The sequence below is a fragment of the Dama dama genome, chromosome 11, assembly GCF_033118175.1.
Source record: "Dama dama isolate Ldn47 chromosome 11, ASM3311817v1, whole genome shotgun sequence".
NCBI classification, from domain to species: Eukaryota; Metazoa; Chordata; class Mammalia; order Artiodactyla; family Cervidae; genus Dama; species Dama dama.
In genome coordinates, this window is record NC_083691.1 from 100,297,807 (window position 1) to 100,538,654 (window position 240,848).

A 240,848-nucleotide genomic window follows, 5' to 3' on the forward strand; every position below is an offset into this window, starting at 1 on the left:
GATGTTAGGAAAAAACGCCGCGGGAGGAAAAAGCCGCCTCTAAGGACCGGTGGTAAAGGCCTTTTATTAAGCGTCGCTCTCGGGCAGAACTCCCGGGGGCTGGTGAGTGAGGAGACAAAGGGAGTCTGCAAAGTATGAGGGGTGGGGAGGGGTTTTATAGTCCGGGCAGGCATCCAGACCAGGTCTTTTCATATAAGGAAGAAAGCGTGGGCTACAGCGGTGGTCAGTGTCCGAGGGCTTTATGTTGGTACCTGATTGGACAAGGCTGCAGGGGGCCAGCCCCTGGAAGTTTAGCCAGCCTCCGGAATTTGCCTTGCAGCACTTTCCCAGGGCATGCCCCGACCTTTCACCGGAGTGCCACATGGATGGGTCGGGGCTGAGTGGAGCAGGAGGGCCAGGGAGTGTGCTAGAAGCGTGGCTTGGACTGGAGCGGAAGGTGGAGATGGCTGGAAGAAATGGCAACTTCGTGGGAGCAAAGGGTGTCAGATGCAGGAGGCAGGAGCTGGGACAGGGTTTTGTTTTGTTTTTTTTTTCTCTTGGCTGTGCTGCATGGCATTCAGAGTCTTAGTTCCCTAACCAGGGATTGAACCTGTGTCCCCTGATGTGGAGGTGTGGAGTCCAACCACTAAACCGCCAGAGAATTCCCTGGGACTGGATACTGTGCGTGTGTGGGTCCCAGGAGGAACGTACTGTCTGAGCAGGGAAGGGTGTGATCAGGCTGAGAAGTGCTGCACAGTGCTTGTAGACGGGGACTCAGAGGGGCTGTGTGACTTGCCTGAGGTCACACAGCCTCAGTGCCCAGGGGAGGGTGGACCCTGGAGTTGCTTGGCTGGAGGTCTCTGCTGGGCATGTCCTAGAGTCTGTTGTGGGGGTGGGGGCATGGACCCACACACACATGTCCCTTCCTTCTCAGGACTGATTCCAGAGGAGTCCCCAGAGAGCAGCTTCCTCCTGGAGGGGGACATCCTTCGGCCGGTGAGTGTGAGCGCACATACACACACACACACACACACACGTGTAAAATAACCTCATGGGCGGTGTCAGAGACCTGTGAGCTCATCCTTGGCATCATGGGGGTGTGACTTGTGAGCCATCTGTCTTTGCTACTCATAGCTCTTCTTGCCAAAGTCAGCGCGAATGTATGTTAGGAATAAGCCAGCCTGGCGGAGGGTGTGACATCTGGAATGGAGGGCTTCCTGCAGGAGGGGTTTTGGAACGTCAAGCCCCAGTTTGCTACCCTGCCCTGGGGAGGTCCTCAGGGAACACTGGGACGAAGGAAGAGATGAGCACAGGTTGGCAGAGTGGCTGGTGGGGATGTGGGGAGGTGTCTGGTGAACATCGGGGGCGGCAGTGATGGTCTGAGGAAGACAGAATGAGGAATAACACACACCATCCTGCCTAGGGATGAGGGGAGGGGGTCAGAAAGGGGGAAGGCTGGATGGGAATCAGGGCCTTCTTTTAGGAGGCTGGGGACGGCAGAAGCCTCTTGAAAAGGACAGTGACCTGGCAAGAGCAAGACCATGGTGCTGGTCCGAGGCTGTCCACTGATGGCTCAGCTTGAGCTGGGCGGAAGAGCCCAGGCCGGGGCAGGGCCCCTGTTCCCAGTTACCTAGTGAATGCACAGGGTGAAAGCAGGATCCAGTAAAAACCTTTGGTAGCCTTTGCAGGAAATATTTTGTCTGGGTTTCTTTTTTAAAAAAATTAATTTATTTTTAAATGAAACAAAGATGAATATTTTTAATGATAAAAGGTACAATTCACAAAAAAGATAGACATCATAAACCATTGGATACCTTAACAAACAAAGAAACAAAGATACATAAAGCAAAAATCAGAAGAAATATGAGGGAAAAGGAAAAATCTATGATCATAGTGAGACATATTAACATTTCTGAGAATATTTTATCAAGTGTAGAAAAAATTAGGATCTTGAATGATATCATTAATAATTTAAATACAATACATTTATATTCAATTTTATGAATCATATCCTACACAAGTTATTTAAAATGCAGTATCTCATATGTTGTTGTTAGATGTCCACAGGACATCTGGAAAAGCTGGCAAAAATATAAACGTGACTGAATCTCATGGGTTTCTCCCCCTGATAGCGTAAGTGGCAACTTCTTTCTCTAGGACAGAGGGTTGTGCTGTGCATCACGCAGCTGGCCACTGGCCTCCCTGTTTCTGTCCGTTCTCTGATGAGCAGCCACCCTCACTGCGCACATCTTGAGGGCTCCTGGGGTCTGAGCGGTGGCAGCCTCAGGGCGGGAGGCTTGGCCGGCGCTCCTTGAGCTGCCCTCTCTCCTCAGGGTCCCTTCCGGCTGTTCTCGGCGGCCAGCAGCAAGTGGCCCAGGAACGGCGGAGTCGTGGAGGTCCCCTTCCTGCTCTCCGGCAAGTACGGTGAGTCGGCCCAGGCCCAGCCGCAGGCCCTCCTCCCTATGCAGCCCAGCTCCTCTTTGTTCTGTTTTTTTTTAATGACACACAGCGGACTTTATTTTTCATTTTTATTTACTTGTATTGGCTATGCTGGGTCTTCACTGCTGCACGGGCTTTTCTCTGACTGCAGTGAGCAGGGGCTCCTCTTTAGCTGGGTGCGCAGGCTTCTCATTGCGGGGGCTTCTCCTGTTGCAGAGCGCGGGCTCTAGGGCGGGCCGGCTCCAGCAGCTGCAACTTGTGGGCTCTAGACCCCAGGCTCAGTAGCTGTGGCTCATGGGCTTTGTTGCTCTGCGGCATGTGGGATCTTTCCATAACAGGGATCGAACCATGTCTCCTGCATTAGCAGGCGGATTCTTTACCACTGGGCCACCAGGGAAGCCCACGCTGACATTTCTTGACATTCCACATTGGAGAATGATCTAAAAGCTCAGTCCCTTCCCCAAGTGCAGACGTCTGGGGAGAGAAGTGGGGGGAGCCTGGCTGGGGCCTTAGCCGGCATGTCTCCTCCCCAGATAAGCCTAGCCGCCAAGTCATCCTGGAGGCATTCGCTGAGTTTGAACGCTCCACATGCATCAGGTTTGTTGCCTACAGTGGCCAGAGGGACTTCATTTCCATCATTCCCATGTCTGGGTAAGTGCTTCTCGGTGTGTGTGCAAGGTGAGAGCCTCAGCTGTCTTGAGTTCAGCCTGAAATGAACAAAACTGTTGTCTAAAACCTGTGTCTAGGCCTGTCCTCCTGGGTCTAGAGTCCCACTGCCCATCTCAGTGGTCTGCTCAGCATGAGCTAGACCTACAAATACTCAGAGCAAATACTCAGGAGAGGTGGGCAAGGAGGTGTTCAGTCCTCCTTTAAAGAGCCTTCCACTCCATCTCCCGGGAGACTATGTGACCTGGGGAGTGAGTGCAGGGGTCATGGGGCAGACCTGGCCTTGGGTCCAGGTTCCATGGTGCAGGAGCCAGGTGACACTGGCAAGTCCCTTAACTTCTGAGCCCCTTCTGTCTTCTCTCTGAAATGAGGGTGATGGTAATACTGCTTTCCTAGCTTGCTAGGGCCCTAAGAGAATGTGCATGAGAGCTTTGACTCAGGGCTCCCCGTGTGGAGACATTCATGTAATCAGCTGCTTCCATCATCCATGTTAACATCAGTCCTCACCAACTCCTTACAGTGCAGTCTGGAAACAGGGTTCCAGCACACCCCGTTCACAGAGGGCCAGGCAGTGGGGGGCCTTGGGAACAGCAAGCTCGGGACTACAGCCCAGGACCGGGACTCACTCTGGATGCTCCCTTATTCCAGGTCTTGGGAGGAGGGGCGAGGGGCCTGGGTTTGCTGATTCTCCTGGCCGGTGCCCACCCAGCACTTTCGTGGCCCTGCAGGTGCTTCTCGAGCATTGGCCGCAGTGGAGGGATGCAGGTGGTGTCTCTAGGACCCAGCTGTCTCCAGAGGGGCCCGGGCATCGTCCTGCATGAGCTCATGCACGTGCTGGGCTTCTGGCATGAGCACTCGCGGGCCGACCGGGACCGCTACATCCGTGTGAATTGGAACGAGATCCTCCCAGGTAAGCCAGGTCATGCATGGTGGGGGAGGTGGAGGAGAGGCGGTCCCGCCAGAGGAAGGCGGCAGGCATGGCCTGCGCCCAAGGAATTTGCCTGGCCATTTGGGAAAGATTGTCCATCTTCCCCACTACCTGCCTGTCTCCCATGGGGAAGGTGGGATTCCTGCTTTCCTCCAAGACACGGAGAATAACCCAGATGCTGCTGCTCTGGGCCCCGAGGCCTCAGTGCCACCCACAGTTACCCGGAACTAGGGCATCAATTTCCCCTCTCTCGTCTCTCTTCACTGACACTGGCAGTTACCTGAGGATGGAGTTGATGGTCTTATGACTCTTGCTCACTTATACTCAACCAGCAGCCCTGCATGCCTTAGACACTGCTCTTTAGGCTCAGGGCAGGGGCTGTGCTCCAGCTGAGGAGCTGAGTCAAGACAGATATCTTAGGGGTAGTGGGCTATGTGCGTGTGCCAAGTGCCCGATGCAGGAGGTAGAGGGCAGCCCTGTATAGGCTGTGAGATGGATGCCGACGGGCCTCTGGGATAAAGTACAGGGAGCCCAGGTCCTGAAAAGTGGCAGTGGGAAAGCTGAGGCTGGTCTGGGGAGTGGGTCACTGCACTGGATGCCAGGGAGCTGCAGCTGTGTGCTGGGCCTGGTGCCAAGGATCTGACTCCAGCCACGGTGAGGCCCTGTCCTTTGGCAGAGGGGGATAGCCTGATATAGGCGGTGAGAGGAGTCATGACAATTGATTCACAAGGGAGGAGAGCAGAGGAGGTGAGTGATTTGGGTTTGGGGGTATGAAAGCAAATGAAAGCTTGAAAGGCTTCCTGTAAGAGGAGGGCTTCTGGTATGAGTGCCTTTGCTGCTGCTGTGAGGTTTTAGGGGAGGAGGCCCAAGACAGCAGCCATCATACATGGATGCCCCCCATGCCAAGAGTGGGATGGGAAAATGGGCAGCGCCTCTTAGTGGGATGGGGGATACAGATTGCGATCAGAGATTAGTCTAGAAGTGGGGAGGCCATAGTGACATCATGCTATAAAAATAGACTACAATCCTTTCAGTGCTTATGGAGGGACTTCCCAGGAGGTCCAGTGGTTAGGATTTCATGCTTCCATTCTAGGGAGCATGTCGTTGCACAGTGAAAACAAAAAAAAAGCTCAAGTGCCCATGGAATCCTTGTAAAGGCTTATGAGAGCCACAAAACCTTCAAATTTGAAAAAGTAGAGTTAATACAAACATTTTGATCATGATATAAAAAGTAGAAGCTAGTAACAAATCAAAATGAAAAATGTTATCCAGTTGAAAGTTAAAATTTAGACAACAACAAACCTTTTTTTAAGCTATGGAGTTAAAGAAATTGTGGGAATTCTCAGAGCATGAAAATTAGAACCAAGGGTTCATAGCTAAAGCAACGCTCAGGGAAAATAGGTAGACTAACATACTTAGGTCAAGAAAAACAGAGGACAAATCCTGCATTTCAATTCAAGTTAAGAAAAAAAAATGAAAGCAAGAGGGAATTAGTGAAGGGAAAAGCAGAAATTAATGAGTTAGAAAACAAAACAGCACCAATAAAGGAAAAAGCTGTTTTTTTCTTTTAACAATAAAATTAAACATCAGCTACCCTAATGGAAAAAATTGCTTAAGAATGAAGAAAAATGAGAATGTTTGTACTTAGTTAATATGTACAGAACAAACTGCTAAAATATACAAACTAGTAACATCAATTAACTGTGCAGATGGGAACTCAGAGGGGGATGGAGTGGGAAGCATTATGTATCTTCATATTTTCTGATTTTTGAGTCAGATGAATATATTGCCTACTCAAAATTATGTTTAATAACTTAAAGGCTTTTCAAAGGAAAAAGTAAGCACTCTACTGGGTAGATATTTCCAGGCAGGGATGGGATATAAGGGTGTTAGATTACCATTTTAGTGGTAGGGAGGCTGCTGGTGACCATGGGTGAATGTGAAGGCAGCTGGCTGGGCCTGGGGTCTTTGGGGCAGCAAAGATGGGGGGGGTACAGCCGTTCTTTCAGAGGCTCACTGAAGGGCAGGAGAGGAGCTGAGGGAGAGAAGCTTGTTGCTCCCAGGCCTGGCGGGGCCAAGGGACAGGAAGAAGCAAGTGCTCTGGCCAACGGGAAAAGGCTGAAAACTCCACACCCGGGGTTGGGGGTGGGGCAGGTGCTGTTGGCAGGAGGCAGGGAGGGCAGGAGGCTTTGCTGCTGGCGGGGGTATGCCCATGGAAGATGGGGCGCTCATAGGCCTCCAAGCCTGGGGCGGCGGGGAGGAGCGGGGTGAGGAGTAGGCGCTTGATCTCGCCGGTAGTGGGCATCCAGGCTCTGAGCAGCGTGGGACTTCTTGAAAGCTGTAGACTATATTAGTATACAGATAGTTTCACACAGGGCGAGCCTGCGAGGAGGAAAGACAGGGGAGAGAAGTCTTGGGAGGTGACGGCGGGCCAGCCACCAAGTCCCTGTGCTTGTACTAATCCATCGGCTGGCGCAGGTCTGGAACCCTCCCAGGGCACCAAGGAGACGGGATCAGAAATGGGGGTGGGGTGAGGAGACGCACTCTGGGTGTCGTTTTGGACCCCCACAGGTAGGCTAGACACTTCCAGGAACCCCCTACCACCTTCGCTTCCTCCCCCGGCCCTCTTCCCCATCGCCAAGTATGTTTTCAGGTTTTGAGATGAACTTCATCAAATCTCGGAGCAGCAACATGCTGGTGCCCTACGACTACTCTTCAGTGATGCACTACGGGAGGTGAGGACCCCTTCTGGCTTCCTCCCCTCCGCGCAGTCCTGCCAGCCCAGCTGTCTGGACTCAGGCCCTGCCTCCGGTTTCAGGCTCGCCTTCAGCCGGCGCGGGCTGCCCACCATCACCCCACTCTGGGCCCCCAGTGTCCACATTGGCCAGCGCTGGAACCTCAGCAGCTCGGACATTGCACGGGTCCTCAGGTTTTATGACTGCAGCCCAAGTGGCCACGAGCCCAGTGGGAAAGGTGAGTGACAGGGAGCAGAGGGATCTGAGGAGCTGGAAGAAGGTTCATATGTTGAGGTGGCATTAGTGAGGGTCAAGTGCTAGGAGGTGAGTCTGTAGAGGTGAGCAGGAGCAGACCAGGGGCTCACCATTCAGATGCAGAAAAAGCACTTGAAAAAAATTAACACTCAGCTATGATTAAAAACTTACTAAATAGGAATAGAGGTCACTTTCCTAACCTTAACATACCTACAAAAAACCAAACCAAAAATCATTTTAAATGTCAAAACATTAAGACACGTTTTTCCACTCTTCTCTCATCTCTTCAACAATGTAGTAACTCTTAGCCCTTGTGGTACAACAAAAAATGAAGTCTTGAGGTTTGGGAAGGAATAAAAAATGTCACTATTCATAGACAACAATCTGCATTGAAAGGAATCTACAAAAAAGTTACTAGAACTAATAAGAATTTTTAAAGGTGAATATAATCAATATACAAAAGTCAGTTGTATTGTAATGCAGCATCGGTTTATTAAGATACATTTTAAGCCTTTGAAAAGATGCAACTGGTCCAGGCAGGGATGAGAGCGCAGAATCAGGCAGTGGCTGTGGAAGGGAGAAGCAGGAGGCGTGATGAGGATCGACAGGAAAGAAAACCCAGATGGCTTCGAGTGTTCTTTTCCTTTACAGGTTATTGTAACAAGTTGACCATGGTTCCCTCTGCTATAGACCAGGCCCTCTGATTTTTGGCTGAGCACACGGCTGGCTGGGATAAAGCCTACATTTGTCAGTTTCCCTTTCATTTGGGCATGACCAGGTGACTGCCCCCTAGCTTCTGAGATAGCCATCAGCTGGGGCAACTGTTATTTCGTCTTGTGAGGAAACAGTTTTCTGAAGTTGGTTGCCCTGGTGACCTTTCCTCATCACCATTACCTCATTAGTAATTGGGGAAATGCAAATAAAGACCACAGTACCCTTTTTTATCCCTTAAATTGGCAGAAATTTAGAAGTCAGATACTGCCAAATACAAATAAGATGATGAAGCAATGATGACATTCATACTCTGCTGATAGGAGTATAAACTGGAAAACAATTTGATAGCTTGTAAAGTTGAAGTGTGGATACCCCGTGACTCAGAATCTACTCCTTAGTATTTCTGCACATGTGTACTCCCAACTCCAGTTGTAGGCAGTCTCTACTTACTCTACATTCTGTCTCTATAGGTTTGCCTACTCCGGGCACGTCATATAAACAGAATCATACCAGATGATCTTTTGTGATTGGCTTCTTCCACATAGCATTATGTTTTCAAGGTTCATCCATGGTATAGCATATCAGTACAGTTGATCCTTGAACAGTCTGAGGGTTAGTGGCGCTGATCCCCGGTGCAACAGACCCTCTGACTGCCTACAGCTTCACAGTCAGTCCTCCACATCCAAGGATTCAACTGACTGTGTGGTGCTCTAGAACGTTTGCTGAGAAAAATCACGTAGAAGTGCACTCATGCAGTTCAAACCTGTGTGGTTCAAGGGTCAACTATACTTCATTTTTATTGTTGAGTGATATGCCACATTTTGTTTATCCATTTATGAAAGGATTTTTGGGCCATTTCTAGTTCTAGTGGAACAATAAACATTCGTGTACAAGATTTTATGTGGACATATATTTTCTTTTCTTTTGGATATATACTTAGGAGTGAAATTTCTGGATCCTTTGGTAACTCCATACTTCACTGCTAAATTGTTTTCCAAATTGGCTGCACTATTTTTCATTTCTACCAGCATGCTGGTAGAAGCCCTTGTTACCACTTCTTGTTATAACCATGCCCAAGTGGGTGTGAAGTGGTATTTTGTTGTAGCTTTGATTTGCATTTCCTGAATGGCTGTGAACACTTCTTTATGTGCTTATAGGTGTTTTGTATATGTTTGGAAAAATGTTCAAATCTTTTGCCTGTTTTTTGGTTGGGTTGTCTTTTACTGGTAAATTGTGGGGGTTCTTTATATATTCTGAATACGTGTCCCTTATAGGATATATCATTTGGAAATATTTTCTCACATTTTATGGGTTGTTTAACTTTCTAGATGGTGTTCTTTGATTATAAACTTTTAAAATTTTGATGCAAAGTCCAACTTATATTTTCTTTTATCACTGTGCTTTTGGTATCATAGCTAAGAAGGATTTGCCTAACTCAAGGTCATGTAGATTTAATCCAATGTATTTTGCATGTACACCAGGGCTTCCCTGGTGACTCAGATGGTAAAATCTGCCTGTGATGTGGGAGACCTGGGTTCAACCCCTGGTTTGGAAAGATCTCCTGGAGAAGGGCACGGCAACCCACTCCAGTACTCTTGCTGGAAAATTCCATGAACAGATGAGCCTGGTGGGCTACAGTCCATGGGGTCTCAAAGAGTTGGACACGTGCTGTGCTTAATAGTTCAGTCATTTTGCATGTGATTATGCAGCTCCAGTACCATTTTGCAGACTTATTTCCTATGATATCAAATATTAGAAAGATTTAAAAAAATTAAACAATAAGAGACAATGGCAAGAGTGTTGTGGGTAACTATTTGAGAGGTTTGACTCGCTTTAAGAACAGAATTGAGAGGTGGCTAGAAGTGGTCATGGGTCAATGGAAAGTGCATCAAGATAGTGGATATACAAGCAAGTTTGGGTATGGAAATAATGACCCCGTGGAGAAGGGGGAATAGATTCATGGGGCAGAAGAATATCTAGAATATTCGAGAAGGAGCTGTTCTCCTTGGGAGCTGAGGCACTTTCTTGGACCTAGTGGCAAGGAAGAAGATGGGAGCAGATTCCAGCTGGTGTGTGGTCTTGATGTGCTATGAGGGGCTTCTGTCCCAGGCTTTGATGGCAAAAGAGTGAGGTGAGAGGCTGGGGAGAGGAGGATGTGTGGGGAGGGAAAGGTGTGGAGTGGCTGACTGGGGCGCAGGAGAGGAAACCTCTGAGAGACGCTCGGTGGGGTCGCGGTGTGCTGGGCTGCCGGGCAGCTGACGGAGGTGGCCTCGTCCTCTAGAACTGGGGTGCCGTGGGCAGTTCTGCCAGAGTGGGGGGCCTGAGGGTGTCTCAGGGGGTGACTGCAGCAAGGTTTATGGGGCCCATGCCAGATGTGGAGGGTGTTTGGGAAGTGAGGAGGCGATGGAGCAAGAAGGTGGGGTCTGGGGGCTCAGCGGGGCTGGAGGGTCATGGTACTGGGGCACGTGGGCTGTAAGCAGAGGAGGCAGAGGTCAGAGGGTGCGCTGCCGGGCTCGGACTGCAGGGGGCGTGCTTCCCGCAGGTCCGGGCAGGAGCGGCCTGCGAAGTCACTGGTTGAAGCGTGTCAGCTCACATGGGCCGGTGTTCACAGATGGAAGATACGGCCTCATTAGGAAGCAGCTGGAGGGCGGGCAAGGATGCAGGCAGTGCTTAGCCGGTGTGGCTGGCCAGCCAGATAACTTGGGCCCAAAATGAAGAGTCTTACGAAGTAGCCGGTGGCTGCCAGCTATGGTCTGGGAGTGGCGGTGAAGGGCCAACAGGACCCACCCCGCTGAGCTCGTGGGCCTGACGGTCACATGTGTCCTGCTAACTCCCCGGGTGTGGGCGTAGCTGCAGGTGTAAGAGAAGTTCTGGAAAAGGCTGCGGATACAAGTGAGAGATGAGGTGTTGCTGTGTAGGCCCCGGGGGCTTTGAGCTGAGGGCTGCAGTGGTCGGTCAGGGGGTTGGCCCTCAGCGAAGCCAGGGAATGGTGGGGGGTCACTGACGGGCCCAGTGGCCTGGGCTTCTGACGGTGACCCCTGGGGCCAAGTGCGGAGGGAGCGGCATGGCTCCGAGCTTCTTGTCTCTGGGGAGTTGGGAATCGGGGTTTCAAAGGTGTTGGGCAGTGGCATGGCAGGAACATGGTGGGTTCGAGGTCTCTGAACAAGGCTGAGGGCGCTCTGGCTCTCACACTGCCCTCTGTGACTCTCCGACATAACCTGTCTTTCCTGCTCTAGGGCTCCAGACCCCTGGGAGTGGTAGGAGCCCCTCTCCTGGCTCTAGGTCACAGCTGCAGCAGCTTCTGCAGGCATTGTTGGAGGAATCCAGGAGATCTGACCCCAGAGGCTTCCGGGCGGAAGACCAGCATGGCGCTGCCGCTGCCGGGTCTGAAGAGCGCCTTCGTGCACAGAAGCCCCCCGCCCTGAGGAATTCTGATGTGAAGGCCTCTGCCCACCCCGCCCCGTCAGCCCCCGGCTTCCTCCCTGAGGCCAAAGCCTGGGGCGGTCTTTCCTGACATTTCCCTGGCACCATGCCAGCAGCACCGAGTGCCCCTTCTCTAGAAGACCGATCCGCGTCCATCTAGGCTCTTCTGGGGAATCCTGCTGTGCCAGGGGCCCGTGCACCCAGAAATCACTTTACGAGGACACGCAGAGGTCAAGCCTGTGGCTTTCATCCCCTTGGCCCCTCTGCACTGCACCCCTGCCTTCCAGCTTCTCTGGCTCCCCTGTCTGAGGCTTGGGCCCCTCTCTCTGCTCCTTCCTTCCCGGTCGTTTCCCCAGGGGCTCCTAGGACAGACAGACCCTCTAGGTCAGTCAGGGGGAGGCAGGCCTGTGGGGCAGGTGCCTGACTCTGCCGGCTCTCATCTCCTGCCTCAGCCCCGGGGAGTCTGGGATGGGAGGTGACTTCTCAGCGGCTCCAAGGACAGGGACTTGGAGGGATGGGCCTCCCTGAGGGCCCTGGGAGCCCCCTGGGGTTGAGGCGCAGCCCCCCGCAGGGACTAACAGTACCTTCACTGCTCCCTCAGGCTGCCCTGGGCTCAGGACCCTGGGAGCAGCCCCTCTCCTGGTTGTCTGAGTGCTGGGAACCTGGGAATGTAGCCCTGTGCTCCAGGAGGCTTCCAGAGCCCCACTTCCTTCCTTGCCTCCAGGGGAGATGAAGAGGTGGGGGCCCTAGGTGCGGGGAAATTTGCTGCGGGAAACTCAGCAAGAACAGGAGGACCCTGAAGTCAGGACTCAAAGCTGCTGTCACCCGCATAGCTCTTTCCAGGAACTTTGCCTCTACCAAGACCCCGCCCCTCCCCAGACCTGGCCAGAGGAGGCCCTGGAAGGTGGGAAGGGGCTGTGGGGTCGCCCTGATTGTCTTCCTTCAGCCAATCCCCACTCCTCTCCTTCAGCTCCTGGCCTCCCTGGTGAGGGCTGTTCAGGGTCAAGAAAGTCTCTAGGGACAGCAGGGAGCGAGCTGGATCCCTGCACCCCCACCCCGTGCAGGTCTGGGGCCTGCTTTGGGTGGGAGGGCAGCAGGAGCCCCTGCCCGTCCCAGTGGGGCCAGGTCCCCCTGATGCCTCGGGAAAAGTAGAAATAAAGTTGGGAACTTGCTCCAGGAGTCCGGTGCTGGGCTGTGCTGACTACCTCATACCCGGGGGCCTTGACCTCTCCTGACTGCTCTGGGAGGGGCCCTCTAGGCACTGAGACCCACACTTAGAGGCAGGAACAGACTCGGGGAAGCAAACTGGTGTGCCCAAGGGAATGGGGCTGTGCAGCAGGACGGAGATGCACCCTCTGCCATCCTCCTCACTGTGTCAGGGGGCCTGGGGCCTCTGCCCTCAGTCTATCTGGGGTTTCAGTCTTGAGTCAAGGATTTTCTGAGTCTGTGCAAGGGCCTGAGCTCAGGTGTGCATGTCAGGGAAGGGCTGTGGTGTGGGGATGCTGTCCTTTGACTTGCTCTCAGGCCTGGGAGGTGGGGTGCCACAGTTTACAGTAGAGAAGTAGGTGCTGGCCCTGCTCCTAGCAGGGTGACAGTTCCCTTGGAAGATTCCCAAGGAAGGACTTTGGGCCAACCCTCTGCTAGAGACGGTATGTGTGCCTGTTCATCAGCATGGCTGCCTCATGACCTGTGGGTCTGAGTGCCCAGCCAGGCTGCTGACACCAGGCCAGGGTGATGGCCACTCTGGGTCAGAGGAGGTGATGTGAGGCCCACCCAGCTTGCAGAGGCTGCTGTCATGAGCCTCCGTTAACATGTGGCCTTTGATCTTGGATGCTGGGTTCTCTGCACAGGGCGGAGGGGCTGATTGATCCTGATGCCACACGGGGAGACTGCTTACTTTCTTTTGGCAGTGATCAGGGACAAGGCTGTCATTGTCCTGTCCCCCCCAAGAAGATGCCTGTCACTAGAGTCCAGGCCAGCTCTGGGCCCAGGCCTGTCCCCTGAGCCCCACACTGTCCTGATGATCCAGTCATGGTCTGGTCCCCGGAGCCCCAGCATGGAGGGTGTGATATGTGTGGGACCCTGGGGCGTCAACCAGAGCCCCGGGGGCCTAGCCACCTCCTCTCACAGCCTGCGACTTGTTCGCCCGGCAGGCTCCGTTATAGGCACTGGGAATAACATAGGGAACATGGCAGGTTTTCTATGCTCATGGAGTTTATTCAGGGATGGGGAGAGGAATGGACAGTAAACAGGCAAATGAAGCATCTGGGGCTGATAAGTGATGGAAGAGGGGAGCGTTTGTTGATGGCATTTCACCTGAATGGCAGGAGGCTGCTATCCTGGGGCCATCTGGGGAAAGAACAGCCAGTACAAAGGCCCTGAGGCAGGAAAGAGCAAGGTGTGTCAGGCCAGTGTGTGTGGAGGGAGGTGTGTGTGTGGGTGGTAAGGAGGGGGCAGGCAAGGGCCTGGTCAGCTGTGGAGGGATGGTTTGTTCCAAGAGCAACAGGGGGCACCTGCTGGAAGTTTCTAAGGAGAGATATGACAAGACCCGATCTAAAATTTTAAAGTCATTCAGGGGCTTCTCTGGTGTCTCAGTGGTAAAGAATCCACCTGCCAATACAGGAGAGACAGGTTCGATCCCTGGTCTGGGAAGATCCCACAAGTTGCAGAGCAACTAAGCGTGTGCACCACAAGAATTGAGCCCGTGCTCTGCAAAAGAGAAGCCACTGTAGTGAGAAGCCCGAGCACCGCGACTAGAGAAAGCCCACGTGCACAGCAAAGACTAAGCAGCCAAAAGTGAAATCATATTAAAAAAGTTATTCCAGATGCGCCTTGAAGAGCGAGCTGGAATCGGGAAGAACAGCCGGTAGCCCCTGCACTTGTGCGAGTGAGCGTGACGGGATGATGGGGAAAGGGCAAAAGTGGGTGCTTTGGGAGCGTGTTTTGGATGAGCAGGGAATGAAGGCATCTCAGCCTTAAGAACTGAGGGGAGAGAGTTCAGGGGAAATAGGTGTTTTAAGTCGGGGGCTGCGCTGTGCTTAGTCATTCAGTCGTGTCTTTGCAACCCTGTGGACTGTAGCCGGCCAGGCCCCTGTGTCCATGAAATTCTTCAGGCAAGAATACTGGAGTGGGTTGCCATGCCCTCCTCCTGGGGATCCTCCCAACCCAGGGATCGAACCTGGGTCTCCTGCATCGCAGGTGGATTCTTTACCAGCTGAGCCACCAGGTAAGTCGGGGGCTACTGGATGTCAAATGGGTGGGTCAGGAAGTGTGTGGGCTGAGTGAGCCTGCAGTTTAGGGCAGGGGATGTGCTTTGGAGAGTGATTAGCGTCCAGGTGGGTACCAGGGGCTGGATGAGCTTCCCCAAGAAGAGTTCAGGTGCACAAGGAAAGGATCCCAGGACGGAACCGGTGCAGTTTCTCAGTCTTGGCCCTAGCAGCATTTTCTGACTGATGAGTCTTCACTGGGGAGAGGGGCTGTGCTGGACCTTGTAAGGTGCTCTGATAGCATCTTTGGCCTCTCCCCACTAGATGCCAGTACCAACCTCCTGCCTCCTGTGGTGAGAATCAAGAATGTCTCCAGACATCGCCCAGCGTCCTTGGGAAGGGAACCAGTCTTAGTGAGCCTCTCTGATTTGGGGCTTGGGAGAGGAAAAGGTAGCTGAGGGGGAGTGGCCTGTTAGGAGGGAGCAGGGCCTGTGGAGTGTGCCCCGGGGAAGGGTCCATCGGAAAAATGCGGCTGAGAAACTGAGCAGGAGCAGGACGCAGAAGCGAGCCTGGCACTTGGTGATGTGGGGCCATGAGCGACGCCCAGGAGCAGACTCAGCACAGGGTCAAGGGGAGAATGTGAGGGGCTAGAGGCCGTGACCAGGCAGACAAGACGCTGGAGGCTGCAGGGGCTTCCCAGGTGACCCAGCGCCAATGCAGGAGATGTAAGAGACGTGGGTTCGATCCCTGGGTCAGGAAGATCCCCTGGAGGAGGGCGTGGCAACCCACTCCAGTATTCTTGCCTGGAGAATCCATCCCATGGACAGAGGGGCCTGGTGGGCTACAGTCCATAGGGTCGCAAAAGAGTCACACACAACCAAAGTGACTTAGCACACACGCACGTACGCAGAGGGTGTGGAGGGCTTCCTAAAAAGGGGGCTGGCCCGTAGACTGGAGGGAGTGATAGCTGGTGAAGGGATAATCAACAGAGCAGACTCCTGGGGGACACGAGAGGACTTGGGGTCCAGGGTGTATGCAGAGGACCTGCCTCAAGAGACGAGACGCGGCTCGGAGGGAGGTGTGTAGGGAATGTGTGCCTGTGGGTTGGCTTCCCTTTTCTCTTAAATAGAAGGCAAAGCCACAGCTTGCGAGGAGGGCGCAGGCAGGAAGAGGAGCAGGAGACGGATGCCGATTCTGAGGCGTGGGGAAGTGACCACACTAGGAACGTCTGGAGATCTGTGGTCACGAATTTAAAGTCAAGCCAGTCGACGAAGTCAGCGTTTTGCTCTGGAAAAAGCAGCCGCTTGGTCAAAGGCAGGATGGATGATTTTAGGTTTGAGCAGGGTTGGGGTTTTGTCGGGCGAGGTATGATGCTGAGAGAGAGGATGACCGACTGACATCACCAAGGGCACGGCTCGGGGGTCTGGGGAGGTGGGGAGGCTGGGTGGTACAGGGTGGTCTGGGGGTGAGGCCCCTGGGGATTTGAAAGGCTGGGGCTTCTGGGCAAAGCTGGGGTGGGTGCAGCCTGGTTGGGGATCGTCCCCATGGGCTCTCGGGGCAGGAAGTGCAGCAGCTTGAGCTGCTGGTGTCCTGGCCCAGGAGTCAGTGGGGCCAGTCTTGCCTTTTGGACCTGAAGAAGCTCCTGGGCTTCCAGCTAACATGGTGCATCTCCTGCTGTGCTCTCATGGCCAGGGTGGGACAACTGTCTCCCCTTTCTTTGGAAAAGATGCTACTAGGTCACCTTTCCACCATGGCCCCTCTTTTCAAGGACATCCCTGGGGGTTCCTTCATTTGGGCACCACCTGTCTGAAAAAAGCTTATGTGTATTTCATCTGCTGATGTCTACTGCCATCACTCTTCACTTTTCAACAATCTTGGCCAGGTACTGCGGACAGAGAAGGGATGTCTGCTCTGATGAAAGAGGTGGTACAACAGGCCATCAGACCCCATTGTGGTATAGTGGTCTGGGCGTGAGAGTGGCACCAAGGGAGGACAGGGTACCTCCCTCTGCTTGAGAGGCAGTGATGGGTGAACAGTCCTTGAAAAGAGAATAGGGCTCCGCCAAGCACAGAAAGAAGGGTGAGGAGGGTGTTTCTGGCAAAGCAAACAGCCCCTGGAAAGGACTGGAGATGTGGGCGCTCAGGGCACATCCAGGGACCAGCATGTAGCCTGGTGTGGGACGGGAGGTGGACCAGAGCCTGTCACTGCCTCCCCCTCCCCCTCACACGCGGCTGGCAGTAACAGCAGCAGCTGCTGCTGGCTGGTTGCGGGACTGGGACTGAGCTCTGCCAGCCCTGGTGGAGCAGGATGATACTGGTGGGTCAGAGCTCGTTTGGAAAGGGCTGGAGGAAGCCCTGCTGCAGCCTGAGGCTCTGACTCACAAAGGGCTGGGGGGAGCAGGCAGCTGGGGAAGGGGTGTGTGTGTGGGAGAAGGCGATGGCAGAGAGTAGCGGGGAGTTGAGTCACGTAACAGCCCCCACTGCCCCGAGAGCCAGCCGCTGGTCTTGGGGCTGGGTGGGGCTGGGGGACGGCAGCGGGTGACACAGAGCCTGGTTGTTGGTTGAGCCTTGTGGGTTCCTGTGGGTTCTTTCTGGCTGTCCTCAACCAAGGGTGGTACCCAGCAGGGCCTGGGGTGGGTGGATGTGGAGCTGCTCCTACAGGGAAGGCCCAGGTGAGAATCAGCATGGGGAGGGTGGGGCAGGGTGGGATTGAGGAGCCCTGGCCTCAGTTCTGCAGAGCCCTGGAGGCCTGGCCTTTCAAGGAAAACAGGCCAGCAGACAAAAAGCTGCTGTGAGTTGCAGTGTCTGGGGATATACCCACTGGCCCCCCAGCCTGACAGTGGTTGGAGAGGATAAATAGTCCTTCTCAAAGCCTATTTGGGCCACCAGAGTGCTCAGATTCCCTGCTGTGGGACAGAGAACATGGGGCAGGGAACCACGGGGATAGGCAGGAATTTGCTCAAGTGGCTGATTCCCAGGCGCTAATGGCCATCCATCTGTCCTTCCTCAGCAAAGGGTCTGATGACTCCTCCCCATCCCTGGTGACCCTGGGGTGGAAGCCCAGCAAGTGGAAGGATGCGTTCATGACACCCGTCTTTGGAGGGGACCAGGGAGGCTGGCTGCCTCTCCAACCGAGCCTAGGCTTCCCCACCGGCCTGTGGGCACTCGCGTCTAACAGAGGGGCTGGCAGGAGGCAGGGAGAGCCCAGGATCAAGGGAGATCCTCCTCAGTCCTGCCCCCTGTTGGGGGTGGGGGCGGATACCACCTTTCCTGAGCCTGGCTGGGGTGAGACACTGTGGGCACCATAACGCCACACTCTCTGCTCCCATGAAGATGGAGCAGGCATGCTGGATCAAGGCCATGTCCGTCGGAGGAGCCCTACTTTCAGAAGTGGATTGAGGCTTATTTATAGGGAGGATGCCATGTACAGCTGTGGGCTAGAAATATGAGGGCTGGGTCTAGGCTGGGGTTATAGCATTAAAGGCTCTGGAAACAGTGAAAAAATGACCTTGAAGCTCTCCAGGCTGGTACTGCTGGCAGTGGCCACAGGGAGCGTGGGTAGGAGGAGGGTGCGTGGGGAGCCCTTGTCCTTTGAAGCACTTTGAGGGCAGAAGGCAGTCAGGGTGGGGTATGTGCTTAATCGGGCTTCCCTGGTGGCTCAGATGGTAAAGAATCTGCCTGCAATTGAGGAGACCTGTGTTCGATCCCTGGGTCGGGAAGATCATCTGGAGAAGGGAATGGCAATCCACTCCAGTCTTGCCTGGGAAATCCCATGGACAGAGGCGCCTGGCAGGCTACAGCCCATGGGGTCGCAAAGTCAGACAGGACTGAATATGTGCTTAATCAGAAGTTTCTTCTTACCCCAGCTGTACTTTCCAGGGCCACTTCAAGAGGGGTGTGCAGCATGCATGGGGCAAGGAGTCAGCAAGATTGGAGCAGGGAGGGGGTCACTGCACAGCTCTCCTCTTGCAAGCTGCCCCCGAAACCTACATTTTCTCTGAAATGAAAGTTACTTGCTCAGTTATGTCTGACTCTTTGCAACCTCATGGACTGTAGCCCACCAGTTCCTCCGTCCATGGAATTCTCCAGGCAAGAACACCGGAGTGGGTTTCCATGCCCTCCTCCAGGGGGTCTTCCTGACCCAGAGATGGAACGCTGGGTCTCCTGCATTGCAGGCAGATTCTCTACTGTCTGAGAAACTGTGTCAAAAGACCCCGCCTTTGACTAGATCTCGTCGCTCTGCACCAGAGGACATCCTCTTCCTATTGGTCACGAGGTCGGAGTTTGCACCCGCCCGACATCGCCCCCGCCCCCAAACCCCTTCCCCCACCTGAGTCTCAGGTGTTGCTGAGACTTGAGTCCAAGCCAATTTTTTCTTACCTCTTTGCCCTTAATAAGGGAAACTGAGGCATCTGCAGGAGAAACAGGAAAGCTGAAGTCGGCAATCCCAGGCTCTGACCACTTGCTTGACCCTCTGGGCTTGGGAGCCTTCTCAGCGACCCCAGGACGCCGTGCGGATGCGGGTCCCGGGTGGCAGAGAACGAGCTCGCAGGCGGGCGGCGGCAGGGGGCGCTCGGTACCTTGCTACGCGCGCCTCCTCGGGGTCCGCAGGCCCGACGGAGTCCAGTCGGGGCGGAAAAGCATTTGGGGAAGGGTCTCCCCGCTCGCCTCACGCCCTCCGTTCGGCTTCTGGCCTCTCGGGCTCCGGGGAGCGCGTGTGGTTTATGATGCGCCAGAGCCCCGACACACCCACCCACCCTCTCCTTGGGGCTCTTGGGCGGCGGGGAGGGAAGATCTGCTTGCGCCCACCCCCCTAGACCCGAGGGCTCGGCCCTAGCCGCGCAATCCGCAGGAGAGACGTCCCGCCTCTGTGCCCGCGGACCTGCCAGCGCCGCGTCCCGGCTCCTTTCGTGCACCGACCCTTCCACTTCGGCCAGCATCCTTCCCTCGGTCCCGAAGACCCCAGACGCCGGGCCTCTCTGACCTGCCGCAGGGTGGAGGCCGGGAGGAAAAGGGTAGGGGCGCCAGAGCGGAGGCCGGGGGCGCGGGGAGGCTGCTGCCCGCGCGCCCCCCAGCGAGGCGCACCTTCCACCCAACCTGGGTGGTACCCCCCCGCCCGCCCCGCCTCCCTTCCTCCTCCCGCTCCCGCCTCCAGTCTCCTCCCTCCTCCAGCCGCGCTTGCTCTCCTCCCCACTCCCCGGCCGCGGCGTGCTGCCTGCAGGCGCGGCTCCGGGATACAGGAGCTCCGGGAGCGGGTCGGCCTCCGCGCCTCCTCCGAGAACCGGCTGCGCACCCCCTGCCCGGCCGGCCGGGCCCCGCGCCCCAGCGTGAGTCCAGCAGCCTCCCCGCGTCAGGGCGCAACTTTCCCCTGATTCCCGGCGGGGCGGAGACCTCAGAGGGACAACTTGGTAAACTTCTCTGGGGCGGACAGCAGGGGCGCCGGGCGCCGGCACGCCAGGATGTAGGAGGGCTGTGACCGGCCCCGGGGCGTCCCCCGACCCCTTTCGGCCTGGCCATGGGGCTTCAGCGCCTTTAGCACCACCAGGGGGGCGACCCCCTCGTCTAGCCGACCTGGGTGGGACAGCGCCGTCGCCGGCTGTGCGCGCGCTGGGGCGAGCAGCGCCCGCCCTGGAGGCGTCCGGCCCCGCCATGGACCACCAGGAACCCTACTCCGTGCAGGCCACTGCGGCCATCGCGGCGGTCATCACCTTCCTCATCCTCTTCACCATCTTCGGCAACGCGCTGGTCATCTTGGCTGTGCTGACCAGCCGCTCGCTGCGCGCCCCGCAGAACCTGTTCCTAGTGTCGCTGGCCGCCGCCGACATCCTGGTAGCCACCCTCATCATCCCGTTCTCGCTGGCCAACGAGCTGCTGGGCTACTGGTACTTCTGGCGCACCTGGTGCGAGGTGTACCTGGCGCTCGACGTGCTCTTCTGCACTTCCTCCATCGTGCACCTGTGTGCCATCAGCCTCGACCGCTACTGGGCCGTGAGCCGGGCCCTGGAGTACAACTCCAAGCGCACCCCGCGCCGCATCAAGTTCATCATCCTCATCGTGTGGCTCATCGCAGCTGCCATCTCGCTGCCGCCCCTCATCTACAAGGGCGACCAGGGCCCCCAGCCCCTAGCCCGCCCTCAGTGCAAGCTCAACCAAGAGGCCTGGTACATTCTGGCCTCCAGCGTTGGGTCCTTCTTTGCACCCTGCCTTATCATGATTCTGGTCTACCTGCGCATCTACATGATCGCCAAGCGCAGCCATTGCAGAAGCCCCAGGGCCAAAGGGGGGCCTGGGGAGAGGGCTTCTAAGCAGCCACACCCTGTCCCTGGGGAAGTTTCAGACTCAGCCAGACTGCCAACCTTGGCCTCTCAACTGGCCACTCCTGGAGAGGCCAACGGATGCTCCCAACCTCGCCCAGGGGAGAAGGGTGAGGGGGAGACCCCTGAAGACCCTGGCACTCCTGCCTTGCCACCCAGCTGGCCTGTCATCCCCAACTCAGGCCAGGGTCAGAAGGAAGGGGTTTGTGGTTCGTCTCCAGAGGAGGTGGCAGAGGAGGAGGAAGAGGAGGGTTGTGAGCCCCAGGCCTTGCCGGCGTCTCCCGCCTCAGCTTGCAGCCCGCCGCTGCAGCAGCCACAGGGTTCCCGGGTGCTGGCAACCCTGCGTGGCCAGGTGCTCCTGGGCAGGGGCACAGGCCCTGCGGGGGCGCAGTGGTGGCGGCGGCGGACGCAGCTGAGCCGGGAGAAGAGGTTCACCTTTGTGCTGGCTGTGGTCATTGGCGTCTTCGTGCTCTGCTGGTTCCCTTTCTTCTTCAGCTACAGCCTGGGTGCCATCTGCCCGCAGCACTGCAAGGTGCCCCACGGCCTCTTCCAGTTCTTCTTCTGGATCGGCTACTGCAATAGCTCGCTGAACCCCGTCATCTACACCATCTTCAACCAGGACTTTCGCCGTGCCTTCCGGAGGATCCTGTGCCGCCAGTGGACCCAGATGGCCTGGTGAGCCCGCCAGCCTGCCGCCTGTGTGGGGTGGTGCAAGGTGGTGCCAGGGTCGCCCTGCTTCACCCTGTTTTAGGTGGCCACCTCCCTGGGGCTTTCTGGTCCCTTCCCGGTCCTGAAGCCTCATCCTGGGGACCCCCTGGGAGGTTCAGGCGGTCTGTTTGAAGGCTCCCCTTGCGGGCTACAGTCCATGGGGTTTCGAAGAGTCGGACATGACTGAGCGACTAACCCATACACACACACACACACTTGCTGGCTTGGCTGTGGGGAGCCATCTCTCCACCCACTGCCTGTGCAAGGGCAGATGGACGAGGCTTGGCCCATCCTGAATGTAGCTGAATGTTCTGGGCTCCCCTCCCAGAACCGCAGACCCCTGCCAACCAGTGGTGGGCTTCCCTTCCCTGAGAACCCCACGTCTTCTGGTTGACTAGTTGCTCTCGGTGTTTTATTCCTTTCTCTTCTTCCCCTGGGAAACAGCAGGAAGCCAGCCTTCCACTTTTTCCAGGAGGGCCTGCTGCTGAGGAAGAGGCAGAAATGACAGCAGGCATCTGTGTTGGGTGCCCAGGTCCTGATGAGGCACTGGGTGGGGGTTTATGGGCCGGAACTGTCTTTGGGCCCTTCTTCGCCTTCGTCCTGCTTTTGGGTTTGTAACTCCTTTAAAGACCAGAATCTTGTATCGTTTCCCTCACTCGGCGCCCCTCTGGAAGGCAGGTGGGTGTGTGGATGCCTCAGTGGGGTGGTCTGGAGGCCTGGCCTCCTCCTCGACGGGAGAGCCCTGATCACTAGCATTCACCCCCTGCAAAAACTGGGGTGACAATATCTTGCTGCCTACTTGCCTCCGGGAGATGAAAGGCATGGCTGAAAGCGTTGTGCTTCATGGGGTAACACACTAGAGAACCAGAAAATGTTATTATTCAGTAATGTAAAAAACCCCCTTTTCTGTGTTTACCACCGCCTGTCTTCCTGTAGACTTTTGTTCTATGCCTGGGGTGTGAATTCCTACCCTAAACTGGAAGTGGGGACTGGCAGACAGAACCACAGTTTCAGTTCAAAGATTTCTTTGAGAATGTGTTCTTAAGCCTGCAAAGATTTGAGTTATTATGCTGCATGATAAAGTCTCAACATTTCTCCTGCAACACCAAGAGGGTTTTCATTGGCTTGGGCCCCCCTCCCCCACAGTGGGGGAGAAATCTTTTGTCATCAAGCTGGTGACTGTTTCCCCAAGATCGCTAAAGATACCCACTGCGAGGGAATGGTGTGAGACGAGAGTGTGTGGTGGAGTGCTAGGGCTGGAGCAGGTGGGTAGGGGCCCCGTGGACTCCTGGGGGGCCTCCCACTGGAGTCCCCAGGCTGGACTCAAGCCCCACGTGGACCCCTGTGATGCATAGCTGATGCTGCCCCTGGTGGGCGCCGTCTGCCCGTCTCAGACCCCCTGAGGGGGCTCCAGGGGCCTCTTCCTCTTGGTCCCCTCTCCCTTCCCTCCCGGAACAACTGGCAGCTCTGGGAGGATGTTTCGCAGCCTTCCCCACGGGTATGCCTGGCTTCACCATTAGGCCAGTGAGCACCTTATCTTGGGGGCTGGGCTGAGCAGCACAGGCACTGGTGGCATGCTGATGGGCCTGGCTGGATCTGGAGGGATGCCGGGGGAGTTTTCTGGGCTGGAGAGAATGGAGGGGACCAGCGTCGCTCCTGGGGCAGGAGGCCATCCAGCTCATTCCCTGGTCTCAGTGTGAGACTGGGCCCAGGGAGGGGCTGACTTGTGTCATCTGCTGACTAGTCTCACGTGTGCCCCCACAGGACCCCTGCTGTTGTTGCCGGTGTCCTCTTGTGATATGCAGGTTTTTATTTTTTTTAAAGTCCGAGCTATTTTATCAATAAAGGATATTTTGTAATAAGCAAGCTGTGTCCTCATTGCCCAAAGACAACCGGTAGTAGTTATTTCTCAGCTACTTGTGTAGCAGATTCCGGCACAGGCGCCCTCCCAGGGCCAGTTGCCTTTTCGTCCTCTGGGTGTGGTTGGCTAGTCCCCACCCGCCCGCCTGAGTTTGTCCACTCAGCTTCCCTTATTCATCAGTACAAGTCAGTGGGGGTGAGAGTCGCCAGGGGAGTTTGAGACTGGCTGCCTGGGAAGGAAGGGAGGGAAGGCTTCCCAGAGGAGGTGGCCTTTGGGCAGGGCCTTGGGTAAAGAGCAGGAGTACACCAAGAGGGAAGACAGGAAGGTGTTTTGGGCAGGGGACCAGCACATGGGGGCTGACAGAGGTGGTTAGACGTCACCCACACAGAATGGGAGGAACACGGGGAGGGAGGGAGGGAAAGCGGGTCACTCAGAGGAATGTTTTAAGCTGCTGCCTTCACCCTGATGCCTAAGGAAAGACTGAAGGCAAAAGGAGAAGAGGGTGGCAGAGGATGAGATGGTTGGATGGCATCACCGACTCAGTGGACATGAATTTGAGCAAACTCTGGGAGACAGTGAAAGACAGGGAAGCCTGGCCTGCTGCAGTCCATGGGGTCACAGAGAGTTGGACATAGACACTGAACAATAACAACGACTTCAGTGAGGGGCAGGAGATTGGGATGGATCTGCTTTACGTCAGGCTCTCCGGCATGAAGATTCAGAGCTGGAAGGCCTGCAGATGGTTCCTGTCAGTCTCCCCACTTTCCAGGTGAAGCATCTGAGGCCCCAAGTTACTCCATGAGTTGGGTCAGGAGTTGAGTTCAGCAGGCTTCCTATCACCTCAGAGAAGGCAGTCTCTGGGGCCCAAACTAGGTTGGCCAGGTTCTGTTGGCAGGGGAGGCCAGGAAGCAGGCTGTTTGTATTAATAGTAGCAGTTGGCAGAGGGCAGGGGTAGGACTGACACCAATGGCAGACTCCAGGGAAGGATGAGGCCTGGGAGGGGAGGGCCCAGATCTGGTGGGGGGAGGCCACGCCCACCACAATCAAGCTTTAGTGGGACCTTGGCTTCTTCCAGTGGAGGAGGGGCAACAACCCAAGACTAATACATTCATCATCATTGGTGGACTTGGGAATAGAGGGCTTCAAGGGAGAATTTACAAGGAAGCCACACCCTGCCTTGAGGAGCTTTCATCACCTCACACCAGCCTGTATACCCACCCCTAAAAACCTCAGCCGGATGAGGGCAGATCAAGATAGCTCATGTTTGTGTGCATGCTAAGTTGCTTTAATTGTGTCTGACTCTATGTGACCCTATGGACTGTAGCCCACCAGGCTCCTCTGTCCATGGAGTTCTCCAGGCAAGAATACTGAAGTGGGTTGCCAGGCCCTCCTCCAGGGGATCTTCCCAACCCAGGGATCAACCTGCGTCTCTTTCGTCTCCTGGATTGGAAGGAGGGTTCTTTACCACTAGTGCCACAAGTAGCTCACCTCTTCCCATTTACTGAGCTCATGGCTTTTCTGGTGTCTTTGTCTGATTAACTCATTTCATCCTTATGCTCATCCTATAAGGTAAGTATCAGCCCATTTTATTCCGGGGAAACTGAGCCTTAGAAAGGTAAGATGGCTTGCCTGAGGTCATCCAGGCCCAAGCTCTTTCTACTGGACCACACTGTTCCTTGCTGTTCTGGAAGATGATCTCCCAGCCTAGTCTCTGGAGATGATAGCAGAAAAAGCCCCCTGCTAGAGCCCGACTGTTGGCAGTCCAATTTGAATATATTATCTTGTTTAATCCTCATAATGTAGCTGGGTGTGGCCATTTTACAGAAGAGGAAACTGGGACTCAAGGTCACCCAGATGCTGCTAGGCGTCAGGGGATGCTGAAGCTGCATCTGGCTCAATTCAGTTAGTGGTGGTGCTGTGATCCGCTGCTCATGTCTGTCACGGCCAGGGAATGAATGAGTGACAGTGTGTGTGTCACAGGTTTTCCATTCCTGACAGCTCAGTCCAATCCCTAGATTTTGTTAAAGAAGAGATGGACGCCCAGAGAGAGAGATGCGGGGTTGGGCCCTTCACCCTCATCCCCCAGCACCGCAGTCGCACCGTGGAGAGCCAGCTTTTGAACCCAGGCTGTCCGGCTCTGTGCCCACCACACCACAGCTTCATACTGAAGGGACTGCGTCCAGACACAAGGGAAAAAAGGCCCACATTAAGACATATCTGCTGACTGTCCTCTGTGCGACAGGCCCTGTGCTAGAATTGTCCCCATTTTGCTACCATACTCAGTTCTCAGATGAAGAAACTGAGGTATCGGCCTGGGGACCTGCCCAGGGGAATAGGGGGTGCAGCTGGAGCTGGATCCCAGGACCCCCGGCTCCCACCTTGGCCCTCTCCTCCTCTCCCACCGTTCCTTCTGTTCCGTGTGAGCAGCACCTGCTTTTGATTTCACCCTGAGCCTGTTGTAGCCATGCATCCCGGGAAACAAACTCACTCAGAAGGACAATGCAGATAGTGGAGTGCAGTTTATTACACCATCAGGCCCAAGGCGGAGTCTCCTCTTAGCCAAGGACCCCAGCCAGTTTTTGTGAAAACCTTATATACCCTAAGTGTACTTACTCAAACCCACCTCCCCAGATTCCCTGAAACTAGTCTGGACAGGGTAAAAGAGAGATACAATCAAAGTTAACCCATGATTCATGTGTCACAAGACTAGATAAACAGTGGATATTTATCAATAGGCCTGTGGCCATATCCCGATAAACATAATGGAATTTACCAGTTTGTTCTGTTACAGAGATAATTAGCATGTTATTTTAGGCAACGGAGAGTCCAAGTCCAAGTCCTGAGGCTCTTTCATCCGGGGGGTCTGGTTTCCCATTGATATGCCACTTCTATAGACACTGGGCACGGAATTCAGAGTCCATTGGGAGGGTGACCATGCGTGTAGGCTAATGTTTGCAGCCTGGCCGAAGACGGAGCCCAGCTCTGTCTGTTTCCTTCTTCATTCCCCCCTCTTGATGCTCTTAACTCATATTATGAGCATCATTCATAGGGATATATTGCACCCTGGCTCTTCGACCACCAATTTGGGAGAATGACATCAACCTTTGGGTTGCAAAGTTCATAATACATTGTAAAATTCAGGGTCCACAAAGCAGAACTATCAAGGTGACTGTAACAACGGTAAATATAGTTTTCCACCAGTCACCCTTCACCCAAGATAGGACTGAAGTCCAGAAAGGAATGTTTTCATTTGACATTGCTTTTACCTGGTTTTTCAAGTCATCTAAAGCATTTGATACACTGCCAGATAAGTCAGGAATGCATACACAACGTCCAACCTTAATTACAGCACAGGTCCCTCCTTGAGCAGCTGTATGTCCAAAGCCATTCTATTTTGAATTACCACTTTTCTCATTTGGATTTGTTCTTCATTTAAGGCTTGGATGGCTTTTGTTCTATCTAGAAGGGCCTGTTTTGTGAAATTAGTCAAGGCCTCTACTTTAATCATAATATCTGTTGTCCCTATAGAGGGTACGAATAAGGCAGCAATATACTCATACCCTTGAAACACAGATCTTGTCCACCTAGCATGTAAATAAGGTAGATTTACCGGGGCTTGTTGTAGGTTAGGCTCTTGTTACACTGGCATTTATATCAAATGTAACCCTATGACCCGAGTCTGTTGACTGTAGGTCTGGCTTACACCCAGAGAGCAGGGAGGGATTATGGTAGTGTCCCAGGAAAGAGCAGAGTGGTTTAAAATCTCCTTGGCCGAGCGGTGACAGCCACCAAGGAAGTCCATCCATCACAAACAAAGGCATAGCCCCACATACTCAAGAGTTGGAGGTATGGTGGAAGTTGGTGTAGGAATGTGCACGTTGATGAGACCAAGCAGCAGGAGTTGATTATGCGGCTTCATCCTTAAGGGGCTCATCCGGGATCTTCTTTTCCTTCTTCTTAAGGATGGTCTTAGTCTCTTGAGGGTCAATGGGGTCCCTCTGTGCAGTCCGCTCAGCGTTTTCTTGGTCTGCATGGTATGCTCTCTTCTCCCTTGTATGATGGATCCAAGGGGCAATACCTGCAACTTTAACTGCAGTAGGGGTAGTTAGAATAACAAAAGGGCCCTTCCACCAAGGGCTAGTAAATCAAGTTTCCAATCTTTGACCCATACTTGGTCACCAAGCATAAACTCATGAATCTGTTCCCCAAGGGGGAATGGCACCCTTTCTTGGACAAACTTAGTTACCTGATTTACCTTACCCAGTTCCATCTGCTGTGAAATCCTATCCCCCCTTACCTGAGGCAAATTTGTTGACACCTGTTTTATTATGGGAGGGGGCCTCCCATACACAGTTTCGTATGGAGAATAGCCTTGGGACTGTGGGGTCATCCTGAGTCTGAGCAGAGCTGTCGGAAGCAAGTCCACTCAGGAGCAGTCAGTCTCTACGATCCACTTGGAGAGTCTCTTTAAGTGTCCGGTTGGTTCATTCCACCATCTTAGAACTCTGGGCCTATATGCAGTGTGCAGTTTCCATTTGATGTTTAAAGTTTTGCTTACTTGTTGTACTAAATCAGCTACAAAAGTCAGGCCATTGTTTGATCCAATGCTGGTAGGAAATCCAAATCTGGGAACTCTTTCCCTAAGCAGGCACCGGGCTACTTCTGGTGCTCTTTCAGTCCAGGTAGGAAAAGCTTCTACCCATCCTGAGAACGTACATACCATGACCAGCAGGTAATGGTAGTGTCGGTGAGGTTTCATTTCAGTGAAGTCCACTCCCAGGTGTTCAAGGGGCAGCGTGCCTTTCACCTGAATACCCGGAGGATTTTGTCTGAATACCCGAGAGGCAACATTAACCTGTGAGCAGGCAGCATGGCCTAGGTGGGTCGCTTGGTGTGTTTGGCTTACCAGAGTGTGTGCCAGCTCCTCCAGTACCAATAATTTGCCACTTGGCAATTCCCACCATCTCTTTTCAGTCTTGATGGCCCCTTCCGCTCTGGCTAATCTGACAGCCATTGTCCTTGTTTTATCAGGCTAGTGCCATCAGTATATAGGACCCAATTAGGGTCTGGAACCTTCAGCCCTTCTTTAAAACAAACCCCAGATACCTTACCTCCTCTTTGTAAATCTGTGCCTTCTTCGACACCCAGTAACCTGCTTCCATCAGCAGTTGGAGCAGCGCTTTTGTCCCTTCCCAACATTTTTCCTTGGTCTTGGCAGCCAGCAGCAGGTCTTCCCTGTATTGTAGGAGCCAACATCCATACTCTCCGGATGGAATGAGTCCAGGTCAGAAGCCAAGGCTTCCCCAAAGATGGCTGGGGAGTTCTTAAACCCTTGTGGGGGGGGTCCAGATGAGCTGTTGTTTGGTGCTCCCGACTGGATCTTCCCATTCAAAGGCAAAGATGGGCTGTGACCCTGGGGCGAGGCGTATGCAGAAAAAGGCATCCTTGAGATCTAGGCAAGTGTAAACTTTAGTCCTCGGAGGGAGGAGGCTAAGTAAGATGTAGGGGTTTGCAACAGTGGGGTGTAAAGTCACAGTAGCCTGGTTGACTAGCCTGAGATCTTATACAGGCCTATAGTCCTGTCCTCTTTCCTTTTTGACTGGCAGGATTGGCGTATTCCAAGCCGACTGGCACTCTACTAGAATGCCCACTTGTTTCAATCTATTGATGTGGGGCAGTATGCTGGCCTGGGCCTCTATTGGTAGTGGGTACTGGCGCTTTCTAACCGGGATGGTGCCTGGTTTGAGTTCTATTATCACTGGGGCTTGATGTTTAGCCGGCCTGGGTGGAGGGGGGCTTGTCTTCTGCCCAGGCGTCAGGGAATAATTGAGTTAGCTCTCTCTCATGCTCTTCTGGCCCACCGGTTCTTCCTTCGGAGGCTCATGCAACTTCCAGTCATCTTGGGGTGGTATTGAGAGAGAGGGCAAATAAGTCATAGAGTCCATCCGGAAGGTGGGCCTCTCCTCAGGGGAGAAAGTCACTTGTGCTCCTAGTTTGGAGAGCAAGTCTCTTCCCAACAGGGGCAGTGGGCACTCAGGAATGTAGAGGAATTCATGAATCACTTGGTGCCCCCCCCATCTGACATTTTCTGGGCTGGCAAAACGGTTTAATCATCTCTTCTCCCGACACCCCAGTTACATCGGTAGTCTTTTTGGACAGTGGTGCCACAGGTTTTGTTACTACCGACAGTTCTGCTCCTGTATCCACCATGAAATCAATGTTTTGGTCCCCCACTTTTACGGTTACCATGGGCTTTCGGGGACCTGATATCTCTGAGCCCCGGCAGCCCTAGTTAATTTCCAAGTCAGCAAGCCCCACAACTGCGGGAGCTTCCTCTTCCTTCCTTGCCTTAGGGCATTCATTCTTCCAGTGGCCAAAAGCTTGCACCGGGCACACTGGTTTGGCTGTAACGGGGACCCTTTGGGACTGGTTGAAGGACTGTCCTGTCCCTGGGGCAGATGAGGTTTTCCAGAGGGCCTGAGATAGACTTTCCCAGAGCAGCAGCTAGCATTGCAAATCTCTTGTCTGTTCTCTTTCGTTCCCTCCGGCTCCCTGGCAGAGTGCAGCCTCTGCTTAATTCCAACGTCTCCCTGCTCTTGCTGTCAGCACTCACAGGGAGAGGCGGGTATAGCTTGGGCAGTTTGGCTGGAGCGGGATCCTGGAAGTGTTGGCCAGAGGCTTCTGCCACCGGGATCGGAGCCCGCCGAGGTGGCGGCTCTACGAACTCCGGGAAAGCTCGTGGAGGAGCAGCGGCTGCTGCAGGAACTTCACCTGGCCCTGGATCGGGCATTAAGGCGGCCTCCGGTCCTGGTGGAGCACTGGGCGGCGGGCACGTCATCATCCAGTATGGGGGAGGGACAGGTCATCCCCGTCCAAATCCTGCCAGATCCCAGAGGGAGAAGGGGGATGGGCATGTCTTCACCTGCCGGTCAGCATAGCCAAAGCAGAACACCACGTGGTCCAAGACTGTTTCTCCCTTAAAGTCCATTCTGCCTTGGTGGGCTTGATCAGGTGTGGATGAAAACACAGATGGGTTAAATATCCCATGTCCCAGGCCATCTCCAGAAAAGCCAATTCATACTCACTTCTGTATCCCCCTCCTTCTAGCCTAACAACTCCCAGGGGGTCAAGAATTTCACAGCAGAAGGGACACCTCCTGGGGGAGGTCAGAATATGAGCATACAAGGACCAGTTTCCTATCCTAAAAATCCCCTGGCGATCGCTGGTAATAACTTTCCCCAAGACGGCGTGGACACACCTCCTAAATGTCTTTCACAAATTCCCTTCCTAAACCCTAGCACGCTCGACCTGTGTACCAAGCAATCGCCGCCTGCCTGTTCCAGGCTCCTGTGGGTCCCCGCTCCTTCTGGTCCCTCCCAGGGGGTTGATCAGGCCCCCTCTTTCAGCCTGCTGGGTGGGCTCCTCCTCACCTGAGCACTCAGTTCCCCTGCTGCCGTCCACTACCTGCTAACGTGAAAGGTCCAGGTGTTGAGAAGCAGAATCCTTCCAGAGCGGTGAGGCGCCTTCCCCCCTCTAGAAGATTCAAGTCACAAGGCCCTGGAGTAGTCCCAAATGGGACTTGTCTCCTCAAAGTGAGGAGGTTCCCAGCCCATGCACCAAATGTTGTAGCCACGTGTTCCAGGAAACAAACTCACTCAGAAGGATAATGCACATAGTGGAGTGCAGTTTATTACACCGGCGGGCCCAAGGCAGAGTCTCCTCTTAGCCAAGGACCCCAACCAGTTTTTGTGAAAACCTTATATACCCTAAGTGTACTTGCTCAAACCCACCTCCCCAAATTTCTAGAAACTAGTCTGGACAAGGTAAAAGAGAGATACAATCAAAGTTAACCCATGATTCATGTGTCACAAGACTAGATAAACAGTGGATATTTATCAATAGGCCTGTGGCCATATCCCGATAAACATAATGAAATTTACCAGTTTGTTCTGTTACAGAGATAATTAACATGTTCTTTTAGGCAATGGAGAGTCCAAGACCAAGCCCTGAGGCTCTTTCATCCGGGGGGGGGGTCTGGTTTCCCATTGGTATGCCACTTCCATAGACACCGGGCACAGAGTTCAGAGTCCATTGGGAGGGTGACCATGCGTGTAGCCTAATGTTCGTAGCCTGGGCGAAGACGGGGTCCAGCTCTGTCTGTTTCCTCCTTCAAGCCCTCATATCTCATCTGAGGGTGAGTGGCTCAATGAGCTGAGCTCAGACCAGCAGAGATATGGGGGTGGGATGCAGCCCTTCTCCTCCCAGGAGTACTCTTGGTGAACGCCCTGGAGGTGAGGGAGGGGACAGGAGGCAAGCGGGTGAGCCATCTTGGCCAGGCACTTCCACCTTCTGGAAGCCCCTTTCCTTAAGATGCCCTGGGACTCCTCCCTCGGTGGTGCAGTGGCTAAGACTCCGCACTCCCAATGCAGGGCTCCAGGTTCCAGCCCTGGATAGGGACCCACATGCTGCAACTCAGAGTTTGCATGCTGCAACCAGAGACCCTGCACGCTTCGACAAAGATCAAAGATCCCACTGCAACTATGACTTAGTGCAGCCAAATAAATAAATTAAAAAAAAATTTCTCTGACCAAAGGAAGGCACCAATAGAGAAGACAGAGAAGACACAGCGAGGGGAGGGCTTAGGAAGACCTCTCCCCTCATCTGCATCCACTCTGTGGGAATCTGAGTCCTTAGGTCACAAGGAATAACCTTGAAACAGAGTTTAGACACAGCCCCTGCCTCAGGCCAGCTGCTGAGAAATCCAGGGTGCTGGGAATTCCTCGCTGGAGCATTGTTGCAGGAGGCAGTTACGATCCACCAGCTTAGAAGGTACCCATGGCAGGAGGGCATGGCCTTGCCAGCAAGAGTGTAGGTGGAGGGAGGCTCATGGGCCCATCAGGCCCTTGTGCCTCCCCATCCTCCGTCTGATCTCCATCTTGTGTGTTTTGGTGGAGGGGGCGGGTCTTCCAGGAAGGGGACATGCGACCTGCTAATGAGGTTCCTGCTGCCTCGGGAGGAGGCATCTGCCCAGCTGGGGTCGACACCAGGCCCTTTCATGGCCCCTGCACAGGCTGGGAGTTCTGCACAGAGGGCCTGGTTGCTGTGGGTGGCAGGACTGGCGTGGGATTTCCATGCCAGCGAAAATCACAGGGAGGAGGTGGGACAGAGGCCAGGGTCACAGCCTGGGGTCATCTCTCCATCTCTTTCTGGACGGGGCTGGGTCCCTCTCGGGGCCTTGATGAACCTGTTTGCCCATGAGGGATCACCCCCAGCTTGAGGATTCTGCCCCACTCCCACCCCAGCTCCCAGGAAAGTCCAGACATAGAGATTCCTGGAGTTAATCAGTTGCTCTTAGAGTCGACATCACGGGCAGATTAGGACTGTTTTCCTCATCTTTGTACCTCAGTGCAGATGCAGACCGGGTCTGGGGTCAGTTTAGGGCCCTCTGAGCTGGACAGTGATGAGAGGAATAGTGACTGCTGTGAGTCATTAGGGCCAGTGCCTGACACACGTCACCTGAGATTGGAGAGATTGATGTACCCATTTTACAGCCAAGGAAACTGAGGCCAAGGGAGGTTGAAGACCTTCTTTGAGATCACCCAGAAAGTTAAGTCGCTCAGTTGTGTCCGACTCTTTGCGACCCCGTGGACTGTAGCCCACCAGACTCCTCCGTCCATGGGATTCTCCAGGCAAGAATACTGGAGTGGGTTGCCATTTCCTCCTCCAGGGGATCTTCCCGACCCAGGGATCGAACCCAGGTCTCCTGCATTGCAGGCAGACGCTTTAACCTCTGAGCCACCAGGGAAGCGGACACAAATCCACTGAATCTCATCTCAACTGTGGCACTCACTGGCCTCAGTGCCCACCTCCTCAAGACCGGGGAGCAGACCCTGGGGCCCCCAGCCCAGCAAAGCCCCTGCCTTGTGTAAGTTGGGGGGTCTCACCTGCAGAGACCCCCATGGCTTTGGGGGGAGCCTTCCTGCTGCTGGCACTGGGCAGGGAGTGGGAGGTCCCCACCCTTCCAGGCTCTGCTGGCTGTTGGCAGGGCGCAGGGAGCACTCAGCTAAAATTAGATTCTTCGTGCTCCTGCATCCGCATCCTCTCCTTCTTCCGTCCGGCAGTGGCGTGTGGGGATGGTGGTTGTCAGAAAGCCAGGGCTTGAGGAATCTTGGTTGTCAGCTTGCACCCTCCCCGGGGCTCACTGCCTCTGATCTTCTCACACTCTTGCCTGGCCTTTGGCCAAAGGCTCTTGCTCTTGGCTTGACCTTGTGACCATTTATTGATAACAGTGATCTCAAAGGGAGAGGCACCCCCCTGGTGATACCCACCCTCTACCCCTGGGGATCCACCCTGCTCCTTCCTCTCTCTCCCCTCTTTTCCCTTCTCTGGCTCTCCCCACTTCTGGGTGCTCAGGGGTTTTCTCCACCTTCTCTCAGCCTCCCCTCTGTCTGCTGCCGACCCTCTGACTCCTGCCTTCCCTCTGCGGATGGGCCTGGCTCTTCCTGGGGCTGGCAGGCTCCGTGGACCATCGTGATGGCAAGGGGGCCAGAATGCACTGGGGACCAAAAACAGAGTCTCCCTCCCTGGCGAGTCGGAGTTATTTCTGGCTATTTCTGCAGCCCTCTGGGGCCCCTGGGCTCCCCCGCAGGCAGGGGAGGTGCTGGGCCCCAACCAAGTGTGCAAAGGTCCTGACCTCTCGAGTTCCCTGGGGAGGGGGCATGCCCCTTTTGGAGTCAGGCGGGGTGGGGGAGTGGGGGGTGGGGAGCTCTCCGATCTCAGTGCAGCCAGGGCTCGGATGGAATGCCAGCACCTCCAAGCAGCAGGGGACCTGGGCTGCTTCAAGAGGGAAAAGGGCTGGGCCACACAGGCAGTGGGGAGCCCCGGCTGTCCCCGAGTCGTCCCTGTTCCTACCCCAGCCCAGCTGCAGCTGGGAGGGAGGGAGCGTGGGAGGCTGGCTGAGCCTGCCACTGGGAGGGTTAAACCCGGCCCTCCCTGTCCCAGGGCATAGGAGGGTGGGCCGGGTGGTCACAGACAGCAGGCTCCCTGGTCGTCAGGTGTCCTGGGACACAACTGTCCGAGCCGCAAATCCCAGCTGTGGCCTCTCCACCCCTTGCTGGAGTTAAGGTGGGCACAGGGCTGGCAGCCCTCGGAAGGACTTCCTCGGCTGGTTCGGAGATACTGGCCAGGGTCCAGAGGCTTGGGTCACGGCCCCAGCCAGGCTGCCAAATTGCTGTGTGAAGTTGGGCAAATCCCTTCACCTCTCTGGGCTTCAAATGCCTCATTGTCTGGTGGAGTCAGACTAGAGCATGATTCAGATGATGTCCTGGGGCACGGGGCATGGAGAGCAGAGGGAACTGAGTCAGTGGTCTCCTGCCCCCACCTCACCCCTGTCTATTGTTCAGGAAGCAGCTCGCCTCCCTGCCCACCAGGCTTCCTCCTTTGCTGGCCTTTAGGGCCACCATCTCCTCCCTGTCTGAGGCTCAAGTAATGACCCTCAGTCACTTCCTTGGCCTGCTTGTGACACCTGTGTCCCAGGGAAATCTAGGTGGCATGAACCTCAGAAAGGCCATCTTGAAAGACGCTCCCCCAAGGCAGGCTGGGGGCTGGTGGGACGAGGGAGGGGGTAGGCATGTGCCCGGGGGTGGCGGCAGCAAGCCTGCGCTTGACATCGTGTCTGAATTAAGGCTGGAAGGGGACTTGAGTTGGGGGTTGGGGGTCACGGAGGAGGAAGTGAGCCCAGGTCCTCCAGGACGGGTAGGCCAGGGAGGGGTCTCCCGGGGAAAACAGGCTCCCATGGGGTCATAGCCTCGAATGATGCAAGGACAAGATGTGGCTCTTAAGGACCCCCCGCGGTGGGCACAGGTGCCTACAGGCCTCCCGGGTGAGGGCAGGGACTCATCTTCCTTGACGCCCATTCCCCGCCTGACAGCGCAGTGCGGCACGGAGGCGGCGCACAGAAACATTTGTTTTCCCAGTAATTTGGGACAGCCTTGGCCTTGGTCACCTAAGGCTGGGAGCCCTGCGCCCCGGGAATGCATCTCTGATTGGATGTTTAATTTTTCTGCTTTGATTTGTTATGCTTTTCCCATAGTTTCCTAGAGAAATTCTCTTGGAAGATTCCATCCTGGGCTTGGCTGAGTTACAGGCAGAGAACTGTCCTGTGGAGCTGGGGAAGCACGGGGGCATCCTGGGGAGGTGGTGGCAGGGCCCCGTCCCGGAGTGGGGACAAGCAGACGGAGCAGGGCAGAGGTGGCGCAGTAAGGGACGGGGCCTCCCGGGTGACCCCAGGGCAGCATGAAAGCAGCACTTGGATTTGCAGATAAACCTGGCTCCATCGTCTACTGGCTATGTGGCCTCAGACAAAGTGCAAAATCTCTGAGCGTCAGTTGCCTCATGTTTAAAAATGGGATAAGGTTAACTGCCTTAAGACTGGGAAGGTGTGTTGAGAGGAAGAGAGGATACATGAAACGTCCTAGTAGAGAGCAGGGGTGCAGAGTGGGCATGAGAAGGGCAGAGTCATTATGATGACCCCTCTGGAAGCCCAGGCCTTCTCCAAGGTGAGCTGGCTGAAGCCACTGACCCCAAGTGTGCCCTGACCACTGTTCAGTGGCCGGACAGAAGAGGGTGGACTCTGCCCTGGAAGATGGCCTCATCCTGCTCATGGAGTCTCTTCTACCCGCCTTCCCTCACCCCATGCTTCTGTGAGCTTCTGCCAGGCTTTCTGTAGTGTGTAGCTGAGAGGGAAATGTTCTCAGGCAAATATCAAACACACCACACCACACCTGTGCCCGCAGCCTTACTAATGCCCGTGACAGACATTAGTAACAGAGGCCAGCACTCTATGAGCTGAGGCTACAGGGGTGCCAGGAAGGCATAATCAAGCGATTGCAGCTAATGTACAAGAGGAAACCCATTTGCGTCTCAGGTTTAAGGGGCATTCTGGCCTTGTCCTCTGTAGGCATGGGGAAAGGGCTGATGCGAGGGGAGCCTCTGGAATGAGAAACGGAGCCATCTTTGGAGATGTCTAGGATCCTGGCACTGCTGCTGCAATCGGGGCACCCAGAGATCAGATGTCAGATCCCAGGAGGACCCCAGAGATCCTGAGAAAACTGCATATGGAAACAGTTTCCGGCAGAGGGGACGTCCAGGAGATTTCCAGGATTGAGGCCACACATCCTGGTGGGAGTTGGGTGAGAACGGGGGTTTTCCTGGGCTTTCACACCTTCCTTTTTTGCTGCACCTTGTGGCTTGTGGGATCGTAGTTCCCCGACCAGGGATTGAACCGGGGTCCTCAGCAGTGAAAGCTCAGAGTCCTAAGCACTGGGCTTCCAGGGAATTCTCTGGGCTTCACACTTTGACCTGGGCTGGAGCAGAGCAGTAAGAGTGGGAAAGGGATGCTGGGGCCCCTTGGAGGTCTTATTCTCTCAGGAGGGTGCAAAGTGAGGCCACCCAGTCCCCACAGCTGAATGGTCTGTTATGCTGCTTGTGAGTTTGGTCACCTGGTTTGAGCAGACTTGTTGCTCCCTGTGCTTCAGGAGAGGAACGTGAGTTTCGTTTCCCTTCACTTGTATAGTGCTCCACAGCAACGGGGCCAGTCCACAGTCCCCATCCATCCATGAGCACTATCACTCACTGCACCTACCCCGTCTCTTCCCCAACCAAGCACTCACCTCTCTTCCCTGCTGTAAGCTTTTTTCTCACCACTTGTCTCCAGCTATCACACTACCTATTCCACCTACCTATCTGCTCCTTACCATTGTCCCCTCCTGGACTGTAAGCTCCGAGAGGGCTGGGATATTCATCTGCCTCGTTCACTGTGTGTCCCAGGACTGACAGTGCCTGGCAAAGAGTGAAAACATAAGGGATTGCAGTCAGCTGCCCTGACGCCAGTCCCCAGGGCACTAATGTGTCCCTGGGGATGTGGTGAGGTGGAAAAAGTCACAGTTATTTGAACTCCTCCCAGGGAGGGAGGAATAGTAGGCAGATGTGGGCTGTTGGCCAAATCATCTTTGCGGAGCCCAGAGGGTGGGCTGTGAGTCCCTCCCTCCCCCCACAGCACAGCTTTAGCTTGACAGAGTGGAGCGTGCAAGTTTGGGGTGGAAGGGAATTGCTGGGACGATGGAGATGGGCAGTGGTGGTCCCCAGTGACGCCTGCTGCCCCCACGCCCAAATTGGCTACCGTCTTGGGATGGATGGCTGGTCCAGGATAAGCAGTTTGGAGGCCCCTGTGCTGAACTTCCCTGGACACCTGGGTCCCCTCCTGCCCCGCCCTTTCAGCGTGCCAAGCTCTGTGACCCGTTCAAAGGGCTACAGAAAGAGCCAACACTGACGAGGTAGTCCGAGCACAGGTTGGAAAAGAATTTCCAGACCCAAAGCATTTCAGAAGGGAGTGAGTTTATTAAAAACAAAGAGCAGAGATAACGTGAGTGCTGCGAGCTCAGCGTGCCGACCTCCTGACAGACCAGGGAGAGCAGATGAGACACTGTTAGAGCAGTGGGCCGACTGAAGGGAGAGCAGATGTTTTTTGTGGGCTAGTAGCCAATTTCTATAGCCTCAAGGGAAAGAAAATTCCTATGGAATGGTAGTATTAAGCGATTGATTGGGACACTATAGGATGTACCAGGGTGGGCATTTTTGCCTAATTGGGGGTGAGGAAGCTAGCTTTTAGTGATAATCAGGGGGGCTTTTAGCAATGGTCACAAAGGGGCTCAGACAATTTCAGAGATGACCTTGACTCTGAGCTCCCGTCTGTGGCCTTGGTGCAAGGCCTTGCCCCTGTGGCCTTGGGCTAGGACTCCACAAGCACCAGCCTGAACCCTGGTGCCGAGTTGTGCCACGGTGGAGGAGGGGCTTCCAGCACAAAGTCACAGAGCACTGAGGGTTGGAGTGCAGCAGGGCTGGGTCTGGGTGGGGGCAGGAAGCTGGAGCAGGCCTGCTGGAGGTCACACTCAGCAGAGGACTGGTGGCTGGCGTCTCAGGCGGGAGAGGGTTGGGGGGGGGGACAGTGGGCCTTACTGTCCGGGCTGTGGCTCGGGTGTGCTGTCCCCCACGTTCTGAGATGCCTTCTGGCCCCAGGCTGCCTCTCCCAAGGGGCAGGGGGCAGGGCAGGGTGAGGTCTGGGGCCAGCAGCCCTGCTCCAGAGGCAGCAGGCTAAAAATAAATCGGGATGTCAGGGTCTCCTGGCTCCAGGAAGTGGGGAAGAGTGAGGAGTGTCAGGAGGAGGAGGGGGAGGGAGGGAAAAAGGGACAGAGACACAGCCGCAGCTGGAGGCCTCCCGTGAACTGGTTTGTTTATTTTCTTCTCTGGTCCAGAAGTCTCTCAGGGTCTGGGTGAGGGGCTCTGGTCTCTGCGGACCTGTGGGTGTCCTCAGGCCCCTGGCTACCCGCCCAGCACCTCATTTCCCATGCATTCCTTTGAGACCCTGTCAGTGGAGACTCTAGTGGTAAAGACTCCACCTGCCAATGCAGGAGAACTATGAGACTGGGGGTTCGATCCCTGAGCTGGAAAGAGCCCCTGGAGGAGGACATGGCAACACACTCCAGTATTCTTGCCTGCAGAATCCCATGGACAGAGGAGCCTGCTGGGCCACAGTCCATGAGGTCGCAAAGAGTCAGACATGACTGAAGTGACTTAGCATGCAAGCACGCAGTGGAGAACAGGAGGTGGGAACCATGCTGAAGGAGAAGGGGACCAGATTACCAAGCCCCTGTTTGGAGGAAGAGAATGATCCCGGGAGCATCAGTCTCCTCTCTACTCTCCATCCCAGGTGCAGAAACTGGGCCCTGCGGTTTAAGGACTTGCCACATAGCTGGTGATGCCTGGATCTGCGATCAGAGCCCAGGTCTCCCAAACTCAGGTCACGGTTCTCTGCGGGGCTGAGGGGGCTTCAGCTCAGATCTGGCCCAGCCATGACCCAGATGCCCTTTGAGGAAGGGCAGGCAGTGGGGAAGGACCAGCGGGTGTGCGTGGAATCATGAGAGGAGGCTGGTGCCAGCCACGCCACACATCGTCAGGGTTCACGTGGCACCCACTCTGCCCACCTGTCAGGCTTCCATAACCTCAAGGACTTGGCTTGTCAGGAACACGTGCCCTCGCTGGGCCCTGCACTCCAGAGGTTGGGGGCAGCTTTTCAGATGCTGAGTGGTTACCTGGTGAGCCCTGCACCTTCCGCCCCTCGGCTCAGGGGTGAGGCCAGTGTGGAGCCCACCATTCACCTTGGATGCAGAGCTCATCTGGGTCACATGGATGCAGCCCCTCATGTCCTGACCTTTGGGCTGGGGCAGGAGGCTCAGAAGACACAGCCCCCACCTCCGGCTCTTCCCAGAGCTCCTGACCTCTCTCTCAGCGCCCCCGCCCCCCTAGTCTTCCCTGTGACCAATGCACCACCTCCCACCCTTCTCTCTCATCCCCACTCAGAAGCGCCTACACTGGGGTGAAACCTGACGATGCAGAGGTCACGTGCCCTGGCAGCTCCACGCTGGGCCACTCTTGCTCTTCTGGGGGCCATTGGCTGTTCACCTATCCCCCCACCCCACCTCGTCACTGTGTGAGGGAGCCATGAGCCCCTCGGGAGGGCTGGTTCAGGCCCCGTGCCTCCTGGATGGACAGGAGGCACTGAGGGGAGGCCTGGGCTGACAGGCAGCTTCCGGGAGGGATCCCGCGCAGGGACATCCGCCCCTTGATTTCATCTCCTGTTCCTCTTCTTTCCCTTTGTTTTGTCAAGTCTGTTGATAAATTCTCCAGAAAGTCTTAAAATTCAGCCCCGTCCCACCAACTGTAGTCCATTCCATTAGTGATCTCTTACACACACACACACACACACACACACGCAAATACATGCACACACATGTGCATGCACACACTCACATGCATGCACACCCACACATGCACACACACACACACATGCACACACACACACACACACACACATGATCCTCCCACCCCTCCGCTAGCTCCACACCCCAGTGGTAAGTGCTTTGGGAGCCCCCAGCCCTTTAGCTTTCTCCACTCCCAGCTGGATCAGGCCTCGGCCCTGGCGAGCCTTTCCAGGTTCTGGGGCAGTTTCAGGGAGACGCTGGAGTCCTGGAACAGCCCTCAGAGTGGGCCAGAACAATGTTAAGAGGGCCCTGCTCTAACCCTGACGCCAGGCAGGCCAAGCTCTGAAGGCCTGTGAAAGGCCAGAACCTCATCCTCCCAGAGACAGGGATTACTAACAAACGTGCCCTCCCGCAGAGGCCAAGCATGCACTTCCTGGCTGCCCGCTCGCTCAGGCACGCCGCATGGCCTAGCACCCCTTGGCCTGGTGACCTTGAAGAGGAGGTCAGTCTGCAGGCTCTGTGGGTGTGAGGCCAACAGCCCGGCGGATGGAAGCAGAGAGTAGCTGCAGACACTCAGGCCTCGTAATGAGGGCTGCCCGCAATGGCGGGGAACCGGATGGGAGCCTTGTCCCCTGAATTCCCCAAACCCCTAGACTCGGGACCCCCAGAAAACAGAGCCCAGGTCCTGCCATCACCCTGCAGAAGCCCGCTAAATTCCTGGAATCCTACGGAGTCCAAAGAGCTGCTTTGCCACCTGCTCCCTGATAGCTCAGTAGGTAAAGAATCCGCCTGCAGTGCAGGAGACCTGGGCTCGATCCCTGGGTTGGGAAGATCCCCTGGAGAAGGGAAAGGCTACCCACTCCAGTATTCTGGCCTGGAGAATTCCATGGACTGAATAGTCCATGGGGTTGCAAAGAGTCAGACACAACTGAACAAGTTTCACTTTCACTTTCCATATCATAAAATTAACCCCATTAATATGTGCAATTCAATGACTTTTAGTATATTGACAAGGCTATGCAACCAGGGCTTCCCTTGTGGCTCAGAAGGTGAAGAATCTGCCTGCAGTGTGGGAGACCTGGGTTTGATCCCTGGGTTGGGAAGATTCCTGGAGGTATGGTTACCCACTCCAGTATTCTCGCCTGGAGAGTCCAGTGGACTGTATAGTCCATGGGGTTGCAAAGAGTTGGACACGGCTGAGCAGCTTTCACTTTCACTTTCCGGCTCAACCAGGCCTGGAGCAGCCCTGGAGTGCGGCGTTATCAGGTGCTGGGGCTGGCATCTGCTCCTGATTTCCTTGGGGGAGTCACTTCTCTCAGCCTGTTTTCTCTAAAGTAGAATTATTTTTGGACGAAACGGGATGGTGTCTGTAGAGAACCAGTGCATTCAATATCTTGCCCCTCGCTTTCTTCTTACCCACAGATGCTGTCTCGGACCTTTTCCAGCAGGTACTGGAGGGCGACATGTTCAGGCATGGTCCATCTCTAGGCCTGCCCATGCCCTGGGAATCATCCCAGAGCGGCCTTCAGATACCAGCTTACTTGCTGTGTGACCCCTGACAAGTTACTCAACTTCTCTGACTCTTGTGCTGCCGTCTCTAAAATGAAGCTGCGCGGTGCCTTGCTCAGAGGGGCGTGGAGAGTTAAGTTGTGTTGATGCTGTCGCAAAAACTGTGCCTGAGTTTGCTGTCAGGCTACGTGGGATGGAGAGGAGGCAGGGTCTGGGGATGGGGGTGTGGTTCAGAATTTTGCCCTGGGAAGACTCTTAGACTTTAAAGATCCTGGCTCAGCTGAGGCTGGGATGAGGGTCTGGCATGGGATAGGGGCTGATGGGGTCCTGGGGCTGCCTCCAAGACCCCTCTTCCCTGGGCTGCAGCACCAGCCCAGGCTGTTCCCTCTTTTGTCTGTTATTCACCACTAATTGCCTTAAATGCTACATCTGTTGTCATGACAACATATCCATCTTTAGGTAAAAGCCCTGTTTGCAGGGGAGTCAGGTTGTCTCCAGCCCCACCTCAGGGTCCCCCCGCTGGCTCCCTCCCTCTCTGCTCCCTCCTTCTATTTGGACCTTGTGAAGAGGCCACTCCTGGTTTCTACATTTGCAGAATTCCTCTGTGCCTTCCATCTTATCTGTCTCTTATTGGGTCTCATTCCTCATCTCTCCTCCTTTCTCTCCTTCTCTTTGCTTTTCCCTGGATCCCGAGTCTCTTAATTCCCTTCTGTCTCTGTCTCCCTCCTTCTCTCCCACCCTTGGGTGCAGCAGGATAGCATGAATGTGGCTAGAATGGGTCTGTGCAGGGGCTTCAGGAAGCCTGTGGGGGCTCCCTGGTCTGCAGTGAGGTGAGCCCAGGGTATGCAGACCCCCAGAGCCTCCAATCCGTTTGGTGTGTGGTTAGGAAGGCGTCCAACTGCTCCTGCAGAAGTGTGGGCCCAAGGGGCTGTCTTTCCTCCTTCACCCCCACCCCCTGCCTTCGGCCTGTCCCTCTCTGGGGCTTCAGGCTGTCCCTCCCTGTCTTCTCTCCCAGGGGCCTCGCACACTTACTGAATGTTCACTACACGCTCAGCACCATCCTTAGGGCATCCATCCAGGAAGCCTTGCAAGAGTTCCAGGAGGTAAGTGGTTTTCTTCCCTTTTACAGGCCAGGAAATGAAAGGTCAGAGAGGTTAAGCAACTTGCTGGAAGCCACACAGCTGGTCAGTAGAGGAGACAGGAGTTGACGTTCCATTCCAGAGCTGATGCTCTTAACCACGGTGCTCTGAGAGTGGTCCTTGTCACTGAGCGCTCTCTAAGTATTGGGCACTATGCCTTGAGCAACATTTGGAACTCCTTTAGCTCTTGCAGCAACCCTACAAGTTGGGAAAACGAGCATCTATTTTACCAATGAGAAAGTTGGGACACAGAGAGGTCAAGCATCTTTCTTAAGGTCACAGTTGTCAGGGTTGGGGAGCAGGATTTGAACACGGGCCTTTCCACCTCCAGACCCTGGGCTCTTAACTCTGAGAGCTCTTGTTGCCCTCTTCCTTTCCTGTGGGGAGGGGGCCACAGCAGAGAGAGGACAGCATCTGAGGGACAAGGACGCAGCTGCCCATGCACCAGCTCCCTCGGTCTCCTCCCTGGCCCCAGGCCCACCCAGGGGTGTTTTTTGGGAGTCATAAAGGAAGCCGTATGGTGACAGGTGACCACAGTGTCTTCTTCTTTGTGGGGCTCCATGCAAGTGGGGAGAAAGTTCCAGGTCACCAGGAGAGGCCCCTGATCCCGTAGCTCCTTGTGGGCCTCCAAGAGCCCACATGAGCTCCCCGAGCCTCCTGGGGCCCCAACTCGTAGGGTCTTCCGGGGCAGGAGGGCCGACACGACTGAGGAGACTGAGCTGTCAGAGCCTGTGGGGCCCCAGCCTCAGAACACGCTCTCCTGGCCCAGGCCGGCCAGGAACATCCACGCCCTTCTTGCCCTGCTGCTCTGGTCCCTAGAGAGCAAGTTGGGCTTGGAACACGCTGTCCCCGAGCAGTGTGGCTGTCGGGATGATGGAGAGGCGGGTTATTTTTAACAGCTGAGACTCATGGGCGGACAGGGCCTCTTCCAGGCCAGGGGAAGAGGCTTCGAGGGAGGGCGGGGACCAGAACTCCAGGTCCCCCCTTCCCGTCCCCACCCTCCTGCTCCGTCCTCCTGGCTCCTAGGCCTGAGAGCCCGAGAGTTTTCAGCAGGCCCGGGGCTTGGTGGGATCGTTGGGTAGAGTGGCTGCCACCTGGCTGTCACCCCCAAGGGGGGTTTGGCGGGGTGGGAGCCCCAGAAGGGCCTTTCCCTCCTCAGCGCCCCTCCCCTGCCTCTGGCCCTGCTTGTCTTCCTGCCACACCCCCCACCCCCGCCAAAGACTGATTGATCGATTGATTCTTTGGCTGTGTTGCATTTTGCTTGCTGCGAGCGGGCTTTCTCTAGTTGTGGCAAGTGGGCCTACTCTTTTTGGGCTGAACAGGCTTCTCTTTGCGATAATTTCTCTTGTTGCGGAGCACGGGCTCTAGAGTGTGGGTTCAGGAGCTGTGGCTCACGGGCTCAGTTGCTCCTCAGCATGTGGGATCTTCCTGGACCAGGGATGGAGCTCACGTCCCCTGCATTGGCAGGTGAATTGAGGGGGATTCTCAACCACTGGACCACTGAGGAAGCCTTCCTGCCAGCCTTTTCTGTGCCTCTGAGGAAAGATGCTCATTCTTCAGAATCCAAAGGCTCTTCTCAGCTCCAGCTAGAATACACAGCGTGATGAAGCGCAGGCCCTGTCCCCAATTTCCTTAGGCGCCCCAGGGCTCACTCCCACCGACCCTAACGCGGTTTATAGGTCCCACAAGGAGCCAGGTCCATGCTGAGCACCTGGCCTGCCTTCCTGCCTCTTGAGGAGGATGGAGAGGCTTTGCCAACCCCCATGTGGATGCCAGATCCTTCAGGTCTTGGAATGACCCTCCCCCACCCTCCCGTGTGACTTTCAAAGGACACAGATACCTTGTGGGAGCAGTCTACAGCTGGGTGTGAGCCTGGGGCTGGGAGACCAGGACCTCACTTCTGTCCTGCTCTCCTGCCAAGTGAGCGGGACGCACCCCTCCCCCTCTCTGGGCCTGGGGCTCATCATCCAAGCACTCCTTCTGTTTTTTAAAAGTTTGTTTTAATTAATTAATTAATTAGGCTAGGCTGGGTCTTATTTGTGGCACGTGGGATCTAGTTCCCTGGCCAGGATCGAACCCAGGCCTACGGCTCTGGGAGCTCGGAGTCTTAGGCACTGGACCACCGGGGAAGTCCTATGTATAGATTTTTGAGAAGCTGCCAAACTGTTTTCTAAAGCAGCTGTTTTTTAAGCCAAACTGTTTTCTAAAGCAGTCTTGCCAGCAATGGGTGCGTGTTCCAATTTCTCTGCAGCCTGAACAACACATTTTATTGTTTAATTAAAAAATTAAAAAAAAAATTCTGATGACTTCCCTGGCAGCCCAATGGTTGGATTCTGTGTTTCCACTTCAGGGGACATGGGTTCAATCCTTGGTTGGGGAGCTAAGATCCCACATGACATGGAGCACAGCCAAAAAGCCCAATCTGGCCTCTTTAGTGGATGTGAAGTGGTATCTCACTGTGGCTTTGTTTTGCGTCTCTCTAATGACTAGTGACACTGAGCACCTTTTAATGTGCTTTCTGCCCATTTATGTGTCTCCTTTGAAGAAACAGCTATTCAAGTCCTTTGCCTATTTTTAAGTGGGATTATTTATCTTTTTATTATTGAATGGTAAAAGTACTTTATACATTCTACAAACGAGATCTTTTCGGATCTATAAGTATCTGATTTGCAAATACTTTCCCCCAATCTGTAGGCTTTGTTATTTTCACTTTCTTGATCATGTCCTTTGATGTTAAAAACTTTAAAAATTTTGATGAAGCCCAATTTATCTATTTTCTTCTTTTTTTAGACATTAAAAAAACATGTCTTTTTAAAAAATTTAATTATTTCTTTGTTTTTGGCTATGCTGGGTCTTCCTTCATACGTGGGCTTCCCTCCAGCTGCTCTCCAGCTGTGGTGTGCAGGCTTCTCGTTGCTGTGTGGTTCGCACGGTGTGGCTTCTCTTGCGGCTTCTGGCTCCTGGGCTCTAGAGCACAGACTCAGTAGTTGAGGCGCACAGGCTTGATTGCGCCATGGCACGTGGGATCTTCCCGGATCAGGGGTCAAACCCGTGTCCCCTGCATTGGCAGGTGAATTCTTTACCACTCAGCCACCAGGGAAGCGCCTACTTTTTTTCTCTTTTTGTTTGCGCTTTTGATGTCATATATCTTAGAATCCATTGCCAAATCCAAGGTCATGAGGATTTACTCCTGTGTTTTGTTCCAAGGGTTTCATAGTTTTAGTGCTTATGTTTGGATATTTGATCCATTAGGGGTTAATCTTTGCATATGCTGTGAGGTAAGGGACCACCTTCATTCTCTGGCATGAGGATATCCAGTTGTCCCAACACCATTTATCAAAAACATTATTCTTGGGGAGCTCCCTGGTGGCCTCGTGGTTAGATTCTGGGCTTTCACTGCTGTGGCCTAGGTTCAATCTCTGATCAGGGTACTAGGAGCCTGCAAGCTGCATGGGGTGGCCAAAAAAAAAACAAAAACAACAACATCAAAAACTATTCTTTCCTCATTGAATGCTCTTGGCATCCTTGTTGAAAGGATGTAGATACATGGGTTTATTGCCAGACTCCTGGTTCTATCCTATTAGTCTGTATGTCTAGCCTATCTGGATTATGAATGTATTTTGTTCCCTGAAGAAGTCAGGCTTGTCTCTTCACACTTGCTATTCCCTTTGCCTGGAATACACTTCTGTTCAGTTTTTTAAAAAATGTTTATTTATTTATCTTTCGCGTTTCTGTTTGTCTGTGCTGGGTCTTCACTGCTCCTTGGGCTTTCTCTAGTTTTGGAGAGTGGGGGCTGTTCTCTAGTTGCTATGTGCAGGCTTCTCACTGCTGTGGCTTCTCTTATTGCAGAGCATGGGCTCTAGGGTGCCCAGGCTTCAGTAGTTGCTGTGTGCAGGTTTAGTCACCCTGAGGCATGTGGGATCTTAGTTCCCCGACCAGGGATCGAACCTGTGTCCCCTGCATTGACAGGCGGATTCCTAACCATTGGACCACCAGGGAAGCCCCTCCTTTCAGTTTCACATGACTCCTTTTTATCATTAAGACCTTCTGCAAATGTCTTATTATATAAGCCTCTGCTTGTCACTCTCCACCATATCCTGTTTTATTTTCTTCATAGAACTTATCATGCTTGAATCTGTAAACTCCATAAGAGCAGAGTCCTCTGTCCTAGTTATTGGGCAGAAAGTGCCTGCACTTAACAGGCCCTTAAAATATCACTAAATGGGCAAGTCACTGTTCCCTGGCCTGGAACGCCCTTCCAGCACTGATTCAAATGCTCCCTGTCTTTTAAGTTCCCATCCCAAAGCCATCTCCTCCCTGGAGCCTTCCCAGTCTCTCTGTGTTGTGGGGGAAAGTTGCATAGGTGGGCTGCCTGTATCTGACTGAAAGCCCACTGGGGCCGGGCCTGCCTCTACATCCCCTATTTGCACCCCATAGCTGGGACAGAGTGAGCCCTTGCCACCAACAGGCTCTGGTCCTGACCCTGGTCTGAGTACGGGGGGCTGGGGTGAAGGCAGATTTGGGTGAGGGACTTACCAATGGGTAAAATTTAAGCTGAGAGACAAAGTCAAAGATGATTTCCCAGTGCTTAGCCTCAGCATCTGGTATGACCATTATTTTCAGGGGACCTGGCGTGGAGCTCAACAATGAGTTCAGTCTTCCACTAGCTGACTTAGAGGCCAAGTGGACGGACAGAAGTGCTCAGAGGCAGTCAGGATCCTGGGCAATCAGATTAGGAGGTGGCAGAGCCAGTTTCTAAGGACTACGAGCCTAGGTGTGGCCTGTGAGGTGAATACGGGATACTCAAAACCCCGTAAATTAGACTATGTTAGATACACACGAGGAAGCTCAAAGAGGTGAAGCAACCTGCCCGGGGGCACACAGCTCCCAAACTGGAAAGACGGAAGGTACACCCAGGTTTTGGACTCCAAAGGCTGCCTGTGCCAGAGAACCAGTGCCGCTGGAGTCCCTTCTGCCCAGGAACTGCCCTGGACCTCTGTCCCGCAGATGCAGTCGCTGAAGGCAGAGACGAGGTAGGACGAGGCTCCCGAGGCTCACGTATGGGGGAGGTGGTGAAGTCACACTTCGGGCACCTGCAGAAGCTGTTTGTGAAGGGATTAGAACATCGGTCATGTTCATGTGGGCACGGGCTTGAAGGTGTGACTTCATCAGCCTGTGTGGCTGGAGTGAGGAGAGATCCTATGCTGAGACAGCCCAGGGCCTCTCTTTGGCCGATCTGCACCCTTCTCTGTGCCCTTCCTCAGCCCCTCCCCGCCAGCCTTCTTCCGTTCTTCCCCGGGGGCGGGGAGGAGAGGGGCCCAGAGCCCACTTGCAGGCAAACCGCTCAGCTGCCAGCCTTCCCTGCTGCCCTTTGGACGTCCTCTCTGGCCGCCTCTGCCTGAGGAGGCAGCTGTCCGCTTCCCCCCCGGTGTGTGCGTCTGTGTGTTGTGCGTGTGGTTATAACCTCCTAGTGCTAGAGGGACCAGTCCGCCATGTGAGGCTCCCTTAGAGGCTGGTTTTTTGGTGGTTATTCCTGCCGTCCCTTTCCTCTGGTTTGGTGGGATGGAGCCCTGAGTCCGCCCATCAGGCTGGTTCCCCCACCACCACCCCAGACCTGGGCAACAGCCTCTGTTCACGGACACGGCTGCACCCAGAGAGGAGCCAGAGCTCTCCTCCCCAGGGAAGGGATGGCGGGGGGCTGGTGCGGGGGCGCAGTGGGAGAGCAGCCCGGGAGCAGAGGCGGGCAGGCAGGAGGGGTAGCAGCGCTGCCTCTTGCCCCTGTTGCTTTGTGACCTCAGGCCAGCCCCCTCCCCTCTCTGGGCCGCAGCCCGTCCTCCTGGGGTTACAGAAGCACAGTGCTCACAAGGTCCTTCTTGAGGATGAGGCGAGGTGATACAAGTCAAACCCTGGGGCTTGGCAGGGGCGGCGGGGTTACGGCGGTGACTTCAGTTAGCCGGGAGGGAGGTGAAAAGATTGCGGGCAGGAGGAGAAGGGGACTAGAGAGGACGAGATAGTTGGATGGCATCACTGACTCAGTGAACATGAGTTTGAGCAGACTCTGGGAGATGGTGAAGGACAGGGAGGCCTGGCGTGCTGCAGTCCGTGGGGTCGCAAAGAGTCAGACGTGACTGTGTGATGCAACAGCGGGTGTTCAGTGGATGGAGTGAGGCTGGGTGAGGGGAAGAGCCAGCAGCTGTGATCAGGGTCAGAGGCTGGGGAAAACCCCACAGGAGGTCCCCCCACCTCCCCTTGAGGGGCGGGAGGAGGGAGAGGATGTTACCAGGCAGTGGAGGGGGACGAAGGGGGTGTTACAGGAGCTGGTACCTGGCCACCAGGTGGCCCATATACATCAGGAAACACCTATCTTTATCCCCAGTCACTCACGAGCCCAGATCCAGGGCTAGATGACCTGCTGCCCCACCCACGCTTCCCTGGGGGAGGCCCCCCAGTCTCTTTGGTGGCCCACCCACACCCACGCCATCTCCCACTGCGAGGCCCTGGCCTAATGAGGCTGCTGGGAGACAGTGTCCCTGCAGGGCCCACTCAGTCTGGGCTAATGGCTCCTCGCTGGCCCTGAGCGATGTCCTTGGCGCCTGCAATGAAGAAAACATGGTTATTGGTCCCTCCGCCCCTGCAGCTCCCAGATGCTTGCAATAGAATTACAACCTCATATCCACCCTCCTGGAGCCAGGGTGCCCTTCAGCTGCCCTGGGGATGGGGCTGGCTGTTCTGCCTAGGACCCCTGCAGGGACCACCTGGATGAGGTTTTCGTGATGGGCTGGGACAAAGGAGGATGAACCCTGAAGCTAGGGATCCAGAGACTTGGCTTCTGGATCACCAGGGACCCTGGGCCACTCACTTGACCTCCTGGCCTGGTTTCCTTACCCTTCGCTTCCCCTACCTCTCTCTCCTTGGCAGCCTTATCTCTTTGGAGCCCAGACTTGCCCATGGCACTTCTTGGCTGCTGTCAGTGGCTCCACACTGCCCAAGGACAAGGTCCAGACGTCTAGTGCCCCTCCAGGGCCATTCCTCCCCACCCTTGCATCCCCCAGTTACCTGCCATGCCCCCAAGTTTCCCAGTTCCTCCAGGTGAATGGGAGGCAGAGCCTACAGTTAGGGACCTGGACTCCAGATGGATTGCTCAGGGCTGAGCCATCCATGTCTCTGAGATCCTTGGGTTCCTCTTCTTCCTGAGTACCCATTAGACTGCATTTCCCAGCTCCCTTGACCTAGGAATGACTTGGGCCAGGGGAAAAGGGTCAGCGGAGACCCATACCACTTTTTTGGCCCATAGAAATCTGCCTCCTGCAATCCTCCACTCAGTTTCCCCCTGTAGCAAATCAAAGGCCACAGGCTAAAGATAGTGGCACCAGGGCATGAATGGAGTTTGGGTCCCTGAGTCATGGCTGGGACGTGAGCTGCCTGACTCACACGGAACTGTGATGTGAGCTATTTCTGCTAAGCCACAGAGATTTGGGTGTCCTCCTAAGTGGGCCTACCCCAACTTCCAAAAATCTTAGGAGGAACCGCAAATCGCGTACCATGAGACTCAGTTTTCTCATCCAGGGAATGGGATGATAATACTTCCCTCATAGAATTATGGGATGGGGTGACTTTGGGCACCCAGAGCTTAGTAGCTCTCAGTAATTGAAGCTATTTGACGGTAGCCCGCGGTCTTCACAGGTGCTGTTTCCTCTACCTGGCTGTTTCTCCTCCTTCTTATCCACTCCGGGCCTTGCTGCTCAGAAAGAGCCTCAGCTTCAGGTCTCCCCTGCCTGGTCTCTGCAGCCTGTGGATAGACTCTGCCGGCAGTTTCCTCGCTGTAGCCTTCTCAGTTGTCTGACTGTCTGTCTGTCTGTCCCTGGACTGGGCCCTTCCAACAGCCTGTGTGGAGCCTGGCAGAGCAGGCCCTACAGGTGGCTCTTTGGTTTATAAAACGTGGCTTGTCTGTCCTGTCCCTCAGGCTGGGACCACGCTTGATGGGACTGAGGCCCTCATGGGAAACTGCTCTGGAAAGTGGAAAAGTCTCCCCAAGGCTCTGAGGGGTTAGTTCCTTGACCCAGAGCAGCCCTGCCGCCCACTCTCATTGCAGCACCACTCCCGAGCTTATCCACGTGAGTTCTCGGCCTGCCTTGGTCCTCTCTGTCTCTCAGGCCTAAAGACAGCAGTTGTCAAGGCCAGTGGCCCCAAGCAGAACTCAGGTGAGGCCTGTAACCCCAGACCCAAGATTCGAGCCCGCTGGGGGCTCCTACTGACCGTTGGGCGCTCTTCACATCCTTCATCTCCTCCCTCAGGTGACGGGGTGTGGCCTTCTCTCTGCCCCTGTGACGTGAGGGGTAGGGGTGGGAGTGGCCCACAGGAGGCCTGGGGTCGGGGGGAGAAGGAGGAAAGTGTGTACCTTCTTGTTCAGCTGTGACTGGGCCTGTGAAAGGACAGGAGGGGACTCTGCCAGGTGGGTCCTGGGCCAGTCTCCCACTGCCACTGCCCCAGCTGCCAGGTAAGTCTGGGGGGGAGCCTCCCCAGGGGGAGGGCACCTCCGCCTGAGGCCATGGGGCACGGGCTGGACCCCGAGGTAACATTTTCTTCCAGCATCTCCTCCTCGCTCTATCACTGATGCTTCAGATCCTAGGTGGCTCCTGAGTGGAGGGGCAAGGACACAGAATGAGCTACCAAGGTCACCGTCCCCAAGATGGTTCCAATTTGCTGTGAGGGCAGTGATTTGCCCCAGATGGAGCCCCAGTTTCTCCTGGGGGGCAAACCCAGTGGGGTGAGGATGCTCTGCAGGGCATGCAGACAGGACTTCTGCACCAGAACCCACGATGGCCCACGGCCACTGTCCCTGCAGGGACTCTGCCCATTGCCCTCCTGTTGGGAGGCAGCCTGGGGAGTGGCCACCGGGTCTCCTTGCCCCCAAGTCCACCTGCCCAAGGAGGTGCCTGCAGGCAGCCTGCACAGGCAGGAGACACACCAAAGAACTGATTTCCAACACCATGATCGACACTGACACTGATGGACTTCTAAGCAGAGGAGGGGGCTGGGCTCAGCCTTAGCTCTCCATCCCCGCCAACACCGCAGCTTCAGTCTTCCCTTCTCCTTCAGTCTTCCCTTCTCCTTCTCTTCTCTCTCCGGGTCTGGCCTCTCCATCAAACCTCCCAGCCGCATCATTTCGCTGTTTGTCCGTGTTTCCAGGCCACGTTTTTAAATGGCTCAGCTGCCATTTATGTAACTGTTCTCTTGCTTTTAGGAACTTAGGTGGTTTCTGTTTTTTTTCCAGCACAACAGAAAATGCCGCATGGAACACTTTGGAACATAAGTGCTTTCTCCTGCATGAACTTGGTTCTCCAGGTGAGATTTCCAGAACTGGGGCTGCTGGCTCAAAAGGCTTCGAGGTTTTCAGTCAATGCATATCGGGGTGGAACGACCCTCAAACCTGGTGCCTCCATCCTTAAGATGACTAGATGAGCTGCAGAGGGGGGAGGTGGCCCAATGAAGGTGACCCGGCAGGTTTGTGGGGCTGCTCTTTCCTCTCCTTGAAGCTTTGTGGTCTAGAAGAAGAGGACCAAACTGCTGCAAATAATCCTCCAAGGAGATTTAAAAGAGAAAATCTTTATTGAGATATAATGCACATGTCCTTTGCATATTCAAAGGATATACAAAGGATATATATATATGTGATATAATTCACATATCCATTGTATCTCTTTATTGAGATATCATTCATAATATACTATATAATCTACCCAAAGTGCACACTTTAAGGGCTTTTAGTATGTTCACAGAGGTGTACATTTATCACCACAATCAATATTAGAACATTTTCATCACCTGAAAGAAATCCTTGTATCTGTCATCTCCAACATCTCACACCACTTCCTCCCCCCAGGCCCTGGCACTGAAATCCACTTTCTGTCTCCATGCATTTGCCTACTCTGGACATTTCATATAAATGGAATCACACAGCATGTGGCCTTTTGTGACTGTCTTCTCTCACTAGCATCGTGTTTTCAAGATTCATGCACGTCGTGGCCTGTGTCAGCAGTTCATTCCTGTTTATGGCCAAATGATACTTCATTGAATAAATATACCACCATTTGTTTATCTACCCAACAGCTAATGAACATTTGGGTTGTTTCAACTTTTTGGAGCATGCCTGGTTCTTGGGGTGGGCTGGGGGAGGGCTCAGGCCAGGCTCAGGCGGGGCTTCCTCTCCCTTCACCCAGCTCTGCTCCTCCCCTCACAGCCTGCAGGGAAGTGCCAGGAACCCGCCCCTCGTGGCTCCATCTCCCTGGAGTGTGGGTGGTGGTCTTCACTTGCTAACTCTCCTGTAGCACTTCGGCTCATATCCCCATTCCCACCCTGGTCTCCTCCCTTCCTTCTCCATCATTTCCCACCTGCTCGGTGGTGCGGAGAGACCATCACAGCCCCTCTGATCTCCTGCTGCCTCAGCCTGCCTTTTTGAAACATCACTTTCTGCCTCCACAGCTTGCAAAGACTTTTTCAAACAGGAACATGCTTTCTCCTCTCGTCAGGCTGGCTGGGGATGTAGTCTGTGCGGCCACTCTGGGAAGCACCTGGCAGCTCCTGGGCCACACGTGTGTGTAAGTCTGGAGCCACCATCCCATGCTGGGGGTTTCCCAGGAATCTCCCACCTGGATTTGTAGGAAGCTGCATGGAGGTTTCTCATGGTGTTATTTATGGCCCTGACGACTAGGATTAAATTAGTGGTCCAGGGACTTACCTGGGGGTCCGGGGTTAAGACACTGCACTTGCATTGCAAGGGGCCCAGGTTCAATCCCTGGTCAGGGACCTATTTCCCATGTGCTGCAACTAAAAATCCTGCATGCTACAATGAAGATCAAAGATCTTGTGAGCCGCAGCTAAGACCTGGTGCAACCATATATAAATTAGAGATCCAAAAAGATAAACGGCAAGTTCCTACAGGGACCTATATTCAATAAGTCCCTGTATAGCACAGGAAACTATATTCAACATCTTGTAATGAACTTTATTGAAAAGAATCTGAAAAAAAGAGTATGTATATAATTGAATCACATTGCTATACACCAGAAACTAGCACAACATTGTAAAGCAGCTATACTTCAAAAAAAATTTAGTGGTCCAACATTAGAGTACAGGTAGGTGTGGGCCACGGGCTTCACTGGTGGCTCAGCTGGTAAAGAATCTAGCTGCAATGCAGGAAACCCCAGTTCAATTCCAGTTGGGAAGATCCCCTGGAGAAGGGCATGGCAACCCACTCTGGTAGTCTTGCCTGGAGAATCCCCTGGACAGAGGAGCCTGGTGGGCGGCTCTTTGTGACTTGGGGGTCTCACAAAGTCGGACACAGCTGAACAGCTAAGCACAGCACAGGTGTGGGCCACGGAACCGTCAGGAACAAGAGACAGTTACCAGGAGAGCCTGTGAATCTGATGCTGAGTGAGAAAGCGTGTGATGGATGAGGCTGTACCATGACACTTCACCTGGGGACTGAATACTCGAGCCTACAACTGAATCATACTAGAAAGTTCTAAGTATATATGTGTATCTAAGGACATCCATGGGAGTCAGGAGACAGCCAGGATGAAAGGAAAGCTGGAATAAACCCTTTGAGTGCCCCTCCCAGGGCCTGCAGGTGAGGCTGGGTCTTGCTTGGAGGCCTGTGACTGACTCAGGCCTTCAGCAAGAAAGAGGCAGATTGGGGAGGGGCACGGTTGGGGGTGGTGGTGCAGAGGGAAGGTGAGCTGAGGCAGGGGGTGTGAAATAGCTGCGTGTGGCCCTGAGGGTGCGGGGTGGGAGGAGCCTGTGCCTGGCAGCAGCCTGGAGGGTCAGCACTGGACGATGCAGGTCTTTGATTACAGTGCGGGAGGTGGGCCGGGCGGTGGGGCCTGGAGACCTGGCCTCCCGCGGGCCTTTCTGCTGAGGTCGGGCCAGAGCTCACAGGCCACCACTGGTGGAGCGCAGAAGGTGGCCTTGCCACCGGAGGGGTGGGAGCCTTGGCCCCTGGAAGCAGGCCCGATGTGGATGCTCAGAAATGTGCAGACGTGAGTGGCTCTACTGCCCCACCTCTGGCGGACCAGCCTGGAGTCAGGGCTGACCTTCCTCCCCGTCACCCTGGAGGCCAGTGCCTCTATGGGAAGGAGTGGGGGGAGCTGGACTGGAGCCTGAGCGACCTCCAGGGCAGGAGGGAGGGGAAGGTGCTGTGAAAGCCTCACAGCTTAATCCCATCTGCCTCTTGGTGAAAGCAGTCCTGCATGGTATGTGCGAGTTGTGGAGGCCGGGGGAAGAGGAATGAGGGCTTCCCATTTACCCATGGAAGCCAGAGAGCCAGCCCGCCATGAGGGGGGAGGGGGGAGGGGTGGCTTTAGTGCTCTGGGCTTGGACAGACAGGAGTTGTGGGTCCCCCCACCTCGCCTGTCCTTTATCAGTACTGTGGCCTTGGACAAGCTCTTCTTTCCTCTCCAAGGAAGGTGTGAGGTAGGTAGACTTCCTTTATAAATTACATGCTGCCTGAAGTAGGGGGTGGTGTGGCGAGCTGGTCTTCTGGTCAAGGATCCGATGACCTTGCCAGGCAAGCAGAGTGGTCCCAGGGGGAGGGCAGGCGTCTAGGCGACAGGAAGGCCCTTCTCTTTCATATCCCCCTCCCTTTTTTAAAAAACTTTTTTGGTCATGCATCTTAGTTCCCCAACCAGGGATCGAACCTGCACCCCTTGCATTGGGAGCACAGAGTCTTAATCACTGGACCACCAGGGAAGTTCCTGCCTCCCGTTCCAGAATGGACAGCTGGGCCCAGTGCCCAGGCTGGGGTAAGTGTGAGTCCAAGACAGACCTCCATCCTGACCTGGACAGAGGTTTAGAGGCTGCAGAGGCTCCATCAGTTTGCATTTTGCAAACTAGAAGGGGCTGTTCTCATGAGGAAGTTTATTAGGATGGCGAGACCAGTCTGACACCCTTGGGAAACAAATCAATGATGTGGCTGGTCTTTCTGCACACAGTCGGCCCAGGGTGGGAGCGTGGGTGGCCTAGAGTTGCCTGCTCAGGGTGAGGCTCTGAGCAGGTCGTGGGAGCCACACTGGGCAGCCTGCCAGCCTCTCACCACTCGGCCGTGGCAGATGCACTTAGGAGTCCCTGGGACAGCACAGGTGTGGCTGCTTTCGTTACTCTTGAGTGTGCTAGTTCGGTGCCACCTCCCCTGCAGCGAGGTCCCTTGCTCAAGGTCGCAGGGACCTTTAGTAACAGGCCTGGCCAGCGCTCAAAGTGTCAGAGCCCTGGGCAGCAGCCCAGCACTGGGGGTTTCCGCCTTGCAGGCCCTCCCAGAAAGCATGCGTGTTTGGAACCTCGGTTTTGCAGCAGCCTAGCCGAGAGCATAGCGTCCCTTCCAAGGGCATTCTCAGGTGAGACTCACTTGGGTCTGACCTCACCCTCCCAATGCAGGGGTTCCATCCACAGGATGTCACGTGGCCATCCAGGGTCTGCTTGCATCTTTCCAGGGAGAGGGGACTTGCTGCTTTATGGGCAACTATGCCAATGCAGGAGACAGGAGAGGTGAGGGTTTGATCCCTGGGTCGAGAAGATCCCCTTAAGGAGGGCATGGCAACCCACTCCAGTATTCTTGCCTGGAGAATTCCATCGACAGGAGAGCCTGGCAGGCTACAGTCCATAGGGTTGCAAAGAGTCAGACACGCCTGAAGTGACTTGGTATGCACACACGCATGCATGGGCCTGGTGTTTCCAGGTGAACAGGGAGGATGGGATGCAGTCAGCTCTTCAGTGCCGGGCACTGTGCTGGGCCATGCAGGTCTCTGGGTCATGGGTGCTTTCTAGAAAGCGCTTCCTGTTGTGACCCAAAGCCAGTGACTCCCAGCTGTTGGAAGTGTCCTCAGGCTTCCCTTTGGAGCTACACAGAGCAAGTCTTGTCCTGTGTCCTTAAAAGAATCTGAAGGAAACCATCATGTTGTCCCTCTTCCCCAGATCAAATGCAGCCATAAATAAATAAATATTTTTTAAAAATTTAACCCAAGAATGTGGAGCAGTGGCTGCACTCTCAGATACTGCCACATTGGGAAAAGATCTGTTCGTTTCTTTTAAAATTAAATATATATCTACCTATGAGCCAGCAATTCTAGTATTAAATATTTACTCAAGAGAAATGAAGACATATTTCCATGCAAAGGCTTGTACACAACAATTCTTAGCAGCTTCATTCATAATATTCATAATAGCCAACAACTAGAAATAGCGTTAACAGAACAGATAAACATTTTATGATATAATCATACAATTGAAAGCTTTTCAATAACAAAAGGAAACAAACTACAGGGACAGGCTACAGTGTGGGTGAATCTCAAAAATACATGCTGATTTTAAAAGATTGACACTGTGAGTCTTTTAACTGAATAACTCAGCTATTCAGTCCCAGGTTTTCTAGCTGTGGCATCTGGGCAAGCAGGCTTAGTGACCACACGGCACGTGGGACCTTAGTTCCCTGACCAGGCATGGAACCCACATCTCCTGCATTGGAAGGTAGATTCTTAACCACTGGACCACCAGGGAAGTCCCTCTTGGGTTAATTTTGAATCTGGATCCCATCGTTAAATGAGCTTACCATCCATTCCAGTCAGTGTGATCCTCAAGGTTGATTAATATGCAACTATGGCCCATCTAACTCACTGCCTAGATTGTTGGGCAGGATGGACCCCTGTGGCTGAGTATCAGAGGCCCACTCTGTGAATAATTTGCTGCTCAGACACATATGAAAATACACTATTGCGCTAACCTGTGTATATCACCTCCAGGGAGTCGTAAGCTAGTTTGCCAAATTGAGAAATGCTCTGCTTTTAACCTCCTCCTCCTAATGCCAGTCAAATATCAAAGTGGAGAAAGGGACCATTGCCTCCCTCTAGAAGAGCCTGCAGATGCTGTGTTCAGCTCTTGTAAATAAAGCTGTTGAATAATTTAAGAACCTTGCCAGCGATAAAATTCAAGCATATCTGTGTGCAGATTCCTGAATCTCCTCTTTGAAAATGGGCACAAATTTCTCCGTCATGTATCTGTGGACACCTTTCAAGTCACCCTGATTTTTCAGAGGTCTGCTTGATCATGTCTGCAGGTTTCTGTAGTCCCCTGGGTCTGGGGGAGGGGAGAGAAAGGAAGAAGGCAGACAGTGGATACCACTGAACACATTTGTGCACTGTGTGTGCATTCTGCATGGACCATCTCATCTCAGATGCTGTTATCATCCTGCTTTTCAGATAAGGAAATCGAGCTCCATGAAGTCAAGTAATTTTCCAAGGTCACAGTGGTGATTAATGGCAGACAAGAATTTGAAAGACTGCATGATCCTCAGATGGCGCTAGTGGTAAAGAACCCGCCTGCCAAAGCAGGAGACCTAAGAGACGTGGGCTTGATCCCTCTGGGTTTGGAAGATCCTCTAGAGAAGGGCATGGCTGCCCACTCCAGTATTCTTGCCTGGAGAATTCCACGGACAGAGGAGCCTGGTGGGCTGCAGTCCTTGGGGTGCAAAGAGTTGGACATGAGCAGGTAACACAAAGTATATGGCAAGATCAGTGTCTGATATTGGGGCCTTGCAATCAGCCCCACTGTGAGCATGATTGGCTTAGTGAGGATGCTCCAGGGAAGAGGAGGAGGTGATGACCCGGTCTTAGAGTTAATAAGATTGTTTAAGGTTGTCGGTCACCATGACATTTGCAAATCAGGGATGATCTTGAGGTATCCTTCATTTCCAGACATGTGAGGGGCAGTGAAATTTGGGAGGAAAGGGTTGAAATGTCAGATTGCATATTAAGGTGAAGAACTGTGGCATTAGTGCCCAAAACTTGGCATACAGTGGGCACTTAATAAGACAACATTGTACAAGACTGGGGTATTTATTTATTACATTCATTTACTACATATCTTGGAAGGAAAAGTTCAGCAGATGAGGACCTGGGTACCAGAGATGGTCCCCTGGTTCATACGTGGCACCTTTGTGGAATTAGCTGTTAGCTGAGCTATTGGCTTGAAAACCTGGGTATAGAGGGTTTAACTGCAGAGGTTAGGGAGGAAAAAGCAGGGATATTTGGAGCCTGGATGAAAATGGAGAACACTTGTGCATGTGTCTAAGGATGAGCAGGCTTTTGTGCCCCACTGGCTCCTGGGAATGTCCTGTAGGCACCTTCAATTTGGGGGCACACAAGCCTATGGTTTTTCCAGTAGTCATGTGTGGATGTGAGAATTGGGCCATGAAGAAGGCTGAGTACCAAAGAATTGATGCTTTCGAACTGTGGTGCTGAAGAAGACTCTTGAGAGTCCTTTGGACTGCAAGGATATTAAACCAGTCAATCCTGAAGGAAATAAACCCTGAATATTCATTGGAGGGACTGATGCTGAAGCTCCAATACTTTGGCCACCTGATGCAAAGAGCCAGCTCATTGGAAAAGACCTTGATGCTGGGAAAGATTGAGCACAGAAGGAGAAGGGGATGACAGAGGATAAGATGGTTGGATGGCATCACCAACTCAATGGACATGAGTTTGTGCAAACTCCAGGAGACAGTGAAGGACAGGGAAGGCTGGCATGCTGCAGTCCGTAGAGTCACAAAGAGTCTGCATGACTGAACAACTGAACAACAACAAAAGCCTCACTAAGGATGCTTGAGTCCTCCTTCTAATCCGAGAGACAGGAGTGGGCACAGAGATCAAGAAACTCCAGGTAGGGGGACTGGCTCCGTGTGCTGGTTGAGGGCCCACCTTAAGGTGAGAGGACAGGAGGCTGACCTCAGGGGCATGGCCCTGAGGCAGAGTGCTGCAGGGAAGGGAGCTGGGATGGAAGACTGGACTCTAGGCCAGGTTTCATTGTGTCTTCTGCGCATTCTCAGACCCTTCTGGTCTTTTGTGACCTCAACTGTGAAATGGGGACAATGAAGCCAATCCCTGACCTGACCAATCCACAGAGCTAATGGGAGACTGAAAAGAGATAATAGATAGTGCTCTGGTAGGATGTAGATGGTTGTGAAAGACCACTGTTCCTTCCATAGCAACAAGGATCAGTGAGCTCAAAGGCAAGTTGAAATAAATTATCCAAACTGAAGAGCACAGCAGACAAAAATTTTAAATGCTTTCTTTAAAGCCAAAGGAAAGCTCTGAGTGCACACACAGAGTCAAAATGAACCAAGTTACAGAGAGGATGAGCCCTTCCAGGAGAGAAGAGACTGGCAGCTGCTTTTGTATCGCCTTGTGGGGGCTGCTGCTGAAACTGGGGAGTGGAGGGGCAGGCCTGACACAGGAGGAGGGACTTTGCTGGGAAAGGAGAAAAGGCCCAAACCATCACCACCTGGGAGTCTAGGGGAGCCTGCAGCATGGAGCTGCTCCCGATGAGCTGGCCTGCCAGCTCCACAGGGGTCTGACTGAAGAAGCATCAGCTAGGGGCAGAGCTGGAGAATAGAAAGCGAGAGACAGGACGTAGATCCAAAGTCCTGCTGGACGGGGGGACGGTGCTGAACTCACCTTTGAAATATTGTTTTTGTTATTGTTTTTTGAAGAATAGTTGATTTACAATGTTGTGTTAAAGCTGTACATCAAAGTAATCCAGTTATATGTACATATATATTTGAATATATATATTCCTTTTAAAAAATATTCTTTTCCATTACGGTTTATCATACTGAATACGGTTTCCTGTGCTGTACAGTAGAACCTTGTTGTTTATCCATTCTATATATAAAAGCTTAACTTGGCTAACCCCAACCTTCCACTCCATCCCTCCCCACACACCTTACCCTTGTCAGCGAGCTGTCTGTTCTCTTTGTCTGTGATTCTGTTTCAGAGATAAGTTCGTTTGTGTCATATTTTAGATTCCACATATAAGTGATATCATATGGTGTTTGTCTTTCTCTTTCTGGCTAACCTCATTTAGTATGATAACCTCCAGTTGCATCCATGTTGCTGCAATTGGCATTATTTTGTTCTTTTTATGACTGAGTACTATTCCGTTGTACCTGTGAACCACGCCTTCTTTATCCTTCATCTGTTGATGGACATTTAGGTTGCTTCCCTGTCATGGCTATTGTAAACAGTGCTGCTGTGAATATTCCGGTGCAAGTATCTTTTTGGATCAGAGTTTTTTTTGTTTTTGTTTTTTTACTGGATATACGGCCAGGAGAAAAAGCAAGAGTTTTGAAGAAACAGAGCAAATATCAGAAGCAGCCCTCAGATAGGGAAGGGATGTTTGAATAATTAGATCAGAAATTTAAAACAACAATGATTAGCACGTTAAGGGCGCTAATGGATAAAGTAGACAGCACACAACATCTGGGCAATATAAGCAGGCAGATGTAAATTCTCAGAATTGAAAAGAAATGCTAGAGATAATACTGTAACAGAAATGAAGAATGCCTGTGATGGACTCATTAGTAGACTGGGCATGGCTGAGAAAAGAATCTCTGAGCTTGAGGATATGTCAATAGAAATTTCCAAAATGGAAAAGTAAAGAGCAAAAAGACAAAACAAAAACAAAAAAACAAAAAAACACCAGGTACGGGCTATCTAAGAGCTGCGGGACAAGTGCCACAGATGTAATACATGCATAATGGGGAAACTGGAAGAAGAAGACACAAACGAGGAAGTGCTTACGGCAATAATGAGTGACTGAACCTTCTCACATTATGTCAGACACCAAACCGCAGATCCAGGAAGTTCAGGCCCTTAGTTCAGGCTGCTATATCAAAACACCACAGACTGAGTGGCTGATAGACAGATTTGTTTTTCAGTTTCGGGCCGGAAGTCTGAGGCCAGGGTATGGGCGTGGTCATGCTGTGCCTGGCGAGAGCCTGCTTCCTGGTTCGTAAGCAGCCATTTTCTCGCTGTAACCTCACGTGGTGGAAGCAGTAAGGGAGCATTCTTGAGCTTCTTTTGTTAGGTCTGATTCTATCCATGAGACCTCTCCCCTCACGGTAATCACCTCTCAGAGACCCTACCTCCTAACACACCACATTGGACTCTAGGTTTCAACATACGAATTTGGGGGGATACATACTCTCAGACCATAGCACTTAGCATGTAAGTGTTAAGTTCCCTTGGCACTTACTCAGAGAACACCAAGTATAACACTGTGGAAAAAAAAGAAGCAAAACCAGAGCAACCTACTACATCTAGGCATGTCATACACAAACTGTGGAAAATCAAAGATAAAAAAATCTGAAAGAAGCCAGAGGAGGGGGAAAGATAGCAATAGAGGAACAAAGAGAAAAGTTATGTTTGAATTCTCTTCAGAAATCCTAATCAAGAAGAAAATGAAGTGAAATATTTAAAGTGTTAAGAGAAAAAAATTCATTATCATAGAATTCTGCATTCTGTGAAATTATCCTTCAGAAGTGAAGGAGAGATAAAGACTTTCTCAGACAAACAAAATTTGAGGGAATTTGTTGCCAGGATACTTGTCATACAAGAAATGTTAAACGAAGTTGTTTAGAGAGAAGGAAAATGACGTAGGTCAGAAACTTGGATCTATATAAAGAAAGCAGGAGCATCAGAGGACTAAATTAAAGTAAAATAAAACTTCTTTTATTCTTAATTGATCTACAAAAAACAGTTCAAAGTAATAATGGCAACAATGTATTCAATTATGCATACACACACACACACACACACACACACACACACACTTCTGTATGTGGGTGTATGTATACATATGTATAAGTGAAATGTATGACAGCTGTGATACATGGCTGGGAGGAAAGAGTTATTATTAGGTACTCACACTGCCCATAATGGTATTTGAAAGTGGACTTGGGTTAGTTGTAAATAAATGTTGCAAACTCTAGATCAACCACTAAAAAGGGTGTAAAAAAAAGAAATATAACTGATATGCTAAGAAAGGAGAAAAATGGAATTATTTTTAAAAAATACCCAAATTCAAACCACAAAGGCAAAAAAAACGAAGAGTGGAAGATAAAAACTGGAACCTAGAACAGGTGACAAATAGAAAGCAGTAACAAAAATGGTAAATATTGATCCAACTATATCGATGATTACTTTAAATGTGCATGGTCTGATTACATCAAGTTAAAGACAAAGATTGTCAGAGTGGATCAAAAAATAAGACTTCACTATATGTTGTCTGCAACAAATCCACTTTAAGTGTAAAGATACAGATAGATTAAAGGTAAATGGATGAAGAAAGATATACCATGCTAATGCTAACCTAGAGAAAGTGGTTTTAGCTATATCAATTTTAAGACAGAGCAGATTTCAGAGCAAGGAAAGTTAATAATGATAAAGATGGGCATTACGTAATGATAAAGCAGCCCAGGGATTGACGCGGTGGATAGGAATCCACCTGCCAATGCAGGGGACACAGGTTTGATTCCTGGTCTGGAAAGATTCCACATGCCATGGAGCAGCTAAGCTCATGTGCCACAACTACTGAGCCCACGCTCTAGAGCCAGCAAGCCGCAACTACTGAGCCTGCATGCTTCAGCTGCTGAAACCTGTGTACCTAGAGCTCTTGTGCTCTGCACCAAGAGAAGCCGCTGCAACAAGAAGCCTGTGCATTGCAACGAGAGGATAGCCCCCACTCTCCACAACTAGAGAAAGCCGCGATACAGCAACGAAGACCCACTGCCGCCAATATATATAATATATATTATAATATTATTATATTATATATAATATATTTATATTATTTATTTATAATATATATTTTATATATTATATAAATATATTATATATTTATATTATTATAATATATAATAATATATATTATAATATTATATATCATATGTTATAGTTATATAATGTTTATATTATAATATATTATAAATTATATTGTATTATTTATTATTATTTATAATGTATTATTTATGTATTTGTATATAATTATATATATACACATTATGCATTATGTGTATATATATACACACATATACATATGTATATATACATTATGCATTATGTGTATATATATACATTATATATATTACAATGTATTTGTATATAATTATATATTATATATATATAGGATACCTAATATTGGAACCTAATATTGGAATCAGCTTTACCGTCTGAGCCACCAGAGAAGTCCATTATATATAATATATAATACATAATAATATAATATAATATATATTATTATATTATATATATTACACTATATTTTAATTATATAATATATATTATAATTATATATAATATATATTTATTAAATAAATATTTATTAAAAAGTATTTAAGATTCATTTTTTGACATGCACACAGTACTATATTTATTATATATAATATTATATTATATAATGTAATATATAATATATATTATAATAATATATTATATGTATTATATATTATTATATATATTGTATATTATATAACATAACATGACATAATATATAATATTATATAATATAATTTTATAATTATATGTTTTAATTATATATATTAAATTAAGTTATACATTTAATTATATATTTAATAATTATATATAATATATATTAATATATAATAAATAAAGATAGGAGTGTGTACATGTTAAAAAAAAGAATAAATCTTAGATACTTTTTCAAAAGCATTCAATTCTTTAAGAAATAAAAATTCTTAATGCATATGTATCTGACAACAGAGTATAAAAATATGTGAGGCAAAAACTGATAGAACTGCACAAATAGATGAAACCATCTAGGCTTCAACACACTTCTATCAGAAATGGACAGATTCATCTGGCAGAAAAACATGTAGACATCAACAACAGCAGAATACACCTTCTCATCAAGCTTACATGAAATATTCACAAACGTAGATCACATTCAGGCCATAAAAATACCTGAAAAAATTTAAAACAATAGAAATCATACAATATCTGCTCTCAAACCAAACTGAACTAAACTTGAAATCAGTAACAGAAAGCTAGCTGGAAAAACATCCCCAAATAATTGGAGATCAAGGAACACATTTTAAAATAATACATGGGTCAGTGAATTTCTCAGCATAAATTTTAAAATATTTTGAACTAAATAAAAATGAAAATAAACTTATCAAAATGTATGTGATGCAGTGAAAGCAGTGCTTGGAGGAAACTTACAGTGTTGAATGTATATATTAGAAAAGAAGAAAGACCTAAAATCAATCATATAAACGTCTACCTTAGGAAATTAGAAAGAGTAAATTAGTAAGTAGAGGGAAAAAAATTAGGGTAGAAATCAGTAAAATTGAAAAAAAATAGAGAAAATCAACAAAATCAAAAGCTCATTCTTTGAAAAGGTAAATAAAATCAGTAAGCCTGTAGCCAGGCTAAGAAAAAAAGAGAGAACACATAAACTACTAACACCAGAAATGAAAAATGGGACATTACTATAGATCCTTTATTAAAAGGAAAATCAGTCAGTCAGTTCAATTGCTCAGTCGTTTCTGACTCTTTGCGACCCCAGAGAGGAGGACTGCAGCACCCCAGGCCTCCCTATCCATCACCAGCTCCCGGAGCTTACTCAAACTCATGTCCATCGAGTTGGTGATGCCATCCAACCATCTCATCCTCTGTTGTCCCCTTCTCCTCCTGCCTTCAATCCTTCCCAGCATCAGAATCTTTTCCAAGGAGTCAGTTCATATCAGGTGGCCAAAGTATTGGAGTTTCAGCTTCAGCATCAGTCCTTCCAATGAATATTTAGGACTGATCTCCTTTAGGATTGACTGGTTTGATCTCCTTGCAGTCCAAGGGACTCTCAAGTCTTCTCCAACACCACAGTTCAAAAGCATCAATTCTTCAACGCTCAGCTTTCTTTATAGTCCAACTCTTACATCCATACATGACTACTAGAAAAACCATAGCTTTAAGGAATATTATGAACAACTCTATGCCCGTGAATTTGATAACCTGGATAAAATGAACCAATTCTTAGAAAGATCCAATTTGCCAAAGCTTTGTTGTTTAGTTGCTCAGTTGTGTATGACTCTTTGTGACCCCAGGGACTGTAGCCTGCCAGGCTCCTCTGTCCATGGGATTTCCCAGGCAAGAATTCTGGAGTGGGTTGTCATGCCCTGCTCCAGGGGATCTTCCCAGCCCAGGGATTGAACCCCTGTCTCTTACATCTCCAGGTTTTTTACCATGAGCACCACCTGGGATGCTCATGGAATATTATTCAGTGCTAAAAATAAATGAGACTTCAAGCCATTAAAAGACACGGAAGAATCTTAAGCACATTTTATCCAGTGAAAGAAGCCATTCTGAACACTGAATATTGTGGTGCATCGCTGGTGGTATAGTGGTGAACATGGCTGCCTTCCAACTATATTCTGTTCTGGAAAAGGCAAAACTTTGAAGACAGTAAAAAGATCAGTGGTTATCAGGGGTCGAGGGAGGTGGTGATGAACAAATAGAGAACATAGGATTTTTAAGGTACTGAAACTGCTCAGTGATCCTGTATCACTGCAGTGACACTACAGTGGTGGGTACCTCTCATATATTTGCTCAAACCCATAGAACACCACCAAGAGTAATCTCTAAAGGAAACTGTAGACTTTGGGTGACAATGATGTGTTAACATGGGTTTATTGATGATAAAGAAAATGTACCATTCTGGTGAGGGATGTTGACAGTATATGGGAATTCTCTGTACTTTCTGCGCAATTTTACTGTGAATATAAAACTGCTGTAAGAAATAGTCTATTAAGAAATAAACAGGGACATCTTTGGTGGTCCAGTGGTTAAGAATTTGCCTGTCGATGCAGGGGACACGGGTTTGATCCCTGGCCCAGGAAGATCCCATGTGCCACAGAGCAACTAAGTCTGTGCAGTGCAACTACTGAAGCCTGTGTGCCTATAGCCCGTGCTCCGCAACAAGGGAAGCCACCACAGACGAGGAGCTCACGCACCATAACGAATGGTAGTCCCCACTCGCCGCAACTAGAGAAAGCCCGTGCAGCCATGAAAATCCAGTGCAGCCAGAAATAAATAATGAAAATAAACAAATTAATAAAAAAATTAGCAAATTGAAACTCTGGAATTACAATGCAATATCTGAAATGACATATTCACTTAACAGGCTTAATAACATATTGAATACAGCAGAAGCAAGGATCAGCGAAACTTCAGTGCAGGGCAAAATAAAGCATCCAAACTGAAATGTAGAAAGAAACCATCACCAAGAGCAGAACAGAGGAAGATTCAGCAGTCTATGGACACATGGGCCAAATCTGGCCTGCTGTTTATAATTGTAAATGAAGTTTTATTGAAACACAGGCATTCTACTTAAGTATTGTCTATGGCTGGCTTGTATGGATTGTATGGATGTATGGCTGGCTTGTATGGAATTGTTATGTATGGATGTGAAAGTTGGACTATAAAGAAAACTGAGCACTGAAGAACTGATGCTTTTGAACTGTGGTGTTGGAGAAGACTCTTGAGAGTCCTTTGGACTGCAAGATCAAACCAATCCATCCTAAAGGAAATCAGTCCTGAATATTCATCAGAAGGACTGATGCAGAAGCTGAAGCTCCAGTACTTTGGCCACCTGATGCAAAAAACTGACTCATTTGAAAAGACCATGTTGCTGGGAAAGACTGAAGGCAGGAGGAGAAGGGGACAACAGAGGATGAGATGGTTGGATGGCATCACCCACTCAATCGACATGAGTGTGAGTAGGCTCCAGGAGTTGGTGATGGACAGGGAAGCCTGGGGTGCTGCAATCCATGGGGTCACAAAGAGTCGGACATGACTGAACAACTGAGCTGAATGGCTGGCTTAGGACTACTATGGCATTGCTGAGTGGTTGTGACAGAGGCCTGAAAAGCCTAAGGAAGACTTTTGGCTGTTTGAAGCAAAAATAATAAAAAGGTAAAATATATGGGACCGTAGCACGAAAGATAGAGAAAGCAAGTAAATTATACTTTTGCAGAGCTCCTTTCTTATCTTAATGTGAATGATGATTACAGGGATGCATATACATTTGTAGAGATTCACAGAGCTGTACAGTTAAGATTGATGTGCTTCATTATATGCTAATTTTACCGTGCTCCTGTTAACATAAAAAGAGAGAAATAATAGACATGACAGCGCTCTGTAAGCTGAACTCACAAATAGAGTGAGTTTATGTTCGTCATGAGGGAGTCAAGTCCTTTTCCCTGAAAGAAGACGTTACAAGCCAAAGATGGAGCTGAGCTGCGGTTGAGTCAGCTTCCTGTTGCGCTGACAAAGTCGGAATGTCCTGTGGCTGACTCCTGCTGGAGCTGGTCTTCCTGTCTTCTGGAAGAGATACGATAGGACTTGGCCAATGACACGGAGGGCCCTGAGGTCTGGCCTTTCTGGGACTCAGGCAGGGGTGAGGATGGGGCAGCTGGAACATAGCCTACTCCCTTCCTGGGACCCTCTCTTGTGGTGGGCACTGTCAGCCTGGAAAAGACTTCTGATTCAGTCAGTTCCCTGCTGCCATTTTACGGAGGTAGGACTTGGAGCTCAGAATGAATAAACTCGAGAAACTGGATTTGAAATCAGGCCTTCTCTTTGTATGATTAATAGAAAAGCTGCCTCGGGCCCATGTAAGCTTGACCTCCTGAACAAAGCTAGAGGATCCACACCTATCTCTTTCTCTGCCCTTTTCTTTAAAAAATCTTCATCCTGGGAATTTGCTGGTGGTCCAGTGGCTAGGACTCTGCATTCCCAATGCAGGAGGCCTGGGTTTGATCCCTAGTTAGGGAACTAGACCGCACACACTGCAACTAGAGATCTCACATGCCCCAAAGAAGATCGAAGATCCTGTATGCTGCAACTAGGACCCGGTGCAGCCAAATAAAAGAATAAATCTTCACCCCACCAATACCCTTGCTTTATTAGTTCTGGGGAAAGCAGCTGATGAAACTAATTCATACTAAGGTATGAGCAACTGATATGGATTTAAAACCTGCCTGAAGGGCACACATATTAACCACCTCCGAGAAACTGTCTTAATAATGTGATCCCATCCAGCATGGGAGGCCGGGGAGAAATAATTTGGGGCAGGAGCAGGCAAAGAAAGTGGGAAGAGTCACCATTTGGAGCAGTACGGGATAAGAGGAAAGGCAGGGTTCTGTCTCCACTTTAACTGCCCTGAACAAATGATCGGACTTCCCTGGGTCTGATTCTTCCTCCACAAAGTGAGAACTGGACGCTAGGATAGCTCAGAAGCTCTTCCTCCCTGACATCCCAGCCCTTCTCTCTTACTGGACCGGCCAAGAAGTTCACTTAGGTTTTCCCCTAAGATTTTATGAAAAACTCGAACAAACTTTTTGGCCAACTCAATATATCCTTCCAGTGTGTCCATTTTATAGAGGTGGTCTTGTTATCAGCTTTGGCCCTCAGGGCCACCGTAGAAGATTGTAGAGGGAATCTTTGGGGGCAGAGACGGAAGGCCACGCCGTGGGGTGGACTCTGAGTTCCTCTGTCCCCACCACGTCCAGGCTGTCTCATGAAAGGAGCTGGAGGAGACTTCTGTTCACACCTGAATCCTGTCTGCCTCTCTGGCCAGCTCCAGACAGCAAAGCCCTACCTGGACAGGGGTGGGGGGTGGGGAGCTCCACGTGAAGCCCCAGAGGGAAGTAGGGGACCCCTGCCAGGGGGGCTCCTCCCTCTCAGCTCCTTCCCAGCATCAGGCATCTATGCCCCTCTAATGCCCTCGTGCATGCGTGCTCAACCGTTTCCTACTCTCTGTGACCCCTGTGGACTGTAATCCGCCAGGCTCCTCTGTCCATGGGATTTCCCAGGCAAGAATACTGGAGTGGGTTGCCATTTCCTCCTCCAGGGGATCCTCCCGACCCGGGGATGGAACCCGCGTCTCCAGCACTGAGCCACCGGGGAAGCTGCCCAGGGCCCTTCCGCTGCTCCTGGTGCCTTGCCCTGGCCGCCCTCTCCCTCCACTTCTCGCCACGCTGTCACGGCAGCAGCTGCCCCTGAGGGGCACGGTGCAGTGACTGCAGGAACAGCCATCTCGAGCTCACCCGAGGGTTTTCCTCGCTCGCTGGGCCTCCCTGGCAGAGGACTGTGACTTCCTCCTGTCCACCCAGGGCACAGCGCCTGCACACAGTCGGGGTTCAGGACCTACTTCCTGCCCCCTCAGAGGCTGGCGGAGCACCGCATCCCTGAGTGCCCTGGGAGTCCCGGCCCTGGCCAGTCACATTCTTGGGAGACTGAGGAAAGAACAGGCTGAGAAGCTCCAAAGGCAGAAAACTCTGGGTTCAAATCCCAGCTCATCACGTAGGAGCTGGCGAGCCGGGACACTTTGCCTCATGCCTCTGAGCCTCACCATGTTAAACTGAGAGACTAGTGCCTCCTTCATAGGCCGTGGTGATGGCTGAGCGAAATGGTGTCTGTGAAGGAAAACGCTCAGTGAATGACAAGTCTTATTCTTACTGTCAGTATCCCCATTACCTCCTGCAAGACCCTTACCATCCTGTTTTCTTGCTGTAAAGGGAACATTGACCCCCACGATGCCTGCCTCTCCGGCCCTGGGGTGGGTTAGAGGCTGTCTGTGTGATGATGGTGGTGGCGGGAGAAGCGGGGAGGACCTGATGCCTGATGGGGCCTGTGGCCCCACCCCAGGAGCCTCTGCCTGCCCCCACACCTTCCCCACAAAGAACCCCCAAGTTGGCGTGTGCTCCTCTCTTGCTTTGGGGATTTAAAACTGTTTTGTTTCCAAAATAAGGAGCACAAAGCCCCTCTAATGGCAATAGTATGCAATAATAAAAGAAGGCTTAATGGGTTCTCCTTAAGAGGTGTGTTCAGGAACCAGTGCCAACTGTTACAGAATTATGGTGCCACTCCCCAAGGGACCAGGAGGAGGGGAGGGGGCTATGGGGCAGAGCCTGGGAGGCACGCTTGCCTGGCCCCTTCCCCTGGGCTGCAGATTCTCTTCTAGGAGATGGGGTTCCAGGGGGAAAAAAAGGGTCAGGAGCAGAACCCGGGGCCGCCACTTCCGTGTCTTGGCCTCTTAGGGTTGTCTCAGGTGGCTTGTGGCCACGTATCTGGTCCTTGCTGATGAGATAAAGCAGTGGATTTGGGCCAGGATCTTAGAGGCTGTTTGGACTAGGTTTCAAAAATCCTTGGCCACACATAACCATTCCTGTACCCATTACACATCTGTCCCTGCTGATCCCAAGGGCAGCCCCAGAATTCCTCTTAAAACGCCACTCCAGACTGCAGCGCCAGTGAAGGTTGGAGAGCCACAGCAATACCCCAGGGCTAGCACCGCACGGCGTGGCTGGATCCATCTGCAGCTCACTGCGCACGGGGAGGAAGCCGGGACCTAGGCCCGGCTGAGGGACCCGGACAGCTGCTTAACATCTTTGTCCTGAGCCCCGTCCCTTCTGGCTCAGGCCAGGAGATGTACTGAGTCCTCATGTTGCCAAAAGCCCATGGAAGTCCACACTGGGGTGAACTGGAGCTCTGGTCTTCAGCTCTGGAAAGCCAGTGTGCCATCCGCCAGTTCTTTCTTTCCCCATCATGTCTTTCCTCATTGATCTGGGGCATTGAAAGGACAGGGTTTGTCCCATCTTGGCCCCATGACTGGAAGTGGACTCCTCTGCATAGAGTTGAACAGGGTTAGGAGTTCAAACACCCCCAGGGGTATAACACAGGTCACACGTAGTGGGGAGAGATGTATGTGTTGGGGCCGGGGGTAGGGAGGCCACTCTGAACCCCCAAGGAGGCAGGGAGGAGCGGAGGGTCAGAGAGAGGAAAGGGAGGGAGAGTCTGCACCCAACAGATTGGAAGCCTTCCCTGAGGTTCCCTGGTCCTCAGCCACATGACTGAGGCTCAGCTGGCCCCTGAGCCGGGGGCGCAGGGTTGACCGGCTGGGGGCAGTCCCAAACTGTCCTTAGAGAAGGACCCTGGACTCCCCACTCCAGCTCAAGGACGGGGGGCCAGGGAGGGGCTCCAAGCAGTGTCACTGAGCTCCTGGGGTCAAGGGGGAGGGGCAATATCAGGCTACACTTTTATCTCACAGCAGCCCTGGGGTGGGGCGTGAAGCCGGGCCACACGGGGGGTGGACTCTATGGGTGTGAGGCTGGCCTCTGCAGGCTGCCATATTTGGATGTGCAGTGACCAACCGTATAATGGGATGCTTGCCAGGTGCCATCATGGAGCACAGCCAAAGGGTCTTGGGAACATGAATCCTGAATTCACTCCTATGTTCTTCCTCTCCCTGTGAACCACTCGGGCTGGGCTCTCTGGGTTTGTATGCTGTTCACTAACCCAACTTCTCGCTGGCGCTCCCCACCTTGGCCTTGGCATTGCTTGTGGAGCAAAGACAGAGGAAGAGTCGCCACTTTCAGGCAACTGGAAATGACACATCTGGGCACTGCCAGCATAGTGGCTCTTTCTCAATAATGGTTTCTTGTTTGATGGAAGACTGGTTCCAAAACTTTCCCAAGAAAAGGCACAGAAGAGGCAGGTATGCCTGAGAATGTCTTCATTCCATCCCATTTAACGGATAGTCTGGCCAGTGTGTTCATCCAGGTTCTTGTGGCAGATGGCTGGTTCCAGGCTGGATTTGACCTCCCTGACTGGTTGACCCCGTGGGCCCCTAGTATGAGGGCAGCATCCCCCTGACCTTGCAGACATATTGCTTTCCGACCTCCACTGTACCATCCTGTCACTCAGAAGCCTTCAGCCATCATTACAGACAAACTAGGTAAATAGGCAGAGGAAACACTAACAAACGCAACTGTAATTACCAGCCAAGCACATGGAGCTCACATTCTAGGAATGTGTCTTAACTAGATGCACCTCCTGGGGAAAAGTTGAAAAATGCTAATAAGAATAAGACAGCCCTTCCCAGCCTCTGCCTGAGTCGGGTCTAGCTACAGCTGCCTCCTGTTTGAGAAGACCTACATCCCAGGAGTATTAAATTTTTTATTGTTCCTTTTTATTTTTTATTTTCTCGGTGGAGACGGTGTTTACTTTATTTGTTGAACCAGTAGCAGCAGCGGTAGAGAGAGAAACGGGAGAAATTAGAAGCTGGCTCGAGGTATCTGCGGTGGCTGGGGGTGGCCTGAGGGTGGCCCTCAAGCCTGCCGCCCTGGCCCTCAGAGGCCACCCAGGGCACACACATGGCACTGCTGCGTGACACTGCTGCGGGGTTCAGCTATTAGGACCAGCAGAGGAGTAAAGAGAAGGGGGCCCAGGGCAGTGGAGCCCTAGCCGAGGTTCTGGCAGGAGGCGCCATCTGCTAGGAAAGATACAGCCGCTATGACCCCCTGCCCACCCTTAGGGAGGCTGAAGGGACAGGTCGGCTCCACTCACTACACTCATCCCCAGCTCCCTCGGGGGAGCTTGAGACTGGTGGCTGGTTGGAGGTCACCAGCAGCCAGGAGGTAGCAGGACATGTCCCAGCCTCGCTCCCACTCAGGGCCGCCCTGGGTCCCCACAAAGGCAGCTCTCTCTCCTGGCTGGCTGCCTGGGTCCCTCCGATGCTCATCATGGAGCCCCACGGGCGGGTGGTGCCTGGCACAGCCACCTGGAACCATGGTCCCTGAGCTCCTCCCAGGTTGCCAGGGAAGCTGGAGACTCCCCAGCGGCCCAGACCAGGGAGAGGGTTAAGTGAAGTGCAGTGCCAACATAGGATATGTGAGGATAAACCTCCGAGAGCGAGAGCGTTAGTGAGAACACCCAGCAGCAGGACTGTATGCCAAATGTAACCTCATTTGTGTAGGAAAAAAATGAATGTATATTTTATGAGGAAACAGCAAACTTCTGCCCTGCATGTGACTTTTAAAAGAGTCAGAGGCATACCCCCCAAATTGTTAATAATAATGCTTATTCAGGCAAGAGAGACATTTCATTTCAGACATTTGGTATTTGCTTCAATTGTTACCATGAATGCACATATATTTTCTATGGTGTATGACTTTTGTTAAAAAAGAAAAAAAAAAACTAGCTTTAGTCATTACCTCTGGAGTCAGAAACACGTTTTGAGGAAAGGGAGGTAGTTGAGAGACACATTAGCATTGTTTAGAACTTTTAATTTTTTTTTTTTTTTTTTTTGCAAAGAGATATTCTTGAGCAATTTAAAAAAATTCTTAAAAACTTGGTAAATAAAAAATAAATTATTGGCTGTGGCTTCTGCTCTCCCCCTTCCCTGTGCTTCCTCCACCTCCTCCACTTCCACTCTGCTTGGGAGGCTCAGGTCCCAGGAAAGTAGATCTTTGCAGCTGGAAGAAGGCCTGCAGAGGTCTTACTGGCTGGGCTCTAGCAGGGGCCAGGCCCAGAGAAACTGTGTGCTCTGGCCAGGGCAGCTCAGCGCTCAGCATGCCAGCTCTCATGGGGCTCGGGTGGGACTCAGAGGTCACAGCACCTACCCAATCCTGCAGTCAACTTCAGAGGAGCAGGGCTGGACTCGGGAGCCCAGTGGAGCTCCCCAGAAATGGAGGATGCTCTCTCTCTCTTTGTAAACAAATTTTGAACAAATTTATTTGGCATCAGGTCTTAGTTGTGGCATGTGGGATCTAGTTCCCTGACCAGGGATTGAACCTGGGCCCCCTGTGTTGGGAGTGTGGAGTCTTAACCACTGGACCACCAGGGAAGTCTCGGATGGTGCTCCTGACACTGATCTCTGCCCGGCTATATAGACGAAGCACCATTCCAATCTCCCAAGCCCTCCAAGCCCCCCAAGCCCTCCAAGCCTCCCTCGTTCATTCCCCAAGGGGGCCCTGGTGGTCCCTGAGCCCACCAGTCTGAGGGTCCACAGCTCTTCCCAGAGTGAGGTTTAACCCAGCACAGGCAGGGTGCGGGGAGGATGGTGCGTTTACAGGAGGAGGTCCAGGGCCCCTTCCCAGGACCAGTGCCCATGCCCCTCCTTATCCCCGCTGCTCCTCGGGGGCGGGCAAATGGCCGTGCTCAGCTCCCCCGGCTCCCTCAGCTCCTGCCTCCCGCACTGTCATGTCAGCCTGGACAGCTGTCACGTCAGGTCTGAAACGTGCCCATTTCCCCCCACCTGGTTCTGGAAAGGGCCCTGGACAGGAGCCAGGAAGCCTCGCTTGGTGTTCTCACTCTGCCCCACCCAGCCTGGTGACCTTGGGCATCCTTTTCCCTGGAGAGTGAGCAATGCGCCACTTTCCTGCCCCTCTTCCACGTGCCTCCCTGAGAGGCTTCCCGTCCCCCACTGTCCCGTGAGTCACCTCTCCACCCTCAGCATCCCTCCCACTCCGTGTGATGGAGCATCATCCCGCCTCCCTGGCCCGTGCTCCCTGCATGAGCGCTTTCAGAAGGCCAAGGCTGACTGGAGGCGGGGGTGGGCAGGTAGGCAGGGCTCTCGCTCAGCCCCTCACTTACCCGTCCATCTCCTGGGCCTCCCCCCGGGCCCCAGGGCTGTCTCTCGGCAGGTGTGGAGACTGACAGAGTTGGAGAGGTGAGGGCAGGGTCAGGGTCTGGGCAACAGGCTGGGTGCCTAAGGGCCTCAGTCGGAGCGACAGGTTCCAGACGGCATGACCCCCAAGGTGTCTGGGCAGGCTTCTCAGCGCTCTGCTGCAGGCCCCCCCTCCCTTCCGCTGGTAGAGCCCACACTCGCACCATTGGAGGAGTGTTACTCCAGGCTCTGCACTGGGGCCCCAAGAGAGTCCCCTCGAGATGAAGGGACCCGGGCTGGGTCACTTTAAATCTTGACTTTGCCTTTACTCCACCTGCTCCCCACTCAGGACAAGGCCCCGTGGGGACTGAGCCTGGCGGGAGCACAGAGCTGATCATCTTGCTCTGGGGCCACCTTTCTGAATCTTGGGTCCCCTTTTTTTAAAAAATAATTTTTATTGGAGTGTGGTTGATTTACAACGCTGTGTTAGCTTCAGATGCACAGCAAAGCTTCCTCCTGGTTCTACATCAGAAACCAAGACCCACTTCTGTTTGCAGCTGTGACTTTGGTCAAATCACTTGACCTTCCGTAGCCTCCATTACCTTCCGGGTGAAGCAAACATAGTGAGAGCTGCTGAAGATGAGATTTTTGATGGAAAAATGGTAACACCAGTAAGCCCATTAGCCCTTTATCATCTGCAAGATGCTTTCATTTAAAATATGTCACCAGGGTGCTCCCGACGACTCTGTAGGTGGTGGCTCATTCATCCCTGCCCCTTACCCCACACTTAGAGTTTGAGAAGCAAAGGCCCAGCTACAGGGGGACAGGCTCAGGGGCTAGTTTCGCTTTCAGGGCCCCTGGGAGGCAGAGGAACAGCGGCCCTTCCCCGAGGGCGGGTGTGAGGGGGATAATCGGCAAGTCTCCATTGCTGCTAATAGCATGCTTAGCTCACCGAGGCTTCTGTTTGCCTGGTGCTTCCCACGGGCCCGGAGTTGGGAGTCTCAGCTCCTGCCTGGGGTGGGGTAGCTGTGGTGGAGGGGGCCTGCCCGTTCCCCAGCCCTGGTCTGCCCGGGGCCTCAGAGGACCCCTTGCAGTTCTGTGCCTCGGCTCCCCACCGCCCCCCAGGGAGCTCCCTCCAGGCTCTGGGAGAGTGAAAGGGCTTCCTGCTCCTAAAGACCTGGGTGTCCCAGCCCTCTCAGCTCAGCACTCCATGAACCCTCTTATCTACACACAGGACAAGTGTGGGAAGGTTCTGTGTCCTTCTGCACAGACTGGACTTCTTGGACAGGCAGGACGGGGGCCAGCCCCCCTTCAGATGACACTTCCACCTCTTCCTCCAACCCCATTACCTCCCCCAGGCCTCCACAGGCCACATTTCACCCTGGGAGCAAAACCGACCTGCAGTCCTCAGGCCCCACTTGCCAGGTCAGTAGAAGACCCAGCCCACGCTCTAGAGACTCTTAAGGGTTCATAGGCTTCCCCACAGGAGCCTGACAGAACCCCTCCCCCCGGAGAAGACCCTCTCTCTGGCTGTGCCCACTGAGGTGGCCTGGTACCTTCACGGCGGGCCTGGCTTCTTTGCTCCTGGGCTCAGCTTCTGCCTGATGAATGGCTTTCCCTTAGGGGCCCATGGCCTCTGCTGGGCCACTCCCTGGTGACCCTCCAGCCAGACAGACCAGACCCCGCAGTGGGCAGCAGAGGGCTGGGGTGAAGACACTTTTTAAAATTTTATTTTTTATTAAGGTAATTAATTAGAAAACTTTGGGTGGTGCTGGGTCTTTGTTGATGCATGAGGGTGGTCTCTAGTTGTGGTGAGCGGGGGCTACTCTCCGCTGTGGTGCACGGGTTTCTCATTGCGGTGGGTTCTCTTGTTGCAGAGCACAGGCTCCAGGTGCACGGGCTTCAGCAGTTGCAGCACGGGGTTCAGTAGTTACAGATCGCAGGCCATATCGTATGGGCTCCATAGCGGTGGCACATGGGCTAGGTGTTCTGTGGTATGTGGAATCTCCCCGAACCAGTGACTGAACCCGTGTACCCTGCACTGGCAGGCGGATTCTTATTTACTGCACTGCCAGGGGAGCTCCAGGTCTTAGCTGTGGCACAAGGGATTTTTAGTGGCGGCATGAGAACTCTTAGTTGCAGCATGTGGGATCTAGTCTCCCAACCAGGGATCCACCCCAGGCCCCCTGCATTGGGAGTGCAAAGTCGTACCAGTGGACCACCAGGGAAGGCCCAAGATGCTTGTCTGTCTGTCCATCTCCCGTCTCAGGGGGGGTACCTCATGATGCCTTGATTCCTTGTTGACCACACGGCTCAGTGCTGGAATGTCCCCTCCTGGAGGCGAGCGGCTCTATCCATTCACAGTGGTCTCTCTAGTGCCCCGACTAGTTGCCTAGACAGGGTAGTCATCATTTGTCGACAGAATAAATATGCAAAACTTTGTGTTCTTTTCCCCCTTAACTTTATTTCACAATGAAATTTTCCAAGTTTGCCATTTTTCTTGGCTGCATAATAAATATTCTGCCTTATTGACATGTTATCCCCCTCCCTTCCACAACTTGCAGAGCATTTTGGCTGAGTCCACTTTCATACTATTATAAATAATGTTGCTATAAACAGCTGTGCACATATAGCTATTTCTCCCTTTGCAATTATGTCTTTGGGAGGATTCCAAACAGTGGGATTACTGTGGGTCAAAAATCATGGGGTATTTATGGCTCTGGATATGGTGGGAGTAGCTAATTCTCAGCCCCCAGGCCAGCTATGCTGTCCCCAAGGTTTGTCTCTGAGTGACTCCCATGAAAGTCCCTTCGCTTTGGTGCCAGATGTGACCCTGGCATGCAGAGGGACTCATTCTCCATCTCCTGATGGGTGGGGGGTCTGGTGCAGTGATGCGGGAGCTCATGGGGGTGGACAGAGGGGTCAGGAGGCTGTAACTGTGGGGATGGTGGGGATGAAGCCTGTCCCCCATTTCTGGGGCCAGGAGCCCTGCTGGGGGCACAGGAAGGCCCTGCCTCCCCCAGACCCTCTTCTTTGTGCTGGTCAGCTCTCTCCTGTCTTGCAGCCCCCCACCCCCCACCCCGCCCCCTCAGTCTCAGAGCGGGGAGCAGTCTCCACCAGGGGCGCCACTGGAAGAAGGGAGGGGGACTCTGGTGCCACAGCTATTCCTGACTTCACTCTGCCAGACCCTCAGTAGAAGGCTGTGCCTTAGGGAAACTGGAGATGTGGAAACTGATTTTGAGCCAAAGTTTGTACCACTGTTTTCATAAAAAATGGGTCTGAGACCCAGTCTCCCCCAGCATGCTGTTTGCCTTCCACCCAGTCCCCAGACTCCGCCTCCACTTCTGCAGCTCTCTGAGCCCACTTAACTCATCATTAGCACCCAGCCCCAGGGGCGGGGATGGTGGAGGGGGGAGTCCACATCGGTCTCTCTGAGCCCTGGCCCCAGAACTCACCTCCTACAGGAGGGCAGGGTGGCCAGGGGGCACCCCTTCCCAGGCACGCCTTCCCTGTCCTGGGGAGATTTAACGGGGACCTCAGGAATAATGTGGCTCAGATGGTAAAGATTCTGCCCGTAATGCAGGAGACCTGGGATTGATCCCTGGGTGGGGAAGATCCCCTGGAGAAGGGAATGGCTATCCACTCCAGTACTCTTGCCTGGAGAATCCCATGGATAGAGGAGCCTGGTGGGCTACAGTCCGTGGGGTTGCAGAGAGTCGGACACGACTGAGTGACCTTCACTTCTGAGGTTTTACTGCACTGATGGCATGGTGCGTTGGGAACAGTAGTGTGGTGAGGGAGGGGCCTGCTGTTTCTGAGAGCTGGCGGAGTCCCAGCCCAGGCAGCGATGGGCAGCAGAGACCTTGTGTGGCCAGGGCTGGGAATGAGGAGTTGGGGTGCTGTGTCCCCGGACTCTCCTCTCCAGAGCGGGGTGCAGGCTCTCTCTGTACCTCCTTCCCTGGCCCTTCTGGCTTCCAGGCCCCCAGGGGCAAGTTCTGGGAAACAGTGCAGAAACAGCACAGGACTCGGCAGCTCTCATGCCGTCTCTGCCACTAGCCGGCCGTGTGGCCCAGGCCCTCTCGGCTGCAGATGTGACATCAGGGTGCTGACGCTCACTCACTCCTGCCTCGTGTGGCTCCTGCGGTGGCTTGGCCCAAGGTCTCAGCCGGGTGAGCCTTGCAGATGGAACCAAGATGGGGCGGGAATCCGAAAGGAAGCTGGTCCCTGCCTCCTGATGGCAGCCTGACACGGGGGGCCCCTTGGGGGCTAGGACTGTGAGCCCCCCTTTCTTTCTTCAGCTTCCCCCTCCTTTTCCCATGCCTCACCCTGCTTCGCAGAGGTGGGGAGATTTTTTGCTGGCAGAGGAGGGGAACAATGGCTGCGGGAGCGTGTGGGTACCCACAGGGGTTGCTGTGTGGGTTGTGTGATTTTCCCGGACAGGCAGGTGTGAGAGGGAGAAGAAATTATTCTGTCTAAAATCTCAGAGATGAGCTCTTCTCTGGAGCTGCAGAATGACTGCTTCATGTCTGGGTGGGGAGGCACGAGATAGGGTGGGTTTTGGGGGCAGGAACCCAGGAAGCCCTCAGCAACCAAGATAACTTCTATGTTTACCTGGGTGTCACCCCTTATGAGGAGCCAAGATAGCCAGAACAGCCGGTCCTCACAAGAATCCAGAGAGCCCAGACTTCCCTGGTGGTCTAGTGCTTGGGAAGCCGCCTGCCAATGCAGAGGATATGGGTTTCCTGGGTTGGGGAAGAGTTCACATGCCACAGAGCAACTAAGCCCATGTGCCACGACTACTGAGCCCGCGTCCCACAACCACTGAGCCCATGTCCCATAACCACTGAGCCCGCGTCCCGCAACAACTGAGCCCATGTCCCGCAACCACTGAGCCCGTGCTCCACAACCACTGAGCCCACGTCCCACAACCACTGAGCCCGCGCTCCACAACCACTGAGCCCGCTCCACAGCCACTGAGCGCATGAACCACAACCAATGAGCCCACGTCTCACAACTATCAACTCTTACGCCCTTGGGCCGAGAGCCTACGTACCGCAATAAAGAGTAGCCCCCACTCGCGGTAACTAGAGAAAGCCTGCACACAGCAAGGAAGACCCAATGCAGCCAAAAGAGAAAACAAATCCAGAGGGACCATCAGGTGGGCAGACATTGTAACGAACTCAGTTTACAGGTGAGGAAGCTGAGGCTCGAAGGGGTTGGCCGACTTGCCCAGATCACAGAGCCAGTTAGTGGGAGAGCCAGGGCTCGTGCCCAGACTTCTGGGTCAAGTTCCTGCTTGCTTGGCACCTCCTCCTTAAATGACCACATGAAGATGATGTTTCTGAAGATGAAGCAGGGAGGGACCGTCAAAGTGAACAGCAGCTACCCTTATGTTTTGAATCCTCAGGCAAGACTTACCAGAGACTGTGCCCACTCCCTGCACCCCCCACTTTCCTCCACCTTCAGGAGTGTGTCTCTCCTCCTGGAGGAGGGGAAAGGTTGGATTGGGAAGAAGGCTGTCCTACTGTCAGCGGTCGGGTGTTGTCGTGCAGGAGGATTGGGCCCATTCTGTTGACCGGTGTCGGATGCAGGCACTGCAGTTTTTCAGTGCATCTCATTGACTTGCTGAGCATACTTCTCAGATGCAATGGTTTTGCCAGGATGCAGAAAGCTGTAGTGGATCAGACCGGCAACAGACCACTAAACAGTGACCATGACCTTTTTTTGGTGCAAGTTTGGTTTTGGGAAGTGCTCTGGAGCTTCTTCTCGGTCCAACCACTGAGCTGATTGTCGCTGGTTGTCGTATAAAATCCACTTTTCATTGCCCATCACAATCCAGCCAAGAAATGGTTCGCTATTGTTGAGTAGAATAAGAGAAGACAACACTAAAATGATGATTTTTTTCGATATACGGTCATCTCATGAGGTACCCACTTATTGAGCTTTCTCACCATTCCAATTTATTTCAAATGCTGAATGACCGTAGAATGGTTGATGTTGAGTTCTTCAGCAGCTTCTTGTGTTGTTGTACGTGGATCAGCTTTGATGATTGCTGACAGTTGGTCGTGATCAACTTCCAGTGGCCAGCCACTGCACTCTTCATCTTTAAGTCTCTCCTTTGCAAGACTTCTTGAACCACCACTGCACTCTATGTTTGTTAGCAGTTCGTGGGCCAAGTACAATGTTGATGTTGCAAGTTGTCTCTGCTGCTTTACGACCCATTTTGAACTCAAATAAGAAAATCACTCAAATCTGCTTTTTGTCTAACACCATTTCCTTAGTCTAAAATCAACATAAAATAAACAGCAGGTAATGTCATTAGCAAAAAAAAAAAAAACCCATACAGTAGGAAATGTGCATTAGAATGATGTATAATATAACCACATTTGTTTAAGAATGTATTCCGATATCAAATGGGAAAGTTCAACAATGCGAAACTGCAATTACTTTTGTACCAACCTAATATCTATACCTGTCCCATCTGGTGTTATGCAGGAAGAGAGGTGGTGAATGAGGTCAGGGGCCTCAAAGAAATCAGGTCAGAAAATCCTGGGGGTACGGGGTGTGGGTACTCACTTCAGCAGCACATATACTAACATTGGAACAATACGAAGATCATGGCATCTGGTCCCATGACTTCATGGCAAATAGATGGGGAAAAAATGGAAACAGTGAGAGATCTTAATTTTGGGGGCTCCAAAATCACTGCAGATGGTGACTGTAGCCATGAAATTAAAAGACACTTGCTCCTTGGAAGAAAAGCTATGACCAACCTAGACAGCATATTAAAAAGCCAAAGACATTACTTGCTGTGGTTTTTCCAGTAGTCATGTATGTATGTGAGAGTTAGGCCAAAAAGAAAGCTGGGAGCTGAAGAATTGATGCTTTTGAACTGTGGTGTTGGAGAAGACTTGAGAGTACCTTGGACTGCAAAGAGATCCAACCAGTCAATCTTAAAGGAGATCAGTCCTGAATATTCATTCAGGAAGGACTGATGCTGAAACTGAAACTCCAATACTTTGGACATCTGATGCAAAGAACTGACTCATTGGAAAAGACCCTGATACTGGGATAGATTGAGGGCAGGAGGAGAAACAGATGACAGAACATGAGATGGTTGGGTCGCATCACCAACTTGATGGACATGAGTTTGAGTAAGCTCCGGGAGTTGGTGATAGAAGGGAAGCCTGACGTGTTGCAGTCCGTGGGGTCGCAAAGAGTCAGACATGACTGAGCCACTGAACTGCTTGGGGGGCTGAACTGACGTGGGGAGACTCCTCTCCCCACGCCCCCGAGTCACTTCAGAGCCTTCCAGGTTCCTGATTCAGCCCCTTTCAGGACTCCTAACAGCCCTCCAGGCAGCAGCTCCTCCAGGCAGCTCTGTACCAGAGGAGTCTGGCCTTTTGTTTAAGTTGAAATCTGCTCCCCCTTTGAGTCCTCCCCGTGGCCCAGTACCTCTCCATTAATTCTCCAGGCAAATTGCTTTAACCGCTCTGGCCTCCCACAAGAGACCAGGCAGGGGTGTGATGTCGTCTGCCAGCTGAGGGTGTACCTCCTGCATCTGGGACCTGAGAAGCCTTACTGACTGAGCTCTGCAGGAGGCCAGTGTTGACCAGGAAGAAATCAGGAGCCCGAAGACTGAGAACCAAGGGCCCCGGGGGGGGCATGGAAAGGACCCAGAAGAAACCCAGACAAAATGGAGACAACCAGGAGGCAGGCAAGCAATTAAAGGAGGGGGCTGAGTTTTCAATTAACAGGCACCTCCACTAGCAGTAGATAATTAACAGATTAGCAAGGCTGTTAGCCAGGCTGCTGCCAGTGAGGAGGAGTGGGCAGGTGCCTGGGCCTGGCGGGGGAGTGGGGCTGTAGGTGGGGCTCCAGATTTCACCAGAGTGAAAAGGTGACTTAAGCTTCAGGAGCCCGAGGGCAGCTGGAGGGTGGGAGGGCAGAACCGGACGGGCAAGAGGAGGTGCCATCCAATTGTCCCCTGGCCTGCAAGGGCCCTTGGTTTGCAGAAATGTCTGCCTGGGGATAGGCTAAGGAGGGGGTGGATGAGAATGTCTGGGGGTCACAGTGTTGACACCCCCTTGAATTTGCACGTGGCCATGCAGCTCACAACAAGCTTGCACAGTCATCCAGGGCTTCAGGATGTGGGGGTGAGAGCACAGACTGACATTAGACTCTCCTGGGTTCATCTTGCTCCCACTTCCTGACTTGGGTGGCTCATCCAACATCCCAGCTGCTCTCCTGGACTCCTCAGCTCCTTTCCAGTTAGACAGTTTCGCACCAAAGCATCAACGAGCCGGCGTGTGGTCCCTCTGGCTGTGTCTTCCCTTGCCAGAGAGTTTGAGAAGGACACTTCTGCAGAGGAGGCTTCCCCAGGGGCTCAGTGGTAAAGAATCTGCCTGCCAAGCAGGAGACACAAGCTTAATCCCTGGGTTGGGAAGATCCCCTGGAGAAGGGAATGGCAACCCATTCCAGTATTCTTGCCTGGGGAATCCCCTGGACAGAGGAGCCTGGCGAGCTACAGTCCATGGGGTCCCAAAAGAGTTGGACACAACTTAGCGACTAAGCACACATGCACACATACACGGGCTGCTCCGGAGAATAGAGCCTTTATCAGCCTGAATCCCTAAGTGGCCTGCATGGAGCAGATCCCCTGCCAGCCTCCAGGATACATCTAGTGGGAATGCAAAGTGTTGTGTTACAGTATGAGATTTTACAGCTGTTTGTTACAGCAGCATAACCAAGCCTATCCTGGCTATTACACAGGCGGACCTGTACCTCCATGAGCCGCTGTTTCCTAATCCATAAAGTAAGAATGATGCTCACCATGCATGATTGTTGGGAAGTTAAGTGAGATGATGTACAAGCTGGCTGAAGGATCTTCTCCATTCCCGGGTCCCTGCTGCCACTGAGTCGCTAAGTTGTGTCTGACTCATTTGCAACCCCATGGACTGCAGCCCGCCAGGCTCCTCTGTCCATGGGGTTCCTCAGGCAAGAATACTGGAGCAGGTTGCCATTTCCTTCTCCAGGGGATCGTCCCGACCCAGGGGTCGAACCTATATCTCCCACATGGCAGGTGGATTTTTACCACCAAGCCACTAGGGAAGGCCCCACACCTCCTCTGAAAAAGAGGAACCTGGCCATGCACCAAGGTCAAAGGCCAGGGGCATTTGCTTGGTCCTTGCTAATGGCTGGAACTTTTCTAGTGCTGAGCAAAGAGTTTAAAGGTTGAGCCCCCAGGGGGATGGGCAAGGTCTGTGCAGGAGATATAGGAGGCCTGGGCTGACCCTCCCGGGGGCGGGGGGGGGGGGATCCAAGCCAGCTCCCTCCCTCTCGGCCTTCTCCAGCTCTCCTTTTTCGACAATGTGGGGAGAGATCCTGAGGGCTGCTGCCCTCGTCCATGCCTTGGGAGGGCTGGCTGGCCCAGTAAGTGCTCCTCCCTGAGTCTAGGACCCAGACAGGCTTCCCTTGGTTCTTGAAGTCCTCAAGCCTCAAGTCCTCAAGTGACACTAGTGACCTGTCAGTAGCACAGACTTTTCCTCTGACCCCTCTCCCACGACATCCACAGCTTCACTTCCTCTCACAGCCACCCCCTCACTCTACCACTTCTCCAACAAACCCTTAAGCCAGTTTCTGAGCCGGTCCCACTTTCCTCCATAGAGGAAGAGCAGGGTTGCAGTCATGGAAGCGGCTGACTGTTTTCCACTCCGTTTATTGGCCTGTTCTCCACTGACAAGATCAAACCCCCCCTTTTTTTTTCAATTGATCTCATTCCTCCTGGAGTTTCTGATGCTTTGCGTCCAAAACCTGAGCAACCATTTCCTCCAAATATGAAGGCTTCTTGTCCTCTCTCTGTAGTTGGCTCCATGCTCTGAGTTCACCTGATTTTTTTAAAGGCAGCTTTCCAGGCACAGGCCCTTTTAAAATTTCCTTCCTAACCTGTGGGTGTCCCACTGGGACTCCTCCCCCTGCCCTTAACCCAAGGAACTGCCATCGGCCCCAACAAGCAGTCACAGTCCCTCTTCTCTAGGGCCTTCCTGCTCACATGACTGAGCCCACAGCTCTGCACTCTGAGACGCATAAACATAATCAGAGGAACTTTGTTTTCATGAAAAATCCTCCAGCAGGACAGAACTCGCCTCTCAGCTGTCTTTCTCACAGCCATAGACCAGCAGGGGCTGGTGGTTTTCCCTCTTGTCTCTCTCACAAATGATTCCCTGTGATATGAGAGAAGAGCATTGAAACAAGTATATTATCATATGTGAAATAGATCGCCAGTTCAGGTTCGATGCATGAGACAGGGCGCTCAGGGCTGGTGCACTGGGATGACCCTGAGGGATGGGATGGGGAGGGAGGGGGGAGGGGGGTTCAGGATGGCGAACACATGTACACCCATGGCTGATTCATGTCAATGTACGGCAAAAACCACTACAATATTGTAAAGTAATTCGCCTCCAACTAAAATAAATAAATAAATTTTAAAAAAATGAATCCCTGTTCTGGTTAATGCCCGCCACTGTCACCCTAACAACCAGAGGAACAGCCGCCAGGCCTGCGTGGTCCACCATGGTAGCCACTGACCACATGTGGCTTTGGGCACTTGAAATGTGGCCCCCTTCCTCTGTGTCAGGCAGGTGAGACTGCTGAGGCTAAAGCATTAACTGAGCACCAGGGCCGGAGGGTGACAAGAAGCGGTGCGGGCCTGAGTCCCAGGTCTTCTGACCCCCACACCTGGCGGCTCCCACGGCTAGCCGTCGGCCTACCAGCCACTCTCCCCTTCCTCTCCCTCAGAGCAGAGGACGGCTGCACAACTCAGGAAGCCTGATGACAGGTGTCTCCTCTCAGTGGGGTTTCCATGATGGCTACTGCTTTCCTGGCAGACCCAGTGCTTCAACTTTGTTCTTCACCCACCACTTAACGTTTTATATATATATATATACGTATATATATGTGTGTGTGTGTGTATATATATATATATATATATATTTGCTGTTTTTCAGTTGCTGAATTGTGTCCAACTCTTTGCAACCCCATGGACTGCACCACACCAGGCTTTGCTGTCCATCACCATCTCCTGGAGTTTGCTCAAATTCATGTGCATTGAGTCAGTGATGTCACTCAACCATCTCGTCCTCTGCCACCCCCTTTTCCTCTTGCTTTCAGTTTATTTATTTGGTCTTAGTTGTGGCAGGCAGGATCATTCCTTAGGGAGTGGGGGCTTCTCTCTAGTTGAGGCAACCGAGCTCAATAGTTGGGACATCTGGGTTGAGTTGCCCTGAGGAACGTGGGATCTTTTAACCGGCATTCCCTGCATTGGAAAGCAGATTCTTAAAAACACTGGACCACCAGGGAAGCCCCAACACTTATTCCTCTCTGGGGCATAAGCCATCTTGTGACCATGAGGACAAGGCCTGCTGCAAATGGCAGAGCCGAAAGAGCCGTGCTAACTTACTTCACTTCAGCCCTTGGAGTTGACCACCTGTGGCCTCCTGACCTCTGGCTTTCTTTTTTTTTTTTTCCCTCTGGCTTTCTTATTCCTTCAGGAGAAAACCCCCAAACCCTGTTTGCTTAAGACACTGCTGTCAGGTCTCTGTGTTTTTGTTATATGCAACTTGAACTGATCCTCCCCCTTGTCCTCTGGGAATCTGGGGGATGGGTGGAGTTTCCTGGTAGGAAGGAGAGGGCTCAGGGACTCTCCAATCACATCGTTTTGTCCTCTCAAGTTCACAAGGACACATGGAAAGTTAACAGGAACTTGGTTTTACTCAGTGCCCTGGTGGGTGAGCTCTAGGATGATTCCCTCATCACAGAGCACGAGAGCCCAAAAGAGGATGGCCACCCTCAGAACCGTCCTCTTCACTTTACTAATGAAGAAACTGGGCTTTGTGTCAGTTTGGATGAGCTCCATGTCAGCCAGTCTGCAGGTGAAGAAAGCTCAAGTAATGTGGGCTTAACTAAACAGGAGTCTATTTTACTCACATAACAAATCGATGTGGTTGCAGGACTGTCCCACAGCCCCCCAAAGCCAAAGCATGAGGATGGCAAGTCTGAGATTTTCTTAGTATTTCCCTCATGGCTGCAAGATGGCTGCCAAAGCTCCAATCATCACATTCTCTTTTAATGGCAAACAAAACTGGAAAGAAGGGAGGATAGAGGAGAGAAAAAGGAAAGAGGCTTTTCTTATAGAAAAAAATCTCCCAGAAAGACTCTAGCAGAGTCCTCCTTTCTCTTTGCCTGGGAGTTGGTCATGTGGTTACCCCTAGTTTCAGTGGAGGCTGTCCAGGCAAGTAGTTAACAAAGTGCAGAAACTGTGAAAATGAGTGTTAGTTGCTCAGTCATGTTTGACTCTTTGTGACCCCATGAACTGTAGCCTACCCAGGCTCTTCTGTTTACAGAATTCTCTAGGCAAGAATACTGGAGTGAGTTGCCATTTGCTTCTCCAGGAGATCTTCCTGACCCAGGGGTCACACCCAGGTCTCCTGCATTGCAGGCAGATTCTTTACCATCTGAGCCACCAGGGAAGCCCCACAAAGGCAGAGGTGCTCCACAACTGTTTCCACAGTCATGAGCCATCCCCTGGCTGGGCACTATGCCACCAAGTCATATCAGAGTAGTGTCGACAAGGTGTGAGGAGAGAATGCCTGTGGATGGAGGACCAGTGGGGGACCTGATGTATCCAGGGTCATAGTAACTGGTGCAGAAAACAAGATTGGAATTCCAGTCTCCTTTCCACTGCTCTCTGAGTGGGAAGAACCTCTGTGTCCTGGTGCAGCAGATGCTGCTGGGGGCATTAGAATTCTGTGCTACTGGGGGGAGTCCATGTAACCCAGTTGTGGTTTTGCTGTGCCCTCTGCTGGAGACCAACCAAGAATAGGTATGTAATGTAATTCTGGTCAGTTAAGCTATAACAGAAAAGCTGCTTAGGGGATTCTGGTGAAAGTTCCCTCACTCTTAAAAAGACATATCCATAAAGAGGTGATCTCTCCTGGACGCCATCCCCTGCTGGATGTGACGGCTGGAACTGTGGCAGCCATCTTGGGATCATGAGGGAAGCTGGTCTGAGGACAGAGGCAGGCAGCAGGAAAGGTGCAAGAGGCTTGGGTCTCTGTTGATGCCACGGCAGCACCAAGTTAAACAGCCCCAGGCTGGCCTACCCTGGGGCTCCTCTGCACAGAAGGCCCGTCTCCCTTATTGTTTAAGCCTCTTTGAGGTGGGCCTTCTGTTCCTTGGAGGTGAAATCCTTCTAAATAACCCACAAGTTTCTTTCTGCTCTGTGTCCTGCTCTGGAGGAAGGTGCAGACTAGCACCAACCAGCTCCACTCTGGGAAAAAGCAATGCTACCCATTCTTGGCCCACATGGCTGGAGCTCAGCCTCTTGCAGTTAGCTGCTCACCACAGCCAGAAAGAGGTTGAGAACTGCATTCAAAACCCCAGGCAGTGGGGAGGAGTGGTTTTGAAAGGGGCATTGTGGGGGCTGCATAGAGTAGGCCGTTCCTGACTCTCAGAACCCCCATGCTGCCCCCCACCATGGCCCTGCCCAACCCAGTGTGGCCCCCAGTGACCCTGGAGACAACGCCATCACCCGCCCTCCCAGCTGCTCGTAGGCTAGGTGGGGTAGAAGGGCTGGTGGTTAAGTGCTGGAGAATTCCCAGAGTTTGGGGCTGGCCCAGAATGGGTTTTTGTTGCTAGAGTGTGACCATTCTGTCCTTAAAGCTTGCCTGGTGCAGAATGAATACAGGCCATTTAAGTATTTTTCAGGTGACTGATTATAAAGATTTGCTTCCATGTAGACTCTCTCTTGCAACGACCCAAGACCCCATGAGGGCCATTTGTGTTGAAGCACTGAGCAGGCTAGCCTCTTTGGTAGAAAGAAGGGCCTAGAGGAAGGTCTCTTTCCTTCTTTCTCTCACTGTGTTGGGTCATAACTGCACACGCAGGACCTCTATTGTGTCACGCAGGACCTTTCACTGCAGGCTGCACGGACTCTCTAGTTGTGGCTCACCATCTTAGTTGCTCCGTAGCATATGGGATCTTATTTCCCCAGCCGAGGACTGAACCTGCATCCCCTGCACCGCAAGGCGAATTCTTTTATTTTTGGCTGCCCTGGGTCTTGCTGCGTGGGCTTTTCTGAAGTTTGGCAGGGTGGGACTACTCTAGTTGTGGTGCCCTGGCTTGTCACTGCTGTGGCTTCTCTTGTTGCAGAGCACAGGCCATACAGCACGTGGGCTTCAGTAGTTAACGGCTCCTGAGTTCTAGGGCACAGGCCAGATAGTTGTGGTGAAAGAGCTTAGCTGTTCCTCAGCATGTGGATCTCTTCAGATCAGCAATCGAACCCGTGTCTCCTGCACTGGCAGGCGGATTCTTTACCACCGACCCACCAGGGAAGCCTGCAAGGTGGATTCTTAACCACTAGACCACCATGGAAGTCCCTAGAGGAAGGTATTTCTTTTATTTATTTATTTTTTGGGAAGGTATTTCTTGAGGCACTCTCTTTCTTGGGGGACATGCTAGCGGGCCTGAATGTCTCTGCTCCTCTAGGCCACCCACCCCCAGCTGCCAAGTGAAGCCTGCAAATTGCAGATATGATCAGACCTTCCCATGCCCAGAAACTCTGATGGTGCCCGCTGCCCTGGAACTGCTGGGGAGTAGGGAACTTCATCGGAGAAGGCAATGGCAACCCACTCCAGTACTCTTGCCTGGAAAATCCCACGGACGTGGATGGAGGAGCCTGGTATGAGTCCATGGGGTCACAAAGAGTCCGACACGACTGAGCGACTTCACTTTCACTTTTCACTTTCATGCACTGGAGAAGGAAATGGCAACCCACTCCAGTATTCTTGCCTGGAGAATCCCAGGGACAGAGGAGCCAGGTGGGCTGTCGTCTATAGGGTCGCACAGAGTCGGACACAACTGATGCGACTTAGCAGCAGCAGGGAACTTCATGTTCTGCTGGTCCAGCTTCATAATGCTGGGCTTTTTGCTTATGCCATTCCCCATGCCAGAATCCCCTTACTGATCCTAGACAGTTGTGTCTCTCCAGTGTGACCATCAGAATCACATAAATTAGTTCAGGCTTGGGCATGTGATTCCTTCTGGACCCAAGAGCATCAGCCCTGGGTATTTGTGGGAACCTCTAGGAAAGGGACAGCCCAAGGGGCTGAGCCCAAGAATGAAACCAACCCAGAGGGAAGCAGATTGGAAAGGCATTAGGGGACATCCTGATACATGGTTTCGGCACCTGAATCCATCTATACCTGAAAGTTACCTCTGAACTTCTCAGTCATTTGAGTCAAGAAATTTCCTTTGTTCAAAGAAAAACAAACAAACAAACAAGCAAACCCTAAAAATAAAACAACTTGAGCTGGGCTTTCAGGCATTCACATTGAAAGTCATTCACTACAAACAGAAAGCCAGGACTCCCTATCAGGCAAGATTAACTTCTCCTTTATCACTCTCCATGTGCGGCTTGCAGAGCACTTACCCACTTGGGTGGCATTGGCTGTTTCTCTGCCTGTCCAACAGAACCATCCCCTTTGAAGGAGTGGACACTGCTGCTGCCTCAGCTGCCACTGGACCTCAGGGGCAGCTCAAGCCCTCAAGTTGAGTTGAATTCCGGCACAACTTCATCTTCGGCCCCATAAAGCCCCTCTCTTGTTTTATTCATTCTCTTGTATCTATCGCTCTCTCATTCTCTTCCTCTGCACAGGGAGCATGCTAATGGACCTTTTCTCCCCCCACTGTATACATGTTCTTGCAAAATGGCTACTGTCTTTATGTATATTTAAATTTATGCCAATGGCAATGCTTTGGTTCTCCTGTTGTTTCTTACTTTACAAACTCAGCATTGTTTCAAGGCCCATCCATATTGCTCTGTGTGCATTTACTCTCTTCTAGCTGCCGCATAGTTCTCCATGCTATGAATCACTCTCAGTTTTCTTTCCATTCTCCCCGAGGTGGACACCTAGTTTGGCTCCTACAACCCTTGCCTGCCCGCTCACGATCCCTGCCAAATAACTTTGCAGTGAACATCATGACATGCATGTCTTCTGGACCCGTGTCAATTTCTTTTGCATCTATACCTGGAAATGAAATTGCAGGTTGTAGGGGAGATATACTGGGCTTCCCTGGTAGCTCAGCTTGTAAAGATTCCACCTGCGATGCAGGAGACCCTGGTTTGATTCCTGGGTTGGAAAGATCCCCTGGAGAAGGGATAGGCTACTTACTCCAGTGTTCTTGGGCTTCCCCGGTGGCTTAGATGGTGAATAATCTGCCTGCAATGCAGGTGACCTCGGTTCGATTCCTGGGTTGGGAAGATCTCCTGGAAGAGGGCATGACAACCCCCTCCAGTACTCATGCTGGAGAACCCCCGTGGACAGAGGAGCCAGGTGGACTACAGTCCATGGGGCTGCAAAGAGTTGGACACGACAGAGAAACGAAGCACAACACCGGGGACATGTGCTGTTAACTAAAACACTTCCACAGCAGCTTCTTTCTTCTGCTCTGATGAGCATCCCCACATGCCCACCCAACACCACCAGTCGACTTTATCCAGCTGTGTTTGACCTGGTGTAATAGATCGCATCAGTTCTCTGCTACCATGTAACATGTTACCACAAATTTAGTGGCTTAAAATAAAATATATTTTTAATCTTGCATTTTCTGTGGGCCAGAAGCCTGGGCATGACTTTTCTGGGTCTTCTGCTTGAGCTGCAATCAAGATAAGAGCCAAGCTGCATTCTCATCAGAGGCTTAACTAGAGAAAGACCTGCTTCCAGGCTGCCTCAGGTAGTGAGCAGAAATCATCAGCTGTGGTCACAGAAATCAAGGAAACTTGCTTCTTCAAGGTCAGCAGGAGAGAGAGTCTTTGACCTTTATTTCCCTCTTAAAAGAGCTCACCAGACTAGGTTCTATCCACCTAGGATAATCTCCCTGTTGATGAACTGAAAATCAACTGATTAGGGATTTTAATTAGATCAGCAAATTCCCTTCACCTTTTTCTTCCAGAGTAACCCAATCAGGGGTTGACAGTCCATCACCTTCTTTGTTATATTCTATTAGTTAGGAGCAAGTTATGGGCCCTGACCATGCTCAAGGGAAGAGACTCATAAAAGGGCTTGGGCACTGGGGCTCATCTTAGAATTCTGCCTACCACATAGGTATGGTGCGAGATATATATTTCTTAAAATACTTATTTATTTGGCTGTGTCAGCTCTTAGTTGAGGCCTGCAGGATCTTTTTTATAGAGAGGTACTCTTTTTAAAATTTAATTAATTAATTCATGGTTGCCCTGGGTCTTTGTTGCTGGGTGCAGGCTTTCTCAAGCTGTGGTGAGCAGGGGCTGCTCTTTGTTGCGGTGCACGGGCTTCTCATTGTGGTGGCTTCTCTTGGTGCGGAGCACAGACTCTGGGGTGTGTGGGCTTCAGTAGTTGTGGTACTTGGGCTTGTGAGCTATGGCGCATGGGCTTAGCTGCTCCTTGGCATATGGGATCTTAGTTCCTGGATCAGGGATCAAACCCATGTCCCCTGCATTAGTAGGCAAATTCTTAACCGCTGGGCCATCAAGGAAGAACCTTCTCTCATGGCTCAGATGATAAAGAATCTGCCTGCAATGCAGGAGGCCCAGGTTTGATCTGTAGGTCAGGAAGATCCCCTGGAGAAGGGTATGGCAACCCGCTCCAGTATTCTTGCCTGGAAAATCCCAGGGACAGAGGAGCCCCGCGGGCTATACAGTCCAGGGGGTCAAGAAGAGTACAACTCCACTTAGAGACTAAAACAACAACAAATCCTTTGTTCATTTATTTTTCTTGTTAATTTGCAGGAGTTCCTTGAATATTGAGCCTCCTGCAAATTAACTGGAAAAATAAATGGACAAAGGATTTGTTGTTGTTTTAGACTTCGCACGTATATTTTCTGATTTCGTAACATATCATTTGGAACAGATATTTTTAATTGTGACATAATAAATTCCTCCCTTTATTTTTCTTTATGGATTGTGCTTTGAAATTTTGTCTAAGAAATCCTTTCTTCCCTCTGGGTCTCAAAGATGTCTCCTTCATGTATTTTCTATCAATGCTATAATTTGTCTGTTCACATTGATTCTTTTTTTTTTTTTTTTTAAAAAAAAAACATGTTTCAGTCTCTTTATTCTTAAGTCTGCACTTTACAAAACCACAAGGGAGAAGTCCTTGAGGGTGAAAGGGGTGGGGAGGGGAGGGGGTGAGGATGACCCAGAAATGAAGCCCCCCTCTCATTTGGGGGACCAAGCAGAGACTGGGCCCCAGGCCAGCCCAGCAGGGCCTCTCATGTTCTGGCTGTATAGAGTTAGGCCAGAAGATGTCAGGGAAGGGCCCAGCCTCTAGAGACTGCTGCCATTTGACATTAGCTAGGCAGCCACAGGCCGAAGCTTCTGGAAGCCCAAAGGAAGTGGGCCTCCCCTTCCCAGGCCGGGGGAAGGCGGCCTGAGAAGGGGTGACAGCTACCCGTCTAGCAGCTTCAGGATGCTCTCACGCTCCTTCAGAGTCTTCCAAGCTTGGTCTTTCTCCTTCTTGGTGGGGGTCCGTTTCTTCTGCCAGGCAGCCATGATCTTGCGGAAGGCATCCATGACCTCATTGTCTGCCATGCGGACCCGCTGCCTCAGCTCCTGCCAGCTCACTTCCTCCTTCGCCAGCCTCAGCAGGTCGTGCTTCTTGGTGCGACTGTGGGCACTGAGCGCCTTCAGCTCAGCCTGCCGCTTGCGCAGCTCCGCCAGAACCTCGTCCTCCGAGTCCTCTGCGGGGCGGTCCTCAGATTCCAGCAGACCCTGGGCGATCAGCTCCTCCTTGACTGGGCTCTCCAAGGACTTAGTATGTGGCACGCTGAAGGGCTTGTTCTGATTGCGGGGAGAGGTGCTTGCCCCATCCGCCCCCGATTCTTTCCCAGACATGTCTGGAATAGGAGAGTCCTCCATGGGGGAAATAATATTTTCCTCCACCAAGGCCTACAGCAGGCGCTGTGTCAGGGCACCAAAGGGACACCCGTCTTCTGGCTGCTCATGCTGGGCCTCAGACTTCTTCAGCAGGGCATCCACATCTTTAGTGTCCAGTTCGGTCAGGGGCCCCATGAGGCCTTTCTTCTTGTCAGCCACGGCTGCTGCCCGGGCCCCGTCCTTCTGCTCCTCCAGCAGGTCCTCCTGTGCCCAGCGCTGGGAGGGGGGCTTCCCCAGGGGCGGAATCTTGTAATGTTCAGCCTCATCTTCTGGGGGTTTCAGTAGCTCCTCTAGCGTGCGCACTTCCTCACTGGTGATATCAGCACAGTATGGCTCCACCGAAGCCCAGAATCTGTTGGGGGCATCATTCTTGGGGATACGTGGCACATCAATTGGGTCATCAGTGAATTCATATTCCTGGATCTTGGGCTGAAGGTTTTTGGATTTGGGTCGCCCAGGGCCAGGGCCAGGCCCATGTCCTGCCTTCCCTTCCAGTTTCTGCTTCTTGGGCTTCCCATGTTTGGGGGGGAGCTCCAAGCTCATGGTCTCGACCCAGCTTCAGGAATCGTCGGTCACCTTTCTTATCCTGCCAGTCAGTGAGGATCTGGGTTTCAGCCTCAAGCACCCGCAGGCACCGGCTGGCAGAGGAGAGCAGGGTCTCAAGCTCCAGCTGCAGGGTGTCCAGCTCCTTGATGCCGATGCTGTCATCCTCAGAGCGCGCCAACATCGCCCTGTAGCGGGGACAGACCTTCAGGTGGTCCACAGACTTGAAGTCGTGGAACTGCAAGGGGCAGTCCTTCAGCTCACTCATGGCTCAGGACAGGGGACCCTCCCTGGGATGTTCTGAGGATTTAGAGTTGATGCCAGTCAAGAGCTCAGTTCAGTGCCCTAGGGAACCGCCCGGCGCTGGAGGGCGGGGCTCGGCAGCCAGGTTTTCGGCCCGGCAGATAGTCTCGCCGAGCCCCAAAGGCTGCAGGTAGGAGGGCACATTGATTCTTTAATCCACCATCTTGTACGGGATAACATCATTTTCTCTATAAAGTGAGTCAGAATTTTCCCACTAAGAACAACTCTTTCTCCACTGGCTTGTGGTGCACCTCTTATCACATACAAAGCTCCCCTATAAGCAGGGATCCAACTCTGAGTTCTCCATGGTGTTCCAGTGAGTTGTCCATTCTTTCACTGACACCATATTGGTTTTTCGTTTGTTTTTAAAATGATGTCACTGTCATATGTCTGAATACCTGTGTAAGGCAGCTTCCTGCCCACCCCTGCTTTACTTAGACATCTAGAGACCTTTAATCTCTCCTCACAGATTTCAAAGCAAGTTTACACAGCCGGAATTTTCATTGTGATTATAGTGGAGTTAGAAATTAACTTAGGGAGAACCGACAGAGTCATATATTGAACCACTCCTCCCAAGAGCATGAGCTGACTACTTGAGGGGGTGTCTTCACCTTGACTTTGTTCTCACCCAGCAATGAGCAGGCACTCAGTACTTTCATAAACAAATGCTAGGGAGGAAATCTCCAAGGGGAGATGAAGAGTGGGCCTGGAATGTTTCTCAGCACCACTCCCTCCATTGCTAGCCAAGTCTGAGATGACACACCTGGTGATCCCTACAGAGAGGGGCGAGAGCCCTTCTGCCCAGACGAATGCCAGCCTAAGTCCTCTTTTCCAGATGACGTGCAACAGGAAAGCCCATCTAATTCAGGGTACACTGGCCCCCCAACCACAGGGAGGGTCTTCATCCCTCTGGGTCCAGAGACTCAGTTACATGCAACAGGATGTTCTGGGTGATGCTGTCTGGCCTGAGCCTGGGTGGGGCTCCCAAAGTCCAGTTTCAGGTTGGATGGGGCCAAGACCCAAGGAGCCTCTCTATGTCTCCCAAGGTCCCAGTCAGCCAGTCAGTCTGCACAGCAGCTGGCCCACAGGTCTCACGGCATGGGAGTTCCACATTTTCTGTGCAGTGCTTGATGAGGACACTGAATTCCCGGTATCCCAGCTAAAATCCAGGCCTGAGAAGTATGCTTCTTTTAAAATGTCCAAATTGCAGCAAACAACATGAACAAAAAACACTTCTTCCAAAGAATCAACTTGACTGAGGCGAGAAACTCTGCAAGAAGACAGACCTGGTCTCTACCATCATAATGCATGCAACTTTTGGATGTGAAGTATCTGTTTTGGGCTACTTCTGAGCATTATAAATCTCCCTAAGAAGGAATGGTGGGGGCCTACTGACAGCTGCAAAACTCAACTGCATAGACAGATGGTGTTCCCAGGTTAGAGTAGAGACAGGAGTCGGGTATTTACCAAACAACCACACCAATAACCACACCAGTCACAGGGCTAGCTGAAACTCAGGCACCTGGTGACTGCGGTATATTCCTAATTGTGGTCTAGCATTCTAACCAACAAAGGAAAGGACACCGAGTAGGCCTGACTTGTTTTTCATGATCCAAAACTGGCTTCTGGGGATTTCTTTTCTAAGTGTCTCTAATTTGGGATTTTTCCAGAGCCTTCACGTCAATCTGGCAGCATGTGTACCCTGGGAAAGGCTTCCCAGGCGGCTCAGTAATAACCTGCCTGTCAATGCTGGAGCGGCAGGAAACGCGGGTACGATCCCTGGGTTGGGAAGATCCCTTAGAGTAGGAAAAGACAATCCGCTCCAGTATTCTTGCTGAGATAATCCTACGGACAGAGGACCCTCAGTCCATGGGCTCTCAAAGAGTCGCACAGGACTCACCACGCACTCACGAACCCTGGGAACCTCTTTCATTAGAACCTGGCAGCCCACGCATCCCCATTCTTCAAGTACCCTAGGTCTCATGGACATCTCATGCACCTGCGGGTTCCGCCTGGGAAAGTGAGCAGCACATGACCAGACTAACACTCCACAGCCAGACGACCACACACTCCCCAACCCCCGACACAGGCAGCCCCGCCCACTCACACTCAGGGCCGCGAGGCCACGCAGTGTGCGTCGCGGCAGGGCGCCAGGGGCGGGGCTTCGGGCCCTGAACGTTTTCCAATTGGCTCTGAGAGATGCCTTTCAGGCTGTGCGCAGAGGCTGTCGGCGTGCACTTCCGGCTGCTGCTTTGGCGGGAGTTGGCGCCGGGTGTGAGGTAGGATCCGAGGGAGTTGCTCCCGGGCTGGGTTGGGTCGGGCCAGGCTCAGGGCCGCTCAGGGGCCTTCCTGCTTTGGGCGCCAACCCGGAGGGCCTTTCTGGGGATTGGTGAGGGTTGGACGGAGGCCCGGCCCTGTTAGGCCCACTATGGTGTCCTTGGCCTGAAGGGCAGCCCCTCAGGGAGCCTAGGTAAGTGTGGTCCTCGGCTTCTCGTCACCCTGGACGCAGAGCCAGTGTGGCAGGAGGCCTTCTTTCCGTCTTAGGGCAGCTCGGGGACGCTCGCTGTGGGTCTGTGAGGGGCTGAGTTAAGTCCCCTGTCCTCCAGCTCCAGGTGCGGGCTGCAGGGTGAAGAGGTCATGTTCAGCCTGTGGTTCTTTGTAGGGAACAGGCATACCAGACAGGGGAACGGGTTTGGATGCGATCTCTTGATCAGGGACGCGAACTCAGATGCGCACAGGGGCCGGGCATCAGGTGTGACTGAGGTGGCGGTGGACGGGACGGTGTGTGCGGCCAGGCGAAGGGGCATGGGGACAGTGGCGTTGGGCTCTGGTCAGCCGAGGCCCTGTGGCGTGCGTACCAGAGGTGGCAGGTCGCTGGTTTGTGTTTTTTTTAACAACAGCCGCTGGAGACATGGTTTTTTTTTTTTTTTTTCTTTCTTTCTGTTTTGCTGTTGTTTTAAAGTAACAAGCTCTTTAGCTATTTGAAAATATTTATTTATTTTTAATTGATTTGTGATTGACGGGCTTTCTGGTTTTAAATGTTGAGGTTAATCCATCAAGTTGTAGAAGATTGCAGGGCCAAAGAAAGTACATCTGTGAACTGCATTTGGCCCTCTGGTGGCCAATTTGCCACCTCTGCTGTCGGTGTCCTGTGGGGAGGGGCGTCCAGGCAGGAGTTGCAGACTGACAGAGAAGTCCCCATTTGGGGGGCTGGGGTGCTAGAAAGATCTAGCCCGGAACTGAGCCCTGGATTGTGTGAGCTGAGTAGCTGACTTGGTTGGTGACTGGGAGTTACCCCTTGCCTTGTCTTAACATATCTTTCCCTTCCTCTCACCCTTACTCTGTCCCTGTAGCATTAGCCCAGATCTAGTGGGGTTAGGTTGGAGAGTGGGGGTGTTCTGAATCTGGGGAGCAGACACCCTCCTTGCCAAGCAGGCAGGACTCCAGATTGGAGCTTGGTCTTGGGGACTTCCTGTGCCAAGTGTCAGTGAATTGGGCTGGGAGAACATTTTCAAAGGAGGATGAGTCTACCAGAGCTGTTCACTGGGGAATTGTGATTCTGTTCACTGGGGAATTGTGATTCTGGTACCGCTTGATCTCAGGTTCTAAACTGCTAACTGAGGAGAAGAGGAGAGGTGCAGAGGAATTCTGGGAGAGGAAGTTACAGTCAGTTAACTAGCATCTCCTGGGTCCCTCCTCTGGGCAGGGTAGAAGGCTGGGCATACAAGGATGAGTGCATTGTAGCTCTTGCCCTCAGGATACTTTCAGATGATGTGGGCTAACTCTGGAGGAGGCTTCTTGCCTGGCAGGCTTGGGCTGGGGGAACCAAGGAAGGGAGGAAAAACCTAGAAGGTGATGCAGAAGCATCACAGACTTAGAGCCATGGACTTAGAATTTGGGGAGGTGATGGGAAGGAAGAAGGCATTCCCAGGTAGGAGTAGGAACTGTGTAGTGAGGGTAGAGATGATAGCAATAATTGGATCAGCCTATCCATCAGGGACATGGAGAGAGATCAGGGGAGAAGGGTTTTTAGGGCCCAGTTTCTGGACTAGGAGGGGTTTGGTGCTGTCTTATGGAAGATAGATGTTATATTGCGGTAGAATATTGCGGAGGAGGCTGAGGCGATACCAGTTGGGGTCTTCTGTAGAGAGTGCTATGTAAGAGGACACCAGTTGTGGAAAAGTGTCGTATCCCCAACCAGAGGACCATTCCTTGATGACAGGTCTGTGTGGCATTTCTTTTGAGTTTTGACCCAGAGAACGGTCACCCATCCAGTACCCTCGGCCCTCATTCTTGTAATGATTGAAAGGAAAGGGGCTGTCTTCTGGTGCTGAGGGGAAGAGCAGCTGAGCAGGCCCTGGTGGCCTTGGGACAGTGGTTCTGTTCCTATTTGGCAGTCTCATGCCTCCTTCCTGGTGCACAGAAAGTGTCAGAGTCTCTAGTACAGCCCCATCTGTGCTGTGAGATGGCAGAGGGGATATCGATGATGAGACAACCCATCTTCTTAGTGCTAGCCTGAGGGAGCCCTGATCTGGACACTGTGAGATCTTTTGAGGGTAGCTGGCTGCTTGGTGGGATCGGTTGGGTATTGAGGGGAAAGGCTTTGATCTGAGCCAGCCCCCAGATTCCAGCCCTGGATCAAACGACTGTTGGCTTGCATGTTGTCTGTCTGTTTTGGGGTGGGGGCGTGGGGGTCACTCCAGTAACCTCTGGTTATGGCCCAGATTCCAGTACCTCCTCCATCCTGTTTCCTCTTCCCAGGTCAGGTTCTTCTGGAGAGAGAGGAGGGGCGCAGAGGTGGCTGGTTCCCAGATGCTGTAGACCCCCATGAACACCATGGCAGAAGCCAGACTCCAAACTCAGCAGAGAAGCAGCCAGGATGGTCGGGAGGTAGCGCTCCCATTCCCAGAACACTCTCTGCCCTCCTGCCTCCCGTCCTGTGCCCCTCACTCCTGGAGCCCACCTCTCTTTCAAGGACTTTGAGCCCTCTCATCTCTCCCTGTGACCCTTTTCCAGACCAGCCTGTGGTCCTCAGGCTTTGGGATGAAGCTGGAGGCTGTCACCCCATTCTTGGGGAAGTACCGCCCCTTTGTGGGTCGCTGCTGCCAGACCTGTACCCCTAAGAGCTGGGTAAGTGATGGTCAAGCCAGGCCCTATCTTGGGAAGCTTGGTTCTGGGAGCCATAGATGCCTCAGCCCTGGGAAGCAGCTTCCTTTATTCTTCCAAGCCCAGCCCTTCCCTGCGCCCATTGTCTTTCAGGGGAATGGGTGCACTAGTGTTTGTTGGTTGTTAGTTTGGGCCTGGCTCCTGGCTTCTGGCTCCCAGGCCTGGGAGAGTTGGGTGGGGAGGTACAGAGGGATCTGAGATGCCAGAGGGCTGGGGTCTGAGCATGCCTGCACTCAGAGCAGAGGGCCTAGAGGCACTGTCCACTCAGAGTCAGCAAGTACTTTGCACATGCTTGGGAGGGGGGGTGTCTCTGTACGTCCATGCTGTGTGCTAGTGCTGATGGGACTCAGTGTTCTTGTGGAGATCCAGGCTACATGTTCCCTGCTGTTGGTGAGAGAACTTCTCAGAAATGATATGCTACTCTCCAAGAGGGTGATTCTGTAGAGGATGCAGCCCTTTCCTTTTGACCATGGAGCCCTCTCTCCTAACTGAACTTCAGGATCTGAGGTCAGACATCTTTTGGGAACTGCAGTGCTATAATCCATCTCTCAGTAGACTGTATAGTCCATCAGGGAAAGACTGCAGAAGACAGAGCAGGAGCTTTCCTTTACCGGTTTGCAAAGGCCCCCCAAAGAAGAAATGGCAACCCACTCCAGTATTCTTGCCTGGAGAAGCCCATGGACGGAGGAGCCTGGTGGGCTACAGTCCATGGGGTCGCAAAGAGTTGGACACGACTGAGCGACTTCACTTTAAAGGCCCCCCAAGGACTTACTCTCTGCCCCTTTCCGGCAGGAGTCCCTCTTCCACAGAAGCATAATGGACCTCGGCTTCTGCAATGTGATCCTGGTGAAGGAGGACAACACCAGGTAGTCAGAGCTGGGGGTGGGGTGGGGTGGTGGGCAGGGCCCTTGGGTACAGGGCTGCTGGGGCCCTGCTTTGTGGTATCATTTTCTTCTTTCGATGGGACAAGAATGGACCGTACCCTCTGCTCCAAACCCACGGGTGGGGACAGGCAGGCTTGTAGTTTTCCTGCAGCTCCTTTTGGGAGCTTTCAAGCCCTGAACCTGTACCCTGTTTACTGGGGAGAGGGGATAGGAATGGGCCACAGGTGGGCAGGTGCTTCCTATTCCTGCTCCATGATAAGCCAAGCTCAGGTGTTTCCAGTCCACGGGACTAGGATGTGATCCCTTCCTGATGGAATACCCTCAGTGGGCCCTAGTTCGGGGGCTCTCTGAGACATCTACCCCGTGCTCTGGGGTCTGTGCCCAGGTTTCGGGGCTGGCTGGTTCGGAGGCTCTGCTATTTCTTGTGGTCGCTGGAGCAGCACATACCACCCTGCCAGGATGCCTCACAGAAGATCATGGAAAGCACTGGGTGAGGAGGCAGGGACTGGGATCTGGTTGGTACTTCTGGGATCCTTAAAGGGATGACAAAGGCTCTAGGCGGGGCTGGTTGAAAGGACTGGTTTCTAGAGTGTTAGAGTGGTCAGGGACCCTTTTTTAAAGATGGAGGGTGAAGACTGGAGGCTGTGCCCTGGGGACTATGGGGCTGAGGGGAGTGACCTTAGGCCTGCTTCAGCCTCACACCGCAACCACCACCCCTACCCCTCACCACAGGGTGCGGAACGTCATCTCAGGGAGGGCTCCAGGAGGGGCTGGGGAAGGCCCGGTGCCCAGCCACGTGAAGAAAGAGGTACAGCGCATCTTGGCCCACATCCAGGCCCCGCCCCGCCCCTTCCTGCTCAGGTAACTCTGCCGAAGGGCGCCCTGGGCTGGGGCCTCTGCCCTTGGGGAGAGAGCATTGACTGGACTTGGGGAAAGACTAGACTCCCCTCCTGGGGGAGCTGGATGGTATATTTACCAGACAGCCTGAGGGAGCCCTGATCTGGACACTAAGACTTTTGAAAACAGCTAGCTCCTTCAGGGGACCAGTTGGGTAAGGGGGAGGGGCTTTGATCTGAGCCAGCTCCCAGATTCCAGTCCAGGTTCTCACCACTGCTGGCCTGCTGTTGTATCTGTCCTGAGAGGGTGGGGGCTTAGGGGGATCATCTCAGGAACCCCTGGTTGTGACCTGGACTTCAGTGCCTCCTCTATCCTTCCACCTTCCCCCAGGTCAGGCTCCTGTGGAGAGAGGAGATGGGTGGTCTCCCGTCTTGTAGGCCTGCCCACTCACTCACACATACCTGCCACTGTCACACCTGCTTCCTCCCACGTGTGTCCTGCACAGGTTGGAGCTCCGCTTAGATGCAGAGCAAGCTTCTGGGGAAGTGGAGATGTGCACATGCTTGCAAGAAGGACAGAACAAGGGCTAGGATTGAGAATACCTGAAGGCGGGGAAGAGACCTGTAAGCCCGGGACAGAAGGGGGAATCGAGCCAGCCTTGGGGAAGTGAGGATGTCAGGGAACAGTTATGCCAGAGGGAACAGCATGAACTGTGCTGCAGGAAAGGCCAGGTTTGCTCAAGAAGCTGATGTGGTTGGAAGCTGGCAAGTGAGGGAGTGAGTTGCTGGAAACAAAATCGAGAAGTAGAAGGGGGCAGATATGCAGAGCGGTATACAAGAAGTTTGGATTTGATTTCTAAGTGCAGTGGAAACCAATGGAAAGGTTTTAGACAGAGAATGACAACAAGATTAATTGAGGTCAAGGATAGAGAACAGGTCCTCTGGGGAGGCTGGTTGGTTAGTCCAGGTGAGATGATGGGGGATGGGGATGGCAGTAGAACTTGGGAAAATGGATTGAGAAACCAAAGTGAAATTAACAGGACTCGCTGATGTATAGGAGGGTAGGAATGGGACCAGCGGAGGGAAAGGGGGCAGTTGCAGGTGAGCTGGGTGTCTGGCTGAGCACCTGGTAATGTGGTTGGAGGGGAGGAGACAGGCCTGGGGAGGAGTGAGTTTGGCCCACAAAAGGTGTTTTGGACATATAAGTTTTCTGATACCTGACATACTGTGGAGACATTGAGGCAGCTGCTTATATATTAATATATGAGTCTGGAGCTCAAAAAACAGGTTGAGACCAGGAATGTGTATTTGCAGATCTTTGGCACATAGATGATACTCCTCCAGGGAGGAGTGAGTCACTGAGGGAAAGAGTACAGCACATGTGAGGCTCAGCTGTCTTGACAGTGCTGAAAGGTCAAGTGAACAGGAACAGGAAGTAGAGGTTGTTGGTGACCTATGACCAGCCTTCCATGTGACCATTCTTTGGCTTTGTCAAGACTTCCAGTCCCTTGACCCTAGCACCTTAAACCAGCCATCAGCCCACCTTTCCTGCCCTCCAGGCCTAGCTTAGATTCCAGGGCTCCTGGTGACAAAAGTGTCCTTTGGAGGGAGTCATTGGGCACAACCCAGTTGTGTTTGAACCCAGCTACCTGCCTTCTCTGCATCTGAGCAGCCGAATGTTGCTGGAGAGACACACAGTGGGTAGACCTATTTCCTTTGTAAGTGTGATTCTCAGAGGCGCACACAGCGCTCTCCAAGGCTCTGCTCTAGACTGCTGCTTCTCTGACTGACTCACTGTGTGCTGCTCACTCTTCACGGAGAAACAGAAGCCGTCTGATGAGGACGTGCCACGTGTCCTCCATATCTCCATGCTGCCTGCGTCTATGCTTCTGTCTGCGTCTAAAGCCAGTCCTCTTATCAGGCTTCTGGACATCCCCTCCCCAGAGATTTTGCCCCTTCATTGTCCCCTTTCCTTCTTATATCACTAACCCCTCCCTTTTAGTTCACTTTCCCCAGCAGTTTGCAAAGACAAGGCTGGTTATGCCTAGAGGGAGTCTTGGTTCTCTGATCTCTTGGGACACACGGGGGCGCAGGCGTGCTCTGAGGCAGCTGGCCCATGACGTCTTCCTAGGGAAGGATCAGCACCTTGTAGGTGTGGGCTCTGCCGTCAGGCCCGCCTTCCAGTCCCAGCACCCCCACCTCTTAGCTTTCTCTCCTACCCAGCAGCTTCTACAACCACTCTGAACCTCACTTTCCTCTTCTGTAAAATGAGGACAGTAGTAGTGCCTGCTTTAGAGGAGTTCTGGGCGGCCCTCTGGGGGGCCCATTCCTCAGACTGGGCACTGCTCTCCAGGCTGTTCAGCTGGGCACTGCTGCGGTTCCTGAACTGCCTCTTCCTGAACGTGCAGCTTTACAGGGGCCAGATGAAGATGGTCCACAAGGCCGCCCAGGCGGTAAGGCCCGCCCTCACGGGGACAGGAACAGAGGCTAGGCCAAGCCCTGAGCCGAGACCAGCCCCGTCTGCTGGGTGGGAAAAATGCACTGCTCTTTGACGACCTTGTCTTCGTGTCTCACGGTCCTGCTCCCTAGAGGCTTCCTCTAACGGCTTTTCATCATGTCTTAACAACCATTACGTCAATGGATTACCTTAAAAGTTGTTGACAGAGCTCCTCAGCTTTTGGGAAATGGGCTCAGAGAAAGCCTGCTCAGCTGAACCCTCCCTCCCTCTGGGACTGCCCTGGGTCTGGAGGCGCTGGGTTTCAGCTGCCTGCATCTTCAGGGTGGGGGTATGGCTTGGCACTTCCATCTGGCTCTCCTGGAGCAGGGCTCGCCGCTCGTCTTCCTCTCTACCCACAAGTCAGTCCTGGATGGCATCCTGCTGCCCTTTGTGCTGCTCTCCCAGGGCGTGGGCGTGCTCCGTGTAGCTTGGGACCCCCGCACCTGTTCCCCCATCCTCAGGTAAAAGGCTTATGCCCTTAAATGTACAGCGGCAAGGTCCCCAGACTGGGATAGAGGTGTGGGGGCAGGGAAGGTGGTGTTGCTAACAGCTCCCCAGAGGGTCTCTTCCTGGCTCCTCTGCTCTCAGCATTGTGCAGCCCAGCCTGCGGGGCTCAGAGGGTGGGTCAGCTGTGGGCTCTAGGGCCATGCCTGGCCTCAGGGTGTTGAGGCAGGACCCAGGCTGGCCCTGAGTTGGCCGTGGCTCTCACTTGCCCCCTGCTTGGTCCCGTCTTCTGAGCACCTTCCCTCCTCTGCCCTGTGCCCCACAGAGCTCTGCTGAAGAAACTCGGCGGGTTTTTTCTGCCCCCAGAGGCCAACCTCTCCCTGGACAGCCCTGAGGGGGTTCTTGCAAGGGCTGTGGTCCACGCGGTGAGTGCTGCGCCCCCAGGGGTGGTTTATGGGGCCAGGCCAGGGAACAGGGGCCTTGGCTGTTCTGGTTTTGACACCTGACTCCCTCCACCCACTTCCAGACTGTGGAGCAGCTGCTGGCCAGCAGGCAGCCCCTGCTCATCTTCCTGGAGGAGCCCCCTGGGGTTCGGGGGCCTCGGCTATCAGCCCTGGGCCTGTCCTGGCTGGGCCTGGTGGTGCAGGCGGTCCAGGCAGGGATCGTCCCAGACGCTCTGCTTGTGCCAGTGGCTGTCACCTACGACTTGGTTCCAGAGGCACCCCATGATGCATGCCACGTAAGACCTTCCTGCCCTGGGTCCCCAAGTGGATACCATCTCCAGAGAGGAGGCACAGTGTTGTGTCCTGTGACTGAGGCCCCTCGGGGCTGGGCTTAACAGGGGAGTGCAAAGGAACCTCACCCCTGTGGTTATTATCCTGTGGCACCCACCGAGGCTGTAACAGTCATCCTCTCATTTCATTCTCAAAAGACCTTGCTGGGGAAGGATTTTTCCTGTTTCATAGACAAGAAAATGAGCCTGGAGAGGTCACGGTCATGTACCAGTTGGAACCTGAGATGAAGTGGAACGGAAGGCCTGCACCAGGCCCGCCGGCTCCCTCAGTGCCTCCCTCCTTCCTGCAGGCCTTGGCCCCTCTGGGGCTGTGGACAGGCCTTCTGGCTGTTCTACGGAGCCTGCGACGCTGGGGCTGCAGCCGCCGAGTCTGTGTCCGTGTGCATCTGGCCCAGCCCTTCTCCCTGCAGGTGTGGGCCCTGTTGGGCAAGGCTGGGAGTACCTGTGGTCTGTCCTAGGGCTTCTGGCAGCCTGGCCTTCAGGCCACTGCAAGGATGGCCTGGCTCACTTCAGATAGGCTGTATGTAGGCTTCCAGGTGGGCCAGGGCAGACCACCTAAGAGCCTTGTCCTGGGCAGGAATACACCATCAACGCCAGAAGCTGCTGGGGCAGCAGGCAGACCCTGGAGCAGCTGCTGCAGCCCATAGTGCTGGGCCATTGGTAAGGGCAGAGGAATATGAGGGTCTTGGGCAAGGGAGGCAGCTCTAAGACCCCGGCTCGTGAGCTGGCACCCCCTCCTGTCCTGACCACAGACACGTCACCAGCCCCAGCCTTCCCTCACCAGCTAATCTTTGTCCTCTCAGACCATCCAGGTGCCCCTGCCCCGCCTGTAAGCTGGGTGTGGGTTATGGCACACAGGCCTGGAAAGGACTGAGGGTACACGAGCCCCACTTGCAGGGATGGAAACACCCTCACCTTTATATTCAGAAGGCTCTGGGCGCCCCCGCGGTTGTCTTGACACTTGGTCCCCTCACCTGTGATCTGTGTCTCTCTCCTAGCACCGTTGTCCCCGACACTGAGAAGGAGCAGGAGTGGACGCCTATGACCGGGCCCCTTCTGGCCCTCAGGCAGGAGGACCAGTTGCTGGTCAGGAGGCTGAGCTGGCACGTCCTGAATGGTGAGGGGCCTCGGTCTGGCCTCGGGGGAGGCTCCTGAGCACCGTGTCCTCCCAGCTGGCCAGTGGGTCAGGGCCCTCTGTTCCGGGTGGGTTTCTGCACCTGCCGCCTCCCGCGGGCCTGTTGGGGCACGTGAAGACTGGCGCCTGACCCTGCCCTTGCTCCCGAGGAGGGGGCAGCCAGAGGGACGTGGTGGAGCCACTAAGTGAGGGCACACTTTGAGGTGACACTGGCTGAACCGAATGACATATGTCAGGGACTTAACAGGTATCTGGAACAGAGGGGGCCCTTAATAGCATTGTCACCATCTTCTCAAGTGTCTATGCTGTGGCAGAGACTGTGGGCTGGTGGGTAGTAAGGGCTTTCCTGGTGGCTTAGATGGTAAAGAATCTTCCTGCAGTACAGGAGACCTGGGTTAGATCCCTGGGTTGAGAAGATTCCCTAGAAAAGGAAATGGAAACCCACTCCAGTATTCTTGCCTGGAGAATCCCCATGGGCAGAGGAGCCTGGCGGGTTACTGTCCATGGGGCCGCAAAGAGTCAGACACGACTGAGCGACTAAGCACAGCACAGGCCTACAGGAGGCAGGGAGGGTCTCTGAGCCTCCAGCTTGGGTTGCGGCACATATTTGATAAATGTCAATTCTCCACCAGGGAGGGCGGCACGCGAGGCCCAGGCCTGCCGTGCCCTTCCCAGGGTGGAGTGGTGTGGAAGTGTGTGTGTGGCTGCTGGCAGGGAGGTGTTCTTGGCTGGGAAGACTTGCCCAGTGACGGGGGGACGGAGCTGCTGGGCCTCGGCCCCTGACCAGCATCCCTGACCCCTGGCTCCAGCCAGCGTGGCGAGCTCCGCGGTGATGAGCACGGCCATCATGGCGACGCTGCTGCTGTTCAAGCACCAGAAGGTAGGGCCCGGGGTGCTAAGGGCTGTGGGGAGGAGCCATGGCCCTTGGCTAAGTCCCCCTCTGCCCACCCAGGGCGTGTTCCTGTCGCAGCTCCTGGGGGAGTTCTCCTGGCTGACAGAGGAGACGCTGCTGCGTGGCTTTGACGTGGGCTTCTCGGGGCAGCTGCGGTGCCTGCTGCGGCACACGCTGAGCCTGCTGCGGCCACACGTGGCCCTGCTGCGCATCCAGCAGGGGGACTTGCTGGTGGTTCCGCGCCCCGGCCCAGGCCTCACGTCCCTGGCACGCCTGAGCGCCGAGCTGCTGCCCACCTTCCTGAGCGAGGCTGTGGGTGGTGAGTCCCCAGGGCTTGCGGTGGCTGGAACGCGCAGGGGTGAGGGGCATGGCGCGCCTCCTCATGTCTGCCTCCTCCTCCCCTAGCCTGTGCTGTGCGAGGGCTGCTGGCCGGCAGGGTGCCGCCCGAGGGCCCCTGGGAGCTGCAGGGCATCGAGCTGCTGAGCCAGAAGGAGCTGTACTGCCAGATCCTGCTGCTGCTGCACTTGCTGCCACAGGACCTGCTGCTGCTGCAGGTGAGGCCTCCCCCGCAGCCCACTCAGTCCTGCGCCTCCCCCCCTGGACGGAGGGCCCTGCCTGCCCGCACCCTGTCTGGTCGGGCTGCGTCTCTGGGCCGCCCTGCCCAGCTGGCCTGAGGTCACATGGGTGCCTCTCTCGCCCCTCAGCCCTGCCAGTCTTCCTACTGCTACTGTCAGGAGGTGCTGGACCGTCTCATCCAGTGTGGGCTCCTTGTGGCTGAGGAGGTAGGAAGGGGGTTGTGGACAGAGCCCCTGCCTGGGCCCGGCTCCTCCTCCCCCCGCCCCCGTGGGGTGGGGGAGGGCAGCTCCGGCCCCAGCTGAATAGATGCCTGGGTCCTGCCACCACCACACTCCACCTTGGGGTCTGTCACCGCACCTGCACTGGACCCATGCGTACGTGTATTGACGGGCTTCTGCATACCCCCTGCCCTCCACACCTCTTGTCCACAGGGGCTGTGGCCCTGAGGGTAGGTGCTCATGTCCTCTCAGCAGCTGTCACCGTCTCTCGTGGCCTGGGGCATCCTCCTAGGCCCCCCAGGTCTGCGTCTGGATGGCCATGTACCCCGTTGGGGGGGCCAGGACTGGACCTTGGCCAGCTTGACAGGGTCCCGTGGCTCTCCCGGCCCTCAGACCCCTGGCTCCCAGCCAGCCTGTGACACAGGGAGGCAGCGTCTGAGTGCAAAACTGCTGTGGAAGCTGAGTGGGGACTTCACCGACAGTGACAGTGACGACTTCGAGGAGGCTGAGGGCCGGTACTTCAGGGTGCGTTGGGAGAAGCCACTGGGGAGGGGGCTGTGGAGAGGCGGTGGGAGCCGCCCTCAGCCTGGCCTGTCCCCTTCCAGCTCAGCCAGCAGTCGCGCTGCCCCGACTTCTTTCTCTTCCTCTGCCGCCTGCTCAGCCCAGTGCTCAAGGCTTTTGCGCAGGCTGCCGCCTTCCTCCACAGGGGACAGCTCCCAGATACTGGTGAGCCCTGCACAGCGTGGCCATCCCAAGGAGAGGCCGAACACGGTGCGGGGTGAGCTCTGCCTGCGGGGGCCCAGGTCTCAGACTCTCTCCCTCACAGAGGCCGGCTACGCGGAGCAGCTGTTCCAGTTCTTACAGGCCACAGCCCAGGAGGAAGGGCTCTTCGGTGAGTCCCAGCAGCCAGCCCGGGCCCTGGGCGGCAGGGGGAGGGTGGCTGGTGGCTGCTGCCCCCTAGTGGGCAGTGAGAGCCCAAGCTCTGGAGTGCCGGCTGCAGGGTGGAGGCCTTTGGGTCCAGCTTGAGTCCTCTCCTTGGGGTGTTCCTTCTTTAAAGAGAGGAGAAGCTGTGCCGGGGGACTGTCCCCACCTACAGCCTCCACTTCTCTTTCATCTAGAGTGTGCGGACCCAAATCTTGCCATCAGCGCTATCTGGACCTTCAGAGACTTGGGGGTGAGAGAGGCCAGTCTCCTCATCCTCCTGTCCCCCTGCCTCCCACCCCCATACCCTGATAGAGCTGCTGAGGGCAGCTGGCTGTACCCACTCGGGGATTTACCCAGGGTTTCCCAGGAATAGGCGTGCGGACAGTAGTTGGGGAAGGTAGGATAGTTTTCCTGCCCCTCTCTGTCTCCCTGACCACTGGCTCATCCTGCTCCCAGTTGGGGCATCAGGATGTTTGAGAGGCAGCATTTGACCTCAAGCACTAAGGCTCAAGGGGTCAGTTTTCCAGGGGAGGGGCCCAGCGCCCACGTGAGCACTCAGCGCCCTTCTCTGTGGCCCAGGTGCTGCAGCAGATGCCTGGCCCCACAGGCCCCGTGCTCCACCTGTCCCAGGCCTTTGCCAGCCAGGAAAGCCAGGAAAAGCTGGGACAGTTCATCCGGCAGTTCATCTGTAGCTAGAACTGTGGGGAGGAGCCCTTGCTGAGACTCTTCAGCCCTGGAACACAGCCCTGCCCTGGAGCAGAAGACTGAGTAGCTGGACTGTCAGATCTTTGCAGTTTGACTGTGCCTTGCTTTCTGCATCCTTTGCTGCAATAAACTAGAGACTGGATGAGTCCTCGTTGCCCAGCCTCAGCACCGCGTGTTTGGTGTGATCATGTGTGTGTATCTGCCCTCCTTCCCCACGGGGTGAGAATGCCCTCTCACTCCTTGAAACACATCCTAAGGGAGGATGAAGTTTATTGAGGAGGTGAGCACCATCGCCTCCCCCTCTACCTGAAGAGAAGCCTCGGGGGCTGGCACTGGGCCTCTCGCCATGCTGGGCTCTGTGGGAACAAATGCCCCTTCTGCCTGCAGCAGCAGTCATCACACCACCTTGTTCACGATGACACCCAGGTCTTCAATCTCACACTGGACTTCATCGCCCTTCTGCAACAGAGTGGGCCGTGAGGCTGTCGGGCCTGAGGCGTGGCGCACATACACAGACCTGGGTTTCTCGGGTCTGAGCCAACCCTGCCAGGCCTCTGCCTTTCCTTGCTCAGCCAACCTACCTTGAGGAAGACAGGAGGCTTCCTGAACATCCCCACACCTGGGGGCGTCCCGGTCAGGATGATATCCCCTGGGTAAAGAGTAACGAACCTACGGGCAGAAGGGCCAGGTGAGGTCAGGGGCTGAGGTGCCACAGCCTGGCATGGGGGGCTCAGTAAAGCCCCCAGGTGGCTGTTTGGGGCCAGGCTCTATCCCACTTACTGAGAGACCCAGGCTATCAGCTCTTCTGTCTTAAACACCATCTGGTTGGTGTTGCTACTCTGCATCACTTCCCCATTCACTCGGCAGCAGATCTTTAGGTTGTGTGGATCTGAAATGCAAAAACAACACATTTGGGATTCTCCTTTCTGACCCTCAAAGCCCTCCGGACAGTCAGGAAACGAAAGCACAGGGTGGCCTTGCCAGGTGAGAGGCTTGTCTGCTGGGCTCCCTGTGCCTGCTCCTGGCGCTCCCACCCTGGAGTGTGTGTGGACTCTGGCCTGCCCAGGCCTCCCTCTGCCCACCACCCAACACAGTGCCCGCCGGTGGTCAGTGGATGGGTTAATGAGGGAATGTTCCAGACTCAAGGGGCAGAGAACAGTGGCTGGGTTTTGCCTTAAAAACCAGATTCTATCTGCAGCAGAGGCTGACTGCGTGTTACAAAGCAGCAGGGTAACAGCATGAGCAGTAGTGAAGACCCCTGCACCTGCCGGCTCACCTCTAATAGTGTCCTGCATCACCAGCACTTTCATCCTGACTTTCTGGTGGTTCACACATCCACAGGGACACCCCCAGGAACCCAGTTTAACTTCAATGATGACTGACTGCAAGCGGCGCTGTGAGGCTGAATTACACAGACAGGCCCCGCCCGGGTGGCTGTGCTGTCCTCCTCACCCCTGTCTTTTCTCCAGGCTCTCACTGTGCCCTTGCTGCTTGTAGCTGCTGCCACCTGGCTACACGCCGGCTGGGTGAGGCCCTGGGGGTTAGCTCCTATCTCTATTAAAGAAAGGGCCGGGGGCTCAGGAACAGCTGTTCTCTGCGATGCTCCAAGGCCAGCCCTGCTTCCTTCCGACGTAAGGCCTCTCCCAGATGGTGCAGCCAGAGGAAGCCTGATCCAGGTGTCAGGAGAGAGCCCTGGCCCCTGTACTGCATGTCACGAGTACGGAGTCCCCGCCTCTGCTGCTGTAGGCCTCTACGGTGAGGGGCCGGGAGGGAGGCCAGTGGAGCACTCAGCCCAGGTGGAGCGATCTGCTCTAATCCAACAGTCAACGAGAGGGCAGCCGGGGATGGGGCCCTCGGCGGGCCATGCCCCTCACTCCCCTTCTGGAAAGCGGCTTCACTGACGCATCCACGCAAGAGCAAGGAGAGGAGTCACCAAGCGGGCAGCAGGCACCTACCTGCCACACTGTCCTTGGTCACCAAGGCAGGGCCCAGAGGGCAGAAGGTGTCAAAGGTTTTCCCCAGCAGCCACTGCTTTCCATTGCGTCTCACCTGCCAGTCACGGGCACTCACGTCGTGTGCCACAGTGAAGCCAGCCACATGGGCCATGGCATCTGCAGCCTGTGGGGGCAGGGGGTGGCCAGATGGGAGGTTAGCTCATGGTGACACCAAGCTTGGTCACAAAGGGTCTCAAAGCCTCGATCCCATGTTACGGCTGCAGACAGCTGAGGTGGTGGTGGGCGAGGGGCAAGGCCACGTCAGGGGCGGGTAGCTGCCAACCACTCCCCAGTGCCAGGGTAGCTGGCCCTCCCCCTCACCTTGATGTGCTTGCCTCTCTTCCCAATGACCACGGCCAGCTCCACTTCCCAGTCCACCTCCTGCAGGGCGGGAAGGGGCAGTGAGCTGCTGGGCCCTGGGCTCCGCTATTCCGCTGAGGGGCTCCTGCCGCGGGGGGCCAGGCCTCTTAACGGTGGGGTGGCTGCTAGCCCGTACGTGGGAGACGGCAGCCCTAGGGGAGGCCCCGCAGGGGAGGTGTCACGTGTGGACCACAGACTTCGGGCAGTGGAGGCAGCACCGCTGCAGGCAGGCAGAGTGACTCCAGGGACTGTGGAAAAGCAACATTTTTCTGGGGAGGGAGTTTTACCAAAATCACTCTTGATACTTCCAAAAAAGGATAAATACCGAATAACAATAGCTAACTCTACTTGTTTGCCAGGCACTATTCTAAGTGCTTTAATGCACTAACTCACTTAAATAATAACAAGATCAACATGCCAAAATAAACGTGGGCCAAAGGCTTGAATAAGCAGTTTACAAAAATATATACACACGGCCACAAAAAGGAAAAATGCTCAGCTTGTTCCATAATTAGCAAAGTGCAAATATAAACTAGATACAAGTTAGCCATGCAAACTGACTTTTCTAACAGTAACTACCATGAACACAAAAAAGAACTGTATTTCTTGGGGAAAGGGCCAAGTCCCTGTCGGTGACGAGAGTACGAGACAAGCCTGGAACTGCTTGGCCATAGGAAGGAAGTGCTCAGAAAGTGATGCGGGTGGGGGCCATCCGAAAGCCTCCCCCTAACCAAACTGAGATCCTCTGAGTGTCAGAAACAATGTAAATGATGGACTATGGTCTATGACATATTGGATAAAAGTAAAAATCAGGAATTTACAGTGATAAAGGGACAGGGGTAAAACAAAAAACCAAGCAGTGTTTCTCCACAGATTACCAGCTAATAAAAGTTGAAGGCATGACAGAGAAAAAAAGTCAGCTTTTTCTAACCCTTACTGCAGTAATGGGTTCAGGGAAGGATGACCAGATGATCCCTGGAAGAGAACTTGTGAGGCAAATAAGATAGTCACGTGGTTTCAGTGACTCCTCTGCAGACTGTTTGCTTGTTTCCACAGTGAAATGTACCTTTACCATGGAGAGGTCATGTGAGCATCACGGACACTAAGGACCAGCTGACCCTGGATGTGATACAAGTGTGCACCTGCTGCTACAGACAATGTCAGGGTCCCTCCCCATCCCCCAGCTCATCTACCGCAACCTAAACCCCAGGGTGATGGCATGAGGTGTGATGGTATGAGAGGTGATCAGGTCATGAGGGCAGAGCCCCCGTGAAGAGGCTAGTGCCCTTATAAAGAGAGATGTTAGAGAGCTCGCTCCAAGGACACAGTGAAGAGGCAGTCATCTGTGGGCCAGAAAGTGGGTCCTAATCTGTTGGTCCCTTGATCTTGGACTTCCCAGCCTCTAGAATTTCAGGAACTCAATGTCTTGTTTTATAAGTCATCCATTCTACAGTATTTTGTGACAGCAGCCTGAGCAGATTAACCTGTGTAGAACTTGACAAAAATGTTTAACCTGAACCTAATCATGACAGACCAACCAGACAAATCCAGAGTGTGAGACATGCTATAAGACAATGTGCCTGATTTCTTCAAAAAGTCTGTCATGACAGATAAAAACGGCAGGGAGAAAAACTGCTTGAGATCAGGGGTCAGCAGGCTGTGGCCCACAGGCCAAATCCTTGCTTGTTTGCTGTCTCTGTTCCTGTAAATAACGTTTTCCTGGGACACAGTCATGCTCCTTCATGGACCAGCCAGGCTGCTTTCACACAACAGTGGCAAAGCCGAACTGTGACTACAGACACTACTTGCTGCTCAAAGCCTAACACTTACTGTTAACTGGCCCTTTGAGAAAAAGTCTGTGAATCCCTGTTCTGGACAAGAGGCACTAAGAGATATAACCAAATGCAACGTGTGACCCTGACTGGTCCTGCACCAACACCAAAAAACAAAATAGGACCCAAGTTAAAAGTCACCTTTGGAGGCAACTGCTAATATTCCCAATTGGACTGGTGAATATTAACTTAGATATGGTTAATGTTAACTTTCTTAGCTGTGGTAATGGTACTATGGTCATGTAGGACATTGTCCTTATTCTCAGGAGATGCATGCTGAAGTTTTTATGAGTGAACTTTTTTTTTTTGCTGACAAAGCAACAGACTTTACTGGGAAGGGGCGCCTGGGTGGAGAGCAGGAGGGTAAGGAAACCCAGGAGGAGGACTGCTCTCCTACATGACTTGCAATTATGAGTGAACTGTCTTAATGTCTATAATTTACTTTGTAAAGTTCTTTCTACTAACCCCCCTTAAAAAAGTGTGTGTGCGCCTGTGGGACATGAGGGAAGGGAAGGAAGTAGAGACGTGGGAAAACAGGGCGGGGGAGGGAGGGAGGGAGAGAAGAGCAAATACAGCAAAATGTACATTGTGAATCCAGGTAAAGATGCTGGGTAGTCACTGCATTTTTTCCCTCCAACTTTACTATAATTTTCAAAGTATTTCTAAACTAAAAATTTTAAAGTACTAGTAAGGGTACATACACTGCCGGTGGATATGCAAACTGCTTTTGCAGCCGAAGGTCACTCTGGCTAATTTTTGAAACCCTGCCTATACCCTGATAAAGACATTCACATTCTAAGAGTTAATTTAAAGGAAATAATCACACATTCATGGATGTGCAAAGTCTCTTCTGTAAGGATGTTTACTGCAACATTATAAAAGCTAAAAACTGCAAACAACCTATTTAGCAATATGAGGACTACTGAATAAATTATGGCCACTGATACAAGAGAAAACTAAGCAGTAACCTAAAAAACGTCAGGGGAGAATATTTAATGGCATGAAAAATGTTCTTGATAGAGAACTTAAGTAAATGGTAGGCACATGCACAGTATAAACAGAAACAGGAATAGAAAAACCCTGGGAATTATATGTGGAATCTAAAAAGAAGCAATACAAATGAACTTACTTACAAAACAGACTCACTGGCTAGAATGAATTTATGGTTGCTGGGGCAGGGGGGAAGGGATAGTTAGGGAGTTTGGGATGAACATGTACACACTGCTGTATTTAAAATGGATAACCGACAAGGTTGGACCTTTTATAGCACATGGAACTCTGCTCAATGTCATGTGGCAGCCTGGATGGGAGGGGCGTTTGGAGGAGAGTGGATACATGTATATGTATGGCTGAGTCCCTCTGCTGTTCATCTGAAACTATCACAACATGGTTCATTGGCTATTCCCCCAAAACAAGTTCAAAGGGAAAAAAAAAATTCTGGGAAGATATACAGTAGAACATGAATGCTGCAAGCCCTGCACAGTGGGGACATGTGTAGCTTTTCATTTCTTTATGTATTTATGTACTTCTGAAATTTGAAAATTATGAAATTTATGTAATTTCTTTACCTATTTTATTTATTTTCTATGAAGCAAGTATATTACTTTTATAATCAAACAGAAAAACAATTAATGTCTTTTTTCCCCCCAGGAGCTGTCTTATCACTGTATAATACCCTGGAGTTTCTGTTTAATGCACTACTGAGCAACAGGTGGTTCCCTTAGGCGGGACGCTGAGCACCTGTGTGATGGGCCCCAGTGCCCGGGGTGGGGGGATGGGGGGTAGGCACCCACCTGGCTCTCGGGCGGAAGGATGATGTCATCGTAGGGCCCCACGATGGCGCTAGCAAACTTGCTGAAGATGATGGGCTCCTTGGGCACAGGCACGTTCTGTTCTCTGCAGTGGTCCGCATAGTTCATGCCCACGCACACCACCTTGTCTGGCCGAGTGACTGGGGCCAGGAGTGTCACCTCTGTCCATGGGAGGACTGGCAAGTGGGTGGCCAGTGCTCTGCAAAGACCAGAACAGGAGAGGGGCCTGCTGAGGAGACCCTGCAGCTGCTACCAAGCTTTGCTTTTTAAAACATACTTTCTAGAGCAACCATCAGAGTCAGCATTGAAAATCAAGCCCAGCTATTGCCCCTTGATATGAGAGTACTGTTTATGTTCATCCAGTGTTGACTTCCTCTCCCCCACTAGGTAATATGGGCTTTCTCAGGTGGCCCGGTGGTAAAGAATCCACCTGCCAATGCAGGAGATGAGGGTTCAGTCCCTGGGTTGGGAAGGTCCCCTGGAGAAGGAAATGGTAACCCACCCCAGTATTCTTGCCTAGAGAATCCCATGGTCAGAGGGGCCTGGCGACCTACAGTTTGTGGGGTCACAAAGAGTCTGATAGTACTTAGCGACTAAACAACAACATAATATGGAATTACATAATACAGAAATACATAATAATTTCCATGTAAGTGAATTCAAAGGGTGCAAATGGGGATAAAAGAAAGCTCTGTCTTCCTCCCCTTCTCCTAGGCACCCCACTCCCTCCCCACAGACGAGTGCTGTGTCCTGTATAGATCTTCACAGTCACTCTGTGTAAATTCTTCTCCCATCTTTTTTATGCCAATGACAGCACGTTATATATACGCCTTTTTAAAAATATGTATTTTAGAGATCTTAACATATAAAGTCTATTAGCTTCCTCTTTTTTGTATGGTTGTATATTACTGCACAGTAGATGCACCCAATTCTCTAATAAGGGACATGGAAGGAGTTTCTAATCTTGCAAGAATATGAAAGTAGGGGGAAAATACTGTTACCAACATTGTGTGTTGTCAAACATCTGTATTTATATCAGCTTAACAGGTGAAAATGACGTCTCAGAGTGGTTTTTAATTTACTGTGTGTCAACATCTTTAGACCAGATACCATAGAGCTCCTGGGTTCAGGGAGGCACCTACCTAATCCAACTCAAACCCAAGAACCGTCTTTAAGAACATCTTTGCAGTTCTCTCCCCTCTTAGGACCCCAGGTTCCAGCCCCTCAGGCAAGCAGGCCTTAACCCCCTAGGGAAGGCAGTGGGACAGAGTAGAATCTTGGCCCCCTCACCAAGTGTGTGGCCCGGGGAAGGTCAGTCATCCTCCCTGGGGCCCCCTGTAAACTGAGCCTACTGTCACACAAGACTCCTAAGGCTCTTTGCTCAGAGAAAGGAAGCCTGCATTACGCTGATCCCTTGCAAAAGAACTACCCTGGTTCTGTTTCCCAGGGCAGGGGTTGGGTGGTGAGGGGGGAGGGGAGAACGGGGCAGCTAGGGCAGGGCCATGCTGCCTGCTGACTTACCTTCTCACCACTGACAGAGTGGCTTCTCCCTGCTCCAGGAACTCCACCATCGTCCTGGGCAGTGTGGGCTCAAAGGCGTTGAGGTTGATGACACCCCCGCCATTCCCTGACTCCAGGCCCAGGTGGGGTCCCGTTAGGTGGGGTGCCTGGAACTGCACCAATCTCATATCTCTGGAGGGCTGAAAGGGCCACCTCTGCACCTGCAGCACAGTCGTGAGCAACCTCCTTCCACCAGACCCCAGCATCAGCTCCTATGGGGAGAAAGTGGGTCCCGAGGACAGAGGGCCTGAAACTATCGCTGGGGTTCCCAAAGCTCCTCGAGCTGCAGCCCAAGGCTTTTCGCCCCATCGGCCTTTCCTGGCACACGGCATGGGAAGTGGTCCAGGTTTTAAGTTATTTCACCACGTATATAAGGTCAAGTTTTGCTCAATTCTGTGCCTGTAATGAAACACTGAGACAGTGAAGGACCAGGAAGCCTGGCATGCTGCAGCTCATGGGGTCTCAGAGTCAGACACAACTTAGCAACTGAACAACGACAATGAAACACTTCTAGAGAAGCAACTACTTCATGCCAGCCACTGAGCTAGGTCCCATCTTCCTTCAACCGGTGCTTCCTGACAGCTTGGGCTGTACCTGCACCACCGAGGCACTGGGCAAACGATGCAGGCCAGACACACTCAGCCCTGCCGTCCTGCCTGCAGGGAAGGCTGATGTTAACAACTGATGTGGTTAAGTAGGGTTCAGTCACTGAGACCACTGCTGGGAAGATTCGGAGAAGGCAATGGCACCCCACTCCAGTACTGTTGCCTAGAAAATCCCATGGACGGAGGAGCCTGGTGGACTACCGTCCATGGGGTCACGAACAGTCGGACACAATTGAGCGACTTCACTTTCACTTTTCACTTTCCTGCATTGGAGAAGGAAATGGCAACCCACTCCAGTGTTCTTGCCTGGTGAATTCCAGGAATGGCGGAGCCTGGTGGGCTGCCATCTATGGGGTCGCACAGAGTCGGACACGACTTAGCAGCAGCAGCAATAGCAGCTGGGAAGATTGAGGGCCCTGCCTTTGTTGAGTTTCTTGAGGAAGTGTGGGCTAGGCTAAAATGAATAGGACTCGGAATTCATTAAAGTCTCTTGCTATCATGAGCAAGAGACTGCAGGTGAAACAGGCTCCACTCAAAGACAAGCTGACAGAAGTCATTTTTTAAATGCCAATTTGATCCTGTTACCCTCCTATGTGGGCTTCCCAGATGGTGCTATGTTAAAGAACCCGCCTGCCAATGCAGGAGACGCAAGAGACACAGGTTTGATTCCTGAGTCAGGAAAATCCCCTAGAATAGGAAATAGCAACCCGCTTCAGTATTCTTGCCTGGAAAATCCCATGGCCAGAGGAGCCTGGCAGGCTACAGCCCCTGGGGTTGCAAAGAGCTGGATATGACTGAGCAACTAAGCACGCACGCATGGGCGAGAGCACAGGCTGCCTGGGGAGAGGCTGCAGAGGGTTCGGGGCTAAGCCTGATGGGGGCGCTCTCCTCTCTGGGTTCCTGGGCCATGACTGTCTCTTTCACTACTGGGTGCACAGCGCCTAGTACTGCGCCTGCCACACAGCAGGTTCTCAGCTAGTCTCAGCTGAAAGAAGGAATGTCGGAGCAGGGGCTTGACTTTTCACTACTTGGGAAAGCTCGGTGATCATCCATCTCAAGAGGAGGTGCCATCCCTCCTCAAATCACTGACAAAGTTATCAACAAGGCTCAGGTCCCATCTTGAGTTCTAGGCTCCACTCAAAGACAAAACCCATTCTCTTCTTTTTTTGTTTCTAAGTCTGGCCTCAGTTCCAAAAGTCCCTCCTCTTCATGGTTCCTTGCTTTTAAAAGTTCCTTTATGCTTGGGCTTCCCAGGTGGTGCCCAAGTCAAGAACCCACCTGCAAATGCAGGGGACGAAAGAGACATGGGTTCAATCCTTGGGTCAGCAAGATCTCCTGGAGGAAGGCATGGCAACCCACTCCAGCATTCTTGCCTGGAGAATCCTATGGACAGAGGAGCCTGGTGGGCTACAGCCCATGGGGTCACAAAGAGTCAGATACAAATGAAGCGACTTAGCATGCATTATGCTCAGGCACTTGGAGGTAATCCCAGACTCCTGGTTCTCCGATGGTTCCATCTGCCTTGATAAGTTAAAGACTGATTAGATCCAGATCACTGTTCTGATTGCTCACTGTGCTGGCTGATGGGTTTAACCAGAAAACCAGGAGTTTAAAACCTCCTACCTCACACAAGCACCAACCATGCCACGGGCAAGGGCTGTTCAAGCTACAGTGTTAGCACTCAGATACTTCACACACTAAGACTAAACAGATCCCACTGAACACCAGGTCTTACCTTAAGCGCTTTACCTGCAATGTCTGATTTAATTCTCCTGACAACTGTGGAAGGTAGGGTCTGTTGGTCCCATTTCACAGATAAAAAGTCTACAGTAAAGTGCTGGGACTTGAATCCAGGTCCAGGCGACACTGGAGTTCTTGATTTGGGTTAACGTGTCCTTGTGTCCTCAGGGTGTTAAGCGTGGGACACTTTAGCCCAGGGGTATTGAGGAGAAATAGGAACCTCCAACAGGAGATTTGGAGGCTCAGGGACTCCCTGCAAGCCGTCAGCCCTGCTCCGGGAAATTTGATCTGCTGGCTACTGCCTCCGGGAGAGGGCTGGTCACCTGCTCTCCCAGATAACCACAGGCTGACCTTCCCACGTGACAGACCCTAGCAGGTTCTCATTTCGCCCTATAGCAATCCCTCCAGGCAGAGCGCCTCATTTCACAGAAGGGGCGTTGAGGGTTAAGGTGAAATCACCAGCCACGGCACCTGAAAGTGGCCCCGCTGCTTCTGCGGGAATCAGCGAGCTACAGTGCCTGAGCTCAATCCAGCTCCAGAAAAGGGTCCTTAAGCAAAAAGGCTGGGACCTGGGGCGGCGCAGGCGTCATAAGCCTGCGAGACGAAGGTTTGCGTCCGGGATCGCGTGCCACTATCCACTCGTCTGCGCCCCCGTGTGGGTCCCCCAGTTTCCCTGTATGCCTAGCTCCCCTGCACTCGGTGGGCGCTCAGAAGGGCCCGCCCACCCCATCAGAGTGGTCGGAGAGGCGGGGCAGCAGCGTTCAGTCCTGCCCATCCCGGGAGGCCAGGAGGGAGGCGGAGGCCCGGCGCGCCCCGCCATCTGGCCCAGATCTAACCTACCTGGCGCTCTGCGCTGTCGGGGCCCGAGACCACGACCACCCGGCGCCTGAGCGCAGGTACTGAGCTCCGGAGACAGCTACCAGCCTAGAGTTCTAACAAGGGGGTGAGCCGAGGGGCTCACCTAAATAAGACGTCAGCGGAGGCGGCGCGCGCTCGTGACGTCACGGGGACAACGGCCAATAGTAGGGCGTCTAGTTCGGTGCCGGAAGCACGTTGCGGAGGGGGCGGGCCCAGCGCTGAAGGGTAGTTGGTTTCTTACTTGATCGTGCAGGCCTGCTGGCTCAGTCTCTGTACGCCGGGCACATTTCCCGAGGCACTCGCTCTCGGGACGCCTTGCGTCCCGAACTTGAAAGTGTGTGCTTCCTGAAATTTTGCGCCCTGGGCCCGCCTGAGGCCCTGTATCTGGACCAGGCCCTGCTCTGATCTTGAGCAAAACGCGGTGGAGACCAAATTATGGCGCGCTGGTTGACAAAGACAAGCATTTCGATTGTGCCAGATCAGTGAAGAGAGGAGGGATGTTTGTACCCATTTTACATCTGGGCAACCTGAGGCCGGAAGTGTTTTACTCAAGATGTCATATTGACCCCAAGTGCAGCCTTTTTACAGTCCTGCCTTCATATGGGCTGCACACAGGGTAGTGGGAGGCATAACCTCCATTATTAGAAAACAGGTATTCTAGTGGAGAGGTGGTTTAATTAAACAAACAATCGTACTTTCCAGGCCTCTGGCATATGAAGACATAGGAGGCGGTCTGGGCTAGAGTCCCAACACTTAATCAAGGAGCAGACCATCAAGGGTTTTATTTGCCCTAAGGAAGGAGTTTGAGCCTTAGCTAATCTCACAGGAGGCCACTGGAATGTCCTCAGAGGGAGTGGGTTGCATTTGAGACGTTTTGTTCAGGCCACTCCTGCAAGGAAAGGTGTCTGGGTAAGAGTGATGCAGCTGAGAGCAGCGGTTTGGTGTGCGGCAGGGATGGTGAAAGTGCTGAGATGTTTAGAAGGCAGAACTGACAGCCCTCAGTGATGACAGGAGGTGGGATTAAGAGGGAAAGAGGTGTAAGGCTGACTCCTAGGTCTTTGGCCTGGTAGATGGCAGTGCCATTCACCAAGACACGGGTTCCAGGAAAGCAATGTGTCTGGGGAGAGGATGGTGAGCTCAGTTTTGGGTGGGTTGTATTTAATGTGTCTGTAGGTTATTAAAGGGGGCTCTGCATGGGTCTGGAGCTTCAGCTGTTTTCCCGTTTGAAGATGCAGGTCAGCATGCATGCGTGCTAAGTCACTTCAGTCGTGTCCGACTCTGTGTGACCCCATGGACAACAGCCCATGTAAATGGAACATGGCGGGTGAGTGTCATGGGTGGGGGATGTGCTAAAGAGAGCCTAGCATAACCCCCAGTCAGGAGACCCAGCATGTAAGGATGAGCCAGAGAGATGGAAGGGAAACAGTGAGACAAGAGAACTCATAACTTCAAAAGTTAAGTAGAGAAAGGGAAGATTTTTTTTAAAAAGACTCAAACCAAACTTCTACTAATGTAAACTGCAATGTCTGAGATGAAAAATACCCTACAAGGCAGAGTCAACGTTGCAGAAAAGAAGATTGGTGAATTTGAAAACAGCACTAGCTTTTGGGCTGGTGCCTCCATCTTCTGGTAATTTGCCGAAATGACCGACACAAAGGAGAAGGGAAGAGACTAATGTTCTCTAGGCCTTTTAGAAAACGTGGAGCTGTTTCTTTGGCCGTGTGCGTGTGAATCTACAAAAAAGGAAAGGGCACTGTTCAAAAAGGGAAGCCCCCCGACTGTGCCCACAGCAGAACTGAGTCTGCAGTATATCCCCGCATGCCGCCAGCATTGTTGGAAACAAAGGTAAGATTCTCCCCAAGAAAATTAATGTACATACTGAGGATGTAAGCACTCTAAGAGTTGGGATACCTTCCTGAAAAACATGTGAAGGAAAAAAATAGAGGCACAGTCAGGGGGACTTCCCTGGCAGTTCACTGTTTAAAACTCCACTCTTCTACTGCAGAGCGTGTGATTCTTGGTTGGGTAATGAAAATCCTGCATGCTGCCTGATGCAACCAAAAAATATTAAAATTATTTTTTAAAATATGCCAGCAGATCTTATGTCTAGTGAGGTGTTTTTTTTTTTTTTTAAAAGATCATTAGAAAAGACCATTTCTCTGGGAGAAATTCAAACAGCTTAATATATGTGTAATTGGACCCTAAAGTAGAGGAGAGGGAAGGGGGAACAGAAAAAAAAAATTTGAAGATATAATGACCAAGACTTTTCTAAATGTGATGAAAACTATAAACCCACTATACAAGAATCTCAACAACCCTCAAACACAAGACACATGAGGAAAATGACATCATGGCATAGCATAAGCAAGTTAGTCCATATTAGTGATAAACAGAAAAATTTAAAAGCAGCCAGAGGACTTCTGTGTCCAGAAAAATGCAGAAGCATTTGTCTTTATTCCTCCTGTTAAGTACAACTAAAAACCTACACAAAGCAATCATAAGACTGAAAAAAGATGAGCAGGCAGGTCGGCCTGGGGTCTGCATAGCCATGAGGAGACACGGCAGTGAATTCTCTGGGCTCTTTTTTCTCATATATCTGGACAGGCGTTGCTGAAAAAGCTGGCAACTGGAAATGCCAATAGGTGCAGACACAAAAAGCCCCAAGAAAATCCTGCTCCCTTTAGTCAAAGGACCCAGAAAGGGACAGTCTTGCAAAACAGAAAATTTAGACAATAACTGTTGTGGCCCCCATGCCCACTAGCAAAGGCGGAGTAGGAAGCCTAGATTTTCACCCTTGCCAGCCTGTAATGAAGTGCCTCAACCCTTCCCCCATGTCAGAGCGGTGAGCAGGGTGGGTCAGAGAAGGGCAGGTGGGGAGCCTGAACTGTGCTCCCTGCTGGGTAGTAACAGGGTCACCCTCCACAGTGGAGGCCATGTGAGGAGCTGGAGTTCCCACTATGCTCAGTAACAAAGATCCTTGAGTGTCATGGAGGCTGACTTAATGAAAATGAAAAATAACATGTCAAAATTTGTGGGACTCTGCTAAGACAGTACTTGGAAGGAAATGTATAGCTCTAAATTCTTATTTTAGTAAAGAAAATTCTCAAATCAGTAAGCTTAGCTCCTCCTGGGGGTGTGTGTTAAGCCTCTTTAACCATGTCTGACTCTTTGTGACCCCATGGACTGTAGCCCACCAGACTTCTCTGTCCTTGGAATTCTCCAGGCAAGAATACTGGGGTGGGTTGCCATGTCCTTCTCCAGGGGATCTTCCAAACCCAGGATCGAACCTAGGTCTCCCACATTGCAGGCAGATTCTTTACCATCTGAGCCACAAGGGAAGCCCATTTGCCATGAGTAAGACTCTTGGGAGTCCCTTGGACTGCAAGAAGATCCAACCAGTCTCTCCTAAAGGAGATCAGTCCTGGGTGTTCATTGGAAGGACTGATGTTGAAGCTGAAACTCCAATACTTTGGCCACCTCATGCGAAGAGTTGATTCATTGGAAAAGACCCTGATGCTGGGAGGGATTGGGGGCAGGAGGAGAAGGGGACGACAGAGGATGAGATGGCTGGATGGCATCACCGACTCGATGGACATGGGTTTGGGTAGACTCTGGGAGTTGGTGATGGACAGGGAGGCCTGGCGTGCTGTGATTCATGGGGTCGCAAAGAACTGGACATGACTGAGTGACTGAACTGAACTGAACTGAAATGGGCCTTATCCAAGAATGCAAGGGTAATTCAATAACCTTGGTGAAAGTTTCATAGACATTCCACCTAACACATAATAAAAGAAAAGAAAAAGATCGATGAAGTGGGCTCAAAAGCTTCTGCTCTGCAAAAGGATGCTACAAGTATGCAAGAACAAGGAACAAATTGGGAAAAAAGATTTGCAAACTACATATCTGACAAAGGACTCAGACCTAGGATGTACAAAGAATGCTCAAAAGTCAACAGAGAGAGGCTTCCCTAGTGGTCCAGTCCTTAAGAATCTACTTGGCAACATAAAGGACACAGGTTTGATCCCTGGTTCAGGAAGAACCCACATGCCTCAGCGTGTGCCACCGCTACTGAGAGCTCTAGAGCTCGTGAGCCTCAACCATTGAGCCCATGTGCTGCAGCTACTGAAGCCACAGGCCTAGAGCCTGTGGTCGGCAGCAGGAGAAGTCCCTGCAGTGAGAAGCCTGCACACCGCAAGGAAGGGTAGCCCCTGCTCGCTGCGACTAGAGAAAGTGCATTTGCGGCAATGAAGACCCAGCCCAGCTAAAAAATAAACTAAATGTATTAAAAAAAATCTAAAAAAAATCAACAGAGATGAGGCCGATATAATTAGAAAATGGGTAAATGACGTAAAGAGATGTTTCACTGAAGAAGCTATTCGATGGCCCATGACCACATGAAAGATATTCGGCATCACTGGAGATGAAGGGGTTTACACTGAGGCCAGCACGAGATGGCACTGCAAAATTATTAGAACCGCTAAAATAAAAAATAGTGACGATCTCACAAGCTGGAGAGGATGTAGATAACTGGATCTCTTATACATTGTTGGCGGGAATGTAAAATATTAGAGCCAATCTAGAAAATTGACTATTTCTTAAAAAAACTAAAGAGGCACTTACAGTGTGGCCCAGCAGCTGTGCGGTGGGCACTTATGCCCGTACATGATTATTCACAAAAGTGTTATTTGTAGTAGCTAAAAACATGGAAACAAACAAAGTGTTCTGCAGTGGGTTAGACACAATGTGATCCATCCATACCATGGAATCCCATGTGTCAATAAAAAGGAAGTATTTATTAATTAATATATGTGCATTGTTTTTATAGGGCTTCCCAGGTGGCTCAGTGGTAAAAAGAATCTGCCTGCCAGTGCAGGAGACACAGGAGATCTGAGTGTGATCCCGGGATTGGGAAGATCCTCTGGAGAAGGAAATGGCAACCCACTCCAGGATTCTTGCCTGGAGAATCCCATGAACAGAGGAGCTGGGCGGGCTGTAGTCCATGAAGTCACAAAAGAGTCAGGCAGGACTGAGAAACTGAGCATGCACATTGCTTTTTTAGACATAATGCTATTGCACACTTACTAGACTACAATGTAGCAACTTTTACATGCACTGGGAAAATGAAAAATTAATGTGACATGGCCCATGCTTCTAGGCTCTGGCCCCATCCACCTAGCCCCTAGGCCAGGAGTGCTTCCCACCCCACAGCCCTTTACCTGACTCACTCCTACTCATCTATCAAAGAAAAGATAATCAGTCAATCTAAGAAAGAGATGGAAATTTTTATTTGAGCCAAACTGAGGACTGTAACCTGGGATCAGCATCTCAGAAGAAAATGCCTTTCCATTCCTCACACCCTCCTTCCACTGAAAATGCACTTCCCATTTTCCTTGCATATAGAGATGTTTCCCGGATTATTGTAGTAATTTTAGTTACATACATCATAATTCTTAACCTTAATCTCTAGTAAGAAACCAAGAAGTAATGGTGAACTATATATCATATATATATGAGGATTTCCTGGTTGGTGCTTATGAATATATTTTATAACCTCTGGAAACATACACGTTCTCATAGAATTTCTTTCCTCACTGTGATGCAGTGAGTGGTAGGCTTTGGATTATTTCTAGAGCCGCACCTCTTGTTCTATAAAGACTAGACTTGTAAAACAAGGACAGTTGTTTTTATTTCTTTTTTTAATTATGAAATTTTATTTCTTTTTGGCCATGCCATGCAGCATGTGGGATCGTAGTTCCCTGGCAAGGGATCAAACACATGCCCCCTGCAGTGGAAGCATGTATGGCTGCCTCAGTTCAGTTTAGTCATTTCCGACTCTTTGTGACCCCATGGACTGCAGCATGCCAGGCCTCCCTGTCCATCACCAACTCCTGGAGTTTATGACCGCTTCAATGACAGCAAATTCACCTATGTTGGGATGTTTTACTTTCCCGCATTTAGCTTAAGGGAAAAGCCTCCCCTGCTCCCCGCAAAATTCCTATCAGGCTCCAAACATCACATATAGTCAGTTTATTCAGATTAGTGGCCTCTCGTTTTGGTAATCCATTTGCAAACACTTTTGAGGATCCTCCCTGAGTTTAAGAATTTCTTTAACTATGGTCCTCAGTTTGGCCTTTGATCTGAAGAGCCTTGCCTACAGCCTCAGGTGGTTCCATTTCTAAAGGTCATCATTTAGTAGTGTCTTCTGAGTGGAAAGGCAATTCAGATTGAAGATGACAAGAATGAGTGCTCTAATAAAGGAAGACAGAGGGGAGCAGTAGATAGTTTTGTCGTTGTTGTTTAGTTGTTAAGTCGTGTCTGACTTTTTTCGACCCCATGGACTGTAGCCCACCAGGCTCCTCTGTCCATGTGATTTCCCAGGCAAGAATACTGGAGTGAATATGCCATTTCCTTCTCCAGGGGATCTTCCTGACCCAGGAATCAAACCCGCATCTCCTGCGTTGCAGGCAGATTCTTTACCACTGAGCCATCAGGGAAGCCCCAGATAAAGTTTTAAGTACCTTTTAGATCATTGCTCTTTCATTAGCCTTCTACAGAAACCTTTCAATGAGGCCATTTGGGAATTTTGAAGGCTTTTCAGGCTTCTGAATACCAATTTTAAAAGGTGCCAAAAGAAAAGGTACAATAGTTTAAGATGAGAGCTCTCTAAAAAATTGTACCAATTTAGATATTTCTCCACTTCAAAGGATCCAAGGAGCTAGCCCTAAGATATTTGTCCTCGCAACCCACTCCAGTGTTCTTGCCTAGGAAATCCCATGGACAGAGAAGCCTGGTCCACTGTCCATGGGGTCGCAGAGTCGGACACACACACAAAACCTAATTTTAGAAAAATGAAAAACACGTACCACTGCTCTTTCCAGTAGACCCTGCAGGCACAGATCCAGAAGACTGCTGGCTTTAACTGTGAGCTCAAAATTGTTTTGGGGTGCCCAAAACAATTGGCAGTGTTAGGGCCCAGTTTCCTGTAGTTCCCAACTAAGTACTTGCAAGTATTTGCATATATAAACCCAGTGGTCATTCCCAGAGGTGGTGGTTTACACAGGAGCTGTCTGCCCTTTGAGGCAGTTTCCCAGTATTAATTCTGTGGCCTAATTCGGATAAGAGTTATGATCTGAACAGCTTTCTGAGGGCAGTGCAGGTGCTGCTTCTGAGCCTAGCTCCCCAAAGAGGTACCCTTCAGCTCGACTGTTTCCCATGGCATGCCATGGCCTGTTGTTGCCAGAGCTGCTCCAGGTATTTGCTCAGACCTGCCAACCCCTGCCTTTAGCAGGAGTTCATGTAAATATTTTGAAAAATATTTATTTATTTGGCTGTGCCGGGTCTTAGTTGCGGCATGTAGGATCTCATTTCCTGGCCAGATATTGAGCCCAGGCCCCCTGCATTGGAGGCTCAGAGCCTTGGCCACTAGATTACCAGAGAAATCCCTAAAGTAAATCTTTAGAGTCCAGAGATAAGAAAGGAAGATAGATACAAAGAAACAAAAATCCAGATGAAACCAGCTGCAACCAAGATGGTGATGAATCTGACCTCCAGCAGCACTCAAGTCTCATTATATTTTGATTTTGTGCCGTGCTGTGCTTAATCACTCAGTCGCGTCCGAATCTTTGGGACTGCATGGACTGTAGCCCACCAGGCCCCTCTGTCCATGGGATGGATTCTCCAGGCAAGAATACTAGAGTGGGTTGCCATGCCCTAATCCAGGGGATCTTTCCAACCCAGGGATTGAACCCAGGTCTCCCACATTGCAGGCAGATTCTTCACTGTCTAAGCCACCAGGAAAGCCCAGGAATACTGGAGTGGATTGCCATTCCCTTCTCCAGGGGATCTTCCCGACCCAGGAATTGAACCAGGGTCTCCTGCATTGCAGGCAGATTCTTTAAGCTGAGCTACCAAGTAAGCCCATGTGTTGATGTTGCTACATACTAAGTGACCACCTGCTGGTGGCCGAGACCAGACATTAAGGACCAAAACCGGGTAAACACGGGGTGTTTCCCCACTCCCTCGGAAAAGCCGCCTCTTCCCGGTGTAGACCAGTGCATACACCTCCCCATTGCTGGCCTCATTCCCCCTCCCTCTGGCTTCACGTTTTAAAATCAAATCCCGCTTACCAGGTGGGCGAGAAGTCATCAGCGCGCTGAGTTCCCGTCACTGGCCATCGCGCGCAGCTTGAGCTGCGTAAACCTCCTCTCCTGTGTATGTGCTCCATTGTGTCCGACTCTTTTCGACCCCACGGACTGTAGCTGCCAGGCTCCATGGAATTTTCCAGGCTAGAATACTGGAGTGGGTTGCCAATTCCTATTCCAGGGGATCTTCCCAACCCAGGGAGCAAAACTGTGTCTCCTAGTGGATTCTTTACCACTGAGCCACTTGGGAAGCCCAGATCTCAGCTTAGATTTCATTATTCATCTACTTAAACCCTAAGGGGAAAAGAACCCTCCCCCACAGCCCCTCGCAGAGGCTCAGAGCCTTGGCTGGGCTAGGATGCGGGCAGAGCCCCTGTGGCTTACTTCAATGACACCGTGACAGCCTGAAACTATCGTGGCTGTTCAGAACGCTGGGTCACCAGCCTCTGTCTCGTCCCTGGGTGAGCAGCGTTTACTTGACTATACTGGGTCTCCCTTATTCTTCAGAGTTGAATAATTCAGCTTCTTCTTTCACTAGCAAAAGTTTTGTTCAGACTTTATATCAACTCATTTTTTGTGTGCAATTTAAGTCAGTTTTAACAAAAATCCAGCCACCTGTGTTTCTCTGGGCATCTTACCCAAACACCCTAGGTCCTGCAGAAGAAATGTACTGGTATCCCTTAAGCCTCCAAATCTTGAGTGAAGCAGCTCAAAATGTTCAGGATTCTCACTCAAACAATGAAATCCATATATCAGGAGAACTCACGGGAACACCTGAAGAGTACTGAGAAGCTGGCGGGGATCGATGGGCTGTGCTGGTTCCCATTCTGGGTAGACTCCAGGGGGCCCTCAGGTGGGCGGATATCCTGCTGGTTACGTCATGCGTGTTAATGAAAACATTCATCAGCCCAGCTAAGAAAGAAAATGCAAAGCGTTATTCATGCCAAATGGAGAATTATAACCTGGGAACAGCTCCTCAGAAAGTTCTGAGAACCATTCCACTCATTAGAAGGCAAGGCACAGTTACGCAAGCTTTTTGAGTCGGAGGGCTGAACATTAAATGATATGTTATTGACAGTTTACACAGTCCAGACCTAAGTGTCATTGTGGCCCCTTACAAGATCAAAAATTGATGCTTTCGAACTGTGGTTCTGGAGAAGACTTTTGAGAGTCCCTTGGACAGCAAGGAGATCTAACCAGTCCATCCTAAAGGAAATCAGTCCTGAATATTCATTGGAAAAACTGATGCTTTGGCCACCTGATGTGAAGAACCGACTCGTTGGAAGGGCCCCTGATGCTGGGAAAGATTGAGCGCAGGAAGAGAAGGGGGCAAGGGAGGATGCGATGGTTGGATGGCATCACTGACTCAATCGACATGAGTTTGAGCAAGATCTGGGAGATGGTGAAGAACATGGAAGCCTGGTATGCTGCAGTCCATGGGGTCACAAAGAGTGGGGACATGACTTAGCGACTAAACAACAAGATCAAGAAGGAATGTTATCTTTTGAGAAGTTGTCTTGGGGTTAGGAGAGTGTTGCTCAAGCCGGCCAAGATGCCCTAGGCTACTGGCCAGCAGAAGTGTTTCAAAGAGACTTTGACCCTGGTGCTGGGAGAGCTGGCCCCTGACCCTGCAGGCTTGGGGCCTGAGACCTGCCGCCCCGCCCGCTCCCCCAGCCCCGGGCTCTTGGCCATGGCCTCCTTCCCCTGTGCTGCTAGATGCAGCGGTTTTACTTTTTTTTTTTGCAGCGGTTTTACTGACTGATCCCCACCCTCTGTGCCTCCCGCAGTGCCAGTGCTGGGCGGGGCTCCAGGGCTAAACGCTTGCAAGGTCGCCCACAGGCTGGCAGGGGAGACAGTGCTGGGCATGTTGGCCCCGGGCCCCCTCCTCTCTCCGGGCCCACTGGAGTTTGGAAAGCACCTTCACCGCCCACAGCTGAGCCTGACATTAGGGGCTGTAGCGATGGAGAATTTTCAGCTGAAAGTGCCTGTCAACCCACTTTTTTTTTTTTTAAACTGGCTTTGTGGGGAGGGTGGAGCTTGTCTGTGGCTCTCATGAGTAAAGGGTCTAGAGACTGAGGGGGGCACTTGCTTAAGGTGCAGTTTGATTTTGAGCTCAAGGGCTGACCCGTCCCCCTAACCCTGCAATCCTGTCTTCTGTCTCTTCACCCCTCCCTTCTGCGTGCCTTCGTTCCCACAGCTCCTAACAGTGGAGCCAGGGCTCTAGGGCTCATCTCCTGGCCTTAGTGAGGGAACAGTGTCTTTCCCAAGCATTCCCAGCAGCAGAGGTTTCCCGGGACCGCGTCAGCTTTCCCTGGGAAGGGGTGCCCCCCACTCCTGCCCCAGAGTTGTGGGGGTAGGTAATGCACCCCCTGTCTTGGGCTGGCCTTGGAGGTCGGGTGAACCCCAGGACTGCACAGACAGAGAGGGGTGGAGGGGTCCCCAGGCAAGACTGAGGGGCATCCCAGGAGAAGAGGGAGGGTCTGCAGAGGCTGAAGACTGATGTCCAACCAGCTGGTCTTCTTCACTGACCTCAGACACCCGCGTCAGCAGGAGAGAAGTTCCCAGAGGCCTTTTCTTGCCAGGGGAACGGAGAGGGATGGATGGGCAGACATAAGTCCTGCATCCACAGGGGTTCAAGAGAGGTGAACCCTGTGCCCAGGACGAGCTGTAACAGCAAAGGCAGGTGAGTTAGAGGGAAGCTGGGCTTTCCTGCTGGAGGAACAGACAGAATACAGAGGCGTACAGTGAGACTTCCCGGGTGGTCCACTGGCTAAGACTCCATGCTTCCCATGCTGGGGACATGGGTTCAATCCCTGGTCAGGGAATTAAGATCCCACATGCCACACGGCTAGGCCAAAAAAAAAAAAAAAAAAAGGGCACATAGCAGTTGGCAGGGAGCCCAGTTCTAAGACTGGCAGCCCTCCCTAGTCAGGGCAGCTGTCAAGGGGACGGTTTTAGGTTGGATGGAGCCCTGACTGGTGTCATCACCACCCGAGAGAGGGCCGTGCTTGAGAGGCCCTGAATATCTTCTAGGGCCACACTGGGCCTTCCTGCCCGGCCCACTCCCCTTACACTGTCCCTCCTCTGGGACCTCTCAGCTCTGGTTTATCACTAAGTCGTGTCCAGCTCTTGTGACCGGATGTGGACTGAAGCCCGTGAGGCTCCTGTGTCCGTGGGATTTCCCAGGCAAGAATACTGGAGTGGGTAGCCGTTCCCTTCTCCAGGGGATCTTCCAGACCCAGGGATCATACCCCTGTCTCCTGCATTGCAGGCAGATTCTTTACCCACTGAGCCTCTAGGGAAGCACAGGCTAAGCTCTGGCCACGAGCTAAGCGGTTTCTCCCGGGTCCCCTCATCTTGGCCACGATGGCTTCCGCTCTGGCCCACAAGCACCATTCCCGATGCACTGGGGCCCACCTATACCCTACTCTCCTCTCCAATTTCTGAACCCTGAAAAGCTCATCCTGCAGGCAGCTCGAGTCTCTACTTTCTCTGTGCACCCAGCGGCTTCAGACAAAGTCCGTGTGATCTGAGCCGATCACGTGACATCAGAGCTGGCCGGGCCCTGCTGCCCCCTCACCTGAAGGGCCAGGGCCCCTGTGGGTCAGCCGGAGGGCTGGAAGCTGTGTCCATGGCCTTGGGGGCTTGACTGAGGTGGAGAAATTTGATGGGGCCAGTGCAAAGAACAGGGACCATGTTAGGATGACAAAACCTGGCTCGGGGAGGGCCGGTGTGAAGTCTCAGAGTCCTCCTGACTCAGTGGCACGGCTCCAGTCTGAACTGTGTTCATGATGGAAGATGGACAGACAAGGGGATAAAGGCTTCCAAGCACTGTGAGCAGACAGCCCGAATACCACTCTGATGAGTGCATGCTCAGTTGCTCAGTCAAGTCCAACTCTTCGCAACCCCACCAGGCTCCTCTCTCCATGGGATTCTCCTTCAAGAATACTGGCGTGGGTTGCCATTTCCTCCTCAGGGGATCTTCCCGACCCAGGGGTTGAGCCTGTGTCTCCTGCGGCTCCTGCACTGCAGGTGGATTTTTTACTGCTGCGCGGTCGGGGATGCCCCGCTACTCTGTGGCGGGCTCCTCAACTGCTCACCTGGAACCTGTTTCCTCTTGTTTTATCCACAGCTCTGTGGGAGGCCCCAGCCCCCTGCAGTCCTCTGCGGCAAGCTTGGTCCCCAGCCTATAGCTGCCCTCATGGCCCGAATCACTGCCTTTGGTGATCCCACAGACTCGAGTTTCCCAAGGCAAAGCCTGTGGCTTGTCGACTGTGGTCTCCTGACAACACGGCCCACACCCGGTGTGTGGATGGTGTTACTAGAGGGAGAATGATGCCTCCTTTTGTGCAGACCTGGGAACTTGGAACTTGGAAGGAGCAGGGAAGGTCACAGGGACGCCCTTGCCTGGTGGGCAGGAATCCCACCCAAACAGACGCAAGACCCCCTTGGGGTCTCAGGCAGCCCAGGCGTTTCTCCTGCAGTGCGGTCTCCTGTTCAGCCTTCTAGACCTCCCCTGGGAAGGGCCTGAGTGGGCTCTTCAAGCTACTTTTCAGGATTTCAGAAGCCTTGGGACTTCCTTGGCTGGCCCAGTGGTTAAGACTCTGCATTTCCATTGCAGGGGGCATAGGTTTGATCCCTAGTTGGGGAACTAAGATCCTTCATGCAGGGCAGCCAAAAAAAAAAAAGAAAAGAAAAGAAAGAAAGAAAGAAAAGAAAAAGGGAGAGAGAAAAGGAGAGAAAAGGGGAGGGGGAAGCCTAGTAGGTTAAGTTAGCCTGAGTAATCCAAACGTATACGGTATGTGCTTTGGGTTGGAATGAAGTCAGCTCTGTGTGGTAACAGTTATGCAGTCTCATGAGAGTTGTGTGTCCTAGTTAACAAAATAGAGTCGATAGTATGTCTTACTCCCAGCACCCAGTGGAGAAAGGCTGGGATATGAAATGTCTTCAGGATCTTAAAAGAAATGACAAGTAGCTTCCCTTCCAAGAAGCTTCCCAGGGGACCTGAGGGCAGGAAATGAGTGAAGAGGCAGGTGTGGTGCTGCCGCCCCCTGGTGGTAGATTGAAAGCATAGCACTTGGAACCAGAGGTGATGGACAGAAGCAGGGGAAGGGGGCGACAGAGGATATGGTTGGATGGCATCACCAACTCAATGGACATGAGTTTGAGCAAGTTCCAGGAGTTGGTGAAGGACAGGGAAGCCTGGTGTGCTGCACTCCATGGGGTAGCAAAGAGTCAGACTCGACAGCGACTGAAGAAATGGACAGAGAAGGACTTGGCTCAGTGGTAAAGGATCTGCTTGCCAATGCAGGAGACTTGGTTTCAGTCCCTGGGTTGGGAAGATCACTGGGAGAAGGAAATGGCAACTCCCTCCAGTATTCTTGCCTGGAGAATCCCATGGACAAAGGAGCCTGGGGGGCTGCAATCCATGGGGTCGCAAAGTGTCGGGCACAACTGAGCAAGTAAATGCATTCACACACAAAACCACAGATGGAAGAGGAAGAGGAACCACAGATGGAAGAGGAAGAGGAACCACAGATGGAAGAGGAAGAGGAACCACAGATCTTCTAAATCACAGACTGGCATTGCCCTGGAAGGTTGTGCTGCAGAGCTGGGTGGAGGAAGAGTATGGGTGCCTTACTCAATGCCTGTGGCCCTTTTCCCAGCCCGTTCTATAAAGGCTTGTGAGTCAAGCAGGGACTTGGGATGCTAAGTGCTGGCTCGGGAGCCTGGGCGGGGCAGCATGGCCACGCAGTGAGTGGCGGCAGGGGGGTGGGGCACACTGACGGCTCTGCCTGCCTGCCCGTCCTTAGCTGGCTGACTCCTAAATGGGCCTTGGGGTTCCCAGGGAAACTGGGGACCGTCACAGATTCATTTGCAGCCCCTGGAAACTTCTGAAATGTCTGTCCTTCCTCTGGTGGTTTATTGGTATGAGTCACCCTCCGATAGAAAGGGGAAAAAGTGCATGAAACTCGGTAGGACAAGAAAGAAGGACGCTCATGTTTATGACTGCGTGTGTGGGCTCAGTTATGTACAACTGTCTGCGACCCCAGGCTCCTCCATCCATGGGACTCTCCAGGCAGGAAGACTGGAGCAGGTTGCCATTTCCTTCTCCAGGGGATCTTCCCGACCCAGGGATTGAACCCGAGTCTCCTGTGTCTCCTGCACTGGAAGGCAAAGTCTTAACCGCTGGGCCACCAGGGAAGTTCCAGAGGATTGTTTTTCTGCTCATTTTACAGATAAGGCAACTGCGGCTCACCCAGGTAAACTGACAGGTTTAAGATAAAATAGAAAGCCCCAGAAGCAAAGCGTGGGCCCCATGCTTTAGAGACACGGGCCTTAGAGACATGGCCCACCTCACTGAGCTCTGTGGCCGATCATGGAGTGGGCACTTCAGTGCTTACTTACACCCAGCCTGGAGCCTCCTGCCTGGGTCCAAGCACAGGCTCCGGTCTTCAATGGCTGAGGGTTGTCGTAACACCTTTAAGCCAGCTTCCCCATCCGTGCCCAGAAGGCTGTGGCCAGGGCAGGTGTCCGCAGTGCAGGGACCAGCCCATGGAACTGCAAGACAACCCATCCCAGGCAGCAAGGTCAGGGCTCCCTGCCTGGATTGCATCGGGACCCTGGCAGTCCGGGAGCCTGCAGCCTGCGGTGTGTCTGGTGGTAGAACGGGGCTTCTGCTGTCAGTCCTCCTGGTTATTGATGAGATTCCCATCAGCCACATCTGGTGACTCATGGAGGATTAGATCTGTGTTCACAGTGGAGGTGACGTCACATGGCTTGGGGTCTGGCCCTTGAAGCGCTGCCAGATGCTCAGAACCGCCATCCCTGAATTGGGGCTTCCCTGGTGGCTCAGACAGTCAAGAATCTGCCTCCAACGCAGGAGACCTGTCTTTGATCCGTGGAGAAGGGAATGGCAACCCGCTCCAGTATTCTTGCCTGGAGAATCCCACGGACAGAGCAGCCTGGTGGGCTATGGTCTGTGGGATTGCAGAGTCAGACACAACTGAGCAACTCACACTTGCATTTTTGACTTCTTTCACTTCTCCTCCCCGGAAGCTTCTCATTGCCCTTCCCCTGGCATAACCTGCACTGAGTTTAGATTTTCAAAACTACAACCAAGAAAGGAAGATGTCTTCAGGCAAATTGTGCTTCTGGCCTGTGACCTGCACCCTCTAGCCAAGGGGATAGGCAGAAATGACTTCTTAGAACTGGAAGAAAAAAACCTGGGAACGAAACACAGTGGCACCTCAAGGAGTTACCCTGCCTCACGGCTCCGTATACAGGCTGGAGGGCTGGAGCTTCTCACAGAGGCTTCCCAGCCGTGGGCCCTTCTTCCTGACTCTGCTTTCAGGGGCTGTACACTGGGATCTTAGACAATTCAGGGAATGTTAAACATTTACCAGCTCATCTCTGGGCAGCAGCCTGTTGCAGCAGGGATGGGAGAGGCTGGACGAGAGTCAGGATAAAGCCAGCAAGAATCGCTCTCCTTTGTCAACTTTATTTTATTAAAATATACAGGACTGAATACTGGTGGGCGCTGAGAACAGGCACCACCCTCCTCGGCCGTGCCCAAGGGAGACACTTCTGCCATGCAGACATGCGGCCAGCCCGTGTCCCAGCATGGGAGGCAGACCCCTCCAGGGGCATGTGCAGCCCGTCTGGCCCAAGGCCAAGGTGGGGAGGGCAGAGCGTGGTGGCCGTGACCCTCTGCTTTGGCCGCGGGCCCTCAGAAGCAAAGCCACGCCAGCGGGGAGGGCTGGGCTGAGGGCCGGGGGTGGGGGCGGGGAGAAGATCCCTGAGCCAGGGAACGCTGATGTCCCCCTCCCCGGGGAGGGGGAGGGAGCCCCATTCAGACTGGAGGTGGGGTGTCAGTGCAACTCCAAGGGGGGCCGCCCATGTGTGGTGCCCAGGGGTCCCATCTCCCAGCCAGCCCATCTCCACGGCCTCCGCCGCCCCGTCCTTCCTCGCAGGTCCCCGCTCATCTTGAGGCCAGGCCCGGGCACGGACGGGGGCTGTAGCCGATGGAATGTATGATCGGGAACGTTCCTGGGACTGGCCGTGGGCCCGAGGCTGCGCCCCTCCCGGGCGGCCTGGGGGTGGGGTTGGTGCGGCGAGCAGCCCCGCTCCCGCGGGCTTCTGGTGTGAGGCTGCGCCCCTCCCGGGCGGCCTGGGCTTGGGGGCGCAGCCCCGCTCCCGCGGGCTTCTGCTGACCTGCCCCTCTGCCCCGCGCCCCCTAGCGGCGCTGGGCTCCGGCCGACGCCAGCCTCGGTCCTCAGGGCAGGACCCGGCCAAGCAGAATCCCAGGGGTTTGTGCTTTTGAATGTTAGTGAGCTGGGCTGGGCTCGGGGAGTCGGGGGAGGGCCCCCCCGCCCCCACACACCGCTCGGAGGCACAGAACGACTCCCCCAGAACCCCGACGGCCTCTTGATGCCGGCAGGTGGGGCCCGAGCCTCAGCCCACCGGGAGGCCTGGCCCTGAAAAGCAGACTGTCTGGGCTCCCCTCGGGGGCTGCAGCCTGAGCTTCTGTGCTTTGTGCATGGGGCTGGGGTGAGCCTGAGTGCGGAGGGGAGGCCACATGGCTCCAGGACCCTGACCACGAAGAGGGGGGCTCATCTAAGCTGGGGGGGGGGGGGCAAGGGAGCTGGGGGCCAACAGGAGAGAGAAGCCCCTTCCCAGGCCTGCTTGGCCCCTGGGCTCCCTGGCTGCCAGGCCCTGAGCCCTGGGACCTTCTCAGGACCCCTGAATGATGACCTGGGTACCTGAGGGCTGTGGGCAGCGACCCCTGCTGTGCCCTCACTGAGCCAGCTGGGGCGAGGGAGGCAGCATTGGCAGAGAGGTCCCGTCAGATTCCCACCAAGAAACCCAGTCCCCAGACTGGAAGCCCCCTTACTGGGTGGGGGAGAGCAGTGCCCGCTGGTGCGTCCCCACTGGGGCTCACACCAGCTCAGTGGACGGTGGGTGTCCTGACACCCAGGAGAGCGGTTCCAGGAAGCAGCAGGCTCTAAGTGCCACCTCTTTCCTGGGCTGAATTCCCTTGACCCTGCGCTGCCCCTCTGGGGTCCTGAGCTGAGGGCCATTCTGGAAGGGTCATTGGTGGGCAGGGAGTGGCTGGGGGACAAGCAGGTCAGAGCAGCCCCCGGGGCCTGTGAGTGTAGGGGGAAAGAAGGGCGGCAGAAGGGAGGGGCGGGCAAGTGGGCTCACAGGGCTGGGGCCTTAGCTGTGGAGGCTGGATCCTCACCTGTAGATGACCCAGTGGCTGGCGGCCTGAAGACGCCTCTCTTTCAGCTGTCCACCCAGAGGCCTGGGGGGCAGGTGCTGGGAGCTGTGTGGCTCTCATGCCCCGGACTCAGCTCCCAGCCAGACCTGGCCCCTTTCTCACCTCTGTCCCCCCACCTGCCAGCCCAGATGAAGGGTGTGTGTGTGTAGGGGGGGGGGAATGTTTGTGTGTGTGTGTGGAGCAAACTATTCACTTTGTGCAAATATATTAGAAAAAAGTTTCTCATGGAGGTTGCTCCTGGCAGGACTGAGGTTTCTTTGGGGGCAGAGGTGGCGACAGCCACTCAGCAACCCCTCCACCTTCCCCACGCACAAGTCCTAGATGACGTTCTCGAACAGCTGCATGGAACTCATGATGTTCTCGTCCTGCGTGGAGACAGAGGACGAGAGGCCTGGTCAGCCCTGGGCGGGTGGGGCCCATATCCAGCCTCAACGTGCTCAAAGTCTCATTAGGCACCTGAGACCTTCCAGGAACTCTGCCCGCCTTATTGGACGAAGGACGAGCCGGTGAGGCAGAGCCTGTCTCCAGCTCCAGGGTCTGACAGCCAGTCGGTCTGGGAGCTGTTAACCACTGATGGACAACCCCCACCCACCCAGGTGCAGGCCAGGGTAACCGGGGGGAGGGAGGCAGGTGGAGGCCCAGCGTCCTGCCCCCTGAAAGCACTCTGCAGAGGACGGTCAGCCGCAAGGCCGGGGTAGGGGGCACTCCAGGCTCCTTCCCACAGCGTGACCCGGTCGTCAGGGCCCCACGTCTGTCCTCTCTGATGGGCTCCGGTGAAACAGTGCAAGAGGATGTCGGAAGTCTGAGCTGAGGAGGGCACCGGCAGGGGCGGGACCCAGGGGTTCCCGAGCCTTGATGCTGCCTACCTTCTGACAGGTCTCCAGGAACTCGTCGATGGTCACCACCCCATCCTGATTCCGGTCCATTTTCTGCAACTCAAGCCATGCCCTCAGTGAGGCTGTGTCCCACTGGGGCCGCTCCCTGCCCCAGGCCTGAGGACATGGCAGTGGGTGGGTGGCTGGGCGTGTGCCCTCCACCCCAGCCCGTCCCCTCGGGCCCCTCCCTGGGATCCAGGCCACATAAAGCGCCCTTTCCTCCACCTACACCACACGCCAGCCACTCTGGTGTCTCCCCAGACCACCCCCAACCTCAGCCACCTCCCAGCAGCGTTCCCGAGCTCACACCTCCCGGAATGCACCCCCATGCTCACGGACCCCCTCACCTCCCTGACAGGCAGCTGGGGAGGTGGAGCGGCTGAGGGCCCTCAGGAAGCGGGAGATGGAGCCTCAGTCCCCCAGTGACCCCGACCCCCTCCCCTCGAAGAGAAGTCCCTGGTGGAGATGGGGCGGCAGGGGGCGGGAGAGGCTCTTGCCGGGGGTGTCGGCTGACTGGGAATCCATGAGCCTGACTGCTCTGAGATGAGGTTCAGCAGATGGGGGGCAAAGGGATGGTTTTAATTCATTCAGTCAGCCAGACGGGGGACGGGAGTTGCACCTCCCGTGGGAGCAGGAAGGCTCACAGAGGGGAGCAGCGGGCCCCGAGGGTGAAAGCCCCTTCCTTCCTCTCCTGGCGGCCCCTTCCCTGCGCGCTCACCTGGAAGAACCTCTCCACGTGCTCCAGTGGCGCGTCCTCTCGCAGAATAGGGTAGGTGTGGCGGCCCATCATGTCATAGATGGACTTCATGATGGCCAGCATCTCCTGCGGGGGAGCGAGGGGAGGGCGGAGGGGCTGGCATGAGCCTGGCTGCCAGGTGGGTGAGAGGGTGAGGTTGCACGAGCCAAGAGAGACAGGCTCACCCCCATCCGGTCTGCCCAGCGCAAGCTTCTGACTCTCCAGGGCATCTGGAGATAGGTTTTTATGTGCAGGCTCTAGAATTTGACACTATACGAAAAGTAGCTATTCCATATACAAAAAGAGTGTTCCAGCCAAACACTCTTTTTTGTATATGAAAAACTTTTTTTTTGTATATGAATAGCAACTATTGTTAACACAAATAAAAGAGTGTTTGGGCCAAACAAAACTGGACGGTGGGCCCGCTGACACCCTTCCTTAAGGGACCACACTGTCCTCCCTTGATAGCTGGGAACCGAGGCCAGCTCCCGACCCCTGCCTCCAGCTTCTCCACGCGGGTCTCCCACACGCCCTCGCCGTAAGAAACAGTGACCGGGGACCTTGTTGAAGCGGACGGGGATGTGTGGTGAGGGGCACACAAGCTCCACACTCTGCACACCCAGGTATCCAGGCCCGAGAGCCTGGGAGAGGAGGACAGCTCCAGGCCGCTGTCCCCGCCGACAGCGGGCTGGGTGCTCTGTCCTTGGACAGGGAGAGGAAACGGGAAATGAGGGCAGTGAGAGAGACGCGGAAAGAGGTTAGGGGTGTGGAGCGGGCAGACAGGCTACCCTCAGCTCCCCAGACACTCCCGTACCTCTTTGGTGATGTAGCCATCCTTGTTAATGTCATAGAGGTTAAAGGCCCACTTGAGCTTCTCATGGACTGTTCCTCGCAGCAGGATGGAGAGACCAACCACAAAGTCCTGTGGAGAAAGGGTGGCGGGTTCTATTTCCAGTTTGCTGTGTGGCTCCCACTGAAGAGCACGTCTGTGTAGGTGAGGCGCCTCCGTCACAGACCGGGGGGAGGGTGGTGGTGCCCATCAGGTGGGTACAGTGTGAGTGTGTGCGAGTGTGTGTGTGAGTGTGTGCGTGTGTGTACGAGTGTGAGAGAGTGTGTGTGTCTGTGTGTGTGAGTGTGTGTGTGCGCGAGTGTGAGTGTGTGCGGGTGTGTGAGTGTGAGTGTGAGTGTGTGAGTGTGTGTGTGTGTGTGTGTGTGCTGGGTATGGCATGGTGGCTGGTACTGTTCGTCTCAAATAAAAGACGTTCAAATGTATGACTTTTGTTTTTTTGTTTTTTTGCGAAGCTTTGAGATCTTAGTTCCCTGACCAGGTATCAAACTGAGGCCCTCGGCACTGAAAGCGTGTAGGTCTAACCGCTGGGCGCCAGGGAATTCCTGAGCGTTTGGTGTGTGAGACCCATTTAGCGCACTGCCACTGACAGAGGAGGCCTGAGGGTGCTCCTTTCGTGAAGAGGGCGCTCTGTTCACTGTATCGAGTGTCTGCACCCCAGAGTGCTTGAAGAACCACACCCGAGAGACTAAACCAACGGCTCTGGGGTCCTCCTGTGCCCGTGCACGGCCACGTCTGAGATAGGACAGATTATCACTAATGTGACAAGATTCGAACGTTCAGATGGCTTTGTGTGAAAACTTCAACTGTTTTGTTAGAACACTTGACGGAAAACAGTTCTTTCCTGTCACTTCCAGAAGGTGCGCAGATAAAGCCCTTCCTGCCCGACAGGGTCTCCCAGGCTGCTCCAAAAGAAGGGGAGCTGAGAGGGGCTGTCCTGAAGGTGGGGAGTCGGGGACAGCAGACTGAAGGGACAGGGCCTGCTCCAAGGGCCCCACTCAGGGTTTAGTGTTTATTTTTGGCTGCACCACATCCCTGTGGGATCTTAGTTTCCCCAACCAGAGGTCAAACCTGGGCCCTAGCAGTGGAAGTGTCAAGCCCTAACCGCTGGACCAACAGGGAAGCCCCTCATTCAACTTTTAGATTTTCTTGATCACAGGAAGCCTGTATCATGAGAAACAAAGACTAAGGAAAACTGAGAAAAGCAGTTTTGAAGAAATAAAAATTATTCCAGAACCAAAAAAAAAAAAATTTTTTTTTCACAGAAACTATTAGATTCAGAGATTAGAAATCTGGCATCCTTACAATGAGAGTGGCTTCCCTGGTGGCTCAGTGGTAAAGAAGCTGCCTGCAACCCAGGAGATGCGGGTTTGATCCCTGTGTCAGGAAGACCCCCTGTAGGAGGAAACGGCAACCCCCTCCAGTAGAGAGGCCTGGTGGGCTACAATCCATGGGGTCTCAAAAGAGTTGGACATGACTCAGCGACCGAATAACAACAGTGAGAATAGGATGCTATTAAAAAGGAACACTTGATGTCAACTACAAACGGGCACTTGCCACCCATCTTTACAAAGATTAAGTCATGTGCTGCTGCAGCTGCTGACTTTCAACACCCCCTGAAAGGACTTCAGGGTGGAGAGCAGAAATGAGGCACTCTGTGCTCTGGGAAAAACTGGCAGGACAGGTCTTCAGACAGTTAGGTGTATTTTCAGGAGCCAATTTTATGAGTCTGACTCTTGTATCTCCTTATGTCTAGAAAAGCACTGAAATCCTTTCATGGTGACTGCTCCTTGTGACTAGCAGAAAGTCAAAGTGTTAGTTACTCAGTTGTGTCGGATTCTTTGCAGCCCCAAGGACTGTAGCCTGCCAGGCTCCTCTGTCCACGGGATTTCCCAGGCAAGAATACTGGAGTTGGGTAGCCATTCCCTTCTCCAGGGATATTTCCAAGCCAGAGATAGAACCTGGGTCTCCTGCATTGCAGGCAGATTCTTTACCATCTGAGCCACCAGGGAAGCCCATGACTATCAGAAACCTTCTGCAAAAAAATATGTGCTTGATTGCATGTACTCCCCCTTCACCAAAATCACATATATACTGACCTACATCAGAAACATCAACAATTCAGATACGCAGATTATACCACTCTAATGGCAGAAAGCGAAGAGAAACTAAAGAGCCTCTTGATGAGGGTGAAGCGGGAGAGTAAAAGAGCCAGCTTAAGACTGAATAATTTTTAAAAATAAAGATCATGGCATCCGGCCCCATTACTGCACGGCAAATAGAGGGGGAAAAGGTGGAAGTAGTGACAGATTTCCTCTTGTTGGGCTCCAAAATCACCATGGACGGTGACTGCAGCCATGAAATCAGAAGACGATTGCTTCTTGGCAGGAAAATGATGACAAACATAGTGTGCTGAAAAGCAGAGACATGACTCTGCCGATAAAGGTCAGTATAGTCAAGGCCATGGTCTTCCCAGTGGTCACGTACAGTTGTGAGAGCTGGACTGTAAAGAAAGCAGAATGCCAAAGAATCAATGCTTTTGAACTGTGGTGCTGGAGAAGACTCCTGAAAGTCCCTTGAACAGCAAGGAACATCAAACCATCAATCTTAATGGAGATTAACCCTGAATGTTCAGTGGAAGGACTGATGCTGAAGCTGAAACTCCAGTGTTTTAGTCATCTGATGTGAACAGACAACTCTTTGGAAAAGTCCCTGATGCTGGAAAAGATGGAGGGCAGGATGAGAAGAGGGCGTCAGAGGATGAGATGGCTGGAGAGCATCACTGATGCAATGAACACGAACTTGGGCAAATTCCGGGAGATGGTGAGGGACAGGGAGGCCTGGCATGCTGCGTCCATGGGGTCACAAAGAGTCGGACACTGGGTGACTGAACAACAACATCTCCTACCTCCTTGGAGCAGTATTTCAGGGTTATCTGAAATGCTGCTTCCCTGGCTATAGTCCTCATTTTTGTTCCCAAATGAAACTTAACTCACAACTCTCAGGTTGTAGTTTATTTTTTTTTTTTTTTATGAGAAGCCCATGACTCAGTGCCTGCCAATACAGGAGATGTGTGTTCGAGCCCTGGGTTGGGAAGATACCCAGGTGAAGGAAAGGGCAACCCACTCTAGTATTCTTGCCTAGCGAATTCCATGGACAGAGGAGCCTGGCGGGCTACAGTCCATGGGGTTGCCAAGAGTCGGATATGACTTGGAGACTTAACAACAACTCAGGTTGTACATTTTTTTTAAGTCAGCACTGGGAACAAGAAAGAGCTCTTGGGAATTAAAAATGAGAAAACAAAATGACAGACTCAGAAGAAGGGTTTGAAAAGCACGTGGAATCTTCCATAAAGCAGCCTGAAAAGGCCAAACTGGAAAAGAGAAGAGAAAAGCGGATAATGAGCGGTCCACTCCAGAGGGACTGAAACTCGACCAGCAGAAGTTCCTGGAAGAGGCTGAGGAAATGGAGGGGGTGTGTCCAAGAGGGGATAAAGGGGAAGGCTGTGATTGTCCAGGTCCTGCTAAGGACCTAACAATGAAGGCAAACAGCCCAAGGTGTGGCTGGACTATCACAAGCCATCTCAGAAAATGGGTGCAATGACAGGATCCTGTGAGCTTCCAGAGAGAAAAACAAAGCCAAACCGAAACTACAGCAATCACAAAATCAGGTCCTGTCCACAGGGTCAGGCATCAGTAGGAAACAGCGTCTACCAGAGCTCTGGTTCCATACAACAGGTCAAACAAGAGTGGGAACGGAATAACTCCCCTGGTGGTCCAGAGGTTAAGTCTCTGCCCTGCAATGCTGGGGACACAGGTTCAATCCAGGGTCAGGGAGCTAGGATCCTATATGCTGCAGAGCAACTAAGCCCACGTGCCACAGTGGAAAATCCCACGTGCCCACAACTGAGACCCAACGGGCCAAATAAATAAATTTAACAAACAAAAAGAGGAAGGACAGAACAAAGGTACTTGCAGGTGTCTAAAGGCTCAGAAATGACCTCCGGTGTAGTCTTTTGTAGGAAATTCCTGAAAGATATGCTTTTGAAAGGAGCTTCTCTGGTGGCTCAGCGGTAAAGAATCTGCCTGCAATCCAGCAGAGGAGGGTTTGATCAGGAAAATCCCCTGGAGGAGGGCATGGCAACTCACTCCAGTATTCTGGCCTGGGAAATCCCACGGACAGAGGAGCCTGATGGGCTACAGTCCACGGGGTCACAGCTGTGCTTCAGACACGACTGGAGCAAATGAGCACAGCACCTCCCGAGCTTTTGCAGAGAAAGAAAAGCAAGGAAGAAGACGAAGGAGTCCAGAACCAGAAGACCCAACCCAGGAGAGAGGGGAAGAGGTCCACAGAGGACCATCAGTGCCATGATGACGGAGCTGGTCAGAGGCTAGGCAGATGTTCATTGAGACGACTGCAAAAGAGTCAAGGGTGAATTACTGGTAAGGTCACAGTTCAGTTCAGTCACTCAATCGTGTCCGAATCTTTGTGACCCCTAAGGACACCAGGCTTCCCTGTCCATCACCAATTCCCAGAGCTTGCTCAAACTCACATCCATCGAGTCGGTGATGCCAGACACCAGCCAAATGACTGTTAACTGTAGGCAAAAGAAAAATCTGTGCAGGCAAGGGAAACGTAATCACAGTTCACTGACAGGCTCAGCTGGGGAACAAATTCACATCAGGGGAAAACCAAGAGTGCTTATCCAATCTGAATTGCATAGTTCTGGAAAGCCAGGGGATGGGCAAGGGGTGTGTGTGGGGGAGACCCAACTCCTCACTCCTGCAGAGCCAAGGGACAGCATCTAAACTGGGCAGCTGAGAAGCAGCAATAAAAGGATACTATTAGGCAACAAGGAGACAGATAGTGACAGGCAGCTAAAACAAAGGAGGTGCGTCTGCAGGTGGTAATTGCTGTTTTTCCAAAGCACGCCCTATAAGTCTACTGGAGCCTGAAGGTCTTGTGTGTGTATAAGTGAAGAAAATGAAGATACAGGAAAGGAGAAATGGTGTTATCTTTCTTTCACTTTTTTGAGATTTAGATATATATATTTAAATAGCATATACATACTTTGATATTACTTGTCCACTGAGTGTACATATTTTAACAAAGGATAAGAAATCTGGGCTTCCTTGGTAGCTCAGTGGTAAAGAATCCACCTGCCAGTGTGGGAGATGTGGGTTCAGTCCCTGCCAGGAAGACCCCACAGGCCAAAGAGCAGCTAAGCCCATGCACACAACTGCTGCGCCTGTGCTCTAGAGCCCAGGAACCACAACTACCGAGCCCATCTGCAACCACTACTGAAGCCCAGGAGCCTAGGGCCCGCGCTCTGAAACAAGTGAAGCCTCTGCAATAAGAAGCCTGTGGAGTGCCGTTACAGAGGATCCCCTGCTCGCCACTAGAGAAAAGTCTGTGCAGCAGTGAAGACCCAGAACGGCCAAAAAAAGTCTATATAATCCCATGAAGTGCACATGAGATTAAGGTATACTTACTACGTCAAAAGTGGGTGTTTGTAAGTTACAGGTATTTAGTACTTTCCAGAGTGTTCTTTTAATTAAAAAATATTTTAACACCATTTCAAACATCAGTTCATTTTCCCAGTGCAAAAGAAGGCTGTTCACGTCAACTTTGTGGTCGTCGTTGTCTCTAAGTCAGGTTCAACTCTTTTCGACCCCATGAACTGCAGGATGCCAGGCTTTCCTGTCCTTCACTACCGCCTGGATATTGCTCAAACTCATGTCCATTGAGACGGTGATGCCATCCAACCATCTCATCCTCTGTCTCACCCTTCTCTTCTTGCCCTCAATTTTTCTCAGCATCAGTGAGTCAGCTCTTTGCATCAAGTGGCCAAAGGACTGGAGCTTCAGCTTCAGCATCAGTCCTTCCAATGAACTTTCGGGGTTGATTTCCTTTAGGATGGACTGGTTTGATCTCCTTGCAGTCCAAGGGACGCCCAAGAGTCTTCTCCAGCACCACAGTTCCAAAGCATCAATTCTTCAGTGCTCAGCCTTTTTTATGGTCTCACTTCTGCACACGACTACCGGGAAAAACCATAGCTTTGACTATACAGACCTTTATCCATAAAGTGATGTCTCTGCTTTTTTTTGTCTCTGCTTTTTAAGATGCTGTCTAGGTTTGTCATAGCTACCATATCAGTAAACTCTACTTAACATGTGTCTTATCTCAAGAATATACAAAAAGGATTTGAATCGTTGTAAATATTGATAAGCAGATCTGACTTTCTGGGTTCTTTGTCTTGTTTTAAAATATTCAAAAAAATAAAAAAAATAAAATATTCATGTATTTATTTTCATTTTTGGCTGCATTGGGTCCTAGTTGCCCCACAGCATGTGAGATCTGAGTTTCCTGACCAGGGATCGAACCCACGTCTCTTGCATTGGAAGGTGGATGCTTAACCACTGGACCACCAAGGAAGGCCCCTGACTTTCGGTTTCACGGGCGTGTTGAGACGTTTGGTCTGAAGCGGCGAGGTGGGCTGAGTGTCCCCTCACCCCATCCCCTCCAGATCCTTCCTGACCACAGGGGTCCCCACTGTGGTGCACCCGGGAATAGGCCCTGCCTAGTGGAAGGTCCCTGAGAGGTACACCCCAAGAAGGCTTCCTAGAGCAGAGCTCTGATATCAAGATCCTGAAGGTGAACAATGAAGGTCGTCACGGTCAACAAACTTCCCTGGAAGGAACCTGAGGAATTAATTTCATGCCAGAGATGCACAACCTTCTAAGGTGCCGAGCAGAAGGGGATCAGCACCAGCATCCCCAACTCAGCGACTGCAGTGCCCCCAACAAGACCCACCATCGACCGCTTCAAAGGGACCACGGTGAGAGCAGCGGCCACAGGAGCTTGACAGAGACCGTCCTGACACCCGGTACCGTGCCAGGGCCTTGCTACGCGGTCTGGTCATCCGACCTCTGAACAAGAGAAGCCCTCATCAAAGCCCTGGCTGGGCGGGCCACACAACTGCTTCTGGCACTTCCCTCCCAGGAGCCTCAGGTGCCTCTCCCAGGACATGCGAGAACCTGGTCACGGTGGAGGCTGGGGTGGGGCCAGGGAGGACAGTGAGTTTTCCCTGTTGACTCCTTTGGACCGACTGTAATTTTACCATGTGCAGGCAGAACTGAAAACAGAAAAGCTGAAAGCACTGTGACTTCACAGGCACATTACAAGTGTGGTCCAGGGAGGGTGGGGCCCCTGTGGTCACAGAGCTGGCGATGCCCTTGGGCCGCCCCGCCCGGCCCGATGTCAGTGAGCCAGGCTGGATGCGAGCATAAAGGGAAGCTGAGCGGAATCTCGGGCTATTACCCTGGCCGGTCCAGGGGCTTTCTCTCTCACTTTCCGGTCAGCTGCCCTTGGCCTTGGAAGCCGAGCTGGGTGGTTATTGATTAAGCCCGGCTCTCAGCAAGGTTTTCCTCTCCAAAGAGGTTTCAGCTTTTTGCCTGCAGCTATTTTTAGGGACCTGGGCTCCGCGGCTGGGGCCTCTCTCAACTGATGCTGTGTGGCCGGGTGTCGGTGGGGCCCATGTGCTGCCTGCTCAGAGCCCAGGCAGGGCCCTCCTGGGGGCAGGGGGCTGCTTTCCCAGTGGTGGGGAGCACGAGCCTGCCTCACATTGTGGCTGGCATGACCCCCAAGCCTGTTCAGGCAGGGATGCTCTGCCTATTTGGGGGCAAAGGGGTAAATTCTGGGCGCAGACCTCTAGTTAAACCTTGCTCCCTTTTCAAATGCAAATTTCCATTGGGTCACTACCACCTCAGTGCACCGTGGCTTGGCAGGGCTGGAAGGAAAGGCTGAGAATAGGATGGCCAGACAGCAAACTCGAATTACCCCGACTTCAATCAGGCCCAGGGCCAGCCACGCAGAGTCCATGTGTTTCCTGGGTGACCCATCGGGCCGCTGACACCAGGGTCACGTCTGAGCCTCTGGACGGCCCCGAGGGGGTGGTACCACATCTGGGAGATGCAGGAGCTGGGGATGCGGGAGGGGTTGACAGGGACCTACCTCAAAGCGGATGGCCCCGTTCCCATCGGCGTCGAAGGCGTTGAAGAGGAAGTGTGCGTAGGTGGTGGCATCTAGGGAGACCAAGCGCGAGGCTGGGAGTGTCCAGGCTGCCTGGCCGCCCATGTCCCAACCCCAGGCTGCTCCACTGGGCATTCCCGCTGTGTCCTGGGCTGGAGTGCCCCCTTCCTACTGGATGGAGGCAGCACCAGGCAAGGAATGGTGGGGAGGATGTGGGGGGGGGCTGAGGGTCCCCTCCCTATAAAAGGGAAGCCCACACTCTGCGGGGCAGCCACAGGGAAGCGGGGACTTCGGGAGGAACCGTGGGCCTTGGACTCACCTCCCTGAGGGAAGAACTGTGAGTAAATGAGTTTGAACGTGTCTTCGTCCACCAGGCCTGTGGGGCACTCCTGCAGTAGGAAGGGACTCCTCTCAGTGACCCCAACCACCCTGCCCTGCACCCCGACTCCAGGGGGCCCGGCCTCTCTCTTCCCTCTGGCCGATGCCTGCTGTGCAAGGCACTGCTGGGGTCCCCAGCCCAAGGCAGGGGAAAGCCCAATGGAGTGGGCATCATGGGAGGGGTAGGCGGGAGGGGGTGGCAGGACCCCTCACGCTAAGTTGGTCTGTCCCCATGTTCCTCCATTGCACCAGTACTGAGACACTCATAAAGGTAGTGCCTTCAGAACAGTGATTCTGGGCCCTGGCCCTCCCCACAGACAGCTGTCCCACAAAACATGAGCCCCATAAAGACGCTGAGGTATGCACTGTGCCATGGGGAATTTCCAGAAGGTCTGCCAGCACCCTGGAGCCAGGAACAGGAGAGCCAGGGGATCAGGGCCAGCCCTGGAGGTGGGGGATGTGGGGCACTCACGTTCTTGAAGCCCCTGTAGAGGCTCTGCAGCTCCTTCTTGGTGAACTTGGTCTGTGCCTGCAACTGGTCAAGCCCCTCTGGCTGGTGGCGCACTGCGGACAGCTCCAGCTCACTGTCGCTGCTATCTGGAGGGGGACACAGACCCAGGAGGGTGGAACATGTGGCCCTGCCCCCATCTCTCTCCAGTGTGGGTGCCAGGCTCCGGGTGGAAGTAGGGGTGGGGAGACTCTCCTTGTGTGACCACCATGTACGGCTGCCCAGGCTGTGCACTGCACAAACGGACCGGGCTGCAGCGTAACAGCACACTCAGTTGTGCCCCCTGGTCTCTCTGCTGCCCTGCTCCTCACACAAAATGGGCCCTCCCTGCTGGGCTCACCTGGAGCATGCCCACCCTCTCAGCCATGAGGTGGGATGGGGTGGGAGGTGGGAGTGAGTCTTATACTGGAAAGGCACTAAACAAGGGGAGGTGGAAAGGAAAAAGACAGAGACAAGTTACAGGGCACCTCGACCTTTAAGACCCAACTCCTGGACCACCTCCTCCATGCAGCCCTCCCTGAGTTCCCCCAGGAACGCGAAGGGCCCCCCTCTTGCTCATCACACTGCTGCTTGGCTGCATTTCATGTCCGGGCTTAACTCACATTTGGGTAGAAAGTCACATTTCAAGTTCTCTGTCTGTAGGGTAGGGACCAGATCTTTTATTTAATCACAACACATCAAAATGGACAGCAGGGTCACATGGACATGGATGAGAAAGAAGAAACCCAAACTATCCCTATTTACAGATGACATAATTATCCATGCAGACAGTTTCAAAGAACATACCAAAAAATCCTCTAATAAATGAGCTTAGCAAGGTTACAGGATACCAAGTCAATACAAAAATCAATCACAGTTCTATAGAAAACCTGTATACAGCAACAAAGACCCAGTGTAGCCAAAAATAAATAAATATATAATTTCAAAAAATGGTCCATATGAAAAAAAAATCAGTTACATGTCTATTGATCAACAATGTACCATTGGAAACCAAAATTCTAAAAACTTGTTATACTAATTACAATCACCCATCCCATAAGTGAAGTAGGGAAAATAGACAAAAATATTTAAAATATAAATAATTATATTATATATATTTTAATGTAAAATTTATATATATATAAATTTATATATTTATATAAAATTATATATAAAAATATATTTTATATAAAATATATATTTTATATAATTATATAAAAACATAAAAATAGAAATAATATTAAATGATAATAACAAACAATAGAATGATAATATAAAATGTAAAAATAAATAGGTAAAACAATCTAACAAAACATGCACATAATCTGTATATTGAAAACTACGAAATGCCGATAAAAGAAATCACAGAAGATTTAAATAAGTAATGAGACACACTGTGTTCTCAGCATTATAAAGATGTCAGTTATCTTCAAAATGATTTACAGATTGAACATAATTCCAGTAAAAATCCCAGGACAATTTTTTGTTGTTGATGTAGACACAGTGATTCTAAAACTTATGTGGAAAGGCAAAATAAATAGACTAGATGAAAGAAAAAAAGTGGTAGAAATCAGTCTACCTGGTTTCAAGACATTATACAGCTATAATAATGAAGCAAGTGTGCTGTTGGAGAAAAGACAGACACACAGATCAGTGAAGCAAAATGGGGAACCCACATAAATATGACTGAGATGACTTTTCACAAATGTGCAAAAGCAATCAATGGAAAAAGTTTAATTTTTTTCAACAAATGGTGCTAGAAAAATTGGACATCCATGCACTCAAAAAATGAACTTTGACCTAAATCTTATTTCTTATACAAAAATTAACTCAAAATGGAGCATACATTTTTAAAAGTCAGATGTAAAACTATAAAACTTTTAGAAAAAAAAATAGGAGAAAGGCTTTATGGCCTGGATTTAGCAAAGAGTTCTTAGACATGGCACCAATAGGCACTTATAAAAGAAAACATTGAAAAACTGTACTTCTTAATAAGAAAAGTTCTGCTCTGTAAGAGACATTGATAAATAGAAAGGGAAACTACAGATCTGCAAATCAAACTTCTAACAAAGGATGTTCAGAATATATAAAGAACTCTCAAAATTTATCAGTAAGAAAAAGTACAACTCAAATTAATATCAATAAATGGGTTAAAAAAAAAAACCTGATCAAACACTTCACCATAGAGGATATACAGATGGCAAATAAGCATGAGAAAGATGTTTAGCACCATATCCAATTAAAGAAATACAAATTAAAGCCACGATGAAACACCACTGCACACCAGTAAGAATCACATGCTAAGTCGCTTCAGTCGTGTGACTATAGCCCGCCAGGCTCCTCTGTCCATGGGATTCTCCAGACAAGAATACTGGAGTGGTTGCCTTGCCCTCCTCCAGGGGATCTTCCCAACCCAGGGATTGAACCCGTGACTCTTATGTCTCCTGCATTGGCAGGCGGGTTCTTTCACTGAAAATACGGAAAACAAAGCTCCATTGACCCTACTTTCCTCTCAAGCCGTTGCTTTTTTCTCTCCTTTAACTCACCATCTTCACCTCCTCTCCTCTTAGTCTCCCTTGATCTTGCTTCTGCAGGGCCTGTGCCCGGCCATTGCAAGCAAACTGCTTTTCTTAGATCGCCAGTGATCTCCGTATTGCTAGTCCAGTGACCAGTAGAGTCATCTAGATTCCTCAGTCATACAAGGACAGCGTGAGAACGAAAAGCACAGTGACCACACGGATGAACCTTGAGGATATCACACTAAGTGAAGAAGTCTAAAAGACGAATGCTGCATGATCTCAGTTATATGTGGAACCTAAAAAAGCCACACTCAAGGAAACTGAGCGTAGGCTGGCGGTTGCCAGGAAGCAGAGGGCAGGGGTGGAGAGATGTTGGTCAAGGGGTACCAGCTTCCGAGTGTGAGATGGATAAGTTCTGGGGAATCTAAGCTACAGTATGGTGACTATAGTTAGCAATACTGTACTGTACCCTTGAAAGTTGCTAAGGGATAGATCTTTTAAAATTATTTTTTAAATTAAGTAATTAAGTAACTATTGGCTGCATTGCGTCTTAGTTTCAGTGTGGGCTTCAGAGCTCGTGGGCTTCAGTAGTTGCAATGCATAGACTTAGCTGTTCCGAAAGGCATGTGGGATCTTAGTTCCCCGACCAAGGATCGAACCTGTGTCCCCTGCATTGCAAGCTGGATTCTTAACCACTGAGGAGTAGTTCTCCAATGTTCTCACCACCACAACAAAAAAATGGTAATTATTTGAGGTGACGGATGCATCAGCTAACTTTATTGTGGGTGATCTTTACATAAGCTTACATAATGTTAGGTGTTAATTATGGCTTAATATAGCTGGAAAAACAAATGAACAAAAAGAAAATTATGTGCCCATTTCACTTTGAACATAGATGCAAAATCTTAAACCACATTAGGTAAATTAATCCAACCGAAATTAAAAAAAAAAAGTACACCAGGATCAACAAGGTTTTATCTATAAGAGTGTAAGGAGAGAAAATCATATGAAAATCCTAATACAGAAAAAGCATTCGATAAACATCCACATCTATTTATAATTAAAATAAACAAGCAAAAACTCTTAGCAAACTAGGAACTTTATAAGGGAACTTTATAAACTTGATGTGGCTTATATTTGTAAAACAAATATTTCTTTACAGAAAATACTAGGTTTAATGGCAAAGGCTCACACACATTTTCTTTAAGATTTGGGACAAGCCAAGGTTGGCCACAGTTACCACTAACTGATGTCTGGCCAATACTCTAAGGAAATTTTGAAAAAGGAAAAAAACAAACAGAAAAACCCCAAACAGTGTAAGAGTTGGGAAGTATAAGATAAAATTAACACTATTTATAGATGACATGGTCCCTACAGGGACCAAAAGAATCAATATACACGAGAGTTCAGTGTAGGTTGTCAGATGTGAGATTAATTTATGAAAATCAATAGCAATTTTCTACAGCAGTAATAACCACCTAGAAAATACAATAAAAATAACATTCATAAGAGAAATAAAAACTAAAAAGTATTGAAGTATTAACCAAAACTCGAAGAACCTCTATAAAGAAAGCTAATCTGAATAAATAAGACATTCCATCTTAGATATGATTATAATAACATTATAAAGATGCTATTTCTCCTGTGATAAATTATAAATTCAACACCATCTCAATCAAAAATCCAGCTGAATTTTTGAGGACTTTGATAAATTTACTCTGAAATGTAAAGTAAAGAATTTAAAAATCCATAAGAATCTAGAAAGGAAGAGTAAAGAGAGAGTTTTCCCTATTATACACTAAAACATTTATAATCACTGTAATAAGAATTGTGTGCTTGGTACAAGAACAGACAGACACACTAGCAAACAGACCAGAGAGCTCAAAAAGAGGCTGAGGTATAGCGGGACCTTCCCAGAAGCTTTGGGGAAAGGCCAGTTGTTCAGTATAATAGACGGCGTTAGGAAAACTGACTCATCATATAAAGAAAATAAATCATCATATAAAGAAAATAAATACCACGTGCAAAAGCGAGCTCCAGATTAACTAAAGATAAAACATGAAAAGTGAGCTCTAGAGTTAAAATAAAATGTAGGGCTTTCCTGGTGATCTAGTGGTTAAAAATCTGCCTGCCAATGCAGGGGACATGTGTTTGATCCCTCGTCTGGGAAGATCCCACATACCACATGCCATGGAGCAACTCGGCCTGCATGCCACAGCTACCGAGCCAAAGCTCTAGAGCCTGCAAGTTCCAACAAGAGAGTAGCCCTTGCTTGCTGCAACTAGAGAAGCCCACTTCCAGCAAGAAAGACCCAGTGCAGCCGAAAATAAATAAATAAATAAATAAAAATAAAATGTAAAACAGTATCTTGCCAACCTAAAGGTGGGGGAAGATTTCTTAAAACTTCAAACCAGAAAGGACAAAAATTGATGAACTCCATCACATCAAAGGACTTCTGTTCAACAAAGGGCACCATGACCAGTGAGGAATGCTTGACACAGTGGGAGGAGACAGCAGGCAATATTTACAGCCGATGAAAGAAGAATGTCTAGAACTGATAAACATCGGAAAAGGAAACCAGAGAAATGAATAAGGACGTGAAAGACGGCACAACCTCCTCAACGAACAGGAAATGAAAATTACGATGAGAAGACCACACCTTCTGATCGACAAGAAACAATAATAATGAAATAAGAAGAGTCACAGGAGAGGAATAGATCAATGGTCATTTTTTAAACATGCTGGTGACTGTGTAAATTGGTACAACCATTGTGGAAAACCACTTGCATTTTCACATCTGCATACCTTAGAAAAGGCAACCCACTCCAGGATTCTTGCCTGGAGAATCCCCTGGACAGATGAACCTGGCAGGCTACAGTTCATGGGGTCGCAAAGAGTCGCACATGGCTGAGCACACACAACAAATCTTAGGGCACGGTAATCCTCCCTGGGGTATACATGTCAGAGAAAATCATTGCCCAGGGGTCCCTAGAGGACTCCACAGTAATGATAGCCTGAATCAACCAAATGTCCATGAAAACAGAGCAGATAAATAGATTGTGCCCCCACGGGAGGAAAAGTTACACTGCAGTGAAAAATGAATGACCTATAACACAGAGCAATGTGGGTAAGTCTTAGAAGCAGTGTAGCTGAAAAAACAGTCCTAGGAGACCATGATTGCAATTTTTTTTTTTTTGGTATAAGATTCAAAACCAAGGGGAATTCCCTTGTGGTTCAGTAGTTAGGACTCCATATTTCCACTGCAAAGGGCATGGGTTTGATCCCTGGTTGGGGAACTAAGATCCCACATGCCATGCAGTGCAGCCAAAGAAAAAGAAAAAGAAAAAATTCAAGAATAACCAAACAATATATTCACAGGGAGACACAAGAGATAACATTATGAATAAGAACAAAAAAATTAGGAACGACAAATGCTGGTAGCAACTTCTACAGGTGGGAGAAGAGAGGGACTCAGAGAGGCAGGCTGGTGATGTTCTAGTTCTAGGGGGAGAATGGGTTCACTAGGGATCATTATATTATTCTTGGTGACTCACATATCCATCCTCACATATGCATTTAATGTGTTATGTTAACATTCTTGGTCACTCAGTTGTGCTTGACTCTTTGTGACCCCATGGACTGTAGCCCGCCAGGTTCCTCTGTCCATGGGATTTTACAGGCAAGAATACTGGAGGGAGTTTCCATGCCCTCCTCTGGCGGGTATTCCTGACCGAGGGATGGAACCCAAGTCTCCTGGGTCTCCTGCATCGCAGATGGATTCTTTACCCACCAAGTCATCGGGGAAGCCCATAATGCATTTAGTACAGGTTAATTAAAATATTTAAAAGTAATTAGAGTCCCCAGAGCAAGAGAGGGGCGAGAGAGAAAACACCTTTGGTCTGGATGAACCAATGGTGACTTGGAAAATAAGCACAGCTACCCCAGGAGAAATAGTTAAAGGATACACACAGGAAATTGACAGATAAGGAAACAGAAAAAGCTAATAAACATGCACATCGGTGTTTAAAGTCATGAGTAAGAAAAATGCATCTGACAAAGATGAGAAAAAAAAAAAGTTACACCCAATGAACCTGCAAAATCAGCAAGTTCCTTACAGAGCCAAGCCTCAGTCAGGAGATGTGGGCTAACTTCTTCCCGAGCTCCGGACTCACCTGCCTGCTTACCACCTGCAAGTGGAAACCCAGGAGGTCCTTAGATGGACCAAACCCAAACTGAGCTCCTAATCTCCCCCTGCAAACCCACTCCACCCACAGCCTTCCCCGACTCAGTTGATAGCAACTCCACCCTGTGGATGCTCTCACCAAAAGCCTGGGCACAGACCTTCCTCCCAGCCCTCAGCCCCCTGCAAACCCTGCCAGCACTCCCCTCAACCTGCACCCGCCTCCGAGCCCCCCTCCCACCTCCCCTGGCCCTCCCCGGCAACCATCTCTCCTGCCTTGTCTTCCTGCTTCTGCCCTGCATCCTGCTAGTCTATTTTCCAAACAGGGCTGGAGGAAGCTGCTGAAAACATATCCTCAGGCCCCCTCTGTGCAACAGCCTCCCCCCAGGCTCTGAGTATAAACACAGAAGTCCGTAAATGGCCAATAACTGTGCTCCCTGCCCCCCGGCTCTGACCTCATCTCCTGGGTCCCTCCCTTCACCGCTCTCTGGATTCAGCCATGCTGCCCCTGCTCAAACCCACCAGGCCCACTCCGTTGCTGTCCTCTCTGGCTTGAATGCTCTCCCTCGGAATCCACACTTCCTGCTTTCCTCTGCTTGACTGTTACCTCCTCCAGGGTGTCATGCGCGCCACCATTCCTATCTTCCCTCATCTGTTTTACTTTCTTCATTTGGCCATGACTTCCTGGCATATACATATTTCTCTGTTTACTGGTGTGATGGACAGAATTTTGTCTCTTCCCACAACTCTTATGTTTTGGTTTTGTTTTAATTGCACTATTATTGCATGCATGCCTGTCTGACTCTTTGCAACCCCATGGACTGCAGCCCTCCAGGCTCCCTTGTCCATTGGATTTTACAGGCAATAACACTGTGGGTTGCCATTTCTGCCTCAGGGGATCTTCCCAACCCAGGGATCAAATCCCAGTCTCCCATGTTCCCTGCACTGGCAGGCAGATTCTCTACTGCTAAGCCATTGTGGAAGCCCAATTTTTAAAAAAATAGCATTAATTTTTGGCTGTGCTGGTTCTTCAATACTGTTCCCCTCAGCAGCAATGAAGCTGGGGCAAGGGGGGGCTACTCTCTAGTTGGGGTGTGTGGGCTACAGCAGTCAAGGCACACGGGTTCACTAGTTGCAGTTCCTGGGCTTTGAAGCACAGGCTCAACAGTTGTGGTGCATGGACTCAGCTGCTCCTAGGGAGGTGGGACCTTCCCCTGACCGGGGATTGAACCGGCATCTCCTGCACGGGCAGGTGGGTTCTTTATCCGCGAGCCGCCAGGGAAGCACTTCCCCCTCCACCCACGACTCATATGTTGAAGCCCTAATCCCCAGTGTGACAAGGTCTTTAGGAGGTACTTAAGGTTAAATGTTAAAAGAAAAAAAAAAAACACAAAAAAGCAAAATGACTGTCTGAGGAGGCCTTACAAATGGCTGTGAAAAGAAGAGAAGCGAAAAGCAAAGGAGAAAAGGAAAGATATACCCATCTGAATGCAGAGTTCCAAAGAGCAGCAAGGAGAGATAAGAAAGCCTTCTTCAGTGATCAATGCAAAGAAATAGAGGAAAACAATAGAATGGGAAAGACTAGAGATCTCTTCAAGAAAATTAGAGATACCAAGGGAACATTTCATGCAAAGATGGGCTCAATAAAGGACAGAAATGGTATGGACCTAACAGAAGCAGAAGATATTAAGAAGAAGTGGCAAGAATACACAGAAGAATTGTACAAATAAGATCTTCACGACCCAGATAATCACCATGGTGTAATCAGTCATACTCACCTAGAGCCAGACATCCTGGAATGTGAAGTCAAGTGGGCCTTAGGAAGCTTCACTATGAACAAAGCTAGTGGAGGTGATGGAATTCCAGTTGAGCTATTTCAAATCCTGAAAGATGATGCTGTAAAAGTGCTGCAGTCAATATGCCAGCAAATTTGGAAAACTCAGCAGTGGCCACAGGACTGGAAAAGGTCAGTTTTCATTCCAATCCCAAAGAAAGGCCATGCCAAAGAATGTTCAAACTACCGCACAATTGCACTCATCTCACACGCTAGTAAAGTAATGCTCAAAATCCTCCAAGCCAGGCTTCAGCAATATGTGAACCGTAAACTTCCAGATGTTCAAGCTGGTTTTAGAAAAGGCACAGGAACCAGAGATTAACTTGCCAACATCCCCTGGATCATTGAAAAAGCAAGAGAGTTCCAAAAAAACATCCATTTCTGCTTTATGATTATGCCAAAGCCTTTGACTGTGTAGATCACAATAAACTGTGGAAAATTCTTCAAGAGATGGGAATACCAGACCCACCTGATCTGCCTCCTGAGAAACCTGTATGCAGGTCAGGAAGCAACAGTTAGAACTGGACATGGACCAACAGACTGGTTCCAAATAGGAAAAGGAGTACGTCAAGGCTGTATATTGTCACCCTGCTTATTTAACTTATATGCAGAGTACATCATAAGAAACACTGGGCTGGAAGAAGCACAAGCTGGAATCAAGATTGCTGGGAGAAATATTGATAACCGCAGCTATGCAGATGACACCACCCTGGCAGAAAAAGTGAAGAAGAACTAAAAAGCCTCTTGATGAAAGTGAAACAGGAGAGTGAAAAAGTTGACTTAAAGCTCAACATTCAGAAAACTAAGATCATGGCATCTGGTCCCATCACTTCATGGCAAATAGATGGGAAAACAGTGAAATCAGTGTCAGACTTTATTTTTTTGGGCTCCAAAATCACTGCAGATGGTGACTGCAGCCATGAAATTAAAAGACGCTTACTCCTTGGAAGGAATGCTATGGCCAACCTAGACAGCATGTTAAAAAGCAGAGACATTATTTTGTCAACAAAGGTCCATCTGGTCAAGGCTATGGTTTTTCCAGTGGTCATGTATAGATGTGAGAGTTGGACTGTGAGGAAAGGTGAGTGCCGAAGAATTAATGCTTTTGAAGTGTGGTGTTGGAAAAGACTCTTGAGAGTCCCTTGGACTGCAAGGAGACACAGCCAGTCCATCCTGAAGGAGATCAGTCCTGGGTGTTCACTGGAAGGACGGATGCTGAAGCTGAAACTCCAATACTTTGGCCACCTGATGTGAAGAGCTGACTCACTGGAAAAGACCCTGATGCTGGGAAAGATTGAGGGCAGGAGGAGAAGGGGACGACAGAGGATGAGATGGTTGGATGGCATCACCAACTCAATGGACATGGGTTTGGGTAAACTCCAGGAGTTGGTGATGGACAGGGAGGCCTGGCGTGCTGCGGTTCATGGGGTTGCAAAGAGTCGGACACGGCTGAGTGACTGTACTGAACTGAAGGTTAAATGAAATCCTAATTAAGGTGGGGTCTTAATCCAAAACGATTTGGTGACCTTATGAGAGGATGAAGAGTGATTTCCTTTCCAAAAGGAGGGGAAGGAAAAGTCACGTGAGGACACAGCAAGAAGGTGACTGTCTACGTGCGGAGAAGAGAGGCGTCACCAGAAACCAACTCTGCTGGCACCTTGACTGGGGACTTCTAGCCTCCAGAATTGTGGGAAAATACATTTCTGTTGTTTAAGGTCCCTGGTCTGATATTCTATTAGGCTTCCCTGGTGACTCAGATGGTAAAGAATCCACCTGCAATGCAAGAGACCCAGAATTGATCCCTGGGGCAGGAAGATGCCCTGGAGGAGGACATGGCAACCCACTCTAGTACTCTTGCCTGGAGAATCCCCTGGACAGAGGAGCCTGGCGGGCTACAGTCTATGTTATGGCAGCTCAAGGAGAACAAGCCAATTGGCCCTCCTGTCTGCTCACAGCTCACCCAGTCTGGAGCAGGGCCCCACGCAGTGTGGGAAGTGCCCTGTAACATACGCTGGGTCGGATCCCTCACAGCTCTGTTTTCTTGGGTGGGTCCACGAACTACTGACTGGGGTGTCAACTTTTTTTTTTAATTTGGCTGCACCAGGTCTTAGCTGCAGCATGTGGGATGCTCTAGTTGTGACACATGGATCTAGCTCCCCGACCAGGGGTCAAACCTGGGCCCCCTGCATTGGGAAGCAAGAAGTGTCAGCCACTGGACCACAAGGGAAGTCCCTTGGGTGTCAGTTTTAATGTCTCCAGGCCCTGGGCCTATCTCTTGAAACAACATTCCCTGTTGCTTACACCTGTTGGGCAGGGGACGGGTGAGGAATCAGAGAGAAGCGATATTCCAAGAATCAGGTACAATGACAACAGGGTCAAAGGGCACCCCGGGGAGGGGTCCAGGGTATGCCAAGGGGTATGTGAGCAAGAGAACCACCTAAGAGCCAAGGAGAGGGAAGGGCTTGTCTGATCTCCATTCCAGAATGGCCTCTCTGGCCTCGGGTGTCAAACAAAGTGACATAGAGAGGACAGACTGGCGAGAGGTGTCAAGAAGGAAGCCACTGACCCTGGCTACCAAGTGGACCGGGGCAAGGTGGTCCTGGGCCTAAACAACCACCCGCACGGCTTTCCTCACCACGCTGAGTAGCCCTGTTCGGCAAAACCATGAAGCTAGCTTGCCTCTACAGTCTCCCTTGTGCTCAGCCCTCCCCCTCCCTCTCCAAGGGCTAGTCTGGGAGCATCCCCTCTCCATCAGGTATTCGTGATAACCAGGGGATCAGCAATACAGATTTCACCTCTTTATCAAACAAGCATTTTGTCAAAGGCATGAAAGCATAAGGCTTTAAAAGAAAATTGTTTTATGGTTGAATATTCCATGGTTGTTTGTGCTAGTGGCAAAGAACCTCGCTGACAATGCAGGAGATGTAAGAGATGTGGGTTCGATCCCTGGGTCAAGAAGATCTCCTGGAGGAGGGCATGGCAACCCACTCTAGTTTCTTGCCTGGAGAATCCCATGGACACAGGAGCCTGGCAGGCTACAGTCCATAGGGTTGCAAAGAGTCAGACACGACTGAAGTGACACATTACACACGCAAAGTCGTACCATGGTCTGACAGGTTACGAACCAGGCTTTCTTCCCGTCGAGTAAAAGCCTTAGTCCCTGTCCCGTGACCCCACTCAACACAGCCCCGCCTGCAGGGGCTAGGGAAGGGTGGCTCCGAGTCTTCAGTCCTTTGAGCTAAGGAAACAAGGTACTGGGCGACGGGCAGCCCCGTGTATGACCACCCCCCACCTGGCTGCCCTGGCACCCCTGTGAGGCTCTGCACTACGACGCTTCCCTGCCAGCCAGTATCCGGCTTCACTCCCCTTTGCAGCAAAGCTCCAAGCTGCTCTGTCCACACTTGCTGGTTCCAATCCCTCTTGAACCCAGAGGTTGGTCAGCCTGCCCTTGGCGCTGCAGCGCCTTCCTGCAGTGAATGGGCATGACCAGCCCAACACTTGGAACATGTCGGAACTGGCCGAGGGGGCACTGGCTCTGCCCACAGGCAGACCAAACCCCGGAGGAGGCTGTCTCCACATGGGCACTCCCCATCCTCCCCCTCCCACTCTTCTCCTCACCCATCTACGCAGGCCCCCACAAGCTGCCAGCTCTGCCTCCACCCCATCCACAGGGACCTCCCCTCCGAGGGTGTCTCCCAGGGCCACCCTACGGGGAGGGCCAAGACCCAGCATTTCTGGTGTTCCAGCCTGGTATACAATGGGTGCCCCGTAAGTATGGCTGAACATGGCATACGATTTATCTAGACTCCACACCTGCTGCTTGCAGTGCTGGGCACACCCTGGGGCCACAAGTGTATGGACACAAGTGCTTGCAGCCTTTGGAGGGGTCACCGTAAGTGGGGACAGGGATACAGAAAATTCCAGGACAGTGTCATCTAATACAACCCTGGGGCAGGGATCCAGAAGGGTCAGGGGGAGTTCCCAGGGGGAGAGGGTGCTTCTAATCCCATTCCCCACTGATAGATGAGGTTCCCACTTACAGACAAGGAAGCGGAGCTCAGACAGGAATAGTGATTTTCCCAAGTTATATCAGCATGTCAGGGGCCACGTCAGAGCTGAAAGGCAGCTCTCCGAGCCCCTGGCCAGTGCTCCTTCTAAAACAAGGTTTCTCAACTTTACCACTGACATTTGGGTCTGAGCATTCTTTTACAATTTTTTTTTTTTTTTTTACTTTGCGGCCACACTTCGTGCTATGTGGGATCTCAGCTCCCTGACCAGGGATTGAACCCACACCCCCTGCACTGGGAGCACAGCGTCTTAGCCACTGGACCGCCAGTCCCTTGGCCTGAGCATTCTTTGTGGTGAGGGGCTGCCTGGGCCTTGCGTGATGTTTAGCGGCATCCCTGGTCTCTACCCACTTGATGCCCCTGGTACCCTCCCCATCAGTTGTGGCAATCCAGAACACCTCCAGACACCACCAAATGTCCACTGAGGAGCAAAACTGCTCTCAGTTGAGAGCTACTAGTTAGAACTTGGAAAATGTGGACTGAGATAAGACAGGCAGCAGCCCAAGTCAAGCCTTGGGCCACAGATGTGGACGACAAAATCCGGTGTCTGGGCCAAGCCAGCCTTACCAGTGAGCACCAAGCTTACGGGTCCAGGCTCACTTTTTACCAGGGTGTCCACACTCATGAGATCCGCTTAGATTTGTGTCCCGTTGGTAACTTTTTCAAGGTGCTTCAGCTCACCACACCCCTGGGGGGTGCACTGCTGCTGCTAAGTCGCTTCAGTCGTGTCCGACTCTGTGCGACCCCATAGACGGCAGCGAGGTGTACAGGGGGGAACATTCTATTAGTATCCTCATTTTCTTGTCGCTGTTAAGTTGCTAAGCCGTGTCGGACTCTGCGACCCCATGGACTGTAGCCTGCCAGGTTCCTCTGTCCATGGGATTTCCCAGGCAAGAACACTGGAGTGCGTCACCATTTCCTTCTCTGGGGGATCTTCCCGACCCAAGGATCGAACCCTCACCTCCTGCACTGCAGGCAGTTTCTTTACCACCGAGCAACCTGGGAATCCGGGAGACCGAGCCTCAAGAAGGCTTGACGCACCAAAGTCGCCCAGTGAGCTAGTGGCCAAGCCAGGCTGGAACTCCCCGTCAATGGAGTCGCCTAGAGACAGAGACTGGTTGGACAGACAGGAAGGTCTTTCAACTTCTGCATCTACTTCTAGAAGCCTGTGTCCCCAGAACTCAAATCCATTAGTTCCTAACAATCCCCAAGGGCACCATAACTCTGGTCTCTTACAGATGAGAACTACAGAGGCTCAAAGAGGACAAGAGACAACATCCAATTAAGTGCACGTATTCTTGGGGGGCGCCCTCTTCTCGTAGTGCCAGCTCACATCCAGGCTGGGGCCCAAGGGCCTGGGCTCCTCACAGCCCATGACAGTCCCTTAGGCACTGCCTGGCCAATGGGCCCTTCCAGGCACTTAGCTGGCATCATTGCCATCAACATGGACCATCTGGTACTCAGAACTCCCTTCTGACATAGGAAGAGGTGGCTGATCTGAGTGAGAGGATGTTTTCAACCGTGACTCAATTCTGCTATTAAGAGTAATCATCCTCTAATTATTGGTGATAGCCATGGTTCACAAAGTTTGTGCATTTACTACACACCAAGAATGATCCTGAGGGCATTAGCACCTTCACTTAACTAGTTCAAAGTCTGCTGCAGCCCTTCGGGCAGGCATTATTATTGGCCTCCCTTTATAGACAGTCAGGCCAAAGCTCAAACAGGTTAAGGGGCTTTACAGCCGGTATGTGTGGGTGATAGGAGGTCCGAGCTCAGGGATCTCCGGCTGACTCTGAGGCTCCGTGCACCTCCCACCGCATCGAGACCCCAGAAGTCAAAGGGCATGAGTGGACAGATGTACCAAAAGAGACAAACTGATGAGAGCCAGAAGTGGGCTCCACAGGAAGCCGAATAAACCACCTGTGCTCTGACACGTCTGACCCACCCTGTGAACAAATCCCTTCTTAAAATTGCAAAGGTAAACTTCAAGCTCCCAGAACCACAAGCATGCGAGGCTCCCTTAAGAAGACTCTATAGTGTCAATAAAAAGTAGAGTGAGGCTGGCTGGTGCTCCCAGGCCTTGGTGGTCCCAGGAGGGCCCAAGAAATGGAGGAAGAGTAATGTAGGGGCCTCAGATTCCTGAGTACCAAATGCCCCCCTGCCTACTATGGACTCCAGGTGGGGCGAGGTAGGGGATGGGGGTGTGCTAGTGCATGCAGGGGGCATGGGCTCTGAGGGCACCACTGGGTGAGATGCCCCCTACCCCTACCTGCATTTCCCATGGAGGTGCCTGTCACAGACTCTTCCTGCCAGGGCCAGTATCCATCCAGCCAAGTGCAGGCCCAGTTTGGGCAATTATCTTCCCAGTGAAAGTTGCTCAGTAGCTCCAACTCTTTCTGACTCCACGGATTGTAGCCCGCCAGGTTCCTCTGTCCATGGGATGCTCCAGGCAAGAATACTGGAGTGGGTTGCCATGCCCTTCTCCAGGGGATCTTCCTGGCCCAGTGATCAAACCCGGGTCTCCTGCATTGCAGGCAGATTCTTTACCATCTGAGCCACCAGGGAAGCCTGTCTCCCCCAGCTACGATGTAAAGTTCAAGATGGCACCTCTGAGAACCACCTTCAGCAAGTCCCTTCTCTCAGGGTCTCCTGAACTCACCTTGAAAAGGTGTGAAGCAGCTCAATGCCTTCTGAAGGGCGCATGGCCACGGACTTCAGGTAACAAGTCAGACCTGGGCTCTGAATCGAGCCGGGCCTTGCTTCCTGGCCCCTGGGCCCTTTCCTGCCCTCAGCAGCCCTTTGCAGGGGGTTGGGGGGCACATCCCTAGGCCAGAGGGTGTGCTGGACGTCCAGAGGCAAGGGCAGTTTCTCGCTCCTCCCCTCCCTGAGTCTCTGGGTTTTAGTCCCAGGAGCTGGAGCCTGGCAAGGTCAGTGGAGTGCTGAGGCAGGCAGGATGCCCATCCTCCCCTGAGGGCCGCAGGGGCGCACAGGTGACGGAAAGAAGACTGGCCAGCCCCTTCCCCACAGTCCAGAGGAACAGGACACAGAGGATAAGTTACAGCCCTGGTGGGTCAAGGTCCCCCTTCACAATGGATGTGCGCTGGAGCAGCTTCCTCTCCTGACCTGCCCAGAGGTGGGTGGGAGGTACTGGGACCGGAGGCAACTCTTAAGGGTACCTACCTGTCAGGGGCCCCAGGGACACCATCAGGGTCTGCTTTAAGAGCTTGTCTGTCTCCTCGGTCAATATTTATTGGGACAAAAACAGAGGCGCCTGAGGGTTGGTTACCCATTCCTGAGTCTTGCCTGGGGAAAGGGGACTGGATGTGGGCTACCGGTGAAGGGCCGGCCTCATCACGAGACAGAGGTTTTGTGTTACTCGCTGCTGCAGTTACACGCCCTGGGCTGAGGGTCCTCCCTGCTATCTTCACCCTCTGCCACCTCCCACCGCCGGGCGCCAAGCTCACCGGGGGCGGCTCGGACCGGCGGGCCTAGGACAGCCGGGGATGCCAGCTCAAGGCTTCTCCCGGGATCGCGCTTACACCCACCTCGAACACCGCGGCTGCACCCCCTCTGGGGCTTTTCAGAGTCTGAGCCCTCTATGCGCCCTTAGATCCAGACCAGCCCTCCGGAGCCAGGAGGGGGCGGTGGCCGAGGCGGGCAGGGCCGCAGAGCACAGCGTCCCCGAGGGCCGCCCCTCGCCGGGTGGACCTGGGCACCCGCACCCCGGAGCGCAAGTGCTGCTCTCTCCCCTCTGACCGCCGGCCCCCGGCGCAGGGCCGCCAAGGGGCGGGAGGCCACGCGTTACCTTCCATGGACATGGGCTCCAGGATGCCGAACTGCTTGAGGACGGCGATGAACAGCAGTACCACCACGGCCATGGCGCACAGCTCCATGCCCTGGATGCCCATGGCGGCCCCGCCTGCCGGGGGCCGGGGCGTGCCCCTCGCCCTCACGCTCCCTCCGGAGGCACCGGGGCCGGTGCAGCCTGCCCGGCCTCTAGGGGAGACCGCGGCTCACATGCCCCCGGCAGGCGGGGCTGCGGGCGGCGGCGGGGCCGGGGCCCCGCGGAGGGCGGCGGCGGCGGCGGCGGCGCGCTGGGGCCGGCCCGGAGGTCGGATGCGGAGCGGCGACAGAGCCGGAGCGCAACTTTCCGAGTCAGCCGGCAAACTTCGAGGCGCGGCGGCGGCGCGGAGGGCAGCTCGCGTGGCCCGCTCTGGCCAGAGGCGCCTCCATGCCCAGAGCGGGCGCCGCGCCTCTTTCGGCCCCTCTCCAGACCCAAGGGCTCCGGGGCACGGGGGCGCGGCGGCGGCGGCGGCGGCGGCGGCGGCGGCGGCGGGGGTCCCCGGCGCTCCGGGTCGCCCCAGCCTCCATCGCGGATCCCCGCGCGCTCATTGGCCTAGGCGCGGCGACCACCAGGGGAGGAGTCCCCTGCAGGCCCCCCCCCCTCCCACCCCCCCCCACACACCGCGCGCGCCAGACCGGGAAGGGGCGGAGGGAGGTGGCCCCGCCCCGCACGGGCCAGCCCGCAGACGGTGCCTGGCGCAGAGCCAGCGCTACCCAGCCAGCCCCCGCGTGGCCGAGCGGTCCGCGGTTTTACAGAATCGCTCGTGCGGGGTGGGGCCGTGTGGCAGGGGAGGAGGCCGGGGCCGGAAGGGAGCCGCAGCGCCACTCCCGGGGGGAGTCGGGGCTCCACTCTCCCGATGGAGGGGCGCGGAGCCTGGCCACCGCCGCTCTTCGCCCGGCGGGCCAGGACACAGCTGGCCTTCGGAGAAGCCGGGAAGCCCTCTCGCCCCAGGGTATTTCCCACAACCATCAGTCCACGGCTGGAGATTGAACTTGGCCCTGGTCTGGCTTCCGTGCAAAAAAATGGAAAAGTTGGTACCCAAAGTTCTCGAGTTCATGCGCTCGAGGCTTTAGGAGGGAGTTGGGCTTTGGCATTAGAGTCTACGAAACTGAGTTCAAGTCCTGACTTTGCTGCGTGACCTTGGTCGAGTCAGGGACTTGCAGCCTCCTCCTCCTCGTCCACAAAGAGGGGCTGGTGCCTGCCTTTCCGGCTGTGGGAAAGAACCGAGCGGATGTCAAGTGCTACATGCGGGCAGTTAGAGGGAGTGCTAAATCGTTTGTTGTATCGCTTTCTTCCTGCCCGGGGACACAGAGTAGGAAAGGAAAGCCGCGCAAGGAAGGAGAAAGAAAGGGGAGAGGTGGGGGCGTGGCAGGGCGGAGCCCGGAATCCTCCTAGCCCCCAAACTCCGGGACTTGGGGGCCGAAGCCGTGACTCTCTGTTGCCCTCCGGCGGGCGCTGAGCGCGCGGTGCGCTCACCGACCCAGGACTCGGAGCGCGGCCGCAGTGGGCTGCTGTGAACAGTAAGTTCTCCTGTTCTCTGGTTTCTTAGTGCAGTGAGAAATCCAGCCCCGGACCACGCCCGGGAAAGTAAACCCTGTTTGGCCCTAGGGCTTGAACAATAGCGGCTTCCACTTAGGGAGCCCTGCTACCCGATCTTTCATTCAACAAATACTGAGCGTGTACTGCGCCCCAGGTGCAGAGGGGTGTGGCGTGGCGGAAAACCGCCGCGGGCACAGCCGAGGGCCCTGATGGAGCTGCAGGCGAGCCAGCCAGCCTTTAGGTTCACTTGTAATCCTTAACGGCTCCCCCAATGGGCATTCCTCTTCTCCCACTTTACAGGTGGAAAAACTGAGACCTAGAGGGTGGATTATGGAAGGGGATACAGGTGCAGCCCAGGCCTGCTGAGTTCCAGAGCAGATGTTGTCCTGGGACAGGGAACTGATTCCGGTGGAAGCTGAAGCAGAGAAAGGCCTGGCGTCTCTCTTCTCTCTCTGTGCAGTTCCACCTCACTGTTTAACACACGTGGGTAAAAGACTGAGTTATTGGAGATATTTTTAAAGAACTGTAAATCCGCAGCGTTTAACTCCACTTAAGTGGGCATGTGGTGAGTCTCCACTGACCAAAAGCAAGAGGTCTAAGTGGTTCTGTTGGAACCCACGAGTTGTTTGTGTGTAATAGTCTAGAAAGGTTAAAAAGCCTCCTGCCATCTAATTTACACACTTCAGTGCTGAGCAAAGTCTAGCCTGTTTCCCAGCTAGTTTGCCAGTCCTCACTCAATAGCCTGGTTAAGAGCCCAGCGGCATGAAACCTCCCTAAGCCTATTCCTCATCCATAAAAGGGGTTTCCGTGGTGGCTCAGACAGTAAAGAAAATGCCTGCAATGTAGGAGATGTGGGTTCAGTCCCTAGGTGGGAAAGGTCTCTTGGAGAAGGAAATGGCAACCCACTCCAATATTCTTGCCTGGAGCATTCCATGGTCAGAGGAGCCTGGCACGCTACAGTCCATGGGGTGGCAAAGAGTTGACTGAGTGACTAAGCACTCTCACATGCATTCATAAAAGGGGTGGTGGTGGTGATGATCCAGACCCTACAGGGGCTTGTAAAGAACTGAATAATACAAGGACTGGCATCTGTCACAGGCTCTGATGGCCCATGTTCTCCGAGGAGGGTGCCAGACCTAAGATAGATGGAGGGCAGGGGGCAGAGAGCAACCATCTTGGGGTGAGTGGGGTTCCTCCTGAGCTGCCCCAACTCTGCTTCCTGCCTCAGTTTCCCCTGGTGCTCCCAAACACCTCCCCCATGAGAGCTTCAGTGACTACCCATAAACACCGAGCTAGAAACCAGACATCGATCCCTGGCTATGCAGCGTAAAATATTAACGACGCCTAAGTGGGTACCAGGGCTGAGAGGAGAATGTCCGCTTGCTTGGCATTAGCAGCCCAGGCCAGGGGCCTAATGGATGGGAAGCTGGCTGCCCTGCTCGCTCACTAGCCTGGGGCCTGCCAGCTTGGGGACCGACCCGGGCCCACTGAGGCCGCACTGGCAGCACTCTTACAGCCCACTTGCCCAGAACCTGGAGGGGGAGCTGGCAGACAACCCTCCAAGTCCTGTACATCCTCGCCACACCCATGAAGGGCCAGGCCAGGCCTGGCCTTTTCCACTTGCCTCTGGCTCCCCTCCCAGGGGGGCATTTGCCCTGGCACTCATTCACCCCTCCTCACCCCCTAAAGGCCTCAGGGGACAGGAAGCAAGTTGGGTGTTGGCTGTGCTCCCTGATGCCCGCTCTCTACCTTAGGGGAGGGCCAGGCTCAGGGGAGGAGTGCAGACACAGACATCTCTGCAGGGCAGGGGGCTGAGGGTGGCCGCAGAGGTCGGGACTCCAGGGGCTGCTGGCTCTTCCTCAGGAGACAGGGGAAGGCGGGCGAGGTGGGGATGGCTGAACCCTCACTAGAGACCTTGCAGGTGGTATGGGAGGCCCCAGAAGGACTGATCTAATTTAGAATGTTTCAGAGACCCAGCTGCCTTGGGGCTGGGTGGGGTACCCTCTAAACCTAGGCTTGCACCTCGCACCTGAGGTCATAGTCTTCCTTTGGCCTGGAATATTTTTTTAACTTCTAATTTGGAGTATAGCCAATTAACAATGTTGCGAAAGTTTCCTCTGGACAGCAAAGGGACTCAGCCATACATATACATGCATCCATTCTCCCTCAAACTCCCCTCCTATCCAGGCTGCCACGTGACATTAAGCAGGGTTCCCTGTGCTGTACAGTAGGTGCCTGGAATATTTTTGATGCCACACCAGTTCTACCACCAGGAAGCCACCCTGGAGCCCTGCACTAACCCCCGGCATGAGCGCCGTCTCCTTTGAGCCCCAAGGCCTCTGCTGCCTGGGCCACCCCTTCCGTGCTGCGTGCTGGCTGTCAGCCCCCACACTTCCCATGATCCTGGTCCTCTTTTCTCACCAGCTGCCCTGCCCACTCCTGTGAGTGCAGACCCTGTCAGCTTGGCCAGCGTTCACTGGGTGCTGCCTGCTTACTGTTCCTGACCACCTAGCTGCCCAAGGATTTCGAGAGGTCTTTCAGCTCTTAAGGGAGAAATTGGGACGGACACATGCTGTTTAAGAGACCCATTTCCTGCAAACAGCCCAGCAAGTTTTTCCTGTCCCAACTCTCTGGAGGGCAGGCCTCCCTTGGTTCTAGTACATTCTATTGGGCAGAACGGCACCATGCAATTTAGTCATCCTTCTCATATTTCATAACAGCCGAATGAGAATGCCCAGGAGTGGAATTCCACAGCCAAAGAAATGCCTCTAAGATTCCTCCCTGTGATGTCCCAGGGCTCCTGAAATGCAGTGCAGCCAAAGCTGATCACACAGCCTCACCCCAAACCAGTCCCTCCTCAAGCTCACAGCTTGAGGCCGTCACGGCTGCTCAGGCCCAAACCCTGGCTCTTAGACTGGGCTCTGCCTGTCCCCACTCGTGCCCCACTCCTGTCTGTCACTCAGCGCAGGCACCGGCCTCCTTCTCCTCCATCTCTGCTCCTCCTGGGCTCCCAACACCGCCCTGCAAGCCCCCCCACCTCACCCCTGTCCTCCTGTCTCCGTCCAGCAGCCAGAGTGATCATCTCAAGGTGAACATCAGTCCTTCTCTTGCTTGAAACCTCAGTGACTCTCTGACTCAACCTGCTCCGTATTTCTCCGTCTGATTTGGTAGCAGCACCCTGATTTCTGGCCGGTGCAGGAAGCTCCTGGCCTCAGGCCAGAAATTCAGAGGTTTGGGGACATGACTGGTCCATCGGCAATGACTCTTCTTTCCAACTCCATAATTCTGCTTCAGTGCCGTGCGACTGGCTCAGGGATGGGCACCACAGGGGCCAGGGTGATGAGAGACCTCCGTGGGACTGGCCCTGGGACAAGAGAGAAGCTCTGTCTCTTACTATGACAGATAGTTGGCCAGCCTGCCACCACGTGAGGACAGCAACCCTGAGAATGTAGCCCCTTCATGAGAAAATAGAGCCAAGGGTGGAGAGAAGGAGATTGAGTCCCGCTGACGGTGTTGTGTGTTGGATCCAGCTGTCCCTGATGGCACATCCAAACCTATTTATTCCAGTGAGAGGAGCCGATAAATCCCCCTATTGTTGCTTAAGCCGATGTGAGCTGGGTTGCTGTCCCTTGCGACCAAGATGGCCCTGATGAATGAATTCTCCATGACTCACAGACCAAAGATCAAAATCCCTAACAAGCCCCATGAGAGCTGCTGGCATCTTCTGAGCACTCACTATTACGAGGTGCTTCAGTATAGCTCACAGATTAGTCTCCCTTATTCCTCACAGATTCCGATCTTTTGACAAGACATTAAAGCACAGAGTGGTTAATGCTTTGTTGAAGGGCACACAGCTGATAAACCACAGTGTTAGGATTTGAATCCAAGCAGTCAGCTCCACAGCCTGTGATTTAAAAAAAAAAAATATTTGTTTATTTGGCTGCATTGGGTCCTAGCCACAGTGTACAGCCTTCTGGGAATCTTAGTTCCCCAGCCAGGGATCAGACCCGCGTTCCTGCATGTGAAGGCAGATTCTCAACCATCGAACCACCAGGGAAGTTTTCAGAGCCTGCGATTGTAACCCAGCAGCACCTTATCCCTCTAGACCCGCACGGTCAGGCTCCTCCACCTCTCCTCTGCTCACAGGACCCCACCCATGCCCTCAGCTGCCAGGCCTCTCCCTCCCCAGGTCGCTGTGCAGGCTCTCCCCTCAGCCGTAGTGCCCGCCCTCCTCCTCCTCTTCACCCACCCTAGTCATTCTTTGGGTCTCAGCCTAATGTCCTGTCTACAGAGGTGACTTTCCTGGCCTCCTCCCCCTTGTTAGTCTCTACATTCGGCTGAGGCTGGTCATGTGAACCAGGGCCAAGTCCCTATTTGCAACCCTGACCTGTCGGCAGACTTGGCCAAGGCCTTACACCTCTCCGAGCCTTCCTTTCCTTCTTGCCAGATGGGGTCACTTAGTGACATTTACCCGCCTGTCACACTGTGAGCTGTGAGCATCTGACAAGCTGATGGATGTGAAAGCATCCTGAGCCACAAATGAGGGACCTTGTTCTTGAAGGAGCTGCTTTCTCAGAGCCAGGACCACCTAGGGAGTGACAGAAAGGGGTCCAGTATTGCCTTATTTCATTGCCCAAGCCCTCCAATCGAACAGACCCATGGGACCACACAGAACCTATTCACATAATCTGTGTCCCAGCCCAACTTCAGATGAAATGTGAGAGATTTATGGCCACAGGTAACAGAAAACCTCCATTCATTAGCTTAAACCACAAGGAACTCTATCATGTCACGTACGGGAAGTCCAGTAGGAGGCTGGATTCAGTTCGGATTCAACAGTACCTTTAAAGATCTGGTTTCTTGTATCTACCTACACTGCAAGCCACAGAGTGTCTGTCTTATCCACAGTAGACTGACCTCATGATCACAAGATGGATGCACAGTTCCAGACATCACACCCTGGCATATCCTGGAAAATAAGAAGGGACCATCTCTTCCTAGGTCTCTTATTTATAGCAGGGACAATCCCTCATGTTTCATTGGCTGGATTTGTTTCACATGCCATCCCTAAACCAGTTGCTAGCAAGAGGAGTGAGAACACCAGTGTAGCAAAGACTGCTGCAGAAGCCTTAAGACAGTGAGTAGCCCTTTCTAAACAGGGAGAAGGTAAGGAGTACATTGAGGCAAACAAACAACATTGTCTGCACAAAAACCTGTTTACGGTACCTAGGCCCAAGGTCCAAGGTCTTACCCATCTGCCTGCTGAGTAAAGAGATATTAAATAAAGAGAATCAATTTCCTCCAATGCAGAGTTTTAAAAAGGCTTCAGATTGTGTCTCATCGACCCCTACTGATAGGCCTCTCCATGGGTGGGGCTTAGATAAGTCAATGATGTAAGTATTTATTGAGCCCTCACCCTGTGGATGGTGCCGATTCCTTTTGCAAAGTAATTGGCTTCTTCTTCTTCTTTTTTTTTTTTAATATTTTATTTGTTTATTTACTTATTTATTTGACTGGGTCTTAGTTGCAACATCAGGTGGCCAAAGTATTGGAGCTTCAGCTTCAGCATCAGTCCTTCCAATGAATGTTCAGGGTTGATTTCCTTTAGGATGGACTGGTTTGATCTCCTTACTGTCCAAGAGACTCTCAAGAGTCATCTTCAGCACCATAGTTCAAAGTCAGGCTGCATCGGTTCAAATCATGGCTTCTCCACTTATTAGCCATGTGATCTTAGGCAAGTAACTTAGCCTCAATTTGATTCAGTTCCTGCAACCATAAGTGGGAATGGTGATATCTATATCAAGTGAGTGTTGAGGGTAAAATAAGTACATGTAAAACACTTAGAACAGTGTCCTTTGCCCATTTGAGGGCTGTAGCTTCTATTGTTATTACAGAAAAAGGATTTATTGCACATCCTAATGATGCTCAGAGGCCAAGGAGGAATATGGGTGAGCTTGAATACGTCTGTGTTTTTAACCATACAAATGCCACTATATCACTCAACTCCCTTGAGAGCAGAAAAGGAAGTCCCAATCATAATGGAATAGCTGGCATCAGCTCTCTCTTACCACGGAAAACAACTGGGAAAAAAATGTAAAACAACTCTATGCGGGCATTGGACAGCAATTAACACAGGATAATGGTCCTTGAGAGACAGAATCACTTTAAATGATTCCCACATTCATTTCATCTGATCATGTTTTTCCTAAATGCTGAAAAAGTGCAGTAAAACCTCCCAGCACTGGTGGTCACACTGGGTAGAGGAAAAAGAAATCAGAGTTCAGAAATGCTTAAGTGGCCGTGATTTAAGGAGGGCAGGGATCTGGAAAGGAAGAAGCCACAGTGAAGGATCAGCCCCCAAAATCTATACGAAACTGTCCCCTGGTCCTTAGTTCAGGTTGTGCACGAACAGGGAACTTCAAGAGGACTTGCCGAAAATAGCTGCTGGGAAGCCTGATTGCTGATCAGAGATTTCAGAGGTCACACAGCTCCAAGGAAATACTGAGGTTCACACCCAGCCAAAAGGGAGGACACTGGTGAAACCCTGTGCTTTCCTTTGAGATCACGAAAGCCACACTTCAGAATTAAGACCGTACCTTAAGGAAACAGCTACACTCTATAAATAAGGAGAAAAGCTGAAACAGACCTGCCTTAACAAAGCCAAAAAGTAAGCTTTGACAGAGTTAGTGTGATTTGCCAGGAATTTAACTGCCTGCCAACACAAAGCTTAACATGCTTTACGGGAAGAGAAACTAATCCAGAGGATCCACAGCATCTCATTTACAGTGTTCGCCCTGCAATGAAAGATTGTTAAACATAAGAAGGAAAAGGTGGCCGATCATGGAGTTAACAGAAACAGAATGCAGAGGTGACCCAGATGCTGGGGTTAGCAGATGTGCGTGAGTGCTCAGCTGCTTCAGTCACATCTGACCCTGCAACCCCAGGGGCTGTAGCCCACCAGGCTCCTCTGTTCATGAGGATTCTCCAGGCAAGAATACTGGAGTGGGTTGCTATGCCCTCTCCAGGGGATCCTCCCAACCCAGTGATCAAACCCACGCTTCTTACATCTCCTTCGTTGGCAGGTGGGTTTTTTTTTTTTTTTTTTTACCACTCTTGCCACCTGAGAGGCCCAGGGTTAGCAGATAAGAACTTCAAAATAACTGTAATATTTTTATATATGGAAAAAGAAATGGATGAGATGAATGAAAAGATGAAGTTTAAATTTTAACAGAGAATTGGGATCTCGTGTCAGTTAGGGTTTGGTAAGGGAAGCAGAACCACCATCAGTGATATGGAATAAGGGGTTAATTATAAGAATGAGTCCTTACACAACAATGGCAGCTGAGGAAGAAGTCTATGGAGGGCGGTCCCTCTGACTATGCTTGAAGTTGCTGTATGTCAGCAGTTCCAGAAGACAGGGAAAAAAAAACCAAAACTGGACATGAAGTGAAGGTGAGAACAAATTGGAATCCACATCTGCCTCTCACTGACTCCAACCCTGACAACACAGGGGACCCACAGAAGCCGATCCCATCTGCTAAACAGCTGCACATGGCTCAGTATTCAACAGAAGGTGAAAAGTCGTACCAGGAAACAAGAAAATACAGCTCACATTCAGGGGGAAAAAACCAAAACAGTCAAAAGTAACCATCTCTGGGCTTCCCTGGTGGCTCAGTGGTAAAGAATCCATCTGCCAATCCAGGAGACATGGGTTTGATCCTTGATCTAGGAGGATCCCACATGCCACGGAGCAGCTAAGCCCATGCGCCACAGCTCTTGAGCCTGGAATCCGCAACTACTGAACGCAAGTGTCACAACTACTGAAGTCCAAGTGCCCTAGAGCCCATGTTCTGCAACGAGAAGCCCGAGCACCGCAACTAGAGAGCAGCCCCTGCTCGCCTCAATTAGAGAAACGCCCCTGTAGTAATGGAGACCCAGCATGGTCAAAGATAAATAAATAACATGATAAAAAAGAGGAAGAAACTGTCTCTGAGCATCATAGGATGCCAGATTTAGCAGACAAAGACGTCAAAGTAGTTATTAAAATATATTCAAAGAATGTAAGGAAACCCTATTTTAAAAATTGAAGGAAAATATGACTGATGACTTACTGGATGGAGAATCTCAATAAAGTGAAAGAAAATATAAAAGAACCAGATGGAAATTCTGGAGATTAAAAGTCAAGTAACTGAAATTTAAAATTCATTAGAGGGGTTCACTAGCAGATTTGAACTGGCAGAAGAATTAGTAACATTGAAGACATATGAATAGGAATTACTAAAACAAAAGAACATAAAGAAAAATGAAGAGTCTCAGATACTTGTGGACAAATATTAAACATACTAACATATGTGTGATGAGAGTCCCAGAAGAATTGGAGAAAGGAGCAGAAAAAATAGTTGGAGAAATAATAGCCTGAAGTTCCCCAGTTTAACGGAAAACATAAATCTATGGATCCAAGAAGCGCAAATAATCCAAAATATACTCATGAAGATATTCACACCTATACACATCATTGTCAAATGGAGTACAAAGAAAAAATCTCAGAAGCAGCAAGAGAAAATGGACATATCATGTACAGATGACAATATGAGTTTAAGCTGATTTCCCATCAAAATTATGGAGGCTGGGAGGAAGGGATAGTTAGGGAGTTTGGGATGAACATGTACACACTGCTACATTTCAAATGAATAACCAACAATGACCTACCACATAGCACAGGGAACTCTGCTCAGTGTTACCTACTTGGGTGGGACAGGAGTTTGGGGGAGAATGGATACATGTGTATGTATGGCTGAATCCCTTCATTGTTCACCTGAAACTATCACCACATTGTTAATTGGCTATTGTTGTTGTTCAGTTGCTAAGTTGTGTCTACTACCCTGACACAAAATAAGCTTTTTAAAAATGGGGGCTGGAAAGCAGTGGAATGACATAGTTAAGGTGCTGAAAGAAAACATAAATTACCATCCAAGAATTCTTCATTCAGCAAAAACTACCCTTCAAAAGGGCTTTCCTGGTGGGTCAGATGGTAAGGAATCTGCCTGCAATGCAGGAGACCAGGATTTGATCCCTGGGTGGGGAAGATCCCATAGAGAAGGGAACGGCTACCCATTCCAGCATTCTTGCCTGGAGAATTCCATGGACAAAGGAGCCTGGCGGACTACAGTCCATGGGGTTGCAAAGAGTCAGACACGACTGAGCGACTTTCACTTTTCAACTTTCAAAAATGAAGATAAAGACTTTCGCAGATAAACGAAGAGGATTCATTACTATGAGAACTGCCTAATGAGAAATACATAAGAAAGTCCTTCACACTGAAAGAAAATAATTCAAATCCACAGAAGGAAACAAAGTGTGCCAGAAATAGTAATTATGTGGATAAATTTAAAATATTGTATAAATATATTTTTTAAAATTTCTACTCTTAAGTTCTTTAAAAGATATAAGTTTGCATAAACCAATAATTATAACACTGCATGTTCCGGCTTATAACAATATATGGATATAACATATGTGATGATAAAAAAAGAAGAGAGAAAAAGAAAACATATTGGAGGAAAGTTTTTACATTTTATTGAAACTAATTTAATATTACTCTGAGGTAAACTGTGATAAATTAAAACGTATACTGTAATCCCTAGAAGATCCACTAAGCAAGTAACTCAAAATAAATAGTTTCGAAAATCAACAGAGGAATTTAAATGGTACACTAAGAGAGGGAGGAGCCAAGATGGCGGAGGAGAAGGACGGGGAGATCACTTTCTCTCCTACAAATTCATCAAAAGAATAACTGAACGCAGAGCAAACTTCGCAAAACAACTTCTGATCGCTAGCTGAGGTCATCAGGCGCCCAGAAAAGCAACCCATTGTCTTCGAAAGGAGGTAGGACAAAATATAAAAGATAAAAAGTGAGACAAAAGAGCTAAGGACGGAGATCCGTCCCGGGAGCTCTTAGGCGGCATTGCTTGGGGTAGGGTCCGGGCCTGAGTGCCCTGAGGACAATCGGAGGGAGCTTCTGTGAGTTGCCAACATGAACTGTGGGAGACCAAAAGAGAGAGAGTAAATTAACCGGCCTGAACACACTGCCGGCCGTTCGCAGAACAAAGAGACCGAGAAAATCCAGAGAAGAGCTCGCAGGCTGCGGACCGGCCCAGCCCCGCCGGAGGCAGGAGGCAGGGGGGAGGGGAAGGTCGCGGCGAGACACAGGGCGCAGGCACCCGACCGGCGCGGGCGGGGACTGGGGCTGGGGACGCGGAGGGCAGAAGGCGCGCGCACCCGACTGGCGCCAGCGGAAACTGAGACTGGGTCCGCGGAAGGGAGGGGGCGCGCCACACCTGGGGAGAGTGCGTCCACCGAGCCCCTGGCTGCCTGGACCGCTCTGACGGGGAAGGCACAGAGAGCAGGCGCAGGTTTTCCTTCCGCGCTTTTGTGGAACACCCGAGGGCTGGAGCCTCGCGCAGCGCGGGGCGCGCTCCATATAGAACAGCCGGGAGCCTGAGCAGCGCAGAGGAGAGAGCAGCGTCAGCCCCAGCCCATCCCCGCGGCGCAAGCCCCGCGGCGCAAGCCCCTCCCCGCAGAGCGACGGAACTAGCTACCTGAATAAGAGTCCACCTCCGCCCGCCTGTGTCAGGGCGGAAATGAGGCTCTGAAGAGACCGGCAAACAGAAGCCAAATAAACAAAGGGAACCGCTTCAGAAGGGACTGGTGCAACAGATTAAAATCCCTCTAGGAAACATTGTCTACACCAGAGGAGCCTGTAGATATCGAGAAGCGTAAGCTGGAACGAGGAGCTATCTGAAACTGAGCCGAACCCACACTGACCGCAACAGCTCCAGAGAAACTCCTAGATATAATTTTACTTTTTTCTCTTTTTTTTATTTTTTTTTATTTTTTTATTTTTTTCTTTTTTATTTTTTCTCTTTTATTTTCCTTTAAAATCCCCTATTACTCCCCCATTACTCCTTAACTTTCATTTCCATAGACTTTTACGATTTTTTAATTAGGGGGAAAAAAAAATTTTTTTTTTTCCTTTTTTTTTTTTTTCTTTTTCTTTCGTTTTTTTCTTTCCTTTCTCTCTTCTATTTTCTATTTTTCTTTTTATCTTATTTCTTTTAAAGTCCTCTAGTACTCCTCTACTACTCCTTAATTTTCATTTTCAATACACTATAACCTTACAAAAAAAAAAAAAAAAGAAGAGAAGCCCTATCTTTAAACCGAAGATTATTCTCTCCCAATCTTGACTCTCTGTTTTCTACCTCAGAACACCTCTATTTCCTCCTTTCCCCTTCTCTTCCCAATCCAATTCTGTGAATCTTTGTAGGTGACTGGGCTACGGAGAACACTCTGGGAACAGACAGCTGTGTAGATCTGTCTCTCTCCTCTTGAGTCCCCCTTTTTCTCCTCCTGTTCATCTCTATCTCCCTCCTCCCTCTCCTCTTCTTCATGTGACTCTGTGAACCTCTCTGGGTGTCCCTAATGGGGGAGAATCTTTTAGCCATTAACCTAGAAGTTTTCTTATCAGGGCTGCATAGTTGGAGAAGTCCTGAGACTACAGGAAGAATAAAACTGAAATCCAGAGGCAGGAGACTTAAGCCCAAAACCTGAGAACACCAGAAAACTCCTGACTACAAGGAACTTTAAGTAATAAGTGACTGTCCAAAAGCCTCCATACCTACACTGAAACCAACCACCACACAAGAGCCAATAAGTTTCAGAGCAAGACATACCACGCAAATTCTCCAGCAACGCAGGAACATAGCCCTGAACATCAACATACAGGCTGCCCAAGGTCACACCTAACACATAGACCCATCTCAAAACTCATTACTGGGCACTCCATTGCTCTCCAAAGAGTAGAAATCAAGTTCCACGCACCAGAACACTGATGCAAGCTTCCCTAACCAGGAAACCTTGACAAGCCAATCGTCTAACCCCACCCACTGGGTTAATCCTCCACAACAAAAAGGAACCACAGACCTCCAGAATACAGAAAGCCCACTCCAGATACAGCAATCTAAACAAGATGAAAAGGCAAAGAAATACCCAACAGGTAAAGGAACATGAAAAATGCCCACCAAGTCAAACAAAAGAGGAGGAGATAGGGAATCTACCTGAAAAAGAATTTAGAATAATGATAATAAAAATGATCCAAAATCTTGAAAACAAAATGGAGTTACAGACAAATAGCCTGGAAACAAAGATTGAAAAGATTCAAGAACTGTTTAATAAAGACCTAGAAGAAATAAAAAAGAGTCAATTACAAATGAATAATGCAATGAATGAGATCAAAAACACTTTGGAGGGAACCAAGAGTAGAATAACGAAGGCAGAAGATAGGATAAGTGAGGTAGAAGATAAAATGGTGGAAATAAATGAAGCAGAGAGGAAAAAAGAAAAAAGGATCAAAAGAAATGAGGACAACCTCAGGGACCTCTGGGACACTGTGAAACGCCCCAACATTCGAATCATAGGAGTTCCAGAAGAAGAAGACAAAAAGAAGGGCCATGAGAAAATACTCGAGGAGATAATAGCTGAAAACTTCCCTAAAATGGGGAAGGAAATAGCCACCCAAATCCAAGAAACCCAGAGAGTCCCAAACAGGATAAACCCAAGGCAAAACACCCCAAGACACATATTAATCAAATTAACAAAGATCAAACACAAAGAACAAATATTAAAAGCAGCAAGGGAAAAACAACAAATAACACACAAAGGGATTCCCATAAGGATAACAGCTGATCTATCAATAGAAACCCTCCAGGCCAGAAGGGAATGGCAGGACGTACTGAAAGTAATGAAAGAGAATAACCTACAACCTAGATTACTGTATCCAGCAAGGATCTCATTCAGATATGAAGGAGAATTCAAAAGCTTTACAGATAAGCAAAAGCTGAGAGAATTCAGCACCACCAAACCAGCTCTTCAACAAATGCTAAAGGATCTTCTCTAGACAGGAAATGCAGAAAGGTTTTATAAATGTGAACCCAAAACAACAAAGTAAATGGCAACGGGACCACACCTATCAATAATTACCCTAAATGTAAATGGGTTGAATGCCCCAACCAAAAGACAAAGATTGGCTGAATGGATACAAAAACAAGACCCCTATATATGCTGTCTACAAGAGACCCACCTCAAAACAAGAGACACATACAGACTAAAAGTGAAGGGCTGGAAAAAAATATTTCATGCAAACGGAGACCAAAAGAAAGCAGGAGTCACAATACTCATATCAGATAAAATAGACTTTCAAATAAAGGAAGTGAAAAGAGACAAAGAAGGACACTACATAATGATCAAAGGATCAATCAAAAAAGAAGATATAACAATTATAAATATATATGCACCCAACATAGGAGCACCGCAATATGTATGGCAAACGCTAACAAGTATGAAAGAGGAAATTAATAGTAACACAATAATAGTGGGAGACTTTAATACCCCACTCACAACTATGGATAGATCAACTAAACAGAAAATTAACAAGGAAACACAAACCTTAAATGACACAATGGACCAGCTAGACCTAATTGATATCTATAGGACATTTCACCCCAAAACAATCAACTTCACCTTTTTCTCAAGTGCACACGGAACATTCTCCAGAAAAGATCACATCCTGGGCCATAAATCTGGTCTTGGAAAATTCAAAAAAATTGAAATCATTCCAGTCATCTTTTCTGACCACAGTGCAGTAAGATTAGATCTCAATTACAGGGAAAAAATTGTTAAAACTTCAAACATATGGAGGCTAAATAACACGCTTCTGAATAACCAACAAATCATAGAAGAAATCAAAAAAGAAATCAAAATATGTATAGAAATGAATGAAAATGAAAACACAACAACCCAAAACCTATGGGACACTGTAAAAGCAGTGCTAAGGGGAAGGTTCATAGCATTACAGGCTTACATCAAGAAACAGGAAAAAAACCAATTAAATAACCTAACTCTACACCTAAAGCAATTAGAGAAGGAAGAAATGAAGAACCCCAGAGTTAGCAGAAGGAAAGAAATCTTAAAAATCAGGGCAGAAATAAATGCAAAAGAAACTAAAGAGACCATAGCAAAAATCAACAAAGCTAAAAGCTGGTTTTTTGAAAAAATAAACAAAATTGACAAACCATTAGCAAGACTCATTAAGAAACAAAGAGAGAAAAACCAAATTGACAAAATTAGAAATGAAAATGGAGAGATCACAACAGACAACACTGAAATACAAAGGATCATAAGAGACTACTACCAGCAGCTCTATGCCAATAAAATGGACAACTTGGATGAAATGGACAAATTCTTAGAAAAGTATAACTTTCCAAAACTGAACCAGGAAGAAATAGAAGATCTTAACAGACCCATCACAAGCAAGGAAATCGAAACTGTCATCAAAAATCTTCCAGCAAACAAAAGCCCAGGACCAGATGGCTTCACAGCTGAATTCTACCAAAAATTTAGAGAAGAGCTAACACCTATCTTACTCAAACTCTTCCAGAAAATTGCAGAAGAAGGTAAGCTTCCAAACTCATTCTATGAGGCCACCATCACCCTAATTCCAAAACCAGACAAAGATGCCACAAAAAAAGAAAACTACAGGCCAATATCACTGATGAACATAGATGCAAAAATCCTTAACAAAATTCTAGCAAACAGAATCCAACAACATATTAAAAAAATCATACACCATGACCAAGTGGGCTTTATCCCAGGAATGCAAGGATTCTTTAATATCTGCAAATCAATCAATGTAATACACCACATTAACAAATTGAAAGATAAAAACCATATGATTATCTCAATAGATGCAGAGAAAGCCTTTGACAAAATTCAACACTCATTTATGATTAAAACTCTCCAAAAAGCAGGAATAGAAGGAACATACCTCAACATAATAAAAGCTATATATGACAAACCCACAGCAAGCATCACCCTCAATGGTGAAAAATTGAAGGCATTTCCCCTGAAATCAGGAACAAGACAAGGGTGCCCACTCTCACCACTACTATTCAACATAGTGTTGGAAGTGCTGGCCACAGCAATCAGAGCAGAAAAAGAAGTAAAAGGAATCCAGATAGGAAAAGAAGAAGTAAAACTCTCACTGTTTGCAGATGACATGATCCTCTACATAGAAAACCCTAAAGATTCTACCAGAAAATTACTAGAGCTAATCAATGAATATAGTAAAGTTGCAGGATATAAAATTAACACACAGAAATCCCTTGCATTCCTATATACTAACAATGAAAAAACAGACAGAGAAATTAAGGAAACAATACCATTCACCATTGCAACAAAAAGAATAAAATACTTAGGAGTATATCTACCTAAAGAAACAAAGGACCTATACATAGAAAACTATAAAACACTGATGAAAGAAATCAAAGAGGACACAAACAGATGGAGAAATATACCGTGTTCATGGATTGGAAGAATTAATATTGTCAAAATGGCTATTCTACTCAAAGCAGTCTATAGATTCAATGCAATCCCTATCAAGCTACCAACGGTATTTTTCACAGAACTAGACCAAAGAATTTCACAATTTGTATGGAAATACAAAAAAACCTCGAATAGCCAAAGTAATCTTGAGAAAGAAGAATGGAACTGGAGGAATCAACCTGCCTGACTTCAGACTCTACTACAAAGCCACAGTCATCAAGACAGTATGGTACTGGCACAAAGACAGAAATATAGATCAATGGAACAGAATAGAAAGCCCAGAGATAAATCCACGAACCTATGGACACCTTATCTTTGACAAAGGAGGCAAGGATATACAATGGAAAAAAGACAACCTCTTTAACAAGTGGTGCTGGGAAAACTGGTCAACCACTTGTAAAAGAATGAAACTAGAACACTTTCTAACACCATACACAAAAATAAACTCAAAATGGATTAAAGATCTAAATGTAAGACCAGAAACTATAAAACTCCTAGAGGAGAACATAGGCAAAACACTCTCCGACATAAATCAAAGCAAGATCCTCTATGACCCACCTCCCAGAATATTGGAAATAAAAGCAAAACTAAACAAATGGGACCTAATGAAACTTAAAAGCTTTTGCACTACAAAGGAAACTATAAGTAAGGTGAAAAGACAGCCCTCAGATTGGGAGAAAATAATAGCAAATGAAGAAACAGACAAAGGATTAATCTCAAAAATATACAAGCAACTCCTGAAGCTCAATTCCAGAAAAATAAATGACCCAATCAAAAAATGGGCCAAAGAACTAAACAGACACTTCTCCAAAGAAGACATACAGATGGCTAACAAACACATGAAAAGATGCTCAACATCACTCATTATTAGAGAAATGCAAATCAAAACCACAATGAGGTACCATTACACGCCAGCCAGGATGGCTGCTATCCAAAAGTCTACAAGCAATAAATGCTGGAGAGGGTGTGGAGAAAAGGGAACCCTCTTACACTGTTGGTGGGAATGCAAACTAGTACAGCCGCTATGGAAAACAGTGTGGAGATTCCTTAAAAAACTGGACATAGAACTGCCATATGACCCAGCAATCCCACTTCTGGGCATACACACTGAGGAAACCAGATCTGAAAGAGACACGTGCACCCCAATGTTCATCGCAGCACTGTTTATAATAGCCAGGACATGGAAGCAACCTAGATGCCCATCAGCAGATGAATGGATAAGGAAGCTGTGGTACATATACACCATGGAATATTACTCAGCCATTAAAAAGAATTCATTTGAACCAGTCCTAATGAGATGGATGAAGCTGGAGCCCATTATACAGAGTGAAGTAAGCCAGAAAGATAAAGAACATTACAGCATACTGACACATGTATATGGAATTTAGAAAGGTGATAACGATAACCCTATATGCAGAACAGAAAAAGAGACACAGAAATACAGAACAGACTTTTGAACTTTGTGGGAGAATGTGAGGGTGGGATATTTCAAAAGAACAGCATGTATACTATCTATGGTGAAACAGATCACCAGCCCAGGAGGGATGCACGAGACAAGTGCTCCGGCCTGGTGCACTGGGAAGACCCGGAGGAATCGGGTGGAGAGGGAGGTGGGAGGGGGGATCGGGATTGGGAATACATGTAAATCCATGGCTGATTCATATCAATGTATGACAAAACCCACTGGAAAAAAAAAATAATAATAATAATAAAAATAAATAAATAAATGGTACACTAAAAGAAATTTGTTTTCCACGCCAGGTGGCAGTAAAGGAGGAAGAGAATAAAAAAGTGTCACTTAGAAAACAAGTAGTAAAATGATGGATTAAATACAACTGTAACAATAATTATAGTAAATGTGACTGACTAAAAATGAATGGAAAAAAAAAAACACTGGAAAGAATATAAGGAAGAAGTGGGCAAAGGACAAAGTTGAAAAAGACTAACAAATGTATAAACAGAGTCCCAAAATAAGAGGAGAGAGAAAAAGGGACAGAATTAAAATCTGAAGAAATAATGGCAGAAAATTTCCCCAAACTGATGAACGATATCACACCACCCTTTCAACAAGGTCAACAAAACCCAGGCAGAATAAATACAAAGAAAACGACAGTTAGGCATGTCATGGTCAAACTGCTGAAAACCAACAGTAAAGAGAAGACTTTAAAGGCATCCAGATGAAAAATGACATCCAGTGGGTGGGGAGGAATGAGTACAAACGACGGCAGATTTTGCAACAAAAACCACAGAAGCCAGAATACAGTGGAATTCCAAAGTACTTTTTCCCCAAAGTACTCTAGGAGGAATAATAGGCCAATCTATAATTATATACCCCCCCAAAAAATAATGTCCTTCAAAATGAAGGATTAAGAAATTAAGGCAGATTAAGACATTCAGAGCTTAAACCTGAGAGAGTGTTTCATTTAGACGCGTTACACAAGGAGTACTAAAGAGATGAAGTTCCCCATCATGGAACCAGCTTCTAGGAGTGTCTTTGCCCATCAGAGGAGTCTCTGGGATCTCTCAGCATCTTGGCCAGAATCAAGGCCAGTGGTCTCTGGAAGGAAAGAACTTCATGTGGCTTAGTTAAGCAGTTCAAGTTCCATGGCTCTCATGGTCTGGAAAGACTTGGAAAGCATGCAAGAACTGAGCAACCCGACCAAGTGCGCACATCTCCAGTGTCACCATGCTGGGGGAACCCTCACTGCCTACTTGAAGGGAAAACAGTCTTTTGATTGCTCATTGACCTGCTTGATTCCCCCTTGGTCAGAAGGAGAGGATCTCTCTTCATGCTGCCATCCCTGTGCAAGGCTTATCCAAATCCCCGTCTATTGCCCCAGGGGTTTCAGAGTCTAGTAATACTGAGTGAGTGATGGAATGCTTAAGGGCATCATGCTCTTAGGGCCCCTAAGAGCATGTCCACTGTCCACTGTGATGGAGAATTCCTGTTCTCTCCCTCAGGTGGAGGACTTCTCACCTCTTCTTGTGTCTTTTCTTAACCTTACCCAGCTCCATCCCAGGGGAACCAACCAGTTCCAAAATGACAGGACCAGATAAGGGCAGGCGTAGTTCTCAGCAACTTCACTTCACACCCTTAGAGGTTTGGTTTTGTTTTGCTTTTTGCTTTTGCTTGTTTGTTTGTTTTTGGCTGTTAAAAATTTAATGTCTTAAAAAAAAAAAAAAAGAATGAATTTACTTGGCTGCCCCTGGTCTCACTTGCAGTATGTGGGAGCTAGTTCCCTGACCAGGGACTGAACCTAGGACCCTGCATTGGGAGCGTGGAGTCTCAGCCACTGGATCCCCAGGGAAGCCTTGAAACCCTTGGAGTTTATGTAGCGCCCACCATGTTGATTTGTGAGTTTCGCTGGGTCCGTTTCTAGTTCTCGGCAGATCTCGGCTTTCCCGCCTCTGTGTTGGCAAGAGGACAGCGTGATGGTGAGTCAGGTGTTCCAGGCTGTGCAGCCTATGTCATTCTGCTGTCCACCTCCCTGGGCCGCAGGTCCTCACCTCCAAAGTGGGGAAAGCATCCTTTAATCCCAGGGACACCCCCTCGTATGCTGTCATGAGACTCAGGTGCATCCATGCATGCGAGAGCGTGCTGAGCAGTGAGGGGCTCTATGGACATGCTGGCCAGTGCCGCGGTATTTTAGTGCAGCGCTGAATCAGGGCTGAATCTCTGCATGCAAGAGGTGCCCAGGAAGCATCGTTGGCCAGCTCAGAGTCTGCCTGTTCCCCCTGGCATTTGCCCCAGTCACAGGGGGCCATCAATCATGTTTTATGACAACGCGGCTAAGTGCTCTCAAATCGCAGCTTTGTTGCTGATCTGTAAAGATGTCTGGACGAAAGTATTTCTTTGTTTGAACTGGAGCCAAGGGCCCAAGGGTGTCCTGGGGAATTTCCACCCGGCACGCTGCTTACTCGGCTTCTGTGGTGGCCTCTGGCAGCTCGGGGAGGTATGTTATTACACATGCCCTGGTCAGCTGGATACAGATGAATGACTTGGGAATCCAAACCTTGGGATGGAAAACAGCAGGGGAGATGCCAGAGCTCCAGAGAGGGTGCCGGGGCTGGAAGTCCAGGATCTGAGTCCCACCTTTGTCTCCAGCCTGTGGCCTCAAGCTGTCCATCCCCCTCCCCGAGCCCAGTGGAGGGAGGGAACTGGGTAATTGTTGTAATAGCAGCATCTTCATCTATTGAGTGCCCGTATTCTAGGCACTGACACGTGCATGCTAAGCCATTTCAGTTGTATTCGACTCTCTGTGGACCCATGGACTATAGCCCGCCAGGCTCCTCTCTCTATGGGATTCTCTAGGCAAGAATGCTGGCGTGGGTTACCGTGCCCTCCTCCAGGGGGTCTTCCCAACCCAGGGATCGAACTGATGATGCTTGTGGCTCCTACATCAGGTTCTTTACCACTAGTGCTACTGGGAAGCCCCAGGAACTGACGTACGTAATAGCATGTCATCCTCAATATCCTTATTAGCATCCCCAGTCACAACTGCAAATAACACAGGCTACAGACTTCCCCTACCCACTGTCAAAAGCATCAGAATTCTAACCTGAACAGGTGCTCTGAGAACGTCCCTGGAAATACCCAACTCTCCTCAGAGTGCTGGACTGGCTGAGGGCGGGCACTTGTCTCTATTTTATTAATTAATTAATTTTTTTTGGACCACACTGCACCGTATTCGAGATCTGAGTTCCCTGACCAGGGACTGAACATGTGCCCCCTGCCCTGGAAGCGCAGAGTCTTAACCACTGGCCCACCAGGCAAGTCCATGAGGATGGACACTTGTGAGGCCCTCACAGAGGACAGGTCAAGGACCAGAGGAGGAAAAATGGTCTAGATTCTTCCTTCAATCTGGAGAGTCACAAGAGTTCAGAATAGAAGAGGCCTAGATTCACTCACACATTACACATTCAACACGTATTTTATTTTCTACTTTGTGTCTGGCAGACACTGCCACTGGCCTCAAGGAGCTGACATTCTCGAGGGCAGACAGACAATGAAACAGTTATGATAGAGAAGTACGGACTGTGATGGGAGAAATACGTCAGAGGAGCTCCCAGCTTGGACATAAGGTCCCGACCAGGTTTCCCATAGGGAGCTTGGATGGGAAACATCTAAAGGCCAGGAAGGGTGTGTGGAGGCTTTGGGGAGATGGGCCAGGCTATGAAGCTTGGGGCAGAAGGGTGGGCGGTGTGAGGGACTGAAGGTGAGCTGGTATCATGATCAGAGGGAGCACGGCCCAGGGAGGCAGGGCCGCTGGGGCCCAAGGTCAAGCCTGAACTGGGACAGGGCTTCATTTCTAGGGCAACGCAGCGTCTGGTGTGTTTTGGTTTATTTCCGTTATAGTAACCACTGCAGCATGTGCTATCACTCTTAAAATGAAAGTGTCAGTCACTCAGTCATGTCCGACTCTTTGCGACCTCATGGACTGTAGCTCCTCTGTCTCTGGGGTTTTCCAGGCAAGAATACTGGAGTGGATTGCCATTTCCTCCTCCAGGGGAATCTTCCTGACCCAGGGATTCAACCCACATCTCTTACATCTCCTGTGCTGGCAGGCAGGTTCTTTACCACTAGCACCACCTGGAAAGCCCAAATGAAGTACAACCTTTAAAAATTGTGAATCTCTATATTATACACCTGTAACTTATATAATAAACTGTGTGGCGCGGGAGTGGCTGAGAGGAGCTCCCCCACGTCCAAGGTCGGGGTGGGGGTGCCGAGAGGAGCTATCCCACATTCGAAGTCAGGAGTGGTGGCCAGAGGAGCTACCCCATGTCCATGGTCAGGAGCACTGGCCGAGAGGAGCTACCCCATGTCCATGGTCAGGAGCACTGGCCGAGAGGAGCTACCCCATGTCCAAGGTAAGGAGCAGTGGCTGTGCTTTGCTGGAGCAGCCGTGAAGAGATACCCCACGTCCAAGGTAAGAGAATCCCAAGTAAGACAGTAGGTGCTGAGAGAGGGCATCAGAGGGCAGACAGACGGCAACCACAATCACAGAAAACTAGCCAATCTGGTCACAGGACCACAGCCTTGTCTAACTCAATGAAACTAAACCATGCCGTGTGGGGCCACCCAAGACGGATGGGTCATGGTGGAGAGGTCTGACAGAATGTGGTCCACTGGAGAAGGGAATGGCAAACCACTTCAGCATTCTTGCCTTGAGAACCCCATGAACAGTATGAAAAGGCAAAAAGATAGGACACTGAAAGATAAACTCCCCAGCTCGGTAGGTGCCCAATATGCTCCTGGAGATCAGTGGAGAACTAACTCCAGAAAGAATGAAGGGATGGAGCCAAAGCAAAAACAACACCCAGTTGTGGATGTGACCAGTGATGGAAGCAAGGTCTGATGCTGTAAAGAGCAATATTGCATAGGAACATGGAATGTTAGGTTCATGGATCAAGGCAAATTGGAAGTGGTCAAACAGGAGATGGCAAGAGTGAATGTCGACATTCTAGGAATCAGCGAACTAAGATGGACTGGAATGGGTGAGTTTAACTCAGATGACCATTATATCTACTACTGTGGGCAGGAATCCCTTAGAAGAAATGGAGTAGCCATCATAGTCAACAAAAGAGTCCGAAATGCAGTACTTGGATGTATTCTTAAAAACAACAGAACGATCTCTGTTCGTTTCCAAGGCAAACCATTCCATATCACGGTAATCCAAGTCTATGCCCCGACCAGTAATGCTGAAGAAGCTGAAGTTGAACGGTTCTAGAAGACCTACAAGACCTTTTAGAACTAACACCCAAAAAAGATGTCCTTTTCATTATAGGGGACTGGAATGCAAAAGTAGGAAGTCAAGAGACACCTGAAGTAGCAGGCAAATTTGGCCTTGTAGTACAGAATGAAGCAGGGCAAAGACTGATACAGTTTTGCCAAGACAATGCATTGGTCATAGCAAACACCCTCTTCCAACAACACAAGAGAAGACTCTACACATGGACATCACCAGATGGCCAACACCAAAATCAGATTGATTATATTCTTTGCAGCCAAAGATGGAGAAGCTCTATACAGTCAGCAAAAACAAGACCAGGAGCTGATTGTGGCTTGGATCATGAACTCCTTGTTGCCAAATTCAGACTTAAATTGAAGAAAGTGGGGAACTTTAGGGACCATTTAGAAAATGGTCACTAGACCATCCAGATATGACCTAAATCAAATCCCTTATGATCATACAGTGGAAGTGAGAAATAGATTTAAGGGACTAGATCTGATAGACAGAATGCCTGACGAACTATGGACGGAGGTTCATGACATTGTACAGGAGACAGGGATCAAGACCATCCTCAAGAAAAAGGAATGCAAAAAACCAAAATGGCTGTCTGAGGAGGCCTTACAAATAGCTGTGAAAAGAAGAGAAGCGAAAAGCAAAGGAGAAAAGGAAAGATATTCCCATCTGAATGCAGAGTTCGAAAGAGTAGCAAGGAGAGATAAGAAAGCCTTCCTCAGCGATCAATGCAAAGAAATAGAGGAAAACAATAGAATGGGAAAGACTAGAGATCTCTTCAAGAAAATTAGAGATACCAAGGGAACATTTCATGCAAAGATGGGCTCAATAAAGGACAGAAATGGTATGGACCTAACAGAAGCAGAAGATATTAAGAAGAAGTGGCAAGAATACACAGAAAAACTGTACAAATAAGATCTTCACGACCCAGATAATCACCATGGTCTGATCACTCACCTAGAGCCAGACATCCTGGAATGTGAAGTCAAGTGGGCCTTAGGAAGCTTCACTATGAACAAAGCTAGTGGAGGTGATGGAATTCCAGTTGAGCTATTTCAAATCCTGAAGGATGATGCTGTGAAAGTGCTGCACTCAATATGTCAGCAAGTTTGGAAAACTCAGCAGTGGCTACAGGATAGGAAAAGGTCAGTTTTCATTCCAATCCCAAAGAAAGGCCATGCCAAAGAATGCTCAAACTACCGCACAATTGCACTCATCTCACACGCTAGTAAAGTAATGCTCAAAATCCTCCAAGCCAGGCTTCAGCAATATGTGAACCGTAAACTTCCAGATGTTCAAGCTGCTTTTAGAAAAAGCACAGGAACCAGAGATCAAATTGCCAACATCCGTTGGATCATTGAAAAAGCAAGAGAGTTCCAAAAAAACATCCATTTCTGCTTTATTGACTATGCCAAAGCCTTTGACTGTGTGGATCACAATAAACTGTGGAAAATTCTTCAAGAGATGGGAATACCAGACCCACCTGACCTGCCTCTTGAGAAACTTGTATGCAGGTCAGGAAGCAACAATTAGAACTGGACATGGACCAACAGACTGGTTCCAAATAGGAAAAGGAGTACATCAAGGCTATATATTGTCATGCTGCTTATTTAACTTCTATGCAGATCACATCATGAGAAATGCTGGGCTGGAAGAAGCACAAGCTGGAATCACCATTGCCAGGAGAAATATCAATAACCTCAGATATGCAGATGATACCACCCTTATGGCAGAAAGTGAAGAGGAACTAAAGATCCTCTTGATGAAAGTGAAAGAGGAGAGTGAAAAAGTTGGCTGAAAGCTCAACATTCAGAAAACTAAGATCATGGCATCCGGTCTCGTCACTTCATGGCAAGTAGATGGGGAAACAGTGGCTGACTTTATTTTTTTGGGCTCCAAAATCACTGCAGATGGTGATTGCAGCCATGAAATTAAAAGATGCTTACTCCTTAGAAGGAAAGTTATGACCAACCTAGACAGCATATTAAAAAGCAGAGACATTATTTTGCCAACAAAGGTCCGTCTAGTCAAGGCTATGGTTTTTCCAGTAGTCATGTATGAATGTGAAATTTGGACTATAAAGAAAGCTGAGCGCTGAAGAATTGATGCTTTTGAACTGTGGTGTTGGAGAAGACTCTTGAGAGTCCCTTGGACTGCAAGGAGATCCAACCAGTCCATCCTAAAGGAGATCAGTCCTGAATATTCATTGGAAGGACTGATGTTGAAGCTGAAACTCCAGTACTTTGGCTACCTGATGCGAAGAGCTGACTCACTGGAAAAGACCCTGATGCTGGGAAAGATTGAAGGCAGAAGGAAAAGGGGACGACAGAGGATGAGATGGTTGGATGGCATCACCGACTCAATGGACATGAGTTTGAGTAAACTCCAGGAGTTGGTGATGGACAGGGAGGCCTGGCGTGCTGCAATTCATGGGGTCACAAAGAGTCGGACACGACTGAGTGACTGAACTGAACTGAACCTATATAGTACAGTAAATCAACTAGGTTCAATTAAATAATGCTATTTGGCAGAAGCTTGATGGTGTGCGGGGGGCACACAGAACCCACTGCCCCCCCAGCAGCAGGAGGGATGATCTCTGGGTGCATCCCGCTGTACCCCAATGTCCAGGGCTCAGGAACGGGTCACAGGGCTGCCCAAGGTTTCGCTGAAGCCAGCATCCTGGCCTATTCTCACCTCTCACGTGTTTACCAAGAGATCAGACACTGGAGTCCAAACTGCTAAACTGTGTAGGAGACGGAGTCTGCACAGCTGCCCATCAAGGCCTGATGCGGCAGGTAGAGGGAGGATTTAGTGACAGGACTCATGGGAGACAGCATGTGTCATATTTGTACAACCTTACACATTCGGAGCAGTTCCACAGCTACCATTGCCTGTGGCCCCTAAATCCTGAAAGATAGCCAGGGATCTCAAGGATGTAATTATGATTTCCATTTAACAGATGGGAAAAGTGAGGCCTGGTGGGTTAGTGGGGTAGTGTAGTGGCACAAGATGTCTTCCCAACCATCACACACACACACAGTAGAGGCAGAGAGGCACTGAGAACTGATCTGACTGATTCCAAGGCCAGCCAGGGTGCTTAGCCACCATACTGCCTTCAAAACACATCACTTTGTTAAACCGCCTCCACCTAGCGCTTCTTAAATGCATTTGCGACAGAACCCTTTTTCATGGAACACATATTAATATCCCGTGGTCCACACTTGGAGGCACTGCTCTCCCAGTATAAGCTTCTAGGGAGTAACCAGCGTGTCTGAGCATGAGCCCAGATCTAGAGTCAGGCAGACCCGGAGCAGATTCTAATCCTAGCTATGGGGCCATGGAAAAGTCCCTTTCCCATCTTCTCTGGGGCCCTCACTGCATTGTTGAAAAGATTAAATGAAATGACACTCAGAATTTTTCTATTAATATTTCCTCCTCTCTGTTCTGCCAATACCTGCTTTCTGGAGCTCCTTTTAGGTAAAATTGGAACTCCTGGAAATTGAACTCTCAATTGGAGAATTGAACTCTCTTCCATGATCTTATTTAGTTTCATATATTCATGATCTTATGTTTCATATTTTCCTCTCTTCGCTTTTTAGTATATATCAGTCGAAAAGGCTATAGTGCCTTGCTTTTCAGGGTGTTCATTCTGCTATTCAACCCATCTATGAAATTTTCTAGGTTTCAGCAATTATAGTTTCACTTCCAAGATTGTTGATTCTTCTGTATGCAGATAACATCTTCTTGGGTCTCTGAGAATTTTAATGATACTCATTCCGTTGTATACTTTTCTTTTGCCTTAGCAACTCTGCTGATTTGGGTCTTTATTTCATTGAGCTTGAGAACCCCCCAGGTGGCTCAGTGGTAAAGAATCCACCTGCAGTGCAGGAGACATAAGTGATGCGGGTTCAGTCCCTGGGTTGGGAAGATCCCCTTGAGAAGGGATTCCAGTATTCTTGCCTGAAGAATCCCAAGGACAGAGGAGCCTGGAGGGCTACAGTCCATGGGGTCACAAAGAGTCGGACATGACTGAATGACTGAGCATGCATGCATTTCATTGAGCTTAATGCCTCTCTTTAATGTCATTGGTTTTTCTCACATGCTGAGCCTGTGTCCAAATCTGCTTGTCAAGTGCATGTGGACCCTGCCCTGCAGGTGGGGGGTGGGGGGTGGGCAGAGCATGGGGTTTACCCATGGCCTGTTTTCTGGGACCAGGATCTCTGCTTCTTGGGTATTGCCCGTCGCCCCGGGCACTGCTCTCAGGACATCATGCCTACACTTAGCTCTGGTCTGCTGTGGCCACCTCTGCACAGAGATGGGAGCGGCGAGGGGGTTGCTAGAAGCCACCGGGCCTGTGAGTCACAGTTTTTCTGTTCCAGGCCTGGGGCCATTCACTGTCAAAAGATCTGGGAAGGGCTCTCATTGCCCCAGTCTGGGCCTGGTGCTGGCCCTGCCCTGGGGCGTTTTCCCTCCATGACTGGCTGGCCAGATCATGGGTCCACCTCTAGACCCAGAAACCTGTAAACAGCTGGGCACCTTGTCTTGATCAGCGGTAGAACAAAATGAAGGTCTGGAACATAGGTAAGTGCTTTTCAGGATAGAATAAACAGTTGATCCCTTCTGCAGATGCCAGGAGCCAAGCTCAGGGGGTGGGCACAGGAGTCAGAGACCCTTAAATCTTGGTGTTCATGCTTGGCTCACCCTGGACAACTTCCGTCCAGCCTCTTGACTTTAAAATCCCATCTTTGTGGGACTTTCTGGTGACTTGGTAAAGAATCTGCCCACAATGCAGGAGATGCGGGTTTGATCCCTGGGTTGGGAAGATCCCCTAAAGATGGAAATGGCAATGCACTCCAGTATTCTTGTCTGAGGGCAATAGGACATGGACATAGGAGCCTGGTGGACTACAGTCCATGGGGTCACAAGGAGTCAGACACAACTAAGACATATACACAAACTCTAGTGGGGGGGCTTCCTTGGTGGCCCAGTGGCAAAGACTCCACACTCCCAATGCAGGGGACATGGGTTCAATCCCTGGTCAGGGAACTAAGATCCCACATATTGCAGCTAAGAGTTTGCACGACACAACCAAAGATCTCGAATGCCGCAACTAAGACCCTGAACAGCAAAATTAATTAAAAAACAAAAGACAAAAAAATCTCTAGAGGAATTTTGACTTGTCCAGTTCTCTGTTGTGTGTTGTGTCTCCAGAGCTCAGGACAGCACCTGGTGGGCAAACTCAAGGACTTGCAGGGTGCTCTCAGCCTGGCCTGGGACTGGAGGGCAGGGTGTCCTGGAAGTCTGCACAGGACCAACCCAGAGACCTCACCGGGATGGGGGACCCTGGCCTCTGGTTCTCTGGCAGCAGCAGGGTGCTGACCTAGGACAGACCGTCATCCCTGGGTCCCTCCTTGCCCCCTCCGCCGTGATGTCCACCCCAGTCAGGCCTGGCCCCGTAAGACGCTCTGCTTGAGGGGGTGGGCAACTCTTCCCTAGCACTTCTGTGTCAACCTGGCTGGAGCTCAAGTAAGACAGGAAGTGGGGCTCAGAGTGGTGGGGGAGTTTTTGGGCTGCATTGCACAGCATGTGGGATCTTAGTTTCCCGACCAGGGATCGAACCTGTGCCCCCTGCATTGGAAGCGCAGAGTCTTAACCACTGGACCCCCAGTGGTTAGGCCAGAATGGGGCTTTTAGTATTCCCTGCTCACGCAGAGAGGCCGTGCTGGGACGCAGTCGGCACAGGCCACCTGATAAGCTTTGCAGCGCCCCCGCCCGTCTCCCCTTATGGAGATGGCCCCCAGAGGGCGCCAAAGAGCGCCACCAGCCAAGAAGCCCCGGGATCCCGGGCACCCTGGAGACGCGGAAGCAGTGATCAGGCTCCACCCCCGGCCCCCAGTCCAAGCTAGAGGCCCGTCCAGGGACCCAGGCAGGGTGGCCTCCGCCGTCACCCCAAGATGCCGCGTGTCCTCCCCCCTCCCTCCCGTTCCTCGGAGACTGCGGGGCGTTGGCCACACCTTCCGTTTCCGGCCTCCTCTCAGCCGGGCATCTCGCTGCTCCAGGGGCCCCTCCCTGTGGGACCGCAGTCAGAGCGGGGGAGCATCGGAACCCAGCGGGCCCGGGTCCCTCCTGAAGTGATCACAGGCCAAGCAGGGGGCCGGGGCTGCAGCAGAAACTGAGTGAGGGGCCCCCGGGCACAGGAGGGAGGGCCATAGAAGGACCAGAGCGGGGAGGAAGGCCCTGAGCTGGCATTTTCGGGTTTGCGTTCGGAGACAATTAGGAGCTGAATTATTAAAGATGGGTGAGAGAAGAGGCTGGTTTTAAGAAAGCATGAGTAAGCAGGACTCGCTCACAGCCGAGCACAGGGTCGAAGGCGATCAATCGTCATAATGGCCGTAAATATTTACTCGGCTTAATTGTGGATGTGTGTGCCAGCCCTGTGCTTGACGCAGGAGTCCCTGCGCGACAGGCCCCCGTCAGGCTGCCCAGAGGAAAGCAGCCTCAGCCCCAGCGCCCGGAGCCGGGCCAGCCCTGTGGGAGGGGTCCCCATGCCATAGGCTCCCCAGGGCATGGGCTCTGAAGTGCCCTCTTAGCCTGGTCACATCTCATGGGCTGCTCGGCCTCTGGACCTCAGACTCATCTGTGAAATGGGTTGACGGAGTCCACCTCAGGGCACACAGCCCTCCCAGGGCAGCGTCTGGGGTTGGTGGGCGGCGGGGTCTGGCTTTCCATAAGGGCAAGTCCCGTTGGCCTCGGGGCCCAGTGGTCTGGAGGTGGGGCCTGTACAGGATGCTTAGGGCTCTGGTCTAACAGGATGCTTGCTTAGTTAAAATACAGGATCAGCTTAAGCCTCAGAAGTGGGATGCTCTCAACAGGGGTCCCATAAATGTGAGATGGGGCTGCTGTGTGGCCGCCCTGCAGCCTTGATCTGGGAGCCAGCATGTTAATGATGCACTCACTGTGTACTGGGCACCCTGGGCTGAGTGCTGCTGCTTATTTAATCTTCACAGCAACCCAGAAAGGAGAATTTATCTATTTTCACTCCCCATTTTACAGGTGAGGAAACCGAGGCTAGAGAGGTGGAATGACTTGCCTAAGGTCACAAAGCTGGTAAGTGGCAGAGGCAGAACTAGAGTCTAGGTCCCTCTCACCCTTTCTAGGAACCCCTGGGCTGTGCTGAGACCTACCCTTTCTCTGCGCTCTTCTCCTCTACCGTCCTTCCACTGGACCCTAAGAGGTGCCCCGGCCCCAGCCAGCTGCCCGCATGCCTGAGGGCATATCTAGAGGCCACAGCTGACAGGGAGCCGGGATTCTGTTTGCTCCTCTGCCAGGCACATTCTGCCCAGCAGCCCCTGCACTCCGAGATCCATGCTAGAAGGGGGATGCATGGGCCAGGCTGTCCCACGGGGCACTCAGCTGATCTCTAAGGACCCCCTAGGGGCTTCTCTGGAGGCCCAGTGGCTAAGACTCCCCGCTTCCACAGCAGGAGGCCTGGGTTCCATCCCTGGTTGTGAAACTAAGATCCCTCATGCTACACAGTGTGGCAAAAAAATTAAAATAAAATAAGGACCCTCTCATCACAGACTGAGGCTGTTGCTGCAAGACAGTACCTGGTCTCTTCTCCGGAAACACAGGTGGTCTTGAAGCCCACAAGGACGATGGAGGACATGTAGATGGTGAGCAAGTACACACACACAGGCTCATACACACACACTTACACACATACGCATGCACAAACAGAGAGGTTCATACACACATACACATACTCACACACATACTTGTTCACACACACACTCTTACACACAAACACTTGCACACATGTGCAGCTGAGACAGCATGCGGTGGTTCCCAGCCTCCCTGCAGACTCGTCTCCACCACCTCCCTCTGAGTCCTGTGCTTGGAAAGAGCCCAGCCCACACCGCACACCAATGCCCTCCTTGGAGACAGAACCCTAGCATCCCCGAGTCCCCGTATTTCCTGAGAGAGACACTGAGGCTGACAGCCTCGTGGAGTAGAGGTCAGAGCACAGACCTGGGAGTTCCCAGACCCAGACCTTGGGCAGCTCACCTTCTCTTTCCAGACTGTTTCCATTTGTGCCGCAGGTCTGGGGGAGGGGTGGAGCCTGCTCTTGGATTCCCTTCCCAGGCCCAGGGAAGATGGGGGAGGGAGGATTCTGAGATCCTCGTGGAGGGCGAGGATAAACTGCACCCTGACCCTTGCCTCTGACCCCACATCCACCCAGACGGTGCAGGGAACCCGGAGCTCCAGGCTTGTCCAGCATAGGTCGCAGCAGGTGCTCACATCTCCAGGACTCAGGCCTGGTCCTGAAGGCCCAACCACGGCAGGTTTCCAGGTGTGTTTGTGGGAGAGGTCAGGGGGGCCCTGTGCAGTGGGGGGAAGGCAGAAGGAAAGTCTTCTCCAGCTCCTCTTCCCTCCCGTGGCCTCAGACCCTGCTCAATACTGTGCCGGGTGCAGGAGGTGCTTCGCAGATGTGATACAGACAGAGTAAAGGGACAAAGTGGGCGACTGGTTAATCCCACCAGGGGATGGTAAGTAGAAAAAAACATTGGACACCTTGTAAGCTAATGATTACTCAAGAAAGTAAGTACAAAAATGGGATATCCCTGTAAGTTAATGATTGCTCAAGAAAGCAGGCTTGCTTAGCACTAAACCATGCAACAGAAGCATGAGACACGCCCCCAAACAATAAAACAATGGTCATGAGACCCACATCTGCCCAGTGAGCCCAGTAAGTCAGCGACCCCAGGACATGCTCTCTGCACACACTAAAAACAATAATTTGTGGACCTAGCTTGGCCACGCAGGGACAAGAAAACTCTCCTTGCTCCAGTGGTTCAGTGGTAAAGAGCCTGCCTGCAAAGCAGACTTGCTGGAGACACAGGTTCAATCCCTGGGCCAGGAAGATCTCCATGAGAAGGAAATGGCAATCCACTCTAGTGTTCTTGCCTGGAGAGTCGCACGGACAGAGGAGCCTGGTGGGCTACAGTCCATAGGGTCACAAAGAGTTGGACACAACTCAGGGACTAAATAACTCAAGAAAGACAAAGACGTTCTTCTCCCTCTTCCTGAATTTTCCTTTGATTATAAAACTGTAGTCAGGTAAGTTCTCAGGGCATGGCACTCCCTCGCCCGCCCACTTGTAAGTCTCACAAGCATCCCAGCCTAATAAATTGCTTCTTATCTTTTACTTTACCTCTTGCTGAATTTTTTTCTGGGCTGAGACATAAAGGACTATGGTACCAGAGCTCTTTGGAGCCCCCGAAACGACACCTAATGGTTTCACTCATAGGTTTCCCCCACCCCATATCTGGCCTTCCCAGATGGCACAGTGGTAAAGGAACTGCCTGCCAATGCAGGAGACACGAAGACGCAGGTTTGATCACCGTCGTTTGGGACGTGGCCACAACAGGGAAGATCCCCTGGAGGGGAAAACAGCAGCCCACTCCGGTATTCTGGTCTGGGAGAACCCCGTGGACAGAGGAGCCTAGAGGGCTACAGTCCATGGGGTTGCACAGAGTTAGCTGAGCACATACACAAGGCAAGGCGCCCTCCACCCAGCACAAAAGCATGGCTCCTGTCTGAGCCTCGTCCCTTATCCACAGGGGGAGGACAGCTAAAGAAGGTCTGCGCTCACACCCTGCCGTTCACCCTGCCTTCCCGGGGCCTCTGGAGGTGGCCTGAGAAGGCAGCGCCTCCACCAGGCACACGGAACCCTCGGGACCAGGGCAGCGCTTCACAGGCAGAAGCGGAGGAGGGAGGCCCGTTGGTGAGAGGATCCCAGCCTGTCCTGGGCTTAGCTCAGTGCATCAGCAGGCAGCAGGTGTCCTAGAAGAGAGGTGTCAGCCCAGGGAACCCCAGATCCCGGGTCTCTAACCCCCAAAGCTGCAAAATGCTGGGTGGGCAGGGAGGGTTATGTCAGAAAATGCACACTATGCTCAGATGCTCAGTCTCTCTGCAACCCCGTGGACTGTAGCCCGCCAGGCTCCTCTGTCCATGAGATTTCCCAGGCAAGAATACTAGAGTGGGTTGCCATTTCCTCCTCCAGGGGACCTTCCTGACTCAGGAATCGAACCTGGGTCTCCTGCATTGCAGGCAGATTCTTTACCAACTGAGGCCCCAGAAAATGCAGAGCTGGTGATTTCAGATTAAAACAGTCCTGCTTGAAGCTAGAAAGATGGTGCTGGTGAGTCTTATGTGCAGGGCAGCAGTGGAGACACAGGCATAGAGAACAGACTTGTGGACACGGGATGGGGGAAGCAGAGGGTGGACGAATGGAGAGAGCAGCATGGAAGCACACACACGGCCATATGTCAGACAGACAGCCCGTGGGAACTTGCTGTCTGACTCAGGAGCTCAGACTGGGGCTCTGTGACGACCTAGCGGGGTGGGATGGGGCGGGAGGTGGGAGGGAGGGTCAAGAGGGAGGGGACACATATACACCTATGACTGATTCATACTGATGTATGGCAGAAACTAACACAACATTTTAAAGCAACTATCCTTCAATTAACAAAAATAAAAGGTCCAGCTTGGTGGACAGCTTGGTCACTGCTGCCCTCTGGTGGGAAGCTTGGGGGAATGCCTGCCAAGAGAGACGAAGGCAAGGAGCGAGGGAGGCAGTCAGCGGGGGTGTGGTCAGGCCCACAGGCACGAGGGTGGCTCGCCTGTGAGTGTCTGTCCGGGAGCCCCAGGCGCCCAGTCGCCAGGCTTCTGCCTTTTTCCTGAACCACCCCAAGTGCAGCACAAACATTTCCTCCTATCCTGGCGCATCTGGAAGCTATTCTTGTCCCCCCTACCCCTTAACCCCAATCTTCCTCCGCCCCGGGGGGCAGGGAATTGGGTCCTACTGCAGCAGAGACGCCCCTGCCACACACGCACACACCATGCTGGGGTAGGTGTCTGGCACAGGACCCCTGGGCCTCTGCGTCTGGGCAGGTGGCTCCCCAACGCCTTCCTGGGGGTCCCCCAGAGCACTTTTCCAGTCAGTGCCCAAGGAGCCCTTCCTCTGCGTCCCCACCCAGCCTCTCCTTCCTATTCTGAAGTGGCCGTTTGGAGGCAGGCAGTGGGGGAGGCCAGGCGGGTAGAGGCTGGAGCAGAGGTGGGGTCCAGCAGCAGCCTATTGTATCTGTCGGGAGAATCCCAACCTCTTGGCAAATGCTAAGGAAGAGCGAGGTGCTCAAGGCTGACTTTTAATGAACTTTAACTCATTAGCAAGACCCTGGGGAGAGGCTTGGCAGATGCTCTGGATGGTGGAAGGGCATCTTTCAGGGCCCAGAAAGAGCATCGAAGGAGAAACCAGCAAGGAGCGGGCAATAGCTTTAAAGGCAGGAGTCACAGATCTATCCCACGCCCTCCCAGGCTTCTTTACCTGGGTAAAGGGGATGGGGAGAAAGCACAGATTTTACAGCTGGTCCTTGGCCTCGAAAATTACCTTCTCCAGCCCTAGGTTCACAGAGAAGGAAACCGAGGCCCATAAAGAAGGAAACTCCAGCTCAGAGTCATGCAGTACATCCCCAACGTCACCAGCCGTGCCCCGAAAATCACAGGGGACAGCATTACCCTCACTGACCCTTTACAGACCCGGGTAGAATCCTCAAAACCACCCTCTGTTGTACCCACTCAATGGGCGAGGAGATTGAGGCTCAGAGAGACCAAGCAACTTCCCCAAAGCCAGGCATCAACGTGAGGTAAGCCAGTGCAGGAGACCACTCTGGTGTCAGTAGAGAAGGTAAACCGTCAAGCCACAGGTACAGAGATCTCCGCATGCATATGACAACATCCTTCTCCTTTTATCTTTTTACTTTTCACAGTCTAATTATGGTATGTGTAGTATGAACTTCTATTAATTTGAGTTAGGAGCACGCCACCAACAGGAGCCGGGTTTTACAAAGAAGAGGCAGAAGCAGAAGAAGGAAGTTATCTGATTGGCTAAAGTGGTCATCTTATTTGCGAAAGGCTGATCAGTTGTTTGTGATTGGTTGTTCTCAAGTTCTATTTTCTCGAGTTCAAGTACATTGACTCTGGCTAAGGTTTTGGCTTGCTTCTGTAGGCTACCAAGGCATCAGAGGCACCTCAGTGTAATGGCCTCCTTGTTTAAATATTTAACATAGCTCATGCTGGTGGAGCGCTCCTATTTCTGGCTTGGCACTGCCTGCTTACCTGTGCCTGTGTTTACCTTTTTCACACCTCCGGTGTCAGAAGCGGAATTCGAATGAGACACCCCAGCCCCCACCTACAGCCCTGGGAGCAACCAGGCATAGCCACCACGAGCTGACCCCTTTGCCCTCGCTGTTTCCTCACTACACTTGAAGGTCACGGGTAAGTCCTTGGATAACTAAGCTCCACAGTTTTGCGTTATGAGCTCTCTGACTTTCTCTGGGCATTTCCTTTACCAGACTGGGTCCCGAGGTGCACTGGGGCCAATTAAAACATTATGAACTCCTCGGACTTAAACTGGAATGGGTCAGACTTAAGCTGGACCTGCGGTGGGCTTCCCTGGGGGCTCAGATGGTAAAGGATCCGCCTGCAATGCAGGAGACCAAGGTCGGATCCCTGGATCGGGAGGATCCTCTGGAGAAGGGAATGGCTACCCACGAGGCCTGAGGTGAGTAAAATTTTGTTTGAAGGGAAGGAGAGGAAGGAGAAAATGTGTTCATCTGAGTCTAAAGAGTCTGGGCCTCCTGCATCTGGGCTAACTGTTACAACTAGGTATAGCAACGACAGGCCCAGGATCCGCATTTGTCTGGACAAGCTCATTAACATAACCAAAGATAATCTTGAATTACAGTGGCCACAGTGGAGAACATTTAACCCAGATGAACTTGTCCACTTACAAAATGCCCTAGGGAAAAACCGGTCCTAAACTTCCCCAAAACAATGAGATGCATTTTTTTTTAAATTGATGTGCAGAAATTTCTAAGACAAAATGAATCAAAATCGTCTCTTTTTTTTAAAGAGTTCAGTACTGCCAGGAATATTTCCTGTGTGTCCCAGATAAAACCTGAAGATAAGATATTGGAAATGACTTTCTTTAAGAGGAGCTCTAGACTTCCCTGGAGGATAAGGATCCCCTTGCCAATGCACGGGATACGGGTTGGTCTCTGGGCTGGGAAGATTTCACATGCTGCGGAGCAACTAAGTCAGCGCGCCACAGCTGCACCAGCAGAAGTCACCGCAACGAGAAGCCCGTGCCCTGCGATGAAGGGGAGCCCCTGCTCGCAGCAGCTAGAAAAAGCCCGCTCGCAGCAGTGAAGACCCAGGGCAGCCAAAAATACAGATTAGTTAATTTAAAAAAACTGTTGCTTAAAAAAGAGAAAAGAGGAGCTGTATGGTCAGAAGTTGACTGGATTAGAGACTGATATTCAGGGCTGATGGGAACTTTTTGAGGCCTTCCTACCCAAGCTAAAATAGAAATATATATACAGAGGGAAAGACAGCATTCTGAAGCCTTTGTTGGAACAATGCATTGAAATGTTTCAAAGATACAAGCAGCTCTAAATCTAAAATACAGAAATTTTTAAATTTCCATCTTAGTGGGAAATCTTCTCCCTGATATAAAGAAGCAAACTGGATGGGTGGGTTTAGCCCTTGACACTGTTATTCAGGCAGCAACCCAAGTCTTTGAGGAGCTGAAAACAACGGCTCTCGCCTTTCAGATCGAGTCTTTACAAGGACAGAAAAGAAAAGCAGCTTTAGAAGCAATTCAAAGCCCACCGAGTCTTTTTACCATTCTGCGGGGAGAACACCGACCACCAGTAACCAGTTCCGGGAGGCACGGAAAACACTTCCTCCTGCTGCATCTCCTCCTGCGGGCGTCTCCAAGGGAAACAGCACCGTCAGCCCCGGGTGCGACGCTGTACTTCCATGGAGAAGCGATCAGGCAAGCTGCATTCTGATGATGGAGACTGGTCCCCCGTGGCCAGCAGGCCTCTCCTGGCATGTGGCACCGGGCAACTGACCTTTGAGCACCCCTCTCAGGCCACAGTGGAAGAACTCTGCCCGCTCCCCGCAGAGGCTGATATACAGGGAGTGGCCAGCTGGCATAGAATGCATATGTCTTAAAAAAAGTCGCTCAGTTGTGTCTGACTCTACGACCCCATGAACTGTAGCCCACCGGGCTCCTCTATACACGGAATTCTCCAGGCAAGAAGACTGGAGTGGGTTGCCATTTCTGTCTCCAGGGGATCTTCCTGACCCAGGGATCGAAACCAGGTCTCTTGAACTGCAGGCAGATTCTTTAAGCAGAGACAAAGGAACACTCAAAAAATTAGACAAGGAGGGTTGTTCCCATATAAGGTGAAAAGCCCAGCACAAACTGTGAGACCTTTTTTTTTAAAATTATTTATTTGACTGCACTGGGTCTCAGTTGTGGCATGCAGGATCTTAGTTGCGGCATGTGGGATCTAGTTCTCTGACCAGGGATCAGACTTGGGCCCCCTGCATTGGAAGCTCGGAGTTTTAGGCACTGGACCACCGGGGCAGTCCCTATGTCCAGGGCTTTATATCTCTCGGTAAAGAAGTGCTCCAGGCCCAAGGCCCATTCTCACGTGGCTGAGTGAGGGCATCAAAAGACTGCATAGGAGGCTGCCCTCCCACCAATTAAGATAAAATACTGAAACATTAATTATTGAACACGGGTTTACCTATTTTTGGCTTCTTTTACAGAAGGACTAAAGATATTTGGGTCTGTTAATAAACAAGTTTTGTGCCACATTGGAAACTTTACTGTGAGGACAATATGCTTCTAGAAATTATGAAAAGTATTAATAAGTTTGCCAATCTACAGAAGGCTGGTATAGTAGTCCATAACTGCTAATTTCTTAGTTTCACTAGAAATTAAGGTTTCTAAGGGTTAAGAAATCTAATCAATATATGTAAACAGAACTATAAGAAATAAGAGAAATGACTTTGTATACAATAAAAGTAGGATGTGTTTTTGGTAAGAAAGTATAAAAGGGGGAAATGCATTTTTAAGGGAAAAAAAGAGTTATTTTGCTTTAAAGTAGGATAACTGGTTGTTTTAGAATGAGAAATTGTATAAAATTTCTAGAGATCTGATATGACCTGGCATAATATAATCATAACTCTAGTTATGATCTTAAAATGTTGTATGTCATAGACATAAGAAAAATTCCTTGTCAAATGCATTATAATAAAATCTCATCAGCTATTTAGCCATGGTCACTTTTAAGTCTTTTGACATTTACAGACAGTAATGGTTTTACTCTGATGCTTTTGCAAAAGTGCTTCCTCTTCAAAGAGATTTATGGAAAGAATCCTTACAAGTACAGATTTCTGATAACTTGAAGATCATAACAGCACTGTAGTAAGTCAGAATGTTCAGAACTCTGATGGAGAAAACTGATGAATTCACAAAACTACTGACCGAAGGTACAGCATTATTCAGGAATTAATTGCATGGTATTGGGGGAATGTAAATTGGTACAGACACTTTGGAAAACAATATGGAGATTCCTCAAAAAACTAAAAATAGAGTTGCCATTCAGTTCAGTTCAGTCGCTCAGTCATGTCTGACTCTTTGTGACCCCATGGATTGCAGCACGCGAGGCCTCCCTGTCCATCACCAACTCCCGGAGTTTACTCAAACTCACGTCCATTGAGTCGGTGATGCTATCCAACCATCTCATCCTCTGTCGTCCCCTTTTCCTTCTGCCTTCAATCTTTCCCAGCATCAGGGTTTTTTTGAATGAGTCAGCTCTTCGCATCAAGTGGCCAAAGTATTGGAGTTTCAGCTTCAACATCAGTCCTTCCAATGAACACCCAGGACTGATCTTCCTTAGGATGGACTGGCTGGATCTCCTTGCAGTCCAAGGGACTCTCAAGAGTCTTCTCCAACACCACAGTTCGAAAGCATCAGTTCTTCGGCACTCAGCTTTCTTTATGGTCCAACTGTCACATCCATTCATGACCACTGGAAAAACCATAGCTTTGACTAGATGGACCTTTGTTGGCAAATTAATGTGTCTGCTTTTTAATATGCTGTCTAAGTTGGTCATAACTTTTCTTCCAAGGAGTAAGCGTCTTTTAATTTCATGGCAGCAGTCACCATCTGTAGTGATTTTGGAGCCCAGAAAAACAAAGTCAGCCACTGTTTCCACTGTTTCTCCACCTATTTGCCATGAAATGATGGGACCAGATGCCATGATCTTAGTTTTCTGAATGTTGAGTTTTAAGCCAACTTTTTCACTCTCCTCTTTCACTTTCATCAAGAGGATCTTTAGTTCTTCTTCACTTTCTGCCATAACGGTGGTGTCATCTGCATATCTGAGGTTGATATTTCTCCTGGCAATCTTGATTCCAGATTGTGCTTCATCCAGCCCAGTGTTTCTCGTGATGTACTCTGCATTTATATTTAACTTATGTTAAATAAGCAGGGTGACAAAATACAGCCTTGACGTACTCCTTTTTCTATTTGGAACCAGTCTGTTGTTCCATGTCCAGTTCTAATTGTTGCTTCCTGACCTGCATACAGATTTCTCAACAGGCAGGTCAGGTGATCTGGTATTCCCATTTCTTGAAGAATTTTCCACAGTTTATTGTGATCCACACAGTCAAAGGCTTTAGCATAGTCAATAAAGCAGAAATAGATGTTTTTCTGGAACTCTCTTGCCTTTTCAATGATCCAGCAGATGTCGGCAATTTGATCTCTGTCATATGTTCCAGAGTTGCCATATTATCCAGCAATCCCACTCATAGGCATATATCCAAAGAAAACTCTAATTTGAAAAGATACATGCACTTCAATGTTCATAGCAGCAATATTTACAATAGCCAAGACATGGAGAAAACTTACATGTCCATCAACAGGTGAATGGATAAAGAAGATACACACACACACACACACACACACACAATGGAATAATACTCAGCTTTATAGCTGAAAGAATGAAATAATGCCATTTGCACCAACATAGATGGCCCTAGAGATTATCATACTAAGTGAAGTAAGTCAGAAAGAGAAAGACAAATACCATTTGATATCACCTATATGTGGAATCTAAAATATGACACAAATGAGCTTATCTATGAAAAAGAAACAGACTCACAGACATAGCGAACAGATTTATGGTTGCCAGAGGGGCAACTGTTTCACTGAACTGACCTCTTCTCAGGACTAAGAGCCTGGTTCAGTGAGATGCAGCCGACTACCAACTCAAAGTCTAGACTGTGAGCCTTCTTGGATAAATTTAAAAGGTGAGGAATGAAAGGTAGGAAACTATGCCACCTCCAAATACGCCTTTTTGACTTAGGGGTTATTTTGAGCCAATAAAGTGGTTTCAGATAATAGAACGGTTTTAAATTACCTGCTGGCTGAACAAGGAGGAATCTGTGCCATAGCAATGACCTCCTGGTGTACTTGGGCCAACAACTCTGGTATAAAAGAAACTCAAATACAAGAAATTAAAAAAAACAAGCCACTTGGCTAAAAAAAAGGCTGATGCCTCTTCAGGTGCATTATTTGATTTACTTGATACCAACTGATTTGGTATTATCCTCTTAACAGTCACCACTGGAGTCTCCCTGGTGGGCTGTGTGCTCTCAGGGGTCTTAAATACGAGTTTGAGTTCCTCAGCAGTACGTCAGATGGCCTCACGGAGCTTGGAGTAACAGAAGCATGACGGACAATGAGATGAAGAGCAAAAACAACCCTTCCATGGCCAATAGCGAAACCTGCGAGGTGCACCATGAGACACATCGCCCGAGGGTGACTGAAAAGGACAGTAATTACAAACTGAAAAAATTTTTATTTACTTTTATTTTTGGCCACCACATGGCTTGTGGGATGTTGGTTCCCCAACCAGGGATCAAATCTTCAGCAGTGAAAGCACCCAGTCTTGACCACTGGACCATCAAGGAATTTCCCAGTAACACCAAATTGTTGGTCAATCTCTTATGCATGAGAGGATGACCAAAAGGGAGGAATTGTTAAAGCAACCGAACAAGAGGCCAGGGACTTCCCTGGCGGTCCAGTGGTTAAGAATCTGCCTTGCAATGCAGGGGATGCTGGTTCGATCTCTAGCTGGGTATTTAAGATCCCACATGCTTTGGAGCAACTAAGCCCGTGTGCCAAAACTAGAAAGTTCGTGCACCATGGTGAAAGATTCCGTGTGTTGCAACAAAGACTCGGTGCAACCAAATACATAAATAAGTTAATTAAAAAAACAAATAAGAGGCAATTGGATTGAGGTGGCTCTAATGCCTTGGTAGCTTATGCAAGCAAACCAAAACCTAAAAAGCCAGCGTGAACGCACCTGAATCCAAGAAAAGGCAGCTTTTAAGCAGCCAATCACAGACAGACAACTAAGACAATTGCTTCAGCTGCAGCCAGTCAGTTTCTTTGTTTTGCTTCATCATCTTCTCTATAAAAAACCTCCCCATCGGCTCCCTTCAGGGGTATGCTCCTAACCACCTGGCTTCCCGGAGGGCTCAGTGGTAAAGAGTCTGCCTGCAAGGAGACATGGTTTCCATCCCTCGGTCAGGAAGATCCCCTGGAGAAGGCAATGGCAGCCCACTCCAGTATTCTTGCTTGGAAAATTCCATGGACAGAGGAGCCTGGTGGGCTACAGCCCATGGGGTCACAAAGAGCTGGACAAGACCGAACGACTAGGCACAGCACAGCACCACCTTCGGTTTGGTGCTGCCCCACTCAAATAGACTTGTGGAATGTTGAATGTCCCTTTGCCTTTTACCTTGTAACAGCCACAAGGGGCAGAGCTAAGATTCTTTGTTGTTTAAAAGTTGTTTTCAAAATATGGAAATAAAACCCAAGAGCATCGATGATCTTCTGGGCCCTGCTGGGGCACTGTCCAATGCCTGCCGGGGCATCTGACTGGCCAGGGCAGTGGAGCTGAGCAGTGCAGGGGGGCCCAGATGTTTTACAAGCCTGTAAAGCTGGCAAGATGCGATGACGACCTCTTCTCTGGTGGAGAAGATAACCGCACAGGTGGTGGCTTCACTGCCCTATCTTTCTTAGTTTCATACCTAGGCAGCAACATGTTCCCATTTATTTCCAGCCCCTCTAAAAATCTCTGTTTCTTTTTTGCTTTGTCACTCTGCTGGTTGCCTTATTAAGGACTTCAGTAGAACCTGACACATGCTCACTGTCTATTTGTAGAATGATATTTTTAACACGTTGAGAAGGATGCTTTGACAATTGGAGCCAGCAGTGCCCACCTTTGTCTGTAACCTGGGGCCTCTGCTGCCTCATTCTGCAGCCCAAGCCCTATCTCCTGGCCCCTCCTGCCTCTGCCGCATCCCTGCCTGGTCCCTGGGAGCCCTGGGCCTGGGAACCTGCTGCAAGGTGTGATAAAAGGCCCAGAAGCCGAGGCCCTCCCCATCTTGGTGTGGATTCCACGTTTCACATCCAGGTATTAAATGTGACTTTTCCTGTTGGGTTTGGGCAGAGGTCATCAAGGCTAAGACCAGTTCTGCAGGTCACATGAGGGGACTGAGAAACTGACTCTGTGACTCACCCTCTTTGCCCCACCAGAGGGCAGAGAAGAAAAAGGCTGGTGAGGCAAAGGGAGGCACTGTCTTTTGAAAGGCTGGCTGATGTGCTGGGGTGTCTTCCCTCCACCCTTCTCCCCATCCAGGGGGGCTTTGGTCTCTGTCCAACTGAAGGGCTTCTGGGCATGTGTCCCCAGAGTCTGGGGGATGCAGGGCCAGGCGGGTGTGACTCACACATGGAGGAGGTCAGGGTGATGGTCCGGCTACACTGGCCAGAGGCAGGCAGGGAGATGGGAGGGACCTGGACACCTATGCAGAGACAGTCATGGAGGCAGAGGGTACGTTTCTGCAGGGCTCCCTCAGACCCTGTGGAAGAGAACTAGGGGTCTGTCCTCCTCCAACACTGCCTGGAGAGGGGAAGTCTCAAAAGTTGGGAGTTGAGGCTAAGCAGCTGCTGGGTGGTAGCACTGACCTGGCCACCGTTCTGAGCGGAAGCACTGCAGAGGAAGAACAAAGATGCTCAGTGGTGTCCATGCCCTGCCCTCCTGCTCCAACCTGAAGCCTGAGACGAGTCAGAAGAAGGGATTCCGGGGTGACTGACAGTCTAGAGCTCCAAAGCTTCCCTGAGCACCCACCAACACCTGAAAGATGACCACTGGATGAGCACAAACTTTTATGCAAAGGACTGAAAAGAGCAACTGCACGGAGCAACTGAAGGAGTCAGAGGTGACAAAGAATCAAGCTTCCTTCAGATTGTTTGCAAGTTGATGGCAAGTACTTGTGCTTTAGCAGTTGCCCCTGGCTTAACTCCCTGCTCCCTGCCCCCAGGCAGCCCTTCCCACCCCAGCTATGCTGTGAATCCCAGAACCAGCATCCCCCAGAGTTGGAAGGGGCTCAGACCTAGACCGGCAAACCCAGCCTCTGATTGTTGTCAGACTGCAATTTTGGTGACAGAGGCCTGAAGCATCCTCCTTCCCTTCCCAGAAAGACAGACAGACGGAGTGAGAGAAAGCAACCCTGAACCTGCCCAGGTATCAGGCAGGTAAGAAGATCTAGAAAAGATGCCTAAAGCTACCAGCAATAAAGACCCATGGATTGAAGCTCCACTAAGCAAGGGTGCTCCCTGACCCTCCCAGCTGCCCTATGGAGCACGTGCTGTTCCGTCCACTCTGGTTAGTGAGGAGGGGGCACAGGGTGGGCAGGAGAGATGCTCCAGGTCACCAACCAGCAGCGGCGAGTGGTGTAGTTGCTCAGTCGTGTCCGACTCTTGCGACCCCATGGGGTGTAGGCTGCCAGGCTCCTCTGCCCATGGGATTCTCCAGGCAAGAATACTGGAGTGGGTTGCCATTTCCTTCTCCAGGGGATCTTCCCAACCCAGGGATTGAACCTGGGTCTCTACCACCAAAGGCTTGGTGACTCCAGGCACCTCCCTCTGCCCCTGGGTCCACCCCCCAGACATCTCTCTTCAAGGACCAACATCTTCATAGTTTTGTCCTCCCCGAAAATAACAACAGCCTGCAAGGAGATCCAACCAGTCCATCCTAAAGGAGATCAGTCCTGGGTGTTCATTGGAAGGACTGATGCTGAAGCTGAAACTCCAGTACTTCGGCCACCTCACGCAAAGAGCTGACTCATTGGAAAAGACCCTGATGCTGGGAGGGATTGGGGGCAGGAGGAGAAGGGGGCGACAGAGGATGAGATGGCTGGATGGCATCACCGACTCGATGGGCATGAGTTTGAGTAAACTCTGGGAGTTGGTGATGGACAGGGAGGCCTGGCGTGCTGCGATTCATGGGGTCGCAGAGTCAGACACGACTGAGTGACTGAACTGAACTGAACTGAACAAAGAGGGGAAGTCTAGCAACTGGGAGGCGGGGCTTACCAGCATCGGGAACAGAGATGGGGTGGGAAGTGGCGGGTGGTGGTGGGGAAATTCCCCTTCTTTTGAAAAGCTGGGGGTGACCCTGGGCTCCCATTCCTGACAACAGCATTGGCACGAATGCTCCCTGGAAGCCCCTAAGGTTGCAACCGGACCCCTCCTTAGACTCACACTCCCATCTGAGCTCCCTCTGCAAACCTTCACTGTATCAAAATCCTGCCTTTATGTATTTATTTGGCTGCGCTGGTCTTCCATCTTTGTTGTGGCATGCAGAATCTTTAGTTGCAGCTTGTGGGCTCTAGTTCCCTGACCAGGGATCGAACCCGGGCCCCCTGCCCTGGGAGGGGAGAGTCTTAGCCAATGGACCACCAGGGTGGTCCCAGAATCGTTTCTTCTCTTCCAAGAGTTTTATTACTGCTTTTGAAGGTTTTAAACCAGTATTATTTGACTGATTTTTGAGATTCTGGATTACATATTCAATTTTCAATTTTTAATCCTTCTTAAAATATCGTTCATGAGTGACAAGTATTTGTTGCACCAGGCTCTGTGCCCCTTGAGCACTTAGGCCTTTACACAGGCTGGGTTGTTTTCTCCCATCTATGCTGCAGATGTCAGGTCAGTCTTTGATGCAGGAGCTGAGGGGCCTCTAGAAAGGGAGGGACTAGAGGAGAAGACCCCAGCAATGAGGTCGGTGTGCACAAGGCAGGTGGGCCAGCCGGAGGGCGTCGGCTCCCTCCTGCCTGGGATGTACGTGGGTCCAGGAGCCCTGGAGATGGAAGCCCCTCCCCACCTGCTCTCCTCCCCAGGTCAATGGGTGGGGAAGCCCCAGCTTAGGTACTCACTGCCCACCTGTCACAGGACAGACTCTAAGGCTGGGGTGCCCTCCTGCCCTGCTTTCAGGACCACCTCCGCCCCCCATCAGCCCTGCCCCATTCCCAGAGGGCACGGTTTTAAGCCCCAAGCCTGCCCCTTCCTGCACCCTGGTCCCCAGTCCACCCCACACAGTCCTCACCTTGAGCCAGGTTCCCCGAGATGAAGCGGAAGAAGACGCTGATGATGTCACCCAGGTGCGTCTTGCAGCCACACTGGCACTCCTGCAGCCTCAGGGCAGGGTGCCGAGCTGGGCCAGGGGTCTCCCTGCGCCCCGCCATCCCTGGACCAGGCCCAGGGACCCCTCGTTCTGGCCAACTGGCCACAGCGCCAGCCCCCCAGCCTCTCTGTCCCCTCTCTGCCTGCCTCTCCCCAATGGAAGGCACTCAGAGTCTCTGTTCTACAGCCCTCGCTCCCACCTCTTCTGTCTCCCAATCTCAGTGCCAGTCCCGTGGGTCTCGGTCGTCCGTCTGTCTCGGCCTCTCTGCCCTGTCCTGCCCTCCTCTCTGCTCTGTCCTCACCTCCCCCGCTCTCGGCCTTTCGCAGGACCGCCTGCCCCCCAGCCCAGCCCTTCACCTTGCGCCTGACCCTGGCTTCTCAGGACCTGGGTGCTCCCTCTCCCTGGAGACAGAAGGGCTCCTGCAGCTTCCTGGGCTGGGAGGGTGTGAGGGCGGGGTGGGCCCTGTTCCTGAGTTCCGCCACCCCTGGGGGAGGTGCCCCTGCGTGATCAGGGTGTGATCACACTGCAAAGGGGCCCTATCCAGGTCACGGGGCTTCTCTACAGCCAGGAAGGGAACTTCCCTGCCCCCGCCCGAGTCCCGGCCTGGGAGGCTCAGCGGCCAGGGACCCTGGGCAGAGCTGGGGAAGGGTGGCAACCTGACCTTTGGCTAGCTCTTCCCCTCTGACCTGTGCTCACTGACCCCAGCCCCAAGCCCTGCTGGCACCTCTGTGGAGTAGAGAAAGGGGAGGTGGGAAGGGATCCCTGTGTTGCTGACGACCCCGGGCCTGCATTCCTGGAGCGCCCAGTGAGCACAGGCAGCTTGCTAAGGCCCGTCTGGGCATCCAAACCACCCCATGCCCGACGTGCGGCAGAGAACCTCACCTCAGCATTCTCCTCTTTCACCTACAGAATTCAGATTGCGTTGGGGGTGCAGACGTGCTCAGGTTTGTTTTCTTTTAAAGGCAATCCTCACCCCGTCCCCGCAGTCAGGGTGGCTCAGTTCTGCCCAGTAAAATATAAGCATAAATCTTCCAGAGAGTTCTGTGAACGTGCTGCTTTCCTGATGTAGACACGACCACTTCCTCCCTTCCCCGATTTCTCCTTTCTCTTGTCAGGGACAAAGCCATGATGGCTGCAGCCAGAGCAACAGCGAGGGGAAGCGCGCGCACGCGCGTGCACACACACACACACACACACACACACACACACGGCGCACGCACACACGCATGCACGCGCACACACACACACACACACACAGGGCGCGCGCACACACACAGGGCGCGTGCACACACACACACGCAAGGCGCGCACACACACAGGGTGCACACGCACATACACACAGGTGCAAGACCCTGACTCTGATATCCTCAAGCTGCTAAACCAGTGCCAGCCACTGCCTAGCCCAGGTTTCTCAGATAGGAGATATTAATACACACTTCTGTCTAAATGAAGCCACTGTTGTTTGGGGTTGCTGCTACATGCAAGGGCAGGCAAGTCAAAATATTCCAAGTGAAAGACAGACTGTCACGCCCTGCACTCTCAGCCAGGGAAAGAAAGGACGGTGTTTGATGGGGCCTCTCGTGGACCACAGGCAAGTGAGCGGCTCCAGCAAAGGCTGTGCAGTAGGTCCAGGCTCCGGACAAGCAGGCCTCCCCCTGGGCGGATGGCCCAGCACATTCGACGGCCCACAGTGTGACTGAGACAGTCGGGATGCTCTGCCGGGGCCAGGGCAGGCCCAGGAGGAGCTACGGTTCTGAGCAAAACCAGGCGCTTTTTTTTTTTTTGGCAAAAATCTCTTCTTCTTTTGACACTACTTTTGGCTCACTCCCAGGCCCTCAGGGAGATGGAATCTCTGACTGACACCAGGTAGCCCTGAGGCCTCAGCTGACTGTCAGGAGCTGAGTGTTTGGGACTCCCCTGGTGGTCTAGTGGTTTAAGAAATCCACCTGCCGGACAGTAGCGCGGGGAGCCTGGCGGCCGCAGGCGGAATATAAAGGAAAACAATGACACTCCAATGGGCAGCAGTTGCAAATTTTCCTTATGCTGAAATAGGACTCATTTTAATCTTCTGTCTACCTTTTATTCCTCCTCAGAGATGGCAGAAGATATTTTCCTTTAGCGTTTGGGGTAAAATTGCAAGTTTCTGGAACAAGGCTTTTCTTACTATTATAATCCTATTGATTGTTCTTTTTCTAGATGCTGTGAGAGAAGTAAGAAAATATTCCTCGACTCATACTATTGAAAAGAGCTCAGCCAACAGACCTGCTGCCTATGAACATACACAAATGAAACTCTTCAGGTCTCAAAGAAATCTTTACATTTCTGGATTTTCATTATTTTTCTGGCTAGTGTTGAGACATCTGGTTACCCTTATTACTCAGCTGGCAAAAGAGTTGTCAAACAAAGGAGTACTTAAACGTCAAGTAGAAAATATTAACCAGGCTGCCAAAAAATTCATGGAAGAAAATGAAAGACTGAAACGGCTCTTGAAAAACTATGGCAAGGAAGAAGAACACGTTTTGGAAGCAGAAAATAAAAAACTAGAAGACAAAGAAAAACTGAAAACTGAATTAAAGAAGGCTTCAGATGCCCTTTCTAAGGCACAAAATGACGTGATGATAATGAAGATGCAATCAGAGAGACTTTCAAAAGAGTATGACCGGCTCCTGAGAGAACGCTCAGGACTTCAGGATCGTGCAGGGAAAGACAAGAAATGCCTGTTAACTTTATGAAAGAAGATTGTGAATATACCATGTCAAGAAGAGAAATTTGTTATCATGTTAGCCTCTAGAAAATTTAAAATTCAGTTCAGAAAAACATACTATGACCAGCCATTATTTTTTTTAATGCCACACACACAGACTTATCATAATGGCATTATCACAGTATTGATGATGTTTCAGATACACTATAAAGCCTGTATTCCAGCTCTTAAATAAAATATAAGCATGTTAAACACCTTATTTAGATACTGATAGTAACACTGGTGTATGGTGGCTGAAAGAGTGAAACATGAAAACAGTGACCTTAAGTGCTTTTTTTTAAGCCTGATGGTACTAGTTAACTCTTTCAAGACAGCTGTATTGATAATTATATTTTCAGTATTGTGTTTCTGCACCTGTTAAACTATTTTTGCTGACATTTGTGTTAATAACACATAATTAGTAGGCATTCTGCTTTTTTAATGTTCATCTGGGAATGGGGTTTACATCTATTTGCATAACTGCCATAGCACTGAACTGAAATTATTTTACAACAATGTGGAATTCTTGAGATCGAAAGTTTACGTATAATGTATCCAAAAAGCAGTGTTTCCCATTGCTGTGAGAGTTGCTAATTATACAGATATTACCTCATATATACATACACTGGTGCCACAGTTTCTCTGAGGTGTTTCTATATTCTGAAAGCAACATATTAAATACTATTTTCCATTCATATATTCATTTAGTTTCCTTTAGGAGAGGATGATTGTTATATTAATGTGATTTAGGTTGCTCCAGTGTTTAGACTTGAAAGCTATCTTCCTTGTTTCTTAAAGACCTAGATACAAAAGAAAATGGAAAAAAAAAAAAAAAAAGAATTCACCTGCCAATGCAGGGTACACAGGTTCGATCCCTGGTCTGGGAAGATCCCACACGCTGCAACTATTGGAGCCTGTGTGCCCTAGAGCCCATGCTCCGCAACAAGAAAAGCCTCCTCAGTGAGAAGCCTGCAGACTGCAAAGAAGAGTAGCCCCTGCACCACAACTAGAGGAATCCGGAGCACAGCAACGAAGGCTGAGAACGCCAAAAATAAACAAGCATACAAATAAGTAAATAAAGCCTTAAAAAAAATAGAGAGAACCGAATGTCCATCTCTCCCCCAGCTCCAAAGACACATGCGGGTACAGCACTCCACCATCACACAGGTGCTGCATATGAGCTCAGGGCTGGGGGTCCCGAAGTCTCAGGTAGGTGCATGTTCCACACACGGGGCTCAGACAGGCGGATTCTTCACTACTGGACCACGAGGGAAGTCCTGGCATCTCACTCTGAGACATGACCTCGGGTATTTCTTGGCCTTTCAAATGCATTAAAATTCTGTTAGCCTGTATTTATATATGCTTATGTATTACAGACAAACTAATTTACCTCTTTGTCCCTATACCTTTCCTTTTTTGTAAGGTGTTATTTTTTTGTTTGTTTTTTGATGTGGACCATTTTTAAAGTCTTTGTTGAATTTGTTACGATCTTGCTTCTGTTTTTACCTTCTGTAAAAACAAGAAAACCTCCCTCGTTTTCTTGGCCAGGGAGGCATGTGGGATCTTAATCCCTCAACCAGGGGTGGAACCTGCACCCCCTGCCTTGGAAGGCGAATTCTTAACCCCTGGGCTGCCAGGGAAGTGCCCCCCCACACACCTTTCTACTACCACTGTCTAAACCAGGGGTGCTGGTGCTGCAGTGACTGTGTGATCTCACACGGGGCTGACAAAACCCCAGGAGAAATCAGTACCTCCCAGAGACGGAAGCAGTGGCCGAGAATCTGGGTCTCCATTTGGGGGAGGGCGCAGGACTGTGTCCTGTTGCGCGGGGATGGTCACACTGTCACGCAGGAGCACGCGGCTGCAGCTCCAGCGTCCCTACCAGAATGAGTGGGGACAGGGGGCGTCCCCCATAGCGGCAGGCAGGATCCCAGCCTTGTCCCATCCAGGCCTCTTCGTCTGGCCCTCTAGGGTTTCTGCAAAGTTCCCAACAGCCTAGAGCAAATGTCTCTCTGTTTACACCAGCCTGGCTGGACCCCAGGTTACTCTGCGGATGGTGTTACTATTCCAGGCATACGCCTGGTGTTAAAAACACCAGTCTCACAGGCCTCATGGAAGCCAGACTTGAGAAACAGGTCAGTCAGACCGGTGGCTCAGCTGTGTCCCTGGAGAGGCCGCGTCACATCCTAATAGGAAGGACTGTAAGATGCTGGGAGATGAGCAGAGCAGCGCAGAGCCCCGGCCTCTGGGTCACTGAGGATGGCCCCAGTGTTGGGGGGGACACATTTCCGGGCCAAGGACGGGGGCTGCTCCTTAGTGGGGTGGGGCCATGCCTCTGCTCTGTGCTGCCGGGACCCGGGTTCACCCATCTTAGAGACTGCCGCGGCGGACCTGCTGCCAACCCCATGCCGAGGCTCTTCACAGCCAGGGCTGGGCCCCCGGGGCGCAGCAGCCACGGGCCTGGCCCCCGTCTTCGTGCACCCCAGCCTCTGAGTCCCACACACTCCTGCCGCGTCGCGGAAGCTCACTGCGACGGTGGGACACCGGTGTGTCCCACTGAGCCAGAGTCCTGCTCCAGCGTGTCTCGGGCACCACGGCTGCTGCTGGGAACCATGCCCACCCCAACAGGGCGCAGTGCCCCCCGCCCGCCCGCCTTCGGGAGGCCCTGGCCCAGGACACCCAGCCAGGCCAGGCTGGGCGCGGGGCCCGAGCGGCGCCGAATGGCACAGCTGGCCTCCGCACCCAGAGGAGCAGAGAGGCACCTGGCCTGGGCACAGCCGGGTGCTCCACGAGCCCTCAGAGGGACCACGCCAACAGAGCGTCCCGGAGGGACACGCAAGGGAGCTGCTCAGACTGCGGCGCGAAGGCCTGGGGGCAATGCCCAGTGGGCAGGGGGGCACCCTGGGGGTCTCTGCTCCTCTGCTGCCAAGAGTGGCTGCTGCCTCCATAGACCCCGAGCCTCAAGCCCCATTCCCCACAGCTCCTGAGAGGGGGCACCCTGTCCGCAGAGATGGAAGACGCTCCAGGCCAGAGCCCTCACTCAGCGACCCACTGACTCGTGTGACCTTCCCGAACATTTGCTCTCTCGGTTTAGTAAAACAGCGTGGCCCTCCATGCCTGCCTCACGCAGCTAAGGGCACGTTTTCCGTGCCCCGCATGCCCCCTCAAGGCCTGGTAGGGTGTCAGGTGGCCAGGGGAAGGGCAGGGCTGGGCCAAGCCCTTGGTGGTGTCCTAGGCTGTGCACCCCTTCCCCGCCCCCACTGCCTCCTGGCCGAGACCAGTCATTCAGCAAACACTTCCACACAGCTCTAGAAGGAGCTGCAGGGAACAGACCCTGCCACCTAGGAACCCACCTCAGCTAAAGGTGGGCCCTGTGGGTGTGGTCCCCTCTGGTGACCCTGGACACACGCAGCCTGTCCCCCGGCTTGCTCTTCCGCGTGTCCACCCACAAGGAGGTGTGCAAGAGGCCTCAGTGCAGGACACCCCAGCACTGTCCTGAAGACCACAGCATGCCAGATGTTCCTCCGGGAAGGTGGAAGCCGGGGCTCAGCAGGAGAGGGTCCTGGGGGTAGGGGGAGGGCTGCTGGGTGGAGAGGAGCAGGGAGGCAGTGAGACAGACACGGGTCACCGAGGGGCTGAGAGATCACAGGAGGAAAAGGAGCCTGTGCTGCTGCCAAGAAGACCTGGAGAATTTGAGCCTTGGATAAATGGATAAAGAAGATGTGGAAAATATATGTGTTCACTGGAAGGAACTAAAGCTCCAATATTTTGGCCACTTGATGCGAAGAGCTGACTTTAAAAGACCCTGATGCTGGGATAGATTGAGGGCAGGAGGAGAAGGCAGCAACAGCGGATGAGAAGGTTGGATGGTATCACTGACTCAATGAACATGAGTTTGAGCAAACTCCAGGAGACAGTGAAGGACCCCTGTCCTTCCCTAAGCCTGCCGTGCTGCAGTCCCTGGGGTCAAAGAGAGTCGGGCATGACTTAACAACAACAACACAATGGAATATTACTCAGCCATTAAGAAGAATGACATCTTGCCATTTGTGGCAACCTGGATGAACCTAGAGACTGTCATACTAAATGAAGTAAGTCAGAAATAGAAAGACAAATGCCATATGATATCACTTATATGTGGACTCTAAAATACAAAGCATATGAACTTATCTGCAAAACAGAACAGACTCACAGACATACAGAACAGACTTGTGGTTGCCACGGGTCAGGGGAGGGATGGGGTGAGAGTTTGGGATTAACAGATGCAAACTGTTATTTATAGGATGGATAAACAGCGGGGTCCTACAGGACAGCACAGGGAACTATGTTCAATATCCTGTGATAAGCCATAATGGGAAAGAATGTGGAAAAGAATATATATATGTGTGTATAACTCAGTCACTTTGCTGTGCAGCGGAAGTTAACACGACATTATAAATCAACTACATTTCAATCAAATTAAAAAATGTGTGCCTCCAGTGAGGTCAAGTGGGGTCTGTCAGAGCAGATTCAAGTCCGCTAGGTGCAAAGGACTGGCCACACGAGGGCGCCACTGCTCACGTCTGCTCCCTGTTCCTACCCTGATGGAAAACAATTGCTTTTACTCTGCTGCAGAAAAATACAGTCCGTGAGGATGTGAGCTTCCCAGTTAAGCTGTTTGCATAAACTTTTAGTGACTTCATGTTTCTGCTCCATCGCGAGAAGTGGAGAACCCCCATGGACCTCACACGTGTGTTCACAGGCTTCAGAGCCTCCACGGAGGCTGTTGTGGAGAAGAAAAGGGTCAGAGGAGGGTGGCAAAGCAGGGGCTCCGGGAAGCAGATGAAGGGGCTGGAGTCGTGCTGGGAGTGGGCTGGGGAGTAGGGGTGCAGGTCAAGGACAGGGGCCTGGCCTGCACCCATGGCTGACCCCCACAGCATCACGCCTGGGATGCTGGGGTCATGAATGTCCCCATTTTCCAGTCAAGGAGACTGAGTCTGGAAATCACAGAGAGCGCCTGAGATAATGAACAAGACACAGTACTCGGGGTCCAAGTCCGCACCTTTTCCTGAAAGTCCGAGGCAGACTCTCAAGCACGCCTTGTGTGTGTGGTCACCGGAAGTGTGCGCGACATGCATGCCTGTGTGTGCCCACAAGTTCCCAGTGGGTGCGTATAGGTGTGAGTGTGTGGTATGTGCACATGTGTGTGAGAATACGGGGCTGCTCAAAGTCCCTTCTGCACCACTTACGGCATCACAGACGTCAAGTGTCACCAGCAAGAGCCAGGCAACCGTTTCTGCCGCCAATGCCCAGAACGCAGCCTGCAGTACACGGCCAGCCCTCGGGCTGTGCTGGGCAGGAGCGAGGAGGCTGAAGGCCGGGCCACCTCCTCACCAGGCCCCTGCACACGTTAGCGCCCTGTCGCGGGGTATCAGCCCCTCTTTTCACAGAGGACTTAGGAAGAGTGCGATGCTAAAGGTCACCCAGCTAGCAAGGAACCCCTTGCTGAAACCCCTTCCCATCCTCCTGGCTGGGAGAACCCCAGTGAGGCCCCAACACTCCCCGCCTCCCTGGGCCCCGCCTCGAGCTCTGTGCCCCGTGGGGCAGGGACTCTGATGCACCGGGACAGGCGTGAATGAGTGGAAGCCCCTCCCTGCAGAGGTCCAGGCTGGGGTCCGCAGGGAGGCCTCTGAGCTGAGGACAGACACCCACCTCACCCCTCAGGGAGCCCAGCCCCTACCTGAGCCCTGTGGGGCCGCGCTGGACAGGACCCACTTGACCAGGCAGCAGCGCATCAGGGCCTGCCGGGTGAGCCTCGGCCGCTGCCACTTCACGCCCTCCTTCTTGCTCAGCGGAGTGCGCCCCGGCTCCCCCAGGAGGCTGCCGTCGGACACCTTCATCACCTCCTGCAGCAGGAACAGCAGAGTGACCGTGAGCCCTGGTTCACCAAGGGCACCCCCAGATCGGCCCCAGGACGCCTCGAGGCCATCCTTCACTCCACGCAGGGCCTTACCTTCCAGGGGCGCACGAGAGGAGCCCCTGCCCCGCTGGACGATTCCCAGGGCGCCACTGCCCCCGGCGCTGGTCACCTCCTGCCCCGTCTCTCAACCCTCCCCCCTCTCTCCAAGAACCCTCTGTCCCTGCCTGGAGAGGCCACCTTGCATGCGCAGACAGTGTCGGCTGATGATCCAGGCTGGAGGAGGGGCTGAGAAGGATGTTCAAGGCCACCGTGGGGCTGGCAGCCTCTGCTCCCACGCACGCTCCCTGCCAGCCTCGCTAGGCTGCTCTGTGAACACACACTCCCTCCACACACAAACCCTGCTCATGCTTTAAGATCCAGCTAACAGGGACTCCCCTGATGGTCCAGTGGTCAAGAATCTGCCTTACAACGCAGGGGACACAGGTTCAGTCCCTGGTGGGGGAACTAAGATCCCCCGCGCTTCGGGGCAACTAAGCCCTCGAGCAGCTACTACGGAAGCCAGTCCACACCCTGGAGCCTGTGCTCTGCAACAAGAGGCCACCACAGTGAGACGCCCACGCACCACAGTCAGCGAGTATTCTCCACGTGCCACAACTAGAGAAAGCCCGCACGCAGCAGTGAAGAGCTTGTGCAGTCCCAAATGATAATAAATAAATTGATAAAAATGTGAACGTGTTAGTCACTCATTCCTGTACTCTTTTCGACCCCATGGACTGAAGTCTGCCAGGCTCCTCTCTCCATGAGATTCTCCAGGCAAGCATACTGGAGTGGGGAGCCATTCCCTGATCCAGGGGATCTTCCCCACACAGAGATTGAACCCCGGTCTCCTGCATCACAGGCAGATTCTTTACAGCCTGACCCACTAGGAAAGCCCAAGCTAAAAATAAGTAAAACTTTAAAAATAAGATCCAACTAGAAAGCCATTTCCTGCATGAAGCACCCTGGCCTCTAAAGCTGTGGGCACTGAGACTACCCTTGCATCCATGGCATGAACTCCCAGCAAGTGGTGACTTGCTGGAGGAACTCCCAGCTGAGGGCAGGGTCTGTGGGTTTCTCCACTGGGCACCTACTCTGGCACATGATGGAGACCCTGGAAGGAGGGAGGTGAGGGTCCAGACAGGCTCATCAACCTCGCCCTGACCCCAACACAAGTCTGGATGTCAGTCAGAGATCCCAGCCCAAATCCCTCACTGACTAAGCCCGGAGAGAGGGGTAGATCCACGCAGGCCACACAGCAAAGTCGGGCCTCCTTGCTTCACCCCAGAGCCCTCAATATTTTTTGCGTTCATGCTCAGTTGCTCCCTTATGTCCGACTCTTTGCGACACAAAGGACTGTAGCCTGCCAGTCTCCTCTGTTCATGGGACTCTCCAGGCAAGAATACTGGAGTGGGTTGCCATTTCCTTCCCCAGGGGATCTTCCAGACCCAGTGATCCAACCCATGTCTCCTGTGACTCCTGGCATCGCAGGCAGACATTTACACGGTCCTGAAAAGTATATGAGTGTCTGAAATACATCACAAACAGATGTACATTTGAGCAAGTTCTGCAGATGCAGACTCTAGCACAGCCCCTGCGACAGTCGGGTTCGCGGGTAAAGGACCAGAAGAAAGCACCCCGGTGGACGGTAATTGGAGAGGAGTCAGTGGTGGGGGACCCGGGCCATTTGTAGCCTCCCCAGGACAGACTGAGCCAGGCTTGGAAGACAGACCAGGGCAAAGAGCAGGCTGATGGACAGCCAGACCTCAGTCACGGTCACCCACGGGCCAGGACAAGCGGCTCTGCTGCTGCTGGCGCTGCTGTCCCGGGGCACTGGGCCCGGGGCCCACACTGGTGTTGCCACTCTGTGGGAGTCTTGGTTGAGTCATTGGCTCCAGGTTCAAGGTCAAGAGCAGAGGAGTCAGACTGTCCCAGCCCGCGTCATATGTCTCGTCTCTGGCTGCAAGGAAAGTGCGAAAGCAAGCTTCTGGCCTTTTAGGTTCTTGCCTGTCCTCTGTGGTGGCTTTCCTAAACGCGAGAAATAAGAAAAACCCTACAGACTGTGCAGTCTGAGCAAATGCTCAGCTGAGGAGAGGCCCGTGTGCCGCCTCCCGCAGGCTCTCGTTGGGTGGGGGATCCTTCCAGGACCTGAGCTGGCTCATGGCCCCATGAGGGCGGTCCGCATTTGGGGCTGGGTGGTGGGCCTCCTGGTCAGCTTTCGATGAAGCAGCTGTCTACACTGGGCAACACCCAACCGCTTATCCTGACTTTCAGGATCTTTCTAGCCCGGTCCCAGCTGCCCGTCCCCCCCCTGTGGTTGTCGCCCCCTCAGGCCCTCCCCCCAGCACACATGCTTAGCGGCCCCTCCACGCTCTTCCGCTTCTCCCAAGCTTAGCCTGGCCTGGGGCCAGGGGTGGTCAGTGGTGCGCAGAGCTATAGCCAGACTGGGCTCACTATCCCAGCAGGGCAGAAAGGGGGTTGGTGGGGTGGCCGGGGGCCCCAGGTGCCAGGGATGCTGAGGGAGGTGCCCCCCCGTGCCCCCCCCCCCACGTGCACAGACAGAGACCTTCTCCATTATTAATGATCTTATTCGGGAGAGAAAAGGCCTCAATGAACCAGGTCTTTATTTCAGCCCAGGAGGTGGGTGGGGGACGACGGCAGCTGGCCCTTCATGATTTCATGAACTCTTTGCTGAACGCTCTGTATGTGGTTGAGTGGAGAAGGTCAGAGGGGAGACCCGGGAGGGGCTCAGAGCCCAGGCAGGAGCTGTCTGTCGGGGCCCCCGCCTCAGGACAGCGCTGGGTGGCTGGCAGGAGTGGCCCTCACAGAGCCTGGAGCCCGGTGCTAGTCCTGGGGACTCTGTCTTGCAGTCAGACCTGGGCTGATGAGGGGAGACCCAGCAGGTGACCCGGGGTTCCTTCCTACCGGGAGGGGGTCAGGGCTGGGCGGGCCCACAGGACGGGCCGAGAACCCCGCTCCTGCACTTCTGGGCCTTAAGGGCGCCTCATTGCCATGGCAACTACAGGAGGTTGGCAGCACCTGCCTGCTCTAAAGATGAGCAAACCAAGTCCCCCGGCTGGCTGCCCAGGTGGCTCATCGGGCAGGGTCTGTCTGCAACGCAGGAGGCACAGGTTGGCTCTCTGGGTCGGGAACAGCCCCTAGAGGAGGGAATGACACCCACTTCAGTACTCTTGCCCGGAGAATCCCATGGACGGAGGAGCCTGGTGGGTTACAGACCACAGGGTTGTAAGACAGGACTGAGCGACTAAGCACAGAATCACAAACTAAGTCTCAGATGCCTAGGGGCACACCACGGCCACAGCGTACTCATGGCCTCCTGGTTCCAACGTTCAGGGGGTCTCAGCCAAGGGCGGTGCTACACGGCTTTCTGAGGTCTTGGAAGTGGGGGAGGGACTCCTAAGCCCTCCTCCCCCTGCACACTCCCCCTCCCCCACCTACACACTCCCCCCTCCCCCTGCACACTCTCCCTCCCCCCTGCACACTCCTCCCTCCCCTGCACACTCCCCCCTCCCCTTGCACGTTCCCTCTGCCCCTGCACACTCCTCTCCCTCCCCCTGTACATTCCCCCTCCCCCTTGCACACCCCTCTCCCTCCCCCTGCACACTCCCCCTCCCCCTGCACACTCCCCCTCCCCCTGGACAGTTCTCTGCCCCTCTACCTGCAATTCCTCCCCCCTCACCTGCACGCTCCTCCTGGTCATTCAAGACGGACTGCTTCTCCCTGTCAGGCCTCACTCAGATCAGGTGCTGGGTCATCACCCACATCTGCACCTGCTGTGATCCCCAGCATACCTGGCTGTTGAACTGACCCTGTTTATTTGTTTGCCTGGGTGCATTTCTGGCTCTTTCTCCTGGAGTGTTGGCTCCTAGAGCCGGCCCTGGCCTGCTGTGTGCCCTGCTCTTCCCCGTCACAGAGCCTGACACCCAAAAGACCCTCACTTCCAGAGCCCAGCAGGAAAAGAACTAAGCCTCTAGCCAGCAGATGGGCAGCAGACCAGCACAGACACGTCAGCAAGGAAGACAGACAGGTGACAAAGAAGCCCATGAAAAGATGCTCCACATCATGAGCCGCCGGGCAGAAGCAAACAAAACCATACGGAGACATCACTCATGCTATCAGAACAGCCAAAATTTCAAAAGATCACATACGATAGAATTCTATTTATGTAACATTTCAAAATGGAACTGGTTAGTGGGACAGGGGTTAAGGATGGGGGAAAAGGTGGAAGAGGGGAGGTGGGTGTGGCTGTAAAAGGTCAACTTGAGCCCTTGAGGTGATGGAACTGTTACGAGTCTTGACTGCAGTGATGGGAACGTGAGCTGACACATATGATCCTGTGTGCTTGCGTGTTTAAGAGCTCAGGACTAAACACACATGAGTGCGTGTAAAACTGGGTAAAGGGTACTCGGGATCTGTCTCATTTCTTTTTTGAATATTTATTTATTTGTTTGGCTATGGCGGGTCTTGGTTTCAGGACACAGGATCTTTTTTATTTGTCGCAGCATGGGGGCTCTAGTTCCCTGAGCAGAGATCAATCCCAGGCCCCCTACATTGGGAGCTCAGAGTCTTAGCCACTGGACCACCAGGAAAGTCCCTCTGTTTTATTTCTTACAACTGCAAGTGAGTCTGCAATGGTGTCAATGAAGTTTCCATTAAAAAAAAATACTTTCATACATAAAAAAAAAGAATATTTAAAAAATACAAACACACACAAAACCCTCAATAAATATCCTACAATGCCTGAGTGAAAGCCCCCTGATGCTCTTGCCATAATTCACTGAGGCTTTCTTCCCTTCTGCTCTTATCTGATGCATTTTAACAAGGATGGAGCCATCCTTTCCCCCTCCAGGGGAGGGGACAGCCAGAGCTGGGTGGCAGAGACCAGTGAAGCCAGAAGATCTGGGTCGTGAGGTCACACAGCGTCCCCAGCAGTGAGCATTCTGAGCCAGGTCCCAGAAATGGCCCTAGGCTGGCCTGAGACTTGCAGCCTCCTCCGAGGCTGACAAGGTGCCTTCAAGGCAAGCGCTGCAGGTACGCTGAGACATTTCTGGCCTCTCAGCCCATACTTGCAGCTCCTGCCCTCCAGGGGAGTCCAGGGGCAGGTATCAGCTTCCCTTCTTCCAAGTCCCAGGTCTATGAGGAGCTGGGGGGGGGGGGCAGGGGGTGTACAGAAAGGACACCATGCTGGTGAGGCATCTACTTTCCAGCAGGCAGTGTTGGGTGCTTGGAGAGGTGCCGTGTTTAACGCTCACATCCATCTTTCAGGATTCCTTAGGCCCTCCTGCAAATCACCCAGCTGAAGCACAAATCCTGGAATAGGTCTTTCTCATACCCTCTCACCAAGATCACCATGTTCCCATTTGGTGTGTTCTCTTTTGCCCAAGGCCAATGAGGAGTCAGCCCCACTAGTTCACAGTCAGGTGTGCACTGCTGGGCTTTGGCTGGAGGTCATTGGCTCCAGGGCGTTTCCCAGGTGGCTCAGTGGCAAAGAATCTGCCTGCAATGCAGGAGACATGGGTTCAATCCCTGGGTGGGGAAGATGCCCTGGAGGAGGGCATGGTAACCCACTCTAGTATTCTCGCCTGGAGAATCCCCTGGACAGAGGAGGCTGGCGGGCTAAGAACCCATAGCGTCACAAAGAGTCAGACATGACTGAGGGACTTAGCATGCACACACGCACTGGCTCCAGGAAAAGAACGCCTGGGAGAATCTCCTGTCTGGGAGAGGGGATGACCTAGACCAATGGTCCTCAACGTTTTGGCACCAGGGACAGGTTTCATGGAAGACAATTCTTCCATGGAATTGGAGGGGGAATGGTTTGGGGATGACACAAGAGCATTACATTTACTGTGCACTTTCTTTCTATTATTATTATGTCAGTTCCACCTCAGATCATCAGGTATTACAGCCCAGAAGTTGGGGACCCTCACTTAGACTCTGGGTGCCCGAAGCATCCCTCTAGCTTCAGCTCAGAGCCTCAGCAGGCAACAGAGTGGGAGGGAGGAGGGTTGGGGGGGGGGGTGCTAGAATTTAATGCTGTTTTGTTTTTGTGGCGTTGTTATGGTTACCCCAGCACCTGCTACCAGCTCTCCTTTTACAAGAACAATCTATTGATTCCCTTTTAACTGAATTTATGGAAATTTAAAATATGAGTTAAAGAAAAATAAGAAACTACAGCACAAGTTGCAGCAGATAAGACAAAATCGGTGAAGGAATACAAACAGCTAGAAAACTTGCAGTCTGAGGGCTCCGTTGCTCAGCTCAGCTCAAAGAACTGAGTCCTCTGGGACTGGGTGTCCCACACATCAGCCACGCGCTGACCTGAATGCTTGAAACGACACTAGTCCAAATGGAGACATGCCATTAGTGCAAATACACACTGGATTTCAAATTCTCCTTAGTAGGATAATAGCTTATTAACAATTTTTATATTGAGCACACATTGAAATAATATTTACATTGGATTAAATAAAATATATTATTTTAAAAATTTCTTTTTGAATTTACTTTTTTAAATGTGTCTGCCTGACCATTTAAAGTGACGCTTGTGCCTTGCAATACACTTCTTTAAAAAAAATTATTTATTTTTGGCCATGTTGGGTCTTAGCTGCGTCATGTGAGGTCCCCACTGCAGCCTGTGGCTTCCGTCTAGTTGAGGTGCACAGGCTTGGCTGCCCCTGGCTTTTAGGGTCTGAGCTCCCCGACCAGGAGTTGGACCTGAATCCCCTGCACTGGAAGGTGCATCCTTAACCACTGGACCACGAGGGAAGGATCATGAAATTCATTTCTACTGGCCGGCACCGTTCTAGACCTTCCTGCTGTGGGGCTGTGGGCAGCTTGCACACCAGGGCACACCCTACCCCCAGCTCCTCTCTCCTGCCCAAGTCCAGGCTAGGGTCCGTCAGAGTTGTTTCAGAAAGGTGGTCTGGTGGAGTGTGGAGGGGAACTGGGGCACAAGGAGGCCGAAGCCCAGCTTGGGGTCTGCCCAGGTTGAGGGGAATATGGTGGAGCGCGGAGCCAGGTGCAGGTGGTGGGACAGGTGGGGGCGTAATAGTGTGCTGGGTATTCAGGTTCTGCCGTACATGTGGGCAGCAATGGAAGGGTCAAGCTGACTCCTCAGTAACTTTGCCATCAACACCATGGAGATGGCACAGGAAGAATACCCCCCATGCCTTCCAGCTTCCCCCAAATGCGGTCCAGACCCTCCATGAGAACACTCCATTCTCAGTCATCATCTGAGAGTTTTCACCACACCACACAAAGAGGCCGATCATTTAAAACAACACACTGGGACCTCAACTGGGACATTCTACCTTGCGGCTCCCCACACCCCCACCACAGGCCCCCAGAGAGGCTAGCAGCCCACGGGGCAGCTGCCCCCGTGCACAGCCTTTGGGGTGAAAACATCCAGGCTCCTTTCCCCAGAGGTAAAGTGATTGAGTTCATGCATGTGCAAAACGCACGGCTAACTTCTCCCAAATGTTTACATGCCTTTGTGCATGAGAAACAGCATGAACGGCTTCTTAAGGGCCACCAGGACCCACTGGCGTCTGATTCAGAAGCCACACCTAGCTGGGGAGGGAAGACTTTTGGGGTTCGGGGGAGGGAAGATTTCAAGCAGAATGGTATTTCAGTCAAGTATGGTGGGAAGAGATCTGTGGTCAACCAGACAGGAACTTGAAACCTGGGCCCTTTCCTCCTGGCTGGGAGACCTTGGATGAAGTTCTTGACCACTCTGAGACTCATTTTGTGTGTGTGTGTGTGTGTGTGTTTAGTCGCTTCACTCAGGTCCGACTCTTTGTGACTCTATGGACTGTAGCCCACCAGGCTCCTATGTCCATGGGATTTTCCCATGCAATGATACTTGTGTGGGTTGCCATTCCCTCCTCCAGGAGATCTTCCCAATCCAGGGATCAAACCCATGTTGTCTGTGTCTCCTGCATTGCAGGCAGATTATTTCCACTGAGCCACAGGGGCAAGACCCAAGCCTCAGTTTGCTTATCTATAAAATAGGGATAATTCACAGGACTATGGGCGAGGTTAAATGAGGTGATACACCCCGCCCCCAGCAGGACTGATCTGCACTATTCCTCACTCTCCTAGTGCTGAGTGAGGGTCTGGCTGCCCCATGCAAGGGGGAGGGCCGAGCCCACGGCCCAGTGACGTCAGCAGGGGCACCCAACTCGGTCTGCTCAGCTGGCTGCACGTCAGAGTCACTTGGGAAGTCTCCCCACCTCTGCCTTCCCCGGGGGCTGCATTACTGATTCAGTGGGACCTGCACCACTCTATTTTTATAAAGCTCGACAGTCAATCTGAAAGTGCAGCCAAGGTTTAGAGTGCTTATCCCACCATATAGGAAATTCTGGGCCTTATCTGTGGGAGGAAGGGGTTTCGCATTCACACTCTCCCTTGCTCCCAGCGGGGCTGGGGAGGGGGCTGTCTTGAGCCCAGAGCCTGGACCGGCAGGGACGCGCAGGCTCCAGGTGTGGGGCTGCCTGGTGCCCTGACCCCGTCCATGGGGACTGCTGCAGGCAGGCTCGTGAGCGCCCACTCGTCTTCACTCGCTCTATTTCCATCACTCGGGACAGATGGCAGGAAGTGGCAGTGGGCGTCGAGTCATGCAGGCCCTGAGGATTTGCGAAGGGAAGGCTTCACAGGGGGAGGGGGTAGAGCTCAGCTCTCCTCCCACCCCTGGGCATCAATAGATGCCAGCCAGGCAGCCTGCCTCCTGGATGGGAGGGGAGGTGAGACTGTCGTGAGCCCCTGCAGAACTCACACGTGCACACAGGCTCACACATGAGTGCATACACACTCACACACACACATGCCTGGGTGCTGCTCCACCCAGAACAGTGGAGCCGAGGAGGGGACCACTGGGTGGTCACTGCCCTGCCTCTAATGCTGCCACCTCCGCTAGCTCATCATCTCCTCACCTGCCCTTTGCTGCCCAGGCAATGAGGGCTTCTCACCAACCCAGGGGTGGACTTGAGTTGCTCACGGATCGCACTGTCCCATTGGGGTTGCCTTCACAGGCTCGACTCAGTAACCCAAAAATGACAACACTGATGCTCGCACCATTTACAGAGCTCTCGCTATGCACAGGGTGGGGGTGGGGGTGGGGGGCTGTGCCAAGCGGGTTGGTGGAGGATCTTATTTACCAAGGAGGAAAACGAGGAGACCGTGGGACAGAGAAGCTAAATAACTTGCCTGAGGACACACAGCTACGGCGCGAGGGGCCTGGAACTGAGCCCAGAGGCACAGCCGTGTTACTTCCGCAGGGATGTTTGCTCTTGGCTGGCCCGTCAATTCCAAATGCTGGGGGTGGGCTCTGTGACAGGCCAGGGGGCATACAGGTATGTAGGGACAGGGTGATCTGCACTACGGGACCCCAGCCCCCACGGCTCAGCACACGGCCCAACCTCAGGTGAGGGCCTGGCAGAGGCGATGAGCATGCCTGCCGCCCGGGGAGGGGATGGACACCGCCCACACTCACAGGTTGGGGCTAGTACTGGGCGCTCTGGAGTCACTGCCCAGAGGGCCCATCTTGAGACAAGATCTTTTTTTTATAGCCGCACCCCGTGGCATGTGGAATCTCAGTTCCCTTACCAATGATAGAACCCATGTGTGCTAAGTGGCTTCAGCCATGTCTGACTCTTTGTGGTGCTGTGGTCTGTAGCCCACCAGGCTCCTCTGTCCATGGGATTCTCCAGGCAAGAATACTGGAGTGGGTTGTCATGCCCTCCTCCAGGGGCTCTTTCAGACCCAGGGATCTAACCCACGTCTCTTGCATCTCCTGATCAGGGATCGAACCTGAGCCCCCTGCAGTGGAAGTTCAGAGTCTTAACCACTGGACCACCAGTGAAGTTCCGAGAGAGGATCTTCACACAGGGCCAGGCTGGACTGGGCACGTGGCGGAGCAGCAGCGGCAGGCCTCAGGTTGATCCCTTGCCTGCCTCGAAAGGCGTGTGCTGGGGGGCCAGGGAGGGCAGGGGCAGCCGAAGAGGTAGAGGTGAGGCCGGCAAAGACCAGCAGGTGCTCTGCCTGGCTGAGCACGGCGTGGGTGTGGGCTGCCTGGAGGAGGGGAGCTCTGGGCAGAGACCTCAGGCTCAGAGTTGGGCCAGCTGGGGCGCTGGTACAGGCCCTTTCAACCATCCGTCTCAGGTCAGCTCAGCTAACCCCACACCCAACCCTCGCTCCGGGCCTGCAAGTCCCCTTGGCTTTCTCCCATCACGTGGATGCTCTGCGATGCTCCGGGATGTGGGCTGATCACAGCTGACAGATGCACCTGCCTGTTCCAGGGAAACATCAGTCAGCTGGAGATGGGGGCGGGGCCGCACAGTGACTCACTCCACACTGCACCCTCCTTTGCACTCTGTCTCCTTCCGGCCGGGGCTGCAGGGCCAGCAAAGGAAGGCACGCCAAGTTCTTTCCCTTCTTTTCTCTTCGCCTTGGAAACCAGGATTTCCCCTCTTCCTCACAGAGGCCACATTCAGGGCTGTGCAGATGCTCCTGGGCGAGGGATGGGGTGGGAGAGCAGATGGCCCCCCCAGCCCCTGCTGGTGAAGCAGCTCCCATGCTTGCAGCAGATTTGGATAAGAAAAGGGCTCCTGGTGTCAAAACATTGGGGTCCTATCCTTTGGAGCCCCCAGAAAAGGGGATGTGCTGGCTCAAGGTCACACAAATAATCCAGGAGACATGGTTGGGGTGGGGTCTGACCCGTGCGTACTCACTGAAGTATTCAGAGGGTGCAAAAGGCCACAACTCCATGGGGCGAGCCCCCAACTGGGGTGGGGCATCCCCTCAGTTGCCTGGGTACAGGAACATCCTCTCTCCCTGTAGCCTTCTCCCATGACATCCCCGTCCATCCCCCCAAGCCATAGGGAACTGAGCTTTGGAGTAAGACAGAGCAGGGTTCAAATTCCCGCTGTAACACTTTGTAGCTTGCAATCTAGGGTGGGCCTTAGTTTCCTCATCTGTAAAGTGGGTACAATACCAAGCACTACCTGGGGGGCCACGTGGGGGTCCAGAGAGATAATCCAGGTACAGAGCCTGTTGGAAAGACCCTGGAGGGAGGAGTGGCCACTTCAGGGCTTCTGCCCTTCAGCCCTGGCCTTGTCCCAGCGAACAGTCAGAACCACTTCACTCCCCATTTCAATTCAGGGTTGTGATTCCTATACTTGGAAATAAGGGAAAAAATTAGGGACCACCTCCCACAAACTCCCTGCAAGAAGGCAGGAACCTGAGCAGGTGGAGGGTCTCAGTGGACATGCCAGGCCATGAAGACATCTCTCCCTGAAGATCCAGGAGCAGAGCAAGGGTTCTGCTTGCTCCTTTTCCCTAAGATCTCAGGGAGTTCAAGTCCTGGTCCTGTGCGTGAGCTGCATGCCCACCCCGGTCACCCCCAACCCTGAGCATCGTGTCTGTAGAAGGGGAAGTGGCAGGGCCCACCCTCCCAGGACTTTGTGAGGATCCACAAATGACAGTGACAGGCGATGAGGATGGATGAGTCAGGCCACCTCCCAGCCTGAGCTCCGAACTGTAGCCCTTATTGCCACTAGCGGTGGTGGCGGTTTGGTTGCTAAGTCATGTCTGGTTCTTGTGACCCCACAAACAGTATGCAGCCCCTCAGACTCCTCATCCATGGGATTCTCCAGGCAAGAATACTGGAGCAGGTTGTCATTTTCCTTCTCCAGGGAACCTTCCTGACCCAGGGATCAAACACGTGTCTCCTGCATCACAAGCAGATTCTCTACCACTGAGAGGAAGCTGATTTTTCATAATCTCCCTGCTGACCTTGATGACAGTGGTGATCACTGTCCCTGCCTGGCCCACAACTGAAGGTATGGGGCCCGCTCCAGTCTCCAGCCAGGCCAGCTGTAGGAAGGGCACTGGCAGGCACCATGGACCTACTGGGGCCTGGCTGTGAGAGAGGGCAGGGGCCAGTGTGGGGTCACGGTAACCAAGGGAAGGGCCAGATGCACTTGGAGGATGGGAACCACTCACCACACTCATCTGGCAGGGACAGGGCGTGACCTCCTGGCAGGCAGGGGCCAGTGGGGGAAAGGCAAGAGAAAGGGGATTGTCAGGTGGCTGGCGGACACAGCAGGCTGAATGCACACCTGCACGCAGCTTGACTCAGTCGAAAGCCCCACCTCTGCAGGTTCGGCAACCCGGCCAACTGTGGGCACAGCCACGGGTGTGGCTGAGCATCACAGGCTGACTGATGCCCGAGGATGCACGTGACCTGCAATGGCTGTGGCACGTGTGCACTGTGAGCCCATGGCGTGTGCGCCTGTGACAAGGCTCTGAGTCTCTCTGCCCCTGCCCTGTCTGCCTGGAGGTGGCGGGGGAGACTCAGGGCGACAGGGGGAGAAAAACACCTTTTCAACATGCCCTGCCCGCATGCTCGAAGGGTCTCATGTCAGCACCTCTGCCGATCCTCCTGACACCAGTGTGTGATGGAGCAGACAGCACAGGGGCGGGTGGCCCAGGGTCAGCAGCCACAAGCCCACCCTGGACTGCTTGTCCTCATGTGACGGAGAGGTAGGAATCCATCTCAGGGGGGAAGGGCATGGAGTTGGGGGGGAGACTGGCAGATACCGACCCAGTATCCATTCTTCCTTACTCACAAAACCCTGATTTTATTAGAGGGTTTTTGGTTTTTTTTTTTTTGCCCTTCCTTCTCTCTACTTCCTGCAGCCTGTGTGTGTTGGCTGGAACTCCAGCAGCCATTCTGGGCCTTAGGGTAACCTCTAGAATGGAAGCCAGTGAGACAGATGGAGCCCGAGTCCCTGTTGAGACAGATGGCACAGTCCCTGTGGGTCACAGGGCCTCCGTGCCAGCCCTCTATTACCTCCCTCTGGACTTCTGTGGGAGAAACACAAGCAAATGTGTTCAAACCACTGTTATTTGGGTTGTTCTGTTACAAGCAGCCAAATCTAATCTTGGTGTTTCTCCTTCCCTCCAAAGCAAGACTGTCCCAAATACGTGGGGAGGTGGCAAAGTATCACAGATTTTCTGAGTGTTCACTGTCTTCTGGGAGCGGGGAGCTTATTTTCCTTTTCCTCATTATTCTGCATTAATTATTCTTCATCCTTCCTAACTCCTTGACACCATCTCTTGAACTCTACTCCAGGCATTTCCCTTGCTTTCTCTCTCTCTCTCCAGCCTCCCAACAGCCCCAGAGTGGGAACTAACCACATGTGTCCTTGTCAGCGTCTTCTAGCCCTTCAGGAAGTGGATATTCATTAATTACTTAGATAATTAAATGATGCACTCATTGACCAGCCTTCAAAGGTAAGACACCCCCTCCCAGCATTCAGCCTTTCCCCAGAGCTAATGAGTCGGAGGCTTGGGGTCAGCACTCTGGCAATCATCCCAGGGACTTAACTGAACCACATGGCTGACCCCAAGCTACTCCTCTGTCCAGCTTCTGTTCCACAAACACCTAAAGCCCTTGCCGTCTGAAGGGCGCCCCAGGAGTCTAGCCTCCCAGGCAGGACACCCCAATACTTACTTTTCCCACAGCTACCCTACAGGGGACAGCAGGGAATTGAGTCAAACAAAGAGGCACAGCAAGGCTCCCTGATCCAGGGTAAACCCCCGAAGCCCCCACTCCCCAGCCCTGGGCGAGCGCCCAGCCCCGCCAGAGCCTACCTTGGCCCGCTGCATCCTGGACAACCGAGAAAACTGTTGCCGGCTTCCCCTCCGGCTTCCCCTCCGCGCAGCCGAGGAGAACGGGACTGCCGGCCGCGCGGACAGCTGCCTCATGTTTGCCGGGACCCAGACGTTAATTGCTCCCGGCGGCTCCTCGCCCGCCCCGGGCCCATCCTCCCCGCCCGAGCGCAGCTCCCCTCAGCTCCGCCCCTTCTGCTGTGTGTCAGTCCGCGCTCAGCCTCCCTCCGCGCGCGCCTCGCTCCTTCGCTGTCTCTCGTCTTCCCCGTCCCTCTCCCCGTCTCCCTGCCCCACTCTCTCTGTGTAAACCGTTCCCCGTCCGGCTCTCCCTCCGGCCCGCCCCTCTGCCCCCGTCACCCGGGGTCTCTCCCACCCTCCATCCCATCTGTGTCTTTCTCTGACACACGCTCCCTCCCTAACCTTGGAAGGGGGAAGGTTGGGGGTGTGGAGAAGGCCCCGGCAGGGAATAGAGGAGCTCACACAAGCTGCTGCCCGACCGAGGGAAGGACAGCAGGGCAGCACCGAGAACCTCCCAGAGCATCTTCCAGAACAGGCCAGCTCCTTCCGTCCTGGCTGCCCCCTCCCTCAGGCTACCAGTCCCTTATGGACAACGGGTGGAGTGACCCCACCCCCTGCCTGTGACCTTGGGCCTTTACAGCCAAGGTGGGCTTTGGAGAGGGCTCTCTCTGGTCTCCCTCCAGCAGCCCTGAAGGTGAACTCTGGGCACCCTCGGCATTCAGGGCACGCTCCTAGTGGGGACATAGCTCTGGGTGCTGGGCCCTCAGTGGCCCCAGCGATGGGGACTCACCACGCAGAGATGGTGACGGCTACCAAGGCCACATCACGTGGGCCACAGGCCAGGGGGCCTTCAACCTGTTTCACCTGTGCCCCCCTCACCCGTCTCCTTTCACCCTACATGGGGACTTGCCATGGGGGGAGCTCTCCCCAAACCTGAACTCCTTATACTCTCCAGGGAGCTCAGCGTCTCTCCCTGATGTCTGTGTCTGAGGTTGGGACCACATCAGGGCAGCTGAGGGACCTGGCTGGACTTTCCGGGGGCAGATGTGGAGGAAAGGGGTGAGGGTCCCTGGACATCCTGGGGAGGGAGTCTCCTTCCCGCCCCTCAGGAGGGCAGACTCCGGGGCATTTGCTCAGCCCCCAGGGGAAGCGCCCAGGAGCCAGATGCCCAAAACCTTAGCCAAGTTTCCCTTTTCTGCACCCCAGGAAGGAGCCAGCCTGTGCCACTGGTTCCCATGGAAACAGAGCCCTGAGCCACCCCCTCCTCTGCGTGCACTTGCACACCCGTCTTCATTTGTGTGTGTGTGTGTGTGTTTGCACCAGCCAATCAGCTCTAACTTTCAGGCTCTGGGAGGAAGAAAAGTCTGGAGCAGTTGACCCACCAAGGGAGGAGGACTTTGGACTGCCTGGGCCTCACACCAGGCAGGGACTCAGTGGACCCTGGAGCTGACCACGGCGGCGCCCTGGGCAGAGGTGAGTGCAAGCCCCCTGCAGCTGTGGGGTCAGGGGCAGGGGCTGAGCTCCTTGAGAGCCTGGAGACCTGGTGATCTCAGGTCTGAGCAATTGTCCCCGTGCTGAGCATGTTGAGTCCTCACAGTGGCCTCAGCAGGGAAGTGTCATTATCTCTGTGGATGATGAAAGTGAGAACCAGAAAAGGTAAAGGATTTGTCCCAAGTCACTCAGTCATGTCCGACTCTTTGCAACCCCATGGACTATAGCCCAGCAGGCTCCTCTGTCCATGGGATTCTCCAGGCATGAATACTGGAGTGGGCTGCCATATCCTCCTCCAGGGGATCTTCCTGACCCAGGGATCAAACCCGTGTCTCTTGTGTCTTCTGCACTGGCAGTCGGGTTCTTTACCATTGGCACCACTGGGACCTAGAAAGTGACAAAGCTGGTACACAAAGCCCGTTACTTTCATCTCTAAGTGATGTTAGACCCTGCCGAACCTCCCATGCTGCACACATCAGCTTGGGAATGTGCCAGTCGCGCTGTCCAAGACAGACCTGGCCATAATTATGGCCTAGTCAGCATGAGGCAGGACCAGAGAAGGCCCCCATCCCCGCTCCTGGTTTGGGGTGAGGGCTGAACTTTCATTACCAGATGTGCTTTCTTCTGAATTCACAAATTAATGAGCTTCAAGGAGCTCATCTTACGAAAAAACCCAAATGAGCTTTTTTAGCCAGCCCAATACAACAAAACAGGGCAGCTGCCCACATGCCCCACCCCCCCACCAGCCTCTACCACCTTGGGCCTGGAGAACCTCCAACCAAGGGTGCCACCAAGGGTGTACCCCTCATAAAACACACATGATGTTGGCCTGCATGATCTGTGCCCCCCATCTCTCTTTTTTCCCCAGCGCCCACAGGGATTTTTCTAGAGCACTCTGAGCTGGTCCCGCCCAGGCCTGTGAGAGATGCAGGAATGAGAAAGGTTAGGAGAGTGTGGAGGTCCAGGACAGCCCGGAGCAGAGCTCCCCACATGGGCCTCAGCAAGCCTAGCAGTGGTATGGACATGTAGGCAGCAGCTAACTCTCCTTGTGAAAGTCTGGGAGTTTCTGGAGATTCTCTGGCAGTGCATTAAACCCCAAAAAGGTTAAGGAAGACTGCAGAAGGGCCTCACTTTGTCAGCCGCGATCCTCAGCCTCATGGGTCTCAGCTGTACTTTCCCTTGTGCTGGGGGGTGATGAGCCCCAGGAGTTTGGAAGCGGGAAGGAATGGACCATTTCAAGCCTGGAAGAAGGTTGAGTAGCTTGCATTTGAGAGGAGGCAGTGGCAAGCCATCTGAACCAGCTGGGGGCCTCCCTCTAATCCCATCTTGGTGAGGGCTCACACTGACCTACCCACAAGCCTTGGGAGTCTTCTGGACCTTCCTCTATTGTTGCAAACAACCCCCTTCACTTCCAGACCCAAGGCAGATTCTTCCTGCAATGCCGGAGACCTCGGTTCAATCCCTGGGTCCAGAAGATCCCTGGAGAAGGAAATGGCAATCCAATGCAGTATTCTTGCCTGAAGAATTCCATGGACAGAGGAGCCTGGTGGGCTACAGTCCATGGGGCTGCAAAGAACTGGACATGACCGAGTGACAATACTTTCTTTCCAGATCCAACTTCAAACCCTTCCTCCTTGGTACCCCAAACCTGACTTCATGGAGTCCTCACTCTGTATCTTTTTTCCAGATTCCTTTGAGCTCTGGTTCTGCTTACCCCTGGCTGAGGGGCACAGGAGACAGACAGTACAGTTTCAGGGTTTAGGTCCTTGCTCCACCAAGAGCCCCTACCTGTGAGGAAAGCCTCTCTGGGTAGTGGTGGGTCTCCCCAGGCAGGTGGAGGCCCCTCCCCACAGGAGTTCAAGAAAAGTCTGTTGCCCTCAAACAGTGCTTCCCTGAAGGCCACAGCACCCAGGTGTCCTGTGAGTCGGCATAGCTGTGGCATTGTCTTACTTGTCTTTATTTGTCTTTCACTGCCTGGAAACCTCTTCTGCTGCCCGCCTTTCCGGGGCTGGATGGAAGCCCTGGCAGACCTGAGATGATGCTCGGTAGGGAGATACAGTGGTTCACTTCATCTCACCAGACCGTCCCAGCTCCGGTCCAGGCCTCGGCCAAGGCCAGCCGTCCTGGCGCACAGCCGGAGTCTCTGCCCAGCTCCGGGGGCAGGGCGCGGCTCCCCGGTGGATCCGTCCTGGGCGGTGCTCTGGGTTTGCCCAAGGTCGAAGGTCGGAAGCTATATGCCTGCTTTCTGGCCATAGCTGGGCACCTCCACACCTTCCCCCTGGCGCCACGTGGTCCTCACACCTTCCCCCGTACATCATGTGGATCTCAGTGGGAGGGAGGCCAAGGAGACTCCACACCCCCAGGCAGACCATCTCCCCTCTGCTGGGGCCTGTGCACACTCCAGGCAGCCTCCATGCTGAGCCTCCCTCACACGGGGCCCTCGTCTGGCTCACTGGCCTCTCCTTGGCTTTGTGAGAGAGTGGCCAGCTTGTCTCTTGCTCTCTAGACCTTGAGGTGGGGCTGGGGCATCAGTTGGCTGGGTTCCTCAAACTGCAGGGCATCCTGGGAAGCCCTGAAGATGGTCTTCAAAAAAAAATTATCTTTGGCTGTGCTGGGTCTTCGTTGCCGCACAGGGGTTCTCTAATTGTGGCGAGCAGGGGCCGCTCTGGTTGCAGTGACAGGCTTCTCGCTGCAGTGGCTTCTCTTGTTGCAGAGCGTGGGCGCCAGGCATTCAGGCTTCAGTAGCTGCAGCTCAGAGGCTTGGTAGCCGTGATGCACAGGCTTAGTTACTCCTCCGCTTGTGAAATCTTCCAAGACCCGGGATCGAGCCAGGCTCCTGCACTGGCAGGAGGATTCTTATCCACTAAGCCACCAAGGAAGCCCTGAAGGTTTCCTTTAAAGCCCCTTTCTTCTGACTTGATGTGAAGGGAGGGCTCCCCCCGTTGTGTTCAGCTCGCCACCCCCTAAAACTCCCCCTCAACCTCAAAGCCTGACTCCTGGGTACCCCTAGTGTGGGGAGGGTTCAGGCTATTGAAATTCTGCATCACCGCTGGGGCCAGGTGGGGTTATCTCTGCGTACACTGCACCTTCTCCTCGCTGGGTACTGCGGTGCTGTGTTTGTAAGAGGGGGGACTGTTGCCTGCTCCAGGAGGGGCGCATCCCGGAAGTGCAGGAAGGATTAGGGGCCACAGAGAAGGGGCTCCATGCCAGTAGCATGGTATCACCTGAGTTATAACGAGCCACCATTATCAACTGTTTCTTTGGGGTAAGTTGTGTCCTTTCTCCTCAGCCCACATCCAGTCCTGTGCCTTAGTTTTCTCAACCATAAACAGGTGATGATAAGTGTCTACAGCTCTTAAAGGGCTTCCCTGGCGGCTCAGCAGCAAAGAATCTGCCTGCCAATGCAGGAGACTTGGGTTCGATCCCTGGGTCAGGAAGATCCCCTGAAGAAAGAAATGGCAACCCACTCCATTATTCTTGCCTGGGAAATCCCATGGACCCAAGAGCATTAGCCTATTAACAATGTTGTGATAGTTTCAGGTGGAGAGTGAAGGGACTCAGTCACACCTACACAAGTCTCCATTCTCTCCCAAACTCCCCTCCCATCCAGGCTGCCACATAAGTTGAGCAGAGTTCCTTGTGCTGTATGGTCCTTGTTGGTTATCCATTTTAAATATAGCAGTGTGTACATGGCCATCCCAAACTATCTTTACCCCGTTCTTCGCCCCCGGTTCTCTGTCTGTGAGTGTTTCTGTTCTGTAAGCAAGCTCATTTGTGTCCGAGATGAGATGGTGAGACAGCATCACCGACTCAATGGACATGAACTTGAGCAACCTCCCGGGGACAGCAGAGGACAGAGGAGCCTGGTGTGCTGCGGTCCATGGGGTCACACAGAGTTGGACACAACTTGGTGACTTAACAACAATCTCTGAGTCAGTCCCTGAGAAATGCTTAGCACACTTCCTCATTTATACTCAGAACCCAATAAATGAAACTGTCCCCTCAGGTAGCCTCAGCGGGCCCCTGGCCATCTGACTCTTCTTTGCACACCTGGAGCCAAGCAGAACTACCCTGGCCAGCCACCTGGGGCCTGGCCCATGTGGCATTTCTATGGCAGAATCCGCCACCTGTGGCTCATGGCCTTTGCTCTGGGGTGGCCAGGCTGGCAGAACTCCCAGGGCCTCCCATCTGTCATCTCTTCTGCCACAGCAACAGCAAGGACACGTGGATCACATCTCCTTGGAGATGGGCCTCCCTCCCATCCACCCACAGGGAACGTGGGCTGGCAGCGTGCCCAGGAGGAAACCTCCGGGGCCACCAGGGTCAGGGCATGTGAATCCAAGTCCTGGTGGGACTTCAGCTTATGGGACCTTGACTCAGCCACAGAGTTTCTCAGAGCTTCACCTGCTCAACCGTGAAACAAGGATGACATTCTGCCCGCTTTGGGGAATGTCGTGAGAACAGATGAGACTGCAAACCTCGAAAGGGCTTTGTTTCACACATAAAGGATGAGCAGTTTAGGATCCCAGCATTCTAAAAACTGGGAAAATATGTGGTTTATTTCTCCCATTGGCTATTTCTGTCACCTGCTGAGCGCCACCCTCACCCGCAGCTTATCAGAGCCTACAGGTGATGCTCCCTGAACTGAGCTCCTTTGAAAGTCCATGTTCAGTGCACTAGGCCAAGGTTTCTAGATACCAAGTTCAATGAATGGCAGCCCTCCCCAATTCACAGGGGAAAAATCAGCTAGTTTCTTAGGACTATTAGTTCTGATCACGTTGGACTAGGTAACTTGGACTAAATTCCTAAATGAGGACAACTAAAAGCTGCTCAAAAAATATTTTTTGAAAGTTTGATTCAAGGGTGCGTGCTCAGTTGCTTCAGGTATATTCAACTCTTTGTGACCCCATGGACTGTAGCCTGCTGGGCTCCTCTGTCCATGCGAG

At 51.9% G+C, this 240,848-nt stretch overlaps 6 protein-coding genes and 1 pseudogene across 7 annotated transcripts in view; 4 read left to right on the forward strand and 3 right to left on the reverse strand.

Moving 5' to 3' along the window:
- ASTL (astacin like metalloendopeptidase) overlaps positions 1–11,230 on the forward strand; it is a 13,769-nt gene extending 2,539 nt beyond the window's left edge. Inside the window, exons 3-9 of the mRNA XM_061156133.1 lie at positions 914–975; positions 2,313–2,403; positions 2,952–3,069; positions 3,813–3,994; positions 6,666–6,747; positions 6,831–6,985; positions 10,953–11,230. Coding sequence (XP_061012116.1) covers positions 914–975; positions 2,313–2,403; positions 2,952–3,069; positions 3,813–3,994; positions 6,666–6,747; positions 6,831–6,985; positions 10,953–11,230 — 968 coding nt within the window. The remainder of the gene's footprint in view (positions 1–913; positions 976–2,312; positions 2,404–2,951; positions 3,070–3,812; positions 3,995–6,665; positions 6,748–6,830; positions 6,986–10,952) is intronic.
- An 8,286-nt stretch (positions 11,231–19,516) lies between these two features.
- Positions 19,517–23,228, forward strand: ADRA2B (adrenoceptor alpha 2B). Its single transcript, XM_061156026.1, has one exon. The coding sequence runs from the start codon at positions 19,994–19,996 to the stop codon at positions 21,335–21,337; it is 1,344 nt and encodes a 447-aa protein (XP_061012009.1). The 5' UTR covers positions 19,517–19,993; the 3' UTR covers positions 21,338–23,228.
- A 69,958-nt stretch (positions 23,229–93,186) lies between these two features.
- LOC133065630 (transcriptional adapter 3-like) lies at positions 93,187–94,915 on the reverse strand (annotated as a pseudogene).
- Positions 94,916–99,621: 4,706 nt separating this feature from the next.
- On the forward strand, positions 99,622–110,027 carry GPAT2 (glycerol-3-phosphate acyltransferase 2, mitochondrial). Its single transcript, XM_061156027.1, has 20 exons — positions 99,622–99,684; positions 99,811–99,924; positions 100,753–100,826; positions 101,230–101,334; positions 101,577–101,705; positions 104,034–104,133; positions 104,505–104,638; positions 104,947–105,046; positions 105,705–105,824; positions 105,992–106,074; positions 106,413–106,531; positions 107,359–107,429; positions 107,520–107,760; positions 107,847–107,995; positions 108,146–108,223; positions 108,629–108,760; positions 108,841–108,961; positions 109,062–109,127; positions 109,354–109,409; positions 109,739–110,027. The coding sequence occupies exons 1-20, from the start codon at positions 99,622–99,624 to the stop codon at positions 109,853–109,855; spliced, it is 2,172 nt and encodes a 723-aa protein (XP_061012010.1). The 3' UTR covers positions 109,856–110,027.
- An 89-nt stretch (positions 110,028–110,116) lies between these two features.
- Positions 110,117–120,753, reverse strand: LOC133065215 (fumarylacetoacetate hydrolase domain-containing protein 2). Its single transcript, XM_061156028.1, has 8 exons — positions 120,607–120,753; positions 117,383–117,633; positions 115,844–116,060; positions 112,180–112,239; positions 111,820–111,982; positions 110,645–110,753; positions 110,446–110,533; positions 110,117–110,323 (listed from the first exon to the last, which is right to left on the reverse strand). The coding sequence occupies exons 2-8, from the start codon at positions 117,625–117,627 to the stop codon at positions 110,261–110,263; spliced, it is 945 nt and encodes a 314-aa protein (XP_061012011.1). The 5' UTR covers positions 117,628–117,633; positions 120,607–120,753; the 3' UTR covers positions 110,117–110,260.
- A 16,448-nt stretch (positions 120,754–137,201) lies between these two features.
- Positions 137,202–234,520, reverse strand: KCNIP3 (potassium voltage-gated channel interacting protein 3). Of its 2 annotated transcripts, XM_061156334.1 has the most exons (9): positions 234,376–234,520; positions 220,483–220,648; positions 149,385–149,509; positions 148,854–148,923; positions 148,517–148,587; positions 140,471–140,578; positions 139,639–139,743; positions 138,912–138,974; positions 137,202–138,410 (listed from the first exon to the last, which is right to left on the reverse strand). In XM_061156334.1, the coding sequence occupies exons 1-9, from the start codon at positions 234,487–234,489 to the stop codon at positions 138,363–138,365; spliced, it is 870 nt and encodes a 289-aa protein (XP_061012317.1). In that variant the 5' UTR covers positions 234,490–234,520; the 3' UTR covers positions 137,202–138,362. The 2 variants fall into 2 exon arrangements, with proteins under 2 accessions (XP_061012317.1, XP_061012318.1); XM_061156335.1 differs by lacking the exons at positions 220,483–220,648; positions 234,376–234,520 and adding an exon at positions 165,808–165,939.
- Positions 214,024–214,875, forward strand: LOC133065631 (B-cell receptor-associated protein 29-like). Its single transcript, XM_061156333.1, has one exon. The coding sequence runs from the start codon at positions 214,024–214,026 to the stop codon at positions 214,750–214,752; it is 729 nt and encodes a 242-aa protein (XP_061012316.1). The 3' UTR covers positions 214,753–214,875.
- Positions 234,521–240,848: the final 6,328 nt, after the last annotated feature.

Bases quoted from the DNA above. Each gene is read 5' to 3' on its own strand.
- ADRA2B (XM_061156026.1), top strand. From the start codon at position 19,994: ATGGACCACCAGGAACCCTACTCCGTGCAGGCCACTGCGGCCATCGCG.
- GPAT2 (XM_061156027.1), top strand. From the start codon at position 99,622: ATGAACACCATGGCAGAAGCCAGACTCCAAACTCAGCAGAGAAGCAGC. The intron at 104,134-104,504 runs GTAAGGCCCGCC...CTCCTGGAGCAG, and splicing joins TCCACAAGGCCGCCCAGGCG to GGCTCGCCGCTCGTCTTCCT. The intron at 105,047-105,704 runs GTGAGTGCTGCG...TCCTTCCTGCAG, and splicing joins CAAGGGCTGTGGTCCACGCG to GCCTTGGCCCCTCTGGGGCT.
- LOC133065215 (XM_061156028.1), bottom strand. From the start codon at position 117,627: ATGCTGGGGTCTGGTGGAAGGAGGTTGCTCACGACTGTGCTGCAGGTG. The intron at 112,240-115,843 runs GTGGGTGCCTAC...CCCGCCCTGCAG, and splicing joins TCCTTCCGCCCGAGAGCCAG to GAGGTGGACTGGGAAGTGGA. The intron at 110,754-111,819 runs GTAGGTGCCTGC...TTTGCATTTCAG, and splicing joins GACCAAGGACAGTGTGGCAG to ATCCACACAACCTAAAGATC.
- LOC133065631 (XM_061156333.1), top strand. From the start codon at position 214,024: ATGACACTCCAATGGGCAGCAGTTGCAAATTTTCCTTATGCTGAAATA.
- KCNIP3 (XM_061156334.1), bottom strand. From the start codon at position 234,489: ATGAGGCAGCTGTCCGCGCGGCCGGCAGTCCCGTTCTCCTCGGCTGCG. The intron at 148,924-149,384 runs GTGAGTGCCCCA...TTCCTACTGCAG, and splicing joins TCTACAGGGGCTTCAAGAAC to GAGTGCCCCACAGGCCTGGT. The intron at 148,588-148,853 runs GTGAGTCCAAGG...TGGTCTCCCTAG, and splicing joins ACAGTTCTTCCCTCAGGGAG to ATGCCACCACCTACGCACAC.